We start from the raw sequence: 219,637 nt of genomic DNA on the forward strand, positions 1-219,637 counted from the left end.
AACCACTGAATCATCCCATGAAGGACTGTCACCTTGGAAGGGGTTTTGGGGTCTCCAAAGACCACCAAGACATACGGAGCATGCGTGGTGCACATGCTAATGATATTAATGACTTCCGAGAAATGATTTGTATAACCACTCCTATCCTGAAGAATGTAATTAATATTCATGATTTTCCCTATAACTCTGTGTCTTTGGGGTACTGAGGTATGTGTGTTTGGTGGAAACAATCCCCACACATCCGGTGCACCGAATAAAGCAAATACCCACTTCTCTGACTTGGTCTCTGAAGTGTCTCTGAGCTCGATTGGGGCGAATCACCACTGTTTTCAGGTAGGAGCCACACAGTTGTGCTGTGCCATGGGGTGGGGTGGCAGGTTTTATAAACCAAATAAATGATTTTATTTGCCATGTGAGTTTGAGGGGCAGCTGCTTATCCTGATTTTTAATACCAGGGAATTCTGTCCTTACAGGGTGGCTGCTTTGCTTTGTAGCATGGGGACATTCTGATTTGTAGACCCTCAGTCATTAACATCACTGGACCACCAAGTAAAGAAAATTCTATTCATTGTGGTTTTACTCCTATTTTCCTTTTTTTTAAAATCTTCCAGCCATTAGGTGAGGCATGGAAAGGGACTTTTTCCCTCATGCACAGTCTGTGGCCATAGCTTTCCTCCTCAGTGCCAAGCTGAAGGTTTGTGTATGGTGTGCACATTAAAAATGCCCTTGAGAAGAAACCAGAGCAGCAAATACGGTGTAAATAGATGGAAGAGAAAGACTGAGTCAAGTCCCCCACCCCCTGATTGTGCAAATCATGTTTTAATGGCAAGTGTGTGAGGTGAATGAGGGAGGCCTTTCCCTTTATCTGTAAAATTAGCCCTGCAGTTGGTCCTAGCAGCTCCTCCGTGCTTTTCGTGATTGGACTCTCTTACCAGCACCTCATCATTGCCAGAGCTCAAATGTCAGGGCTAAGACTTTCTGTGCTGCCTTCCTCAAGTTGAGTGGATTTTTTGGGTATGTTTTGAAGTACGTCTGGTTATTGCCAAAACTTATTTTAGCTGGGAAATGTTGGTTTGCCTGTGCTTAGGAAAAGAAAAGGTATCAGCCAAACTTGAAGCTCAGCCTGTTTTTGAAGCAGTGCCTGAGAGTTGTGGATGATTTCTGCCCTTTGCTAGAGAGGTGCCCATGCCTTTTGAGAAAGAAAAAGTCATAGAAGTGCGATCTTCTGGGAGACACCTTCCTCCGTGCAGTCCTGACAGAGCAGGAGGGGAAGTCACCCAAATGCCAGTCCTTGGGACTAACAAGGCAGAGCTCCAGAACTCCACCCAAACTCAGCCCCCAGGCCCCTGGGATGTGCAGATAAGCATCAGGCTGTGCCTGGGAACAGGAGCTGTTCCCAAATGCATACCACATTCCCCGAGCCTGGTCAGAGCTCAGTCGGGTGGCTCTTGCCTCAGGCTTGTCCCCAGGAGGAGGTGACCTCCCCTGCCTGCCTGGGAAGGTCTGGCTGTGTGGAAAGGCGTTTCCTAGATGCTCACGGATATCTGTGGATGTGCCTGGAGGATGGGATGTGGTGTGGGTGCTCCAGAGGCAAATTTTCTCAGGGGCATGGCAGGAGGTAAGGCCCTTTTCTAGAGCAGATTCCTCCAGGAGCCTCTTCTGTGCCAGGGAATGCATCCCACCATCCCCTCACCCATCTCTCTACATGAGCACCCAAATTCCTTCTCCCTGTGCAATCAGTGGAGGAGACCAGGCTTTTTTTCTTTTTTCACAATGCTCTGGTTCACCCAGGTGCCCTGCACCCCTCTGCCATCAGCTCCTTTGGGGGAAACAAGCATCCTTCTGGAGGGACACCGTGGTGAGCTACACCCTGAGAGCAGCAGACCCGGCCCAGCCCAACAAACAAAAATTCCAGCATTTAAACTGAGTTGACTTTAGGAGGACTGTGTGGGATTTCCTAGCAAACAGTTAAAAAGGTTTTATTGATTTTGTTTTGTTCATTCTTTATTTACAGATCATGCTAGGATGAGATTGAGGGGTGGGGGAGCCAGCATTGCAAACTTTGTGGATATTTTTCTTTATCAGATAATTAAGACACTGTTAGTCAATGAAAAATAAATTTCAAAGTAATTTAAAAACTTTGTTCTGTATAGGAACATAGAAATTTTGAATGCAGAGCTTCTTAATGATGAGAAGGAAGTTTGTGATTAAGGAAAACCTGTACACTAACTCAAATCTGGCACTGATTGCAACATGATTATTCAAGTGCTTTAAACTTATTTCAAACTTTTCAGGCACACCTGCAAATAGCCCTCTGCCCTGGGACAACTCCCTGTGGATTTGCTGGTTTCATTTGGATTCACCCAGTTTTTCCTCTGCCAACCCCAGGCTTGTGAAACACAAACAGAATGGATGTAGGAAGATTTAAAGCATTGTCCTTCCACTCCTGCTCCCCTTTCTGGCAACACTGTCAAATAAAGCAGTACATCATTCCCTGGGTTTGCTAGTAGCAGCATGGAAAGTTTCCCTCAGGGCTCCTATGCTGGGAACAAGGTGAGACATCAGGGGAAAAGAAGCTGAAGGGAGGGGCTTGGAAAGTAAAGGAAGGGAGGAAAAACGAGGGAAGGGTCAGTGCTAGAAACAGGGAAGGGAAGGCAAATGCAGAGCACAGATATGAGGATAAAGGTGAGGGAAACAGCAAGTGCTGGGGAACGACAGGAACAGGTAATATTTGGGAGAAAATATAATGGTCTGGGCATACAGAAGGTCAGAAAAAGCATAAAATATATACAGGGCCCTCCCAGCTTGAAATGCTGGCACCACAACAGGGTCTAGCAAGTGGTTCTTTAGATGATGAAATCAAAGACTCCAACCTTCTGGAGGTTAGTATGTGGCAGCATGGCCCCACATCATGAACTGTAGCTTTTTCCATTTTTTAAAAAACAGAAAACAAACAAACAAAAAAAAAGAAACAAAACAAACAAACCCCCCCCCCAAAAAAAAAAAACCAAAATCAAAACCCAAACCAAACCACCAAAAACCACCCCAGCCAGAAGCAGAGCACAAGTGAAATTAAGACTGCAGTCTCAGGCGATGCTGGCATGAAGAGGAACGAGCACTAGTTGCAAAAAGAGGTCTGCAATATCTGTGCTTCCCTCTTGGCAGGATCTGAGAGGCTCTGAGGAACAAATCTAGGAACTCAAGGAAGAGATAGAGCAGTCTTGTGATGATGTTGTCCTGCTTCGGGCCCAAAGTGATGTGAGGCAAGTCAGAGGTTCTTGAGATAAAAGTCTTTATTTACCAGATCCAATATGCATAGGCACAAAAAAGGCTGAATAGTATATATTTTTTAAAAAGTAGTACCTATGCAGCAGCCTTTCCCAATTTTTGCATTATTGACTAATTTTCTGTGTTTTGTTGAAGTGAAACATTTACATTTTTTGAAGTGCTGTTCTACCCTCTAAAAAGTGACTGTGTTACTTCTTTCTGTCACTGCCTGCACATCTGCTACGCTCCACGGAAAGTCTCAAAGTTGGGTTTTGTTTGCTGCTTGCCAGCTCTGTTCCAAGCAGGATATTTTCCATTTTGCACGCAATTGCCAGTAAAAAAAAAGTCTCAGAGAATTCCACGCGTGCCTCTGCACCTCTCCAGATAACAGCTCCTTTTTATGTCAGTGCAACTATGTTGTGGCTAATTTTGTGCAAATACCTTTGAGGGCAAAAGGTGCTCCTCAAGCAGGAGCTTAATTTAGTCGATGTTATTTGGGCTCAGAGTTTCTCACTCATTTTCTCCTGGCTAGGTTGGGTTTTGCAGATCCAAGAAGTTTAACAAACGATTCTTATTTTAGTATTTCTTTTCGGCAGCATCACGTTTATAAAGCCACTTTTCAGCGCAGGAGAGGGAATTCCCTCTTTTCTTCCTCTTCCTCCTCCTTCAATTTTTTTTTCCTGTGCTTCCAGTCCCTGAAGCAGGGCAGGATGGAGGGAGGGTATTGGTCTGGGCTGCACCCAGCACTTTATTGACCAAGAGTTTTGCCCATGGGAGGAGTCCTGCCGCCACCAGCCCGGAACCGACTCAGGCTCCAGAGCAAACACTCCTAAAAACAGCTTTTGCTAAAGCCAAGCCTGCTGAAAATGCCATTGCCAAAATCAGCAAAAGGATTCTTTAAATCCCTGCAGGACTTGGCCACCTTCCTTTGGCCTGGAGGACAGCACCTCTCTGTTCTGTGCATTTACAGATGCAATCAGCATCTTCTCCACATGCCAGAGATGCTGCTAGAGACCCTCTGCTTGTCAGAGAGGAACTAAACCCATTCCTGCACTCCTAATTTGTAGCCTCTATAAACAGCCACGTGCTGCCCACTTCACCCTCACTTTTCCACCTTTATCCAGTTGCTCCTTAGCCACAGTAGAGGGAGAGATGCATATTCCTTCAATTACTCACTCTTTCACCATGCAGAGGCTCTCCCGCCAGCACCGCAGGGCAAGTCTCGCCTATAGGGAGGCAGGGACATGGGGAATCCCTTTCCATTTCCTCCCTTCGTGCAGAGAGAGCTGAAAACAGTGTTTAAAATCAGTGGGATGACTCAGGAAAGCAGCTCTAGCAGGGTGGGGAGCCTAATTTGAAAAAAAAAAAAAAAACCAACAGGGAATGACTTTTGCTTTATGATACGTTGGCTGCTATTCAGCCATCAGTACACAAAGGGCTTTTCTTCCTGAGCCATTAGCTAAATGAATCAGCAGAGAGTTCCAGCGGGGAGCGTTTCTCCCATCTCCTGTTCCCAGAGGCTAGGAGGACACTGCCACTGCAGCGACAAACAGGACACAAACAGGAAGGTGCCTTCTCAAACAGTGAGGTTACTGTAAAAATAAATCATGACTCTTCTGCGGAGAGCAGCAAACACAAATTACGGGAAATATTTTCAGCCTTTGCTGCTGCAGAGGGAAGCGAGTGTAAACAGCCCAGCTGGCACAGCAGGCTGACAGCAGCTGGGCGATGGCTCGGAGCCCTGCAGCTCCAAGGCTGCCACAGTATTCCCAGTGTCACCTTCTGGAGCTTTGCAAGGAAGAGGCTCTGCCCAAGCCCCCAGGTAGGCAGGTGGGATTGACATGGGAACACGCAGGGCTGCCTCTCCTGCTCTCAAAAAAGAGAAAAAAAAAAAAAAAAAAAAAAAAAATCAACACCCAACTTCCCTTCGCAGCTGGGTTGAGAAGTGGCCCATGACCATGTGACTTCCCTGCTAAAGGTTAGTGACAAAGGCAAGGATGAAAGCATCTTCCAACAGAAGAAGGGGAGACTGGTTCCCCTCCCCAAAAACTATGGAGAGGCTTTTATGTGTCACACCAGGAGGAGAAACTGGGTTCCCTCTCTGCCCCAGCACCAGAAGGTAAGGTGGACCAAAGGGGCACATTGCTCCAAATTCTTGAAAACAATCAAGGAAAGAACTTCTTCCCCTTGTTTGAAGTGCTGTAGAAATCTGTAATGAGCACAGAGGGCACAGGAAGTATCCCAAGAGGATGGCTTATATCCCATATATAACTGGAACTTCTAAACTCCTGGCTTTTTACAGCAGTCTTGCTGTAAAATCAAGTACTTCTCCGCAGTTCTTCTCTCCACTAACAGCCCTTAGGAGATTGCTATCACAGCCCTGGGCTCTGTGAAGCTGTTGCCTTAATGTTCAACATTTACCAACCCCTTTTTCTGATGGACCAGGCAGCCGTGGGATGTAGGACATGCAGGAAGGTAAAGGAATGTGTCCCTGAAGCTGGTTTGATGACTGAGCTGTGCAGGCTCACCTGGCAGCTGCATTATCAGTGCTGAAGGTGTGATTATCATTAGGCTAAATGAGGTCTCACAGGTGTTTCCATGTTCATCAGCACTTATCTGTGAAGTGCTGGCAGGTGATTGATTTGGGCTTGGTTTGGTTTGGTTTGGTTTGTGGTGTTTTTAATGTATTCTGCTTAGTACAGCTGCATGAAGGGAAATCAACGTTTACCACTCAGCAATAGATTATTGTCTCGTGTGATTCATGGCAACCTTTATAATAAATGCAAAAAATAATTCCTGCTGGTAAACTGAATTAATGTTAATACTTTCTAATGTATCCTACCTTACAGAAACTAAGAGGCCTGTAAGAAAAGGTGTCTCTTGTTTACTAAAACTGAACAGTTAGTTAATGAGAGTTCATGTACTCTCCTCACATAAAGCAGAACTTGTTTGTAGAAAATAGTGTCTTTTTGCCAGCCAAGGCAATCTACCTGGTTACACATCAGCTATTTAGGAGTAGCAGAAGTTTAAACATTAATTATGCTAAAATATGCAAATAGGGGATAGACATGCACATATGTGCACTGTCAGCTGAACAGCCATGCTTTGGGGAACTGGACAAAACCTCACAGTGCTCTCCTTCTGTGGAAAGAAGTTTGTGACAATATCCTCCCTCCCATTTCCAGTCTTACAGCCATGGGACTGCACGAGTCCAATGGAAATACATCCACAATTTGCCTTTCCACCTCAGAAAACAACCTGAAAACCCCCCAGCAACACTTGATAACACACACAGCTTTCTGTATTTGCACTGAGTCTGACTCACTTCAAAATCCTGACTGTTTGGCTTGGCACGTCAAATGATAACACAGAGGCAAAACAATTCCCCACACTTCAAAAGAGGTGCCACAATCAGGCAGCCACTGAATTTGGAATTTTGATCCTGCCCACCCTAACAAAAGGAGCCTTCTTGAGACTTAACACGAAATGGAATAGCTAATGAAAGTACAGCAGGAAGAACAGCACAAGGAGCCTGGAATGCTGGGATTCCAAGACACCAAAGTGCAATAGGGAGGGTCACATGAGGATGGAAGGCTCGTTACCTTGGAGGGACACCTGGCACATGGTCACTGCTGCTGCCAGGTCCCTACTCTTTCTTCCTCTTTCTAATAGGAAAGAAACCTCAATTCAAAACTCCAAGCCCAACTGAACCTGGCAAGTTCGTATTTTATCCAAAAGCTTAAATGCAAAGGATTGGCCTTTGCAAATTAAAAAATTTCACTCTGCTCATTCAGTCCCCAAACCTTTTGAGATGGTAGCACACAAAACTTAGTGCTCAGTGCCACATTTTGATTGGGAATGCTGTGGGCAGATGATGTGAGCTGGGGTGGTGATTCTGCTACCAGACCACAGACCAAAGGCCTATTTCTGAAAATGTCCATTTCTCACAAAGCACGCTGAATTATTTTCTTCTTTACAACAAGGGGCAGGTAGGGCTGAACAAGCCAGAATTCTGTTGGTTTTGGACTCTTCCAAACCTGGAAGGGCTGGTTTTGGATCCAGGCAAGATTCCCAGCCAGCCCTCACTATGAAGAATTTTGCCATCATCACCATGAACAGCTTTCAGAGTGACTTGTCATTGCAATGAAAACTCCTATTCACACCTCTTGAAAATATTGGTTTAGGCTGTTCAGCTGAGGATGAGCAAAACAAATGTGAACTAACGCACATTCCCAATGATTCTCTGCTTATTACAGGCAAGAATTAACTTTTGCTCTAGGAAATGAGAATTCCAGAATAGCCACACAAAGCTGTAGCCTCATAATCTGTCCCTGTCTATACTGCTTAGTCTTCCAGCAGAAGATACATGCCAGATACAAATGAGTGTTTTATAGGAGGAAGAAAAGGGAGAGGAGCTGCAGCATTCAGCCCCTGCTGGACACTCCATGGACAGATTGCAGGGGAAATGAAACAAAGGCCTGGTAATGTCTAATTTCACAAGGTACAAGAGGGGTTCCCACATCACACTAAAAACATACAAGTTCTTTGGGCATTGTCTGTGTCTAAAAGCCAGTGGAAAGGCTCAGGGTTAAACACAGGAAGTAACAAAGGAAATGCATGTCCCTCTTCCTACACCACCATGGTCTTTCTGCACGAGGACACAGCCAGTGCCTGACATCCGTTTTAGCTACTCCTGTTATACATCCCACACATCCAGGTGGTTACATATTGGGATAATGGCTGCAAGTTCCCCACACCCCTTTCTTAACGACTGTCCTTGTCACCTATTGTCCTGCCTTCCCTACTCCATGTGGTCCTAGCCACGCCCCCAGTTTTCCCTATTGGTTCCTGTACCCTAACCCCACGTGGCCCTGGCCACTCCCTCGGGTTTCCCCTATTGGTTCCTGTACTCCTAACTCTGCCCCTGTACCTCCCCTGTACCCAGAGGTCACTGGGCCTGTGTGCTGTCCCTGCCCCTCTCTGTTTCCCTATAAAACCCCTTACCCTCCGCCATCTTACTGTCTATGCTCCACGTGTGTTTATGCTCCACGTGTGGCTGTGCATGTGAGGCCTTCGCCCTTGAGGCATCTCTGCCTCAGGGAGGTCGTTGGCCTCTGCTGCACCATGCGAATAAACATCTTCCATGGACACAACGCATAGACCCTCCTCGCCTCCTTTATCACCGCCGGTTGTGGAAGCAGACAAACCAGAGCTAGCCTTATGGCTCCCCGGCCGGTGAGAGCGCAGTGTCCAGCCCTGGGACAGAGGGTTTGGAGCACTGAGGCGCTGAACCGGGCTGGGTAGTGAAGCTCTAGGGTAAAGTCTGCTGTAACATCCTTTAAACCGCAACAAATGGCGCCCAACGTGGGGCAGAAGCCACCCTGGAAAGCGTCCCCCTGCAGCCGCAACTGCGGCAGGGGAAAAGTCGCATTTGGGAAGCCATTTCCCCGACGAGAAGCTTGCATTCAGCGAGAAGACCGAAGGGGCGGCCGGTAGCCTCTGGAAAAAAGTCGCGCTTTTTAAGGAGGTCGGCTGAACGGCGGTGGACCATCCCGAGTGCTTTTTTTTTGATTCTCCGTGCATGGTAAGCCCTCTGGAAAGCCCCTTGGGACGGGAGCCGGTGAAGGCCTGGTTGGCTTGGTACGGGGGTCCCTTTTTTCTTTTTAGTTTGTTCTTTTTGCCTCGGGGTGGGTGGAGGGTTAGAGGTGGCGTCTTGTCAAGGTGAAGGGAGTCGCGCTCCATGCGAAATCTCGACAAGAAAAAACCCACTTCTAACAAGGGGAGACCTAAGTTTTGTGCCCCCATTTTGGGAGAAGATTTTCTTATAAAATTAGCCATATTTTATAAGGAGTGGGGAATCAGCTGTTGTGTGGGAAGTTTTTGCGCGCGAGAGATAAAGTAAACTAATCTGTGTTTTGTTTTATTTAGTTATCTGGCAGTGAAAAACCCTTGTTCTCTCCCTAATAAGCACCTTCCCCTGCATGTATCCCCCAACATGGTGCCGACCATGTGTTGGTGGCACCCCCTCCTCCACCTGCTCGTGCTCCCCCTCTGTCTCTCAGGAGACAGCTGATCGTATGTTTTTCAGCCTCTCCTGTCCCTTTCCCAGGTTAGAACTGATCACTCTAACTCGAGATCCCTGCTAACCTCCTTTCCTGTGCCCCAAACCTCAGCCAAGCTGACTCCACGTGTTTTCCAATATGGCGCCGGCCGCATGGTCAGGCATGCCATGTTGTCTTCTTCCCCTTGAAATTGTCCCGGGCTTGCCAAAGCCCCGCCCCCTGCATCCCTCGTGTTCCGTTGTAACCTCTTCCCCCGCGTCGGTGGGTGTTCCCTTCAGGCATAGATCCCTCCCCATCTGAATGTTTCTCTTCGGTGCGAGCCCCTCCTCCCATCCTCCCAGGTGTTCCCTCTCAGCCAGAAGCAGCTATAGCCTGGCCAGGAGCGGAGCCACACGTCCATTTGCCCGCGGCAGGCTCGGAGGAGCCGGTGGGGCTGCACCTCTAGCTCCCCGCGGCAGACACTGCCCCCGGAGCCTAGTGGAGCTGCGCCAGAGCAGTCCCTGAAGCTGTGCTGCCGTCCGGCCGTGCTGGAACCTAGTAGAACTGTTCCAGACCCAGCAGAGCCACAGCAGGGAAGAGCTGTGTGTCACCCAGTGGAGCTGCACTGCGTCCAAAGTTTTCTCCCTCTCCTAAGCTGAGAAAGACTTCGGTGACAACCCCGTTGCTGCTGCAAACCCTGCCTTCATCATAGCAGCCCCAGCAAAAGAAAAACAGACTACAAACATGACTGCAGTCTGAAAATTCAACCTGTACTAAACTCCAACATCAAAATCGGCCAACTGCATCATCGTTTTCCCCATACTCACAGCAAAACTAATTTTGTTATTGCTTTACATTATGTTATTTTACCATTTTCCTGTTGTTTAAAAATTTGCTATGAATGTTTTTAGGAAAAGCCTTTCCCTCTTTAATTTAGTAAAAAATGGGGAAATATTGGGATAATGGCTGCAAGTTCCCCACACCCCTTTCTTAACGACTGTCCTTGTCACCTATTGTCCTGCCTTCCCTACTCCATGTGGTCCTAGCCACGCCCCCAGTTTTCCCTATTGGTTCCTATACCCTAACCCCACGTGGCCCTGGCCACTCCCTCGGGTTTCCCCTATTGGTTCCTGTACTCCTAACTCTGCCCCTGTACCTCCCCTGTACCCAGAGGTCACTGGGCCTGTGTGCTGTCCCTGCCCCTCTCTGTTTCCCTATAAAACCCCTTACCCTCCGCCATCTTGCTGTCTATGCTCCACGTGTGTTTATGCTCCACGTGTGGCTGTGCATGTGAGGCCTTCGCCCTTGAGGCATCTCTGCCTCAGGGAGGTCGTTGGCCTCTGCTGCACCATGCGAATAAACATCTTCCATGGACACAACGCATAGACCCTCCTCGCCTCCTTTATCACCGCCGGTTGTGGAAGCAGACGAACCAGAGCTAGCCTTTTGGCTCCCCAGCCGGTGAGAGCGCAGTGTCCAGCCCTGGGACAGAGGGTTTGGAGCACTGAGGCGCTGAACCGGGCTGGGTAGTGAAGCTCTAGGGTAAAGTCTGCTGTAACATCCTTTAAACCACAACAGTTACAGCTCCTCTGGGAAGCACAATTCCTAGGGACTGCAGGGTGAACAATCTCTTCACTGGCATCCTCTGCTCCTGCTGCTGATCACTGATTTCAGAGGCATATTTCATCTGTTTCCCAGGCAAAGCAGAAGCCGAGATGATCAAGCCAAGATCAAAGGCTCAATTCAAATGGGATGCAAACCCAATTAATAACAGACAGGGATCTCGTTACACTGCCAACATTTATAGTTACAGTCTTGCTGCTGTTTATTGGTATAATTTTACATTGAAAATAAATTTTTTATAAGTAATTCAAGGCTAGCAAAACTAGCAAACACCAAATCACTGGTGGACTTCCAATGACACTTCTTTTGCTGTCTGGAGTCCCTAAAATTAAGTGTAGTTGCTGGAGTTGTTCCTCCTGTTTTGCATACATCTTATTCCTCCTGGTTTCTCTTCCTGTGTATTCCAGGATAGCAGCCAGACCTTCTGACTCTTGCATGATCTGGTATTTTCACCCAAGGGACTCTAGTTCCTGTATCAGCTCTTTCCTGGCTGAGGGTTGGTCAAGATCAGAATTTATTAAGAAGGATAAAGCCAGGAGATTGGAGGAAAAAAAAAAAAAAAAAAAAAAAGCACAGGAACTTTTATTTAGTGAAATATCCCTGTTTCTTTCTTGAGCAAAAAATAATCACAGCATCGAGAAAAAAAAATACAACTAAACGAAGAAATTTAAAAAGTGCATCTGTTGCAAAAATTATTATTGTCTCTTTTTGACTCTTCTTACTTTGCAGATTAAAATAGCAATTTTTCCTGTTCCTTCGGTTTTTTTCTCAGAGTGCAGCATCAGTCATTAGTTTCTTCTTTAGTTTCTGCAAAAAACCCCAAACAGATTCATAAGGAAATGTGATCTCACATGACACAAAATACCTTGAATTTTTCAAATGTTTTGCATTTCAAAATTAGACACTCCACACACACACACTTCCAAAGAATACTTAAGGCATATGACACCTTTCAACAATTCTACAGTAAAGGAATTTTGTTTTAAAGACAGAATCCAAACAGAAAGCTCTCCCTTCTCCCTTCTTGCTGAAGTTCTGCCTTGAAGAGAGGTGTTTGTGCCTCTGGAAATCTTAGAAATAATCAGTTCTGTGTAGCCATACATCTCACAACAGATGATATCTGAAGAAACACAGAACTCTGCCATCTATTTTACTGACTTTTAGGTCCCCATTTCTAAAAACAGATGAATCTAAAAACTAGGTATAGGACAGGTATAGAATCACAGGACCTGTCTGAGGCAGCAGCTCACCAAAAAATCATGCCACAGTTTTCATCCTGCATTGAGGGGAGCTACTGCTGTCTTGGAACTCTTTTCCCCCCTCCCTCTCCAAAAAACCAATCAGCTCATTACCAACAATAGTCTCTCCTTCCTTGCTGCTGCTCTCTATGTCCTCTTTTTCAGTGAGAGCTGCCAACTCTGGCTCTGTTTGGTGATTCTGGTCTGGTGGTGTCACTCCCTTCTGTTTTTCACTCTGTGGCATGGATTCCAGTGCTGTTCCATTGGGCACTTGAAGAAAGTATGGCTCTGTGAAATACTGTCCTCCTGCCATGCTAGAAAAAGGCATTTGGGAATGCAACTGATTGGAGAAAGGAGCTCCCTGCATATAGAAGTCATTCCAGGATACAGCTGGGTAGGCAGGGATGTCTGCTGAGGGAAAAGCCATCAAGAAAAGACAAAATAATGAAAATGTCTATGTGCAAAATGTGTGCATTGTGCTTTGCTCAGTGCAAAGACAGCATTGCAGTACAGCAGATACCACACACTTATGTAAGATCACTCTGCAGTTTACATTGCAGTGCATTTGTCCAAAACAGCTCTTAGGAGATAAGATTTAGCAAGTTCATAGCATTGTTATAATCTAAAAAAAAAAAAATCCATGATGCCACTCAGCACTAATCCTGAGTGTATGTAATGATATTAGAGAGTTTATGTAATGATACTAGACACTCCCCAATTTTTTTTTCCAGTCCCATTTTCCAAGTTGGGTCTGCCAAGCATAAGCTGGATGCCTCATGTTCACTTTCATTTATAAAAGCTGTAAATCAGGAAGCAGGAATGTTTTGCTAATTAATATCCATAATTCAACTAAGCTGCTCCCTGGCTTATGTGCTGAAGTAAGACTCACAGGTATGTCTGCACTGATAGACTGGTTTTCAGCCCTGCCCTTTGGGAATCCTGGAACCTTTTTAGGAAGAAGATCTTCCCTGTGAGGATGGTGAGGCCCTGGAACTCAGAGAAGCTGTGGCTGCACCATCCCTGGAAGTGTCCAAGGCCAGACTGGACAGGGCTCTGAGCAACCTGGGATAGTGGAAGGTGTCCCTACCCGTGGCAGGGGGTTGGAAATGGATGAGCTTTAAGGTCCCTTCCAAGCCAAGCCATTCCAGGATTCCATGAATCTGTGAACTTGGTCATCCCCACTGCATAACAGAAAAGCCATTCACTGCTGATTGTGCTCTGGACAGAAGCATGGAATAAGAGGATGTCAACACTGCCTCTGTTCCTTCAACAACCTTCCAGCTTCACCAGCTTTCACCTTTACAAATCCCTTTAGCTCACACAACATGTCCCAAGAAATGCAATGCACACTTGGGCATCACGCTATAAAAACATTTAATTTGATGCACTGGGGCACTGCCCTCTCATTATTTCTTGGCACCTCAGACTGAAAAAACACAAAAAATAAAAATTATGCCTTGGAACTAGAGTAGGGAGCAGGGCCAAGTATGTTAGAGAGCACAGGTGCTGCCAACCTGTCCTGGACAATGTCAGCTGTGAGGAGTGGGGACAGCAGCCAGCTTGCAGCCTGATGTGAATCAGGCTCTGAGTCACACTTCCCTCCCTGACACAGTCCACCGAATTGCTACAAAAACAGCAGCAGTATCTGTGCTCTAAAACTCTTTGTTCTCTCATGTCACAAGACAAGGGATGTAGCTTTTGGACTGTGACCTTAATTTAACAAACCTGCCAGTGCAAATAAATTAACTACAACAATTTATCATTTGATTATACTTGGGCTTGAATAACTTCAACCTACAAAGCCCAGACACAAAACAAGGAGGATCAGGAATGCCATTTTTACCTAGTTATTTTTTAGAAAATTATGCTGGAGTGCCTTAATCTCAGTGCTATTGTCAGCAAGTGTTCAAGTCAGAGGAAGAAAAAGAATCTATGTCCATACTCTGTTGGTTCCTGTCTCTATCTTTTGCACTACCCTAAGATAGATAACGTGATTTTGGTTTCTGCAGAAGCCAAACAGTGAGAATCCTGTTTTTCCTCAGTATCTCCAACTATCTCATTTGCTGTGGCACCTTTTCCACTTTGCACCCTTGACTCCCAGCACATACAACAAAGGGATGCTCATTGACACAACAGGACACTCCTGGAAAAGTTATTTCTCCAGTCCAGACAAAACCTCTGCCCTACCTGACACATTCATATTTATTGCTATTTCTGATATGTGCAGTCTGGGTAGTAACTTTTGATTCAAACGAATGGGTCACTCAGCACTTTAAAAAACCCAAGCATACAAGGCAATTAAGTGAAAAAAAGATGGGCAGATCTACAGATTCGTGCAGGCATATGGACATTTCTTCTTTCTGTCACAGCCATCACTAAACCCAGTGATCATCCTGAATGTTTCGGGGTATTGTTTAGGTACTCCAGAGGAGCAGGATACTAAAATATTTCAGAAATTTACCTGAATTTCCACTTGGCATGAGCAGCCCCATTGTCTGGTTTTGCACGTAGCCTTGTGTGGCTCCACAGGTCATGGCTTCACTGTTACCAGGTAAGGCAGGGAAAGGTAGATGGGACTCCAGGGGTGTTGGAGGAGGGAGGTGGTCACTGGAGAACACATTGCTGCCCAGGTGACCTGGATGGCAGGACTGGGAGAGCTGGTAGATTCCCTCCTGGCTGCTGTACTGACAGTAGGTGGTTTCCAGGTTGTCTGAAGGCTCCAGCTGCTCGGGGTAAGGGCAGGAAACTGGTGAACTGAAGCTGCAGAGAGCAAGGAGAGAGGCAATCCAGAAATGACAGGAGGATAAGCAGCTACAACAACCTGTACAATAAACTTTTATTGCCAACCCTTCCTCCCAAATGCCAGGCACAGGACAAGGGCCACAGAAAACACTTGAGCCAAGTGCTTTCACAGCAGGATTCTCGAACAATGATGGGTGTTAGTGGGGATTATCTTCCCACTAAGTATGCCCACAGCCTGGAATACCCCCACTTTCACTTGACACGCATGCAATTCTGAGAGCACTTTGAGTGCAGGTAGCACCTGGCTCAGAGCAGGTGCCCTGTTCTATTATGCTCATTATACAGCTTTTCATACTCCATTTAAAGGATATTGTCACAACTGCATCTCACTTTCCATTTATGCTGCCGCCTTGTCCCCTGTCCCACCTTCAGCCTCCCAAAGCTTCTCCCAGGGGCTGCTTTTCCCACCTCCCTCAAAGACACTCTGACCTGCTCCTACCCTGGATTCTGGATGCCGTAAGGGAAGGCTTCCCCGGAGCCGTTTTCTTGACTGGCCAAGCTGCATTCACTGTCGGGCGTGTCCAGCAGCAGCGGAACATTGTGGCTGTGCGGGTTGAAGGCCAGGCTGAGCGGCAGGCTGGCCCTGCGGATGGGAGGAGGGCTGGGAAGGCTAGGGAAGCACTCCACGCCGCTGGAATTGAAGTGGGGCTGCGGCAGCGCCTCGGTCTGAGCTTGTGCTTCACGAGGGGCCACCATTCCTGCCAGCGAGGAGGCTGTGAATGAAAACAGAGACTGTCACATCGCGCTGTCACACTGGGAATCAGCAGCAGCAAGCAGAGAGAGTTACAAGAGCAGAACAGAAAAGCAAGATGCCAGTGAAAGAGTGGACTTTAATTCATGGGGATAAAAGTAAATGAGTACCATCACTGCTGTTGAGAAGCAAAAGGGAGTAGTAGCAAGCTCTCTGGAACACAGGATGATGTTTATTGGTTAAATAAAATTACCTTTGTGATTTCAGTCTCTGCATACTATCCTTAATCCAGGTCTCAAGAAGGCAGCAAATGAAGCAAAGTACTTCCTGGAAAAAAGCCAGGAACAATCCCCCAGTCATCTTCTATTTCTACTGTCCTCTGGGAGAAGTGTGCTGCACACATCACCCTTTTGAAAAAAGGAACTGTGGTTGCAAAGAAACAAAGCTGTGCCTTTACAAATCCACTGTCTAGGCCACTTTGAAACTCCTGGTTTTACTTCTGATGAGTTGTGCCAAAACCAAAAATTAAAAAAGTAGAGATGGCATCTGAAAGTCCTTGGGAAAAAGAAGCTGGGAGATGGAAAAGGAAACCAACACCTTTTGATTGCTAGAATCTTGTCTGGTGACTTGTCTCCTCAGTCACTGCTGGAAAAGGAGAAAGGAAGAGTTTCCTACAGAAAAGCCTCTGTGGAAAGAGGACAACAGAGGAAATTCAAGGTCAGAATCAGGTATGCTGGTGATCCAGAGTAACAACTATACATGAAGTTCAAGAAGCTTGGGCATGGTGCAAGAAAGCAAGTTTCACTCTTATTATGGCAATTAGCAAATGATTTCTCTCTTCACAAATGCAGCCATCAAGTGTGCAGGAAACTGAAATGATTTTTCCAGTCTAGCTAGGCTGAACAAGCACAAGGATGAGGAAGAGAAAATGCCAACCAGTTGCTCAGGGGAAGTTTGCCTACTCCCACACATGGCAAAGCTTTCACGGAAAGCCAGGCAGAGTCTGCAGCTGCACTTCACCCTTGCAGGAATAGAGAGTAACATCAAATGCACTCCACCAGGTGTGAATCAAAGGCCTTAAACACAACACCTAAACATAAAGATGCCATAACAAGCGTCAGCAGCCTTTAGAGAATTTTGGAATGCATGTCCAGAGAGCTGATGAGGACTTTCCACTTCAACCTCTTGCTGCACTGTTTCTCAGATTCCCCAGTGTGCTGGCAGTTCTGTCTCTCTTATTGCATCTTCCCACCTTCTGTTTTTTCTAACTTTCTGAAACCATGGAGGGAAGGAATCATGATGTTTTCATTAAAACTTTTCAAGTTTTCAATTGCCCTGATTATTGGCTCAGTCAGAAAACTGAGGCAAGATCTAGGATGGCATCTCTAAAGCATTCACATGCCCAGGCAATTCTCAGTGGTTTATTTTTTTTGTTTGAACATATTATTTATCCATGCCAGGCAGTATCTCTGCTATACCTGTCACATTCGTGGTTTTTGGCTTGGCCAGAAATGAAACTGAAGCTCTCCTGTGATTTTTTTAAACCCTTCTTTTGCACTGGTTCTCCTGACCATTGTGTCCCAGAATGCTCACACAAATGTTATTGAACAGCAGCCACGGGGGACACAACTTACCTGAAAAGCAGTTTATAGCCAGGTAAAGCTCCAGTTCAGTAATGACAGCAGGATGAGCTGTTCTGCAGATGGCCCTGCTCTTCCTCACGATGAACACAAGCAGCCCAGGAAATCACTTCTAAACCCATTTTCATATCTACTGAGAATTAATTTTCTAACATTTGCAACACTTAGTGCAGAGACTCTTTGTGGTTCACAGCAATAAGACCCCCAGGCAATGGGACTGTGAGACAACACCCTTCATCTCCAAAGAGCTGGTTCAGCCTTTTCTAAAGTCTCCTCTGCTTCTCTGTCCTTTCAAAGACAGACACTGAAATCATGTCTTCTCAAGAAAGTCACAAATGCAGTACAAACAAATAATTCCCAGAGAAGTAAAATCTGCTAAATCTGACATATTTAGAGAAGATTCCAGAATTGTTCCATGAAGGATTCTGATCCCTGGCTTGAGGTAATATTTATATTGTTCAATTCTGTCGCTCTTCCTGACACTGCTGTAGAGACATAGATAACCTCAGAAGGCTTTCCAGTGAACATGGGAATGAAACAGTATGGTTTTTATTTCTTGCTTCCATTACTTCTGGGTTCTCATGTCCATGAGACAACTTAGGGAATTTTTGGAGAGCAATTTAATAATTTACAGCTTCAGCTCTCTGAACCAGTCCTGGCACTGCACTTGACTTGAACTCTAGAATGGTTATTCTGTTTCCAGCCTTTACTGGAAGGGCCATCCCAAAGCTTTTCATAGATTTGTCCTCATCTTGAAATTACAAGAAAACACATTTGTTCAAAATTTGTTTGAAAGCCAGAGTCCTATAAGTGAAATCATTGTAACTTGTCATTTATTTACTATTCTTTGACAGTAAATATCCATATCCAACTTCATCCATTTGCTCACAAGATTTCCATTACAATCTCATGTCTGCCAGTGCATTTAATCACCTTGCTGCTTAAGAGTTACTTGCACAGGCTGGGCTCCTCACAGGTGTTCTCAGCAAGGCAAACATGAAACAAAGAATTTCCTACCCCGTGGGACAGAAAAATGTCCCACAAACCAGAGGTACAGAAAAGAATTTTTCTTTCTAATGGGTTAAGTCTAAACAAAACATAAGCCAGTGAATCACAGATATATGTATATCAGTAAGAAATCTCAGAAAATCAAGAAAAACGTCAAATAACTGCCAGTGTAAAAAAAAAAACCCAACATTAATTTCAAGCATGCTGTCTAGCAAAAATAGTAAAAAAACAATTCTAAGATCAAAGCAAGTTCAAAATCAAAGTGTTGAGGCACAAAAGGCTCTTACTGGCAAGTAGTGTGGCTACTATCCAAATCAGAAGCCATAACTGCCAGCAAAGTAACACATCTCAAATATAAAGCACTGACATTTTTCATCAGCTTGTTTGAGAACTGGTAAAAACAGCAGGACATTAAGAAAAAAAAAAAAGGAAGAAAAAGAACCCACAAACCAACAGACAGAAGTACTGGGGAGAGCAAGGAAAAACAATGGAAATTGCAGCACTGAACACTATCCAAGGTCTTGGGTAACAGATCAGACTGTTCTAACGCACTTAAATAATTTTCTTGTCCTGCTCAAAGTGGTTAATAACACTGGAAAGCACCTGAATAGCTACTCCAGCAGGTCACGCTCTGTGAGCCCAACTGCCCCATGGTGCACAGATCACAAAGTATTTTGCTGAAACCACCCATGAGCTGTTTCTACAAGGGACACTATTAATTAATTGGTTTTGCCTTGTAAATTGGTAACCTTTTTTATGCATCTGTTCCCTTTTTATTTTGCTCCTGTTAATTTGGACTTTATCCAAGTTTTGTCTCCTTTGTGTTCTGAGATATTCTAATAAAGAAAACAGGTGGTCCTTGGATGGCCCTGTACATAGGCAAGTTTTTTTCCTGAACGAGAATGCTGATTCAAGTCAAGTTGACTTTTATTTTCGTTCTGTTTCATTTTTTTGTTTTCATTCTTAAAGGGAAGAAGTCTGTCTGTTCAATGGTATACAACAACAAAAAAAAGCAAGTTTCAGTGCCCATGGCTGCATCGAGCAAGGCAAAATTGCAACTGGAGCTTTCCAGGTGATTGTGCCATGCAAATCTCTCTTCTACAAGGACTCCACGTATTATCAGTCTTTTCCCTCAGAGAGGACACTTGCCCTTCTTCTTCCTTACACATTGCACAAAGAACTCGGATGGGACCTTTCTAATTTATCAGAAAGAATTGTGTTTTCCACATGGAGAGCTGCATTCCAGAGTGCAGATCCCCCAGAAAGAAATGGTTCAATGCAAGCAGAGGACAAGATTACATCCCTGAATGAAATTTTATTTCTCTGACAGACATATCTAACAGGGAAAATGGCTTGAAACTGACAGAGGGTTGGTTTAGTTTGGATATTAGAAGGAAGTTCTTCCCTGTGAGGCCCTGGCACAGGGTGCCCAGAGAAGCTGTGGCTGCTCCATCCCTGGAAGTGTCCAAGGCCAGGCTGGATGTGGCTCTGAGCAGCCTGGGATAGTGGGAGGTGTCCCTGCCCATGGCAGAAACTGGATGATTTTTTAAGTCCCTTCCAAGCCAAACCATTCTGTGATTCCCTGATACTCTCTCGACTACATAGTGCCTGCAGAGGTACTTTAGGAAACAGGAGATGTTCCTAAAGCATAGAAACCAGAGGATATTTGGTTTGTTTCCTTTAAATTGTTTCGCAAAACCTTGGTTTCTATCCAATTAAACACAGGGCTCAACAGACTACAGCATTTCACCACTCTGAAAGCAGTGAACTACTCAAACACTTTGACCATATTTACTCTGTTGCAAGAAGTGGAAAAACTGGAACTAACTGAATTACAGTCCTATTGGTTAAGAAGGTCATTGGATTGACTAAAGGAGCCCTTGGCTTGAGAGGATGACAGGCAAATTTAAATTACAGAAGTAACAAATTAGGTTATCAAGAAAGTATCTCAAGTAAGTATTTCTAGCACACATTTTAGCATTCTAAGCTTATTGATACAACCTCACAGTTGGTTTCCACAGTACCAAAATACTTCCAAGGTAAAAGCGCTATTAAAAAATTTGAGTCATTCTTGGAAAATGAGTTGCAGGAACTGGCCTTAATACTGATAACTAAATACTGATATATTTAGAATACAACGAGGGGACAGGCATGATGGCATGAAATTCCCAAGAATTAATTACACTGGGAAGTAGGAAAACACACACAGCAGTACCACATGTCAGCACATCTATTGCTACGGATATCCGTCCCTAAGGGAGTGGTGAAGTCTTCACCATCACTTTGGAAATCTTTTCATATTGTGCCAGCTTGGAAATACAAATATCTAGGAAATGCTGTACAGAGCATCCCTGACTCTAGGGAATGCTCTTGGACTGCACACATCAATAAACAAACTAATCCTCCCTCTTTCGTGGCCATCAATCTTTAAACACAGCTCAGGTAGAAAACTGGTTGAACAGCGCACCCCACTGACTTAAAACTCCACTGCAACAGTGATAAAACAGCCCTCAGCTTTGGAATTCAGCTACTCTCACTCCCTCAAGAATATGGGGTGTGTGTATCTGCCATGGAGAACATCAGAACCAGAACAATACTTCCCTCATCATTTACACCAGCAGGACCAGGGTCAAACAGCTATTATGGAAGAATGACCTGGTCATTTGGCCTTATGAAGTTGTATTCAGAATTCCTTGCTGGTTTGTGCTAGGACAGGAACAAGGACTGTAAATTTGTCCCCAGGATTAGCACAGAGGCACCATGGTGCTGGTACGTAACTGGTAGAGACTCAATAAGCAGTGAGATCCTCTACCTAGAATCACAGAATCATGGGAAGAGACCTTAAAGACCATGTGATTCCAGCCCCCTGCAGGGATACCTTCCACTAACCCAGGTTGCTCAGAGCCCCATCCAACCTGGCCTTGAACACTTCCAGGGATGGGCCATCCACAACTTCTCTGTACCAGGGCCTCACCACCCTCACAAAAAAGAATTTCTACCTAATATCTAACCTAAATTTCCTCTCTTTCAGTATGAAGCTATTCCCTCTTGTCCCACCACTACAGTTCCTGGTAAAAATTTCCTCTGCAGCTTCCTTGTAGGCCCCTTCAGATACTGGAAGGCTCCTCTGAGGACTCCACAAAACCTTCTCTCCTCCAGGCTGAAAAGCCCCAACCCTCTCAGCTTGTGGAGTAACCTGGTGTCACTTTTTGCACTGATGGCATAAGGCTCTATCATGGCCTTTCCTAAAGCACTTGGAAACCTCCCAGCTCCAGCAGCTGATGCTATAGCTGTGCAAAACACTTGTGCTGGTCGTGGTCTCACCTGGGGCAGAGGTGCAGGGTGCAGGGAGCGTGCTGGAGGAGTTCTCAGCTCCAGGGTCTCCTCCCAGCACGGCAGGCTGGTCTCCAGCAGCCTCAGGAAATGAAGGCACAGGCAGAGGAGGTACCCTGCAGGCAGACACAAAGGACAAGGCAGGGCATTATGACCAATCATGTACTCTTCATCCTACAAGGGGCAGATCCCAGATCCCTAACAGGTAGAAAGGGAAAGCACTGGCTAACTACAAGCGCAAGGAATGCTGGATCAGAAGTCTTTGGGGAAGCAGCCCCAGGTCACTTGTGTAAGACATGCAGCAGGGACAGTACAATGAGGTAAGTCAGGTGGTCTCTAATTCTTTCACTTAATTTCTCCTCTTCCACTCAATTTTTCCTCTATTCATTCTGTGTTCTTCATAAGAAGAAACTTACTCCAGATTGCCATAAATGCATCCCTATGGAGAATGATTTCTTCCCTCACACATTCACTATCCCCTGAAAGACCATCTATCCTCTTGTATATTCCCTTACCCACCACCCATTAATGTTCTCTGCTCACATATGGAAAGTGCCACCTTGTGTTTCTTCAAAGAAGCCCATGACTTTGTAAGACTGATCTAAGCAAACAGCATTTCCATCACCGAGTGCAAATCCAAGGACATGGAAAGAAGTGGTGGGAGAACTGGGTTAAAAGAATCCCCAAGCACACCAAAGCACCTGGCTGATGCATTCACAGAAACTAAAAATGAAGAGATGATTCCATAAACTTTTGTATCTCGTCCCTTGCTCTCTACACGATTTCAGCCAGAGTAATTTCAACAGTTTTATTTAAAAATTAATTTGATTAATCTGTGTTACAGGTTAATCCAAAAGCACTTTTAAGAGAGTCCACAATATGCCCAGAAATCTGGGCTACCTCCGTCCAGATCAATGCTCAGCTTTTCACTGTTTAAATATAAAGGAGAAATAGCAAAGGAAAGTATTTGTTAGGTATCAGTTGTGGAGAAATGAGAAAAGAGAGGAAGTTCCTCACCCATAACCCTCTGATCCAAAGGGGACTAACAGAGCTGATGATGTTGGACATGTTTTGTTGCCTTTCATCCTCAACTTCTCCAATTTCCGCCACTTTGCCCTGCGATTCTGAAACCAGACCTGAGAAATGGGAAGAAAGGAATGCATTCAGGGAGGAAACCATCTACACATGGGGACACTGGCAATGTCCCAGTCCCCGTCCATCCCTTTTGTGCACAGAACCCACAGCCAGCACTGTCTCCCAGCAGGTGTTACCAGGATACGCTGTGGTGTCACACCAACCACAGCTGCAATCTCCTTCCTCTTCTCACTGTCAGGATAGTGTTCTTCCTGGAATATCTTCTCCAACTCTTCTAGCTGCCCTAGAAACGATGCATTGTCCAAAGAGAGAGAGAGATGGGAAGTAAGTGACCAGAAAACAAGAAAAAAAATTTAGCAACAGAGGAAAACAGAAAAAAACGGAACATTTTTTTACTGTACTCAAAAATAGAGGAATAACATAAAAAGATTCTTTTTAAATAAACCACAAAAAGAAACAGAAATTTTATTTTGCTGTAAAAGCAAAAAGCATTGATAGTGATGCTTCAAGTGTGAGACACTCAGCAACCTTTATTTGTGGAAGTCTTCACATATCTAATGGTGTGGAGTGCAGTGCAGTATCAGTTAGAGCAGCTCAAGACCTCCATGCTGGGCCTTCTGCACAGGGAAGGGAACACCAAGTGCCACTGGCACTGCCAGTGTCACTGTGTGCCCTGGGATCTACCTGCACTGTAGAAGGTGCGGGGCTTCTTCTTGACAGGTAAGAATTTTTTCCCCTTGGCCACATCATAGCTGCCTCTGGAGTCCAGGACTGAAAATCCTTTGTAGGAATCCTGAGCTGCAGTACTGCCTGGAGCACCTTTGGATTGGCAAGGGACCAGGCTGATCTCCTCCTGCCTGCAGGGAGCTCCAGCTGTTCCACTGGATGCATTATCAGTGCACATTCTGCTGCTCTTAGTACTTCTTTTCTTCTTTGCCTCCTTTTCAGTTCCAGCAGGGTAGTAATTCTCGCAGTGTTCACGTGGCTCTGACTGACCTGTGGGCTCCACAGGTCCTAACCCAGCCACAGGAAGCGGGGCCACAGCCTTTGTGTCACTGCAGAAATCCGATGGTTGCCCACGCGCCGAGGCAAAGCTGTGCTGGCCATAGAGGACCACCGAGCCTTGGGAAGATGACCCAGCTGCCTGCAGGGTGCTGCATCTCCCCTCTTCCTCTACCTTCTTTTCAGAGCTGTTCCTATCTTCTGTTCCCAAGTTATCCTCAACTTCTTCTTGCCTGGCTGTGCCTGGGAATGCAGGTGGCACACTGCTCCCGGTACTGTGGCCACCAACAGCATCAGCTTCCACCACAAAGTGCTCTGTATTCAGCAGCATGTTCTCCTTCTTGTCCTGGGACTCTGCAAGGGAAAAAATGGGAAAAAAAACCAAAACAAAACCCCACCCCACATGCACATTGCCTAAGCTGAATGTGCCTGGATTGGGAGTTTCAGTTATGGGGGAAGGAAAAGACCATGCAGTGAAACCCAACAGTGACAAGAACCAGACAGAGATCAAAATAAAAACAGGCACTGCCAGGAAAGCAACAGCAAAGAATCTTATATGGTCAATATGGAGACAATCAACCATCTGTGATGAGAAAAGCTTCATTTTAAAAGCAAACTGTAAACTACAGGAGAAGGTAATTCCAGACACAGAGAATAACGGGAAGGTTGCACATTACAAATGCAGTAGTGGGAAAACAGTACCAGGGATAACACAGGTCTCTGGAATAAGCAACAGAACAAAAATCAATGACTTGGCAAGAACATGTCACCTTATTAAAATGAGGAAAAGAAAGGCAGAAGCAGAATTCTGGTTTACTGTGTCAGCAGGGGTTATCTGACAAATATCATCACTTCTTTACTTTTATATACTTCTATCGCACCAAAGCTGGCGAAGCAAAAAAACATTAATTGTACAGACTTCTAATATCTGCCTTAAATTATTTTCCTGCAGCTTCAGCTACACTTATGAATGACAGACTTACAAGATAGGGAATTAAATAGGTGGATGAGGACAAAATTAGGTGCACAAGTCTGATGAAGTTTAACAAAAAACACAAACTGCATTATAATAAGAGAGACTGAATAGTGGAAGACAGGTCAGAAACACCACAGCAAGAGAAATAATTAAAATAGGCAACAGAATAATACAGAAGCATTATACTTTCCCAGCTGGCATGTGCATTTCCAAATAAAAAGTTACAAAACCCTCCCAATTGGCTCAGAATGTGTGAGCCTGTGTGATTTCCGGTACTTAAAAAAAACAAAAAGTGATTACTTCTTAAGAATAGAAAGTAGAATAATAAGCCCAAACTCATGTATTTGCCTCTGTCTGGAGAGAGGAAAGTTTGAGCAGACTGTTGGCAGCATTCCAATAGTATGTGACAACAGAGAAACTGGACAGTTTAATTTTTTGGGGGGAAAAATATAAAAGATTTATTTCACTGTGCCCTGCCTTTAATACATACTAGTGCAATGCCAAAATAAAGGATTTGCTTCTGCCTCAATGTCTCTTTCTGAAACAGCTGTTAATCAAGGAGGAGCCCCACAACTCCAAGCAGATGGGAGAATCTTCACTGAAGTATGAGGGCATGGCAGGCTGCTCCAAGAGCATCTAATTTGCTTTTTGCAGTATTAGGAGAACCAAATTAGATGCAGAAGAAAGAAACAGAAGCAGGAAACTATGCAGCTATAATAATTTGATCTTGTTAAGAAGCGACAAGTTTCCACTGCTGTTAAATGAGATGAAAAATCCTGATGGGGAGGGTCAAGAACTGAAGGAGGCAGAAGCTGGCACTGGTGTATATAATTCCTTTTTCCACCATCCTCCTGGCTGCATCTGAGCTTGTCTCACTCATTATGTGAAAAAGGGAGTATTTTTACATTATATGAGCAGGGGTTTTACTTGTTTCTATACAAACACCAGTATGTGTTTACATCATGAAATAAATGCCCAAGTTTTATGTGGGGTCCTTTGTATCTGTAGCAGAAACAGATACCTGGGAGTTTTATATCCTCTAGAGAAATATTCCTTCAAGTGAAAGTAAACTGCTGTGTTTTACTTCTAAAACAGACAGCAAAGGCCTCACAACAATTTGGGACTGCCCAGGAAAAGAGCTGCAATGAAAACCAAGTTTGGAGAGAAAGATGGGTCTTCATGGTAACAAAGAGGGAATTATAAAACCACTCCTTTCTCCCCTCATTCAGAGACCAGACTAAACATCACTTTGTCCCACTTTCAGATAAACAGAACCTTAAGTAGAATGGGTTTTAACCAAGTGGGAACATCAGGTATAGGCAGTCTGGAACACCTGGTACATGAGCTGGAAGCTAAGCCCTCTTTTCCATCTCACAACCACCTTTTCAGACGTTTTTCAGAACAAGCAAACCACTTGCACCACAAGGTTTTTAAGACTGTTTGAGGCATTTGGTGCAAAGCCACCTGAACACACACACGGGGGGAAAAGAAACAGCTTCAGAGGTCCCTCCACACAAGCAGGAGGAAAACTGGACAGTGGGGGAAGGTGCAGCCGAGAAACCCAGAGGCAGTGGGAGCCCCTCGGTGTGGCACGAAGGAAGGACCCCCTGCCCTCAACCCTCGGCCAGGTGCTTTTCCAAACCAGGGACACGAACGCCGGGAAATGCATCATTGCCAGGGCACGGCGGGGCTGAGAGAGGCAGGGGCTAATAAGCACCCAGATACCACCGACGAGGAGCGATTAACCTCCCCCGAGGCTGCTCATTAGGCTCATTGCCGGCTGCCTCCCGCCGCTCATTAAGGCGAGGCGGCATCGGTCATGCCCCTGCCCTCATCCCTAGCCTTACCGCAGCCCAGCCCTGCGGCCGCCCGCTCCTCCTGATGCTGCCCCTCGCCCGCTCCCTCCATGCCGGCTCCGCACAGGGTCGAGTCGGGTCCGTGCTGATCCGATCCGATCCAGCCCGGCCCGGTTAATGCCCCGCCCGGCGGCTCGGCTTGCCCGGCCCCGGCCGCCTCATCAGGGGCACCTGGGCACGGCCGGGGAGCGCTCCCGACCCGGCACACGGCCCCGCTTCTGTTCCCCTCACGGCCCCGGTTCCTCACGCGGAGGGAACGGGAATGTTCCAGGCTCGCTGGGGATATTTGGTAGGATGCTCCCCGTGAGGAGCTCGGTGAAATATCGCCGTGCGAGCCTTGGTGGTACGAAACTCGTCACCCGTGGATGAGGGGAGCCTCATTGCATGGGGTGCCGTACCGAGCTCTGGGCTCCTCGGTGCGAGAAGGACAAGGAGTACTGGAGAGGGTCCTGTGGAGGGGAACAAAGATGATGAGAGCTCTAAAGTATTACAAAGAGAGGCTGCAGGGGTTGGGCCTGTTTTGGCTGGGAAAGGGAAGACTGAGTGGATCTCATAATCCATATAAATATCACTAAGAGGATGGTGCCAGACTCTTCTCAGTGGTGCCCAGTGACAGGACTAGGAGCAATGGCCATAAAGTAAAGACAAGAAGTTTAATTTCATCATGAGGAAGAACTTCCTTCCACTGAGGGTGGCAGAGCACTGGTACAGCTGTCCCTGGAGGGCCTGGAGTCTTCCTCTCTGGGGATATTCCAAACTCACCTGGACGTGTTCCTGTGTCACCTGTCTGGGTGACCCTGACTAGACCATCTCTAGAGGACCTGCCGACCTTAAGGATTCTGTGATCTTTTCCTGTGGCCTGGCAGGAAGACATTAATTTTTTAACATGCTCTGGCTGCAGGTGCTCAGCAGCTTCTGGTTCTCCAGCAACTGGGGAGTGCAAGAAACAAATTGCACTCCTTGACTTTTGGGTGCTGTAATTTGTGTCCTCTCAATGCTTACAGATTCTTAGTAAAAAGAAGGCTCCTAACACCAGGTTAAAGGAGTGCCAACATTTGGCAACATTAGTCTAACAGTGCACCTGGCTCAGCCAGCAGCTGCAAGAAGTTGGGGCTAAAACGGCATTTAATTTGTTAATAGCATTCAGCTGACAACGATCTTGGAGGGGGTGGAACCTTTTCAATATTAGAAAAAGTGCAAATATAAAAATCACTATCTGCTTTAAAAGTTGGTTCTGAGCAAGGTTGTGTTTATTTACTGAACTCTGGCCCTAATGTCACCTTTTTTTTCTGAACACAGTAAGAACTGTGGAAAATGCTTTCATTTATGTTCCTTGAGGAGGGACCAACACAGGTCTCCAGGATGGGGAGATTTTGGTGTTTTTTAGAGACATACATATATGTGTATGTGTATATTTATATATATATAACCGTATATTACATATATTAAACTACTTTATATGAAAAATGACAGCAGTCATAAAATTTGATTTTCAGACATAAACCATTACTTTCCCAGCTTCTCAACAAAACTTTTTAAATGTAGTTCATGCTTGTACTTCACTGCTGTCCTTTTTATAAAAAGAAATTAGTGTAACTGCCCTATGAGGATTGTTTTTAATTATTTTTTTTCCAGTGTAGAAATCCTGAGTTTCTTTTGTCCAGATACATTGTGTATCAGTCTCTACCAGTTCCTGGGGAAGATACAGTGACACCTCTCACAGCCTTTGGGAACAGTAGAAAAGTATTGGGAGTTGCATGACAAACCCTATGCTTCTGTTAAATACTGATTTTCTGGGAAATCAGGTTATCCACATTAGATAATGTAGGGAGAAATCCTGACTTATAATTAAGACTGTGATAGGACACAGCAGGCACTCCACTAACTTGATTCCTGAATCCTGGATGTGCAGTTGGAAGGGATATTTTACTAGTTTGGTTAAGTTTGTACAAATCAAAGAGATGTCAGTCAGTTTCCAAAAGCACTTCAGTGCAGATTTGTCTATAGATTGTGGTGGCAGGATGGTGCTGGGGCTAAATGTTTAAGTAAATAGTGAGAAGTTGAGGCCTATCTGAAATGTAAAAAATCAAAGTAACCCGAGGTATAAGCACTTGTTCTTAGAAGCATAAGCTGACGTTTAAATGCTCCTCAATACACAAAGGCCTGCCATCAGGAAATAAAGGCTGCACCTGTGACAGGGACAAGTTAACCTTTGATCCATCTAGGTAAACAGTACAGAAGTGCTGTCAATCATGACAACAGTACCCTTGAAGTTTCCTATCTCAACTAGAATTCTAACAACATATGGAATTCAACACAGAAACCACCTTGGGAGGGCTCTAATGAACAATCTGCCTGCTTGCTTTTGAGAGTAGGAGCTGAGAGAGTAAATAATTCTTGACTTTAGGTGTTGAATAAGATGACTTCTGATTTAGAATGGGAATATGTATGGCTGGCTTCTCCTGGATGAAGCTGAAGTGGATGTGGGATGCCTCGACTGCCCGTGAGAGAATACCTTACGCAGACGTGTGCTGAATTGATGGCATGGCAGTGTTCTGTATCCCAGCTGAGACACTGACAATCCTGGGGACTTAGGAATTGCAGAAATTCATGACAGTCTGGGACAAGCATGCATTTGGGATATCTGAACATTCTGGGTCTTGTGGAGGATTATAACCCTTCTTGTGTGAGTCTGAGGGAGAGCTTTGCTGTGACCCTTAGCTCAAGACCAGCTCCAGTTCTTCTAGGGGGAAAAAAGGTGGTGGCAGATTGTTGTCTGGCCCACAGATTAACAGTTGAATAACTGGGTCCTCTCTTTCTCCTCTAGTGCACTGGACTCCCATTTTCTGTAGTTCATCCCTCAGCTCACCTTGAGTTATGGATGACTAACACCACCATGGAACCTGCAGCAGCAGCTCTTCAGGGTGGGGGATAACACTGAAGAACCTTAAGGTATGAAGATAAACCCAGCTTTCCTCACTGCCTCTGCTAAGGAGAGTTGTTTGTACTTAACAGTCACTTAGAAATGAAATTTATAGCAAAAAAAATACTGAATGTATACTCAGTAAATTGAATTACTTACATTTGAGAGGAAAACCTAAGTAATAGGGAAAGCAGAAAGTTTTTTGTTTTAACTGGAGAAGTGCATGAGTTTATTAGGACTAAAAGCAACTCTTTTTTTTTTTAAATCCAGCTAAAATTATTGATATAAATAGGCTGTAATAAGCTATTCTAGATACAATGTAAATGGGATTTAAAGGCAGAGTGTTACAGAGACAGAAAGCTGAAGACACGAAGGTAACTAATTCTTCAAATGTATTAAATGCAAGAAGGCTACACGTGGATTTCTTTGGTGTATTGATTCTTATACTTGATCTTGCATTGACTGAGCTGAACACTTTAACACAGAAAGTATTTTACATTTGAAGGCATATCCTCAAACAGACAGGTTCTGCACAAATGTATGTAAACTGGACTTAAAACCAGAGAGTTCTAAAAAAGAACAAAGGCCCTGGTGCATATTTTGACTTTATCTACAGTGGCTAAATATCTCAGTGTTCTCCGTAAGTGTGCAAAATGGTGCATGCAATACCACATCAGCAATCAGAGTAAGAGCAGCAGGAAAGTGCCACTTCATTGCATGTGCCTAGTCCTGGTTATTTTGTACAGGGCGTGTACCAACACAAGATACAAATCTTTGTCAAAAGTCACTGATCTACTTCCAGGGGGAGGCAGAGTGAAAAAAAAGGGGTCAGTTCAGATGGCTTAATAGGATGCTTGTTCAGAAGAGAGGTGACCTTTGTGAGGCAGATTCCTCGGCAGGATACCTCTTAAGTGGGGGAAATCATCACAGTGGCTCCTGAAAACTTTGCTTCATTCCAGTGGATTTTGTAATGCTGTCAAGAACTCCTAACAGCATTTGGATACAATAAAGTATTTCCCTATCTCAACCCCAGTAGATTTGCCTGATCTAATACATAAATTGCTCTAAATGGGAATTACACTATGGAGATCAACACCGTGAAGGCATCAAGAAGATACTGAAACGGAATATTCTCCTCATCTCTGTTGTGCTTTGCACTTAGCACCTTCCTTCTCAGGAACTCGAAGCTCTCAGTCTGCTAATACTAGTGAATTTAGCCTCACAACATGCAGTGAGGTAGGTAAGTTTACCTCCATTTTGCAGCTGGCAAAACTGAGGCAAAACTCTGAAGTGACTTGCATAAGGTCCCGCAACTTGTCAGTGGCAAAACCAGGAATATGTTTTCAGCAGTCCAGACCCCAGACCTCTGTCCGATTTAAGTCCCTCCCTACTACCACAAAGCAAGCAATACATGCAGCCTTTATTCCTCCTCCTGCTGCCGTAGTCCTGCTGCCACAGAGGAAGTTTGTCCTGATTGAATTCCCGCTTTCTTTGGCAAAAAGCACCTGGTCCTGTCAAAGTGCTGTATTATGCTCTTCGCAGAGGCATTTCTTCTGAGGCACAATAGAAAAGCCATGGTTTCCCCATGGCAGGGAGACTGTACAGGTCCAAACAGAGTCTTATTTCTTGCAGAAGACCTGCTGCTTGGCATTCTTCACCCGTTGCTCCTCCTTCAGGTTCTTCTGCCGCACATGTTTGCTGGAGATGTTTTCCACGTGTTCCGAGGGAAACCAGCCTCTCTCCCGGTCTGAGAGTTTTACTCCTTCCATCCATCCTGTGGTGTGGGGAAAAGCACAACATGAGGCAAAAGTCGTGTGTTTTTTTCATTATTTCCCAAAAAAAATCCTCTCCAAAAAGACCCTAAGAGCAAAGGAAAATATCCCCTTTCAGCTTCCAAATAAAGTATACTAAAGATGATGAAGAATCTCTTTGTCCTCTAAATCCAACAATTTAAAACAAGCATTGTTCATTCTGCTCACCATCATTGCTGTACTGCATAACCATGATGATATCTGCCTTCTCCAAAGCGAGCTCATCATTCTCCCGAGCCTTGTAAGTCTTTATGCATTGAACCTGTGGTGCATCTGAAGGGGAGGAAAGATCATACTGAAATACTGGAAAGCAACAGTAATCCTGTGGGCATCAGCTGCAGAGGAGGTAGAGAATAAAGAGCTGCCCAAAGAAACAGCAGAGAAGTTGAAGGGACACTAGAGGTCCTCATCTAAACTGAGGAGCAGAGCAATCTCACCAGGGCATTCCAGGAGATCCGGTTCTCCCCGTGGAGGAGCCAAAGCAGAGATCCACCTCAGCTTCTCACTGCTGGAAAACAGCACAGGATAGGTGTCAGAATTCAGTGCGAGGGACAGCAGTCTGGTGACTGAAATGGGGGGGGTGGGGGGTGTGTTTGCTCACACAAAGGGAAGCAGGGAAGGGAGGTGGGAAAAGGCAAAAATTCCCATTTTTGGAGGCTGATGGTGTGATGTAATGTGGTAGTATTGTATGAGCAGCTGTGATGAGAGAGGAAGAAAGTGGTTCACAAGGAAATAGTTATAGCAAGAGGATGTTTTTCAAGACTTCTGCTCAGCAGCTGCATTTGGTATTTCAGCATTTGGGTAGCTGAGGGACAACCATCAGGCTCCTAGGTGGTGCTTGATCATGATAATGGGATATATTGAGGGTAAACTTGAGCTCTTACTGTGTCTCTGTCCGAAACAAGAACTCCACCCTCTTTCCCTGGTAATTCTGAAGTAGAAAGAGACGGAACAGATTTTTGTTTGCCCCATGGAGTTTCATCTCGCACTTCTCCCCACGCACATCTGAGAAAGCAGCGTGGTCGAATACAACAAAACGTCCACCCCTGCAGGTGAAGAGGAGGAACAAAACAAGGTGTGAGTTTAAAGGTGATAAGGGTTACAGAGTGAGTCCATGTTGTCTGTTGATGTCAGGAAAGCAAAAAGCTTTTAATGAGTCTTCATCTGCTTCAGACATCCTAAGCATTGGTCTTGTTAGAAGTCTCAGAAGGCCAGAGGGGAGAGAGAAGGGATTTAATGAAAAGGGTAGAAATACTAAGCTCTGTCCTGTCAGAATTTTATTTGTAGCTTTACAGCTGAAAAACAAACCCACCACCCGCAAAACCCCAACACAACCAACCAACAACTCTCTTGACAAACCAGTGATTTGCACATTCACTAGCTGTCATACTGTCGTTTACAAAGAAATTATTTACCAAGTAAAACTAGAATAAATGGTTATTATTCAAGTGTTTCACACTGTAGAGATGCAAAGGCAGAATGGAAGAGTTCTGTTAGGGACCCCAAGATATCTTTTTATATTATCATATGTAATTAGGAGTTGGGAATATCAATTTCCACATACTTGCATGATACTCACATCAGGTCGGGACAGGAGAGTGACTTGACAAAGGCTGCCACTTGCTGGCAGGCAGAGGGAAAGGACTCTGTCACCAAAGCACAGACCCCGAAAGAGACAGGTATTTTAGAAGGGGCAGCAAGAATTGTGTTGAAGCACTCACTCCTTGGGCCGAGACAGGAGCAGACAGTCATTGAAAAGGTGCAGGTAGATGGGCCGGGTGGTGACTTTCCATTTTGGACTCGGAGTGTTGAAGTCCAGTGCCGTCAACTCACCACGCTTCACAAGTCGCCTCGACTGTGAGATGAGTGGGAATATCTGCAAGACCAAAACAAATATATATGTACAAGCAAATGAGTCTCTGGGAGTTTTTGCTTTACATTTTTGTCTTTCTCTTGAGGAACTGTGCTTTCAGTTCTCTAGCTGGAGAAGTGTAAGTCATGGTAGGCACCTTCATGTGAAGGCTGGCATGAATGATTGGGCAAGGGAAGCACTGATGAAGAGCTGGCCTGTGTATGATGTTGTGGTTCAACAGCTCTGTGTACACAGGAGAACAGAGAACAAAAAGTGGCTTTGTGGGGAAAGACAGAAAATGCATTAGGCTAGAGCAAGGCCCAGGGAATGGATGAGCTCACCTTACACTCAAATTCAATCTTCTGGCTGAGGTAGATCAGCTCTTCAGTGCTCTTCATGCGCTGGACATTTTCATTGCAATCCTTGATAAGCTGCAGAAGAAAACAGATGATCAGTGAGGTGGGGGCAGAACTGCCTGGTAGGATCAGTACTACTCCTCAGGAGTTAGCATAAGTGACAATTCCTTAGGCATCCTCCTGCAAAAAATAGTATATATTACAATCAGAGAATATTCTTAGTTGGAAGGGACCCACAGGGATCACTGAGTCCAACTCCTGGCCCTGCACAGACAACCCAACAATCCCACCCTGTACATCCCTGAGAGAGTTGTCCAAACACTCCTGGAGCTCTGGCAGGCTCAGTGCTGTGACCATTCCCTGGGGAGCTGTTCAGTGCCCAGCACCATCTGGGGGAAGAACCTTTTCCTGATATCTACCCTAACCCTCCCTGACACAGCTCCAGCTGTCCCTGGGCCCTGTCCCTGTCACAGAGAGCAGAGATCAGTGCCTGCCCTCCTCTTCCCCTCAGGAGGAAGCTGCAGAACTCCTTTTTTCTGACCTCAGTCTCCTCCAGCTGAACAGACCAAGTGCCCTCAGCCACTCCTCAAGTGGCTTCACCTCCAGGCGCTTCACCATCCTGGTGGCCCTCTTTTGGAAGGTCAAATCATCATTAGACAGAACAATCCACCTTTATGAGGCTGTAAAAAATTTAGATAACAAGTTGTCCCAGAAAACTTTAAATCTTGCCTCTACAATAAACAGGATAAGAGGAAAGGATGCAATTGAGTAATGTTTTGGGCTTTTTTAAAGCAAGATTTTCTTGCAGGGGTAAGGGTGGGAGTTGATGATTAATTGGAGACAAAGAAAGGAAGAAACCCTGCAGAAAGGGTTGGCAGTTTTACCTTTTCAAGTGCATCATAGGCCTGCGTTGCTTGCACTTCCTCCTCAGACCCGGGCCGAGTTCTTTTCAGGATATTCTGTGTGAGTAAAAGATGATTTTCATGATGCAAACAGGGAAAGGTGGACATAAGCACCACTGAAGAGTAGGAGAAATAATGAAGCAGAAGTAGGTGATGACATGTGAACACAACAAGGCCAAAAATTTGAGATGCAGAATGTCATTGCTAAGTCACACTGACCAGGACATTCTTGAAAATCTAAATTGCATTAATTATCACACAGAAGTTACATGGCATAGAAAGCAACCACTAGCTAAAGCACAAATGGGTTCATGAACAGAGCAGAGTTGTCCTTTTCTCCTGTTAAAAAGAGGCCTCAAATAATAAAACCCAAGAATTTCATAGAAAGAGCTCAAAATTAATTCATTAGGGACTGGCTGGTTCCTTGTCTGGAAGGCTCCTTATTAGTCAATGCTGCAGGCAGAGTAGAGACAGGCTGCCTTCCAGAGGGCAGCCAAGGAACCCTTGCTTTGTTTTCCTAGCAGGAAGCAAGAAAAGTTCAATAAAATGTAAATCAGCATGTTCTGAAAAGACTCCATAAATTCTGTACTGGAGTACAATTAAAGTAGTGTCACAACAGTCCTGCAAGATACACAAACAGCACTGCCTCACGCAGTGCCACATCCAGTCATTTCCTGAGCCCCTCCAGGGATGGTGACTCCATTGTGTCCCTGGGCAGCCCCTTCCAAAGCCTGCCCACCCTTTCAGTGAAGGAATTCTTCCTGGTGTCCAACCTGAACCTTCCCTGGTGCAACGCGAGGCTGTTTTCTCTTTTCCTGTTGCTCTTCCCTGGGAGTAGAACCCGACCCCCCACCTGGCTGCACCATCCTGTCAGGGAGTTGTAGAGAGTGAGAAGGTCCTCCCTGAGCCTCCTTTTCTCCAGGCTGAGCTCCCCAGCTGCTCCTAGACACAGCTTGAGGGAAACTTGAGGGAAAGCAGAGAATCACCACAGTTACCTGTAGGAGGAGCTTGAGTCGAGTGATGCGCTGGAAGGGGAGGATAAGGAAGGATTTAAGCGAGAGGCGCTGGCATACTGGATCACTTTCCAGTCTCTCCAGGACTTGCTGGAACCCTGCATTTCCATTTCTGTGGGAGTGGCAAAGAAAAAAAAGACATCCGGGCATCAGAGTAAATAAATAACCTTCCTAGTATCAGATTTCAGAGAATATTGGAGTACTCCCAACAGCCAGGTTTTGTCCCTGGGGCAAGAGATGTCAAGAAACTGCACCAGGCTGCTGCTGAAGAGCACATATTGGTTTCTAACAGCTACAGGATGGCAGTGCAGCTGTTATTACCCCTTTTCTCTTTCCACAGCCCTCTGGAGTAAAAGCCAGAAGTAACATCTACGTTTCAACTCTCTCTATCAGTAGTGCTCCTTTGATGGGGACAGTGGTGGTTTGCACTCTGGTTCTTGGTGGTCTGAAAACCAGAGACTGAAAACCATCATCCAGGACGGTCATTTTTGCTCTTTTCAGTAGAGGGCAGACAGAGAACAGCCTGCAACACAGTCAATGCTATGGGAGAGAAGCGTGCAGGAGCTCTGTCCTGCTGTCCCAAATGCCACTGTACTGAGGAAGGTACTTCTGAGGGTATAGCAAGAGCACTGCTCAACAGCCCATTCCTGCAGCATTCCCCATTGTTTGAAAGAGTCAATATTCCAGGCAGTAAGGGGAAGAAGGGTGCAACAAATGAGGAAAACTTACAGTAACCTCTGGAAGGTTTGCTCCTGATATGTCTGGTTTGTCACATATGGCAGATACACCCTGCGGAAGTCAGGGGCGTGTTTCAGAGCCACGTCACACACATGGAAGGTGAACATGTCCTCTTCAAATTTCTCCTCCAAGTCAAAGAGGAAACTGCAGCACATGGATGTAGTGCATTAAAAGGAGAGAGAAATATCAGTGTCATTTAGTCCTCTAAAACCCTGACAGATAAGCACAAGCCAGCTCTTTAGTTCTAGAGAGTGTAATGTCTGGACAATGACAATTTAGGCCTTGGTATCAGCAAGGAAAAGCAGAGGCAAAAGACCTCTGTTCTTGAGAGGTCATGCTTCTAAAGGCATGGTCAGGAAACAGCTGGAAACCAAGACCTCACAGGAATAATCCCACTGATAGAAATGGAAAAGGTGGCAGCAAACTTTACCAGCTTAGTGATTTATCTAGCCAAGCCTTGCAGGAGGAAAAACAGAACAGAATCCTACAACATACAGGATTCCTTGCATGTGGGGTCATGTCCACATTTCACAACTTACGCTCAATTGATTCACATTAGTTCCTGTCAAGTGATGGTTGTAACTTACTTTTTTTTCCCTTATCTCCCCCTGCTTTTCATCAGGGCTCATGCAGCTGCCCCTTTTGTCTTGTATTTGGCAGGAGCTGGTTTGGGTCGGGTTCTAGTTAGTCAAGTTTAATTGTAGTTGAAACCAATGGCACGAGGCTACATTACCATTTGGAACACTTTGATCTCCTGCTATGTGCTCTGTGCACAACAGAGATTTAACACCAGAATTTACATTGCCTTGTCACCTAAAAAGGTGAATATTCCTCTCCAGCCAGTGACAGCGTGTCATCATTAAGTGCTGTATCTGCCTTGAAGGTCAGTGAAAATGCAGAAGAGGACGGAGAAATGTTCCTGATGGAATCCCCACGAGCCTGTTAGTCCTGGAAGCAAAGGGCCATGTCTCACCTGGCACTGACATCACGCACATCAGACAGGCGGGAGAAGAGCCACTGGCGCTCTTGGTTGGTGAGCATCGCCTGCAGCTCCACCGAGCGCTGGAAGTGATCCACTGCCACGTTCAAACTGCGCAGGTAGGAAGCCTCGGATATTATCAACTCAAACTTGGCCTTGAGAGAGAAAACGAGGGAGCACAGCATCAGCAGACTGCACAAGCCCGTGAGGAATCTTATGGAGAGGCAATAGCACATGATGCAAGTAGTAATGACAGAAGAGAGGCCTTAGAAATGAAGGGCAAGCATGATATTATAGACTTTATTTAGAAAACAGACTTGTGGTATGACTTAAAAATAGCTACTTGCTCTCATTTTACTTTTTATTTCCCCTCAACACCACTTTCACAGCGTTCCCCATTTTACAAGTCCAGCACCTGCACCACCCACGTTTTCATCCTTCATCATGTTTCCCATGCTGTTGTTTTCACCTCTTCCTCTGGGTCCTCCCATCCACTTCTCAGTTTCTCTCATTTTCCTTACTCAGTTTCTCTGTGCCATTCTGCCAAATCCATACATCTCCCTGTTTCCTCTCAGCTCCTGCATCTCGCAGAGGTCAATTTTCTAAACTCACACAGGTCAATTTGCTAAACGCACGCTCTACCACAGAAAATACAATTTACTGTGGTTTTATTAGCATCTCTCACAAGCTCATGTGTGGAAGAATGCTGCAAGTCTTCTACTTTTATATGTCCTTCTGCATTGAGCATACTCAAAATTCTTTATCTTGTTCCCACTTCCCCATGTCTGTTTTCATGGAGTTCCTGATACAGTGCAGAGTCTGTCCTTCAGTGCTGCTTTTCTCTGCAATTCAGCACTTCAGCACTGCTCTACTTCACATTCCATGCTGCTGCCAGAGGTAGAAGTGACCTCTGCTTCAACCACCTGCATTCCCACATCATAGTTTTTGCTCTCTGCTTTAACCTCTCTTCCAGAGACTCTTGACTACAGGCCACCCATTTACCATGTCACATCTGTCCCTTACCTCTTGTAGCCTCTGCTCCTCACGGGACATGTTGAGCAGCACTCTGCTGCCCCGTATCATGGGGATGTCCTGCCACAGGGATGCATTGGAGGAGACTGACAGACGTTGCAAGTATGAGTCCTGGGGAGACAGCACTTTCCTCCGTAGCCTCGGGGAACTTGGGAAACTTGACTCTATATCCTCTGGATAATCCACTCTCTTCTGGCTTTGGATGGCCTTGTTCAGAGCCACATCACTGTACTCCTGATACAGCAATCTTGCTGTGAAAAAAGACACATGCATTTATCTCTTCTGTAATCAGAACCTCTGCTTCAGTCTGGAGAAAACTGTCTCAGACTGGGACAGCCAAATTCAGGCAAAGCTCCCCAGCTGCCTGAGTGTACTGCAGGGCTCCAGCTGCCTTCCCTGCTCTCTAAACACTCCATCCTCACTACCACCATGTGGCAGGAGTCACTCTCCTTTGAGCTCCCTGCAAAGGTGAGAGATGATGGAGGAGAGGAGGTTGCCACAGCAGCCCGAGGCAGGAGGTACTTACAGGAGTTGATCAGTTTGGAGTGCCGGCGTTTGAAATTCTCTGTTGCATCCACAGGTTTCTTCTCTCTGCCAGGGAATAAGGATTTCAAAACACAGAGTGAACGAAGAGCACAGTGCCAGAGATGGTTTATTCAAATCTTAGAAACTGATCTGTCTCAACAGGGACCTCTCCCTTCCCAACAAGCTCAAGCTCCACAAGCATTCCTTGACACAAAGGGCAAAGTATGGCTTAATGGAAAGGCTGTGCTGAAGGCACAGAAATACTTGTGTTGCAGTGGGGTCCTCTTCAAGAGAGCACAGACTGAAACACAGGCCTAGGGCATTTAATTCTAGTTTTCTGCTCCTTATCATCATCTTTAGTAACTCAGAAACAATGGAGATGTCTGTGCTGCTCAGGGATGGGGGCAAATTCTAAGGGTCTTTGAGGGACTCACCGCATTATAACTGTTTCTGAGCTGACTGGTGGTTCCCTGTGTACCTTGTGAGCTTCTTCCTCTGAAGGAACAGAAGAAACCTCTGCATAGAAGACAATTGGGAAGTAAAGACATCAGTCCATTTTTAGAGTCAATCTACAATCCAAAAGATACAGTGATACCACTTACCTATAACCCACCTAAGTGGCAGTCTTGAGTTGGAGTACAGATGGCCTCATGACATTTATTTCTGGGTCAGAGATATTCTAGTTTTAATAGTCCTTGACATTACTTACACTTTACATCTTAGCCACCTTTACTTCTCACACAAAGAAAAAGGCTGACATTTTCGGCAACAACAGTAACCCTAAGAACTTCCCTCTCCAGTTATCCAAGCAAAAACACTACCTGTGCGCCCTGTTTGGTACAGTCCTTACACTTTCAGCTACCTGGGCCAGGCATCAGGAGATCAGTGGTGCCAAAGTGTAAAAATGGAGAAAGCCTTTTGGTTTGTGAGGGATTTAATCAAATAACGGGTGAAGAAATTCTAAATCTAAAATAATTGGAAGCAGAAAAAGGAAGAAAGGCTAAAGAGTGAACTGCGGTTATGGATAAGGGGAAAGTACTGTTGCCTTGAATGTTTTAAAATATGGAACCATGAATTTACAGGTCAGGCATATGAAAAAAATCTTGATTTGAGTTCTGCCAAACCTTTTACACCCCTCCACACCCCCCTCCTTTTCCTCTGTGCCAAAAATCCAGCATGTTGCAGAGCTTCAAAAATAAACTAAAGCAAGAGCTGAAAAGAAACAATTATTTAAAGTTCATGTAAGATATAGCAAAGAACAGACACACATCCTGACAGCAAGTACTGCTGAATGAGCTGCATTACAGAAAATGCATGTTTTCCACTTGTGACATCAGTGATTTGACTTCTGTGCAAGCTGGGACCTTGGGTTTGACGAATTTGCATTCTTATCTGTACTCTCAAATCCTGCGCTCACAGGAAAATCATCTTTTTTAGAAGGTCAACTGGGAACCTAAAAGTGCCAGCTGCAAAATAAGAGGAGGCAGCAAATAAACAAGTGATAAGAGATATGAGCTCCTGAGGGTGTGTGCGTGGCTATTCCTCAGTGCCTTGGGGTTCCATGAAACAAGTTCATTGGTGCAGGTGTTAGTGTGGAATGGGGGCACTGAGCCCCAGAGGGCATACGGACTCAAGAGAACAAGCAGGATGCACAGGGCAGCAGAGAGGAGGGAGGGGACAGTTGGAAAGGGAAACCTGGGGCAGGACAGCAGGGGGCTGTAGGGTTGGAGCAAGGAATATCACCAGAAAGGCACAAGAGCCCTGCTAAGCTCTGAGCTCTCATGCCTCTCCATCACATTGTCTATTTAATTTAATCCTACGTTTTGGTAACTGCACTAAGCTGGAGGGGGAAGGAGGAAGAGAAATGGAAGAGAGGACTCACGCTGCAAAATGTCTGGTGGCACTGACATCCTCTTCACCCCCTGACGGTGCCAGTCCTTGGTTCTTCCTCGGATTTTAACTGGGTTTTCTTGATTGGCTGCTGGCTCCTGCACAACTACCCCAACTTTTTTTTTGTCTGGCCAACTTGATGATTTTTCCAAGGGAGCATGTTTGGCCACTTCTTCCTTTGGCTGATGTTCTCCTCCTTCCAGCCTGATGTTCTCCTCCTTCCTTTGCCTGACCCTCCTCTCACCTTCTATTTTCTCTGTGGCTGCCAGTGGAGCCTGGATGTTCTTTGTGTCCACCCCAAAGCTGCCTGCAGGCTGCTCCCACTGCAGCTCCTCGTCCTGGCAGGTTGTTCTGGTAGTCGGCGGCGATGGAGGGCCGAGCCGAAGGAAATGGATTGGATTGCTGAATGCAAGCATTGGAGGGAGCTGTGCAGAGTCTCTGCTCTTGGAGTCTGGGGATGTTATCAAGCCTTCCAGCGAGGGCCAGGAAGGGTGGTCAGGTGAGGATTTTCCACTCTCTATATCCATGTGGTGGTCTGCTGTTTCAGGGCTGGTGTCAGAGCAGCCAACCAACATTTCACTTCCAAGAGCCGAAAAACTTTTGGTCAGCAAACTGACCCCTGAGTCATCAGAAGTCTCTGTATCGTGGGGACCTGAGTCACCAAGATCCCACCCTCCACTGACTGGAGCCAGCTCATCTCTCTCTGCTAGACTTTCTCCATCAGAAGCAGAGGCCACGGAGTTGGACACAGATGCAGAGGTGGCAGTGTGGAGAGGATGGCTTAGCGCAGGGTGTATGGCTCCCAGTTTATCATCATCCACCCCACAGCTGAGGGAGGGTCTGGAATGTGGTCCAGGAGCCATTGGTTGGTAACCTTCGGGGGCTGGAGGTGGAACAAGGTGATTTGCATGGAGTGCAGAGGCCTGAGTTTGCCTGGGCCTTTGAACGTGGGAAGGAAGATGAGGAAGCTGTTTGGCATCAGGCTCAGACACCAGAGGTAGGCTTGAGTGGGACACAGGGGACAGAGGTTGTCCTTCCTCGTTCACAGCAAGGACTGTATCGTCTTCGGAGGGCCACGTTAGGGTGCTCAGGACACTGGAAATTCTGGATCCAGGCTCTTTTTGGTATAAACTGCAGTCAGACTCATCAAATAAAGGCACTTGTGCTTTATGATCCACATTTGTTCCCATTTCTCTTCCTTGGATAATGGCACTTTTTTGGGGGGAGCTTTGCTGCATTATCTCTGGGTGGCTCAGGGGAGTGGAAGTCCTTCCTGGTGTTTGGGATGGTCCCAGAGGCCCTGCAACACTAGCCACAGACCTCCTATCCCCAGGAAGGCTCTCTTCTAGAGGAGGGGAGCTTGTGCACATTACAGAGAAAGAAGATGGCCCACTAAGGTCTTCATGAAAGCCTTCCTCAGAAGTAAGGAGTTCATGGAAAGTCTCGGCCTCCCCTGCATCTGTCCTTAAAGCAGCAGTTTCTGCTGGTGTTGGGTCCCACCCTCGTGCAGGAGCAGATTGGGAGGATGGCTTCCCTGCAGAGTCTGGCAGCTCAGGGGTCACAGAGGCTGTTCTAGCAGCCTTCTGCTCTGGGACAGACACTGAGGCTGCTGAGGTGAGCTCTGAGGGGGAAGCTGGAATGAAGTCCCAAAGCTGAGCTCTTCCTGTAATAGGATGATGATCAGTGGGATCAGGAAGCTCCAAGTTACTGCTACCAGAGGAAGGGTGTGCTGGAACAGGAACCTCTGGGTTCTCTGCCCTAGAAGGTGCTGCCACTCCTCCACAGAGCGGTGCCTCTCTTCTATCAAACCTCTGCACAGCTTTTCCATGACCATCACTGTGCTCATTGTCCCTGCCCAGTCGTGTCTTATCATCCCAGTGAGCTTCTCCAATATCCTGACCACCGATGGAAAAGCGGCCAGAGTCCTCCAGGTCTCCTGCCTGCTCAGAGCCCTGGCACGTGTGTGGACTTTCACCCCCTGGGTTCAGGTGATTTGAGGACAGAGGGCTGACAGCAGGTGGCTGACATCTAGAAGCAGCTTCTGTGATGTGAGCTTTCAGCAGCACGTCCTCACCAGGATGCTGATCCACAGAGACAGGTTCCCCAGGAGAAAATGCTGATCCTGTTTGCTCAGACAACAAAACATACTCCAAACCACACACGTCCACATGATGCCTGGGAACAGAAAGCATCTCTGACCCAAAAGCTGATGACAGGGCCTCTAATTGGAGCTCTTCCTCTACTCTGAGTTCTTCCCTCTGCACTTGATCCTGCTCATTTTGTTCCTTGCTTTTCTGATCTTTGGGCTCCAAAGGTTTCCCTTCTTCCAGCAGATTTTGCTCTTTGCACTCTTTCTCCTCCTCTTCCTGCTGAAGTTTAGACACTGCCTCCTCCTGAGCTGGCTCCTTATACTGTGAAGCATTCACTTCCCCCACCCTTTTAGCCGTACTCTTTCCTTGGAAAGTGCTCTCTGCCAAAGGGGCAGGTCTGCCCTCAGTTTTTCTGTCATCATCGTCTTCCAGATGAAGGCATCTGGAAGCAGATGAGTTCTCTTTAGGAACCATTCCCTGGTCTTTGACTGTGCTGGTATTCCTTGTTTCACCAGCTGAGGTGTTTCCTTCTGCTCGTAATGAACTCATTTGGCTGTCACGTGTTACGGTGGAGGAAGACTGATGGGAAGAGAAAGATTCTGTACTCTCTTCCAAACCCTGGGGTGCTCTTAAGCTTTCCTGAACATCTTCAGAAGTGTAAGGTTTAGCTGTGTATTCTACTGCTCCCCCTGAGGTAGGCTGCTCATCAGGTGCTGGTGCCAACTTTTTGGTACTTTGCTCCTTTTCTGCACCAGCATCAACCTCCTGCAAAGAATCCCTGCAGTTGTTATCCAGAAAGGGTTCAGCCTTATAATGCCCCTCTGAAACAGTTTGACACACCAAAAAGCACTTAGGTGTCTCTCTCTGAGAGGAAATGGCATCAGCCAAAGAGGATTTTGGTTGCTGGGCCTGAGGGTCTGAGCCATGAAAAGCCAGTTCTGCCTGGCACTGAGGAAACTCAGTGCTGAGGTTCACAGCCTGCAGGATGGGGCTGCCAGGGGCTGACTCATCCTGGACTGTGCTGCACGAAGAAGGGTCCTGGGTGCTTTCCAGGCCAACCAGTTCCAACTGCCTAAGTTTCAAAGAATAATCCAGTCCACCCTCCTCTAAAAGTATATCTCCTTCCACTTCTGAGAGTCCCTTTTGAGGCTCTGCATCCCCTTGGCCTTGTTCCAGTCCTGCTGGCACTTTTTGCACAGAGTTAGAGGGTCTGCCCAGCATCTCTGCTGCTTTCCCTGGAGCAGAAAGGCAGTCCTTGGGCGTGCTGAGCTCTGCTCCCTTTGCAGAGTTAGACGGGCTGGTGCTCATTTTGGCTGCTATGTGAGTGGCATGATGCTCTCCTTCCACGGCTGAAGAATCCCAGGTGTCCCCAGTGGTGCTGCTGGCTCCTGGGGGAGTGGTACCTCCCTCACTGGTTTCTTCAGACTCCATCAGTGACACATCCTGCTAAGGAAAAATGCATTTTTCTGTTACTATTTCAGAATGATACAAAGGATCTAATTCACTGCTTCTACTGCAGCTGATAAAAAACAAAAACAAAACTAACACCGCGTACCTAGTCGGTGATAAGAGCTGGGAAACAAACACAAAGACTGAGAGTAGGCAAACACCTGATGTAAGCTTGCAGTATGAGAGAAACACCAAAATAAACCCACTGGTGTCTTTTTAGTTTCACATGCAAATGCAGAAAGTGACTTTGCTCAGAGCAGAGGTGCTGAGCTCTTTGTAATGGCTGCAGGGCAACTTAGGAAAAGTGGTGGCCATGGCTGGTTATCTCAGACCCAAAAGGGGATACCAGAAGACATCCAGAGAATAAGAAAGTTATCAAAAATCTCCATTAATTTTCATGGGGCATGGTGGACAAACACTCTTGGCCTCTTCTAGCTGAGTCTTAAGTTCTCTTTGATTTCCGCCTGTTCTTTGGAGCTGGATAGCTCTCTTCACATATCTCTGTGTAGGTCTGGACCTTATTGCAAATGATCACAGAAACTGATTAACAAGACATAGGTAAGAATTTGATTAACTAGGACATGACACAAGACACAAGATATTTGAAGGCTGTAAACCACATGGATTGAGAGGCATAGCTCATGTGTGTGTGGACTAATCTACAGACTATAAAGAGAAACTACATCATCATTTAGTCTATGCTTTTAGGGAGGGGGAAGGGGAAAAGAAAAAAAGCCAAGTCAGGATTGTTGGACAGTTTCCCAAAGGATATAGTGGAATTTCCCATCCACTACTGCATTTGAAGTTCAGACATGACAAAGCACTAGGGAATGCACATTTGGGATATGTCTGTGAAAAGGACAGAAGAATATGATTCACCACTTTTATCTTTCTGGTTTCCATAATCCCTACCTGAAAAAAAAAAAACTGAGAAAGAGACAAACCTTTGTGGCTCCCTCCCTTTCCTTCCACAATGATTTCCTGTGACTACAGAGTGGCTCCATAGTCGCAAGTACCAACTTCTGATCCCACACAGAAAGTAAAAGCAGTAAGGGCATAATTACATCTTTACATCTGAACTAATTGTCCCAGTTTGCTCCATGGCCAGGGCACGCCTGGCCTGAAAGCTGGTTTAGCTTCTATTTGCCTTTACGTCAAGTGAAACAAAACACCTGCACTGGAGGCAAGGAGCACATGCTCTGAAGTTAGAACTGAAGCATTTTATACACCTTCATCGTGGGTATTGTCATCACGGAATCATAAAATGGTTTGCCTTGGAAGGGGCATTGAAGATCATCTCATTCCAACCCCCCTACCATGGACAGGGACACCTTCCACTATCCCAGATTGCTCTGAGCCACATCCAGCCTGGCCTTGGACACTGCCAGGGATCCAGGGGCAGCCACAGCTGCTCTGGGCAACCTGCACCAGTGCCTTGCCACCTTCATATTAAAGAATTTCTTCCCAATATCCAACCTAAATCTCTCCTCTTTCAGTTTAAAACAGATCCTCCTTGTCCTAATACTACCTATCCATGTAAAAAGTAGCTCTCCCTATTCCTATACACTCCTTTTAAATACTGGAAGGCTGAAATGAGTCTCCCTGGAGCCTTCCCTTCTCCAGGCTGATTAACCCCAACTAAAAAAATACAAGGAAAATAGTTGTTAGCTAATTAACTCATCAGTTAACTTCTTCCTGTATATTTTTCCTCATGTAATCTTTAATTTTTGTTTATAGTGAAAAGACAGTCTTTCTTACAAAACCAGGCTGAAACCCTGGATTTCTCATCAATTTGGATTTTCCCTCCCAGGGCGTAAGTAGTTGTAATAGCTATAATTTCAACAAACAGTCTGTGTCGAAGAGATCTGTCCATTCAGGGAGTTCCCACGGGGTTTCCACCACGTCTTACTGTTGTCAGCTGCTGCTGAACTGTCTTTTCAAAGCTTCCACATCAGATCACTCTTGTGCTACACTGCTCTTGGCTCTTCTGGCTACCTGAACTGAGTCTCCTCTGCTTCAGGCCTAGGAAAGTACTACTTCTCATGCCTAATACAGACAGTTTTCAAAAACACGCTCCCCAGGAGTAGAGAGACTGTTAAGGGAGACACAAGCTGCTGGCTGAGGAAGGTTTACTACTACTCAAAATAGGATTGCTCACAAAGGTCTAAATAGTAAGATACTCAAACTCAAGCCCACACTCCTGCTCACTGCGCTGTTTCGCAGATGTACACAGCACTGAATTTCCTTTTATTAAGCTCCAAACCCCAGTTTCCACTTCCATAGCTCTGTTGCAAAGGATATGGGCAGGTGAAAAGACGAGTTTAAAGCTGCATTTGGAGCAGATCCATGATGATACTGGGAGGCAGGGTAGAGGGAGGTGCACAGCACATCAACACTGGAAGCTGCCAAGTGAGATTTGTCTCATCATATTACTGCCAGGTGTTTTGCACACCTCAGGGAGAGCAAGAGAGGAGCTTTGGGAAGTGAGGCAGGAGAAGGAGCAGACAAACTCTCTGCAGAGACAGGAGGGGAGGACTTATGCATCTAGTCAGGGAAACTTAAGCTCCTGGTTGAAGGCTGGGTGCACCACAGTAGAAGACAGATGTCTGCAATAAGGATTTCGTGAAGATGGAAGAGGAAATAATAGAACAAGACTGACAGCACCTGTAGTCTTCCCATGCAGAGCAGCTATGTACAAGAGCCCAGTAATTACCAGTGAGAGGGAGCAGCCACACACCAGCATGAAAACAGAGGGGCAATGCTTGGTCTTGCTGCAGTGACAGGCACAAAATCTGAGAGGGGAAGGGTGCAGGAGATGGCCAGCTGAGCAGAACAACAGGACAGCAGTGAAAGCACGAGAGCACAATCCTTTCCTGGCTTTCCCGGATTACAAAAGGCAACGTGAATGTCGTACTTCCTTCCACTGTGGGTTAATTCACCTGGATGGAGATGACAAACACTTCTGGTTTTAAATAGAAAGTACCTCACCTTCCCTCCCCCCTGTCCTCCAACAAACAAGAAAGGAGCAATAACAAGTGCTATCAAGCACAGACAAGCCCTTCAGCTAGCCAGGAAGCAAAGCTACACACAAGTGGAGCCCTGAGATCCTCCTCCTCCTCCTCCTCCAAAAGTGGGGAGAGACAGAGCTTTCTGCCTGCCACCTTGGCCCTTCCCGCGTGGTGCTGGGTGCCACCCGTCCGCCCTCAGCCCTGCTCCCCATCCTGCTCCCCTGCCGCAGGCAATGGGGCAGCCCACACGCCCAGGCTGCTGCAAACACGCTCCCAGCAGAGAAAGTCCTGTCCTGTGACGCTGGGATGAAGCTGCTCCGGCCCAATTTCAGCCGTGAGCTTCTGGCAGCAAGAGGAGAAAGCCTCTCATGACAGCATTTAAGTGGCCCGGGCAAGGACATGCTTTTTCTTATTGAAACAAAAGCTTTCCCAAGTAGCCCCTAGTTTGGGCTTATCCTCGCTGGTGCAGCCACAGCTTGGTGTAGAAATATCAAAGCTGGCTTTAAGGGCTGCAGCTCAGGCAGGGAAGAGCTCTGTGTTTGGCTCTAACACCCACCCAAAGAGCAGCAAGGCTGTCCCAAGCTTCTTCCTGCTAATTCAGCTTGGTTTAGTTGTCCTGGTCACACAGTTTAGGTAACTTTACAAGGAGCTGAAAGACGGGATAGTTAGGTTATTAGGATATTAGGAAGGAATTCTTTCCTGTGAGGTTGGTGAGGCTCTGGCACAGGTTGCCCAGTGAGATTGTGGCTGCCCCATCCCTGGCAGTGTTCCAGGCCAGGTTGGATGTGGCTCTGAGCAACCTGGTCTGGTGGAAGGTGTCCCTGCCCACAGCAGATGGGTTTGGGACTAGATATCTTTCAGGTTGCTTCCAACCCCTTAGCATTGTATGATTTGAATCAGTAGGGGCTAGCTCAGAGCTAGTCTTTCCCCTTACAACATCCAGAGCTCAGTGTGCAGGACAGCACCATCTCTCCCGGGAAGCCATACATTGGATTTCAGTTTGGTGAGACACCCCGAAAACCAAACACAGAGCCTGCCCTGTCACAAGCCTCAATTTTTATGTTGCCTCAGCTACTCCTACCATGCTTAGGCCAGTTCTCTCAGCTGGATGTCCCTCCACATGAGATTCCCACTGCACATATTCCCCTGCAAAGAAACAGTCACCAATCTTCACACACCACCCTGGGCTGCTCTATCGCTGTACAGCCCATGGAGAGAGGTGAAGGAGGGGGGTCAAAACTCTTGAGCTCAGGAAGAGATAACACAGGGCACTAGAGATAAGAAGGAAGGAGGGAAATAATGTTACATGGAGACAGCTTTGAGGACATGGAGAGCAGAAGGAGCTTGCTGAAGGAAACGACTTACAAAGCAAGAAAGGTAATCTAAAAAAGCAAAATAATGTTGAGTCTACTGCTGTGCTACTCAGTGCTGGTAATGTTCTGGGAACCAGGGGGTGCCTAGGGTGTCTTAGGCAGGGGAAAACAAAGCATAGCTGCCAATAGTACCTGACCTCCTGGAAAATGCATCTGAGCTGCTACTGAAGCTAGAGAAACTTGAGTGAGACCTCCCAGTCACACCACTGCAGAGAGTTTGCCCAAGTTTTAACACACCCAGTAGCATCTCAGCAGCTTTCACTCATGGTAGGCAAAATCAAGATACACTGAACCTAGTAATTATCTAATGACTCACTTACTGAGGGGAAAAAAAAAAGGATACTTTTCCATACTTTTCTTACACTGGTTTCCATTTAAGTAGATTATAATGCTTAATGCTAACAAAGAAAAAAGTGTCAGAGAATCATAATTTTGGGTTGAACAAAATTTCATCTTGGAAATTGCTACTGAACATTTGGCAAACAGTGAGTGAAGAATGTGGCTTGCACTGCACATTGCACTTCCCAGAGATGCAATAAAAGTGATTCATTCCCAAGATAAAATGGGGTCACCTGTAAAGCAAAAACCCAGCTCACTCTAAGCAGAGGTCAAGTTTATATTCATAAAAGTAATGGGTAAGCCTTGATGTTCTGCAGTCTTCTAATATGAGAATAAACAAGAATAGTGTATCATTCTCACTGCTGGAGCTCAGTAGAAAGATTATTGACACTACTAGGTGAACAGCAGAATTCACACAGGGAAAGCAATGTACCGAGTCACTGCAAGTTGATCTGTGCATGTCTTTTTACAAACTCTGGGGATGGAGGCACAACGGACAGAAATACCTGGCACAAAAGGAGGTGAGGACTTCCCAAATTACTTCCCCTATGACATTTTATGCAGAGGTGGCTGCTAGCAGCATGCTGTACACATTCCTAGATGGCATGTCTGCCATGAGCTCGAGGAGCTCCCAGTTCCTCTTTGTGCAGGATGATTCAGGGCCTTCACGGGAGAGATTCTCCAGTTAGCAGCAGAAATCCAGGAGTTTCTCACTACACTACAGATGCGTGAGCCAGAATCCCACACTGCTGTTTCTGAGTCTCAGATTAAAGGATGCTCACGTTTGCACCAAACCATTCTGACAGATGCAAATGCCCTTAAAACATCAAAGGGCCTGGGAACACACTTGAAAGCTTGGCCTTGCCCAGCCTGCACAGTGGAACCATTTGTGAGCACAGCTGTTGTCACGTTACGTGTACCCATCCCGAGCACAGTTAAGCTACAGGCAGATAAGGATGAACAATATTCAGCAAACTGAACTGGGACAAACTGTTCTGCCCTGCAGAGAAGACCTCCAAAGTTATCCTGAGTTTCTTGGCAAACATATAATATAACCCTTTTCCCAGCCAGATCGAGTTCCACCTTGAAGACTGTCAGGTTTCTGGTAGCCGTCAGAGCCCCACAGAAGGTAAAGCTGGAACATTTTAGCAGTGTGGGATGACTGACAAGCTAAACACTGATATATACCCAGCCAGAAATATATTGGGAAAATCCTGCTTTTGTATCAATAGGCAAAGCACACCCTCTGCAACTAAAAAAATGCTAAAATACACGTAAAACTACACTTGTGTATCATACCATGGTAGTGACAGCACAGTGTCATCAGCCACAACAACAGCAGAAAATTGTGTCATCCTCTGGCTTCAATATTGTACCATCACTTGGAGAGAACAATAAAAAATTGCTGGATTCAGAATCCCAGGAGATAGCAACCACCACAACAAAATCACACATTTATCCTCATGTTGTGCCACCAGAATGCATGTTTTCAGCCTTAGCTCCCCGTCCCATTTTTAATTACCTTATGACTGCAGTGATGAAATTTATTTTAAAAGGTTGTGATATTCAATACTTGGCAATACTGTAACAGTGATGGAGCTTTGTACTGAAAACTGCAGCTAAAGCAAGAAAAAGAATCCATCCAAAAGGGATGTAGGGATGTATGGGGGAAAAACAAATCCTGATACAACCCTCCCCTAAGCCAGCTTGTCAAGGAACAAACCATTTTTTCTTGGAAATTTAATTGGTGTCCTTAGATCGAAGAAGCTACAAATACAATGGGACAAGTGTGCTATTGGAAGCAAAAAGTATTAGATATAAATAAAATGTTATAAGAAATGTAAATGTGGGAAAGCACCAGCGGGGACCCCTTCCCTCTCCCTTGTGGAAAAATAGCTTCACACACCCAAAGCCACAGGAATTGTGTGGGTGCTGAATAGGAAGGTACTAATGCAAACACACGGAAAACTTGTTGTTACTCACAGTCTAAGGCTTGTATGGCCAACTGGCACAGGTTTATTGTGCACATCACAACGTTTTCTGTTTTTCATACAGTCCCACTTCCTAGAATCATGTGGTTATGTGAGAGTTTTGGCTTACAATTAAGAAAAAATTGGATGTATGGCCTTTAATGGCTGTGGAAAAGGCTTAAAAAACTAAGTATGACTCAAAAATTAGATCTTGCTGTCTGGGTTTATTTTAATTTCTTAATCCTAAACTTTAATTTGTGACTAAGGAGAGGAAGGGCAACTCCCCCTTCCCTCTCTGCCTGATCCCTGGTTTTCAGGAGTTGGGACTGATGACGGTGCAGAATATTTAGGCCTGATGCAGTAAGTTACACGAGCTATCCGAAACAAAAAAGGGCAGCTTAATACACTGTGCTATAACTGGGTGAACAAAGACGAATAATCAAATTTGTCGTGCCCAATTTAAGTATTTGCAGATATCCTGCAAAGTTCATTTATGTTCCATTCCTTTAAAAAAAAAAAAAAAAAGAGCTTCTTCAATTCCTTCTGCTGCTGACTGTACAAACTATCCAGTCTTAATAAATTTTGATTAAGACTTGACATGGAACCCTGAAAATCCGGAACACCTGAAATCCAGAACAGACTAACTTACTATGCATCCAGGCTCCTGCCAACATCTCCCTCGTGCCAGTGCACACATGACCGTATATGAGCCATCCCAGGGAGTTGTCCAGCCAAAAAAAACACAACCCAGGAGCAGAGTGATGTGAGCAGCCACAAAGGTGTGACACAGGAGAAAAGATAAGTGAAGTTAAATCTGACAGCTCCCTGCAGTAGTTGTATACGGAATCCCAGAATGGTTTGGTCTGCAAGGGGCTTTAAAGATCATCTCATTCTGATACCCTGCCAGGGGCAGTGACACCTTCCACTATCCCAGGTTGCTCACAGCCACATCCAACCTGGCCTGGAACATTCCCAGGGATCCAGGGGCAGCCACAGCTTCTCTGAGCAGCCTGTGCCAGGGCCTCACCACCCTCACAGGGAAGAATTTCTTCCCAATGGCCATCCTAAACCTGCTCTCCTTCACTGTGAAGCCATTGCCCCTTGTCCTGTCACTTCAGGCCCTTGTCAAGAGTCTTTTTCCATCTTTCCTGTAGGCTCCCTTCAGGCACTGGAAGACTGCAATTAGGTTACTCCAAAGCTTCTTTTCTCCAGGCTGAACAATCCCAATTCTCTCCACCTTTCCTCACAGCAGAGCTGGTCCATCTCCCAGAGCATCTTGGTGACCTCCTCTGAACTCGCTCCAGAAGCTCCATGTCCTCCCTCTGCTGGGACCCAGGGCAGTTGTAGAAGCCACAGGAGTGGACAAGGACACGAAGCTGGCAGCAAAGCAGGAGCAGGAAAGCAGAAACCTGGACTTAGCCCTAAGTTCTGGTGGAACCACACCCTGGATGCACAGGGCAGTCCCTGCTGCTCCAGCATAGGCGTCTCCCCACGTGTGACTGCTAAGCACTCCACACAGAGCCAGGTGCTCCCTTGGCAGCCCACACACTCCAGCAGCAGGGCAGGAAGCTTTTCCACCCTCACTCCTGGCCCTCTGCTAGGAACACGGCTGCTGCCCTCCCAGCTGAGAAGCGGGCAGCAGGGGAAGCAGGATATTCTAATTGGATTTACAACCATTGCCAAATGAGCCATGGTTTTTATGGTTTAATGATTCCTTGTCTCGTTATTGCCACCGATTCTGCCGTTCCGGTGAACCCACAGCCAGCCTTCTCCCCCTAGGGAAGGGGGAGATGTGCATGGAGGGGCTCTGAGGGGATGCTGCATGGAACAGAGGTGAGTTAGGAGACAGCCCCTGCCAGCAAAGCTGAAAACAAGTAACAACATGAAGGGGATCCTAGGAAAAGCCCTGGAAACCTCCTCAAACCCTCTGCAGAGTCTAGCATAGAAACACTCCAAGGGCAAGGGAGGGGGAGACATTCTTGTAACCTTGTCTTTCAGCTCAAGTTGTGAAAAGTTGTATAAATCAGGGGTTTAAATGCTGCAGCTGATATACATCAATCTTAGGAAATACTTTTTATAAATAGCTTTACCAATTACTACTACCTTATTTCAAAGTTTATAGCAGTAATTACAGCCCATAGATGTTGTAGTTAAGATTTAGCATTAGATCCTAATACTGTCATTAACACAGCACATTATATTTTTTTTTTTAAAAATAGAGCCCTACAGGTACAATCTTAAAAAAAATTAAGAAATAGCACACACAGATGAACAATACTGATATTTCAGTATTATTTCCCCTTCTTTGTCAAAGGCCAAAATTATTTCTACATACATCAATGCGCAGTACATCTCCAAGTGTGGATTAATTTAAAGCATTAATTTTATACCAGCTCAGAAATATCACTAGCATTTCTATGATGCATTAATTAAAGTATTTTTCCCATTTCAATAATTAAACAAATTTCAATGCATTAGGAACAATTAGAGATATTTTAATCCTTCCTCCCTCCATTTTCATTTTTCTGCATATGAATGAGGGGGCAGAGTCTCCTTCCCACCACCACCCTTCTAGATTTCCTAAAATAGTACTCCTTGATGGCTGCATGGCTCTTCAGATATTAGCAGAGCAATCAGGATCCTAAGATTTGCCCTTTGAAGACACTGACTCTGACTCCTCTTGACTGGCCTACGGCTTCCTTTTCCTCAGCCCTGTGGCATGTAAAACCACCTCTCTCTTTCCCCTCCCAGGTCCCACCTTATCAGATGGCAATGCTGAGGAGTAAAAATACAGCCTCAAATTCACCCCAAGCTCCTGACTTCAGTGTGCTGGTGAGAAATTAGAGGATGAGGCAACTTAATAGTGGCCGTGAGCAGCAGTGGAAAATGGACCTGATACAATTTCCTTCACCCCTTTTATGACACGGTCACAAAATGCCAGCTCTGGCTGAGGAATGCAAAGTCCTCGCATCCCCAGGCCTACGCAGGCGTGCATGGTATATTCTAATGGGGCTGGTGCATACCTTCCCATCCATGAGAGACTTCCCCTGGGAAGCCATAGGCACCAGGCAAATGAAATCGGAGCCTCGGCTCCTTCGCTTCCCCATTACCTGCAGCACGCTTTGATCAGCGGGGCATAAATAAACACGTCAATGTCCCATCTCTGCCAAGGTCAACGAGATGCAGCAGAGTTCCTCCAGTTCAGCCTCACAGGCAGCTCTCAGTGCACTTCTGACACTGCCCAAACTCACTTAAGTGAGTTCATCGGATTTGGTGCGGGGCAAAACGCTTTGCCGTGCTTAAAAAAATCCCTGGATGTACCAGCAAAGAGTGTGGTGTGACCTCTGTAGTTGGGAAGGCTAAGGGCAATGGAGAGCCTGAAGGGGGAAGGGATGGGATTGTCAGTGGACCATGCCCAAGGAGGAGTGAAGAGCCAGAGCTCTCCTTCTTCGAGTCCTTTTCCCAAACACCTTCCTGTCTGGAAAATTTGGTCTTACATCTGCCAGACTGATGCAGCTGAGGAAGCCAGCTTTCAGCACCAATGTCTGCTGCCTGTTCCTGTAGCCAGCACCTCACCTCTGCCATGTGTGCCAGACAAGGTGCAGTTACAGCCATCCCCACAGAACTGCTGCTTTTGATGCAAACATGGCAAACACCCCAGCGATTCCAAACTTTTGGCTATCCCTGCGCTTGCCCTAACAGAAAGTGACAAAGATGCTCCCTGCTGTTTTAAATCTTGCCTCTCCTCACAGCTGTGGCTTCTGAGCAGTTAAGCATGGGTGCAGTCGCCAGAAATTTCAAGCCAGTGGGGCCCATAAAGGATAGCTGTTATCTCCAGTAACATAATCCAGGCTGGAAGGAGAACACACACATTAGGATACCAGGAGCACTCCTTCCTTCAGTTCCCTGCTGCAAGTCATTAATTAAGAGGAGGATCTACAGAAGACTTAGATTGTAGCTGGTTTTTGGATTTTTTTTAGGGCAACCAAGCGTGGTGCCCTCATCCAGCAGAATTTCCAGTTCCTAATTCTAGCTGTTTGCAGCAGTTTCTGCCTGTCTGAGGGTCATCTGTGCAGCTGGGGTAATAGTAACCCCTCCTACCTCACAACCATACTCTGAGGATTAGGCAGGGAGTGGCTGCTCAGTGTACTGAATATGCAAAGCCCTGTTATAAACCCCGTATCTGATTGCAACCATAAGCAAAGTCTTATTTAAGCAATCCCTTCCCCAGCAAAAATATATCGACTGCTTGCTCTGTCCTTTCCTTCCGTGTCTTTTTGCCTCCAAGTTCTTCAGGGTAACAAAACACATTATTATGATATTTTCCTTTTGGGCTGTAAAGTTGTTTACTACAAATAGTAGAGATTTTTCACACAATATAGTGTACATAATTGGCTGTTTTGGCTCATTCTGGTATCCCATTTGTACTGGAGGGATCTCACTGCCCAGTCAGTGAAAGCTCCACTCCCATAACCTCACACACATCAGATATTCACCGTTGTCTATTTCAGGCTGTGTCCACATTCAGGTGAGACCCTTCCTCCATCAATTTGATGAACTTGGGACATACAGCATTGGATATTTCTTCCTCCTACTAAATAAAAACTGTATTTCTCTACCAAACCGTAGTTTAAAACCAAGCAGGTGCTTTTGCATGTGCCTTCCATGATACTTCTGATACTGAACTGATACTCCCACATCAGTTAATAATTTTTTTCCCCCTTTAAGTGCACTTTAGTCACTCTTTTTAGCAGTCACAACAAAACCTTTTACAATGCTACCTTTTAAATTAAGCTTTCAAAGGCAACATTCTAGTAAAACATAATTATAATACATTTCAGGGCAGATTTGCTCCCACACAGCCTTGCTGAATGTGAGATTTCTGATCACACCAGTTTTCACTGCACAAATGCAGCACAAATGCAGCACATCTCACCTTTTTCTCATTCTGGTCTCTTCTAAAGTAATTTTGCTATGACTATCAGAGTCAGAATCAATCCATCTTTCCCCTTTTGCACTCAGATGCCTATTTTCATACCTTTGATATCACTGTTATTACACACTCAGCAGCTGGACAGGTAAAAATGATGCTGGTATGGAACAAAGGAAAAATGTCTGTGGTGTATCTGGTAATACCCACTGGGAAACTCAGCTGTCATGATTTTTGTATACACACAGACCAAATTTTTAGCTGCTTTTCACAGCCCTGACCTCCCTTGGGACAGAGTGCACACTACAATGACATAACTTGCATGCCTGGCCTTGCTCTTCCTGGATAAGGCACATCTCATTGCTGCAGCATACCTCCATATTGCTCATCTTCCTCTCTCTGCATCTCTCCGAAATGAAACAGCTCAGTTACTCATTGTGCAGGGGCAGGAAGACAAGGTGAACCATACAAGTGGTGTCAGAGGATGACTGCCTTCCCAGATGGCACCAAAACAAGCAGCTTTCCTTTCAGCCTTCCCCACGTGCCCTGAGAGAATATCCCCTCTTCCCAGCTGTGCCCAGGGATGAGAAGAGAGTGTCAGTGCAGTCATGTATTTCCCATACACAGCACCAGCTGTTATTAAGAAATTACTGGGTGACTTAAGGGGTAAACCCATCTCCCTCAATCACTTGTACATGGAAGAAAACATGCCACAACCCATCAATTGCTATAAAAACAGTGGGATAGTCCCACTTCCCTTTGCCTGTCTCCCCACAGCATCCTCTCTCTGCCCCAGGGTTTGTCACTCAGAACATCCCTTCTCCCCTAAACCCAGCAGCAGAATGCAAACAGAGACACAGTGCACCTTCTCAGCTTCACCAGCAACCTGGCAGCCCTCACCTGTAAAACCAGACAGTGATCTTGGAGTACCTCAGAAAGGAGAGCTACTCAAATGTTGCAGCTGGATTACATTGCATAGGTCTAGAGTTACCCTTGGATGCCTGCACTATGGAATACCTACAGCAAAATTTTTGCATCTAAACTCAGGCTTAATCCAAGGATTTTGCCTGGAGCCCAGACCCACTAAAGACACAGCATCAGAGCTTTGCTAGGCACTGGCATGGCATCCTTTCTTTTCCTGTGAAAGCTATACTCTTCCCCTGTGCTCCTTCCAAGTTTCCAGGAGTCTCTCTCACAGGACAGCAATCTGCAGTGAAGATGTAAGGGCCCAGCTAAGATTTCAGCTATTCAAAGAATATATGCAGGCATTTTTGATCATTACACCTGTAAATGTTTGTGACTGTACAGCACACATACTATAGCCTACACATCCTGATTTTTTGCAGCTGCCCAGCAAAACTGAGGGCAAAGCATCTTCTTCCCTCCCACCAGTGGCCTTTGTGTTAGTTTAACACTGCTCTGTGCATCTGTTTCTATAATTAAGTGAATATGCAAGTGTAGCCATGGCAGCCACTTTGTGGCAGATGTGAACAGGGGCCATGTCCATCCAAGTAGTTACAGGTCTGCTTGTAACCCACACTAGTGTCCCCTGATTATCCCTGGGCTTCTGCAACCTGAGCAAATCATGCTCTGACATGACCAGGATCCTAATCCCCTCCCCTCCAGAGGGGTGTATTTTGGATTAATAAACTCTACTGCTGGATTTGTTGATGACGCAGGAGCTGTTCCTCCCCTCGCCTCCTCCAGTCACACCCTGGGCAAGGCTGGGTCTGTTCACCAGGGCTCAGCTCTGCTCTGCCCATGGAGGGGATCACCCATCTCATGCATCCCACTGAGCACCACCCCAGCCCGGCCCAGGTAAAGATTTGGGAATTTCTGTGTATGATCAGCAGCAGGAACCCCAGTGCTAAATGCACTCTGAGCACCAGCGAGGCCACGGGCAGTGGAGCTCACACTCTGAGCCCCTGCCTGCAACTGGGTGTTCCATTTGAGATCACAAACAGGTGGTTTGGTGTCTGAATGTCACACAATTCTCCCTGACACTGCAAATAGGATATGTTTTCAGGAAGGTAATGTTTGGCCAGCTCTGCTTTAATGCAGTATTCTCCCAGCAGCAGGTTCATGTGCTTCCTCCCACCTTGGTTCCCTTCTTCTGTGCTATCCAATCACAGTTTCTTCAGCCACTCCTCCTCAACCTCTCCTAGCATCAGAACACCCTCTATTTTGTATACATTTACATATGTGTGTCTGTTTATCTACGTACATTTGTACACGTCATGGTAATCACCTTCCCTCTTCTAAATTTTTCCCACTAACAAAACCAATAGCCAATTGACCTTGCACTGAACTTGTATTAAAGTCATGGGAATTTCTTCTTTGACATCATCTCTTTTTTAATCCAACCCCCGAAACTTCAGGTCAAAACAAGTCCCCACCACAGGCTCAGTTCTGTGTTCTGCATGGGACTTGAAGGAATGGTGTTTAAAACAATAGGTGGGGAATGGGTTTGGTCTCAGCAAACCAATTCTACTCAAAGGGCAAGAAAGCTGGAGCCACTTATTAATGGAAGTGACAAGATTAATGAAGCTTTCCCAAAAGGGCACCCCACCTTGCTCAGCACTGAGCACCACTGAGAACTCACATCTAGAACACATGAATGCATTAGCCTGGAACTTTTCTGCACCACTGAACCCTTCACAGGTATCAATGTGTCACAGCCAAGGCTCAGACCTCCTTCTTCTTACATTAAATGCTCTTTCCCACACAAGAAATTTCAACACACACTTCTCGACCAAAGACATAAAAGCAGCTGACCTAACCCAGTCCTGGCTAAACCCAGTTCTCCCAAGCCATACAACAGAGTTAACCTGCACTGCTGAGTAAATCAGGGCAGCTGCTCACATGTCTGCTGTAAAGGGAAAGTGAAAAGATACATTGCCTCCCATGAAGACTTAAGTTAAGGTGTGCTTGTGACAACTATTGGTTTCACCAGCTCTTCAGCTTGCCAAAAGGAGTTCCATCCTCTGCCCTTTCTCTTCTGGAGGTACAGGTGTATGTGTGGCCTCACAACAAACCACAGCAGGGAACCAGCAGGGATGACAACAGGCAGGCACAACAGCCTCTTTCAACAGCAGTGCCAGCTGAGAGCATTTGTGCAACCACAGCCTGTTTATCCAAGCACAGAAATGTAGGAACTGTATGTGTGACTCCCTCTGGCATCTAATCCTGCTGCTGGGAGAGGTGGTCCTCACCACACTTCTCATGCCCAGTGTCATGCTATACTTCTGCAGCAATCTCTCTGGCCACAAGGCAAGCTGATCCCACTTCTGTATTTTTTTGGTCAGGGAAGGGGGTTAATATTCAGCTGGAGCAGTGATCTGAGGCTGCTTGGTCACCAGAGCCCATCCCAGGGAAGCAGAAGGAGCTTGCAGTCAGGAGTGGATGAGAACTGGATCTTTCCTTCAGCAGCAGCCTGTTCTGCTGGATTGCTCATCAAGGGAAGCCCAACTCCAAGCGACACGAGTTATCCAATTAACAATTCCCGGGAAGCCCTGCCTGTACACAGACACCAGGTCAGGCACCCTCCACTGCTGCTCTAAATCACACCCATCACCAGGACTCCAGCTCCACCACTGCCTCTCCCCAGAAGGAAGAGCTCAGCACAGAGGCTTGCAGTACAACAGGCCATCTTTTAGCTAGAACGTGTCATCCTGGCAGCAACAGGCTCAGCCATCAGGTATGAAAACTCGTAGCAAGACTTTGTGGTTAGGAACCAGGCTGGACAGATGGAGATAAGAAATTAGCGAGGGTAATCAGCCATTGGAATAATTTACCTGGGGAACCAGTGCAGCCTATCACTCGATATCTTGAAATCAAGACTGGGTACTTTTCTAGTAGAATTTTGGATTCGATGCAGTGATAACCAGCTGGGAATGTAAATACCTGCCAGGGGTCAGGTGAAGGTATCTGTCCCCAGTTGGCCAATACTCCGAACATCAACTGCGTGATCACCTCAGGAAAGAGGGAAATAACCTCTCTGTACAGCCCAAGTGCCAACACAACACAGCACAACTGCATTTGCACTGAAGTCACTTCTGAGTACTTCATTAAAAGATTCAACAGGAGTTCAGTGAGGAGCTGCAAAGCGGAAAGGAATCACAAAACTTCCCAGGCATGACTACTGAAATAAACTAGCTGTGGATAATTTAGCCAAACAGTAACTAAGTAAACAACATCAACTGGAAAGATACCAGATGACAGAAGGCACAGTAACTCTTAGAATCAAACATCCATCCTTGGAAAAAAATGTGATTCCAATTAAGAATTTGAAATCCCTTGTGGGCCGTTTCTTAAATTTTGCCTGGAATAGCTATGGTCAGTGAATGTAATATGAATACAAACTAATTAAATAAAACAGCCCACTTTAAACAAGATTCTAAAGCAGATTACATTAAAAAGAAAAAAGAAGGAAAGAAAAAAACATCAAAAACTATAGCATAATTTGGCTCTTTCTTGCTAGAAATCACTTGCAATAAGTGAATGAGAAAGGATAAGACTCAACACAACCACCACAAGAACATCCATCTAAAGTTAGCAGGATGAAAGGAAAAAAAAGAAAACAGGCCTGTGGAACAGACTCTTACCGTCAAAACCTATCAGGATGCACAAGAGGTTCCCAGAGGAAGTATTTGTATCCCACTGTTTCAGACAGCAGGAGAACCAACCTCAAGCCCAGTTGCCTGCTGTCACGAGCGACTGGACTGTATAATCCCACTGAGATTCACCCAGCCCACGAAGCTGCTGTACAGGCAGGACAGGACAAATGCCACCCTTAATCACCAGCTGGCAAAATTAGGTTCTACACAGAAAACAGCTGAGCTGCTCCTAACATTAACAAAAACTAAGAATTCAGACTTGTTACAACTTCAAGTCTGATTTACAGATGCCTCCTCCTCGCCCAGCTCAGGTGCAGTTCTGAAATCTGGGTCACCCATACATTATTCCTCCAAACCAAGCCGCCTCCCTCCGGTGCAACCCTTTAAAAGGACTCTGCCCTTATCCAAGCCATCTCCAAGTCATTTAGGTTATGAGAAACTCCAAAACACCAGGGAATCAGGTCACAAAACTTCCAACAACACATTACAGATGTAGCTTTGGTCCAGAAGAAGCCAACGTGGGCACCCACATCCAGCAGCTCCCTGGTAAAGTCTGCACCAAGTCAACACTGATAAGCTGAACTCAGATCTCCTTCTCTGACCCCGTAATTCCTACCAGGTTTGATGCGGTCTTAGCCAATATCTGGGAATGAACGAAGCATCAAGCAAGGACAGACATGGGTGCTGGGAGGACGACGGGTCAGGTGAGAGCCGCGGGAGCTCCGAATCCCCCCCTGGCAGGTTGTCGGGGTCGCTGGGGTTGCCATCGGAGCCGCTGCGGTGGCCGGCGCTGCGGGAAGGAGGCAGGAAGCGAGCAGCAGGCAGGAATCTCGCCTTTCGTTCCTCTGCCTTCCCTCTGTGACAGGCCATAAAAGTCACGAGGCAAGGAAGAAAACAAGGAGGTGTCCAGAGTTCAAGAGCGGCACCCCCGCGACTCCCGAGCCGCAGCTCCCGGCGGGAGCTGAAAACCCGGCGAACACCGTGGGATCTCGCTCCTGCGTGGGAGGCACCATTTCTGCGGGAAGAGGCTCCTGCTGCCGCTTGGCAGCCGAGCCTGGGAGCGGGCCTGCGCTCCGGGCCCTCCCAGCTGCGGGCAGCGGGCGGGGGAGAGGGGGGCGGCGGGCGAGACGGGCGCTGCCGTCGGGGCACGGAGCCCCCAGCCGAGGACGCGGCCCCCACAGCCAAGGATGCGGTACCCCGGGGCTGCCCCGGGCCGGGCGGACCGGAGCCCCCTTCGCCGTGCCTTCGGGGCGCACCGGGGCTCCCGCAGCGCCCCCGCGGCGGCCGCGACCCCGCCGGGCTGCGCGCCCCGATGGCGCCGCTCCGCGCACCCGCGCCGGGCCCGCCGCGGGAGGAGCGACGCTCTCCTTCCCCGGAGATCCCTCCTCCCGTCCCCCTCGGGTCCTAAAATGGTGGGTCGGCCGCCCTCCCTCCCCTTCCTTCTCCCCCTTGTCCCGTCCTCCCCCCTCCCGCCCCGCGCTCCCGGAGCCCGCCCGTCGCCCCCGCCCCGGCCCCGCGGGGCAGCCGCCCCTCCGCCCGTGCCGGCCCGGGCTCCGCGGGGATCCGGCGCCAGGCCCGCGCCTCTCCCGGGAATACGGCACCGGCGATCCCGGGAACGCGGCACCGCCTCTCCCGGGAACACGGCAACGCCGCCCCCGGCGGCCGCCCTTACCTGCGCCGGGCTCACATGGCGGGGCCGGGGCCAGCGCTGCCCCCCCCGGCGCCCCTCGGCCGCCGCCTCGCCGCCGCCCTGCGCGGGGCCGCAGGTTTGTCATGAGTGCCGAGCGCGGCTCCAGGTGAGCCGGGCACACCTACAGGAAGGCAGGCGGGCCGCCCTGATTGGCGTGCGGGGCCGGCGGCCGCGCTCCGACGGCTCCGCGCCGGGGCAGGGCAGGGCAGGGCAGCCGAGGGGACACGGCGGCTCTGGCCGCGCTCCTGTCCCCGGCCGGACACAGCCCCCGACGCGGCCGAGCGGAAGGTATTCTCCTCGATTTTTCTTTTTTTTTTAATTTCGATAGTAAGACTATGGGTGAAGGTCCTAGCGGGAAAGCCACACGAGGAGCGGTTGAAGTCGCTCGGTTTGTTCAGCCTGGAGAAGAGGAGATTGAGGTCAGAGCTCCCAGCAGTTTTGCAGCTTCCTCCCGAGAGGAAGAGGAGGGCAGGCACTGATCTCTGCTCTCTGTGACAGGGACAGGACCCAGGGACAGCTGGAGCTGTGTCAGGGAGGGTTAGGGTGGATATCAGGAAAAGGTTCTTCCCCCAGATGGTGCTGGGCACTGAACAGCTCCCCAGGGAATGGTCACAGCACTGAGCCTGCCAGAGCTCCAGGAGTGTTTGGACAACTCTCTCAGGGATGCACAGGGTGGGATTGTTGGGGTGTCTGTGCAGGGCCAGGAGCTGGACTCAGTGACCCCTGTGGGTCCCTTTCAATGCCAGACGTTCTGTGATTCTGTAATAACCGTGACCCCCTCGGGTTTGGACACAGCTCTTGGTTGCTTTTCCTCTGGAGTGCACTTGACCCACCAGCCCAGCTGTCTAGACTAGCTTAAGATTCAGAGGTGCTTTTCTTTTTTGAAGCTTCCTTCATTACCCGAGTCTCTTGTTTACCCATTCCTTAACTTCACATGCATGACACTTTTATTTCTTCCCAACAGGCAGCCAGGGGTTTAAGGAAAAGTGTTGAGTTGTCCTAGGCTTTACAGGATTGTGGGATCCCAGGCAAGATTACAACCAAGATCATCCAATAAATGTAAATTAATGAAGCACATTAATTGAGAAGAAATTGAGCAGGACATGGGTAGAAAAACTCTGTAAGACTGCGTTAGAAATCTGAATCCACAGCTACAATTCCTGGGCATTTTGTCTCTCATAACTATACAGGTAAATTACCTGAGGAGCCTGTCTGCCTATGCTCAGCTATGGACTGAAAGGGGAGAGCACATCAGCTCCCAGTAAAGGGAATTATGTCCCTGTTTGCCAGTTTAACTGTCATGACAGGGGCACGCAGTCTGTAGGGAGATTTCCCACATGTGGGAGAGTGGCTCAGAGCCTGGCACAAAAAAAAAAAAAAAAAAAAAAGGCATAAATGAAGGGAAAGAAGAAAAGGGGAGGACAACTAGATACAAAGTAATATGTGTTTGGGATGTATGGGATTAGCAAGAGAAGGGGAAACACTGACACTGCTGATTATTGTAACAATGAAAAAAAAGGGGCAAGTTCAAAGGGTGTTTGGGGTTTTGGGAGATTTTCATTCCATGGCAAAATAAACAGTAGGTTGCTTCCTTCTCCACTGCCCCAGTTTCATTAATTGCATCAAAGATGCCTGATTGTGCAGAAAGGGATAGAGGATTTATGTGAGGGTGCACTCTGCCATGGTGGATACAGGTCTTTGCTAACCAAAAATGTGAAGCGTGCAAAGAATTATTCTAGACAGGCAGCTGAGGAAGGCATTACCTATATTATATATTCTGTCTGCTCAACCTGATATCCAGAGTTGTCTCTTTGCTAAGTCTGTTTTTTTTCCCTAATCTTTTCCCGAGGCTTGCAGGTGCGTATCCTCTAGGATGTGCTCTGAAGATATCAGGAAAAGAGAAAGAGGGAGCTTGGCTCAACCACCAGAGAAACCCCGCAGCCCACACCCAGGCAATCCCGACCCCTCCCTTCCCTGTGTGACTCGTGTGGAGTCTCCCAGGCAGGAAAACTCTCCTGGCACACTGAGAGCTCTCCCCAGCCAGCCACAGAGTCGTCCTCGTGCTTGCTGCTGCCTTCTGATTCAATTAGTCCTTTCACTCGTTTGTGTGGGTGCCTTCTTTCAGCAGAGTGGATCAGCTCCTGCAGCTGAGATTCCCATTCCACATCACTGCATTTACAGTCAACGTCCAGGAAAGGCATGCTTCAAATTCCCACAAGCCGAGAGACTGGGAAGCTGGCTCTGGATCGTGTCTCTCAGGCTGGTGTCAGACCTCTGGGACATCACATAAATAGCCAATGCTCATTCCTACTGCATTTTCTAAGTTCCTAGCAGCCAGCAGTGGGTTGGAGTTGGTCATCCCGACTGGAAAACTGCTCCTCTTCCATGCAGAAAAGGGCAGTTTATTTTCTGAGGTGGGCTTAACCTTTCACCTGTTTCCTCCCTCAGCCCACCAAACTCAGGGCTGCAGCAGCTGAGTGCTTGCTATGCCCCTTTCCCTTCAAGGACATACCTCCTTGGGGTGTATCCATATATATATATTCCTGGACATATATCCCTGGTATGTCCCTTCCCTGTAAAGAGGCCCAGAGCACCAAGAGCAGGGCCCTGCGCCCTGAAGTGCTCCTGCTTCCTGCAGTGCCTTGTGCTATCGTCAGGCTGAGGGGCAGCTGGGACATTAACCTCCCTCTCCCACATCCTCCTCGTAAACATCCCGTCCCGCTCAAGTCCTGTGCTGTCACATCCTCCCTGCTCTGCAGCAGACACTGTTCTGGGTTTGGTTCTGTGTGCAAAGCACACAGCCAGCCATGCCAAAATCCAGGCAGGCAGCAGGACAGAACCTGGCAGTAACTTGGCTCAGCTGCTGACATATCAGGACTGCAGAGGAGGGGAGATGTTTTCTTCTCAAAACTAGCAAAAATCATCTGCTTGAGCCTTCCCTGGAAAGCCAGTTTGCTTCCCTAGCAGCTATACCTTAGTCCAAGCAGCTGCAAACCTGTGTGTATGGCATGAAAAACCTTGGCAATAATGGAAAGGCACAGAACAGAGGGCTGTGAAGCTGAAGCACAGTAAGTTTACACAAGCAGCAAGTAAAACACCCATCCCCGGTGAGTCAGTCCTGGCCGTTTCCTTCATTTCCTCCAAGGCTTGCTGGGAACATCCAGCAGTAACAGCCCTTCTGAAATCCAGTCATCTCCTTTCCTGCCCCTTGTTTACAGCTTTTCCTCAGCAGGGAGAAGAGTCCCAGCCTCTCCAGCACTGCATTTTCACTGCAGCAGATGGAGAGAGGCGCAGACCCTGCCCTGGCCTCAGCTCAGCTTTGGTACCGCAGTGCTCTTGGTGCTTTTGTGGGTGCCAGCACCTTCCTGAGCTACAGCAGGTGTTGAGGCAAAAGAAAGTGTCACAGTTGCACAATTCACTCACATATTTTTTTTTAATATTGAATTCAGCTGTGTGATTGACAGAGGTTCTGTATTCCTACAGCCATGGCTTTGGATTTGGTCTGGTAGGGCAGAAAGGATGCCAGGGAGTATTATGTTGTTTTAAGTGTGCAAACCATCCCTCAAAGATGTGGGTTGGAGCTTCCCTGCTTCAGATTAAGGTGTATCTCATGCTCTGATTTCCCCACATGACAGCAGCTAGGGAGGAGGAGTATTTTTAGCTTTTGCTTCTTGGTTTGTTTACAGGAAGTCCTTAATTTGTGGGAGTGAGTTTGGGCCTGTCTTAGTCTGAGAATCTGCTTCAGTGGCAGTCGTGGATGCAGTTATAAGGGTGAACTCCTGCTGATGTCTGGCAGAGCCATCATTTATCCCAGGTGTTCAAGAAACTATGGACTCCACATGGACAAATAGTGATTTCTGGGATCTTTCCTGAAATTTGTTCAAGGGGATGTCCAGGGAGCTGTGACAGAAACATTTAGGAAAATACAGAACTGGGAAATTCCTTCAGGTGATATGATAGAAATGCTTTTCTATGTGAAACTAGTTATAAATCCACATTGCTGACATAACCTGAGCTAATAGCAGTAGCTCTGAGATGAAACCCATATTGTCAAAGAACATGAACATCCCGAGAGAAGCACAGACCAAAATGGGCTTCCCCTATTTCCTTCTCAAGTGCTTTCTCCTGGGAATCCCAAATAACTGCAGCCAACAAGTGACCTAGATGAAATGCTGTGTTTGCTTTTATGGAATAAAACCAGGGGCAAAATAATCTACCTAAATTATATATCTTTATAATTCTTGCTCAACCTCATCCACTTCTTTTCCATACGAAAAGCAGTTAAGGACTCTTTGTACAAATGGATACCTGCAAATGAGCCATGGAGAGATAATTTTATGTCATGGATTATCTACCAGCTACAGTGAGGGTCTGCTGGATGGATTAGGTATGAATGGGCCATTTAATGTGTTGTACAAATTTCTTCCAAAGTAATTGCAGTGGTCTGGCCTGATGAGCAAATTGGGCCATTGTCCTACACAGCCAAATTCCCCTTTTTTACAGGGTCTGCCAGGAAAATTGAAACAAATGCACAAGGCTGCAGACTGTCTTGAGACAAAGGCTGCTGTTAGAGGCACGAGGGTAAGGGGTGGTCTGGAGAGTCCCTGCCTGTCAGCCACGAAAGGTGGTAAAAGAATGTTTTTATTTGCACACAGCCTGTAGCCTGACATTGCCCAACAGTTCATTTGATGAGCTTCACACATACAAATGCTGGATTCGTTGTCCTTCCCTGATTTTGATGGAATTGAGGGTAGGAATGGCCAGTTTCAACTAGCAAAAGCAGGAAAAAACACCTCAGATGTTACTTCAGTTTTGCTGAGAGTATAAATAATGTCAGCTGAGGAGAAGGCAAGACAAACTACGGCTCATTGCGTTAGGTACAAACCAAAGAAAGAAGAAAAAAAATCCCCACAGTGTATCTACTGCTCAGGATTTCACATGAATAACTGCAGCAAAACATGACTCAAAACTTCACATCCGTTTCTTTAAATACTGTTTTTCAAAAGACAGAAGGAAATAGCTTAAAAGTTAGTCCCATTAAATTCAAACCCTTTTATTTGGGATTAATAAAATAGGGATTTCTTGCACAAGCAAGAAGCTCCTTTGAATAAATAGTGGGGGGAAAAGGAGCTGTGCTAAAGGTGTTACATTTTCTGAAGCAGTTATCCAACCTTTAATGATACATACTGTGGTTAAAGCATTCTGTTTCCTGCTCACCATTAGCATTTGGCAACTCAGTGATTGGAATTTTCAGTGGACTAGTAGTAAGCTCTTACATTTTCAGGAGGATTTCCCTCAGCCAGAGTAACAAAAATTACATTTGATATTCCTAATGCAGTATTACATCACAGTCTTTGCTTCCTGTTGAATATATGGCTTTTTAAGCCCTATTCCCACCTGATTAATATATGGAGATTTATATGGAAGTGTCCATGCAGGTAAATAACATGAGCTTGAGTTACAAGGGATTTATTTTTTCCAAAATATATGGAAAAATATGCAGGAAATGGATGGTTTATGACCAAGACTATTAATGAGGGCACTCTTTGGTACTTTACACTGAATGGCAGCAGAGGTGTCTTTTATTGAATAAAACCATTTCAGTAATTTCTGGCCTTGAGTCCACACACATCAGGAGGTCCATGGGCTACCTGAGGAGGATCCACAAAAAATACTCGGGGAATAAAAGGAAATATCTGTAAACAAAGATCCAAAAAAAATAAAAGCAGATTGGAAAACCCCAGTGCTTCATACTATTAAAGATGCCTCCAAAAGAACAGAAAGACATTATTGAGAATAAAACGTGTATTGGGGGAACGAGTGGTCAGACAAAGAGGAAGATAGGAAAGCTTTCAATGGGCATTGCCTCAACTCCATCATCCAAAGTTTTAATTTTTGGCAATACAGGATCACAACATTGGTCTTGCTATCCAGAAATACAACAAACAAATTTTGAAAAATCTGAATGAGAACCAGTTATGCAAACGTTACCAAACAGCTGATTTTTTTTGCAGCAGACAATTTAGGCAATTGCAAGCTCAGGTAAAATTTTAAGGAAATCTTTGGGCTTATCCTTTTAATACCCTGAGATGCTCCATGCCAAGGATACCCCATGTTGCTTGTTCTTGGCAGGTGTGTCTCTCAGACTGAAATCCCAGCTGCAGCTCCCAGGGAGCCTTTAGGATGCAGCTCTTGGTTTCCTGTGGCGCTTTCCATTTCTGTGCTGTGTGATTCTGAACACTGTAAAAAGCTGGATTTTCCCCCAAATCCTGCTGTGATCCTTCTGTTGCAGCTAAATCCTTGAGCAAATCTGAAGCAGAGCCCTCATACTGCAGTAAATTATTTCCCAGCTCACACCATCTTTCATATCCATGTGCAGGTCATTGCTGGATTGGAGTGTCAGCCTTGCCCTTCACCTGCACCTCACACACTGAGTTTCCCCTCCTTCCTTAGGACTGAGACAAAGCATAAAGAGAGAGGATCCAGGATAATGATATTTTTTTCATTTTCCCCTTTGAGAAGTCCATGAGAACATTACTGGGACTCTTAAAATACTTCCACTCCACTTGCTAAAGAACAAACTTCATCGGAGTCTTCCTTCTCTCATCTCTGTGGGCACTGATGGCAATAACTTAAGTTGTGGGGAAAGAGGTGTGACATTAAAGGCCTGTCTAGAAAGGATCCTGACAACAAACCAACCAATTCACTGGCAGCACATCTAGAACACTTCATTCTGCCTTTCTGTTTTGTTCAGATTCAGGTAGGCCACTTACCCTGTGATCGTTTCTTCAGGCTTTCTGCTCCAGCTGTGAACTCTAGAAATAAATTGCTGTGAGGGCAAAGTGGAAAACCGAGTCACACCTAGAAAACTCAGGTTTTTCCACCTGAGTGTGTGCAGCCAGGTGGGAGGATGACACTCAGCAGCTTTCCCCTGTGCTCAAAACAGCTGCCTCTGCCCCAACCCCATCCTGCCCATCCCTGCATGCTCGGAAACCACTGTGCCAGGAAGTTGCTTCTTCCTAGCTGAGATCTTCAGATGATAATGGCCATTTAAGTGTTGTTCCTTGTGGTGTAGGTCAGTAGTAATGACTCAGTCCAGCCCTTCACTTTCCTTCCTCTTGCTGGCTAGACACAAAACCCAGCCCACAAATTAATCTGTCCCAATCACCAATAAAGAGGATTCCCTGCTCATTAAAAAATTGCACACAGAAGTCCTTAGTTTGCAGTAAGGTCCTCTTAAATAGCTGTGAAATCAAGCACTTAAAAGTTCACAAATCCCAGATTCTCCCTGCATTCCAAATGTGGTGTCTGGCATTCTGTTTTGGTTCTCCTGGTGGATGGAATTACACACAGTAATGTAACTTTTAACGAGATAAACATAGTAATTTCTCATCAGCTTAGTTTTCGCAGAGGAGGGTAAACAAAGCTGAAATGTATTTTTGCCTGAGTCCTGGAGGTGGAGATCTCTAAGCCTGGCTGTGTGATAGTACAGTGCCCTCTCATGGGGAGCTGTTCCCGATGCTGTTTCCTGGCTGCATCCAGGGGAGAGAACATGAGCACAAACATCATTCTGTTTGTTGGCGCTGCTCCTGTCTGTTGGTTGTTGTCACACCAGCAGGTTTGGAAAGCAACTTCCCTTTTTCTCCCTCAGATAGTTTGTGTTAAGGCTTACTGTAAGAATGTTCAAGCAACATCCATAATTTTATTGTAATTTCAGCTTCTTTTTTTTTTTTTTAAATAAAATCCCCATTATTTTAGCCACCATGGGTGGCTGGAGGCCCTTAACTTGAGTCCTGTAACTAGATAACAAATCTCATAATAGAAAAATGAGCACACATTCCTGGATCACCTCCACAATGCTGGCCTGTGTTATACCAAGAGAGGATTCCCTGTGCTCCCCACTCCTCTCAGTTCTGGAAAAAGCAACCCTTCCCATAGGATGGATTGGAAAGATGGATGTGAGCTTGCAGAGAAATACAACTATGCCCACAGGGTGGGGAAGCATTGTTTGTTTGGAGCTCTGGTGCTGTTGTTGGAAGGGCAGACTGAAGCAGGATTGTTTCCTATGAGCAAAGGCACATTTCTCATGAATTGGGCTTTTGTCCTTAACACACAAAAAGGGCCTTTTTTGTGATTCACACTGTGTGATATTTTTAGTTTTCTTTGCATTTAGTTAAGAACGGCACAAGAATAATACTGCAAATCAAACATAAAAGCAAAATGACCCTATAAAAAGAGTGGGGTTTCTGCCTCAGGAAAAAAAAACTTGCTGTAGTACTTTGGAGGCTCAGAGTGGCTGTGATAGGGGCCACATCCTTGTCCTGTGGTCAACATGCATTTGTCACAGACTCTTTTCCTCTTCTGAAATTTTCACACCTCCTGGGACACGTGAGCTGTAGTCCCCAAGGAGTCGGAGAGAGAATAAAGAAACAAAGACCAAAAGGATGTTTAAAAGTTACCTTGTCACAGCTGTAAGTCAAAGTGCTGGAATGCCTTCCTGGCAGGACTCACAGGGAGCACATTCCATTCAGGAATTTTCACATTTCTTGCTGAGTAAGGAAGGGGTGAATCCTGGCTCCAGCTCTTCTCACAAGGAGCCAACAGATCAGACTTTTCTCTGGTGTCAACCAGCTGATCTGAGTCAGGTCAGAATTCCCATCAAAATCCTTTCCACATATATGCCATATGGGAATATGCCTAGATTGTTTCAGCTTAGTTACCCATTCAACAACTCAAAAAACCCCTAACTCTTTTTATTTTAGGTACTTCATTAAATAAGATGTTCTGATGGACTGGGAAGGCCTGAATGCCTCTCTGTCTTGGGAATATTCTCTGCAGTGGATCCCAAAAGAACCATATTGTCTGGATTTTTTTCCCAGTGTCTGAGGTATCTTACAGCCCTATATCATCAGATAGTGGAGAGATGACTCTATAACCTTGCTGTGGGACTGGCCCAGCCCACGAAGATTTCAACAGGAATAAAAATGCTCCAATATAAAGTGGCTGCTGCTTCTCTGCATGGGAGCAGGACATAACAGAGGAGAAAGGTTGGTTGCAGGAAGGAGGTGCCACGTGACAGAAATTGCATTAAAAGGTCTTGCCAGCATTTACCTGCTCAACAACTGCAAGGCAGTTTCTTTGAGAGGAAAGATCAAAGTTTTCTATCCAAATGATATTTTGAATTTAAATGCCTGCGTTGAAATCAGGACTTGTAAATCTGTAGTAGCTTTGTTATCCAAATGCTAAACTTTTTGCTCATCACCCACATGTTTAATGATCCGTGCAACATGCATGGATGGTTTTCAGTCTATTTTTGAAAAGGGTAGATGGATTTTTGCTTTCCATAGGCTGAGGGATAGCTTGGCAGTCCATCCTCTACTGAGAGAGCATGGTGATGTCTGGTTAACTGCTGCTGCAGGGGGTTTCACAACCTCCCAGGTAATCTTTTCCAGCTCTGGCTTACTCAGAGAAAGTTTCTGCAACATCTAGTCTTTCTCTATGCTCCCATCTTCTTTTCTTTCCTGGAAATTAACTTGGTTAGATCTTATCTCTGTTCTTCCAGCAGCATAAACACTGCCTCTCTTAACAGCAACCTCTCGTGTACTGCAGCTACACTCTCGTGTTCTGCCCTATTCCAGCCTTCTTCTCCAGACTCAATAACGCCAGTTCTGTGCCTTCTTCCCAGAGGTTGTTTTGCAAACCCCTTATCACAGGACAGACGGGAGCAGCCTGGCTCTTTGCTGTCCCCTGTCCCGTGTCCGCGGTGGCTCCTTCGCCCCGTTCCCTGTTCCCGGTGGCTTCCCGCGGTGGGGCTGGCAGGATTCCCATGTGGGTGTGGGGGTTCCTGCCAGGCCAGGTGCTGGGAGCAGGTGCCAGGCCCCCGGGCTTGCTGAGCACAGGAACCAGCATGTGCAGCTCGCTCCCCGTGCATCCCGGCCCTGCCAAGGAACCTCAGTCCCCACGGCACTTCGCGGCTCTCTCCGCCATTCCCAGGTGTAGGAAAGTCGCCAGTGCTCACCTCAGGGGCTCCCAGATCATGGGATCAAAGAATGGTTTGGGTTAGAGGGGACCTTAAAGCTCATTTCATTCCAAACCCCTGCCATGGGCAGGGACACCTTCCACTATCCCAGGTTGCTCAGAGCCACATCCAGCCTGGCCTGGAACACTGCCAGGGATGGGGCAGCCTCTGTGCCAGGGCCTCACCACCTTCACAGTAAAGAATTCCTTCCTGACATCCAATCTAAACCTCCTCTCTGTCAGTGTGAAGCCATTCCCCCTGTCCTGCCACTCCAGGCCCTTGTCAATTGTCTCCATCTTTCTTGCAAGCCCCCTCTACATACTGAAATGCCCATAAGGGCTCCCTGGAGCCTTCTCTTCTCCAGGCTGAACAACCCCAGCTCTCTACACTATTCATCATAGGAAAAGTTAATTAATTTCTGATTGGTTTCTGGTAATCTGCTTTGGAGATGCTCTTAGGCAAAAGAGGTTTCCATCTTGTAAGGAGTGTGAGCATTTCAGGAGCTCCTAAGGAGGAAGGGCTGCCAAAGAGCAGATGTAAATCCTCTCCTTCATTTCAGGAGCACCAGCTTCCAGGATCACTTGGAGTTCTGTAACCTCCTTGTACCAGCTGCTTCAGTGGACAGCAATGGAAATCCTGGTCATGCAGAGTGTTACAGAACCAAATCCTTCCAGTCTAAAGACCCCAAACAGTATACACAGCGCTCATTAGCACCAATTGTCTAATTAGTACTTCATGATAAAATTGGTGCATTCTGCTGTCATTCATTTCACTCTCTTCCCAACACCCCTCTCCCCCAAATCATTCTTACATCCCTCCCGTGTTCCCAAAAGTTTCAGAGGAGCATTGATCCCTGGCTAGAGGAGCAGTGATCCCTGGATATAGGAGCATTGATCCCTGGATATAGGAACCTGCTCATCTTTGATTCCTCTAGTGCTTGTATTTGATTGAAGTGAGACAGCTGGTTCCTAATGGGGGGGGGGCTGACAGTGGGATAAAAAGGTCTTATTTCCTCCAGAAACTAGTGAAAAAAACCCTCCTTAAGCTTGTCAAAAGTATACCACCAAATTAACCCCCAAATCTGAAAATCTGTATTAATAGGGTCAAATAGAGCTTCTGAGCTGTCTCTGATTTTGAAACTTGTGGGGAGAAATGGGCACTGTTAGGTGATGATTCACCTGACCTGGTTTAGGTGTCTACCTTAGGAATAGGTGAATCATGCCCTAGAAATGCTGCTTCAGTATTTGAAAAAGGGGCTTTTCTTATTTTGTTTGATGACCTATTCTCAGTTTGTTATTACCTATAATATTTTGAAATCATTTAAATTTTCAATACAGAGTTAATCTTCGCTCAGGTTGAGGATGGGCTGATAATACATCTTTCTCTGAGAACTGTGGTTTCAAAAAACCAGCAGTTTCACTCCTGTGATTTTGCAGTTTGTCTTCTGGAAGGGATGTGTGGAGTAGAAATGGAGAGGCTGTAAGACCAAAGAAGACAGAAGCCTAGAGGGGAAAAAGGTGAGCAAGTCAGAATCTGAAACAACACAGCCAGGAAACACAGATGAAGTGGTTTCTCTAAAAAGCTTGTTTGTTCAGTTAGAGGGAAAGGGAATTTGTGTATGCATAGCTGTAGTTTTACTAACTGCATATAAAAAAGGCAGATTAATTTATTGCTCACAATATCCAATATCATTATATTAGATATTGTACTATACCAGGATACACTGTTATAGATTTTATATGTTTTAGACTCCAAATCTAAGTGCAGAGCAGCTTGACAGAACAGGGCCTGTGTAAGGGAAGTGGAAAGTGGTGGAATAAATACCTTTTTCTTACATCCAGTGACCTAGCTTGTTAAAGTTGCTGAGACAACTCTAACCCTTCGGTATAGCTAAGAAACACTTGAAGATGGCTCCTCTCTTCAGGGATGGTCCCCTAATGCCCCTAATGTAAAGATTAACTCAGTGGGATGTAGACCTGAGCTCTAATTCATGTTCTTGGGGTTGTCTCCCAACCCTAGGCCAGGTTTAGAGGTTCTTCATCACAGACATTTTATTCTCTTTTGTGTTTGGCTTTTCCTCCCACTGAGCCTTTGTCAAGAGCAACTAATGAGCTGCATTCAGTGTCCTTTTTCATGTATAGTCTTATGAAAGCTGTATTTAAAAGTGGAAATGTGTTCATAAACTTATGAAAAAGGTGATAGACTGAGGTATAGAAGTAATTTAATTGGGCAGAAGACAGAACTTCATTTACAGCAGATGAACATGCTGTTATTTAAAGTAAGCAGCATCCAAGCTATTCATGGAATGGCATTTGTCTTCAATAAATATTTTACATAATACATGCAAGTTATTCATGGAATGGCATTCATTTTTCATAGAATTTTTATGTAATGCTGACCCCTTGGGACCCACAGGAACTAAAGATTTGATAACAATGTGGTCTCTCATTTTCTGTGATTTCGAACTCAGAGGCTACAAAAGTGGTTGGAATGGGAAGGGTTTTTTTTCAATTCCAGACCCCCTGAACATTTCCAACATTTCCATTTCAACTGCTGTACATGCAGGCCTACCAAAAAACCTTTGCCTTCCTTTGTGACCTCCCCAAAATGTCAGCAGCTTATAAATTGGGAATTAGCAGTGTGTCTGTGATGACTTCAATTTTGGGAGGTATGGGATGCTATTTTAAAGCATAACATAATTGTGGGGGCTTTCTTTGTTGCAGGTACTGATGACAAATTCCCCTGGAAGCTCAGATATTATTCCCTGGAAAAAATGAGTGTCAGGAGCCTGGTTATGGAGCCATGGGGCCATTTATGGACAGCCTTTGCTGGAGGTGAGTGTAGGGCACAGCAAAATTCTGTCAGGAGGAGCAGAAGATATTTTTCCTACTGAGTCATGGCACTAAGCATGCTTTTTACAATTATTTACGGTGAAATTCAGTGGAAGAATGAATCAGGTAATTGGTATTTAATCTGAACCAGAGTTGTGAAACTGTGCAGGAGGGAGGTTGCCATGATGATGTGTATCATCCAGGGAAAACATGTCCTTGTGCTTACACCTTTCCTTGTATTTCTTCTTGCTTATGCAGAAAACCTGTAGGTGTAATAACCTGCAAGACTGAAAGGCTTTTAAAAACTTCTTACATGAAATTACTGCTTGTCATCCCTAGATGCAATTCTGAGAGAAAAAAGCACCAGTATTTGCACAGCTTTTTAATTTCCTGGGACAGCCCCACAATAAGCAGTGGCTTTGTGCACGTTTTCAGAGTGCTGCTGCAGCCACAATCATCATAAAGAAAAGAAAACACACAAATGAACACGCCAAGTAAGATGGCTTGTGGTTTGACTTGATGACCTTACAGGTCTTTTCCAGCCTAGAAGGGTCTGAGTAGTTTTGTTTGACCTCACTGTGGCCTTGCAGTGCCTGAAGGGAGCCTGCAGGAAAGATGGAAAGAGACTCTTGACTAGGGCCTGGAGTGACAGGACAAGGGACAATGGCTGCACACTGACAGAGAGCAGGTTTGGATTGGATATTGGGAAGAAATTGTTCCCCGTGAGGGTGCTGAGGCCCTGGCACAGGCTGCCCAGAGAAGCTGTGGCTGCCCCTGGATCCTTGGAAGTGTTCCAGGCCAGGTTGGATGTGGCTCTGTGTGGCTAGCACAGGTCTTTCCCGTGAGAACATTCTGCTGTGTTTTATAAACAAAGATAAAGTTTGGATGTTTTTTAAACAGTGTCTCGAGATTTGGACAGTTCAGGCCTGGCCAATCAGGCCTAGGGGGAGGTTTCTGGCTGACCAATCTGGGCGACCTCTGAAAAGTCTATATATATTGAAATCAAAATAATAAACTTCCTCTTTCTTGCCACACTGAGAACTTGGGTCCTTTTCTCTGCTAGCAGCTCAACGGCGACAGCTCTGAGCAACCTGGGACAGTGGAAGGTGTCCCTGCCCGTGGCAGGAGCTGGAACCAGATGACCTGTAAAGGTTCCTTCCAACCCAAACAATTCCATGATTCTATAAATCTTTTATGCACTTCTGCCTTTGGATGGAGCAAAGTCCTCATGGAACAATGTCCCCACCATTCCTTGCCCACAGCAGCAGTTGCTCAGGGACCTCAGAGAAGCAGCATGTTACATATACTTCAGTGAGTGATTTTAATTGACTAAATAGATTTTTTTACTTCTGAATAAATGCCTAAATTTTTAATTATGCCTTCGGTCTTTAAATTATGTGTCAGAATTACTCTCGTTTTGTAGAGACCAATATTTGGCATGTGTCTCAGGCATGGTTTTTGTCCACTGTAAACACATTTTGCGCACTTTGGGTAGCTGCTCATGGCTGGTGTCTGGCAAATTTTGATCTCTACAGGATTTGACCTTTAAATGTACAATCTGGCCAAACTACAACAGGTAAAGAAGCTTGAGGAACCCTGGCTGCTTTGCCTGCCAGCATCCCTGCATCCAGCTTGCCTTGATTCATGCAGAAAGGCGCAGCTGAACCAGACACAGTGCCATTTCCTTTCTGTGGCACAGACTTGGGAAGTTCCCTAGGCTTTGTTTCTTGCGTAAGAAGTAAGACAGGGAGCTGTAGAGAGGTTTAACTAAGTGCTGCCAGACATTTAGAGCAATCATTCATGATTGTGGTTTCCCATTTGGTACCAGTGATGATTAAACTCAGCTAAGCCTCTCCTCCTCTTCCCTCAAACATTCTCCTCCTGTCACACTGACACAGCTGTTCGTGCGTCTGCACAGTGGATTGGATCAGGAACTGATTCAGCTAAAAATAACCAAGGGTAGAGTGGGAAACTATTACTCTGCAGCCACTGAATTTTCAGTCTGCACTCAGAGCTGCACTGGCACTGTGAGCAGAGCTCAGGTGAAGTGACCATGAGGACACACAGAAGAGGGGATGAGGCTTTTGGAAGAAAGGGAGGTGGAACCAGAGCTTCAAGGGGATGAGCGGAGTAGTACAAACCTGGCAGTGCCACTTCCCAGAGGTACTTAGCCAGAGCTGAGCACTGATTCCAGCTGTGACATCTGCTTGGAGAAGATTCACAAACTGAACTCACTCTGCACATACTCCTCGTGTGCAAAAAAGGGCACATTTCTGTTTAATGCCTTTGTTTTGCTTTCTGTTAACTCCCTGCTGCTCCCCGCAGGCTCCTGTTTGATGGCATGGATGGCATGGTGGAAACACCAACTTAAAGAATCGTGGAGCTCTGGGGATGTTTGTTACCACCCTCCCCAGATGCAGTTTTCCCTCACCTGTGGCAGCCCTGCTGCTCATGGAGCTGTGCTGAGCACTGGATCGGGGAAGCAATGCAAGTTAAAAACAACCCAGTGGGGTGGCTGGGAATGGCAAGAGCTTCAGCCATCCAGAATAACCTGCTGTCACAAATCAGCGAGAGCTGTTTGCCACTGCAGGATGTCATGAAAACCCTGCCTTGGAGATCCCTATTTAGGACAAGGAATATGAACCTTTTAGCCAGCTGGAGGATCCTTGGGAATGAGGAGGCAGGAATCCTTTTCCCATGTTCATAAGGGACACGACAGCAAACCTCACTGTGCCCAAATGGCAGCACAAAACATCTTCACACAGGCTTTGCTTTAGCAGTTCTTCACTTGATGCTTTTGAAACAGAAGTTCGTGGTAGTGTGTGCTGTTCAGCTGATGGATCTTCTTTATTCTGTGGATTAGGGAGAAAGCTACCAGGATTTTTAATGGCTGGAAGGGTACTGCAGATATGGGGGCTGTGCTATCACCAAGAAAGGGAATAAAAGAGCCTTCTCCACAGACAGCTTCATGGTACAGTGAAGTAACAATCCGTGGATGCATTCCAGAGGAGGATGTTTTCCTCTTCTTCTCTGCTCTAGAGAAACAATGCCACTGCTGTGATGCACCAGCACTAACCTACATGATCACACCAGCAGTGACATCATTTTCACCTCCTCACAGACTTGGAGGAAGCATCTGTAATTAGTCATTCTCTCTTGTATTCCAAGCTGTGTCTGGCTTTCTTCTGGCATCTCTCTTCAGTTCATGGTTCATGCCTCCTGGGTTGAGTATTTTTAAGTACCAGTCATTTCCTTTTTCTCTCCCTCCTACTTCTGACTTGGCACTTCACTGCTTCTATCCCCAGGAATACTCCTGCTGGGAGACTTCAGCACTGATGGCAAAGGGGATGAATCCAGAGACTCAGAGCCTGAGGAATTTCAGGATCTTCTCAGGTTACATTTACAGAGAAAGGAACTCACTTTCTCTCCACATGCATTAGTGGCTCTGGTGGAAGATGCAAGTGAAACCCACAGTCACATTGGCAGCTACATCCCAAATTAGCCAAATGAAATCAAGTGCCTACAGCTTACAGCAGGATGTGGCTGCCCTGAGGTAAATCCTGAGTATTTTCACACCAAGCCCTGTCCTCACAACAGCCCTGACAGGTAACATCCACGCTGGCCATGCCAGGGAATTTGGATTCAAGGGTCCAGAACAAATGCCATCATGTTTTGCCATCTTCTTTCACCTCTCTAAGAATATGACAACTTGTGTTCATTATTTTAATTCTTCTTTCTCTGGACACAGGAAAAATGTTCTGTTTCACCCTCTTGCTCCCCACATTCCCATTGCTGCTTCTCTTTTTCCAACAACTGTCAATGTGTACATTTTTTTTTCAACAAAGCCTTCTGTGATTCCTGTTTCACCCCATGTTCACATACAGGCTTGATCATACATCCAAAGAATTGGGAAGATGCCTGAAATCCCTCCAGTGCATACTATATGTAAACTCTGTTTTTCCTGTTCTGCTTGGTATTTCTGCCTGAAGGCATCGGGAGAAATCCAAAGGTCATCTGTTAAAGAAATCAGGCAAGAAAAGCAAGCAGGTGACCAGCAAAGAGGCACCTCCTTAAGCACAACAGCCAGGTGCAGAGCTGTGGGAAGAAACTTCCCAGTCCTGTACTGGAAAAGATCTGCTAAGGCTGGGAAGAGCAGCAGAGTGACTGCAAGAAGTACGGAAAGCAAAAGAAAATGGAAGTGCAGGTATGAAGGATAAATTACTTGGGGGGGGGGGTGCTGAGAGTGGTGACCCTTGTCCCATGCAGTGTTATCACCTCCAAATCACATTTCCCCAGCAGCTTTAGGAAATCAACCCCGCTCAGTGTTCCTTCCCAGCTGTTCATCCCATTTCAGTCTCTTCCGCTCTCCCTTCCCCTCACGTGGGGTTCAACCATTCACCTCTGCAATGGCAAAATGCTTTGGGACACCCTGACTTTGGCTGTGTTGCCTCTTCTGGCCTCCCTTTGCTCAATCTCAGGAAATTTCCTGTATTTCCTTTTTTTCTTTTTTCCTCCCCCAAAGACTGGGGCTCCTGCTGTTGTGTCTCTGGCTATTCCAACCAGTGTTGTTGAGGTAAAGAAGAAACAGAGCCTGAAAGAAAAGACTCCTGTGCATGCAGGGACACTTTATTTTGTTTGATATATCTCAAAAATTGGTTTAGAAATTACACATAAAACGCTTTGAAAAATGTATTTAACACACACCTCTTGTCCAAGATTAAAAGAAATCTGTTTTCCCAGACACAATGAAGCAAAGAGTGTAAAAAGCTGTACTCCAGTCATATGGGGACTGGAAAACTGGATCCCATGTAACCCAAGTGGCACAGGGAAAACAATCTCCTCAGAACCAGGTTCTTCTACCAGCAGGATGGTGTGTCACTGCAGAGTAAAAAAGACAAACCACTTTCTCTCACAAAGGAATGGTGAGCACCAAGTGCTCTCCTCTGGCTTTTCAGATTTGTGCAGAAATGCAAGAAAATTAAGACCAGTTACAAGAGGACTCCTAAACTCTAGATTCTTGGGCCAAGAAACTGATGAGAAACTCACTACGGGGAGACAGAAAAAAGGGAAGGATAAAATGAAGGGAAGGGAGAGAGGCAGAGAGTCAAGATAACAACACCAGGGTGACAGATTTTATTTCAGAGACATCATTCATCCATTTGTCTTTTTGAGGTATTTCTGAAGTGCCACAGTCCCACTGCAGGATCTGAGCACTGTTAGCACCACAGAAATTCACACTATTCTACATCCCACAGCTGGCAGGAGCATTTGGGCACCAGCTGGTGACCACAGACCTGGGGTGGAGCATGCTAAGGATGCTCTGCTGGAATTAGAGTAGCTAATTCCCCCTTTCCAGTAGCCTCCCACTATGATCTGGAGGGAGGAGCTGGTTGGTAGAGAAGCTGGAGAGGTGGCTGCTGTCAAAGTGAACCTTCTGGTTGTTGCCTTTTTGCACATCCCCAATACCTTCTGAATCAGGCTTGGGATTTTATGCTGCCCACAAAGTGATTAAATCCCTGGAAGAAGAGGGACATATCCTGTAACTTCTGCAACAGCAAAGGATGGGTTGGTATCCAGATTCTCCTCTCCAGCTACATGACCACAAAAAGCAAAGGGCAAACAGGCCAGGGGAAATTAATTATTTCAGCCAAGTGATACTGAACAGGCAAAACCAACAGTGGCTGTGGAAAGGAACTCCAGTTATGTGCTTAGACTGGTAAGCAATCCCATCCTAGCTGCTAGGGAAGAGCTGTGAATCCAAGGCCACTTTGATTTGGCATAGTTTAAAATAAAGTAATAAAGATCTTAGTTTTCTGTTGTCTCACTTTTCTCTTCACCTGACACTCCCTGGCATCTCTCTGTATCACAATTGTGTCTGATTCCTCCCTCATATTTCATCATTCCACCTCCAGAAAAAAAAAAAAAAAGAGAGAAGGCTCTGGGGAGAACTTTTTGTGGTCTTTCAATAGAAATAGTTTCTCTCCATCTTTCTTGTAGGCTCCCTTCAGGCACAACATGGGGTAAATCTTAACCTGCCTTTTCAGAATTTACCAGTTGTAAGAACCCTCTGACTTTTCAGGTGGGGTATTTTGGACTTATCCCGTGGCTTCAGTGGGTTTTATTCTGCCAGCAATTCATTCCAATAGCCACATTGTGTATATCCATGCAGTTTGTGCAATTCCTTCATTTCCTGGGGAATGTGGTGCGCTCTTTTTTTTTTTTTTTGTTCTGGAGATTTTGGAAAGCTGATATTTGGGCCATACTCAATTACAAAATAGCAGAAACATGCAATAAATTATGCTAGAGTTTATTCTCTGTGAAAGGCTTCCCATTTGAGGGAACTGCATTAATGCTGCTGTAGACGGAACATTGTTTGTGACAGGAAAACACTGTCAGTTTCATTTTGTATTTGTACAATATCCAAGTACAGTTATGTCTCTGCCTAGTTCAAAGTCCCTAAGAAGCTACTGTTGTGTAAATAAAACACAGCTGTAGATCCCCACCTGCTGGGTTTTTCATACATTGCAGTTAAAATAAAAGACTGAACCATTGATTTTGAGAGGAGAAAAAGTATTTGGCCTATGTGGAATTTATCTGGAACTGTGTCACATTAGCATCCATCGTGCCTCATCCTCCAAGGAGGCATGAGCTAAGGTGAAAGAAATAAGTGATCAAGCTGGACAATTATTTCAGTCTATGCAACCATGAGCCTGGTTTGATGGATTAGAACCTGGGTCATGGGTTACTACCCTCCTAAAGCCTTTAGGGCTGGCAGGATGGAGAAAATGGTTAGCACAAGTTGGACTTGCAATTGTCACTGGATTTGTATTTTTAATTGTTGGCATTAGCCTAATTAAGTGCATTGTAACATGCTTATTTATCCTTGCCATTTTCCTACTTTTCTGTTGTCACTGTTTCTTTCCTCCTTTATGAAAAAGAAAAGTTGCATGATCACCTTGGATCCCAACATTTAACCTCATCTGTGTTTTAATCTCACTTCTGGGTGTGTTGAGAATCTAATTCCTTTCCACAGTTGTGGATTGAGGCAAAACTTGCTTTTTTTTCTATGGAGTACCCAAAAATCCCGAAAGTTAACTGATGCAGAGCGGAGGTGTCTTCACCATCACCACTAATGAATGATCATTTTCAGCTCTAAAAATTTTGGGCAAGGCCCCCAAGACCTTTGTAACTTTTAGACTACAATTAAGGAACAATATCTTATATGTAACCACATCACAAAAATCACGATGTAACTTACCTGAAATAATTATCCTTGCCTTATGTGATTAAGAAATCAGGATCCAATCCATGTTAGTAAGGCTAAAAACCTTTAAAGACTGCTGGGCCAACATCCACATCAATCTTTAAATTCATGGATCCACAATAAGAACTTCTAGATGCCATCCAGGTCCCCAGGCTTAATATTTCACATTATCTGTCTTCTTCCAGAGTTAAATAATAATAACATGCCATAATAAATTGTGTGATTGAGGTGTAATATGGGGTTATCGGTTAGTTCTTTTTTTTAATTATTATTCTACTTGTTGACCTCCATGCAGCTACCAACTTCAGAAACTCCCATTCACAACAGGAACACCTCAATTACCTGCCTGAGTGCATAATTTCTTCAGATGCACTTTAATCAGCAAACTTTTTGAAAATCCTCTCCTGCTGTCAGCTTAGTAATAACTTCATGAGTTATTTTATTTCGCTCTGAAGAAAATGCTTCTGAAGACCAACAGGTTAAATGCAAAATTGAGCAAATCAGTGCAAGCATTACAGATCTGGAGTTCCAGCTGCTTTTCTCAAAATTACCCTCATTTTCCTGCATTTTCAGTTCATTATTTCTTATACTTGCATCATTCTGTTATTATTATTATACAAAGAGAAGAAAATGGAGCTGGCTGAGGGATAAAAAGAAAAGTTAATGGCTACATCCCCTGGCCTGTTTATGCATGAGCTGGTCCAGTGTTGGTGGAGGTCTCCTCAGACACCCACAGCACACAAAGGCCGTGGGTTTCTCCAGAGAGCAGCTCATGTGCTGTGCGCAGGGCAAGTGCATCAGCTCATCCTCTTGCTAACCAGGAGATCTCCAGATTTCTGATCAGCACAGAAAGGGAAAACCCAGGTGAAAGCTGCCAGGACTGATGGCTCTGGCTGGCCTTGGACTCCCAGGGGCCACCTCTCTGTAACTCTTTCACAAAGGACAAAAGCTCACCAAAGATTCATTTCTAGCAGAAGTCGAATGTTTTAATAATGAACATCATAAAACCAACCAAAGTACAGATTTTAAACATTTATTTCATGAGGAGATTCTGCTTTAAGGAGGATGACATTAAACATCAAAGAAGTTATAAGCAGTACCCCCAAGTTTCCATGGAATAGTAGCAACTCTTACTGAAGCTCTGAAGCCTGGAGACTCTGAAATGCTCAACTGATGGAAATTACACCTCAAACATCCCACTACAAGATCACATTGAAGGGATGCCCTTTAAGACCTCGGAATTTGGCTTAAATTAGTATCCTGACGAGTTAAGGCTAATCCAAAATCTCACACAGTAAGAACAAGTGTGTGATTTTCACAGTCTGTAGTCACACAGCAAAATTGTCAGACCTGGTCCCACAGTTTTATCTTTGGGACAGAATGTGACATTCTGTCAACAAGAAGATGTCTTGTTAAGAGAAACAGTGTTTCCCATTCTTAAAATCTAAACCTTATTTTATTAATTACTAAGAGTGCATCCTTTTAACATAGTAACACAAAAAGCCCCCAACAACAAACCACAAAACCAACCACACAGAAACACAGCCATCAGTTCAAGAGAAAATTTTTTTGGCACAGGTTCAAACCCCACAGTTTCATTATCCCAGTTCAAAAGTAAATGAGATTTTTTTCGCTTTTCAAGCTTAAAGGCTCTGACACTGCTCCAAACCTGTCACTGGTGGGAACAACAAAGTGGACCAGACCAACATGCCTTAAAACTCTGCACTTTCCAACCCTGACAGGCTCAATGTCAGAGTCCTACAGGGGAAACAAAAATAAAATTGTTTCCTCTGATGTTTTCACGAGATGACACATCTGAGCTTCTTAGTGTTTCTCCTCCAACAGTAATTATTTACCCCACTCCTACCCCTAATTAATATAGACCAGCCAAAACCATGTAATAATCAAAATAGGATTATTTTATGACAGATTATAATTATAGGATTATTATTATGACAGAGGCTCAACTGAGTTCACCATTGAAAAAAGAACAAGTGCCCTATAGACCAGTTTGGTTTTTCCTTATGAACTCTTGGTGAGCAAGGTAGACCTTGAAGGTGGTATTTTGTTGAGGGATTTTTGGTTTGTGTTCTCAGTTGGGCTTTTTTTTGTTTTGGTTTGTCTTTTTTTGCGGGAGTGTGGGGAGAAGAAGCTGTTTGATTTAAACAAAAAGCAGGAAGTGTTTTTTTCCAGTTTGAGCAGTGATGCTGGCCTAAGAATCAGCTAAGTCAAGGACACCTAATTTAAAGACTTCCTAAAGGAAGGAAGCTTTTGCAAACAGATGCTGGGAACAGGGGTGCAGTTAAACTGAACATAAGCATGTTTTACATAGGCATGTTGCTTCCCTCTACATAAACCAGACTTAACAGGAGATGTTTAAAGCATCCCTGAGGACTTTATCATTAGTTTCAACTCATTAGGAGAGGTACAATTGCCCAAGGAAATGCTGAAGACATATCAGGTAAAGCTTACCCTCAAGTTTGGTGCATTATCTTGCATATGAACACTGCACTTCACTGCACCCCAGTGATAACAATCTTTGAAGCTGCCTTGACAAAGGTCATTCCTGGCCAAAATCCCTGCAGGCTACAGGAATTTGGATTTGATCCATTGCTGCTTCCTGATGCATCTGAGTGTAGAATCAACACCTTCACAGCTACAACAACTGCAACATCACAGCCCAGAGGTCACCTGCCCCAAGTGACAACACAAGCCAGAACAGTCACAGGTGTTTGCACTGGACATGTTCACAGCACAAGGCTGAGCAAGCTGCAGAAGGCACAGGATCTGGACAGACTCAGAGCTGAGCTGCAGCCAGAGCCCCAGAGGCAGATGAATGGGATAAGACACTGGCACCTTCACGGGAGAGGAGACTGCTGGGATTAAGAAGGGGGCAAGAAATGGATGCTGCTGCAGCTGTCTGCTGTCCTAGCAGGAGCCCTAAGCCATAAACATTAGCATTGAGGAGAGCATTGCCTGGGAGCAGGATATTCAGTTGCTTCTGAATTTCCTGGAGCACCTGCAGCTGACTTCGCTGATTCAGGAGAAGCATATCCATGTTTTCCCTCATTTTCTTCACTGTACAAAGAGAAGAGAATGTTAATGCCTGCTATAGAAAAATACAAGGCAATTTTGAAGCCTTTTTATACTTACACTCTCCAGAAACAAGATTCCAGTGATCCATCTCACTTTTCTCTGTACCACACATTTGCTCTTCTTTCTGATGCAGAGATGTAAATTCAGGTTGGTTTGCATCTAAAGGGAAGATGGTGCAAGTCAAGAGTTGCAAGGTCTGCATTCCAAACATGGCAGCTCAGCAACAACCCTTCCTCTCACCCACATCCTAACATTCAAACTTCATCCAAGTTAAGCCAAAACCAGACAAAGATTAGGTAGATACAGGGTTATTTGGGTTGGTTTTTTTGAGGGGGGTGTGTAGGGAAAGGAGGAAGCAAAGCTGGAGCATGGGATATGGAAAAGGGCAGTTGAGATTTAGTAAATATGGGTTTGTATTTGCACATTTTCTTTAGAAGCAAATACAGCAGTGCTACAGTGCTAATCTGATACTACTTCATGTCCAACTGACAGGGCAAAAATGAGAATTTCTTCAGGAATTATAAACTCTTACATCTTATAAAAGCCATGAAAAAAACCCCAAGCTTTAGGAGTGTAAGGTGCCATGCTAAAGGCTCATTAACAGGGTTACTAGGCCACCTCTCTGTATCTGTGGACTGAGAGGCCTCAAACCCTACCTTAAGAATTCAGTTTTGCCATTCCATTATACACTTGATAATAACTTTGTCATTATTCCCATTATTAAGGTGAAAAGCTCTTTTTTTTCCCAGAAGAAACAAACAAAGCAAAACAAAAAAGTAAAAAGCCCCAACCAAATAAACAAGCAAACCAACCAACCACAAAACCCATTGAAAACAAACGACAAAAACCTCACTCACAAAGCACCTGCTTCTCATGCCAACACCCAGAACAATTCTGTGGGTGTCTAGGCAAAATCCAAGATGAAAACTTAAATGATTTTTGACCAAGGATAAAGGGACTGCCCATGTAAAGGTACAACAACAGGGAAAAAAAACCCCAATGTCAGCTTTTATCCCTGAGTTTCTGGTTATTACTAGAACATGAAATACTGCAAAATCAGAGAACTCCCTACTTGAAATAATCCCTTTGTCTGACAGCCTGTGCTAAGAATATTCCAGAGACTTCCCACTGCAGACAACAAAAAGCTAGGATTAAAAATCCACATATAACAAGAATTAGCTGCTAGAGATTACCAAGGCACTGTTTACAGTCAAAATTCCTTGCACCTCCCTCAGCTTAGCATTTTGATGGCTGAGCACTGAAGATCTAAGGCTAGACGTCAGGCAACACTATTGAAGCAGGAATTAGTGAGAGCTTTATAATTAGTGGGATCTGAGAGCTTTGAGGAGTCTAAGGTCCCAGGCAACCTTCACGGTAACACCTAAATTTCAGCTTCAGCTTTTTCAAGGAACTTTTTCAGATGACAGAGATAAATGCATTATAAAAGAGATGGGGAGAAAAAACAAAAGGCAACAAAACCAAAACAACCAGCCAACCCCCAACACTCATATCCAGAGCAAGGAAGAAGTGTTTAATAAGAAGGAGAGAACAGAGTATTTCATATATCCCCTGGGATTCTGTATAACATGAACCAAACGCAATTTAATTCAGTTACCTGCTGTGTGCTCACTGGGTCTCTCTCTCAGATGTTGGTGTCTGATGGAGCTTGAGCTCACACTCAAGCTATTTCCATGCTCTGCGTGCCTGTAGGGCTCCTCATCTGTATGGACTCTCTGATGCTGCAGCAGAGCTGCCTTCCCACTGAAGTTCTTCCTGCATATGGTGCAGGAAAAGGTTTTCTTTTTCAGATGGGTTTTGTGGTGAGCAAGGAGGGTCGAGGCACGGCTGAAGGTCTTCTCACATTCCGTGCACTTGTAGGGCCTCTCCCCTGTATGGACTCTCTGGTGAAGCCCCAGGTTGGCCTTCCTGCTGAAGCTCTTCCCACATTCTGCACACACAAACACCTTTTCTCTCCTGTGGATCTGCAGGTGGGTCAGCAGCCTGCCGTGCCCCTTGAAGCCCTTCCCACATTCCGGGCACTTGAAGGGTTTCTCTTCCCGCCGCCGTTTCTGGCCACTAGCACCGAGGATGAGTTTCCTGGAGTCTCTTTTTGGGTCATCACAGGCTGCCCCAGTGTCTGGGCTCTGGGCTTCACTTCCCTGAGGCAGTTCCTCTTGCTTAAGGCTTTCAGGGAAGCCTTTCTCCTCCTCATTGTCCCCCAAAACGCCATCCCCTGATGGAGTAAGAGACACATCTTAACGCTCCTCTTTCCCTGAAGCAGATAAGCTGCTCCTTGTAAAAGAACTCCATTCCTTAGGCCTACCTTCAGCTTACACCAGACTCTCCCAAGGAGGAAGGGAAATTCTGAAGATTGAGACAAGAAGGGGGAGAAAAGTGGCAAAGACAAAAAAAAAGGAAGGTAAGAAATATTCCTCTTCTCTTCCTTCTGTCCCCATTTCCTTCTCCTTATATTTCCCTTCAGAGAATGGCAAAACGAAGACTACCACAATGAAGGAAGGAAAGGAACATGCTGAAACATCTCACCCATCCCGAATATCTACTTTTAGGTATTTGTTCCTGCAGACTTCACTCAAAAGCTTTCCAGGCTGCTAAATTAGCATTAACATTCTGTTTCAAAGCTGGGCACTTGGGTGGGGATCTTTCAGCACAAAAGAGCCCATTTAACCTTCATTAGGCAAAACTAGCAGGGAGATTAAGGTCGCTTCTCACTTGTGCTAGTTCATATTTACTGAAAAAAACCCTAAATTATAGGGCTTTTTCTCTATCACAACAACAGTTTTAAGTACTATAAGGATACTATATATTTATGCATCAGAAGTCAAAGGGCTCTTTATCGATTAAAAAAATTAGCTAATTCCCAATTAACTGTTACAATCTCTTTTGTTGTGTTAGATCTAACACAACATTTACTTTCCTTGCAATGACAAGCTAAATAAATTGCATTCTAAAGAAGCTCACCAGAAACATTCAAACACATCCCCTTCTTTCCTGAAGAATGCAACGTGTTTATTTCACAAGTGATTATGCACCATCATACACTCCACAGAAAGGTCCACTTATCTTGTTCTGATGGCTAGATCTTATTTTTACAGCAGTGCACCATTAACAGAATTATAAGGATCACCGAAAAAACGCTTAGCCAAGGTTAATTTTTGCAAGCAGTTTCGGGTGTTTAGCATTCAAGTAGACAATTTGGCAATTAGCATCTCTGATCTAGCCTTAAAACAGTACTCACGCATTTAACACAAAAGGTTTGTTCCATCCACAAACCAAACCAAATCAGGCTTTCTACATTCGAGATAAAACTCCGCAGTGCAATTTCAGTCCTACCTCTATGACACCAAGGAATAAAATTCTTAAATAACACGCCCTCGAAGAGGCGAAATGCAAAATGCTCTCTATTTACATGGACACGACTACCAGCATCTAAAAAGCAACAACAAAACAAGCATACTCGCTGAGAGAGGAGTCCTCTCTCTTACATCAAGGAACTACACCCAGGAGAGAGCTTTCTCCCGGAGGGATGAGGAAGGCTCTCTGGCAGGAGCAGTCATTCCTCTCGCTACAACCACGAGGCTGAATGTCCCCCGGGAGCCCTGCAGGTCTGGCAGTGCACGGGAACCGAGGAACCCTCCATTGCCACCCAAACCGAGCTGGGCAGCCACACACTTTGGATGCAGCTCCGCAACTCCCTCACACCCTCCTCACCCGTGGGAAATCCTGGAAAAGAGACGTGTATTGGCCACCCTTTGCTCCTCATGAGCTGTACTGTCTTATTGTAACAGAGATGCTGGAAAACAGCAGAGAAAGCAAGCCAGAGCACCTTGTCTCGGCCCGGCATGGCATCTCGGCCCGGCATGGCATCCCGGCCCAGGCTGGCATCCCAGGGCCGAGGGGAAGGGATGAGGGCACCGAGCTGGAGTGCCACGCTTCCCTGCCGCACTGAACTAGCAACACCTCGCTTCTCACCTGCACATCCTGCGGTATCACTCCTCTCAGGGCTCTGGAAAAGGGAAAACACGGACTCCGCTACTGGCTCCATCTGGAAGAGGAGAGGACAGTGAGCGTGGCACCCTTCCCAACAGTGCGGCACGGGGGGAGGGACAGCCGCTGGGCAACGCCAGGCCTGAGAGGGGCAAACCTGCCCACGCCACCCAGCCCCGCGGGACACAAGGACAGCCCTCCACAAACACCTGGAGACCCGTGCGCTTCACGGAGAGCAGCGCGGTAAGAAGCGCCTTCTCCTCAGCTCAGTCTCTGGAAGCACCGAGCAGCCCTGGGGCAGCGGGCCCGGCTCCCCTCTCACCCTGCACACCTCCTCAAGTGCTTCCTGCCACGCTCTGACCCCGCGGCAGCTGCTCCCCATGCCGCCGGGCCCAGAGCCGCCCGGCCGGGGAACCTCGGTGCCGCTGCCCTCAGCTCCTGGGGCCGCCCTTCGCCACCGACACCCCCGGGGCGCCGCGGCTCCATCCCCACCTCCGGCCGCGGCCCTCGCTGGCTTCTCCCGCACGGAGCTTCCCCAGGGCTCTGTGTCCCGAGGGCTCCGGGGCTCGGTGTCCCCAGAGCTCGGTGGCTCCGTGTCCCCGCTGGGCACGCAGAGGGGCTCACCTGGGCGCGGCGGCAGCTCGGCATGGTGAATCTCAGAATGGTCACCGGTGCCACCCCCTGCTCCAGCAGGGTCATCCCAGAGCACGTGGCACAGGGTTGGGTCCGGATGGTTCTGGAGTATCCCCAGGGCGGAGACTGCACACCTCTCTGGGTAATCTGTTCCACAGATTGCACAGGACAGAAGTTCTGCCTGCTGTCCGGGTGGAACTCCCTGGGCATTAGCTCTGCCCGTGTCTCTGGTGCCATTGCTGGGCCTTGGAGCAGAGCCTGGGCTCTCTCCTCAGTGCTGCTCTAAACTAAAGTTATTATTTAGTCTGACTTCTGGTTTTCAGGGTGTTTTCCCTTATTTGTCAGGATTAAGTTTGGTTTGCGAAAAGCGTGGCTCCATAATCCTTGTGGGTCCCTCCCAAGAATCTGGGGAAATTCAGTGATTTGATGATGTGACCTTGTTTTATGGTGGTCTCAGGTGCTGCTCGCTGGTTGAGCTTTTCCCATTCTGCACTTGAGTGCTTTGGAGGACCAAGGTGTCCCATTCATAGTGACAGACAGTATTTTGCAATAAAACAGGCTTATTTTCCCTGTACTTCCTGATACAGATGTTAATGAGCTCGTTGTGTTAGATGCTGTTGGTTGCCATTAGACCTTTATGCAGTATCCAAACAAATCACCTTCTGGCAAGATCTGTTCTTCCTTGCAGGGAAAAAGGGAAGCCTAGATTAACTAACTTCAGCATATTGAAAGCTGGTGTAAGGATTAATATTCCCAGTATCTAAATGAATCTAGTGTATAGATATTGAAGTGATGAGTGTCATAGAAAAATTAGTAAAGAAATGAATGGTTTTCTTGCTCTTGCAGAATTTGAACTGATGATAGCATGATAGCTTGTAAGACCACCAGGTAAAGGAGGTGCAAAAAAGATTTTGAAGAGTGTTCTCACTCATCCATCAAGTTCACCAAAAAGAGCAGTGGCTCTTCATGCAAAAATAGTGTGTAATACAAGAGCCTGTCATAATACATCAGTGGGTTAGAAAACATTGCTCTGGCATTTTATAATTTTAAATTCTTGAGCTTGGCAAACTAATAATGTCGATTTATATAAAATCCTTTCAAGAGTGTGTCTCAAATAAGATGAATAAGTCCAGATTAGATGTTCATGCAAGTATTTTTAATTTGAAAGACATGATTTTCACTAACTTAAGTAGGAGCCTTGTGTTTCAATTTAACAGGAATATTCTGACTTCTAACTAACTCTGTCCCCTGCACTGCTGGCACCTTCCCACCTTGTGGTCACAGTTTTAAAGAGCCTATTCTGTATCCCAGCATGCAAGTCCTTAATGAATCTGTTGAATCCTCTCATCTGGGGTAACACAATCTATAATTTACCAGGTTAGCACTGAATTGCAAAGAAGTATTGTGATTTTCTGTCAGGCTTTGCAATAATTTTATTGTATTCTTGCCTATATATTTGTTATCCTCATGTGAGATGATATCAAAACCTTTTAAAGCACAGATTGTATGCCATCTTCAACTCCTCCGTTTTTAACAATGCCTCTCACTCTATTCTAAGAGAAAATTAGATGTGACATAATTTGGCTTTGGAATTCCACACTATTATTCTTTTTAACTGCTATGTGACTGCTAAGTATTGTTCTTTTATAGAAGTCAGGCTCACTAAAAGTAGCTCCCAGGTTCTTGTCCTCTTGTATCTCCTCTGTTTTCTACAATCTTGTCCATCTTTCCTGAGTTCTCCGTGACACTCACCAGCCTACCTCAGCTTGCTCCAGCCTACAGGTGATGGTAAAAAAATCGAAATTAAGTACTCTGTAGCATCTTCTCTGTCTGCTCAAACCTGAGTTCTTACCCTTTTGATGCTGATGTGTTTATTTTGCAATTTCTGCTGATCTTTCAAGCAAAGATACATATTTTGATGGGTTCTTTTCTGTTGATTGTCTTCCAATCAATAATGTTATGGAATGGTTTTGGACTGTTCTGTGTTCCAGTTACTCTGTTGATGGCTGTGCCTTTTTTTTTTACCCAATGCATTATTTTATGTAATCTGACCTACTTGTCACCTCGTGTGCAGTTCCTGTTCATGATTTCAGACCAGCAGGGAAATTTGTGGCTTGTCAGATTTATTCTCTTAAGCTATTTTTCTTTTCTCTAGTTTGAGACAGCACATTTTTTAGCAGTTTCTTAAAGGAGATTGAAGTGCACATCTTCTCACTACCTGTTCTCCAGGGAATTACCTGCCGTGGGATCTTAGTGCTGCTTCTGAGACTGCAGATATCTAATTTCTGGAAATACTGTCCTTTCTTTCTTTCTTTCTTGGTGGGTATCCACCTCTCACCATCTCTTCAGCAGAAGTGAGGAACAGGATTTTGAACTCCTTTCTGTGCCCTGGGGCAGTGGATGTTGTCTAGGATCTTTTCTCTCAGTGTTTTATCTCACTTCTGATAAGGCAAAATCCTTGTATTTCACAGATCATTGAGGTTGGAAAAGACCTCCAAGGAGATAAGCAAAACTTTTCAGTGTTTCAAATCCGTATTTATCACAGGACATAGCACTTCCAAATAAAATGCTGAAATGCTGAAATAGAGCAAGCTGTAAAGAACAACCTATTAGAAGGTAATTCTCGCTTTACATACCAGAACATATTCACAGTTTTATATTGGTCATTGGCTGTTCTTATGCTTTCTATGGCTAAATAGCATCTTGTTTAGAAGAAATACTAATAGAAGCTACTTTGAATTTGATCCATATTATATTCTACCTAATTCTTTTGCTTGCTTTCACATTCTATATTTTGAGTAATTATGCAAATGAAGCATAGGAAATTTTTTTCCCTGGAAATATTAATCTCACCTCAATGCCAAAGATTGAAGAATGAACAAAATAATGTAACTATTGCTCCTATTATCCCACCACTGGGATTGTTGTCTGTCAGATGCCTAAACTCACATCCTCTGTCCCAGCTTTTTCCTTCCTTTCATTGTTAGTAATTCAAGCTTTTCATAATCTTGACAGAGGAGGAGCTCCTTGGTCATGAAGCAGGAAAATACCAGAATTTTCTTGGTTTCATCTTGTTATCTCTCACTTTTTCCTAAATAAATATTAACTTAATAAGCTTTAAGAATTCACTTAAAAGAGAGGGCACAATTTCCTCTTAAACTCTGTGTTGCATAAACACAGCCATTGTTGAATAAGGTAATGCTGTTCACATTTTCAAACAGCCAGTTTTATTTACTCCACAATGACAATAGTTTTTACTGTCTATAGTTGTAAATTTTTCATTTGTTCCTCAAGTTCCAGGATGCCTCCATTTTTAAAAGCCTGAGGCAAAGAGAAAGATAACAATTCACTCACCTTTCTCTACAAGACTGTGCCATACTGTAAACTTTCTATCGCTTTCTTGTCAAAACCTAACTACCAGAGGCACTGGGATAAGTGCCTGAATTTTGGGGCCTCTTAAGTGTCTTGCACAGCAAATACTCAGGGACAAATGACAGTGGCAAAGGATTTGTGATATCAGTAGCGAAACTGGACTTTGTGTACCTCAAATCTTGCCTGTTGACTGATTCAAATACAGTTACAACCTCTTTCTACAAACATTTTTGCTGGCATTTTCACCAGCCCTGATTTCTCTGGCCAGTTTATATACATTTAATCCAATGAATTATGTTTCATTTTTTGCAGCAGCTTTTCCTAGGTTAAGCCAGGTGGTTCTCAAGGTTTTGTGCTCTCTGGAGTGGTTATGAGCCCTGAGTGCAGGAGCCCAGAAATCCAATTTATCACTGTTCCACAGCATGCTTCACAGCCAAAAAATCCTGATAGTTGTGAATTGGGACCTCTGGGGTCAGTTCTTAATGAACACCAGTTGTCTTTAGCTGAGGGAGATGGGGAAAATTGAAAATTGGCTGGGATGCCTTCCCTTGAGAGCTGGTCGTGTCACCTACAGTGTATCAGCTAAGGACTTGTCCTACATTACATCATCCCTCCCTCCCCCCCCCTTTTTGCTTTCCTTAGGAAAAGATTAATGCAGTTTCCCTAATTTATTTAAATTGATTATTTGCCTTGATAACACTGTGCAATTAAAATGTCAGAAGAAAAGCTTTAAATATTGAAGTCTGCTGGTTGACCTTTAAGTCTGTTCTGTGGAAAGAATTCGAACTTTCTTGCTGATGGCTTTAATTCATTGATGCATCTTAATGGAAAATTGATTTTTTTCTTCCATAAAGATCACATTTACATATAAAAAATGGAAAATGATTTTTTAAGAATTAAGATTTGCTAACAAAATGAAAGCTGTATCTTTGATGTATGCCCTGGGTTTCAGGATTTGAAATAATTTTCATTAAGGAAAGGGACATGATAATGCTGTGTCCTTTCCTCTCATAGAAGTCTGCTATATTCAAGGAAGTGAGAGGTAATTACTAGACATGATGTACTCTTGCTTGACAGAAAACTAATATAATAAGGTGGGGTCTCTATACTTAAAAACTAAGAATTTGGGATAATATATTCAGGTACAAATGTCATTCAGGGAAGTTGGCTGTGTTACTCCCAATTTTCCTTTGCTGCAGCCCTGTCCCTGAGTATCCACAGGACACCCATCACAGAAGGACCTTCCCAGTCCTCTGTATCTGGGTTAGATTCTCATCTGGGTTTCCCTCCTGTAGGTGGGGCTGCCATTCCACCGACAGATGTGTGCAGATGTGCTGGGCAGCCAGCCTCTGCTCAACTGCACTGGCCAGCAAGGAACCACCTCCTTTAGCCAACGAAGCAATGCAAAGTGACCATAGCTTTAAAATATTTTGTTTTATTAAATGTTTCAAATAACATAAACATCATATTAACAATTTTATGGCTGAGGTTCACGTAATTTGTGGTTTGATCATTTTATCTGATTTGAGAGCTCAAAAGATTACGCCTTAACATTAGAAACTCTGTAATTAAGATTTATAACAGGAAGTTGTCTCGTAGCTAACAAGAGGATAGAAACAGCAGACAGAACTGTAGAAACTCTGGAGAGTGGGAGAATATGTATTTTACTATAAACTGGGATCTGCCAAGATCATGTAAGGACAAGAAACCTTTTGTAAGTGGCTTCATGTTCATCTGAAAAAACAACTGAATTTATAGTTGGCTTTTAAGCAATAGAGAAAAGTGGGATACTACATTACTCCCCCAAATACACTTTATTTTTTATATTTTAATTCTCTTAAATAAATCTGTACCACTTTCGTACCAATATTTAGCACCATGTAATGGGGTGTTCACCACTTATTTTCTGGGGAATGTTACTTGCTCTGTGCTAGAATAAGGGGTCCAATTCTACTAAAATTGTACTAAAAGTTCATCCTTGCTTTCAGCGGTAGGACGTCAACGCTGGAAGAGCAACAGCATGCTTTCAAACCATGAAGCTGTAGCTTATTTACAAACAAAAGGATGCCCCCCTCCCTCTTTTCCCAGTTGCTTATTTCGTGATAATGACTCGGCTAACAACTACAGGTTAGGTTCCCTTTACACTGGAAATGAGGGGATGATTGAACTGAAGCGGAACAGGGCACGCCAAACAAGCACAGCCTGGCATTTCAGGATGAGCTCCACTGCTCTCACGTCGTCTGCTGGCTGCTGCTGGAAGATGCAGCTGTACACACAGGCAGATGTACTCATGTTTCCTTCGAAAATGTAAAAGAACATGTTTCTCCAGGAGGTGGGTAATGGGCCAACAACCTGTAATTTACCAGTGTGTCTGTTACCCCCCACTTCCTACCGTGGAAGAATTGTTTCTTAACAAAGAACAGAGGAGGGTGGAGGGGTAAGAAATTTTTTTTTTTGTGGTAACAGACATGCTGGCGATAAACAGCTTTGGTTGTCATTCAAAAGGCAGTTAAAACATGGATTAATTGTAGGGATTTGTTGTGGTTGGTTGGTTTGTTTGTTTTGTTATCGCAGTTTTATTTAAAAAAAAAAGATACTTGTTAATTGCAAGCTTCTGCCCATTGCTGACAGTGAAATGATATTCAGTGTTTCCTTTCAGGTATTTTCCCCGAGGCTTGGGTTTCTTCAGAGCACAGAAAATCCACGGAGGAGGACAAAGTAAACCATCCAACATCAGCCACTGCTTGAGATGAGAAGAAGTCCTTGTGCCCAGCTCCCCACGATGACAATCACAACTGGCACTCAAAGGCCACTGCCAAGCATCAGCCCCTGCACTGGGGTGTTCTGAAATACAGTCTGTTCAGACAATCACCTGCAAACATCTCAAGCCGCAAGAAAATGGATTAAAGATTCAAGTTTCCCTGCATGTTACGTGTGTTCAGACAAGCTAACAGCTTGATCTGCCCCAGGCAAGGCCAGAGCTCCAGAGCCAGCTGCTGGCAGTGCTGTGTGGGTTATGAAAGGTCTCTAGAAGAGCAGACACCATCTGCAACGGCTCTGTTTTTCCAACCCAAGCAGCTCCTGCTGGTTTTTTGGGGCTGAGTTGTAGCTTTTCTGCGGCTGTTTCCTTCAACTGTCATGCCACCACTGTTCTGAGTGAAGCATATTTTTGTGTGTTCAGAAAACCAGGGCTGGATGTGCTCAGGGGAGCAAAAATATGCCTCAGACTTGGTGGGACAATAGAGCCTGTGCACGCAACTGTGAATGCCTGCAGGCATTTTATGAGGAATGCCTGGCATGAGTTGGGAAGCGGAAGGAAAGGTGGGACACTCTACTCCTAGGAGAGCTGACTGATGTAGGTGTAGCAGCTCTGCACCTTTGATTTTTCTGAGATCCAAGCTTTTGTCTGTCACATGCAGAGCCTAAGACTTACAATCCCCTTTACTGCTGCTTCTCTTTGTCCAAAAGGCAGGCACTTAAAAAGACCTTCAGGTTACAAGTTAAAATAATTTCCTAATGTGTGAGTGGAAGTTTGTTTCAAAGTGATCTACAGTTTTGGTTTGCTTCGTTTTTTAGCCTTTCCTGTGAGGAGACTGCAAGCTGCCTGATGACCTCATTATGTAATTTAGGGAATGCAGCCTTTCTGGAGGAATCCCTGCAGCAACCTGCCTCAGCCCCACCAAGGTAGCAAAGCACAATGCCACAACCTTCCCCAAAATGCTGCTGTGGCAGAACTGCACAGGGAATATTGGTTCCCAGCCCCTGAACCCACAGCTCCAGGTTTCCCAGGTGGTGACACCTTGTACAGCATGCCCTGAAGCTGGAAAACACACACCTAACACCCAGTTTCACTAAGGAAGTACATTTCCAAGGCAAGAGCTTCAGAAATCTGCATCTTTGTGAACTGGGTGCTTGATCTATTTAAGCACAGATCAAAAGTGGTGTGTGACAAACACACAGCTCTGTGGCAGGCAATGCCAGAGCACTGCCATCCTGGACACCACGTTTCTGGTCAGGTTCTGCTGCAGGCATCCTTTGGCAATTGCTTGGACTAGACTTCTGGGACATACGGGGGAAGATTAATTCCTTGCACCTTTAGAAAGCTTTTTGAACTAGCTTGAAGGCCTAAGAAATAAATATACTGTCATAACTTACTCTTGCCTTCACTGCCAAAACCAAGTATAATTTTTGAGGAACGCCAGGCTTGTAAATACTCTGCTCTTTGCAGCTCACAAAAGAGCAACTGTGTCATTTTGTTGTGATGTAGCATTACGTTTTGAGACAGCTGGCATGACACAAGACTAGAGAAACTGAGTGCTGCACTGTTTCAAAATCTTGCTGCTTTGAAGACTGACCATCTTAAAAGTGCTTATTCAGTGTTACCTGAATAAAAAATATTTTGGTATTAGATGTGACTCTGAAAATCTGGCAACACAGTAAATTTGTTGCTGTTGTTGCACCAGCTACTTGGAAGAAAGTTCTCTTTCTGCCCCCACACGAAGTCATAATTCCCTACCAGAAGTCATAATTCCCTACAAGAAACAAGAATCTCCAACGGGCATGAGCATTAGGAAGGTCCTTGGCTTCCTTTCTAAATTTAATTCCAAAATTCTGAAAAATTGAACTCTGAAAATTCTAAATTGCAGGACAAAGTGTGTTAACCTTCACAGTGCATGACTGTTCTTACAGAGAAGTCAAAGAATCACAGAGCTGTTTAGGTCAGAAAAGACCTTTAGGATCATCAAACCCAACATTTAACCTATTCTCAACAAAAACAAGTTTCAGTCTTTTTAATGCCTGCCTACAGGAGTGGCAGCAGAACAAGCCCAATGATGTTTCCTCCAGGTGTGTTTTTACACTTTCTTTGCCAGTGGAAATGATCAACTGCAAAGTGATGGAGCTGTAATGAAAGCACAGTATCAGACTGGTTTTGAGCTACAGGGAGAGAGATTTTCTGCAGGCAAATCCAAGGGGAAAAAAAGACCTATGCCTCAAAAATAACGAAGAGTTTCTGTATTCTTCTTCCAATTTTTAAGAAGTCTTATCTTCATTCTCATGGTTAATAGAACATTTTTCAAGACCCCAAAAATGTTCCAAGCAAATGTGATAAATGCAAGACCAGGAATTTTTTAATAAACTGAAACCTTAACCACAGGGAGAAAAAAAGACCTCTCTGTAAGAAAGCAGCTTGTGAGTGAGCAGAGTTAATACAGGTGCACAAATTCTATGTGTGTCTTCAGGTATGGCTTGAAAGCATCAGTCCTCAGCAGCAATACAATACAAGATCTGAAAACAGTTCTGTGTGTTCACTGGCCTTGTGTGACTGATCTTTCCCACTCCCAAGTTTTGAAAACCTGGAAAGGTGCAATCTTGGTTTTTTTCAATAAGGTACCATTTCACTGAATGAGAAGGAAGGAACAGCTGCTTTAGGAAGACCTCTCACAGGTTAATTTCCTTGGTTGGGTCTTCTCTGGTGGCATTCTTTTCTTCCAAGGTCGTGCTTTAAATGTGCCTCTTTTGAGGAGGAAGATGGGATTACGATAGCCTAGGGAATATTACATGGGAAGACAATGACTTTGGTTAATCCTTAGTCTTGCACATCACACTTTAGATGAGGGGTTCCAGCTTGACCTGTTCCTAAAGCTTCAGTTATGGCTTTAAAAATTGGCCTGGTCCTGTGGAAGAAAGACCACCATGTATTAAAGCATTAGTTAAAATTAAAAAGGTGAGCATGTAACAGTGCACAATAAATGCCAGCTGCTGTCGGAGGGAGTGGATTTTTCTGCTACTTTCAGACCCCGATGCCCACAGTTGCTGATTAGAGGAAATGGAGGTCCTTCTGGAAGAGGCTGGTTGCTGATGGATGGCTTCAGTGCCTGAGGGTGCTGGATGCCCTGAAGTAGGACAGGAACTTGTAGCAGAGGCTCACCACAAAGTACCAGATGTTTCGAGCCATCTGCGACCTCGCGATGAAGATGCGCCAGATGATCACCAGGAGGGTGGTGTTGAATGCATATCGGATGTTCCTCAGCCTGGGAAAGAGGCATCTGATCAGGAGACACACAGACAGCAAGAAGATCACCTGCCCCCTGTATTTCCTACAAGTAATTTGGGAAGAAATCCTATTTACAAGAGGTCCTTGGGCTTTTTGTCCTTCTAGTTTTAGCGGAGACGCTGCGCTGGATTCCTTGATCTTGCCAAGGACTGTGCTGAAGTTGGAGCACAGTGAACAGTTAATGGGGTAGGTGGAATAGCTGTACTGGAATTCTCTTTTTCTGTACTCTCATTTCAAACCAGAACGAAATCATACAGAGAGGTTTTTCATTACTACAAACTGTGTCCAATACTTTCTGCTTTGGTTTCATATATTGGCTATTTCTCACCTTGCAGGATTTGGGGTAGGCTAGAGAACCTTCACTGGAGTTGAACGACCAAGGTTCTCTTCCTTGGGTGAAACCTTGACTTCAGAGTTGTGAAATTCCTTAATAATAATGAATGGTCTTCACTGTTGCAATACTGGAGCATTAGGATTCTTTTTTTGGGGGTGGGGGGGGAGAGTGGTAATTTACAGCATCCATTTCAATGGTATTACTGAGTTTTTCAGATGCTAATGATTCTGTCTTTCTGTCAAGAAAAAATTTCTGCAATTCTCTAATTCTCATTTTCCTAGTGCTTGACCAAAAAAGGGGAAAAGGGAAAAAAGACACTAAAGACCTCAAGACTTGTTTCATTTTTAGAAGAGCCTTTTTCTTTTCAAGGTAAACTTTATCACTGCACCATAGCCCACTGTCTGAGGCAGTTAGTAGTCTGTTCCTAAGGTTCTTATGAACCTCCTAAAAATGATCCATGAATGATGAACTTTTTTAGGATTCCCTGCTGTGACAAACTGTTCCATTATTCTATGTTTGTAAATACTGACAAAGTGCTGCCATAAGAAATAAGTTACTGATCTCCATTTTAATTAATAATAATAATAATAATAATAATAATAATTTTGCAATGTAGCTAGAATTATTTTCCCCAAATGTCATCCAAAGGTAGCCAGGAGCTCTTATCCTTGTCCCTGGGTGTGACTTACTTCCGTAAATGCTGCTTTGCTGCTGGAATGCCAGCCATGTCCTCATTTAGCAAGTACTTCTTAGCACCTATGCAGTAGCTCTCGATGTATTCTGACCAGTGCAGCTGGCGAACATCGAAGTTGTATAACTGCGATTTAAAGACAAAGAGCAAAAGTGGAACACTAGAGTTCAAAACAAATTCACTGGAAGCATCAATTCTTCATCAATCTCTGTTCCTGACAAGGAGACCCTCTCTCTGAAATTCCCAAAGCCACCGAGTTCCCAAGCACTGCTATTTCACAGCTGCTGATTATTGTCTCACCCAGCTGGAAATTTGGGCAAAGCAAGCAGAAATGTAGTGCTGGCTGGTAGAAATTAAAGATGTTTATCTTTCAGGTGGCAACTTTTCCATAAATACATGTATTTGTACACAAGCACACACAGAGTCATGGAGGAAAAATGGCATTTCACACAGGCAAATGGATTAAAATGAAAACCTCCATGCAGTTTTTAATATGTCACTAGAATTATGTGTAAATAAATTAACTGGACATTGAGTCAACAGGTGCCTCTGCATCAGTGTTACTCTCAGCTGTGCTGCATTCTCTTCTGGCAGCTTGATCACCAGAAGTCCAGGAAATTTGGCATTTGGCAGAAATAAAATCTCATTGCAGAGCCAACTACTCCAGTTTATTTTAGGTGCTCGTACTGGACAAATTGTTAGCAAGCTCTCAGGCAGCTGTTTGTCTCCAAGAGCAAAGAAAGGCTTTGTAGAGAGGAAGAAGTTTTCACAGAATAGGTTGGGTTGGAAGGGACCTGAAAACATTCTGCTCTAATAAACAGAAAGCTCCTGAAATAAATGAATTATTTCAGGTTGAAGTCAATTCCAATCATCTAGATAGCATTTAAAAGCCCAACAATACACCAAAAATAATTTCTGCAGATGAACAGAACTGGAGATTAGCAACCCATATTCAGGGCATTTTTACCTTTTTGTCCTCTGTGTTAAGGTGACTCATTAACATATTCATATTATCTGAAGACCAATTCCAGGACTGGGTGGAGAAATACTGCAGGAGCGTCATAGACTTGTGCAGTCGATTGATGATCTTCATCATTCTGAAACAAAGGGGGAGTGTCAGAGGTGAGCAGGAAGCTTAACCTTGTGCAGAAGCTGTTGGTTTGTGTTTTTACCAATCCAGGTGAATAAGCATTGCAATCCCTGCTGAGCACTGCCTTGCTGCTCACCAGGCTGAGAACTTACTCAGCAAGTCTGAACTGCTTCAGCTGAGCTCCTGAGCCTAAAGCGACTCAGCTTTTACTGCTGGCTCCAACATGGCTGCAAACGTGTTTTCCACTGATGTCCAACTCACTAGTCTGACCTAAACATGGGGAGGAAGCTGCATCTACCTCATGTCCCACTGTGGAGGGAAGAGCCCCTCTGAGCTAGCATGAGTCTGCACCACAAAGGTGCAGTGCCTCTGCTCCCACGGTGGATACTTCTCTTTCTGCTCCAGGAATTCTCTTCTGTTCCCAAGCCTGAGTTGGGTGCTGAAGCAAGGCTCTGATCTTTGGAAATAGCTCCAGTACAGAGGTCACCACATCTGCAGTATGGACACTGAGCTCAGAAATCATGTGCTCAACTTCAGTTTTCAGACAGAACCAATGAATCACAGAATGGTTTGGGTTGGAAGAGATCTTAAAGATTGTCCAGTATGTTGTCTTGCTTCAGGGGCATAACTGCTTAAGGACCTTGAAAGGTAAGTTCAGGTCCTCTGATGTGTCTTGGCCTTTTCTTATCAATTTTTTATTAAAAAGAGGATTGACAGTAACACTGTCCTACTTTGCAGGATTATTTTACAGTTGTCCCAGACCTCTGGCAGTTGTTTTGAAGTGTGATGTACAGTGCTCGGTCAATTCTGAGAGGATGCCACATCCTCTCAGATGGGGTAAGGGCAAGAGAAAGCACTAAAAGGCTGATTTCCATGGAAAACAGAGCTGTTTTCATGTGAAATTTTGAGCTGCCTACAGGGTAACACAGTTGCTGTGACAAATAAAAGGAGGCAGTCTGGGGGAGAATGGTGCCAGGCTGGGCTCTCCCGATGCAGATGTGACTGCCACGATGATAAGCACTCAGCACAGCAGAGAAAGACACAATGAGTCCATCAGCTCAGAGGAGAACTGTGCAGCTCACCCAAAGCAAATGGAAAGAGCACTAAAACCTTAGATAGGCACTCCTTCTTGAAGTGGCTTTCATTTTAGAAGCAAAGCAGACCATCGGATTAAAGGAACCTTCATTCTGAGTAATTATATGCACGTTGGCTGAATGAAGTTTATCTGAACTAATTTAAAATTATTTCAGATTACTCTTCCTGTGTAGGCAAGCCCCACAGGGGCAAAGCTTTCTGAATATTTTAATACCTTTCAGAAGCCTGGGAAAAAAGAAGTATGCTGATAGATTGGAAAGATCTGAAGCTGCCCCTTAAGCTGACTCCCCAAAATCTTCCAAGTGCTCAGGACTAATGGAAACTGCCAGAAAAAAGAAATGACAAGAGAATCAACTCTTTAATATAGGGAAGAATTTTTTTCCTGTGAGGGTGATGAGGTCCTGGCACAGGTTGCCCAGAGAAGCTGTGGCTGCCCCTGGATCCCTGGAAGTGTTCCATGACAGGTAAGATGGGGCTCTGAGCAACCTGGGACAGTGGAAGGTGCCTCTGCCCATGGCAGGGAGTTCAAACTGGATAATTTTTAAGTTCCTTTCCAACCCACACTAGTCTGTGATTCTATGACCTGTTTCATGTCAACTGCCTGAGCTCAAATGTTGTGGCCACATTGAAAAAACTAATTTGTATGAAGCGAACGTCTTCTGAAAAACATCGAGTAGAAAAATGGCAAAGATTTCTTACAGGTAGTCTCATCCTCCACTGTGAAAGAACTGAGAGGAATAAATCAAGTATGAGCTGTCACAGTACCCACACTTCAGACATGCATTCTACCTTCCAGAAAACTGTTTACAGCAATGATTTCTGTATTTGCCCCCACACAGCGCCTTGCATGAGCAGATCCTCAGGTGAGACAGGACTGCCCTAGGAGACTACCAAGGATAGAAACCACATTGTGCTGTAAGTCATGGATGGACATGTAGCACTCACGGGAAACCATTTAGGGTAGTTTTGCTTGACATGTGGCAATTTATGTGAAACGAGCTTACACCTAAAAAAGCTTCTTTTACTTTTGTTTAAACAAATAAACAAAGACAATACAGGCCTGATATTCAGGTAGCTGGGAAAAGAAGAAACAATGAGCTGCTCCTGTGCTTTCCACCACAGTACAGCAATACCTGGTTGAGCTGAAGTAGTGTGTAAAAAGCAAAGAAGAATTATATTAAAAAATACTTGGTAAACTCATAACTTCATTGCTGAGCTATGTTTGCTGAAATTGCAAATCTTAAAGTTCAGAAGGTTGTGCTGAGGTCTGTTTGACATTTAAATACAGCATTGCAGGCAGTGTCCACTGGTTAATTATGCCAATCATCTTAATGAAATGTCAATTGTAATGGCAGTACCATTAGTGCTGCCCATTGCAACAGAGATTGGAGATTCCAGCCTCATTTTCAGTTTACCTCTATTTCTAGGGTAATTCCTCCTGGATAACTGGAAGTCTTTTTACAGACCAATTTGCCTCCGTAGCAGAATGTCAGGGAGAAATCAGAGCCGTGCCAGGGATTTCCTTGCAAACAGCTGAAGCCAGCTTTCTAACTAGCAGAGAAGCACAAGAGCAGCTGACATCAACACAGAGCTGCCATCCTGTTCTCATGTTGCACAATAAATCCTCCTCTGTGGTGGCAGGGGGTAAAGGAGGACAATGTCTGGAGTAACACTACCTTCCAGAGGATTCCTTGCACATGGGACATGGATATTGCTGTTCCTCCAAGCCATGCCACTGCTAGGGCTCAAATACCACCGGTGACAGTGAACTGTCCTCCTGAATACAACTAGAATTTAATCCTACTACTGCTTCCTAGATTTCAGGCCAGTGCTGGAAACAGCTACTTAGACATCTGATTCATGGGGCAAAAAAACAGATTAGCTAGTATGTTGTAAACCTTGCCAGTCTCAAGTCCTTATGCAAGCTCATGCCAGATGGGGGTGATCCCACTGGAAAGCTGAAGTGGTGGAGATCTGGATATAGAGAAGACAGAGACTACTAGTCCTCCTCTGCCTTGGGAACTTCTGAAGTGTGTGAGTTTAAAAGACGTGCTGTTCGCCAGGTGGTGGGAAGGGTGCAAGCCCTAGGCTGTGCTTAGCTTCAGCCACACGTTTTCCTCATTTTTTCTCAAGACAAGGCAGTAAGAAGCCCACGGACTCCATTTCTCATCACTGGTTAGAGCTGTGCTCCCCACAGGAGCAGCAGGCTGCAGGAGGCTGAGGGCACCATTCCTTACCTGGGCTTTCTCCCCGTGAGCCTCATGTACAGGTCGTAGAGGATGGCAGGTGCCTTGTGGCTCACAGTTATCCAGTACTGGTTTATCAAGTAGCTGGAGGTCATGTGAGCGTTGGGAGTGCGGAAGGCCTGCTCCAGAGGGTTCCTTTTGAACGTGGACATGACATACTGCCCTGCAAGGGAACAGGCATTTCACTGGCAAACACTCACTTCCAGCTGGGCACAAAGCAAGCACAGCCCAAGCTGTTGTGCTTCACACCTGCAGCCCACAGCTTCCTGAACTGTGGCACCACAGCTTGGAAAAGATTGTCCCTTCTGCTGTGAAAACTGATGACTCCATCCATTGCCTGTTTGAAACACAATCCTGCTCCACACTTAACAGTGGCAGACAAAGCCTCCTTGTCAAAGCACCAAAACATAAATGAGGAAGAGTAGGCAGTTGTAGGAACGTCAAGGAGCTGCAGTTCTGCTTTGGCCTGCAGCAGATGGAAAAGAAATTCCTAAGTCCTAACATTTCTTCAGATCATTGAAAGCAAAGTCTCATCTGCTAGCATACAATAAAAATGACATTTCTAATTTTCAGTCAGATTTTCCAGTGGGCTGATGTCTGAGTTAGTCTGAGTCAGGGACAGGTCTTACAGGGTAATACCTCTAAAAAGACTTCATAACATCCTTTCAAACCTTATCTGACCCACGCCACCAAATGTCTGCCTGTTTTCAGACCTCTGGATGCTCTAAGGCAACGAACTGTCTTGCATTCTTAACTTGAAAACAAATGGTAGGGTGGAAATCTTCCCTTCCCTTTGCATGTTAAGGCACAAAATATGTTGGGTCTGATTCTGAGCTCTGGCAATGGCACAGTGCCACAAACTGGCATCTAGATGTGCATATCTGGGGCATTTGCATACTGCAGAGGCTTAATAGAACTGCAGGAGTTGAATATAAGACTATCATCCTAGGGACTGATAAACAGATGGTGCTGCTATTCCTGAGCACCAGTGTGCTCAAGAAAGAGGAATATGTGGGCTTTTTTCACTTTTTAAAAAATTGATTTGAGAGTTAACAACATCAATCTGTGCTCATACTATAGTTTAGTCTCTAAGCTTATGTTACAAATAGAAAATCAGATGAGAATTTGCAAGTCACAAGAAACATCCAGATCATCCTCAGATAAGCAGATTCCAATCAGAACATTCAAACAGGACCCTGCAGTGTCTGTGGTCAGCTCATTACCGCACTCCAAGTAGTGATTTTTGCTGTATGTCTTCTAAGAGGCCCAAAGCAGGGATTTGTCACCTGTAGGAGCTACTGAAACAACTTGGTGGTCTTTCCCCTCTGACCTCAACACAAAAATGCAGCAGCAAATCCTAAAACTCAAAGGCAGGTTCTGCAGGGGGGAACCAGACACAGATCTCACCTAGGCAGACTATCAAGAATAAACTGAAATTAATTTTTACCACACTGAACGTAACTTTACAGCCTGGTTTTGAGGAGAAACTGCAAAATGTACTTCACAAAGTCAGGCCAACCAGATTTACATTGCAGCAAAGCAGAATGTGCTTCTTCAGATTACAATTTCAGGTTTTTGACCACATCTTTGTAACAGAAGGGAAAGTAATAAGAAAGTAACGAACTTGGAGTGATGTTCTCAACACTCAGCCAATCTCGCTGAAACCTCTTCCCTGCTAGACCATTTAATCAAATATCGTGGTTAAGACATTCATTCTGTAAATGCAGTTATGGTCTGATCCTCTGCTGACTTAGTTTGCCATGTCAATAGTGCAAGGGGAAAAGCAAAGCAAAGGCTGAGAGATGGAGTAGCCAGCCTCCTGTATTTAAAGTACAAAGGTATGAATGCAGGGGGACCAGAAAGTAAACCAGGCCCTGTACATCTGTCCATGAATGTACTGACTGCAAACAGTATTTCACAGTATGCAGCTGAGACAAATTCTGCTGCTTGGCTTCAGCATGAGTTTTTCTCTGCAAGGGTGTCAGGATCTGTCTCCCTTTCTTTCACCCTTGCCTTGGAAGTACATCCACCTGAAGAAAAGGCAGCCATGAAAATAACTTGATTTTTTCCCACTGACAAAATTCTCAATCAAAATACAAACTGTTCTTGAAGCCCACCTGTAATCTCAATGTTTGCCTCCTCAAGCTCACACCAGTTATTTCTGTTCAGAATTTTCTGATGGGGAAGAAAGACCACTTCCATAATATCACTGAATCCTAGAATGGTTTGATTTGGAAGTGCCTTTTTCATCACAGGACCCCCCCACCTGGAGTTTGAATGGCAGACACTGAATGCCACCTAAATAGAGGAAACCACTTCTTCAAAGGGTAAGGAACACTGTGGATGTTCTCCATTTAAATGAGACCTTACCCATTTCTCCCCAGAAGAAAGGGTTGATTCCACCTGTTGTGCAGTTGTACACCAGCAAGTTTTTTGGTCTGGAAAAGAGAAAGAAGTATTATTTTAAGATGTGAAGAAAAACTCCACTTGTTAGGGAAGGGATTACAAGATCTATCAATTTCAAGGAAGTTCCTGATTTAACACCAAACTTTGGGTTTTGTGGTGTGGAACTAAACATGGATCACACTGGTTTTATATCTTCCTTCAACCTAAGTCAAGAATTAATCAGTTTTCTTGATGTAAGCCTGCCTTTCCAAGGGTGCAGGTGATGACAATCATTTTTCTTGCCGTATACTTGAAAACTGCACAGTTTTAATTTGGCACTTTTCTTAATAATGCTTTCAGGGGAAAGCTGGTGAGCTGCCCTTCAAGGTCCTTTTAGGATTCTTATCTAGCTTATTGAACATAGCTCTACCCTCAGCTCAGAGGGCTTACTCTGTCTTTCAAAGTAAAGCACTTCTGCCTTTTATTTGCCTGGGTTTGATCTCTCAGAGTTGCATAAACCTCCAGAATAATTAATGTGGTTTATTCTCTGTATTCCTACCTAATGACTAAAGGCTAGGTCAGAGATTCACAGGAAAAGATCTTAAATCTTTCGTGTCACTTCTACATACCTTCTCAACAATGCAAAGAAGGGAGATTTTTCTAGATCATGTAACCGGTAAGCCCATAAAATATTTATATTGTGCAGTATTTCCCAAGGAAAGCACGCAGAGCTTTATTACCAAGAAAACTCTACAAGACACTTGAAAAGCAACTCAATGAAAAGGAGGCCCAAAAAACCACTGCTGCAAAGATCTTGGCCTTCACAAAAGTGACTTCTGAGAGGCAAGAAACAGGTCTCACCCATAGGTTCAGAGATTTGCTACCTCTAAACCCTGCCTTTATTGCTTCTTCTACACACTCAGTCCTTGCCCACCCGCGGGGAGGAAAGGCCAACCAGAAAATGCACCAAACAGCCATTTGCACAGGTTTTTAATCAGCTCCTGGCTCCCTTTAAAGTGCTGGTGCAGGGAGCAAATATCCCAGGCATGCCAAAGAGGAATAGCAGAGGGGAAAGCCCTCCCACCTGTGCACAGCCGTGTACCACCCGGCTGCCAGCGTCAGGTTGATGGCGACGTCGACGGGGATCATGTCAGCCACGGCTTCGTTGTTGGCGATGACGGTCCGCAGGATCCCTTTGCCTGCCTGTGGGACACAGGGAGACAGGAAAACAGTCACCCACTTCAGCCTGGGCTCAGGTTTGACTGGCAGGACTCCCTCTGGGTGCACTGGGCACAGGCCAGCATGGTACGAGTTTTTTCTGTTGCAGATTGTTTGGGTTCTGTGACCACAAAGATGGATCTCCCCATGGATCCTGCAGTGCTGGCTTTTCAGAGGAAGGCTGGAAATATGATGATGTCTGTGCTGTGTAGAACAAGAAAAGCTGGCACTCTTAATTTAACTCAGTATGGAAGAAAATACCTTAGGAAAGAAATGTATCTGAATTTGCTGATGTAAAATTCCCAGTGATACCTGAAAGTCACATTTTCTCAAATGACACAGGCAGACAGAGGGCTGAGTGTCCCTCAAAGACTGTAGTCACTTTGGAAATGACATCAGTGGGCTTTTTGAAAAGTTCACTACCTTTCCCTTGTATGTATTCATCCTTGGTGCATCTGGCATAGGGATCACAGACTCTGACACAGACAGCAGTGCAAGATTCCCCATATGGCTCACTCCATCCTCTTCCTCAAACCTCTGTCATGCATTAACTTCTGCTGCCCTAAGTGGAACCATGGTTAGGCTCAGACATTAAAACTTTAACTTGCAACAACATCACTATGATTTTCTTTGGGTTCTTACTGTCGGGTTTTTTCAAGGGGAAAAAAATAGGCAAAAAGAAACAAAGGAGGCAACCAAGCTCAGCTCTGAATCTGCCACTGCTGTGAACACGTCCACTAGAGACCACTGTGTGATCAAGCATCACACCATCACAGGTACACTAAAGACCTTTCTGAGGTCTTCAAAATGAGGACGTTTGATGGATCTGCTGCAAAATGTGTTCAGAGCAGCATGTAATGGTCATACACACACACACACAAATGATTTAGAGATTTCCTACGCTGTGTATTTAACAAAGGCTTCAAGTTTACATTTTTGAGGTTACTTTTTACATTGAAAATGGTTCAGTGGTACTTCATCAGGTAGGGCTTGGCTTCTATTTATAGATGCTGACATTTTTCTCTTTAGTGAAGCAGAAGCTACTGCAAAGTGAAGCCTCCAAAATAATTTCCTGCTCGGAGTCTGATGTTTCTGGACAGCCTTTCAGCTGAGGTGCTTTGGGGCCAGTCACTGTCCAGATCACAAATTAAACCAGTTTTGCCCTACAGCTTCACTGCCTTGCAGGGAGGAAGGTCTTTGCATGTAATAGGGAACAGTGAGACAAAATGTCTTAATTACACTCCAGTGGAAATGTAATTGATTTCATTTTGTTCCTCAATCAACAAACACAGCTCCCCACAGCAGCTGGAGCAACTACAGGCGAAAGAAATATAATTAGATTATCAAGAACAACTTGGACTCCCATATTTCATGACTATTTGAAAGAAATATGTCTATTTATGGAATTAAATGATCAGACTCAAACACGGCGACTGAGGAAAAAGGTCTTTGCAAGGTTTGGAGTCCAGATTCTGCCCAAGTGATACCAAATATCATCTGAACCAAATCTGAATCTGAAAGGGGTTGTTCTCCCTATAGGATGAGCTTGGTTAGAAGTTGAAAGTGAGTATTTTGGTGTGGGGGGACACTTCAAATGCACAAAACCAAACCACCAAAACCACTTTCTTTTTGCTTTTTCAATTAATTAAGTTAATTGCTCAATTAAAGCAAATAAAACTACTTGTCTAATAACCACAGTTTAAAATACATTTGGCCAAGAGAGCTGGTTGTGCTGACACAGCTTTCAGGTAATCAAACTAATGCATCACTCAGATGTTCTAAGGTTCATTTTCAAATAACTCACTGCATTCAAGCACATTAATTCATGTACTTATGAATTTCCCCTTCCTCAGAAGACAGAAGTCTCTTAGGTCCCTAATAATAATCACTTTTCCCTGCCAGAAAACATTCCAAACAACTTTGTCTCTACACCCTGCATCCATTGTCATTGTTCTTTATCTTTTTCTTGGCTCTCAGTGTAGCTGTATATCACAGTTCATCACCGAAGAGCTCAGTGTAGGTGACACAAATTTCATTGTCTCTTTATCTGCCATACTGAAAAACCTCAGAGCTTCAATCCTGGACCAAAAAATACCATCTCTTTTTCAAAACTATCTCAGTGCCAGTCAGATCTTTTCTGTAAAAAGAGAAGCCTTTTGAATGCCTTTGAAAACGGTTCAGATGAAAACATTAGCTGGGTTATACACACTGTTTTTCCTGTGTATTTTATAACTGTCACAGTTTCTATTTATGCTCCACTTCAGGTATAAATGAGCTGTTTTTACAAGATATTTGGATTTTATTCTGCTCTCCCATGACTGTAGACCATTAATCCTTTGATACACTGCACCAGGCTATTTAGAATATAGTCTTGACAAAGTAATGAAGTTGGACAGCTCATACATGAACATAAATATCTGCCCAGAGCTATACAGCATTCTGGATTGACAAAGAGACTTAAGGCAGTGATTTTAGTTCATTAAAAAAAAAAAAAAAAAAGGCAGGAGAAAAGGTATGCAACTTTACTATTTTCATGTATTACATTGTAATGATTATTTTTATCTTAGAGGGAATATTTTATCAAGTTATTATTTATCTTATAATTTGTTCCCCACCATTTTGCAAAGGCATTATTTACACCAGTGTTAGGAAAAAATACAGTGAATTATCCATGGGACTGGCAGAGTCTGAATCAATCACACAGCCTTTAGAAGTCCTGCACAAAGCAGTGGCAGGTGGGACCCAGAATCTTTGGTGTTGTGGAGGGATAACAAGTGATAGCAGTGGATTTGGAAACGATACCCACAGAGCCAAAGGAAAGGATAAACACTGCTGCCTTGCATTGATGGTGTGCTAACCTGGCCTGGAAAATAAAGTTGTGTTAAAAGACTCAAGCTTTGACATCTGTGAATTACCCTCATTTCAAGGACACATCTTTTGCCTTTTCTTTGAAAATTTGGCCAAATGTGCCCAAACCTTTAGTTTTTTCAGAGTTTTTAGGAACTGCAATTCATGTTTAGTGAATCAGCGACATGAATACTCTCTCAATGTCCTTTTTTGAGCTCAGCACAAACAGACCATGCTCTGGGTCCTGCCAGCTGACAGATGCATGGCAAGTGTGTGACATCTTTCTCCCTGACTCAGAAAGCCCCTGTGGCCCTTTTCTGCACACAGTTTCTAAGTGGGGCTGTAGAGTAACATCAGAATTGCTCTTTTAGTAACTCAAACTCTGCTTTAAAGGGAGCTTGAACAGTAACCAGACGTACCGCAATAAATATTCCACTGGTCCCGTTGAAGTTGTCAATCCAACCCTGTGGAAAAGAAGAATGATTAGTGTTCCCTTCAATGACATGTTGCTTCAGAACGATGACAGTGGTGTGGACAAAGAAGGAAGGAGACACCAGCTGAGATGGATGCCAGCCCATCTGGGACAGCTGCCAGGATGCCAGCCAGTACCAGGAGATGCATTGCCTGCAATTTACCCATCAACAACACAATCCAAGTTTGTTCTTAGAAACCACTTCCTTCCTATTCCCTGGCCTTAGGAATAGAATCTGGCTTTAAACGCCGCAGTCTTGGTGCTGCCACACTTGCTGGGAACAGCTGGAGTGACATGTACACTCGACAGACAACATGCCGCTGTCACCAGGAGTGATTTGGTCACTCCAGCTAATTTCTAAGTCAAGGAAGAAAAAAATGCCGAAACTAAAACACAAACCACACCACATCACTTTTGAATCCCATCCTGCTTCAGGTCAGGAAAGCTGCCACTTGTGGGAGCTGGAGTTCAGAGCAGTGATGAGCTGTTTGACCTGGAATAAGTTGTGACACCAAACAGAGCTCTTTGTCTTTCCAAGATGGGGAGCTTGGCCCAGAGCCTTGGCTGTATCTCAGCCATCTCTGGCACACTTCAGGCTGCGTGAAAGCCAAAGGTGACTTCGTGTTGCCTTTCCAATTTGGCTGCACTTTTAGGGCACATTATTCCTACCAGTATATTTAGCGTAATGAATGACTTCATTCCAAAAGTACAGCTGCATTTAATTACCGTGTGCCTGACACTTGTCTCTCAACCAGAATGCACCAGGAGTACGACTGACCCTCAGATCCCATGGCCTGAGCAAAGAAACTCCCCTGAGTGCCTGAATGGACAACCACTTGCAATACCAGCATTCTGCACCGTAACTATTCCAGCTCTCATTATTGCTTGAATTTGGAGTTCTTCCTGAAGGTGCTGTTCTACTCCAGCACAGGTTTTCCACCTCTTCCACACATTTTCCCATGAACTGGATACCTGTTTCTCTATCACTGCTACAAGGAGGGACAGATTCCTGACAGTACCACAGCTCCAGCTGCATCCAAAGGCTCTTGTAGGGAATTGTGTGTTTGTGCTTACTGGGAAAGGCTCATGCCAGCTGGCTCCCACGATGGATGGCCTGATGATAGCAATGTTCAAGTTTCCTTTCTCTTGCTGGATCAGGTACTCTGACAAGGCTTTGGTGTAGGTGTAGGTGTTGGGCCATTCCCCAAGCAGCTTGGGTGTGATGTCTTGAATGATGGATTCATCCAACCACCTACAAGAAAGAAGGAAAACATCATCATCATCCACCATGCAGGGAGAGAAAAGGTCTCAGGCAAAACAGACCAGTGAGACAGGAATCCTCACCTGAAACAGAGGATAAGCCAGTCAAAGCCATTTAAGGTTTGAATTTAAAACAGCTCTGTAGGAGAAGGTTACTTTTGTTTTCAAGGTGCAAAATAAACCCTGGTGAGCTTCATGCTACCATGTCCAGCTCCAATTCAGGCATCGCTACAAACTCCCTTTAGAGCAATCTCTTGCATGGTTAATGCTTCACTGCAGTCTGTAACATAAATATTGTCACGGTCTGCAGCCTGATGGAACGCTCCTGGCCAGGAATCCTGCTAGGCAGAGCTCATCCTTAGTCAATACAGTCCCTGGATGCTCCCAAATATGTTTCCAGATATTCCGAGTAGCCCTGAGTGAGCAAGTCATGTAACAATACAAAGGTCTCAAAAGCTGGAATATCATCCTACAGGGGTATTATTCCAATAGCAGATTTCCATCATTTACAGTGTTAGATGTTCCTTCCAGCAGGGTTTGCACATGTTTGTTCACACAGGAAACTGCTGGTGCTTAAAAAAAACCGAACAAAAAAACAAAACCAAACCACCATAAAGCCCGAGAGAACTCTACCACGTTTTTTTTTTTTACTGTTTTTAAGGTATTGAAGTACCTAATCCATCAGAAGTAGTTACACAGATAGCTTTTAAAAAGCAGCCCTTACCAGCATGGTGCTGTAGGAAGCGCCCAAAGCCCAAAGGCTCTTCCCTGGCACAGCACCAGGACCTCACAGGTCCTGCCAGCATCTGGGTCTAAAGGACAAGAACTGGCTGTGCTTCCAGAGCCCTTGCACGCCGCTGCCAACGCCTGACAGGCTCCCAGCAGCCTGGTGTTACACCACAGAATCAAAGATTAGCTCCTGTAATCCAATTTGTAATTAAGTCAACGGACTTACAGTTCAGTCTGAAGGGGTGGACTCTTCCCAGGGGCATTGCAAGGATACTGCTTCCTGCAGATCCTCACTTCACCCCTCCCTGGCTTGAGTTTCAGAAAAAGGCAAGAGGTCAAGGGGACAGAAATACAATGCCGACTGTCACACCTGAAGAACTGCTTGATCCTGTCAGCCCTGCAAAGGCCTGGTGGCTCAGGTGGCAGGGCACTTTTCAGATGGCTCTCATTAGGCACAGATGGAAAACTGTTGTATGAGAAAGCACTGATTCACAGGGGAAGGCTGGATGCAGCAAATCTCTCCCTTTCAGAATGAGTTAAAAATTAGACAATTTTTAGTATGTAGAATTTTTTTTTTTTTTAAATAAAAAAGCCATATGGAGGCACAAATACCTTCCTTTGCAAGCCTGGTTCCATGCTGCAGAAACAAGGCAGAAAAAAGCATTTAAACACAAAATATGAACTTGAACTATGCAGAAGTTACAAGCAGCACACAATACTGACATAATTTGCAAAGCCTGTTTGTGCAGCCATTGAACCTCAGGGTCTCAACTAAACTGCCACTGTTTGAATCTGCTGAGTAGCTAATTACCAGCCTACCAAAAGGAGATGGCTATTTCTGCAGAGCCTGGAGAAGACTAAGTTCATTTGGGAACTCGAGTTAAGCTGTGTGCAAGTCTTTTTCCCCTTCTCTTTTTTTGGTTTATTTTCATAATAGGGGGCTGCGGGTTTGCATTCTGTCAAAGCAAAGCCAGGTGCAGAAGTACAAGCAGAGGCAATTTCCCCTTGCCCTCACCCTTCCACAGAGGTCTCTGCATTACCTGAAGAGGTCACCAAGAGGACCTGTCCCTCTGATACCAGCCAGTCAGGTGTTTGATTGACCAGCATTCCCATCAGGGGAGCTGAGCTGACAGTTCAGCAAGGAGAGCTGCTCTGTGACCTACTTGGAAGGTTCTGGAATGCTAACTCACAAAAGCTGCTGCTGCATTTGCCCCTTTGTAGCAAATGATGCAGATCAAACAATTAGTAACTTCTCCATTACATGCACTGAATTACTCTGCCACAGGAAAACACAGCTTTCTGTGTTAATGGCTTTGCATTAACCAGCCTCCTTCTTGTAAGCAATGATGGATTTGTATTTTCTGCAATAACAAAACCACAGCTTCAGCGAGACATTGCTGCATGCTCTGTTCCTTACCTCAGCACACCCTTCAAAGCTGATTTCCTTCAGCTTTAGATTAAGGCAAACCATGCTTGATGCAGCAGATTATATGTTTCCCCTATTGGCCTGGCAGCACTTAGAAGTGTGACTTTTGGTTTACACAGCTTAAGCCTCAGGGTTTACTTGCAGGTTAAATACCAGAATACTGAAACAGCAAGATGTAATAGGAGGATAAAAACAGAAAAAGAAACAGCTGGGAGTCCTCTTTGAGATTTCAAGTGGATAAATAATCATAAGCATATATCAAGTGCACGGCCAAAAGCATTGTTAAATGCATCTGTTATTGCATCCACTTGTTCAATTATCCCTCTTAAAGCACTTGAGCAGCATTTTAAGGCAAAGGTTGGTTGTGAAGGGAATCATCCACAGCTGGCTGATGCAAAACATAAACTGTATTTCTCCCCATTTTTGAAGGCAGATTATATTTCCTTGTCTGCTTCCCCTCCCTCCCCTTTGAAGGTAAAATTCTGATGCCTGTTACTCCCCTCTCCCTGAAACCTTCTTTACCCTGATATCCACACACTATTTCTTTTACTTACATGGTGAATAATAAAAGGTGCATCTCAAACATCACCCTCTCTGCTGCATTTTCAAGCTATGATACATAAATTCTCAGTGTTTTATATGAAGCAGCTGAAGTAGCAACCTCTGAGGTAGCCAGGCCCTTCTCCACACTTCGATTAGCAATCAGACCTGTGCTGCAGTCTTCTTTTCGATCTGAGCCATCAACACCAATTGTTTCCAAAGTTGCAAGTGATGGTAAACATTTTGGGACAACGAAAGGTAATCTTGACAGTGAGGAACTCCAAAGGCCATTATAAAACTGAGTCAGTGGGCAAAAAGATGACAGAGCAAGTTCACTGTAAATAAATGTAAGGCAGTGCTTTCAGTGAAAAGCAGTCTATCAGAACTGGTGTTAGAGGTTGCTGAGCTCAGAACTGGCAACTGGAGCTCAGCAAGAGCTCTTGAATCACAGCTGACAGCTCTGTGAAACCTTCATGTCAATGAGAAGCAGCAGACAAAAAAAATCAGTGAAATGCTGCACATCACCAGGTGCTGAGAACGAGACCAGTGGTGTAATACTGAAGCTATTTAAATAAAATTTTGAGTGACCACGCCTTCAGTACTGCATGAAGTTCTGCCTGGCGCCTGCACTTCAGGCAGGAAGTAAAGAACAGGTAGAGAGGAAGGACACCTAAACACAGCACAGAGACAGATCAATCAGCATATGAGGAGACAGTAAAAAGGCTGAGACTCTTCAGGCTCCTGAGAGTGGAACAGAGAAGAATCTCCAGGCTGGTGTAGCTACCCTAAATAGCATCTCCCAGTGATACTCTTGAGGGCAAGATATTGGGTGAGGCAGTCCATTGCTCTAATGCACTGAGACATTCCTCAAGTTTTTATCATGCTCCACTTAGTGAATAAATGATAAATGATTGATGACTACTAGCTGGAAGTAAACATCTCGAAGAATATGAATATATACTAGAGAAATTCAAACAGAAAATACTAGTTTGTACTCACTTTTCTGGAGTAGCACTTAGTTAAATTACTTCTAGGACAAACATTTATCCTTTCTTTTTTAGTAAAAAGTCAGTGGTTCTCTTAGAGGATATTAATTAACATCATCTTCTGTTAGTCTAAATCAAGAAGAAAGATTTTATACCAGCTCTCTGGGTTAACAGTTCACAGATCAGTTGCTTATATCACCCACTAGAAAATTAATGAAAATAAATTAACAGTTGTGGGAAAACTCTTCTAAGGGGAAGATTTCCTGGGGCCTTTATCAGCTGATTTTGTTATTCTTTTTAATTATTATTTTGGTAAATTCAGTTAACCAAGCTTTTTTTTCTTGTTTCATCGAAGTCCTGGATTCCTGTCCAGAATGGCAGGACACAGCCTCAAGCTGTGTGCCTCTCTGTGCCAGGAGAGGTTCAGGTGGAAACCAGGAAGATTTTCTTCACTGAGAAGGTAGTCAGGCTTTGGAAGGGGCTGCCCAGGGAGGTGGTGGGAGTCACCATCCCTGGAGATGTTTAATAAAAAACTGGACGTGGCACTCAGTGCTCTGGTTTAGTTGACAAGGTGTCAATCAGTAAAAGGTTGGACTTGGTGATCTTAGAGGTCTTTTCCAACCTCAATGATTCACATTGAGCTGTCTAAAAAAGCCTGTTTCTTACTCAGCCCCACATAACTCCAGTTATATACCACAGGATTCCTGAAAGAAGTGGAAACAATGCTGGGAAGCTGAAGAGATAAAAGAAATAATACAAGGTATATGAAAAAAAATCAGTTCTTACAAAGGCAGCAGCAGAGCTGAGTGTTACAGAAAGCAGCAACTTCACTCCTGGTGGAAAACACACTCCTGCAGAACTTAATACTGGACTCTCATGAAACCAGAGTCTTTAAAAAACCCCAAAGAAACAGCAGTAGCAGCAACTCAGAAGAGAACCCCACCCGGTTCTGTGAACAGCTCCCAGGTCTGCCGCAGGACGAAGGGAAGCCAACCCTGGAAGGGCAAATGCAGTTCCTACTTACTCCACTAAATCAAAGAGCTTCTGGGGCTCGGCCGGGGGTGGGTAGATGATCTCCTCGATGCACTTCCGAACGCAGTTTGCATAGGCAGTGGAGATGTGGATGAAGGCCTCGAGGTTCCGCATCTGCCGCGCCAGCTCCAGCAGCCGCTGCGTGCCCATCACGTTCAGCTGCAGGGCATGCCTGGGGAACACGGGCAAACAAGGTGTTTCACTGGGAAGAGTAACAATTATCCAAACCTCATCGTGGGAAGGGAAGTCAGGGAAGAGGAGGGGACATGGGGGAGCAGAAAGCGTGAGTGAAATGCAAGTGTGAAACCAGCTAGAGCAACACTGGTTTGCTGCTCTGGACACTGAATGTCTCTCAAATATTTTTACTCAATTTTAAGGGTCATAAGTGACGCTTCACTGTCATCTCTACATGTGATGTGTTTGCCACCCCTCCCTGGAACATGTTTTTCTAGCCACCGAGGCACTGTGGTTTCTACAGTGCCCATTCAATGGTCTCTGGAAGGACCATTGCTAAACCAGATGAACACATGGTTTCAGAAAGCAGGAAAGAGTCCTTGGGCCCAGAAAAACAGACTGATGGAATCACAGAATGGCCTGGCTTGGAAGGGACCTTAAAGATCACCCAGTTCCACCCCCTGCCATGGGCAGGGACACCTTCCACTGTCCCAGGTTACTCAGAGCCACATCCAGCCTAGCCTGGGACACTGCCAGGGATCAAGGATCAGCCAGAACTTCTCTGGGCACCCTGTGCCAGGGCCTTGGCACCCTCACAAGGAAGAACTTCTTCCCAGTATCCAATCTAAACCTGCTCTCTGTCAGTGTGAAGCCATTGCCTTTGTCCTGTCACTCCAGGCCCTCGTCAGCCACAGCCTCTCTGGGCAACCTGTGCCAGGGCCTCAGCACCCTCACAGTAAGGATTATCCCCCTAATATCTAATCTAAACCCATTCTCATTCAGTTTGAAGCTATTCATAAAGAAGACACAATTAGAGATACCAGCCTAAATTCCCAAGGAATGGAGACAAGAACTGAAAGGCATAAGAGAAAGAATCTCCTGGTTAGCACGGCTGAGCTTCCAGCACCCAGCATAGCTAGAACTTGTCCTAGAGACAATCTGCAACAGATTTCAGCCAGCAGACTCTGTCACGTGCTTTGTAGTGGAAGAAAAACACTTTTCCCGCACAGAAGGGAAAAGGCTCAGGAATATGCAATCTGCTCAGCCCAGGAGTAGAATCTGTCAAAGACTTACAGTGTTAGGAATTGTGCTGTCAAGCACAGTGTACACTAAAATACCTTAATTATGTTGAAGAGAAACTGTAAATAGTCCAAAGGAATAGAAACATTAGCTAAAGAGTACGATCAATATTTGGATTGCAATACCTAAAGCTAGAGATACATTTCTTTTTACATGGTGCTATTAAAGAATGGCATTTTCTGTAGATTTCTATTTCCTTCTGCTCATCTAACAGTATGAATACTTCTACTTGAGCTACCCTTCAGACAAAAGTTACTTTTCCATGTACACTTCTGTTTGATTGCATCCCTTCTGAGAAGGGGTGAACAGAACTGCACTCATAATATGGGCCTAGCATGGATTTCTGCTGTGATGCTCAGAGTTCCTTTAGCCTTTAAAGGGAATTATCATCTAAGCCTATTTGATGGTTTGTTATTTGTTTTGTCATTCTTTTTTTTTTCTATTTCTATTAAAACAGCATCTATAAATATTTCAACACAACACAATTTCTGAGATTTCTGCCCTCAAGAATTCCATTTGGAAAATTCCCTAAATGTACTGCATGTTGATGCCAATAATTCATGTAGTGTCTCTGCTGCTGCTTTCCCAGGATCTTCAATCAATGCTTTTGCCCTTTCTTTTTCTACTGGCTTTACATACTCCATTCCTATCTCTGAGCTTCTGCTATGTTGAAAAAAATAACTTTATTTGTGTCCTTATCAAGTTGCTGCTCAAAATTCTTAACTGAGCAGCAATATTGTGCTTTCACATTGAACTTGCTAAAACTTTTACTCATCTGGTATATTTTATTATTCAGGCACAAATAATTTGATTTTAAGAACTTCTCATATTTTGCCTTCTAATAATAATTTTCCCTGTTCTGTTAGAGAGATTTTGACAGATCACATACAATCAGTCTTTAAATAATTTCCACACTGCCTACAAACTGATGACCTTTTAAGCTTTTAACTTCTTTCTAGCGATCCTCCTTATTAAAAATGTGGTTTCCCTTTGATGTTTTATGCCACTGAGATTTATTTTTAAAGTGGGTTCATTTGTGCATTGATTTAAGAACATTTATGGCTACTTACATATTGGCTCAAGAGCTGCTTCCCTTCTGGTGTTTCTCTAATTAGTTGCTCTAAAAGAGCAAATATTTATGGTGGGCACAGTGGATATCTATTTAGCCTATGTATGAGCAAACGAAGACTGATCTTAAGAATTGTGTTTTCTACTACCACAGCTTTAGTGTTTTTCAAAAGGATCACGAAGATCTAGCAATGCAGATCATCCACCTCGGTCTGCTGAACTGTGCAACCTGCATAGAAGCACTTACACATCTAATCTTGTTTCAGTGGCTTATTTCTGTGGGTTTTTCTTAATGGAAAAGCCTCCCTGCACAGGCACTCCCTAGGGAACTCCTTCAGAAACCGAGCACTTATTGTAAACAGTTAATTACAGGGAGTGCTGGGTGTTTTAAAGGTTGTGATGGGCTGTTTCCTGAAACCACAGCTCATCTCCCTCCCCAGCTACTCGGCGACAAGGAAAAGCCATTAACACCAGCTTTAGAGAGAGAGACACAACACAGTTTTCCTTCAAGCTATCTCCAGCTCTGCCAAAACGTCTCCCTGTTGACCACACTTTCCCCCACCCCAATTTTATGTCGTACTTAACTCCCTCACTGTATTACAACCCAATCCCGTAGCTCTTCCTTCTGTTCCACTGGGAATGTGCCAAGACAGTTCACTTTTGACACGCACACGGCATTTTCAGAGCACTCCCCCTGCATGCTCAGTGCAGAACCACGGGGAGCAGGAGCATGGAAGTGGGGAATCAGCACTGCAGACATGCAGGGGATGCTCTGAGCAGGGCATCCCGGATCGTGCTCAGCAAACACAGAAAGCAGGACGTACTTGAGGGGCTCGTCAAAGCGAACTGTGGCTGCACAGTGGAAGACAACGTTGACCCGGGTCAGAAGCTCCTCCTCGTCTTCAGCACTGATGGCCAGCTTGGGCTGGGTGAGTTCAGCATTAATGGGCTTAATCTTCTCGTGGAAATTAGGGCAATCTTCTCGGACCCTGTCAAAGACCTGGAAGCACAAACAGAGAGAGATCAGGTACGGAATTAGGCTGCTGGGATCGCTTTGATTAGCAGGCAGTCTGATTACATCAATCAATGCAACTGGCACAACGGAGAATTCCTGTCTGGGGGGACACAGGTGAGATGATAAAATAGTCCATTCACTTGCCCCCTCCCAGGAGAAACAGACCAAAACCACAGGGGGTAATGCATTGCTATGAAGAGATTAATGAATCTTCTCTCCAACACTCACATCCTCAGACTGCCACCAAAATTGCTCTGTGTCCCCATCATCCTGCAGCCACCTGCTATTTGATCTGGAGGACTGCCTGTAGGACCAAAACAGGAGCTAAAGAGCAGGAGGGCAGAGTTTGGGGTGGGAAAGCCTGTGCAGCATTAGACTCAAGCAATTTCCTAGATGGTTCTACAAAGCACTTGCAGGGAGGAGGGGAACTGGGCATTCTTGCTCCTCCTCCTCTTCTGGTTTTTTCTACTGTCACTCTTTGCTCGTGTCAGAGGAGTCCAGTGGAGACCTGCTTTTGGGATGGAATGATGGGGCATCCCAATAACCCCCACTGCTGAGTGCCACCAGCAGCTTTGCTAAAGTGCAGCTGGCTGGCCTCTCAAGCTATCTTCCAGACCCTTTTTTCCTACAAGTACAATCCATAGCTCTTTCCAAGACATGTTTCTGCCCAGCATTATTATATGTGAGCAACTTCAACGGAATTCATTGAAACTGTTAAGACCAAAAACCTCTTTGTGGGGGGGAACAACGACGGTGGAGCAGGGTGACAACATGAAAGGCAGAAAGAATCAAGAGAATAGAAAGGCTGTGCGATCTGAAGAGGTATGATCTAGATTCCAAAGGATAATCACACTTCCAAGGTAACAAGTCTGCTGAAGGAACACCTAACACTGGGAGAGATTACTGAGGGATGCAAGGGGTGGGTGCCTTTGGACACCTTTTGGAGCTGTCAAGATAGGCAGTGCCAGGAAAGGAAGGGAAGAGCTGAACCTGCCTTGGGGCAGGAGCAAGGACTTTTCAGCAGCTCCGTGTTTTTGGGGTGTTTCCTCTACTCTGTAGATTACTCACCAGTAACACCCAGTTTGGAAATATTTTTACTACCATTGCCTCATGTTTTCCTAGAGATTCTTTCACCTTTGATGTCCCGGTGCTTATGTATGAGCAGAAATTGTGTGACATAAATTAAACATACTAAAAGACACATGAAAGATTGCATTGATTCTAACGGCAGGGGTTTTTTGTTTGATTAAGGGATTACCATCTTTCTACTTATCTGACAAGCAAATCTAGATAAGCCTCGAGGTTCTTAGGGATAAAGAGGTGATAAGAGAATCATTAGCCTTCCCAATTATGCACCACACTATGTACTTGACTTATTTTACACTGGCACACAGCTGCACATCCTTCATAAACCTGAAACTTTAGTCCAAGTTAAGACAAGATAAAGCCATTTCACTGCTCTCAGCTGCACCTGACTGCACTCATCTTTCATCAAGGTGGATGGGCCAGGAATAGGAAAGCTGTTCATGGGGAAAGGTGTTGGTGAGAGCTGGCAGGACTGTAGGAACTGAATTCCCAGGCACCAACAGCCTTAATGTCTGCAAAAAGCTTGTTTTCTACCAAGACGCTACACTGGCTCTCCAAATACGCATCATCTCATGAGAGATCACATGCCAGCAAACCCTGATGGGACACTGAAAGGTTTCTCAGAGAACCCACGTGAGACCAAAGCTGTCTCGTGGGACTCTCAGGAATATTAGTTTGCATTTGTTTGTGCTATTGCAAAGAGAGTGCAAAACGCCACGAAAAGAGAGCTATTTTCTGCTTGTTTGGCATCAATAATGCAAAGGCAGAGAAAGAATGAATCAGCCCTTTCTCCATTTCAGTCACGGCATGTAAAATAAGAGTAGCATTCCTGCAGTGCCAGCCCTGGACAGCTAAATTCTTCCTCCATCTCCTCCTGACATTCCCACTGCAGATAATATCCCTGTGGCTCCTGTGCCTGCTGCCACCACGTGCTGCTCAGCTGCTGCAGCTTTTCACCCCCTCCAGTGATTCACTGCATTCCTCCGAAGGATGAAGGCAATTTCTAAATGCAAGCTCACAAGTCAGCACACTGCTTTGGAAACCTGCACCGCGGGAACATTCAGTACGGTGCCACCATTAAATCAGATAGCGGGAGCAGCTGTTTAATCAAAGTCTGCTGCTTCTTTTATGGGAGCTGAAAGGTTTCAGACTTGTCAGTGCTTTACGGGGAAATGAGGGGAGATTTAAAGGCAAAACAAATGCAGCTTATTTTATACTGCTTCCTACAGTTCACGGAGTACTTAACCTAAAGATGATGCTTAGTCTGAAGGTAAACTGTAATTGCACCTCTAAATTCTGATGAACTCACCCAGAGCGTAAATAACAAATCCCCAATAACCGTGTGAGGACTAAGGATTGTTCTGTCTTTTCTTTTCAGCAGCCATCTGCCAATACAAAATACAGTCAGTGGACTGGCCTGATGTACTGTTGGAATTACAGGAAAATACTGGCCAGGTCTACAGTACTTCTGAAGGGATACAGGAATTGCCACAAAATTACAGTGTCTTTTTGAGCACTGATCTTAATGCATTGCAGGGGCAGCACTGCAGCCTTGCACAAACCAACAAATTAATCTAGTATCTGCTATTCTCATTTTTAACCTCAAAACAGGATGCAAGTTCAGCGTGGGCTGTGCTACCCCTCAGCAGAGGGGAGAATTCCTTATTTCTCATTTTACAATGAGGCAATTCCCATTTCTAACAATAATGCCATCTCTGTGTTTTCACTTTACATTGTCAAAAAAGTGCAAACAGGACATCTGGAATTTGTCCCAACATTACAGCTGAGTGTGTTTGATGGGCACTTTCCCTATTCCTGCCCACTTAGGCTGTGACCTCGCTTTCCAAAGGACATCTGCAGCTCTTGGTGTTCCATGCTCTTGCCTTAAAGCATGTAATAATTCAGAGAGGTTTCTGCCTACCAATCCTCCAGTAAGAGATTTTTTCCATGCCACAAAGATACAAAAACCTCAAAGAAAGGGCAAATTGCACATCCATGGAACAGCACAGCTGAAAAATAAAGGAACCACTGAACAGTGCAAAATGCCAAAGGCTTCTCATCTTCCTCAGGAGGCATTTTCAGTGAAGCAAACACAAGCTAATGAAAAGCAGAGTGCCTAAGTCCACTTCAAAAAAGGAAACTGCACGAGTTTGGTCTTGTAAAAGCCATTCAAAGTCCTGGGTAGTCCTTTCTTTTTTGGACAGCACTCATGGATCTCCCTCTACCGCATCAGGGCCTGGTGACTGACCCAGAAAACATCAAGTTGGTAAGTGTGGCCAAGAAAGGCAACATTTTTTTCCTCAGATGTGTTTAACAGGTGCCAGGAAATCAGGCTTCTCTAGGAGGATTGGTAATTTACATTACAGTAAGAACATTTTAAGGCGTTACTGTATGAAAACCTTTTATCTGGAAAATCCAGAGAATTCCCACAAAATGGAACTCATATATGATGAACTCTTAAAGCTAAGAGTTCAATTTAAAAAAAATAAAGAGTATAAAGCTTCCACCTGTCAGGTAGAGAAATGGAAGGGATTACTTAGCATAATTCAGGGGAATGTAAGCAAGAATTGCTCCTGTAAAGGACATATATAATTTATCCTAAGAAAGGCATAGGCCAAGGGGTAAAATACTGTGGCAAGAATTTCTTTCAAGAAAAAGGTGTCCAGTAGCTGTGTGGAGTAATTTGAAACCCAGGGTATTTGAAATCCCCTTTCTGAACAGAGAATTGGTGTAGAAATGCAGGGGAACAGCTTATATATAAAAAATACACAAAATAACACCCTGGGGTGTACACCCATCCCTCAGTGATTTCAATGACAGCATCATAAATACACAAGTGAGCATCACAAATTTACACTACTGAAGGTACCAAAATGATGAAAACAACTCTTAAAAAACTACCTATTGTCTGCAGTTTAGTCCTGCTGAAAGGGCTTATCAGATTTGTGTTTGCCAGTGATAAAACCTTCCAATACATTTAAGGAAGGAAGGTGCCACAACCATTTTAGAATTGCCATTGTAGCAAATTTGAGATATAATTGTGCAGCTTCTTGACATAAAGTAATTAGCCTGCAATTAATCTTCAGCCTGGTAGATTTCTGGCAATAAACACTAGGATTAATCAGTCAAGAAATGTGTGAAAATGCAGGTCAGGAAGCTTTAATTGGGATAGAGCCTTTTTTTTTTTTCCCCCCCACCCTTTTGCACTCTCTGCCTCATTTCCTCTTCAGAAAATTGCTTTTAAGAACAGTTCTTCTCAAGGCAAATAAAACATAATTCATCTCATCAGTTGGAAAGCAGGCAGCAGAGCGTTCCTCATTACAGAGAAACAAATGGCTTATGCTTCAATCCAGAGCTATTACTTTCCCCTGAGAAGAGCTAATGTAGTGGAAATACAGTACCCACCACCAACATCTAGTAAACAAAACAGCTGATTATTTAAAGATGAAGACTACAGAAACAAAGAGAGAAAGCAGAAAGTTTCAATACAGGTCAGGTAAGCCTAAGATGTATAGCCAGCTATTTGGGATGTGGTTTTGAATAGCCAATTTCCTTGAGAATTGGTTGCTGACCAAGCCTGCTGTTTTCTAGCAAGAATACCTGAATTACACGGCAGTGAATCTGGAACACTTTCTGACTCAGATGCTGCAGACAGGAGTATGAGGGACTTGAGAGACATGGAAAAGCCTTCCCTGGTCTCTAGTGCCATCTCATAGGTGGGTGGACAAGTCATGGATAGGACATGGAGCTTTCTGAGGTTTCTCACAGATGTTCTTGGCGCCCTGGGTGAACTCTGAGATTGGCATCAGCGTTGGATGGGGAAGGATGTCAGTGCAGGGAAGGAGAATGGTTACACTTGAAGCTCTTCCTACAGGAATTACTGAAAACATTCCTTCCCACACGTTTTCCAGGACTGTTTTCTTTCTCCTCCCATAACTATGCCCCAATGAGGTCAATAGGAGTCAATAGCCAAAGGATGTCAGCAGTCACATGCATAGTCAGATCCTGGTCCGCTTCCTCAGTTCTGCCACGCAGAATTGATTACCACTTGCCTTGAGAATCACTGTATGGACTTGGAAAAGTCAGGAAGTATAAAATTATCCAGATATGGGATCTTTATCTGCTTTTCCATACCCACTGGATGTGGCTCTGAGCAACCTGGGATAGTGGAAGGTGTCCCTGCCCATGGCAGGGGGTTGGAACTGACTGAGCTTTAAGGCCCCTTCCAACCTAAACCATTCCATGATTTCATGATTTACCTAGGAGAATTTTTCATTTCAGCATTTTTCTTTTGTGCTCACATCTATTACAAATACTTTGGCCTTCTTATGTGATGTCACATAAATTTTTGTCATCCTCATCATGACAACGTAATTTTTTGAGTGGTGCTAAAAAGAAAAGCTCTAAGCCAGGGTACCCCAGCCTGTTAAATACCTGTCTTTTTTTCCTTGCTGTCATTTAGCTAGGATCATATTCCCACAGTAAGGCTACAGGCAGCACACACAGTGAGTAAACAAACGGGAAAATTCCTGGGAGATTATCAGAAGCTAATGCCATTTAGAAGACTGATAGGAAGAGCACGGACACTACTAAAAGTGAGGGCCCTTGAGAACAAGAGACCAATCCAGTGAAGAAGAAAAGGGTTGATATTCTAAGAAAACATCCAAGAAAGGATGTCTTAACCACTATAAACCGATTTTCTGTAGTGTCACTATTCCAAGCAAGCAAGGAAGTAGCGAGTTACAAGTAATCCTTGATTTCCATCCAAGGAGCCTTCAGCTTAGGGAAATTAAAACTTCTTTAAGAAGATAGAACCATCTGTCCAAATAGTGTCAGCTACTTACAGCACAGTCTGGCTCTGCAAGTACCCCTGTTACTGGAGACAAACTGTAAGCAATGCCTCTGATTATGGCCTGTTCTCAGAAGAATCCATAGAAACCTTTTGGATATGGTTGCAGAAGCCCCCTCTGGAATCACAACTCAAACCTTCTCTCTGAATCCAACCTCTTTGCATGTTATTCAAAATATGGACTTCTTTTAATCAGTGCTCAGCTCAATTGCTTCTGCCCAAAATGAACGTTCTTAAAATTCACCTCTTCCTGGCATGGGTAAAAACAAACAAACAAATACATATATATATAAAACCAATTCCACTAAACTTTGTCAAGTTATCTGAGCGTAAGGAAAAGGCAGATTTGCCCCGGGAAGCCTGTAGCAGCCTTTTGGCACGCAGACTCCCTTTTCAACTTGCTCAGTGCCATCGAGCAGGAGGTGTTGTGTTGTTTCCCAACAAGGATACCTGTTGTCAGGAGGGCCATTTCCCGGCAGCCTGTGATAGTAACACGTCTGCCAGGAGCAGATGCCGCTCACTTGCCGGTACAAAGATCAGAGCGTTGCCACAGATGGCTCAGTTACACCCTCTGAAATGTTTCTCCCTCTCCTGCCATTGCAGTTGCACCCCACTAGAATGTTCTGACAGGCCTGATGGTAAAAGACAAGTCAGATGATGTCTCATGCTCCCTGCAAGACTGCTCCTCTTTAAGGCAGGGAAAGATGAGTTTTGTTTGCAGGCAGGTACGAGTTTGTCTGTGCTTCTTCTTGTTTTCTTTAACAACAGAGAAACCTAGATATTTTAGTACAGAAAGAAATAAACACACACTTTAAACAGAATCAAGAGAGCCATATCAAGTGTCCTTAAGCCAGGCTCAGGTTTTAGCTTGCTCTGGCATCTCAGACACTGCTGAAGGGTAATCAACAAGCCTCACTTACCATCTCTGGCACTCTATTAATTCTTCCAGTGAAAGCCAGAATGTTAAAACTTTCTGAGCACAGGATTTGTGGCTCAAAACATCTTTCATACTGACATGCAGTTTTCAATACAGCTTCAAGAGAAAAGTTACTTTTCTCTGCAAGTATATTTTCAACTCATACTGTTTCCAAGAGAGACCAGAGGATAATCCATGTAAACTGAACTGGAATTCACATTCACTGCATGTCCTGCCTTTAGCTTCCAGCTCTAGACTGCACCCATTAATTTTATGGGCTACCCAGCCCATACAAGGCAGAAAAGTGAGCACTTGGGCTAATTATGTTTCAGGTCTAACAAATCACTTCCCTGTGTGTCATCAGAATGAGCAGCGTTCCCAGCCAGGTTAAACTGTGCAGGGCCAGGAGATGGATTTGACTGATGATCCTTGTGGGCCCTTTCCAACTCAGAGCATTCTATGATTCTATGAACAACAAAAAGTTGTTTGTACACAAAAGCCTCCCCATCTGTCTGAGCAGGGATTACCAGTAATGAGCCTGTGTCCTTGGCCGTGGTCCCACGAGGTTATAAATTCCTTTAATGCTTTAATCTACTGGTGAAAAAACCCTGGCAGAAGGAGTGGAGGAGAAACGAACAGAACATACCCCAACCAACCAGCCTGAGGTACTGAAATGCACCTCTCAACCCACACAGTGGTTTCACAAATAAGAAATACACAACGTTCTGCAAATACTACTTGCATGAGGCTACACTGCACATCCTCACCATATATTTAACTGAGGGAAGCACAACTCTTTTCTCCACCTGTCCTGCTACAGTCAGTAGAGGCAGCCCATCGGTTTCCCAGATTCCCTGGGGAAAAAATCCAAGCTAATACTTAAAGATCTGCCCCAAATTATTTGGTCATAAAGTTGGGATCTCCAGGGCATACAGCACAACGACCATGGTGTGATAAGGTGTATTCAGGAGGTCCTGATGGAGCACCAAGAAATGCTTCTCCTGGGAATGAGGAAAGCGATTAAAACAGCTCAAGGACAGCAGAGACGCATGAGCACAATAGCAGAGTGTGAAAAATGGGTTACTCTGGTGCTGTGTTATGCAGACTATGCACAACAAAAGAAACTGCTTGTGCTTAATTAGGACTGGGAAGAAGAGTCAAGACTAAAATAAAATTATTTGTCGTAGTAAGTGAACATGGTAAACAATATGATGCTAGCATGAACTGGATGCTGGTAGGGGAGTTTTGTGGTGCAAAGTCTTCCTACAATCACCTGTAGCCAGGCAACCATTTAAGTAAAACTACACAAATCAAGATTGCCTGAGTAACAGCACTGAAACAATCCACCACACTCAAATATGAGTGCAGCAGAAATGGAACCAATTAGGAAAAAAGGTAACTGGGGACAGACTGTTTATTTGAGAGAGATTTGGATAGAGAAAGTGAGGTGCAAGGGTGGTCCAAAAACCAAACATTCAAACCAGAAAACAGGAAGATATAAAATCAGGTATAGAATAAAAGACAACAGGGGTTTTTTTGTCAGTAGGAGTGTGGACACCTACAGATGGTGATGAATCCAATTCCACAGTGATCTCGAAAGGACCCCTATTGGAAAACCTGCTGGAGCTTCCATCATGTCTTCATCTGAAAAGACTTTGTGTGAGACAGTGGAAAAAGGGGGAGAATAGACCTAAAGTGGGAAGGGAGATAGAGTTATAATTCAACAGAAGTTGGATGTGATTCGTAATAATTATAATGATAATTAGTAGCTTTATAGTTCTGTGTGCTTTTAGATTGGTTATTTAATTGCCTTCTTAGTCTCTAAGCAGTGTATTGCTTAATTTAAAGTCATCATAATTTCTTAATTCAGTTATTTCTCAAGCCTGGATCCTGAAGGGGAAAGTCATGTTTGTAAGGTAACCTATGGCTACCTGCTTGGGCTTACCAGCTTGAAAGACCAGCTCAATCCCTCAATCAACAGGGACAGCCTTCAACCCACCTCCAGATGGATGCTCAGCCTCACACCCAACCACTCTGTCTCCATCCTCCCACCAAATGACACCTGTAGTTCCAAAGGACTTGTAACAGAATGAGAAAACACTAATCTCGGTGTTCTCTGGTTTTCTGTGCTCAGCTCATGACACTTCTGCTTCTCACACTTGTACAGGAAAATGACAAGCCCACTGGTGTATTTTGATCTGAGAGCCTGGAACTGTTCTGTCAGCCTGAGGGAACCACGACAGCATGAACAGATCTTCTGAAGTCAAAATCGTGATGGGGGAACTCTCGTACTCCTCTGGTCCTCCACCTTGCTTTTGCAGAACCTTTTTTAGGTGTTGCCATATCACTGAATCTTTGGGATCCTTCATACCACCCACAATTAAGGATTCCCTAAGCAGCTGTATGAAGTGCCTGAGCAGGAAAGGAGAAATACTGCTGTGCTACAGCTGCAGAAAATGAGCTCTGAAGTGCACCTGCCCCACTGGTGACCCAGTGTCTTGCATTCTCCAGCAGTATCCCAGTTAATGGCCAAATATCTCACACACACAGATCCCTCTAACTCCACAGATATGCTGCTTTCAGACTCGTTACAGCGACAAGGTTTTAGCTCACCAGGTTAGCAGAACTATGAGGAAAGGACAAGGAAAATCCTAGTCCCTGCAATTTTCCTTATGTTGAACATTTTATGGCAAGTCACCCCTTTTAAATGAAAGGCATTCAGTTTTGGCATCTTCTCTCTGGGGATAATAGCACAGCTATTATCTCCCCATCATTTGCCCAATTCATCACTCAGAGCATTTCAATTTTGTCTAATTCAGAGAGAGTAAAAATGTACTAACCCAAGAATATCTTCTTCCCTTTTACACTGGAAGAGATGACTCTCCAAAACACTGTGTTTCCTTCCCTCCCACATACCTAAAAGCATCTCCTGAAAAGGCTCAATTTATATAATCATGTCTGATCATCACTCTCTGAACCAAGAGAAATAACAACTAATACACAATACTGACAATGCTGGAGCCATCTGTGTCCTATGGCATATGAAGATCAGTGATGTGCCACTATAGAAACAGCAATTCAGGAGATCATCTCCAAAATTAAAGCCTGATTCCAAAGGAATGCTAATCTACATTTAGGGTTGTAGCCATGGAAATCTGCATTTCCTTGCATGTTGCTCAAAAGACCTTGCCAGTCTTGGTAAGATTTTACCAGGAGAGAATCCAGTTTTGAAACATTACTGCAGGATGTTTTGTATTGGACAGCCCTTGGCCCTGCAGTTTAATATCACTTATGGCAGCTAAGAACAGTCCAGAGCATGTGCAGTCATTTATTTTAAAAATGGACGTTTTTACTGTAATGCCAAAGGGAAGGAGAATTTCCGTCTCAGACTGCTTAGCACTGCCTCTATTAAACCCAAGTGAAACCCTGCCTTGTCTTCTACATTTTTACTAGCAGCAGAGTATCCTGGACTACTGGTTAACACACAGGGTTGGGAATTCCCTACTACATTGCAGTCAGCCCTAAACTGGAAAGTTGGTGTAGATACAGACTTTTAAATAATCTCCCTTGAGCTGTGCTGGGTCTGCAGGCCTAACAGACCTAAAATTGCATTTCAATCAATACAGCAATCAAAGGAGTTCTGAAAAAATACTGCCATGTAAGACAGGGCCACTTCACTGAACCATTTTCAGCTGTCACTCTGGTAAAAGTGAGATGCTAACTCCCAGCTGGTGGGATTGTTAAACACCCTGAAAATGCAGCATCAACGTATCAAATGGCTGACAAGGGGCTCTTAAGAGATGACTCAAGACTGAGCAATCGCCCACAGTCCTGAGTACTTCTTTTGCAGGGGAAAACCTGTTTCATGGGGAGAGACTTTAATTCACCCACTCAGAAGCTGTTCTGTATTGGTCATTAAACTCATAATCAGCGCCAACAATTAAACCAAGACCTTTAAGGGATAAGTGTGGTTTTATCAACACTAGTGGACTGAAACGAGCTTAAGTGAAGAATTTGTCCTTTCCAACTGTACCTATTGGTGGGTCCTCCATCAGATATTCTTAATGGTTTCCACCTTCAAGTAGACAGACACGAATGTGTAGCTGCGAAATTTCTCCTAGTGCAGAATTTTTCTTTTCATTCTGAGTTTTGAGTGCCTGGTTTTCTGCCCTCTTGTTCTCCATGACAAACACATTAGTATTTGAAAAAGAAACAGCTTAGAGAATTCCTTCTATAAGAGAGCTATTAAAAAGCAATTTCTCTACCAGAGAGAAATATCACTGTCAAGCATACAACAGGCAGCCTTGCTTCATCGTTCATTTTTGTGTTTATATTATGGTTATTTTTCCTATTTCTATTCATCAGCAAATCAGCTTGATAGATTAATTCTTTTTTGAGAGTCGGTCTTAGTCACTGGAGTCTGTTCTCCAAGAACCATCTGTTCCCCAAGATTTCCCTCCCACACACCACGGCAGAATGACGCCTACAACCAGTTTCTTCTATTAGGAAAGAAACGACTGTAACAAGCTGGGTGACACGAGTCCCCAGGGAGACACACAAGAACTCCTAACTTTGTTCATTATTATTATTATAAAGCAATTTCCATTGCACAAGGACTGACTCTGGAGGGTAGGCGAACCTGTCTACCCCTTCCTTCCCACTCTCTTGCTGCGGTACCAAAAGGTGAAGAGCTGTCCAAGAAGTGGGGATAGGGAGTGATGGGATGAGGTTATTTCAGCCATTCTTCCCCTCCCACAGCCTGGGCCCCAATTCACGGTTTATGTGCAACTTAGAGGTGATGCCACTCAAATTCCTTCCTCTGCCTCCAACCCTTTCATGATCATGCAGAAATCTCCTAATCTTTCCGACTCGGACTCATCCCATCTACCTTACCTAAGCAGGTGTCTGGGAGAGTTTAATCAGATTAAACTGAACGAGCTAACAGATCTATTATGAAGGTATCACCTCCCATCAAATCCATGACAGCTGCCAAATGACAGCAATGAAGTGGGAGCCTCATGCTGAGTGCAGAACACAGAGAGGCAGAAGCTGGACTGCAGCCTGCACCAGGCATTCCAAACCCAGAATCAAGTGCACCCTGGGTAGCTGTCACCTTCGCTTCTGACACTCAAGCAAGAAGCCAAATTGCCAAACTTAAGTGGGGCAGAGAGTGAGTACATACATACCTTGCCTTTGACAGGAAAGCCTCACTCCTGGGAAGGACTGAGAAAGGGAATTGCTGGTTTTGGATTAAAGACAGCACTTCTCTTTCATTTCATCTATACAACATCTTCACTCAGTCCCTAAAGTGACCTGCTGAACCAAGTCCCTGGAAGTGTGCTGCTGGCCTCAGAGAAAATCTCGTCTCTTTTAGCAAGACGTTAATCTTCTCAGAACAGAAATGACATTTCTCTCTACTTCCTCTTTTCCATGCTGCAGCTCAAAAGTCCTGGCACCTTCCCAGTGCTTGGGCTCAGCTGTGCCTTTGGAGCTGGAATCCATCTAGCCTTGCTGGCAGAAGGAAAACTAATAACAAGAAGGGAAAGGGACTGGGTGAGTTAATTAATTGCAGCTCCTGTCAGAGGATGGGAGCACAAAAGCAGGTGTAGGCAGGGAAATTATCCAGGGGCACAAGAACTACCATGCAGGAGCAGAGCAAAGATGTATTTGATTTAAGCCACAACCTGACAAGAGCTACAAGAAATGTTTCAAAGAAAGACATAATTCAGCAAATTGCATCCTCCCAGTCAGGTCTCATCATGGTTTATAGAAGGAAGGGATTGGTTTAAGTGTTTAATTTACAACATTATCTTCTACATATACTATAATATGTATTTTTAGCCATACAAGTGTTTAGTAGAGCTTGAAGCCTCATTTCATTGACTAAACATCATACATAATTATTTTAAAAACCTAGCTATTATTTAGTAAAATACTCTTTCCTTCTTCAGCCCTGAATGACTTTCACTGAACGTTCCCTTTCCTGGACACTGAGCTTATCTTACTTTGGGTTTATTTATTTTTAGCACAGATGTCTCTCACCACTCTGGTTTCATGTTCTGCCCATTCCCCTGATGCCAGGGATTTGAGCATCTATTAGTACCTGACCAGTCTGCAGAGAAGCACACAAAGCTGACTGCTTTCCTAGAGACCACCAGGGCTCCAAGGAACTCACTGCTTCCATGGGTGCACACGGAAAGCAAACTGAAAGAGGATGGTCCCAAAGTTATATCAGTGACCAGGGAAGGACATTGATTAAATGTCCCTCAACCTTCCAGATTAGGTATCAGGCAGAAAGGAGAGAAGGGTAACTAAAGGTCTCCAGACATGTATTCTGGATTTCAAGTAGTTTTTTTATTAAATATTCCATTAATACCTAACTATTACACAGTCTTCTTCATCAGTAAATTCTTTATAAAGAAGACTCATATAATTTTTCACAGGAGGAAACATACACATAGATTTGAAGTGACTTACCCAAGATCACACAAGTGGAAGGAGAACCTAGCTATTTTAAAGCCCTTTGAGAGGCTTTATGAATATGCCTTCCTTACCCATGTGCTTCTTTCCTGAGAGCTGCTTTTTGAGGGCCAAATTAAAATCAAAATTTTGGCACTGCCTCAAAGTCTAATCTACGTTTAAAAGAATACAGCACACGTTTAGGATAGGGAATATTATCTCTCTGTAACTGGATCATAAGAAATTGAGTTTAATAAAGGCAAGATTCATTGGGATGAATAGCAAAAAATCTGGGTAACAGGCCTGTGGAAAAAATCTGTTCTTTTCTGTAGGTTCCATGTGCTCTCCTCTGACATTGTTCATTGCTTTCAGTCCTGTGCTGGGAGAGCACAGGCTTCTAGAGAGAAGGAAGGGAGAAGTACATGGGTGAGGCAGAGTAAAGCCAGCCCCAGAGAGTGCCAGCCCTGGGAAAAGATGGTGTTAGCTGGAGAATGCCTTTTGCCTCCCAGCAGGCTGGGAACATCACGCTTTCCAGCTCCAAGCTTAAAAAGAAAGAGGATACAAATAACCCATTTGCCCTTCATGCCTTTCCTACCCACCATAAACTGCTTTGGACCCATTCTGATCAGGAGGATCTGTTCAAATTGATCTGGAGGAAAACTGCCCAGAGTTGGCAATCCTGATGTGTCTGCAAAGTTAACAGGGATAGGAAACACAGAAATTGCCATTTGGTGATGCAGAGGTTTCATCTGAACCAAAGGAAAGCGGTAAAAACTGTCCTCAGGGGACACATCTGAGAGGGACCAAGGAGTGAGTGATGTGTGACCAGAGCAGACACTGGCAAATGGAAAAAAATTGATGGACAGCAACTAAGGTGGAAAATCAAAGGAATCTTCTCTGCAATGCACAGAGGAGCACAGAGGCAGCTGTGTCAGCTCTCACTTGATGCAGCACAGATCCCAAATCAGCACTGAAATGGTACATGAAAAACACTTACAGAAACAGCCCCAGAGCTCAAAAGCACCTCTTCCAGAGCTCTGCAGAGAGTCCATTTTGTACAGACAGATGGATCACACACCTGGAAGTGGCTGAATGCATATCACTGCTATAAACAGCAGCAGGGAAGCGATGCATCAGGATTGCTGGTGCTTGTTTTTCCATGTCCACTTCCGCAGGAGGTTAATTTTTATCACAGACATAAGCAAGGCTTCAGTTTAGCCACACCTTTAGGCCTCTAGCACCAAAAAATGTTTACTTGGTCTTGCACTGGCTGCTAAATTATCCCATGCTCTTATTCCAAATAATGAATCCATCACACTCCCTAAAATCTGGATCCTCCCAGGGAAACTAACATTACATTTGATTTTGATAAATTACATACTGGTGCATTTCTTCTGCAGCTGATTCTGTGCAGCACAAAGGGCAATTTCACAGCATATATTTCTGAGTAAAAGTTGGGACTTCTACCTAAATTATTTGTTTTTTCCTACTGTCACTGGAGAAATGTTCACCTTCAAATCAAAACCAGTGTACAGATTCACAGGAACACAGAAATAAACCCCATGTGAACCTACTTCAGGTTATGCTTTGCTATTTAAAATACACAACGGCAGACATGGAGAATTAATATCACATACAATTGGCTTCTCAGTTAAATTGAGAATTTAACAGGGGAGAATTTGGTTTCCAGCCCAGTTTCCTAGGAAACATTTCTAGCTACTATTGGTGGAGGCTACAGGTTGACTGTCAAGCTCACGATTTCCTTTGTTCCCAGTTCACCAGTTTGATTTCTTTTATCATCTGGTCTTCCCTACTGAAATACTTCTAATTTAGGGGGAAGGGTTTCTTAATACATGCAAAATAATCAATATTTCCCAAACAGCCTCTCCAAAAGAGAGACACAAAGCAGTAGCAGTGATTAAAGAAGAATAAATGAAATGAACTTACTTGAATTAATTTAAAATGTCATATCCAGATTTGTATATGTTCAAGTCTGCAAAATGTTGATAAATATCTGCTAGAGATAATCTACAATTTTACTATTTATCCCTAACAAGCAGATGGGCTTCCACATTGCCATTTACAAGAGTATAAATACATTCTGAAAACAAAAACGAAAGAAGGAAGGATTTAGGAATATGTCCACAGGTTTTTAACTGAATGTGCTGTTACTTAGGTGATATTTTATAACCCTTTAGAACACCTGCATTTTATAAAATGAAAGCATTACAGACAACAAGGACTGGAGAAAATCAACCCAAGATTGTCTCTGAAGACAAGAGGCAAAACACGCTGGAGAAGGAAGGAGAGAAAACAGGTCCCAGCCCCACAGACAGGCACTGACCTGGGCATGGTGCCTTGGTCTGGAACCTTCCTGGCTCTGTTTCTCACCAAAAGAAGGGATTGCTCCAGAGAAAGAGAAGGCAGCTGGGTATTTTCATGCAGACTAAAAGATACATCACTGCTTCTGTTTCTACTGTCGTCACTCGCACTTCTGTTCGCTCTTTCTTTGTGCCTTAGCAAGGAGAAGTATGGGCAATCGTGGTGGTTCCTTCTTCTTCCCTGGTGGAAGGAGACTGGACCCCTTCTTCTTCCCAGGAAATTCACATGAGCTCAGACTGCAGTATTTTTGCAGCTCTCTTACCTGGTCCAAACCCACTGCAGAGGCAGAAGGCTGGCATGGCTCTTTTTAAGGACACTATTAATAACCTCCTGCAGACTCTAAAGACAGTGTTGAGTAGCTATTCCCCCTCTGCCCATGAAACACTCAGTCTCCCTCCTCAGCTGTTTCACTCATAAAACACAGGCAATACAAGTGGGTATTGTTTTTGTGGGTTTTTTTTCGTTTAACAGACACACAACATTTCCAGTGCCCTTCCATCCTACTTTACTGAACTCCTTCAGCTCAGGCACCCGGCAATGATTAAGGCAATTAGGAGCTGAGATTAAAGACTGTGCTTTAGGTTAATAACTGGGTGATGACCCAGGCCTAATAACCTCAGAACTGGAGCAAGACATGCCCTGCTTGTGTAGAAAGCACAGACACCGATGCTGCTACGAGCTGAACCTGCCCGTGTGAAACATCCCCCTGGATTCCCACAAAGCGACACCTACTCCATTAATTTCCCCCTCAGACATCTGTAATTTTGGATTACTAGGATAAAGGTGACGCTTTTCCAATCATGCCATTGAAACAGGAATGCCAGAGCAATCAGAAGGGCTCACCTTTCTCTCCTAAGCTACCTGAACTAAGCTACCTGAACATATTACACTATCATGAAAAACCTGTAGGTAGCACAAGAGCAACGCAATCGTTTGATACCAATCAACACTGAAATTGCTGGAGAAATAAAAAGCTGTCATTTCATATCAAGCCTGCAGCAAAAGTCACTTAGTTGACAGTGAACAATACAAAGGTTTGTTTATTTTATGCATTTCAGTTCTCAGCATGACACATCTTCTGTCCAGTGATGTGAATGTACTTGCAGTGTACCTTAGCAGATGAAACATGTCCATCAACAAATTCCACTGCTCATTCACGGTTAATATTTCACAGCAATAAACATTAAATACGTTCCTCCTTGATAAGATAACAATCTGGGGGCAACACCTTCCCTGTTGAGGCTTCCAGTAAAATGATAACCTTGAAACACATCAGCTGCCTGATGTAAAAACTGAGAACTGTCTCCATCAAGCAACTCAATATCTGATTTATATCTTTATGGCTACAACTTCTCATTATGGAGATGTAGATACCACCTAAACCACTTCAGTAAATCACAAGCAAACGTGGGGATAGCTCAGCATATCAAGACACTGATATGAGGAAGTTCTGCTGGCAAGTCTTCCCAGCTGGACAAATCCCAAACCACAGAGCATTTGTCTGTTTGGTATCCATGGGCTGCACGGCTACTACTCCTGCAGTGCACTTCAGCTACACAGAAAACTCTTTGCCCAAGGAAAGGAGAATAAATTCTTAATCCCACTTGGGAAAAGGGCAGACACTCAGGAATAAGAGGTCTGTATTATGCTGAGAGGGAGAAAATATATACAAAGGGGTGTGGAATAAAGGACTTTGCTTCCTTAAGGGAGAAGGCCTTTAAGATCACCTGGTCTAGTGAAAGGTGACCCTGCACGGCAGAAGGCTGGCATGAGATGAGCTTGAAGGTCCCCTCCAACCCAAACCATTCCATGATGACTCTGTGATTTTCCTGCTGAACATCCCATCAACTACCAGACTATCAACTGTGCAGCACTGGCCAGCACAAATCCAAGATGCCATCTCACTTCTTCCAGCCTTCTTGGACTACACTAACAGATTTCACTCCAGATTGCTGGTAGGAAGGAGTGCAGTCCTACCACCCTGTTTAAAAGGTGGCATCTGAAACTGGGAGCTGTGGAGGTGCTGGTGAGGGAAGAGAATGAGGAAGCACTTTTGGCCATCACCGAAATGTGGTGGTGATCCACCTTAACCAGAACATGCAGTCATCAGGTCCTGAATCTCAGCAAATCCACCTCTGATTCTTCCCCTTTATGCATCTGAGACGATGCGCTAAAATGTCAAAGAATTTATTTACTGTCGACTGTAGCTGCTGAGGAACACGGGAGGGACAGGTGACTGCACCATGCTGGGAGATGAAGGAGGTGTGTGAAGGTGGGACAGAGCAGATCATGGCTGCAAGGATCTGCAGATCACTAACAAAAATGAGCAGCAGAGCTGCACACTGGATTTGGGTGAGAGCTGACCTGGAAAAGGTGCAGCTAGAATTGCTGATGATATTGAGTGATGCTCTGATCAAAACCTTCCCTGGAGATTGCTGGGGTTAGTGAAAAGTGGGGAAATGGGTTGCTAGACCCCAAGGCAGCAAATCCAGTCTGTCAGAAAGAGATGGAAGAAGCAATAGGGGAAAGACAGAAGGAATGATAATCTTCCAAGCTTCAAAAGGAAGGGCTGAAGGGCAGAATTTTGGAAGGATGACAGAATGATTTACTGTTTCCATGCCCTATGGAGGCTCAAGGTCTCCATGCTGCTAAGAATGGTTACTGTCCTCTCACTCAATGTACTGTGCACATAAAAAATTTGACAGGGAAGAATCTAATTACCATTCCCTAAAGGCTCAGAGACTCTCCATTGATGAAACTTCATCAAAATCATACAGGCACTACATTAACAATTCTGAATTGCAGCAAACTTGATTTATTCTGTATTCCTTTCCTGTTGAGGCTGCAGTGTAGAGTCATGATGCCCTTTGGACATCACAGCCAAAACCAGCCCATTGCCTTTGATCAGTCTGTATTTCTGCTGACAATGAAACAGAAACAAGCAAAATCATACCCAGGATTTGTGGCAGACGTTAATCTTTTAAAGGATCAAGTTTACTGGGTTAAAAATGTTAGAATGAGATTAATATCTATGTGCCACAATGTATTTTTAGCACATATAAGCCTTCACATACAAGAATTTTTCCCTCTCTGAACTTCCATGCCTTGATCTCTTGTCCATCCATTCTTAGCATAAATCCTTTAAATGGATTATATTTAAAGAACCACTTATTTGACAGCAAGAGATGCTAAAGCAATGTTTTGGCAGTTGTTTCTGAAGTGATTAAAATCTTCTATTTATTCTACACAGATTTAAAAAAGGATGGTCATTTGTTTTGCTAATTGATGTGAAATGGTAAGGACTAGAACTTTAAACTGGTGGAAAGACAGAAATCAAAACCTGATTGTCTTATTCTTCAGTGGACAAAGCAAGAGCCCCATGAAGAGAAAAACCCATCCTTGAGGAACGTGTATGATGACAACATGCAGGAGATGGATTAATCAAAGAGCACAGAGATGGATGACTCAAAAAGCTTGGAGATGAAGGAGAGAGTCTTGTCTCTCACTCCTTTGAGCAAGTCTGTATTTTCACTGCTTATCTTTCTGGATACTCCCAGAGATGTTACACATCTCTCTTCAAATTCTTATCTACAATACAGGTTTTCTCTGCAGGCTGTTTCTGTGTTTCACCACACTCTTTATGACATTAATACTTACATGCACATGTATGTACTGTTCTCTGCCCTTTCAAAACAAAACCAAAACCCCCAAAACAAACAAAAAAATACCCCAAAGAAACCAACCAACCAAAAAACCCCAAACCCATCTCAGCTTTTTTACTATCTTGAAAACAATAAAATAGCAAACCCTCATCTCAGAGAGGAAACCCTTGTGGATCTCAAAGAAGGCATGTTGTGGGTTTAGGACTTACCTCTCAAAAAGGTGCATCATTCTCCTGATACCACATATGGTGGAGAGAATTGTCTTCACATATGTGGAGAGGATGTGACATGGCAAGCAGTCAAGTGACAATGATGGTGACACTTCACAAGAAGAAGTTAGAAGCCCCACCTTCATGTTCTTGGAAGCTTGGGTAACTCGGATAGTGTACCTGGAAAGCTGAACTGCACCTTGGGCACGAAGTTTGGTAGAGAAACCAGCTGGCAAGAGCGTATTTGAACAAGCAACCACATGGATGAGCTCTCAAACTCTGGTTATCTCTGCCGGTGCAATGTGGAATTCTGTGGCTGTGTTAGAACTTCCACCCACAGCATGGGAATAGACTTCACAGCTCGGTACTCTAGCAGGGGAAAATGAACCCTGCTCTTAGAGGTCTTTGGGCTAAAAAAATCAGAACTCATGAGACACAAGCTCCTTGCTTGCTTTCTGCTGACACAGGTCAAATAAACCTTGCTCCAGGAAAATGCCTAAGCAGGTATGTTCTGTTGAAATGGGAACTCACTGCAAGCTTTCGTATGAGCTTTTGACACACTGCATCTGGAAGCTGCACATCTGGTTCATCCCACATTAAAAAAGGGAAAGCAATTTTCATTTATTTGACAGAAGGAGTAACGGATTAATCTAGGTATTTAAATAGTAGTCCTGAAGGAAGAATATGAAGTTTAATGTGTATCTCACATCCTTTCAAGTCCTTCAGCTTTCTCATAGGCCCCCTTCAGGCACTGGAAGGGCTCTGTCCTTCCTAACCTGCTCCCTGGGTGGCTGAAATCCCCCACGAGGACTAGGGATTGTGAACAAGGATATGAAGTGCTGCTAATGGCACTGCCTCTGTTTTAAGCCCTTTGCTGCCAGCTACTAATTTGCTTCACTATCACCCAGTGCAGTAATTCCTGTGACTTCAAACAACACTGAGGCAGCTGCAGGAACTTGTCCCCCTAAGGTTTGATTAGGGAGTGACCTCTGGAACACAGAAACTTCCTTGTCATGAACACTGCCCAGCCGTGGCAGGAGAGTAAAAGCCGAAGGATGGATAAAAAACCTAGGGAAGCTACCAGCACTCAGGAGCTCAGTGATCCAGATCCTGTTTGCCTAAGTTAGTTATTACTCATGGCAGCACTGCCAGTTACCAGTAGATAGTGTGGCATAAAGAATGGACTACAGTCTGGAGATTTTTTTAAGGTACTAAACAGGATAAGTTCCCAGATAAACTCTCAGGGAATTCTACTTATAAGTGACCTCCAGGCAAAGCATGAACCATTAAACTCTTGCATTTTGACTGTCCAGCCAGGTTTCTTTTCCCCACCTTGACTATAACATCCTTGTCTGCATGTTGGCATTCTGATGGAGACACTGCTGAAAGCTTTGCTAATGTCTGATTTCCACAGCTTTCCCCTCATCCACGGATTCAGTGATTTTATCACAGAGCAGGACCAGACTGGTCCAGCAAAGCATACCAAGGGTAAATCACAGAACCATGGAATGGTTTAGGTTGGAAGCAATTTCAAAGATCAGGGATGGGGCAGCCACAGCTTCTCTGGGCAACCTGTGCCAGGGCCTCAGCACCCTCACAGGGAACCATTTCTTCCCAAAATCCAATCTAAACCTCCTGCCTGTCAGTGTGAAGCCATTGTCCCTTGTCCTGTCACTCCAGGCCCTTGTCAAGAGTCTCTCTCCATCGTTCTTGTAGGCTCCCTTCAGGCACTGCAAGGCTGAAATTAGGTCACTGCTTTTCCAAATCCATGCTGACCTTCAAGTCACCTCCTTCTCCTTCATGCACCCAGAAATGTGTCAAGAAAATTTACTCCATGATTTTTTTTTTTGCAGGGACAGAAGCGAAACTGCCTGGTCTGCAGCTGCCTGAATTGTCCCTCTCAGCCTTTCTGACAATGGGTGAAGCATTTGCCCTTTTTTCCAGCCATAAGTGTCCTCTAGAATGTGGAAATCCCAGAGGCATCTGAAATAAATGGAATACACAGTTCTTCATGCTCTCTCTACCCCTGTGGCAAAGAAACTTGCTGCAAAACATACACACAGACACAGAGTTCTAGTAAAATCAACTTCCAGGAGATCAAAACAAGGGCAGCAGCTTGGGAAGTGCCCACATCCAACAAGAGAGTCAACCATCAGGGAGACAGAGAGCCTCCAGGCATGGATACAGCCTGGTAAGGAACACATCAGCTTTGTGAATGGGTTATTTCCTCTCTGCAAGCAACCTCCCCAAGAAGAAATCTACCCATAAAAATGTTTTTCCCTGCTCCACCATGGAGAATTCTGCCACACTTTTTATGGAAATGCCCTTCCCAGTGCTGAAATTATTTGTGGGTGGGCAGCTCAGGTGGTGAATTCCTCAGGTGTGGGCATACATGCAATGCCAGAAGTAGCACAGCTGTATTCACCTGGTCTTCTGAAACACGAGCTTATCACTTGAAGGATGATAAAACCTTCTGCTCCCCTCCTGCAGCCCTGTTGTTGTGTTCTCACAGCCTGCTTTATACCTGAACACCTAGAATAGTGAGCAAGGTACTTCTAATAAGGTTTAAAGAGGTCAGACTGAGAGGTATTACAGAAAGAATCATAAAACTTTTGAGTGAAGGTGTAATTACCCACACTTACACAGAGTGTGTGCTAGCAGGTTTTGATACATCTTTAATAAATAAAACATTAATGTACACTTGAGACCAGTACAAAACCCTCTGGACACCCTAATTTTTCAAGATGTATTCACTAACGAAAGGAGAATCTAAATAACATTTTCTTGCTTCATCTTCAGGGGAAATTTTCAATGTCGTGGAAAAAACCGTCAACTGACTAGAAATTTTTGCTATAATTTAGAGCTCTAGTTCTGCAATTATTAAATTAAAAAACTGAAATAGCTAAAAAAGGAAATCGTTACTTTGGAAGAGGTTGTCCCAAAATATTTTGGGGTTTGGTTTTTCCCCCCCCACTCTTTTTAGGGCCATTGGGTTGGAGCTCCAACAAAGCAATGAAGGTAATTCAACAAAAAAGTCCATTTTGCTTTTCCTTACCCATGTCTTCTTTGCCAAAAAACATTTGGAGGGCATTTTTCCCCCCTCCCTACTAGGAAAATACTGACTGTTCACCATGAAAATTTGATTATATAGATGAAGTGCTAGTATTATATACACAACTGTAATCCCAGCAATGCCCAGCCTGGACACAGATCCAGGTTCCTGTTTTGCTGAGCTCAGCAGCAGATTGAAGGCTTTAAACGACATTTTAGTGCTTTGCAGACACAAAACCAAAATAAGAGACCTTTGTCCCTAAACCAAGCTATGAAACCCCACTTTTAAGATGAGATGATAACACAAGGAGACAACTGACAGAGTAGACAAGAGATGAGAAGAAGACACACAGTAATGGAGATCAAAAGGACAGCACACAGTTCATATCAGAGGTTTGTTTGGTTTTTAAACAAGCAGTAAGTCAGTGCTTGTTTTTGTTATGAATATTTGCTATTTCTACTGCAGCAATGCCCATCCAGACAGCCCATGCTCAGTCTCTGCTTTTAAATCTTGATGCAATCAGACACTGACGATCCCAAAGCTTCATGTATGACAAGATCACTCTAAATCTTCCCTCTCCTCTAAATCACACCCATAAATAATAAGCCACTTGGCAAAACTCACCCAATTCAGTCTGTATCAACACAAGGCAAGATTCTGTTAACTCTTCAGTGCCACCCACCTGGACACAACCTCCTTGAATTTAGGATGAAACAGACCCAAACTGCAGCACCAGGCTGATGCACCAGTGAAGACCTTCTTCAAGGAAAACAAGTGGAAGCTTATAGTAACTGAACATATATAGGTGCAAAAATCAGTCTCATGGTAATTTTTGATACAGTGCATAAGGCATGCCTTGATTTTAAAAATATTTAGCTAGACTAGAAACCCTTCCCCTATGCCAGCTCCAGATCAAACACAAGTCAGGCAGAACAGCAGGCTCTGGACAGCCACCTCCACAGTCCAGAGCACAGCAGTGAATCATCCCTGTTCCCTGAATTAATAGGATTTCTCTCTGCAAACTCAGACCAACTCATTTTGGGAGCTTGGCTGCAGTCAGCCTATTGCTGTTCACAGTCACACCATCGTTCACATTTAACTATGAATGGAAGAGCTGTTTTGCTTCAAGCAGCAAAATTAATTTACAACACTAACAATACCCTCGCTCCCTGCTCCCTTAAAAGAAAACAAAAAGTCTAATACAAGCCTCCAGAAAATTAGCAAAGCCCAATTTTCAGGCTTGGGTTCCTTGGCACAATTAAGACATTTTGATTTGTGCATCCAATGACGTGAGTCAGAACTTCACAGTTTTTTAAAGTAATGTCCTTAATATATTTGGCAGTTCTTACAGGTCTGGTAAATGCAATAAAAACAGCAGGTTGGATTTGCCAGAGTAAACTGCAGTCAAAGGTGACCTTCAGACAACTTTCAAGCTGTGTGATCCTTTGGAGGATGGATTTTAGGAATAATCTGGGTGCGGTGGAACACCCAGAAGATTAGAAGCTCTGGATTGTGACTATCAAGATGCCCCACTGTGTCACAAGCAGGAGCTCTCTCAGAGGCCCAAAGGCTCAAAGCATTCATTCCACTGCCATCTCCCCAGCATTTCAACAACTTTGTTCATCCACATACTATTCAGGAATCAGGCTTTGTCTGGGAAGTCAAAACAGAAGTTTTAGACTACCCCACTATATTTAGGATTTCTTCTTAAACTGCTGTTTTGTTCACAACAACTTTATTTCTTTGCAGGGTCCTCCAACAAAATTGATTTTAGCCTCCATCATTCAGTCATAGTATGCTGCCAGAGAAGAAAAAATACTGGTAAAGAAGGCCAGAGCTAGATTTAAGAAAACAGAAAAGCTTCCTTTAAGAAAAAACACAAAAACCAGCTGAGGATAGAGTGGAATAAAATCAGACACAAAGGATAAAACATGCGTTAACTTTACATTGTGCTGAATGACCGAATAGCCAATTCTGTTTTTTGGGTGCTGACTGATGGCTCCATTGCCAACCCATTCCAGGAAAAGAAGAGCCTGTGTTCCTAACTATGATTTGCAGGCCCTGGGAGGTTGTCTGAGGTTAGCTGTCCTCACTCAGCCCCAATTCCAAGCAGAGAATCCTTGGATGAGCTGTGCCACACGAGCAGCTCCGTCGGTGTCCAGAGCGGTTCTGAAGTGCAGCAGACCAAAAGGGAATCGTGCCAACTCGCCCACGTCAAGAGCCAAGTCCTGGGCTCCAGCAAAATGACAAACATTGTTTAAAAACATGTTTGCTGAAGGCCTTGTTGGTGAACGGGTCACTTGGCAAAACTGTGAACACAGAGCATGCTGTGCAGCTGCCTAAAAGCTCGGCTCTCCATGTGCCTGAGCAAAACCAGGATCCAGGAGCAACTGGTGGCTTACAAAGGATGCCCAACAGGACTTCTCTAATGATGTTGCCCCATGGCCTTGCTGCCAGCAAAAGCTGTGGGAAATGGCTCTGATTTCTGTTACTGATGCAAACTCTCAAGCCTACGTAGGAGAGCTTTTCTCTTCAATGCTCTTTGTTGTTTTCCCACCCTCTTTGAAAATGCCATGCTCAACTCCACCATGCCTCTAATGCACACTCTCCCACTTCCTTAAATTTTCCCTCTTAGGATGTGTAGGCAGCAGTGGTGATGATGCTGAAAGCTTTCTCCTGGCAAGGAGACCTGGAAAGGCACGACTTTCTGGATGGAGAGATCTCCGACTGGCATAAAAGTAAATTCCATGGATTAGAGAATCTAAAGCTCCCCTTCAGTCACTTGAAAAAAATCTAACACTAGGATACTATTTCCATCTCCAGCTTGACAAACAAGGTCGAGTTTGGATGCAATCACATGGGTAAAGAGGTGGATGAGAGTCGCAGTATCAACAAAACAATTATTTCTTGGGTTTGGCAGCTTCAAAACCCAGAAACTGTCTAGCTTGCTTATGCTCCAAGGCTTTTAGGCTGGAATCACAGTATTGGTTTCCCAGATATAGAAGAGTGATTAACTGCATTTTCATCTCTGTACCCAACACTTTTCCCTGTGTTTAAATCGTTGTCATCTGAAGCTGAAGTACTGGCAGGGAAATCAAACTCACACATGTAATTATCCAGAACAAGAAGAAAATCCACCAGAATGCCACAGAATTGAAAGGACAACTTGTAAACTACTTATTTGGGCCCATCACCTCTCTGAAATCCACCCTTCACAAGATACTCCATCAAAACTAAATGAAGGTACCAAAAGAAATTTTACTGATTGCAGAAACTGGGCCTTGGCTGCAAACCAGCAAGTATGGAGGGACAAATGCAAATTCAAGCAATGTTATGAAGATCCTTTGAAGCTGTGACTCAACTGCAATCTTAGTTTGCTAACTCCCTTATGAGATTCCCTCTTTCTTCTGTATGACACCCTTGCACATTAAAGAAAAAATATTGTCAAGTTACAGGCTGTAAGTGTCCCAAAATATCACTGCTTATGGAGCACTAAAAACGCCTTTCATTTTACAGATGGCAGCAAATGCAGCCTAACTGCAACCTCTATGCTGTTACTGGGAAGAGAAAATCTTATTGTTGAGGGGTTTTTAAATTGCATCACACTCAAGGTACTGCCTGCTCCTCTGCTTCAAGGGCTGAACTTTTGTCATTTATCAGCTGACAGCATCCTCACTGCAGAATTTTCACTGATACACACATCCTTCAGGAAACCCACCACTAAATAAAACAAAAATGGCTAGCTGGAGAGTACCTTTATGCACAAGTGTGCATTTGTCTGTATACAAATATGGATGCATTAACTGGGCTGCAGAGCACAGTGTCGTGTTGGCTGCATAGAAAGCTTGTCCACAACATTCCTAGGATAAAATGAGGTCTCTGGCTATCAGAGTTCTCAGAGAACAGCCCACTATTAGCCATGACACCTTTAGAGATTTAGCAGAATAACTGAGTATTTATGTTTTAACACGTGCATGTCTCTTGTTAGATATCTTATGCAAAACTGAGAAAATTCTCCTTTCTTTTCAGCTTTTTTTTTTACTTCACTGCATGAGCGACACATACATTTGTCTTTACAGACAACTGGCTATAGGGATTTTTCTGGAATGCTTCTATTTGAGGCTCTGTATTCTTCCCTGGAGGTGTTGCTGTTTAGATTATGATCTACTTGACATCACAAAGTGATTTTAAGGGGAAAAAAACCCAACCAAACAAAAAAAACCTTCTGAAATCTGATGATTCACTGCAGTTCCAGTCCAGGCCACAGAAAAGCTGCATGAAACCAAGAAGTAAAGATAAAAATGAAGGGGCAGCTCTTACAGGCTGCTTTGCAGGTGGTGGGTATGCGTGTAGAATGACATGAAGACAGAAACCATTAACTCCCTTGCTGTTGCAGCTGAGCAATTAGGCACAGAGAAAGCTAAGCTCCACAAAGAGATCTGGCTCTACACTTCACATAAGGCAAATTTTCTGTACACACACCTTGCAAGGACCAAGACTCTGCTGAGGTGGCAGCTGCTGCCAGGCAGGTGGCCCCTGGTTGATATTGCATCACCCTGCTTCACGCTGGGTTTCTCTTTTCCATGGAAAATGAGGGAACTGGTGCATCAGGTTTTGACACAAAAACATTTTTATCACAAAATAAAAGATGAATGCAGTCAAAATGAGCTGAGAAGCATTTCTGCTTTCAAGGACTTGCTAAGTTCAGAGCAATTCACCTCGTTTCTACAGTTTCATATAGCACTGTGTTGTTTTTTGTTTAGAATCCTCTGCCATTTATACATTCTTAACTCCCTTGTGATTTACTGCGTGCCTTTGTACAGCTGGAGAAAACTGAAAACTGCCATTTATTTTAAAAGAGTAACTTTACTACTGTGAATCCCCGCAGGAGCCAAAGGACTGAAGGCAGTTTGCAAAGATGGAGCATTACACTGTGACCTCTCCTTGACAGTGATAAAACTGAGGTTCAAATGCTGTACCATCTGGCAGAGCTTGTGACCTGGAGACAAATGGCATCCCCAAGGCTTGTCTGGCTTTCAGCAGCATTGCTTGTTTTAATAAAAGACAACGTATCGCACCATTAGGTCATAATCCTTCCTAGAGCTTCCAGTACTGCAAGTTCTGCTTTTAAGGGGCAAGATCAGCAGGAACTGTGCTGAAAACACCACAGAACTGCATCTCCAGGTGATCAGAGACTGATGTTTCAGGGAAAGATACAGGCAGGAGTACAAGGAGAAGTGATGTAATATGGGACACAGCTTCTTGCAGATGGAAATGCTTTCAGGAAGGGTCTGGAGCACAAGTCCTAGGAGTGGCTTAGGGGGCTGGATTTGTTTAGCCTGGGAAAAAGAAGGCTCAGGGGGTACCTCACTGCTCTCTACAACTACCTGAAAAGAGGTTTCAACAAAGTAGGGGTCAGTCTCATCTCCCAGGTAACAAGTGACAGAATGGAAAGGAAACAGTCTCAGGTTGTGTCAGGTGAGGTTTGGATTTTGTATCAGGAAAAATTTCTTCACCAAAAGGGTTATCCAGCATTGGAACAGGCTGCCAAAAGGAGTGGTTGAGTCATCATTCCTGAAGGTATTTAGAAGAGATGAAGATGTGATGCTGGAATGGTTTAGTGGTGGACTTGGCAGTGCTGGGTTAACAGTTGGACTCCATAATCTTAAAAGGTTTTTTTTTCCCCAAGATAACTGATTCTATGACTCTATGATTCTATAACTCATTTGTTCTGCAAATGCTCAGAGACAGAAAATATATTATTTGCAATCTTGGCCTTAAACACTTGCAGGGATGGGGCACTTACAGAATCAGAGAATCAATGAGTCTGGAAAAGATCTCTGAGATCATCGAGTCCAACCTATGACCTAAGACTGCCATATTCCATCAACCTAAAAACCTCCTTAACCCTGATCCAGGTACAGGCACCTCTAGAGTGGTCACAGCAGATTCCAGGGATGCTGTTCCAGATGACACTGCACTGGTTTGGCATGGAGAACTTTAACTGTTTATGGTGATGAGTGAGGAAGCAAAAACAAGGATAGCCATAGGAGATGGGAAAAGATAAATCTGGAACGATTTGGTGAGACGAACAGGGCTAACAGAGGGCCTTGCTGGATGTTTGCTGATTAACACAGCACACTTCACGAGGAAATGCTGAAGGAGCAAAGGTGTCTGATAACACTGAGGATCTGCTTTTTGCAGTGGTCAGGCCCATCCCAATGTGCAGGTCCAGACAAAGCTTTGCAGGGAAGAGAAGGTCTGTCTGTGGCATCCACGGTAACTGTAAGGGTTAACTGTGGCTGGATGACAGGAAAAAGCAACAGCACTTTACAGTCACACCCAATTCCCCATTTTCAGCAGCCTCACAGCCTCCCCATTTTCTCTCTGAGTTATCAGAGACATTAATAAAAGCCTTTTCCACTCCCCACTTTGACTGATCTTTCTAATTAGGAACGCTGAACAAATATATCTGAAAAACAGGCTGAGAGCAGCAAGCAGCCTTGGTTCACTGTGTGCAGGGCATGGAAAATGTTCTGCTCTCCCAGGGACAACGGGAAAGCTACAACCAGTGACTCAGCATTAGCCCAGTAACTGCTCTCCAGGGAATCTGACAACCCCTCCAAACATTCCTGCCTTTTTCTGTGCACAGAGGGAGCAGGCAGCAAGAACTGCTCCTCAAAACAATTCCCTACCTCTGATAAACACACACCTCCCAACAACTAATGATTATACAGCCTTGTCAAGCTTTGCCTCATTATCTACATCTCTGGACACATCCAGGCTGCAGCCAATTCTGGAATTTGGAGGGGTTTTTTGTGTACCAGCTGTGCTTTGTGCAAGGCAGACGTGGCATTTCATTAAGCACAGGGTAATAGCTTCATTCCCTTAGGGACTTGCTGCTGGAAAATAGAACATCTCCTTTCATAAAAAGGCAAGGTCACCATGCTGGTTTTGGATTTGATGCTGAGATAATTGAGTATCTGTTCATTATACATTGCATATTAATGAACTGATGCATCTACATGTAAAACTAATTTTACTAGACCTGAGGAAAGCAGCATTATATTACATTCCAAAGTCTATTCAGCTACAGAATGCAGTCAAAAAATGCTCATTTTTGCCCAAACTATTTTTTGTACTTTACTTTTCACGTTGGATTCAGAAGTTGAAAAATTCCAAGAAACCAATTGTTGAAAAGCACAGACTAAGCTATTTTGCCCATTCACACTGCATCACCCTTTTGTAATTCACAGCTGCTCCTCTATTTAACAGAAGTCATCTTCCAGCATAGGTTGGAAGATGCAAGGTTTAAAACCTTGCAGGTATCACCATAAAAGCCACACACATTTCACAGAGATAAATGAAGAGGGATCAAAATTCTAGGCAAGTTCTTTCAAAATATTCGTAAGTGCTACCAAAAATCAGGAGTCCCCAGAGGACCTTACCTGGAGAGTGTAAACAATATGCACTGCAACTAATCCTAACCAATCTCCTTCTCCACTTTCATCTGACTTCCTCTCAAATACTAATTTTATCTCTTTGTTTAGAATATTTAGAAGTTGGCAACCTGGTTTTCTCTGTTCCTTTGGTTCCTGGAATATTTCCTTTCTGGATGTGAAAACAAGACAAGCCAGAGGACAATACCAGGTCAAAGCTAAATGCAGAAGAAGAGTTACTTGCAAAGTGAATGTGTTATGGATGTGTAGAGAAGATTACACAGGGTAGGACATGAAAGAAGAAATAAAGTATTTTCTCTTAAACCCAGATACAAATACTGTTTTGCATTAAATCCTCCAGTAGTTTGTGGGGGAAAGGAATAATTATGCACCTGAGTTTAGAAATTATAGAGGTACATATAAATAAGAGAAAGGATTTTATTCTGAATTTTCCTGTGCTTACTCCAATATATCTCATCAGAGATTACGATCAGAAATTTCAAATGCAAATGTTGTCCGAAGATTTGGAACAAACTTTTGCGGCATTTTTGTTATATACTTCAGGGATTTCCCACACTGGAGGATGCAAACCACAACTGTAAACAAAAGGGCAGTCTCTAGATTGCGATCAACTGGAAAAGACCTGCAAAATTGTTAAGAATAATGTTTCCTACACTCCTCGCCTGTCATTAAATTAACAGTTAGTGGAATTACCAGTTTAATTTCTAGAGAAAAAACCCATCCCCTAGGCTGCCAACATTTGTACATGAAAAACACCTTCAGGGAGAAGGGTCTCTGCCTTAAGCAAGGATTTTTGAATAATTTTAAGAGGATCAGCATCAGAAACACCTTCTTCCTTGAGAGGATCTGGCTGACTTGGGAGAGTTTTTTCTTTCCAAGGCTGCAGCAGCCTAACTTAGAGCTCTGCCTGCTCCTTTTGTTCCCTTGAAACACGTTGAAGCAGCTGCCAAAGGTTCAAGGAGAGGTTATCAGGTCCTGTTCGCTGCTGGCATGTCTGAAACTGCTGACACATGCTAGGAAAGAAAAATGGGTACATCTAATACAGCTGCAACAAAACACCTACTAGGGAACCTCACCTAGAGCTAACACCACCACCAAGCTGTGCTGGCCAACTGAAGAGATAAGCCAGTAGTATTTATACATAAAATGCAAACAAAGCTTACAGAAGTCTTGATAAATACCTCGGTTTATGATTTCCTCAATATTTTAAAACACAGAAGGCAAAAAACACACCACATTTGGGGTTTGTCAGCTGGTGATGGAAACCCATCATCCACAGGGATGAATGCTGAGGGTGGGCTTGGCAGTGAGAGATGAAGGGTTGGACTCAAAGACCTTAAGGGTCTTGTCCAACCTAAGTCACATTCTAGGAGAGACTTGCAAAAGGCAACCAAGGCTCTGTTTCCTTTCCTATCACTCACAATTCTTCCTGAATATGAAAACAATCCACCCTTTGTTAAAAACACACCAAAACCAATCAAACTCAGTTCTTGGACATATGTAAGATTTTTCTAGCTTGATGCCTCAAAACATTTAAAGGAAAAATACACGTTTTCTGCCAGACCTACTTGTCTCAAAGTCATCTACAGGTCTATTTTACCTCTAACTTCTGTAAAAGGAGGAGCTTTCAGTCAAGCTTTCTTCCAACTTTTTGACCAATCCTCTATAAAGATAAGTTGACATTTCTCAGATTAATTCCAAGTAAGTCTTTGCCTGCTAGGGCCAGATCTGTCTCTTCCTCTCATTTCACATCAGCTATGTACAAATTCACACCTGCATTAAGCACAAGCTCAAACTCTGGTGTTTACTGTGGCTGAAGGAGTCTGAGCAAGTTCACAACCTCACCACTGGCTTAAGATCCAGAGGATCTTTAGAACCCTGAGGGCCTCAGGCCAAGTCAGTGTCTCCTTACAAACTCTTACATTAAATACAGCAAAGGGCTTTGACATCCTGCTTTCCACCACAGATCTGGATTTCCTCCCTGGGATGGCTAACCAAAAGCTCAGCAGGATCAAGCCACACAGTTGGAGGTCATGCAAAAAGGAAGTAAAAAGATTACAACATTACAGTGTAAAATGCTGCAGCATCTATCAAAATAAGACAGATACGGGTTTGTTCATGAACAATTCTTTGGGTTGTCTGTCTTAGAGACAGAAAAAATACACAGTAGTTACAGCAGAAGTCAGCATTTTGTTCTTCGTGAACTGAGTAAAACAGCAGCCCTTTGCTTCGCCCAGCTAAATGGCCTTCAGATTAGATTCCAGAACAAACCACATGAACTTACCTTGCATTTCAACATGTTGGCCACTCTCTCTTGCATTGACTGTCCAGCCTTTGGCCTGACAAGAATATAAACTGCTTTCACTTCAGGGCTGGAGCGCAGGAGTTTTTCCACCAGAACTTTGCCCATGAAACCTGTAGCTCCTGTGATAAGTACGGTCTTTCCATTGTAGTAAGCTGAGACTGAAGACATGGTGCTTTCTTGTTCAGTCCCTTCCTGCAGCAGGTACCTGAGAAGATGCAGAAATAAAGCTTTAAAGGCTTTTGAGATAACCTTTTTAGTCATCTACGGCAGCTCACATTAGCTCGGCCAATGGCAATTTTAAAGATGAACTTCTTGAAAAGTATTTATTGTGACAATAAACCATAGAAAGCTGAGAAGCTTAAAAAAAATCAAGCTCAGCCTTATCCTCCATGTGACACCACAGCTGCACACAGAGGTCAAACACAGCTCATGCTGTCCAAGGCTCCCAGCAGGAGATGCTCACTGCAGTGCTGAACACTGTTTATCTGCTACTGTGAAGTGCAGCACGAAGATACACAGCCATCCATACAAGACAAAGGAGAAAGAGATTTCCTCACAAACACTGCTGTGTTTTCCACTTCAATTCCACTGTGCCTATGGCATTCCTTGTCAGCCATCACTCATGGCTGTGCTCAGTCTTTTCCTGTTGCCTCGGCTTGGAATAACACTCTGAAGAAAGCTCTTCTTCATGGAAGATAAAGTGTAATGACATTGCCCTGCACAACTGCAATACCACCTGCAGGTCACCACCCTTTATCAGCTGCTGTGGCCAAAATTTATGCCAGCTCACCCTAAGGAGTGCAGATGTGACAGACCCTCTGCAGAGTTTAGGCTGGCTGAACTCCCCTTTGGAGATCCACTGACATGTTGTTCGCCATGACACTGACCAGGCTCCCACATGACATGTCCCAGTTAAGTATTTTAATCAGATGCAATGGTTTCAGGCCTGTATGTCTCCAGCCATCCTGATTCAAACTCTTAAGTTGATTAAATGACAAACAAGCTGGACTGAATCCTCTTAGAAAAGCCCCTCTTCCCTATTAGCCCAACGGAAGGAAAACAACTATCTTTGGAGAGGGGCAGTCCACAGCAAACACACACTGCAAGGGAAAGGCTCATGAAAAATACCAGGAGATGTTTTGGGAAAAGCCTACAGAATTCAAAACAAAAGGAAACAAGGATAGTAGAACACTGTCAATCACATATTCAAGCACCAGAATGATGATCTTCAAGTATCCCAGAAAAACTTCTCTTCCTCCAGCAGGAGCTTCAGAGACACAAACTAGGGAGTCAAGCCTAACAAAATATCATTCTTCTTTCCCAGTGCTGCCTGGGACCACAGAACTTAGCATCAAACAAATGAAAATCCCCAAATTTCTTTATCCATGACAAATCATCAGGTGTAGAATTCAGTTTAGAAAGTGGGCCAAGCAGAACAACTTCTCAGGGACACTTATTTTACAAACTAATAGCTGTGGGTATTCTGGCTCAGTGAATTTGGTTATTAGCCTACTTTCAGATGTGGTCTAGATTATAACTTAGATGAATGCAGAAGGCTCATCTAGGCCTATTAAAAACCTTGTTCTTATTAAAGAGCTGGCCACTTGGGAAGTTAAACCAACAGGTTAAACTGTTGGATAATTAACTTATTTATAACAAAATGTCACATCTCGTTCGGGTTGGGAAAAACTGACTCATTGGAAGACAGGAACTTGCAGAGCCTGGAAAAGTGTGAGAGATATGCAGGGCCAGAAGGAGGTAGTAGTTTAGCCAGAAGAAGACAAAAGACCCCATAAATTTGGCATGACCATACCCTGCAATGTAGAAAAATTAGAGAGTCACTAGAGGTGATACAAATCCCACTGAACAACAGGAAACAAAAAGATAAAATATAAGGACCATCTCCAGCCACTGGATACTTGCTTTGAATTCATATTCAGAAGATCATATTAGAGCACTTTGCACTGCAAACTTGGAGATTGCCACAGGAATTACTCTCCTTGCCACACTTCAGAAGTGGAGAGCATTTCCAACCTGCATCACTAAACATTGCTGCTTTGCCTTATAGTTGTACATTATTGCACAAATAACTGTTAAATGCTTCAATGTGTGAACATCAATTTATTATGTTGTTTCATTTGGGTTCCCTGTTTCAGCTATCTAAAAGGAACTTCATTTGTTTTGGCCAGATGTTCAATGCCTGCTGGAATAGTAAAATAAATAAATCACACTACTGTGAAGTGTCCCTATAATTAACCATGCAGCCACATTTCATTAAGTATTCCTGAGAAGGACTACATGCACATATAACTGACAGTTCTCCGTCTAGTCTGAGACCATTTTGAATGTTTGATTCCAAAGAAAACCAACAAGGTAATCTCTCAAGCCAGTCTGGTATGATGAAAATGGAAGTACCAAACACAGCCACTGAAAAAACCAAACTTCTAAGGCAATCTGCTGTTACTCTTGATCACTGGCTTAACCTGCTAGTGTTAAAAGGGAAGGAAAATCACATCCTTTCTATTTTCCATAACAAGGCAGTCCAAGTTAGACAGCCTAGAGTTAGTAAGGGCAGTTTCAATGGTGGATCCAGTTGCTCAAGGCCTCCTCCACAATAAAAAGCCACAAAGCATGAGATGGTGCTTGCCTATCATGGGAGAAGATTCGAGTCTCTTGGCAGTACATTTATTTTTCTATTTCCTAAGTGAGCTTCAGAAGAAAATACAAAAATCTTGTACTCATCTGATGCCGTGCTAATTCTCAGGGAAGAAAATCTGTGAATTTGGTTGATGTACAGAAACAAATTCATTTTTTGAGATCATGACACAGAAGCCAGAATGCTGCAATTTGATATGTTCAGACAGATCCCTGAAATTCCACTGGTCATGCAAATTTAAAGAGGCTTTTATTAGGTTCCAAGGCAGATTCCAGTTTATATTCAGGATTGCTAAGATATTTTCCTTTCAACTCAGTCTTGAATTTTTATTGTGTAAAACTACCTTTGGGGGTTTTTTTAGTATTTTTGAGGGGGTTATTGATTTTTCTCTCTTCTTACTGATTTTGCTTGGCCTTTGCAAAGAAAATACTGAAGAACTTATGGAGATTTTAAGGAACCAGAGGATTTGTGAGGTCAAAGGGTGTGATCCAAGCAATGCCTGCTGACCTGACCCTTTGGAGGTCTGCTTCAAAACAGAGAGAACTACATGCATGCCTTTTAGGCTTTTTACACTCAAATTGTTTCCTGCAGAAGGTTATACTCGGCCCTTCATTTTAAGGAATAAATAGTCAATACTGAGCACTTGACTGTTTTCCAGTCAATTAAACTACAAGGGATTAAGTGTCTGGCAGAACTGCCTGAACTATAGTCAGAAGTTGCAGTGAGCTGACCCTTAGTGAGGTAAAGAAGGATATTTCATAGGCTGAGGTTCCTGGCTCTTCCAAAACTGCCTGGAAGTGAGAAAGCCACTGAGTTGTGGAGAAAAGCCCCCGAAAGGGCTTCTTGAAACCCACTTCAGTTGGGTAATGACAGGCAATTCAGATGGTTCAGGCACTAACAGGAGCAGGGAGGTAATCGCTGATGCCACCTGAATTACTGAATGCAGCATCTCTGCAGCAGCACACATCTCTCTGATGCTGACTCATCTTCTCCCAGAGCATGAAAAATCCACAAGCCAGGAATCCCACTGAGCCAGGAACCCCACGGAGCATCCCTGCAGTGTACAAGCTGCTCTGAGGGTAAAGCTGGTACTGCTGCCTCTGGGAGTCTCCTCTGGATCAAACAGAAGGGATGGGCTGCAGAAGGGATGAGCTACAGGATGAGCTACAAACAAAGCCATGATCTGGTGCCAAAGGACGAGGACAGGTGGGAATCCTAATCCTACCAACCCAATACTCCCCTCCTGCAAAAGAAAACCCTCGTGTCCTCAGCAGAATAGCACAGGAGAACTTCCCCCTGCCGTGAGCAGGTATGACTAGGTGACATTTGACAGAACAACTACCACACTGCCCTCGTCTTTCCCCTATTTCAGTGATGCCAATCTGCATCCAGATCACAATGGTGTCATGCAGAGTCTGGCTGCTCTCAGAGCCAGAGTGGTGGGAAGAGAGATGTGGATCTGAGCCTCAGTGAGCGCTGCCACTGCTGCTGCCCACGGCTTCTCAAGGAGGGACAGCAGAAGGGAGGATGAGCAACGCAGGTGGACTGGAAGAGGGGAATGTTTCAGCATGGTTTGGATCATTGCCCTGCTCAACTAGGACAGCAGCCATTTCAGAAGCTTATCTGTTGAGATATTTGTCTTTTCAAATTGACAGCATAAAGTGGAAAAAAAAATTAGTTTTTAGTGCAAGAGCCAAGGACCATAAATGTACATCAATGCCTATAAATGCCTATAAATGTACATCAAGGTTCAAAAATGGCCTCTCTGGCACCTCCGTCTCCTTAGACTTGTTTTGACAAGCTTTTTCTCACACAACTTTATGCAGGGATGTAATTTCTGTAAACGAGAGGGTTAGCCTGTTCAGATAACTCTTTCTAAACATCGTATTATATGTAATGAACCAGCTTCAACCAAAATTACACTTCATGACAAGGAATAGTTTTTGAAACTAAGCTACAGAGAGCAAGAGTCCTTTAAGACAAAATAATTTCAGGCCACTTTCTGAAAATAAATTTTTAATCTTGGGTGAAAATATCCAATCATACATAAAATAGTTTTCTTTAATCAGGATTCTGGAAGAGCCATAATTAACCTGGAACATACAGAGAAAGAAAAAATCCTCTGTTGTTTCAGAGAACTTGTATAGCTGAGGTCAGAAAAATCAGTATAATGTGGTCACAGACTATTTCTGTCTCATCAATTCAATTCTTCAGTCTATTAATTATTTTATGAGTTTCAAATGCACTGCACACTGGGGATGCCTGAACAATACATCTTCATATAATTATTTTCTCTTTTACATTTTGTCCCAGGATGTATTACAGAGACTCCCCAAACTAGGCAAGTAATTATAAAACATAAAAGCAATTATTGCTAACACGTGTTTTTTGCCTGAAAGCATTTGTTACTAGTTTAATCATCAGAAAGTAAATACACACCATGCATGCCAGAAATAGCTGAAACAGTGATTTGTTTTACATCACAATGACTTAACTCCTGGCTCCTCAGTAATACCAGGAGAAGGTCACTCAGCCCCTTTTATTTCATTTTCTGGGCCAAACTCACGACCAGGGAAGTTCCACTGCAATGACCAACGTTTCAACTGGGATTAATGTGAAATAGATTAGATCTGAGCCTTTGGATTTAAATTATTTTCTGCATTTTCAGTAATAAGCAACAGTGAATCAGAGCAGAAAATGGCTGTACAACACTGTGCACCATTTGCTGCTGACACAAACAAGCAGAAAGTACCAGCAAGGAGACACTGAAGTTACATAATATATTTCCAAAGGTCTTTAGGCACTGAAAAGATTTGTGCAGCCTATGAAGTCGGGGGGATTTTACTGATGGCAGAAAATGAAATCACAGAGGATGTTAAAACGGCTGCTCTACGGAAAAATTAAAAGTTCCTTATGGTTTGTTGAACTTCCACAGTTATTTAACGTCACCTAACAGCAACAATAAAGATAAACCTCCTCTCATTTAGCTACAGAACTGAAAGGAAGGTCATAATCCACCCTTTGTACAGGCACTATAGAAGCTAATGCAGCATAAAGAAATAAAATCCTTTGATTCAAAGATGGGCACATTTACAGCCAGACTGAACTCCTGATGATAATCCTCTTTGCGAAAGAGATTTTGCTCCAAGCAATTTACACCAAATATAAATGTTGTTGTTAGAAGCCTGAAGGTTAAATCACTTTTCTCCAGCTAATACATTTCAAATCATTTTTTGTTTGCCAACAGTAGCAATTCAGATTCATAACAGCATCCCCAAGTAGCAACACGCAAGGAGAAACTCATTGCTCCCGGAAACCCTTCGTGCCTTGAAAAACCACACCAGTTTTGCAAAACATTTTAATTTACAGCAGTTAAATCTAAAGAGACAGGGAAGTGTGACAGGATAATTAAGAGCTGGAGACAATGAGCAGCGTGCACAGCCAGATCCTGCAAACTGCTGAACGCTACATGACAGGCGGACAGAGATGGAAACCTCTGGGAATTGTGGCTGCTGGGCCAAAGATCTGCCCCCAGCCCAGGGGTATGGCAAAAGCTGGCATTTCCACACTGCTTAGGCATTACCTGCACAGATTCACAGATGTCCTGACTCTCCAGTGTGACCACCATGAAGGATTGGAGATGAAAGAAGGAAGCAGAAGGGCCACTGATGCGTCACAGCCCAGGAGGAGCCTCTTGATTTTTTTAGGGAAACCTGTTAGTCTCTCTCTGTGTCACTGTGTTCTCTCCCAAATTAAGGAAAACAAGCCTGTGAACATTTAGAGCTGAGACAAGGCAACGGTGCTGACAACATACTTGTGTGTGTCATGTGGGATTTTAAACAAATATTTCTCAGTAGCTCAAATATCAATGTATTCTGCCTCACCCCTATCTAATTATCCACCTAGTAAGAACAGCAGCTACCAGAAACTTCTGCAGCTCCTTTTGCATCCCACAGTCCAACATCTGTATCCACTCTCCCTTTTTTTGGAGAGATCTTTTTGGTTTTTTTTAAAGCTAGTTGTTGCAAAGGCATTGAGCAGGTTACAGGATCAAAGCATAGATCAGGACTGGAAGGGAGGTTTTGCTTTGCCTCAGCATAATTAAATGCAGACATCCTACATCCGAACCTTTCTGCAGGCAATCCTTCCCCTTCTCACTGCCCCAATTCACTCTTCACAGCCATCTTCTCCTTGCTCTTTCTCCCATGATCTCCATAACCAGCAGTCTTCCCCCAAAACCCTAAATCCAAACCCCTGCCATACCTGCTGCACCCTGGCACTGCAGAAGGGAGGTCTCAGTGAAGAGTTAACTCTCTGTGGTAACAGGCTTGTCTGGCACATTTATTTTATTTCAGACATCTCAGTTGGTAACTTCTTATTTGCATCCAGCAGCTAATGTATTAATTAATGAAGGTTTTCTGTCCTTTTTCACTACTTGTCCTTGTCCCAGTCAAACATAGTGGCACCAGCATTTATGACATTTATGATTTTTTTCCCCCTGAAATGGTTATCAAGCACTGGAACAAGCTTCCCAGGGAAGTGGTGGAATCACCAACCCTGGAGGTATTTAAAGACGTGTAGATGTGGCACTTGGGGACATGGTTAAGTGGTGGACTCGGCAGTGTCTGAAGCACAGAATCACAGAATGGTTTGGGTTGGAAGGGACCTTAAAGATCATCTCATTCCAATCCCCCTGCCATGGGCAGGGACACCTCCCACTGTCCCAGGGTGCTCCAAGCTCCATCCAGCCTGGCCTTGGACACCTCCAGGGATGGGGCAGCCACAGCTTCCCTGGGAAACCTGTGCCAGGGCCTCAGCACCCTCACAGGGAAGAATTTCTTCCCAATGCTCCATCTAAACCTCCCCTCCTTCAGCCTAAGGCCGTTTCCCCTTTACTCTCACTATGTGCCCATGTGAAAAGTCCCCTGAGCAGGGCAGAGGGGCAGAATTCCCCCTCCCCTGCTGCCCACGCTGGGGCTTAGCCCAGCACAGGGTGGTGGTCATTGTCCACTCGCACCCTGCAGACACTCAGTGAGCTCTGCAGCCACCAACACCCTCCAGTCTTTCTCCCCAGTGATCTTTAAGGTCTTCTTCAACCTAAACAAACCTATGGCTCAGCCAGTTTAAGAATACTTGCACACAATTTGAGGGCAACCAGCGGCTGAAGTGTTTTGGTGGTTTTTTTCCTTTTTTCTAAGCCCCACTGTTGGAACAGTACAATCAGCACAGCTGCTCTGAAGGACAGCAGCTGCAGGTTTGCTACCTCCCCAGCAATTTCCACATTCCAGCACTCATGGAAGACTATCCCACAGTGGCCCCAAAAAGGACTGGGGAACTAAACTGTCTACATTTCTTGAACAAATGGAAATGAATGATTGATGGCAGCAATGCAAATATTTTTTGAGGTTACAACAACCACACTCTTCACAAAGGCGCTGTCATGACATAAAGAACGGTGTTCACTCAAGATTTAGAGTCAACAGCAATATTGGTCCATGTGAATCAATATCACTGATCATTATCTAGTAAGTAAATCTATGCCATGGAATGATGGAGAGATTGCTTTCCTGAGACTAACCTCCTTTTTTCAGCTGTCACTCCATACAGCACTCCTGTCAGGTAAATATCTAAGCACAATGTTCCAAACTCCTGATGAAATCCAATGAAACTGAATTTATCTGTTTTCTTAAGAAAACAAACAAACAAAAAAACCCTGCAGAAAACAACAGAAAAGAAACTGAGGACCATGTACGGGAACACAAAGTGATGACCCCCTAAATGACCATGCTTTTAAAAAACAAAAAAATTATCTAAGCCATGTTACCTTTTTATTTTTACAACCTTTTTCATAACTACATCCAATGGAAGATATAAATAAAAAATACAAGTAACTCCTGTGCAGACTTATCACTATAAATGCACATTTTTGCTTGTACTAAGCTTCAAAACAAATGCAAAATAATTAATAACTGGCTGAATAATACGAGCTGAAAGAACCCAAGCCAGCTGTAGGGATTCAAACACACATGCATGTATTTACCATTCCCAGTTTCTGATGAGCACAGAGTCCCCCATTCACTCTGTCTGGATCCCCCAGATCATGAAGGCTTTCACTGGAGACTTTTCTTTAGCAATAAGTGTTCACTTGTGCAATACATACATAGAACACTGTTTTCAGGTTGTAGACAGAAAAATCTGTCAATTGCTTTCTTCCTTGAGCCTCATCCATTTTTGGATCATCAAGACTGTGATGGCAGTGGTTATAGAGGACCTCACACTTGTGAACTTTTCTAAAAAGGGCAAATATTCCTTTCACTCCATCCCCCCATAACATCTGAATTTGCTCATACCTTCCTTGTAAGACAGAGGAAACCACTTACCAGCTGAGAAGCTCTTGACATGTTGTGAGGGAAACGGTGAGCTCAGATAACGCAGGAGCTGTGGTGACTGCACTAACAAGTTTAGCAGTCCTTTGACAGCAAGCTAAAATGAAATTTCACACTTTCCATCTCAGATTTAACAGAGTGGGAAAAAATTATCTGCTGTGCTCGGACACAGATTTAAGGTTAACTAAGTAACTGTAATTATTTTCCTTTCCAATAGGAAGCTAAGCTCAGCAGTCTGAGCAGTTTTATATTGGGGTTTTATTAAAACCTGCACTCTAGAACCCTACTCTTGTCTTGGTTGGAGCTGAAAGATAAAAATGCTTAGAACGTTTCCCACAAAGAAGAGTCTTAAAAGGATGGCCAGATGAATGTGAGAGTCTATACTAGTAATTTCATAGCAAAGCATATATACAGACATACATTTTCAAACCCAGAGATTTGAGACATCCACACGTTGCATAATTTTTTTTAGTTGAAACCTGAATGGGAACATTATCAATGGAAAGCCCAGTTTTGCCTTTTCCCTCATAATTGACTCAAACCTTAGGCTAAACACAAACAAAAAGCATTTATTTTTTTCAGATTTCCCACATGTATCTCTCTTTCAGGCTTAGAGCATTTGATGGCACCTGACAAAGTTTTTCTGTCCAGAGCAGGATCAAACCCTGCAGGAACACAGAAGAAGCATGACCAAATCCTAATTAATTCCAGCAAGTCCACAGGGAATTCTACACTGGTTATTGCATGCTGCTAGCTGGCTCATTGACCAGCTCTCCAGTAATTCCCTGCATCCCCTGCTTTGCTGGAGACAATTCTGGCACTACTGGAATCAGAAGCACAACACAGTGACAGATTTGCTGTTGGGAGTCCTCAGCACTGAAATGACCAGGTCTGAAATGACAAGAGACCACAGCAGGTCCAGCCTGGCTGCTGCCTTGTCATGACTCTCACTCATCCCCCCCTTTGGTAATTGTATGTGGAAGAAGCCAAACTAGAAGATCAAAATTATATCCTTCCAAATCAGATCTTCTCATAAGCTGCAAGGAAAATATACTCCTAAAATCTCCTCGGTTTCTGTGGAAGACAGGCAGCTCAGCCTGCAGGTTTTTCTCCCCTAAGTTCTCCAAGAAACACAAACATTTACACTTCAGATAAAGGGAGAAGAGCAGGAAGAGAAAACTAAAGAGAATTCCCTGGAGTTAGTGAAAGCTGCATTAAGGAACTTTCCTCTTCACATCAGCAGCTCTGAATAATGAGGCAGCAGAGAACTCTGCAGCTTTGAAACACACTTCTCCAGAAAGAAAAGACAAGAAAATGTCAATAGAAAATACCTCTTGGCTGGCACACACTGGCACAGAGAAAACTTCTCCTCCTTTTGCACCTACAAGGACCAATTTTTTTCTTCCCCTCTTCTCCAGTATTTAGAAGACAAGCTGATGAAAGATGACAAGGCACATTTACAGAAGTTCAAAAAAATCCAACACTGAATAAAACATAAGTGCAGCATCAGGAAAGGATGGTCAGACTGTACCAAAGTCATCTAATACATTCTCTGTGCACTGACATTCAAGAAGGGAACAGAAAGAAGAAATTCAGTGATGATTTGGTTCTAAACATCTGAGAAAGGTTTGAATTAATTTTAAAGTACTTGAATAATCCCGTTGTAATCAATGCCAAATTCAAGTTAGTGTACGGGTTTTCCTTAAGCACAAACTTCCTTCTCATCCTTAAGAAGCTCTGCATTCAAAATTTCTGTGTTCCTATACAGAATATAAAGTTTTTAATTACTTTAAAATTTATTTTTCATTGTCTAACAGTATCTTAATTATCTGATAAAGAAAAATATCCACAAAGTTTGTAATGCTGGCTCCCCCACCCCTCAATCTCATCCTAGCATGATCTATAACATAAAGAATAAATAAAATACAATCAATAAATCCTTCTTATTTCTAGGGAATCCCACACAGCCCTCTTAAAGTCAACTCAGTTTAAATGTTGGAATGATTTTAAATCTGAAAACATGTATGTGTACTGACTTTAGGCACCATGGAAGAATCCAATGTCAATCCCTGCAGCCTGTCCAGTGGCAGTGCCTCTGGATGGACTAGATGTGCCCTCAGAACCCACAGGACCACACAAAGCTGGCATATTAGGATAGCTTCATGGAGCATAGAGAAGTACAGAAATAAATATGCTTCCTGATTATTCTCCTTTTTAAGCCTTTTCCATTCTTGTAGGGACAGACAAATTGGTATGTGCCAAAGTGAAGGGGTTTAGGTCTCATCTAAAAGGAAAGATTTATTCCTATCATTAATGAAAAAATAACTTATGATGCAATTAGTGTTAATTTTTTTATTTTTCCAAGAAATGATGCTCTAACTTTTGTATGACCTCATGATCTTGGAGATAAAGCTCAGTCTGAAGATATAAATATCAAGCAAGTGTTACTAGCTCTGAAGCACTACCAAGCTACTTTGGTGCTTTTAGCTCCATCACACTAAAACATGCAAAGTAGGCACATTCTTCTCTGACACTTCTCTGGTTTGTGTATTTTAAACGTTGATATTCAGAACAAGCCACATCTCCCCCTCTTAACACAAGCAGAAATACAAAAGATTTGCATCTTAAGCCAGGTCTCTTAGCTCCTGGATCTTTGCCATCACAGGATCAGTCTGTCCTCAGCCCACACCCCTGAGATGCTGTGAAAATAAATATCAAGTGAATTGGTGTCGTAACCAAACTTCTCCAAATCCCTGCTCCTCTGAACAGCAGCCAAAAGGCACAAAGTCCTCTTGGTGGTGTCACCAACAGCATTATTGTCCACATTCCTCAGACACATATTATTCACCTCCAAGCCTCGTGGCATTTCTTTGCTATCCCTCACTTTGGATTTCTTCCTGCTAATCTTAGGTTCAGACAGAAGTCCTATTAGGCAGGGCTGATGTGAGGACCATGCATATTGCCAGGCTGGAAAGTGCTGCCAAAACACACAACTCACTTGGGCAGGGACACAGTAAGTAGCATGTATCCCCACAAGAAAGAAAAAAAGTTGTGTTATTAACAGCCAAAACACACATTGACCTTGCCAAAAAGTACCCTTTGAGGCAGGGCACTTGGTGCAATACAGAGATACTTACTAAAGTCAGCACACACATCAGGGTCCCACTCAACTACACCTCTCAGCAAAGTTAGAGATGTCAGTACATGGTAGCAGCAACAGTGTTTTTTCTGCAGTTTAATAGCATGAAACTACTTCGCTGTTGTTGTGAGAGCAAAGAAGAACAAAGCAGGAGAGGTGTTTCACTCTGCTCAAAATTTTAGTTCTTGAAACCTCTGTAGCACAAAATGCTATTTTAAGAATAATGTGGGGTTTTTTTTCTCCTGGCAGTGCAAAACAGCCTGAAACTCAGCATATTTGGCTTCCTGAAAATTTTTCCTGGCCGAGTACTCACAGCCTACAGAGATTCTCTGTTAAAACTGTTGCCAATTTTCTTTCTTGACCCCTTTCCAACAGGATGAAAAGAGAAAAAAGGTGGCAGACACAGAAAGAGCAGAACTCAAGGATGCCTGTTTTATCAGAAGGGTGTTTGAAAACACAGTAAACAGTCCACTGAGGTGGCCTTAATTTGCACTGGAAGCCAGTGTAGGTTTTGGGACATTGCCACCACATCCCTCCTCTTTGATCTTGGACTGAACACACACCAAGAAACCTGGATTTTAACAACTGAATGGCAGAGATGTCCTGCAAGGCAGACAGCCCTTAACCAGAAGGGAAAGAAACTATGCCTATGAATGCAGGGTGAGTCTTCTGGCAGAAGGAAGTTTAAGCATAGATACAGGAGGGAGATAGTAGGGGATTTGTGCTGGGAGAAAAAAAATCTGGTTTGGATGACACTTACTTGGGAATTATTTGATCTAGCTGAAATCTCCTAGAAACACATAGGATCAAATGGGTGCTGTCAAGACATACAAGCTGAGAGGCTGGAGAATAAATGCAATATAATGATCCTGTGTACCCCTAATTCAAAGAATATAGAGATCAACTCTAAGGAGACCAGATGATCTGCTTCTTACAAATGAAAGTCAGGCATTGCTGTAGAATTTCAAGACCTTCAGACAACTTGAGCATTCAAATTCAGGTTAGAAAGTCATAGTGTTTAGCAGGACAGAAAGAAGTATTTCACAGAACAAACAGATCGTCCTTAGAAACAGTAATGGAAGATTACAACTTTTGAAGACTTTTGTTCAACTTTTGCAGTTGAACACCTGTAGTAGTTCAACTCCGAGACAGAGCCTGGGCCAATTAATTTACTAAATGTCTACATCCATAAACCTCAATTTCAACACTCTTCAGATGTGACAGTAAGCCTAAGACAATCATTGCAGTGCATTTCACAAGGAAAATCACTCTGATCCTCTACTGCTTGCAACTCAGGCCATATTTTTCTTGTCCCTTTACATGTGCAGGAAGAAATCTTGTGGTATGATGCTGTGAGTTAAACAAATACACTGGACTGGTTTGTGATGTAGCTGGAGAAAGATTTGTGTCAGCACTGCTGAGGGTGCTGTGAGCAGCAGTGGGATGAGAGGCAGGGGCAGGAAAAAGCAAGAATTTGCTTGTCCTGTATCACTGCCAAAGCTTTCACACAGTGGAACACTGGCCTCTCAGCAGGAAGGTTTCATCTCCCTTTTTTCAGCAAGTACTCCAGTTTCACTATTTAACAATTCTAACAGTTACAGCAACTTTCCCCAGGATTTGCATGATGCCTCAAAAAAATTCAGATTGTCTCCCCATCTCTTTGTGGATGTTTTGCCAATACTCTGCTAATTCCCCTTCAAATACTTTCTTTTCTCTCCCCCTATTTATAGAATCATAACTTTGTTTAGAATGGAAAAGACCTTTCAGTCCAACCTGCAGTGTTGCCTTTTGAACTGGGAAACTTACGGCAAGAACAAATCCTCTATGGCCACAAAGCAAGAAGGAATAATAATAAAAAAACCCCGATAGCCATCATCAGCCTTAATCCATCACTTCTATGAGAAGCTGGTAGCAGAGAAATGAAGACAGGGGATCACTTAAAAGGGAAAATCCCAGCCCAACACTGAAGAGAAGGTCTAGCATCCCTTACAGGGCAAGGATTTAGGAGCCCAACTCACCTGAAAAAGTCAACTCTTCCCAAAGTTTATCTGCAAGCAGTTAGTTTAGCCTGGAAAGTCAGCCAAACTCTCAGGTAACATGGGAACATTTATTGCCCAGCATGGGGAGCTCCTCCTTTCTGTTTGCCATGAGGGAGGTACTGTAAGGCTTGCAGGACACAGAGAAAACATTCTCTGTGTTATTAGGAAAGAAAATGGCTCTAAATACATTGGACACACAATCACGAAACACAAGAGGAGAATTGCAACAGCTAAGCTGACACTATAGCCCAGGTGAGCTTTTTATTTGACAGCTATTTTTCAGAAGATATGCCCTGCTCTTTCCACAATGGGTTGAGCATTTTTAATTTTCAGTTGAATTGAAAGAGGAGTCACTTTATCACAGAACAACTCCAGCACAGCTCAGGTTTCAGCCTGTGAAAGCAGAACTACTGTGAACACAATATAATCTATCAAGACAATTTGACACTCCCTCCCTAATGCCTAGGAAAAACAGCCCCTTTTTTTCCACAGTTTATTACATCTTTGTTTTCACTGAAATAGCCTAACATGATGCTTTCATGTTCTCTGTGTATCAGAGCAAGCAGATCTCAGGCTGTAGGTCTATCCCAGGCTGCACCCTATCCTAGAGCAAAATCATTCAGTTCAACAAGCAAGCAGAAGACACCCACAATAAAAATAAAAATTACTTTCTCTCCCCATAGGGAATACACTTATCTCAGCTGTATCCAATACATTTTCTCAAAAATCATTGCAAAGTCCAAGTGCAAAGATGTATGTTTTACTCATGCAACTTGCCCTTCCACTTACAAAGGGCAGTATTTCCCCTTGCAGGAGTCACTTTAGCCCACAGGCTTAAAACTGATCAACAGTTTGACATCTTTGCAGCATCAAATGACACATCAAATGAGTTAATTTGGGTTTTTTTTCCTGTTATTGTGACTCCTAGGGCAGGTGTTTTAGAGATTCTCAATGAAGAGAGAAATTTCTGTGAGCTGCTATGGAGGCTTTTTCTCCCTCCAAATTCCATAAAGAGCATCCCAATTAAATCCTATTCCACATGAATAAATATCCCTTTCACAGAAGTATTTGCTGCAGAATAACAGCTGATGGCTGCTGTCCAGCCAATGGCTGAAGCACACCTGCTGCTCTGGAGATCTTCGTGGCAAAGCTGAATAAAACATGAACTTTATAAAGGGTTGCATAAATGTCCTGCTTTTCCCTCTATAAAACTGACTTGCCATCTCAACAGGCTTTCATAAACGATGTATTTTACTTTCCTTTTTCTACCTCCAGCACCACCTGTGCCATGGTTTTCCTGTGAGAGCACACAGCACCTTCCTCAATTCCTTACACACAACGTGAAAATGCTCCCCCATGTCACAACCTGCAATCCATTATCACTGTCAGCTGTGCCTTTTGACAGGCTGGATCTGCCAACAGAGACACACACATGCAGAATTGTGGCATGTGCTGTGAGCTCCACTCTGCCAGAGCTCTCTGGATGCAGAGCAGGAGGTGCATCAGTACCACTCACCAGTGAAAATGCCTGTTCAGAGACCCCAGCTCACAGTGATCAGTGAAGACATCTCTGAATTGCCATTCCCAGGACTCATTCAAAGTGATGGGGGAAGAAAAAAACATCAAATTGGTCTTTAAAAAAACCCCCATGCCATCCCTTTGAAAACCAAAATTTTTCATAATCCTCCATTCCAGCACAGAAATTAGAATTTATTTTCTTTTATTCCCGTCCAAAATAAAGATAAATGCTGAAGTCAGGAGAATTCCCTCAGGGAAGGAAACACCAAGTTTTAAATCAGCTCCAGTTATTCCTCCTCCTCCTCATTTCATCTCAATCAGTGCTTGCTATGTCTTCTACTATTCCACTTTTCCTCCTATATCTTTCCCAGTCAAACCTTTTGCTTAAGCTGTTCTTTAAAAACTCTGATTTGCTGACTATTCTCAGAAATAGATGAGGCAGAGCCTCAGCCCTCCCTCCCAAGGAAGCATGTGAAATTATTTTGGGTTCATCTCCATCTCACATTTCCAGCAGCTTGGGGGTTTCTCCTGCCCATTTACCCTGGAGCAGCATCTGCCTCTTTCTCACCATCATGCCACAGGGGTGAGCCTTCATTTTATCACCCTCTGTGGACCCTGGAGATGCTCTGGGCAGTGCATTCTCCTGGCCCAGCACAGGAGAATTAGTCAGAAAGAAAATCAGTCAGAACTGCAAAGAGAAATTAAGGTGAAAGCCTTCACCTTGGAAGTAAAAAACAAAACCAAAACCAAAAAAACCCCCAAAACGACCAAACTCACACGAGGCTTTTTAAAACTACTTCAGATTTCCTGCAACTTAAAGGTCAAATGAAACTCTCCATTTTTCAAGCTGCTTTAGATCAACTCCATGTGGAGGTGTCCATATTTAAAATACAGTATTTTAAATCCTATATTCTTATACAATACCTGAAAGTACTTGAAAAATGTCTTCTTTTTTTATAATTCTTTTGTTTTTCCTCCATTTTGTGTTCTCCTTCCCTTTGCTTATGCACTGTGGCAAGTAATACATCACATTCCAGCATAATGCAACCTTTGAAAAAATCTGATGCAGTCACAGCTAGTTTTTCCCAGTAAGAAGTCATTAATTGCAAAAATGCCAAACACTAAGCATGGGACATGAGGAAAGGAGGGTTCCATCAGCTAGTTATTTTTTTTTCTTGCTTAAAAAAAGACAAGGAAGATGAAAACAGACACGTAAAAGGGGAAAGGGGAGCTGAAGGGTAGTTTCTTTGCTAGGCTGGCATTCAGTTTTGCTTGCTGTAAATGGTAAATATCCCCAAATACAGGCTATAAAAACAGCCTTTATTAGCACTAGTGAAGATGATGAAAAAAAAATAAATCAAAACTCAATACAAATCATGCTGTACCTTAGGCAAAAACAACTCAGCCATTATAGACAGACATAAATGCAGCTAATTTTTCCATGCAGCTAATTTTTCCAAGCTAAATAAAGAACTCTATCCAGAAAGAAATAAAAATACTTACAAAACCACTGAGTTTCTTGGAGTTATACAACTTCTCTATAGTTTTATTTTGGTTTTTTTGGTTTTTATTTTAATGTACTAATCAAACACCTAGATTCTTAGTATGACAATTCCCGGTTTTCAGCAATAGATTACCACGGAGCCCTGTAATTATTTTGGCCAGGAAAGCTTTCCTGAGATGTCTCAGTCTCCTGCCTCAACCTGCTCCCCAGAAAACAATTCCTTTTCATCGAGGGAACACTGCCGGCTCAATGACAACCAAAACCAAATAATTTTATCTTTCCAGCATTGGGAAACCCTCCAAATAGCTACTGAATGACTAAAACCAGGGAGTGTCCGAGCAGGGAGGCTGATTCAGAAAAATAAGGCTCTGTCTCTGCTCTCTGAGAGCCACAGCCTGGGAGCAGGGCTGTTCTATTCCTTTCACCCCAGGAGCAGGTTTGGACATCTTTCTGAAGTGTTGTTTTATCAGAATGCAAACCCTGAATGTCATCTCACCACTCCAGGGATGTTCCATGAAGGTTTCTGTGGGAAGCTGGGATGAGCAGTGGCTCTTTGCCATGCACAGCCACTAAAGGTCAGTAATAAAGAAAGAAAAAGGCAGCAATAAAACAATGGAAAGAGACTCCGACTCTCCTTGTTGGATACTCCTCTCTCTGCCTGCTGAAAATATGAGGAGCAAGAGGTTTTTGGCCCTTAACTCTGAGGTGTCTCATATGTAAGAGCAGAGTGACTACATAATTCTATTTTACTGTTACTGACACTAGCCCAGAAAGGGCCAAAATGTAAAAGGAAAGAGTACACAAAGTAAGAAATAAATCAGCTTTTGTCTCACCTAGAGCAGAGAAACGATTGCAGATGAATGAGAGTTTCAGACAGATAGCATATAAATAAAAGAATATGTTAAATTGAAGGTATTCTGGTATGTCAACCTAACAAAAGCAAAAAGGTATTGGTCAGGTATATTTAGAATTTAAGGGCATTTTGAGAAGTTTTTTATGGGAAAATATTTTCCTGACTAGCAAAAGATAAATAAAAATACGTTTTTTCTTTGTTTTGTGAAATATTTATTACTTGTCTTGATCATTCTCTGTCTTCCCCTCACACTTGTGCTGCTCTGGGCTTTTTTTCTCATTTACTGCAGATCTCTTTCCTTGTCCCCTGAGTGCTTTTTCCCTTAGCTCTGAAATATTTCACTTTTAAAATAAATATAGAGAAACTGCTGCTTCCCTAGAGCATTCCCAGAGGCAACTGTGAAGGACTTTCAATACAATGCTGCATCCTGGGTCATCCACCTGACCTGGCCTTTCTTGCTTTTCCTCATAAAGTCAAACCAGAAAAGATGTCACATTTAAAAGCCCTGTAAAGTGGGAAGCCTGCATGGCTAAAACTCAGAACCCTTGGATCCTCAGTTACAGACCACAGAGAAATGGTGCCATAATATAGCTGCCTGAATAGTTATGGTGGATTTTAATTCATTTACTTTAAAATGCACAAAATGCACCTTTGCGGCTAAGAAAGTTATTTCAGATCACCTGGCAGCTTTTCATTTTCACCCTCTGACTTCCCCACATAAAAGCACAGCTAAGGAATAAGGGAAAGTATGTCCAGCTACTCTCAGAACTGTTAAAGCTGCGAGACAACTGGCAGTATTTATTACAATATGCACTGTAATAATTAATTTAATTTCATGATAATTGGCTTTCGGTTCAAGAATGGCCTCTGGTAGACTAGACCCAACAACAACTGGACTCTAATTCTAGTCATTGCACTCCTTCTGGACAACCTTTCACCAAGTCCAATCCAAGAAAGCTTTATGATTCTTACCAACTTCTCCTGCATTTTATTAATTTCTAATCCAAGCCATACATAGCAATTTCCAGCTCACTGCATCATTGTAAGGTAGAGAAATAATGTTATACTTAATTTAGATTTATTAATCTAATACGAGAATAGGGAATTTGATCAAGAGACAGAAACCACATGGGAGAAAAAAGGAGCAGAAAAGATCTGCTGTATTGGATTTAATTCTTCTATGGTGTTCATTCAGTGCCTAGTGATTCAGGCTGGATTGTGGAAGCAGCTGGGTTTGGGTGCATTCCCTCTGACACAATAGGAACGCTGTAAAGCAAGAAACTTCTAACAAAACATATGCAAAACAATTTTAGTTGCTGCCCAACTATGAGAAAACCTTGTTCTTAGCTGCAGAAAGAGAGGAACTGAAAACAGCTGTTGGAGTTGCTGATGATGCTGAGCAATTGTTGAGTGAAGTTCTTATGGCAATTAATAAAATTAGACTGCATCCTGCAGGCTGGAGCTGTGTCAGGGAGGGTTAGGGTGGATATCAGGAAAAGGTTCTTCCCCCAGGTGGTGCTGGGCACTGAACAGCTCCCCGGGGAATGGTCACAGCACTGAGCCTGCCAGAGCTCCAGGAGTGTTTGGACAACTCTCTCAGGGATGCACAGGGTGGGACTGTTGGGGTGTCTGTGCAGGGCCAGGGGCTGGGCTGGATCATCCTTGTGGGTCCCTTCCAACTCGGGATATTCTACAATTCTATGGTTTTAAGGAGGGATTCCAGAGTGAACTGGAGGAGGAACAAATGTGGAGTGAGAAGCAGAGGACAAGGCATTGCTAACTGAGCAGTTTAACACAGCAGCTGTGTCCTCCAGGGAGCTGTGAGCAGAGTGCAGAAGGACACATGGCAAGAGGAGAGGAAACAGAGGGTGACTACAAGTGCAGCCAGAGCTGAGGACTAAAAGCAGCTCCTGGGTTAAGGGAGGGTAAATAAAGGCACTGACCTCTGAGGAGTCTTCAGGGGAAAAAGCGTTTTTCTGTGCACTTGAAATACTGATTTTCTAACTGTGCCAGAATGACCACCTAAAGAGCCTGTCCTGCAAAGTTGATAAGCTCAAATGATGTGACTGAGCACCCAGCTTCTTAGTGTGTTAGATCTCTTTGGAGGCAGGAAAATGGAACAGGGTGATAACATGACTCATGAGTTTCCAGGGTTAGGTATGACAATTCTGTAGCTGTAGACGCTGACACTTGTGCAACCTCCTTCTTCCAACTCAAAACTGCCAGTGCAGCTGCACACAGTATGGACTGGTTTGTCCATTCCTTCCCCAAAGCCACAGTTAGTTTAGAAAGGTAACAACAGAAATTACTGCTCAAGTGCAACCTACACTTTACCATTATCATCTGAAACAGGATTTCCACACCTGTCCTGGTTAACAAGCCACAGACAGCATTATGCACACTCAAAGCCATCTAAAAAAATCTCACCTGCAGCTCTTCCTGCTTGGGGAGGCTGTTGGTACTCCCAGAGAGCTGGTACACAAACAGATTTCATCAGACTTAAAGAGTGGCAAAAGAAAAATCTGTGTGTCTTAAAAATAATATTAAAGCCCAGTGATATCAGAGTGATGTTTCCTTCAAACCACTCACAGCATCAAACCTCCTCTCAGGCTGCCTCTCTCTCCAGTGAGGGATGGGATGTAGTTGGGAAGGGAAGCTTCCTGTGCCAGGCAGAATTAAGCACTGATACTACCTTAAAGCCTGGGAGAGGGAAGGAAGCATGGAAGGGTGAGGAACACAGCATGCATGCTGGGGAGACACATAAAAGACAGAAAATAAGAGAGGTTCAAGGGCATTCACCTGGAAACTCCAGGAGGTTGAAAAGCCTGATGTTTTAGTGCCAGTGAAGCTGCTCTGGAGGCACCAAACTCCACCCAGAGCTAAGCTACCTGCAGGACTAGGAACACTTCAGAGTCAATCAGTCCAACTAACCCAAGCCTAGGCTTACATTTGTTCTAATTCACAAGTCAGAAAGGCACCTAGTTAGAAATAGAATTTGCTGGATAACCACTGGCAGAGCCTGAACAAGCCTCAGACTGTCTTCATGCGCACTGAAGCTAGGACTGGAGGAACTAGGCTTCCTCTCTGCCACCAAGCATATACTAAAAATACTGGGTTTGATCTTTTGGCACTGTTAAGGGAACATTTTTTCTTTAAGGCCAAGTTCGTTTATGGTTTTATATGGGAACAGTTAAGTAGGGAGCTCTTTGAAAAACCGGATACAATATAAATATTTAATCCTTAAGTAAATCCTTTGGACCTTGCTCCTCTGTTCTCAAGCTTAGCATCTACCAAAGGCAACAACAGAAATGACAAAGTTCTGTTCTCATTCCTCAGAAAACAAAGAAACTCCTCTACAGGCCAGGTGTTTAGCAAGCACACTCAACAGCAATACACACACACATCAGCAGAGGTTACATCCACACACACACATCTGTGGGATGAAGGGGATGAGATCCTGAGTCAGAATTCACTGCAAAGGTTTGGGTGGCAGCAGCATGCTCAAGCCAGTGAAGTATTGCCTTTACAACTATTTTCAGACACAAAAAAAGCCTGCTTTTAAAGAAATACTTCAAATGTTGGAAAGCTTAAAAATTTACTGATTTCATAGCAGTGCAATATTTGCCGTTTCAATTTCATCTGAACACATAGTCTCAATCTTTCACTGAATTTTTCTATTCCAAACATCACTACATAGTAAAATAGTCATCACTTCATTAAAATAATCTAATTTCTGTGTCTAGAAAGAGACAGAAATAGGATAAAATCCCATGACAGGCCTGTCACAATTATTTCATAGTTGGATGCTTACTGTATTTCTCATTGATTAAATTAGAACAACAGTAAAGGTAAATTCAAGAAGTTTCACATTCTCAAAATGATTGATTTCTCTGACATGAAAATCAGAGCCATTAAACACGATGATGTAGTTGTACTCTCCATTCAGAGGAGCTTTCCAAAGTTGTTTGTGCAAAGCAACATCTGTTCAGGCAGGGCAGCTCTCCAAATTTCCTCATCTGTCTGGCTGCCCTAACAGCTACGTTGTCATCTGTCACCTGCCACCAAAGCTGCAAATGACCAGGAAGTTCATGAGGGAAAATTGCTCTTACAGCTGCTTGCAGACAATTCTCAACTGTAACTGCAAATATTAGCAGTGCTTTGTTTCCTGGACTGGGAAAGAAAGATTAACAGCTGGTGAAATACACAAAACCCCAAAAATCCTGGCTCCCATGCAGACATTGGTGAAGGACTGCCCTTTCCAACAGAACCAAGGACTCAGGCTGTGTCTCCAAGCCACCTGACCATCCTGTCACCATCAGAAACGCCTCCTCATTTTTTCACAACAAAAAAAAAAGGCGTGGATTTGCCTGTTTTCAATTGCAACAGTCATCTAATTGGGACTTGAAATCTTTGTTGCCCAAGACAGCTCATGTGGCATGGAGGCTGCTACCTCTTTCTCTTTACCAAGAGGAGGAGGTAACACCTTCATCTCCCCCCTTGGTCCAGGGGAAATGGCCAAAACCAGCACATCTTTGACTCTTCCTGTCAGAGGACACACTTGTTTTGCAGAGCGCCAGCTGCACTCTTCAGAAATCTGATGTCACCAGAAGTGCCTGAATTGCTGCCATTCTCTGCAGTGAATTTGCTGTCATCCCTCCCAGAGTGGGGTAAGGCAAGTCCTGTGTCACTGCATGGAGTGACCACCGTGCACACCGCTGGGTCACTGCGCTGTTGGGAGATCTTTCACACAAAGAGAAATGAGACTGTTCCATCTGTCCCCTTGCTGCTGGCAGCTCTGCCTCCTCTGACTCAATACTTGTAACCTTCCTCCTCTCCCACCTTTCAGGCCTTTTTACCTGCTCCAGCTCAAAACGTGGTGGGGTGTGGAGCAGAAGTAGCAGGAAGCACACAGGAGTTCTGGGTGACTGCAGAGCCAAGAAGGAAAGCACAAAGCTCTCTGGCAGCCAACAATGAATATTCTAAAATATTTCTAGATTATATGAACAAATGAACAAAGAGAGACGAAAGCTGACCTTGCTTCTTCAACTGAATCAGCAGGTTGCAGCCAGAGAGTAGGGGCACGTTTGTTTTCAAAACAATAAAATGCAACAAGTACACATCATTCTGCAACTACCATCCTTAACAGCACTCTTTGCACAATGCTCTTCTGTTACACACAAAAATCAGATCCTTTGTTTTCTCTAATGAAAAACCAAAACACCAGTGTAAGAAAACAACAAACAGACCCAGAAAAACAATCCCTTCTCCCCACAAAACAACAGAAATGCCCGAAGGCAATCCCAACATTGTCAGTGCTCTGAAGACAGGACACACCACAGCAAAACAGATGGTTTTTTGTAGAGACGTGTTTACCAAACCCTCTCATTTGTAGCATCCAAACCACCAGCCAAGGGGGGAACATCCTGAAATGACCCTGGAGCAGAAGAGGACTGCAGGGATAACCTGCTCTAGCTGTGATCAAGCTGCTTCCAGCACCGGGAGTGCTAAAATCCACTTCAGACAGTGCTGCTCCTCAATTAATTAACACTGCTCGTTTAGCCACGTGCCAGCTGACACTTTGGATGTCCCTCTGAAGCTCTCCAGTTCACACCATCCCACAGCACTGCCAGACCAAGGTGCAGCACAGATGTGCCCTTAGCTAACATAGCCTCCTGGCCCTCTTTTTCTTTTTTTTTCCGTCTCCATCTAACAGCAATCTCCTCGCACAAGGAAAAGGCAACACCTCAGCCAGCAAAAGTAATATGCTTGGAGCAAAGTGATCCTCCTGCTTGCCTGAAGTCAGGCAGAGCAGTGGGTTTGAATGCTGGCACAGATCTGCATGAAGAAGAACCCCAGGTGAAAAACAAACATGTGATTTGAAAGTGAGAACACAAATGTGAATATGTGCAATATTTAGGGCTGCAAAAGACTTAGAGCTGTAGGGCAGTACCTTCCTATTTTGACCATGTTACATTCAGGGAAACAGGTCTTTGCAGCAGGGAGACAATTCCTGACCAGGAAGACTCTTAATTATTATATTAGTCAAACCATACTTCGACTAGACAAAGCTGTTATAGGATGAAGAGTCTGAAGCAGAGTTCATGCCTTTGCCATTTCCTGTGCCCTACCTTCTGACTGTCAGCTCACCCTATTCATCAGCAACAGCAACGAGCAAAGTTCTGTAAAGATAGCTAAAAAACCCCTACAACCTACACCAAAAAACCCACCCCAAATCTTGTCAGATTCTGCCAGGAATTTGCCAAGCCAGTTAGGGAGGATGGGAGGTGGGAGTTTCCTCCTCTTTGCATTATCAGAACAGATTCTGTAAGCAATTCAGAGAAAGTGTAAACAAGAAAACTTCTTTTTGCTTTGTCACAACTTTATTTGAATTGGATAATGCTCCTTTCAGGAAGAGTGTGTGACTACAGGAGTAAATTCTGCCTACCAGAAGTCTTCCCACATGGGTACCATGGCAATGGAACAGCAATGTAAGTCTCCCAAGGAGACCAAATGCAGCTTGGTTAGGAGAAATGCAGCCAGGAGAAAAGATCAAATCAACAGCATTAATATTATAAGAAATTGCCAAACAACTAGATTTTATTCACTGCTGGTATTTAAAGAATTTTGGAAACCCTGTTATTTCCTTTTTAAAAGTTTATGATGTTTTTAAATAAATCTGTAACAATTTTGGTGATTTTCTCATAACAAAATGAAAGGTAGAAGGTTCATTTCTGGAATATATATTTAGGGGGAGTATTCCCATCCTAAAGGCTGCATTCCAGTTGGCAGCAGCTTGAGCAGTGTTAGTGCATGAAGCCTAAGATAATGCCTATTTACTGTCTTATCCAGGGCATGGTGACAAGTGACATTAAGGCTTGTCATTGCAGGCTTCATCCTGAGGGCCCTCCCCAACTTGATCCACCAGGAAACAGGGAGCAGGTATCTCAGTTAGTGTGTCTAACCCAGATGGATATGATCTGATTATGGCTACAGATACTAAAGTGCTTTGTACCCACTGCAAACAAATGCTTCACCAAAACTGACCTAAGACCTTCTTCCTAGACTGGCTCCTTTAACAGGAGCCAGTGCTCTCCTGCCAACAGAGCAGGAGGAAAAGTGAGAGGGAGATGAAGTTTTGCAAGAAAAAAGGGTGTAGGAGCAGGAAGTCATCTGTGAGGCACTCTGTAATGCAACACCACTTAGGTGCAGAAGTGAGACATATGCTCCAATCCCCAGATAGTTGACAAACGTGTTTCCAGCCCTCAGGGTCAGGACTCTTTCAAAAGTAGCTGGCTGCCTATATAGGAAGTTCTTCTAAGGTGAGGAGAATTTTTCCAGGACTGACCAAAGAACAGAGCCTTATTACCTGCTGGGATGAGTCAGGATGAATCAGCTGGGATTGTTGATTTAATGCAAAAGCTGGGTGATGGGTTTACTAGAGCAGCCATGGCATTGTCCTGGTGTGGAAGGGAGACAGCCCAACACATGATGCTCCCAAAAGACTTGGTCTCTGCCCCTCGAGCAGAAATTGAGAAGCCAACCAGAGAAGATCTTACAGAGTCACAATCACACTTCCAAAGACAAGCATCTAAATTGTCACTCTGTAAAATAAACAGATATTCTCAAAACGATCTTAATTATATGCCACAGGTTTAGCACTCCATGGTGATGAGCAGGGTTTCAAATGGATAGAGAACCCTAAGTATTTTATTTCAAAATTTAAAAAGTGAAACAGCTTTGCTTTAAATATCAGCACTTTGGTTTATCACTTGGGGGAAGGTGGGCAGACAACCTGGACAGTTTAACCAGAACAGTTTTTCTCCCCAATTTCATAGACCAGTGATTTTTCCTCTCTGATTTTACAGAGAGAGCACTGCTCTGACGACTGCATACCCTGAATTCTATTGGTAAATAATCCTTATCCACCAACAGCACCTTCACCTCTGTAATCTGCCCAGAGATGGTCTGTTTCCTTCCACGTTTCAAAATACTCCAGAAATCCAACCACTCCTTGCTCAGGAAATGAAAAGAGCAAGTGGACTTGTAGAATGAACTTCTATTTTGCTCTGCCCAGCTCCCACCTGCACACACAGACCAAATTCAGGAGCCAAACTGGGGAAGCTGGCCCAGAATGAGGGACAGGAATGTTTCCAGCCTGCACCACAGCCACCTGTATCTGAGCTGCAATGTGCTCCCTCCTCCTCCTCGCCAGATGGGTGTGAAAAATCAAAACATGGAATAACTGCTCAGGCTCCAGCTTCTCCCTCCCAATCCTCAAAGGAATGCAGCTTCTTCACCTATCTCCAGGCTTTTCTTATCTGCCAGCACATGGCTGTGGTGCAGCAAGGTGGAGGACACTTAACAGATGCTCTGTAATCCGCAATCTTTGCAAAATGCTATCAAGAGCAGGACTCTCCCTTTCTGTACCTCCTGTGTTAATTAAATGTTCCTTTAACCAGTGGAAAACCTAGAAACTACACTATTGCTTCTGCTATTTTAGCTTCTTGGAATAACAAGCTTATATTACATATGTGCCTTCAACTCAAACTGCAGAGACTCCAAAGATGCAACAATTTTAATAATAATATTTTTTAAAAGTAACACTCTTGATTTCAAAAATATTATCCTTAAGCATTATTAATACAGCCTCAGTGACATCTCCTGCTGGACATGAATAATCAGAGAAAAGGACAGAACTCACTTCCACTGGAACAAGATGAAGTGTTCCGAGTACCCATCTACAGACACTTATTTCGCCTTTTACACTGAGGCCAGTGACTGTGCATGCCACAGAAGAAACTCATTTTTCATATATCTTTCATTGACGGGGCTGTTGAAAGATGAACTATCTGCTCCCAATTGTTATATTATCCAAATAATCTTATCCTCCTACAAGGAGAGGCTGAGAGAACTGGGATTGCTCAGCCTGGGAAAGAAAAGGCTTTGGGGTGACCTCACTGTGGCCTTGCAGTGCCTGAAGGGAGCCTGCAGGAGAGATGGAGAGAGACTCTTGACAAGGGCCTGGAGTGACAGGACAAGGGTCAATGGCTTCACACTGACTGAGAGCAGGTTTGGATTGGATATTGGGAAGAAATTCTTCCCTGTGAGGGTGCTGAGGCCCTGGCACAGGTTGCCCAGAGAAGCTGTGGCTGATCCTTGATCCCTGGAAGTGTTCCAGGCCAGGCTGGAGGGGACTGGAGAACCTGGTCTGGTGGAAGGCGTCCCTGCCCATGGCAAGGGGGTGGAACAAGACAATCCTTAAGGTGCCTTCCAACTGAAACCATCCTGTGACTCTATGATTCCATATCCAACATCTGGGAAGCATCTGCTGAGCAAAGCAGACGGCTGGCTCGAGACCCTCAGAATAACACAGCTCCCCCAGTAGCGTTTTTCTCGCTTGAAATACAGGACTCCAAAGCTAGACTTGGTAACAAAAGCAGCATTTCCACAGGAGGCTGCAGGAAGAAGGGGCTGCTGCAAGCAGGTTCCCTGGTGGCACTGCTTCTCCATGCCATCCACCCTTCAAGACAAACCCAGCTGAACCCTTCCCATTCCATAAGCTAGGGAATGATTGTGACATTGCCCTCAAAAGCCCCAGAGAGGCACGGAGAGTACTCCAGAGCTCACATGCAGTACATGTAACTGGTCTGGTCTGCACGTATCTTCCAGCATTTGTTACATCCTCCAGTGTTTCACAAGTGCCCCAAATCATGTTAGGAACTTTGCCTCATCATGGGTGTGTGCTGCTGCACCCACAGAATATGGATAGACAGAAGGGCAATTTTTTTCCAAGCAATCCCCAGGTGGACTAAATCCCTGCATCAGCATCTTGGTAATGCAGTTTATAGTGCACTGCCCAGTGAAGACATCCTTGTCTTGCTGCTGTGCAAGGATGAGCAGTTTCTGGCAGCTACACCTAGAGCACCATCTCTCTTCATGGAAAAGCAGGATAACAAACCCCTGCGTCACACAAGGACTGTGGTTCCTGTCCAAGAGCTGCCTTGGGGCTCTTCCCTCGAGACCCTATTCTGTTACCTTCACCTATTCTGGCAAACCCCTGTACTGCAGAATTCACCTGGCACAAGGAAGGCACTGTGCCATGGAAAATGTAAGCAACCAGTACAACATCAAAGCTGCAGATTACCATTTTGAGGCTGATAGAATGGCTCTGATGATAGCAGCTGATAAAGCCACAGACCACACATAACCAATGATTCCTAAGGAAGGGCGGAGGAGGATGACAAGATGAAAATTTATCACTTTGTTATTGCCGTTGCCTGACATCAGGAGAAAAAAATGGGTGGAAGAATATATGACAGATATCTGGCACAAGATGCATAGCCCTTCCCACTTTTCAGCCCCTTACAACCTTAACTTTTAATTGCAGTCTTACTACTAGATTGATCAGGTTGGAAAGGAAGAAGAAAAAGAGTTAGTATAAAAACTCTGCCTGCCAACACTTATCTACAGATATTTTCAGAAAAAACGACCCAGAAAACAACAGGAAAAACATCAACTAAGTGCATACAGTGTTTGTTAAACATAAATGTGCTTTTTTCCCAGTGAGGACCTTTAACCTGTAGCCCCTTCTTGGAAGAAAGAGAAACAACTTACAGCTCCAGCTTTGGTGTTAGTAACTTTTTTTCAGTGATTTAAGAAGTTCCCCTTGGTATTCCTACAGTTTGGTATTCTGTAAGCATTTGGGCTTCAGTGCCTAACAAACAGAGATAGCTGTGAATGAGGTAATTTTCTTTGTGTGATTTAAGACTGCAATTTCTCTATAGGTACATTTATAAGAGTGAAACTAGCCCTTCCAGGGGTGAAAAAGGTGCAATTCTCAGCCTAGTTAAGAATCCACACAAACCTAAAAAACAAGGAGGCGACAGTATGGCTGGCAAAAAATTACAATCTCTCTTCCATCAGAGAAACAGCATTTTTCATTCAGCTCATCTATTTCAGAAAGTTTACCTGCTTGGTTCAGAAAGCTACAGAAAACCCTGTTTTCCAATTCACATCATTAAATTGAAGCTATGGGCCCAGAACTCATCATTTACAGTCTGCACCAACATAAAGCAACAAAACAGTTCTTGGCCAAAAAAGCCCAACTGTTTAAAGCAGTACGTGGAAAGAAGGAAGTTTTGACAGTGAAAGTATGCATATCTGGGAGAAAATATATTCCAATTAGTTCTACTTAACACATTATAGCAGGAACAATGATTTATAGATGGCAGTTTTTCAGCTAATTATGTGTACCTATTTGACACACCCAGTGTGACAACATCACAGGAGCTTTTATAACAGACACCTGGGGAAGGAAAAAAGCATACCTCTATATATCATGCATGTATTTGTAATCTTTTGCTAGGAGGAAAACATGCACAAAAATTAAAAACTTGTTTAATATTTGCTGTTCAAAAATTTTAAAAAAGGCACAAGCTAGCGATCTATAATATATCATCATCTGCTTATTTTAGGACATTGGGGTGGAGGGGGAAACAAAGGAAAAACTTTCTGTAGATCTCATTTATGGAAAAAGTGGCATTACATAAAAAGCCAATGGCAGCAGGATTCCTTCCATTTCTCAGATACCTTGAAATGCTTCTAGGAAGTCACATTCAGAGTTATTTTTAAGGAAAATTTATGACTTGTTAACGACTTCTAATTAAGCTTCCCACTCTTCTATGGTATTTCTATGAAACATCTTTAAACTGCATTGAGCAAATGCCTCCAGCTGTCCCTGTCTGGCTGCTTTTTGGTTTTCATCTTTCCAGCTGCTATGGAAAAGGAGCTTAGTTTAGCTCTCAAGTTTAAAAAGCCATCACACATCTCCCCTTCCCACTGGTGGGCAGACAGGATAGTGAGGGAAAGAGTTAAATTCTTACTGTCTCCAGCAAGTGGATTTGTTAGGTGCACATACTGCACTTTAATGACAACAAAACTCCAGGTAGTAGCATTTGACCTGCAAAATCAGTGGCTTTGAAGGGAGGAGAGCCAGGCAAGGAGCAGCTGCTCAGTTTCCTCTGCTGGAAATCCTAATTTTCAATAAAGATGTTCTCAGCCTGACACTATCAAATTAGCAGACAACAAACACTATTATTTCCTGACGTCTCTTTCCTGGTTTCCTGCCACTGATCCAAGTCCCTGACTGTGGCCAAAGACACAAAAGACTCCTATGGGGGTCTGTGAATCACTGCCAAAATCTGCAGGCAGAAGGCACAGAGAGAGATGTACATATTGTAGTTTCCACAAATCAGAAAAGGTTCAGAAACACTGCTAATGCCAACTCCATCAATTTACTGCTTGGGAAAGGAAGAGGTCATACTGTACAGCACACCAGGTGTTGAGGCTGGAAGGCAGGGAGAGTAACATCAGGTCCCAAGCTGAAGATTTTATAGATGCTGGTACCTTCTGCTGTTTTCCATGTCATCCTAGCTCGGGGCAATATGAAACGTATAAAACAGGTAATAAATTGAGTAGATGACAAGTCATGCCACTTATTAGAATTTTCCATGTCTTTGCCCTTAGGTTTGATGCTGTAATTCAAGATTGCTCTCATGTTATCACTCCTACATACTCTTATCTAAAGCTAGCCTCACCCCTTGAAGCTTTCCTGCCAGCATTTATTATTAAATAAAAAAGAAAATACTCTTAATTTTTCTCTATTGGTAGATACACAGCTGAAAGAAAAATATAAAATAAAACAGAGTTCAAGATGAAAGAAAAACCCCCAGAAAGCCAAACAAACATCTCTCTACCATTAAATATAAACACAGTCAGCTTTTTAGGCTCTCTGACAGAGAGGTCACAACAACCTTGATGTATTCTTGTCACAGGGGGTCTACTTCTGTTTGAGCCTGTCCTGCTGGGATGAGGCATACACATTAAGAACTACTGCAGAATTATTGCTTTTCACCAGGAAGGTAAAATACCATGTCTGCTAGAAGCCAAAGCAGTTCTTACTCCATAACGGTTGGTACAAAAAAAAAAAAAAAAAAAAAAAAGAAGAGTAAGATATTCCTTCTCTTCTTTCCTTCTTTCTGTGGTGAAAATCCTTCAAAAGATGGCAAAAGAAGGCATTTTTGTTCATCTTTTCTTATGCTTACCAGTACAAACAAGATAATCCCTCAATAAATAAATAAAATATTTCAGGAAACATGACATGGAACAAAGCCAAATGAAAAAACGTGCATGTACCTTTCCTAGTTTGTTCACCTTTGACTTTGCAGCAAGTATATTTCCATCCCTGAGACCTGCTAGAGGGCAAAACATGTGGGAAGATAATGGGACAATTAAAGTTTTATCAGGATTTTTGAAAAGAGAGACAAAGCAGCGTGTGTGAAAGAAGACAAAAGCAGTAAGTCAGCCTGAACACAGAGTCGTGATTGCACTGTGGTTAAGTGGTACATTTATCCCTAATTCCAAAGACCATTAATTCCAGCAACTGTTCAACTGAGCCAAAAACCTTTGCAACCTGTGCCAGGGCCTCACCACCCTCTCAGGGAAGAATTTCTTCCCAATAACAAATCCAAACCTGCTCTCAGTCAGTGTGAAGCCATTGCCCCTTGTCCTGTCACTCCAGGCCCTTGTCAAGAGTCTCTCTCCATCTCTCCTGCAGGCTCCCTTCAGGCACTGCAAGGCCACAGTGAGGTCACCCCAAAGCTTTTCTTCTCCAGGTGAACAATCCCAAATCTCCCAGCCTTTCCTCCCAGCAGTGATCCCCTTGGTCCTTCCTCTGCACTCTCTCCAGCAGCTCCATGTCCTTGCTGTACTGGGGACCCCAGATTCTCTACTCAAATTTGCAGCACTACTGTGCTCCTCTAGGTGAATAGTCAGTAATTCCTAAGGACTTTCTTAATTATTTGCAATTACTATTTCTAGCAGTATTGGTGTTCAAAGATGCTACTGTATATTCACAGCAAGATGCAGGAAACACCTAGCAGATCTTGGCTTCTGTGCCCTTCCAGGAAAACTAACACACAGCTCCAGGAGTAAAACAACTCCCACTGCCCTTTTAAATAATTTTTAAAAGGCCAACAATAACCAAAAAGACCTCTTAAATGATACTAAATAGCCACCATTTCAGCTTTTGACACTCTTCCCTTCCCAATAAAAACCCACAAGTATCTTAACAGGCTGGTCAAGGCTCCTCAGGAATGAGCCTCCGAGCTCTGTGCTCCAGAGAGCCTTGAGGGCTGAGGTCACAGCCTCCCACCAGCTGTGGCTCCCAGGGTTTGATCCCTTTCCCTGTCCATGACAAACAGCCCATTGTGGTAGGGCAGGCGCTGCCCACGGAGCAGCAGAGCTCAGGAGCTGCAGATCCTCCCGAGGAAAGCAGAAATGTGCCAAAGCTGAACATTTGCACAAGTCGTTTCATTGGAATTCTCCCAACGAGATCTGATTATCAGATCTCCTTTTGCCATGTATATCAGTGGATTGGCTGAGGCTGTAAAACACAGCGCCTGGGTGCCTGGCCAAGTGTCAAAACAGTTTCAAAGGCACAGTTTTGAATAACAGGGACAAGGTGGTTGTTTTGATTCTCTCTGGCACTTACGGGGAGCAAGCCTTGGTCAAATGAAATGCGTGACAAAAAAAAAATAAAAAAATCAGCCGATGTTCATAAATTCAGAACCATTCAAAGTTAAAAATCAGACAGACAGCATGGCAAACCAAGTTAGTATATTCTTAAGCCAGCCTGAAAACTGACTTTCCTAAGGAATTTTTCCTTCTGCACAGTTCCACTCAGAATTAGCAAAATACAAATTCCTAACTTTTCCATCTCTATTCAGAGCCTGACTTGTGAAATGAATTTTTAACGGTAGCTTTAAAAAACTTCTGAGTTGTCTGAAAGGAAGCCTGCTAGAGATATGACTATGTTCCATAATGTTATTAGCTGCTCTCATGAATCACAGAGATGATACAAGAACGCTCGGCTCCAAAGCTGAAGATGGTGCTGCCCTTTCCAATTTCCAAATGCACATTTATCAGGTCTTGTGGGCCTTTTACAGTCCAGCGAAGCTTTAATTCTAAAAGATACAGACATACAGCTTAGTGGAAGTGGCATCTTCAGTCTCTGTTTTCTTATCTTCTCAAAAACAGCTTTGAGAGTTAAGCACATGGATTTTGCAGAGTGCTGCACTCTCATCCCCCACTTTTATCAGCTGCTTAGCCTTCAATAGCAGTTTGGTATTCGCTGTGTCAGCAGCACTGCCCTCCAGGAGCTGCATCCCCAGCCAAACCTCAAAAGAAAGCATCACTTCTTGGCACAGGCAGTTCCTCACCAGGTGCTCTGCTTCCTGCCAGCCACTTTGGGTCGAGGCTCAGCTCCCAGCACCAGCCTCAAAGATGCTGCCCACAGGAGCACAACTGATGCTCTCGACCCTCCCAGCTCCTCTCATCTCAGAGCCATATCCAGAAATAGCTGCAAAGATCTGCAGTGCCTCAGGAGAAGTGCCACTCGTGCTCTGGTAGGATTTCTCGGGCATAGCTGGACGGCATCTTCTCACAGTGCTTTAGCTTTTGCCTCGGAGGGAAATGCTCAGTGGAAACTGGTTTCTTTTAACACCATTCCACAGCGTGGTCTGTGGCACCCAAAGTTTAGCAGCCCCACAAGCTGGGAGCAGAAATTCCTCTTGGTTGTCAAGTATTTGTTTGACTCAGGTCACACTGAAGCATGTTTTGCATGACTGGGATAAAAGAGGTTTTACTTTAATGTACTGCTTAGCAAGGGGAAAAAAACCCAAACCTATCAAAAGCCAAAAAGCTAACCACATCTGAAAGTAGATTTAATTGGAAATTAGCAAGGACAATTGAGTGACACTTAGTGCAGCCACAAATCAAGAGGGGAGATTCAGTGGCTCACCAGAGACTCACCCAAGATACAGAATTTTGTAATTAATGGCACTGTTTTCTGTAATTCAGGGCACAGTGTCCATCACTCCTCTTGGAGAGAAACACTGGCTTTAGTTTGTGGTTTTATTTAGGCACATTGTTGACCACAATTACTGGGAAAGAAATTAAGCACCTATATCTCGTCTAAATTAATGGGGTTTTTTGAGAAGTCTTCCAAACCTCCTAACTACCAAATCAAGCCCTGTAAGTAACTTAGTCTACTAAGAGTGCAAGTCCTTTCATTATTTATGGGCATATTACAATAACTTATAAGACAGGTGATGTTGTACATAGCTGCTATAAATGCTCCTTAACTGTCAGGGAGGCTTTTCACTTCAAGTACTATTTTCTGAACTCATTTTCTTTTAAAAGGAACAGTGAATCTGAGTTTCTTACAACTAGAATTCATGCTAGAGCATAATTTTTTAAGCTGTCTACGGTCATAAAGAGTTTAAAAAAAAACATTACAGAAATGAATCTGTTGTTAGGAAACCTCTTCAAAACAATTACAGAGAAATTTCGTAACACTTGGTTTTGGAACACACTTTCTCTTTGCTTGACTACGTTTCATAAATTACAAATGGGTTTAATTTTATTGGCCTCATCTGAAAAATCATCGTTAAGAGTTTCATAATGAACGAGCTCGTAAGAGAATTACAAGGACATAATGCATGCCATAACATAGTAAAGAATAAGGCAGGCTGACCTCATTAAATCCATGAATTTAGAAAGTACTCCTGTTCAGGACATCATCTGAAGCACTTCTTTCAACTGGAAACAAATTATAATGCTCTAAAAGGTTACCACTTCAAAGAGATTTAGGACTGTATGTACCTGTATAGGTAACAGGACTTTAGCTGAATATGAATCACAGAAGACACAAAATATTCAAAAGCCCAAGACGCTTAAATGCAAAATATTAATCAGTAAAATACAACACTGCCTTTAACTCCTATTACAATTCACACCTCACTGAACTTCAGCACAGATACAGACTGTAAATACCTGCACAAGTCTGCATGAAAAGAACAGACACTCAATGGATTGCTGTTGCTGTGCATGCCACACTTTGATCCTTTCCCTCCCTGCTGATGAACATCCATCTGCTTTCTCTTAGAGGAAACATGTCAGACAGCAAAATTAAGATGTTCCAAAATATTTGGTTTCACTTGGGCTGTGGCAGATAGTCAAAACAAAGATTACAGCACTACATGCCAGTACAAACTTGCAGCTAAAAGCCATTACACTTCATGATGCTTTCAATGAAAAATAAATTGCGAGTAAATTGTTTTGTAAATCAAGATGCTGCATATTAGATGTGGAAGTCCTTGGAACAGAGACAATAAACATTTCCTCCTCAAGAGAACAAAAACCAACAAAACAAACCCCTCAGGAGATGCTTACATATAGGACTACTAGATATCAACTTAAACTCACCATGACTGTGTTGAAACAGGTAATTCCAGGATCTGTAACATTAATTAAGATTGAATCACCAGCAGGTAAATGGTGTTTATTGGATAATAAAACTGCATAACGTCTACAATCTCACACATAAAGCCACATAAAGTTAATCTGGTTTGAAATGGTAATTACCCAGACCAAATTTACTGAAAGGTGTTTAGACACATATGATTCAAATCTGAAGTTTACAGATGATTGCTGCATGAGGCTGAGGAAAAACCTGTAATATTTTCCTTTCCATTTTCAGCAACATCAAAAGACAAGCTCAAAATGAAAACCGAGGAAAACAAGGGGTTGTAAGAAGACCCAGCTGGTTCTCTTCTCGTCCCTTTCTAACATACAAGAACCCAAAGTCTAGGGAGCAAAAGAGCACTTGAATGCATAGCACCAAAAATTCAATGTTCTGGTAAAAGCTTTGAGCTGACACCATCAATGCAAAGCACACTATGCCCAAAGGAAACAAGGTGTTTAAATGTTCCTAAAGCAAACAAACCAGAAAAATCAAAATGAATATTAGAGAGATCAGCTAGACCTTGTCATGATCTTTTTGGGTGAGCTGTGATTGCATTTCACCTCAAGAAGAGCCCAGAAGATTAAAACAGCTACATTTTCTGGCAAGTTTTGTACTCACAGTGCAAAAAGTTCTTGCAATAAACAAATCCTTATGTGATTTCAGTGGCTTCTCCCTTCAGCTAAATAAAAGAAAGAAACACTGCCCTGCTTGTAAACAAAATGAACTGACAGCTTATGTGCAGAAAAAGTGGAAGAACCAGCAGGCATCATCCAACACATCATATACTGATTTTAGCTATATCTAGAATCTGTTACAGTTTATACCCATATTACAGTAACCCCATCCTTAGCAATAGCAGAACAACACTTGCAGTAATACTTCTGTTGAACAGCCACCTCCTGGACTCCCTGATGACATGTGAATTCTGCTCCTCTAGCCTCAATTACTGCAGTGAGAAGACTAAAGCTCATGAATTCAAACAAATTTGCTCATTTGTCCGATTGTTTTCTCATTCAGTGCTTTCTCATGGTTTTTGAGGACATGATTTATGTTTCCTGAATAGCCAAGCTTGGCAAAACGTGAGGATAACAGAATCTAAGGAGAATCATCCCTGAAGCTGAATCAAAATGTCTGTGAGTCAGGCACTGAGGAAGGGTTCCAAGATTATGCACTCCCAACTCATCTGCCCAGTTTAGGGCATTCATTAAACAAAACTAAATTTACAGCAGGCAAATTTAAAAAGTGACAGATCACTGCCCAGCTGTATTTACGCAGCATTTGATAACACTTTTTACCAAGAAAATGAAGCATTTTCAACAACTTTTAAAAACCCCAAACTGATACAGTTGACAAGCTTAATACCTGAAAGAAAATCCTTTACTTGAGTAATTTAATAAACTTACATTCCGCATTATAATGCATTTCCCTTTCAGTCTGTGGCATCCAGGAACAAATACCCTCTGGCATTTGGAGGATACACGAGGCAGTTTTGAGGCAATAGATCTATCCATGTAATCACCACATAAGACAGCACACTGAATCTTTTAATTATTCTTTACTGAGCCTTTTAATTATTCTGCCTCATAAAAACACGCTGAATGCCTCCACAATTAGGAGATTTAGTAAGATGGCGTAACACAGAAAATCAAAGAGAGCTTTGCCTTCAAACTTGGCCAAACTGTGTTTCTGCAGTTTGCTGCACTTGCAGCGTGCAGACTGACTCCATCCCATGGCAGGAGGCCACAGAAATGCAGACTGCTGCTCTGGTAATGCTTTGTGGTTTGGGCATTTGCTGTTGCTTAGCAGTTATGAAAACAATCCACTTGACAAGGTCAGAATTCACGACCAAGAAATGTAGTGAGCAGAGCGAAACGTACATATAGACCCTGTCTTTTGAAGTACCAGCTAAGGGCTTAAAAAGGAAGTTGCTGTAGTCGTGATATTAAAATTACAAACAGTGCATTGTGTAGTAGGAAATCAGAAAAAACCTTGGCATTTTTTTGTTTCCCTAAGTTATCCTGCACTGATGCACAAAAAAAGATTTCTGCTGGTTATCAAGTTCTCTAGTTTGCTTAAACACATTTTTTAACCATGAGAAAAAATAAACCAAAAATCTTCAGTGACCACAGACCAAGGCACATCACTCATTCTGCTGAACTTCCATTGCCTATCTGACCTATAATAATCACCAAAAATAATAACAAAATATTAAATTACGCCAGCTTGGTTATTCCAGAACAAATGCTCCTGCTACCTCCTGGGTTAAGTAGCTTGTAACCAGCCTAACTACAAAATTTAGAGGCACTGGTGTGTTTCCAACAACTCTCAGAGGCCCACACAGTGATGCCACTAGCCACACATCAACCAGCTTTGTTTTAAACATGTTCAGGTTCAAAAAACCATGTGTGCAATGTGGTGCTCCCTGATGATAAAACTTTAGCTGAATGCTTCACTCCCTCTCCTCTCCAGCGACACAAGTGATTTTACCTCCACCAAACATGTTTTTATGACATAACAATAGTCTCTTCATTCCTTACAGGTTACAGAAGGAGGTATTAGCAGGGCTCCTCTGCAGGGGCAATTCCTGGAGAGGGGCAACTAAGTTCCAGCCTGAGGTATAGATGAGTCTGTTCTCAGAACTCACTGAAAAATCAAGAGAAGGGGTGGGATTGTATTAACAGCATGACTTTGGTACAAGGGGCTGGAAAACACTTCTCACCTATTCCGTTCAGTAAATTGTATTTTTATCACACCTCAAGAGCCTTGAATCTCTCAAATAAAACCTGGTCTAAAGCATTAGCACTAAGTGGAATTTAAAATGAACAACCCACATATTACAAGACAAACAGAACCAAGAAATCCAGGTAAAGCTACAATTTATTTCAAAGCTATGTGGCTGCAAACTCAGCTGGGAATTACCAGCTGGGCTGCTCAGAGAAGAAAGAGCAGATCATATCCAAGGAATTCAAACTGATGTACACTTTTGTTTTCATAACAATGACCCCTCACCTTCTTGAGCAAAATGTGATTGCACTCCCACCTTAGCTGCTGTCGCTCTGTAGTTCTTAACTTCATTTCATAAATGCTCTTGCATAATGTACAGGGTTTAACCAGAATCAGGTTTACATTTTCTAATTCCTAGGGGCTTGTGGGTTTATGCATGCAGTTTAACAACGAGATTTGCTGGCTCCAGTCAAACACAGTTCACTTCCAGGCAGCATACCCAAGGTAATGACCTTCCCATCCTGTCTGCTCAGACAGCTCTTGTGCATAACCTTCCTTCTGATTGCTGCTCCTACTTCTGGACTGAAAACAGAGATAGGAACATAGACATATTCCTATTACGTGAATAATGTGATTTACACAATAAATGTTTGTCATTTTCTCTTTGAAATATATTTTCAAGATATTCCACATGTAAATAATCTCCTTTCTTTGTATGTCTCTTCTGAGATCTATACTAGATCGTAACTATCCCCGCAAGGCATCCAGCAGAGGCAGAGACACTCCTAACAAGAACCTTTCTGGTGAAACTGCCACAGTGAACACTGATTCTTAAATTAAGCTACAATAAACATATTAAATCCAGAGGCTGAAAAACTGAGTTCACATCTAAAAACAACTTACTGAAAACTGAATTCCTAAATATAAAATTATTTTTTTGAAATGAAAATTGGCACTTGGTGGGGTATTAATAGGAAAAGCAGGTATTTATTTCATGTGACATTAGGAGTTCATTGCTAAGTACAGACATAATTTACTACATATAAGATCAATGGCAACTTTTGTAATTACAGTCATGGTTTGGAGGGAAATGTTGCTATAGCAATACTAACCATAGAAAGGAAATCTACATCTACCCAGAGCAGCATTTCTACATGGCATTATTTTTATAGCACAGCAACAAAGAGTGCAGTAAATCAACAGTAATGCCTATTTTAATCCCACAGACATAGTCTGGAAAAGTATTTCACAGAAATATCCTGAATGAGGAAATGATGACCACACCTCAAGTAAGGTTTTGTTTGGTTTAGTACTGTCACTCAGTTAAAGTCAAGAGTTTAAATCCAGGCTTCAAAGCCAACTTCTCCAGGATTCAGAACACAAAATGTTTAGGGGTTGGCTTTTCCCCACCCCATTCTCTACATAATCCCAAGCAACCTAAATGAGATCTGATCCTCCTTAAACTGGCTTGACTTAGGTCTGCAGGTTTCTTGGCTCAGGCAGTAAGTGAAAGAAATAAAACTGGTTTGGGACTGGAATCAGCCCTGAAGTGATACAGGCACATTTGCATGTTCCTACCCCGATACAGCTGGCATCAGTGCTTACCTGAGAGTCAGATAAAACACGAAGGATGACCAACATATCATTAGAACACCTTTTCCTGGCCAGCCTCACGGGAGGGAATTCCCACCCACATGTTTCTGGCAATGGGACTTGGGTTGTGCGTTTGGGGAACCAAAACTTTGGGTGTTTCTTTCTAGCTTGTCAAAGGTTGACCCCATTCTGTCTGTCTCTGCTCCTACCCTGGATTACAGATAAAATCATGCTCTCAATTATCCTGGCTTTTAGCTGACTACTTTTTCACCTTTCCATGAGTTGGCCTCTTCAATTAAATCTTGCAGCACTCGCAATCAATCACAGTCAGATTTAAAACAAGCATCACCTCAACTGAAAACAATCATCAACACTGATCTGTGAAAACAGATCTATTATGAGTTGGACAGCTGGTTTTCTCATGTCTCTTTCAGTCTTACTTTTGACAAATTAAGTTTCAAAACCAGATTTCTATACACTTCTACAGCTCCTACAACACCTACAAAGAGAGAAGCAATGACTACAATAGATGTAATGCTCAACAAATAATTCAAATTAAATAATTCCAATGCAATACAAATTACCTGGCTTCCTATGGTCATGTGAACATTGTGGTATTTATTCCCAAGGCATGTCAAAAGAGCAGAAAATTTGAAAATGGAGAAGCAATATAAACCTACATCTCATACAGCATTAAGGACTCCTAGTACACGGATACATTTCAAACTGATGGTAAGGAGGAAATCTTTAGAGAATTACTTGCATTGTCCACCATTTCAGGTTTACCCTTGTGAACACAGAAATATCACAGATGTACCAAATTCTTCCTCTGCATTGCACAGGAAGAATCACAGAAAAAAACAGAAAAACAAATTAAAAAAAAACCCTGCTGTGATTCTTTGCAGATCAGCAGTTTGATTCTCTGCTTGGAGAATGACTCTTATCAGTGCTAGATGAGGTATCCCACAGCTTGGTCCAGCAGAGAAAACCTCCAAGGAAAAAAATCCACCACTTCTCTGGGTGGCATTTTAGAAGTCTTGTGCTACTTACTGGTGAAAAACTTTTTCCTAATAGCCAATCTGAGCTGCAATTTGTGACAGTCGTTCCTTGTTCTTATGATCTGCCCCTAATAAGAGTTCAGCTCCACAGTCAACAGAACTTGTCTTCAAGAAGCTACAGGCTTCTGTAAGATTCTCCCTTTGCCTCTTTTTTTGGCCAGATTAAAGCAGCCTGTGTACCCCAATCTCTCCTCATTACTTATGGTTCCCATGGCTCAGAATCACCTTGGTAGTCCTCTCTCCATTTCCTAAACATTGTGCTTTTCGCTTGAGGAGCCTTGGGACTGACTGAACAATCACAGCACTCAGCAATGCTGAGGACAATTACTTCCCCTGATGGCCATGGGGACCACTATGCTGTTTGCCTTATTTGCAATGAAAATGCATCACCAAGTCATTTTGCCAGCAAACATCACATCCCATGGCTTTCCCACAAATGTTCTTCCCAGACTATGTTGCTGCAAGGAGTTAATCTGCACGAGCACAGAACGTCACATTTATTCTCACTGAACTTCATGAGGTTTCTGTTGGCCAAATCTCAGGCTTCCCAAGACCCATCTGAATCAAACTTCCACCACTTGGTGTACTGAACCTTCTCTCCTGCCAATATAATGGGATCTGTGAGTTTTCTCCAGGTGCATTCTGTCTCACCATCTAGGTAATTAACAGAGAGGTGAAATCACTGGCCCAATCCCTCACAGGCCACTTGTTATTTGTCTCCAATGGACATTGAACCATTGAAGACTACACTTTGAACTCAAATATCCACAGAACTTTCAATTAATCTAACAATCCATTTACTTCCACAGCTTCCTCAGTGAGAGATAGTAACAAAAACCTCACTGGAGTCAGAGAACCACAGAATAGTTTGGGTTGGAAGGACCTTAAAGATCAGCGAGTTCCAACCCCACTGCCATGGGCAGGGACACCTTCCACTGGATAAGGTTGTTAAAGCTCCATCCCTGGGATGGGGTATCCACCACTTCTCTGGGCAACCTGTGCTAGTGCCTCACCACCCTCACAGCAAAGAATTTATCCACCAACAGCCCCACATCTACATACTGAGTCATTTAATTACAAAGGGCATTCAGGTTCCTTGAATGCTTCTTGCCCCTGGTACACGTGGGTCAACTATTCTCGATAAGCTTCTCATTCTTCGCACATTTGGAAACAAATTTCCTGAAGACATGCTATGTAGTATTTCCAGGGATTGTGGAAGGCTGACTAGGCCTGAACTACCCTTCTTTCTCTTGTTAAAAAGACAGATGTAATAATAGCCTTTCCCTCGTTTTCAGGGGCCTCTCTGGTGTTTCTTCATATAGAATTGCAATTGCATCACCTATGACTTTCAGCATCCTACCATCAATCCCATCCAGCCTGATGGATTTGAACATGGCCAGCTTTAAGTAGTTTTGAGCAGTAAAACAGATCCCTGTGCTGCACTGCTTCTTTAAGTTCTCCCGGGCAATCTTTGCTTTTGTACAAAGTCGTATTTGCAATGAGAACATGTCATGCCTCTTGCTTGGTGGGACAAATTGCAAGACAGGTCACCTCTTGCCCATGTACTTAATCCCACACTGTTTTAGCTCTGAGGACACAGTATTTATCCTCCCCTTGCCCTTGTAAAACAGGAGAGGGCTCTACCTTCAATCTTAGTGAGCAGTCATCTACCAAAAAGTGCTTCTCACAAGTAGCCAGTGATACTAGCAAGAGAACCCAAATATTCAGAGCACTAGGCCTCCAAATATTGATTAAGGGAAAAGAACAGAGAGCTGGGAAGTACCCAAAGCACAAAGAAAACCTTTACCCTTCACTTAACATCTCCAAAGTAACTGAAAGAATGAAATAAAAGTCATTCATCTTTCTGTCACAGGACCTTATACTTACTTAACAGGACTAAAATTACTAGCTGGCATGTGGATTTTGACAGGATGTGGTTCCTCCAGGGGAACAACAGAGACCCAGTGAGACTCCACAGACATTAGAGAATCTCACTGGCGTCTTGACCAATCTGCCAGGGTACCTTCCTGAATGCTCAGTGCAAGACTGCTACCTGCCCTCTCCTCTGACTTTACCAGGGACCTACAATCTGCTGCAGACTTGTCACTACTTGCTCCTAGGTTGAGAAACAAGAGGACCCAAGTGCTGTCTAATGGCAATGCTTCCAGAGGTCTTCAGACAAAGCCCATCGTGCTGTTGCCAATTCTCAGTGCTCAGAACAAAAGAAGGGAAGCTATTTCCACCGGATGCAGTTTTTGAACACTGCTCCCTACTCTAAGTGTTAATGCCAAGCACACACTGTGTTACAGAATCCCAGCATGGCTCAGGCTGGAAGGGACCACAGTGGGTCACATCTGGTGCCACCTCCCTGCTCCAGCAGGGCCATCCCAGAGCTCACAGCACAGCACTGTGTCCAGGGGGCTCTGGAATATCCCCAGGAAGGAGACTCCAGAGCCCCTCTGGTCTCTGTTCAGGGCTCATTCACTGCCCAGGACAGAAGTTGTGCAGGTGGAACTCCCTGGGCTCAGTCCCTGCTGTTCTCTGGTGCCATTGCTGGGCACTGCAGCAGAGCCTGGCCCTGCTCTGACCCTCCCTGCACACAGGGGCACCCAGGGCTGAGGCTCCTCTCAGCTGGGCTCCTCTGGAGGCTGAGCAGCCCCAGCTCCCTCAGCCTTTCCCTGGCAGAGATGCTCCAGGCCCTAAATCATCTCAGCCTCCGCTGGCTCAGCTCCAGGAGCCCCATGTCCCTCCTGTGCTGATGATCCCAGGACTGGACACAGCTGTCCAGATGTGCCTCACAGGGCTGGGCACAGTTAATCTCATGTTCTCTGTTAACACTGAAGTGGCAAACACAAGAGCAAAGCACTACCTTGCTCCTCTCCATTCAGCATGTGGCACACTGGCAAACCTTTTTATCTGATTTCAAATCTACCACATTTACCCAATTTCCACACACTTTGTACCACAGCTTACCACTCGTGTTCCCTTTGCTTTCAAGTACTAATGCCACACTCTTACAAATAAAATACACATCTCCAAGGAGTGTTTGAGTGAACACAAAGTGCAGATACAAGAGATTCACTGTACCAGTAAAATCAACATGTTCTGGCAGAAAACATCCTCAGGAGGATAGAGACCATACTCTATCTTAGCCCAGCACACCTTGTTCTTGTAGCATGCAGTTCTGGTGGAGAAATATTACTAGAATTTTCATGCTCATCCTAAAACATCAGAATAGGTGTTCCCTTGCTAATGCTACACTTCATATTTATTTGCAATATATTAAAGAAATTATTTAATCAATGAAGAAACACATCACCGACACAAAAAAAAAAAAGAGAGTTCCATAGTTGTAGGCTTACAACTTATGAATAGGAGGACAGTGAAAACAGAAAATTTATGTATTTCACCCTAATGTTGCAGTCAGATTTCATTAGACTTTGCTTTTTAAAGGAATTAAGGTAGATTTCCATAAAGTATGAAAAACATGGCATTTTAAAAGCTAAGGCAATGAAGTGTGACCTTTTCATTACAGAATTAGTTATCCTTACCGTATTTTCCTGGCCTTAATCTTCCTGAACCTTCAAAACAATTATCAAATAGATGCAATATCTCTCCTAGTGCAAGTGGAATGTTCTTGATTGTTAGGATTTTTGCACGGCACTGTACAGAATAAAAACACACCTACCTATGGGACACTCCAGTGAAAATTCTGTAAATGATTTAAAGGAAGCCTCTGCTAGCAATTATGAGCACTTAAGATTAAAAGCACCTCAGACAGGATATTTTGGGCACTACACTTTGTATGGAAAGGGCATAAGGTTGCACATAGCAGCTAAGATTTTTGAAGTCAGAAAGACAAAAAGAGAAAAAGTGCAAGGAGGTGCCCATTTTATTTTATAAATGAGTCAGCACTGCTGGGTGATATTTTTACAAAGCTGCATGAAGCAAAGCAGCAAATGCTGCCAATGCTACTCTAGAGTGATAATACAGACAAAATGCAGAAAATTATATGTTTAGAGTAAAAATGACTTGCATGCATCTCATGAAAATGAATCCTACTGTCTTAATTAATTCCAACTATCCGATGTCATAAATTTAGCTTACTCTTCTTACTCATAAGACAAGATACAAGTTTCCTGCTCTGTATCTAGGAATGCTAGGGACGTACTTCTAGAATTCCACTTTTTATTTCAGGGCTCACAGTCACAACCACATTAGTCACACTCAGTGTGGGTGTACGTAGAAAATCAGGGTACTCTCTTTGAAGGCACCCTGTCATTTAATGAAAAATTCACAGTATTGTGACTGTTTTAACATTTTGAAAACACGAATCTCAGATCAGAAACAGGTTCCTATTGAGGGCCCCAGATCACCTTACTTCATCTCCTAGAACAAGAGTTATCTAGGCTGCCAGGGAAATTAAATGTTAGTGACAAGCAGAGGAGGTGGTTTTTGATAGATGCAGATTAAGTCATTTCACAAGACAAGAACTTCCCCATCTTCAAGAATGCAATCTATGGTCAGCAACAGAATCTCTGGCATTACATATTTTTTCTTTCTTTCTTTTTCAACACGCTTATCTAATTTTTAACATGAAATACCAGCAGCTAGACGTGCCAACCTATAACCTTTAAGACTGGAAGTCTAAAATCATATTGAATGCCAAGAACAAAGCAGCCTGTTCTCCTGCGTGCACCAACACCCTGGGCTGGGGGAATTCTGGCCTTCCAAAAAAGGTAACAGAAATGTGTTCATCATCAATGCAACTTCAGCCTGTTGATGATTCACCAGCAGAGGGATGACTGTTGGAACACAAATATTCATCACTTGAAAACCAGTGCTGCAGTAAACGTAGCATTGACAGGCAAAGGTGTCCAAGAGGAACCTGAGAATTAAGACACACAGCCCCCCCATCCAAGTGGAACAATATGAGCAGCTAAAGAATGTGTAGGCTGTGATTGACTTGCCGTCAGATCACAGTTTAGTTTTGCATATGTGGTTGGTTCAACAGTATTATTATGTTGGCAGAGTCCAGAGATCTCGTCTTTAAAATATGGGTGGGCTGTCATCACATCACTTTGGAAGCACACAGTTCCACCTCCTCCTTGATCTGTTTGCTGGGAACTCTCTGTGGACAAGTTTGTCAGCAGCAAGCAATGCCTAATCAGTTCTTGAAAACCCCTGATTTTCAAGAGCTAGCCAAAGCAGTAAGCTTTCACTCGGTGGAAAATTCAGCGTTCCCAATGGCAGAAAAACAATCTCAGCTGTGTATGGTCTAGTACAGACATCCAGCAAAAAAAATGCTGTGCCAAAATAGCTGAGGCCCCATGTACAGAGCATCCCAGTAGCAGGAACTGAACATCTCCACAGATCAGCTGATTTGGACCCTGTAGCAAACAGCAGTATGCAGGATTTGGGATAGGTGCCTGTAAAGCACTGATTTTAGTGTAAATACAGCTTTAGAACACAGTGGAGATGCGTTCAGTTCTTCTGTCAGCCAGAGGGATTAATACACAGCTAGCAGTCTGCCTGACACTACACAGGAATGAGGCGTCAGGAACGGGCCAAGACAAAGGTGAAGGGATACACCTCAGGCATTAAATGAGCTTTTGTGGAGACAGCCTGAGCTCTCTCAGCTTAGTGACACCACAACTAGGCAAAAGGAACAAACCAAAATGCCTAGGAAAGGACACAGATTAGGAAATACGGGTAATGAAAAAAATATTAACTGACACATGAATCAAGACACAGCAATCTCCCGTGAAATCAGTATATTGTTTAGGGTATCCTGAAACCTTGAACTCAAGTATAGCAGAGACCCACTGGCTGCTTTGAGGATGCACAGGACAAGGCAGTAGTCACTGAACAGAAATGTAAGAATAAAGAAAAATTAAAAGTGTAACTAGACAGATTATGGCAAAAGTTACTGGTTACCTGCAGAGCCACAGTGGTTTTCCACTGAGCTGGCAGGTTTGACTGCTGCATCTAGGTGCATGATTTGATGGCTGCTTTGATACACACAACAGAGCATGGCATAAACACCCTGGTACCCCTGGGCTCCTTGCCCTCTCCTCTCTGCAAGTGTCACCAACTTTATCTCAGATGCAAAGACACAAAGAAGTGCAGAGGGGAGTGCTGACATTTTGTTCCATGCTAGGAATGTGTTGCTTTGGAGTATCTAATGAAGACTCAGCCATGAGGACTCAAACGAGGTCACTGGTAGAAGACAGTGTCACTCAGTGTCTGTAATATCCTGACCTGGGATTTCATTTCTTCCTGCAGAAGGGCTCCACGGGGAAGTAGAAGCAGAACCACATCAAAGCAATAATGTACATTACTGGAGAAAGGATCACAGGGCATGTAAAGAGCCAGGCTGAGAAGTTCCAGCTGCAGCCACGGGAATAAAGAAGAATCTACTGCATGCAGTGCTGCACTGCATGGCTGTCAGAGCTCTGAGGCTGCATCAACAGATCTTCTGTCAGAAAAGCAAGCAGGTTGTTTCTCTGCAGTCTGTAGGATCAGAAGGAACGCAGCAAGGATGCAGTTATTTGAGTTGAGGGTTAACTAAGGGGATACTTCTGTCTGTCACATTCAATTTAGAAATGTGAGTACATGAGAGTTTGGTGCCTTATTAATGGCCTGGGGACCAACTGTCTCAGACTCTTCAAAAATTTTTTGTCCAACAAAGGAGTTGGGTCCTTTACAGCAATGACATTTAATTCAATAGCCAAAGGAAATCCAGAAGCAGTCCTGGACTGTGATGTTCCCCTTGACTTAAAGCTAGAAGCAATGAATAAGCTGATGTCAGTATATGCAATAGTTTTGCTAAGGGCTTCTAGTGTAACAAAATTTCTCCCTCAAAATAGTCCTTAAAATTAGGTTTAAACAGAATCATGCCATGCATTTCAGACCAACTGATAACAAAATTGAAAGAGCTCTCTGAGCATGTCCTACATCAGAAAGTGCTTTATGTCAGGCGAGCAAGTCTTTATCTCTCTCTCCCCACTCTCCCTCAACAGAGCACTTCTGAAACTCCCCCATTATATACCCACAGCACAAGTAGGGGACTACAGAAGAAACATACTAATTTTCATACTTAAAGAGAAAGATTTTTAATACTAATGCCCGACAAGACCATGTATTAGTGAATAAGCAGTGACAGGTGGTAAAAGCAGATGGTTTTGAAAAGATTTGCAGCAGTCCCTGGCTCCACCATCCTAGCAGCTCCACAGGATACTGGCAAAAGAAGTGGCTCCCTTCCTTTTCTTTCCTTGCCTTACTCCAGAAAACCAGCAGCTGATGTCACTGGTTGCCACAAAGGCAAGAAAGGACATGCAAAGCTCACTCACATTCTTCATCCACCTCCAAAGTGCTTTTGCCTCTCTGCAGAAGCCCAGCTGAACACCAGTGATGGATCCAGGCTGAGCAGCTGACACGAGACACAAACCCACCCCGTGTCTGCTGGTCCCAGCCAGGGCCAGAGCACAGCTCCTGGGTTTGGCAGTCCCTTTCTGCTTCTGCCCACACTAGAGGATGGTTCCTAGGAGGGAGCATCATGGCACACACACCTGCCCACAGCTCAGAGCTCTGCTCTTGCTCCTGAAGGCCTCAGTGATGAAGGAAGCATCTCAGATGCTCCAGGCCTGCACAGCCAAGCTTTGACAAATGGTGAACAACTTTACATCAATCACAGAGCAATGCTGCAATGGCAGCAAAGCTCAGGGAAGCACATTACTCACATTACACCTCAAACAGAGTAAATGGAGAAAAAACATTATTTCACGTGTCCACAAGAGCAGTGACAGAAAAATTTAATTCCAGAGAGTGCTGGCTGATGGTTGCTACAGCTACAGCCTTCTCCAAGTTACTGCTATTTATGCTCAGGGAGCAAGGACCCTCTAATGACAAACTGACAGTGTGAGCATCATGCTGTGGTTTTGGGCACACTGCCTCAGCTGGAGCACAGCACCAGCTCCAGGCAGCTGTGACTCTCCTCTGAGCCATCACAGCACACCTAGAAACATGACTCAGACAATTTCTTATTCCACCAATGAATCACTACATGGTGCCACCTCTGGCTACTATCAAAACCACCTGTAACCACCTGAACCATTAACTCCACAGTACACCCACTGCAAAAAACCTTTTAGAACACTGCTCTGCTCTGTTAATACCCACACATTTTGTGAGTAAATCAAGACTCTCTCTTTTAGGATTGACTATAGTGTAGGGTAGGAACCACACTCCTGAAAAGGGCTGGTACTTTTCCTACATGACATCTCAATTTTTCAGATTTCCCTCAGAAACAGGAGTGAGTGACTCAATATCAAGATAATGCTTATTCTTGTTCTACATTTCTTTAAACAGTACAACTGCATAGCTTTGTAAGAGCCTTTTCCTTGCTGTTCATCTATAGCATTGTTTACAAAATTGCAGTCAATTTACATTTTCATAATTTCACTCAGTGAATCAAGGTAGTTTCTGAAGGAATATTCTAGAGAGGGCTGTAGCACTACATTGTGATTATATTCAGCACCTCCTGAATAAGAAAAGGCCCTTTTGAACCATCTACAGCAATATAAATCCCCACTCTTTACATGAAATCAGGGGAACTTCTTTTCCTTCAAACAATTAGGTTTACAGTTCCTTTCAGGAAGGTAAAAAAGAAAACAAACAAAAACCAAAACAAGACCCCAAAATAATAAAAAAAAAGGAGCTGTCAGTCCAGCCAGCCCCAATTTTACACAGAAATAGTACTCAAAACTAGTATGCTACAAAGGTAAACAGAAGCCATTCACACCGGCAATCAAAAACTTGTTTGTTTCCAGAGAACAGCCCACTGTAAAACCTACCTTTGGACACAATAAAACACGGATCTGGGCTGGGATAAAGGCAAGGCTGACAGTTGGTTCTAGAAATTACATTCTAACCATCCAGGTTTGTGACCAGTCCTGCCATTCTTGAATGCCTTAACCACTCATCAAGTTTAGTATTTGTTCTGTTAACCACACAGGACAACCTCCTGCTTCTCACAGCAGATATGGAGGATGAATACTGGTATAAAGGGCTAAAAATTTACTGAAATATGAGGAAAACCTATTATATGCATGTTTTATGGGCACAGCTGCACCACTATTACTTTGGGGAAGGAGAAAACTTTGGAGTCAAACACCAAGAGTGCATTTTTGAGGCACAGGATACCTTCTTCTGCGAGCATGGGTGGAAGAACAGAGCCAGATGCAATTTCCAGTCTTGTGGAACTGCCTAAGAAGAGGTACACACAGAGAGAAACACGCATTCAAGCAACTCTTGCAAATCCCAGCTAATACAAGCTTAGAACAGAACACAATTATAGCTGAATTACAGGTATTTTTGCCTAACCCTTCAGTATGCCTCATGCTTTAACAACAAATGCAGCCACAGGCTTGAAGGAGAAAGGATTTCTAGTTTTCATTACTTATCAACAGTAATACCTACTATCACTATTTCACTACAAAAAGACCTGGTTAGCTGTAATTTTAACGCTGTTTATCACTCAAACACAGCTCCATTTTCTAAAGAAAGCCTTAAAGCACTATGAAAATAAGAATTTTTAAAAAAATACATAAAAACCACCACAAAATGTCTGCCTCAGATGGCATTAAAAAATGGGAAACACTGGTTTACCATTCAAAAACTGAAAATAAATAAAACACAAAGCATCAGCCTTGATGGGAGCGAGGTTTGGGGAGCAGCAGCACAGGTGAAGAGCTCCCAAACAAGGACTGTCGTTGTGAAATAGCTGCCTGAGCCAGGCAAGAGAACGTCCTTCAGATTATCCTTACTTCTGGTGATGCCTGACTCTTTCCATGACCTACTGCTGGTAATTTAGATCATTTTAATCTCGTTGGACAATGTTCAAACTTTCATTTCTTAAGCCTCCTTTGTGGATTCAGGACCCTTAGGGAAAGGGAATGCTGTAATTTTTCATAGTAATAACTGGAAAGAATGCAACTATAGGACAACGCTAACATTATGCCCAGCAGCTGTTATTCCCAACATTTTCCACCAAACACTGCAAAACCAAAAAACATAGTAAGATAAGCAGTAGTCCCCAGATGAGTCAGGCTCTCACCAGTACAGTTTTCTCCACCCCACTGAGCTATCAACACGATCTGTCCCTTGTCTAAGTTAAAATAACTTGCTATTGGGGAAACCTGGCAAACTCTGCAGATCTAGGAGCTTTCTCTGTGAAATATATGGAAAAAAAAACTTTTTTTTTTTTTCAATGACAGTCTGATGTTGCAGACTGCTCCTCTGGAGCAAGGATCTATACACTCTGCCACAGGACTTGAAATCATCAGTATCCAAAAGATTTCTGAAGACAGTGGCCACTTGTTCACGTTCTCTGCTGTACCATGCAGACAAATGACACCTTCTGTGCCCTTGGTCCCATTACCAACAATCCCTGTCACAATCCTTCTGCCCTGTCATCATCCATGTTCTCCCTGCCAGCACTCCCACACCTTCCCAACTCACCCACCTCCCCAAGATTCTGAACTGCCAGATCTGAACTGACTTGGGGGAAGGTAAAGCAAGTTTATTAGTCAAAACTGCCTCCCATAACAGAGCCACAAACTTGGTAAACTTTGTGCCTCTGTTAACAGGCCACTTCCTAATACTTTTGTAGCAGTTGATATCCACATGCAGATTTTTTTTTTTGTTTTTCCCAGCTGACATCCTATGGGTTTTATTTACCCTGGCTTTTCTCACATGGTCTTCAAGATGTTTTAAAACTACCTTTCCCCACCACTAATTTCAACAAGGCTTGACAGGGATTAGACTTGAAACCTGAATTGGAAGAACTGAAGAATTTGCAGCTTTGTTACAATATCAGATGCATCCTCAAACATACTCTAAATATAGTCAAAGGCTGGCCTAAATCCGCTATTGCTTCATGTTTAATTCAGGTACATTTCAGTGAATGTATCTCCACCCCAATGAGAACTCATCCCCAGTTCTCATCACCTATGTACTGAAATTTACAGTGACTTAAGCTTAGACAAACACCCCCAAAACACAGAGGAAATGTTTTAAAACTCTATAGTTATGGAGAAACAAATTGTCAGAACAACACAATCGATCTAGAGATTAAAGCACTACATTGCACCAGGGATTTTACAACTTCACCAAAGCAACTATCAGTGCAATTTATAAACCATGTAGTTCCTTCAAACAGAAGACAAGTACCTAACTCAGTAATGAACAGAACTTGCCCTTTTCTAGTCAAGAACATGACAGGTAAGCAGGAAGAGATGATGGCTTTGATACAGCAGTGCAAACCAAAACAAACTCCAGCAGCAGATCTCTGTGCCACCAGCTTCTTCACAAGAGAGGATGAAGGTTCCCAGAATGCCAGCACACACAGAAAGTTACACTCCAAACTAACATGCCAAAACCATGGGAGCTTTGCTATCAAAACCTTCTGGAAGGCCTTGCACTTTGTTATGTTTCTGGGATCATCTAAGAGAGTTCAACTTGTTTTAATACAAATTTAAGTGAGGCAGGATTAGAGCTGATATGGATTTTGGAACACATTTTTCTAGCCTAACAATGACCTTCAGAGATAGCAAACTCTCAGCCTAAATAAAGATGCAAACCCAGCCTTCTGACTGAATTTATAGTGCAGTATTTCTGGGTGAGCTCCCGCTTAGTGTTACTGCTCCCCCCTGCCAGATAAAGGTCTGTCATTAGTTGTTTGTTTCCCTAGTTATGCCCTCAAAAGGCTCCGAGGCAAACACGTAAAAGCAAATTGTTCTGAGTAACACTACTGTAAAGGACTGTACAAGACAGGACAAGGTCACGTCCCCAGTTTCCAGAGAGCCGAGGATATCCTCACAGGATCCCGTACCAAAATTTGGGTTAAATCTTGTGGTGCCCTGCGGCTGGGGGGGCAGCAGTGATATCCTGTCATTTCCCAAAGAAGAGACAGCAAACAGCACCAAGGCTCTGCGGAGGGTGCTTTCCTCACGCCAATAAAACTATTGCTGTCTAACACCATACTTGCATTAAAACCAAACCGAAACAACGTACGGGCCTAAAACCAGGAAAACAAAAAGGCAACCCTCCCCTAAAACTAGGTAAGATCCTCCTTTATTTTTCACAGCATCGCGCTGCCGGTTCGCCCCTATCCGGAGGCAGCCCTGCGGCGAGGCCAGGCGCCGCTCGCCACATCCTCTCCTCGCTCGCAGGGTCGCAGCCCGGCTGCAGCTCCGCCAGGCAGAGCCGAAGGGCCGCCAGGGCCCGGGGGGCACAGCCCGGGGGGCACAGCCCGGTGCCAGGGCTCTCCCGGCTCCCGGTGCGGTACCTGCCCGGCTCGGAGCTCCCGCACGGCCGCAGCCCCGCCGCCTCCCGGGCATCCTTCCTCTCCGCCGGCGCCTCCTCCCCTCCCTCGCCCCCACACCACCTTCTCGGGTGCTTTTTGCCTGGTGTGGGTTTGGTTTTTTTTTTCCCCTTTGCTTCCCACCGCTGTGCCCCAGCGGGTTGTTACCTTCAACTGCCGCTTTCCCGACAATTCCTGTTTCCGAACCGCTGCCCCCCACCTTCCCCAGCACGCAAGCAACTCCCGGCAAAGAAGGGGAGGAGGAAAAGAGAAAAAGCAAGCAAGCCAGAGGGGGAAAAAAAAAAAAAAAAAAAAGAACAAACCTCTCCCGGCGCTCCGGGTGTGCCAGTGTGTATCCGGCCGGGGGAAGGAGGGAGGCGGGGAGTAGCAGCGCCTGCCCCGCTGCTCGGAGCGGGGAAGGATGCGCGCCCGGCCGGCGGCGGAGCGGGGCTCGGCGGAGCGGGGCTCGGCGGGGCTCAGCGCCGCGGGCTCTGCAGCAGGAGCCGCCCGGCAGCGCCGGCCCGGCAGAGCGGGGCCACCTCCGGCAGCTCCGAGCGCCCTGCGTGTCGCTGCACCCCCGCCTCGGGCCGCCCCTTCCCCCCGGCCCCCAGCGCCGCCGGCATCGCCCCTCCGAGCGGGGCACGGGCGCTCGGCCGCTCCCGCCCCGGCCGTGCCGCAGGGGGTGCGGGCACGCCGCGCCGGCGAACTGCAGCCAGCAGGGCGGGCGAGAAAAGGCTCCCTCTCTCCTTCCCTCCCTTCCTCCCTCCCTCCCGGAGGGCTCCCCTCCTTACCGGGCTGCCGGGGCTCCTCTGCCGCCTCCGGGCTCGCTGGGGCCGGGGCGAGTGGCGGCGGCGGCTCCTCCTCCGCGCCTCCCCGAGCCCCTTCCCCACCCTCGTCCTCCCCCGCTCCGCCTGCGCCGGCGTGAGCCGCCGGCCGGGAATGCGGGAGCGCGGCCGGGCTGCGCCGGAGCCCCGCAGGCAGCCAGGGGAGGGCGGGGGGCCGAAAGCGCCTAAATCCACGCCAAGGGGCAGGGCGAGTGGTCCCTCGGGTGTCCTGCAGGGTTATTACACCTCCTTGCTCCCTTCGGCTTACGGCAGAATTTACCGCCGCGGTTAAAATGATCGGGAAGAGCGTTGTGCGCGAAAGGGAGTTATAAAATAGGCATGTTGAGTTAATTACGCAATTTGTCTTATAAGCGGCAGGAAAAAACCGAGATATGCGGCATAGCCGCTGAGCCAGGAATACCTGCCTTGGCCACGAATATTAATTTTCTCACTTTGGCAAGAGAAGATACACCCTCGAAAAGATCTTTTCAACCCGACATCAGAACCAGCGAGACGTGACACTTGTATATCGTCCTGTTACCCTTACAGCACGTGTGAGCATTAATTAATTTTACAGGGTTGTGTTCATGTCATTACTGCCCTCAGTTTACGAGCGCTGGGGAAAAGCCAGCCGCAGAGAGGTTGGGTAAGCTGCCCGCTGATGAGTGAATGGGTGTCGGAGCTGTCGGCACAACACCCCACAACACAGAGGGATTAGGCACTGCACCCGCAGCTGCAGCTCTCCCACCTCTAGCTCCTTCCCTGGGGAGCTCACAGGCTGCAGGCTCCTGCTGCTTCCACACGAGATCTACCAGCTTCTGGTGGCACATCTGGCCACCATCTGAGACTAGGCGGAGTCTCAAAGCCTTCCCATTGTCGCCTCACTGTGCCAGGTGTCCTTGCAGCACACATGCCACTCCCCTTAGTGTGACACCGGGTTCCAGGAGGGCCAACAGAGCCCGGATTGCCCAGGACACAAGATCTCTGTCAACTGCTCTCTGCATTGCACCCAGAATTGGAGTGGGGATATACTGAGCTGTGCAGGCAATTCATCCCACAGAAACCGGTTGCTTTCATAATTTGTATTCTTCTCCAGTCCCTGGGTGCTATTCCAGTGGTTTGGAGCACTCAGCAGGAAAGTGGAAGCTCTGTTTGAATTTCATTTTGCACTTGCAAGGAAAAACATCCTCCACCTTCTTTTATAGTTGTACTTGGTGATCTTAAGGGTCTTTTCCATCTTCAATGATTCTGTGATTCCAGCAAAGGAGTTTGAGATTCATTCATTGGGAATGTAGCAGGAGGAAACTCGCAAGGAAAGAAACAATGGGAAGTGTTTCTACTGGAGAAGGCCCCAGCTGTCTGCAGAAAGTGACTGATGCCTTCTGGGATGATTCTGAGTAAAGAGAAATCTGGTTGCCTGCATCACAGGCATATTCTTTAACATAAACATCTGCCTTGACAGGCTGGCCAGGCCTCTGTCTGAACTGGAAAAGCTATGCCTGAAACAGCTGATGGTGGCTGTTTGACACCAAAGTGAGGAGCAAGTAGACAAAGAAGTGAATTACTAGAGTAGTCAGTGAGGAGTGGCTTTTTTCAAAGGCCATGATCTTGCACTTTGAAAAGTGACAAGAAGGAAGGTCTTGGGGAAGCACAGAATGAGAGACAACTATTGCTAATGTTGTCTTTCAGGACATTGAATGGAGAGCTTGATAAACCTGAGTTCCTGCGGAAACTATTCCCAGAGCCATTGTATAGGAGACACACAAATCTGCAAACTTACTGAAATTCCGCTGGGATATTTCCAAAAAGCGGGCAGGCTATGAGAACAGTTCCCAGCTAAGAACCAGTTAGGACATTAAATTGCTTGCGTGTCAGAGACAGTTCATGACAGCTTCCCAGAAATCTCTAGGAAAAAAAAAAATGTTGAGAGCATAATTGGATTAAGGAGATGAAGAAACAATAGGGAATTGTGCCAGCCTGAGAAGGCTGGCCCTTGAACCCAGGAACTGAAGGTAGCAATGGAACTCTCAGCTGTGTCAAGGGCTGGGGAAGATGTGGAGGCTTCAGCTCGAGCAGCAGTAATAATGTGTCTGATGTCTTGTGGGAGCGTGTAGGAACCAAGTGTGACATGCTTGATCAGAATGAGGTGGGCAAGGGTGAACTGCGAGAGGAGAGCAGGGAGTCAAAACATCTGCAGTTCCCTCTACAGAGGACTGCAAGTAGTTTGATACACTGGGAAATATACTACAGGTCCTCAAAACTCCCTCTGGAGCATCTTTTTTTGTTGTTGTTTTTATTTGACTTCATTAAAAGATAAGCTTTCCTTGGCTCCTTCCCAGATGTCAGTTTTTCTCTGAATTCTTGCCAGTGCAAGTGATTCAGTCTTGGTGAGGTACTCACTAGGCAAAGCAATCATTTTTCCATTAAGCATCCAGAGGGGAAAAGAAATAGAACAGAAAACATGCAAAAGTAATTAACTTTGGTTTTTCCACCAGAAATTTCTACCTGTAGCTTTACAAAGTAGCAGCTTGAACTATATTTGTGTTTCTTCAAGACCAATGGGAACAAACAAAGAAAAGTCAAATGCAATAACAATTAAGTTTATTCTAAGCAGAAAATCATATCTCTATTAAAATAATTTTTACTCGCCACTCACTCCTACTCATGGCTAACCATCTTCACTGATTTGAGGTGTTGAAGTGAAATATTTCTTACATAATGCTCATTTAGCAACACAATGTTAAATGGACACCTGTTATCTCTATGGCTCCCAGTACACACTTCTTGTAGTTCTGATTTAGCAAGTCAGCTTGCCTTCCAACATTTTCTCCAGTCTGGTTGTTACTCTGGATTTGGAAAGGGTGTATCTGGTGCAGTTTTTAGATGCCCCAGACTAAATGATTCCACAATTCTGTTACAGAGACCAAGTAAAGCAGACTGAAACATAATGGAAGAGGTTGATTAATTTTGAATCATCTATTAGACAAATACTAAAATTATGATTAATGAATCAACATATATTGAAGAGTCATAAAGGAGTGAAATGCCAAACAGAATCTTAATTGCCATGTATTTCAAACATGTTTCAAAAGATTTGCTTCTGATAGGTATTTATTTCTTTTTCCTTGTGAGAGGGATGGAGTTAATTAATTGAAGTAATGTTGCTTTTATTTTCTTGAAACAAGGAATTTACATTTCACAGTTGCAGTTTTTTTCCAATACCGTGTTAGCCTTCAGCCAAGGTACAGGTGAAGATTAGGGACTCTGAGAAGCAAATTAAAAAATTAGGCCTACAATTAATACAATTCATGTTTAAAAGTAAGAAGATGTTATTAACAGGTCTTGTCACCTGTCAGCCTGATCAAGTTGTATTCAAAGCTGTTGTTGATGATGAAGGAAAAGCATAGCAATGCATGGAAATCTGCCAAAGAGACTTTGGGCAGGTTGATTTCTTAAATAACAGTAATTAACCCACTTACAGTTTCCTCATGTAGACATAATGTCTGAGGAGAAAGTGAAGGTGGCAAGTTGTTGAGTGCAAAAAAAAAAAGGACAAATATTGAGTATTTTCTTTTTTTAAAGAATCCCTCTGGTGCAAGCAATGCAGTGACAGAGCACAGAGGGTCAGACTCTGCTCCCAGGGAACAAGGGACAGGCAAGAGCTAACAGCCTCGAGCTGCACCAGGGGAGGCTGAGATTGGATAACAGGGAACATTTCTGCCCTGAAATGGTTGCCAAGCATTGGCACAGCTGCCCAGGGCAGTGGGGGAGTCCCCATCCCTGCAAGTGTTCAACACCACGGAGATGTGGCACTCGAGGACTTGGGTTAGTGGAGCCTTGGCAGTGCTGGGTTAAGGGTTGTAATGATGAGCTTACAGGTCCTTTCCAACTGAAACAATTCCAGCATTCTGGGATTTGAAATCAGTTGCTGTTCTTCACCCATTTAGGGGCAGCAGCACTGAGGACTGAGTGACCAGCAGTGAAATGTCCTAGTGCTGCAAATAATTAATGAAATACCTCATGTTTTCAGGTCCAATTGTGCCTGAACCAATAACAGTCTGTGCATGTCTGCAGTGCCTCACATCACCAAATGCCAAGGCACTTTGCATGAAATGCTTGATGCCACACACAGATAGGCTCCTTGTCACACCAGCCCTAATTCTGCTTTTTAAACCATAAACCTTACCATGGTTGTACTGTAATCTTTCACTTTTTTATTGGGAATCCAAAGGTAGATTGGTTATTTCCTGATTGGCTGATCTCTAAACCTGTAAATGTACACATGTAAGCAGTTTTCTGCTATGGCAAATTTTTTATTCTTTTGATCTGTATCCCAAACAGTTGGATCTGGAAATCAGTGCAGAAATGTGAGCTGACAACATCCCAGTATTTCCTGTGCTTCAGAAGTGAAACTGAGCTTCCAAAACCTTACAGAAGGCAGGGCAAAAACCACTTCTGGGGTATGCATTTACAAGATTTTTTTATTTGATTGGATTTTCCCATCCCTGAATACAATTAGAGGAATATCACTGTGAGAGAATACCTAAGGGTATTTTGCAGAAAGGCAGAAACGTACACCACATTTTCTGAAGGCACTCCATTTTTTATATATACATGAGCTCATGCTATCCATTATTCCCTACTGATGTCTGTCTATGATATTCCAGATATTCCTGGAGAATACCAGAGACAGTGCAGATACCTTGGCAACCCCTCTAAAGAAAGCACAAGCCCAGTTTATTCATAAAACCACTCCAGAATATTGTATCATCATAATATCAGTTACAATATTCTAGATCTCATTTCTACGTCTCATTTGGTAGTATTAACTTTTTACCAATGCAGCTATTTTGTCATTTTGCAGTTTGATAGCACAGGCTCTTCCTCCAGATGTTTTCTATTCCTCATTGACATCTCTTCCTGATACAATCCTTGCTATAAGGATTTCCATGAGTAGGGAGTTTCAGCATTTCAGCAAAAGATTCCCTGTGTGACAAAAACCTAGAAGACCACTAGAAGCAGAATCAAAGCCCAAACAGCTGGTAAGTATTATTAATTAATACATTTTGGTAAGTATTATTAATTATTGCATTTTGGGCTTCCAAACCTTTATAAAGCTCCAGAAGAAATGACTGTGCCATGATCCATAGTGCAGGGGCTCAGCTCTCTCTGACCACTGGCACAGGCTGGGTGATCTTGGCAAGCTTGGGAAAAAGATGTCTTTTGTTGAGCTTTTGTTCCATCTGGCCCAACATAAGAAAAGGCTGAAGGGAAATTGAGACAGCAACAGCGAGAGAAAAAGAGAATCCAGATTAAAAATAGCCACATGCACAATAACCTCAAGCTCTGATATGGTAAAGTCAGAAGTCAACTCAGCCAGAATAAGGATGATCCTGCTCAAACGGCACAGGGCAGTGGATTCCCAATGCATTGCCAGCTGCCCAGGCAGCAGGCTCCAGAGCTGCCTGCAGAGGAGTGGTTGGCTTTTAGGAAAGGCAGGACCTGTGGGGTAGCCTTCTCAAGAACATTGATGGGATTCCTTTGCCTCTAGAGATGTCTGTTCCCAGCGTTTGCCCAATCTAATTCATCAATGAGCAGAAAGACAGGAACATGTTTGAAAAGATCACCATCCTTTGGTTACAGAGAAATGCAAATGAGTGACAAGATGTGTGTATTTTATGGAAGCTGCACTTCCTGACAGTCACATCCTTGGGCTGCGAGGAGAACTTAACAAAATAGAACCCTTCAATGGCAAATGAGTCAACCTAAGGAATCCAATTTTCAGGCAGCTTAAATTGCCCCCATGAGCTCCCTTGATGCATTGTTTGTGCTGCAGGAAGATACTCAGTCCTTATGGTAAACACAGCTGAACTAAGATGGCCATAATTTAACAAAAATGAACCTGAAATCACTAATTATGCAGGACTGCAGAAGTGAATTGTCAGAAAAAATTGAGCTCAAAGTTTTTTCAGTTTTCAATTTGTAAGAATTTAATAGACGTCTCAGCTATTTGAGCTCTTCTCTTTCAAAGAGCTCTGTTTGTCAACAGGCAAAAATAAAAATGAGGACCACAAGGAAAAGAAGACACTGTGTTGAATCAATAGTGCAACCAAGACAAAGATCAGAGGGCTCTGTGCTAATCTGGGCAGTTGGACTAAGATGCTGAAAGATGACTAGATGATTTTGTTTTGTCCTTTTAACTACCACATGACAGCAACACTGTGAGAAAAACAATATCTATGTAAAAACATTTCAGCATACACATGACCTTCTGCGTAGAAAGGGACAGTAGCTAGATATGAATATTTATTTCTCACATGTGACCCAGGAGCTGTTTTTTCTTAGTCTGGTAGGAATGTTTTTGTACTATCAACAAATCATCATTTTGCCTTCAGAAAATCTCACTGATAGCTCACAGTGACAGTTCATTTCAAGCAAGGTGCTTCATTCTCTTCTATGCTGCTGTATTTAGTTACCTGGGGTAGCCAATGGTGCATTTGGAATAAACAACAACAGTTTATTGAAGCATGAGATAATGTTATTCATTTCCATCTTGGGCTGCCATGTGCACACACGAAGCAACAGAGCACCGAGCCCAAAATACCTCAGAAGGTCATGTGTGTGGATTTTCAGCAATTCTATTGTCTGCTAAATCTTTCCATCTCTTCAGCTTGCAGTGATGGGATCAGGTTTGTGATGAGCTTTGTTACTCAAGCCCTCATTGTGACTTCACGGTGCTGAAATGTTCTGCTGCAACAGAAGCTGACAGGGTGGCACATCCAGGTTTGCCAGCAAACCTTGTGAGCAATACAGAAAGGTGCTTTCCTAAAGCCATTTTCAGTTGGCAAGAAGAGAGAAATGCATCAACTTCCTCTATGCAGAAATACTCTTAAAAAACCAAACAAACCAACAACTCCAAACTTCCAAACTGCGTGTGTGATTTTGTGACTGCTCACTGAGGATGCTCATTTTTCTCATGTAAAAAGTGATTTGTTCATGTGAAAAAGAAGGGAAGCTTGAGAGAATGGTAAGTTTGCTTGTCTATCATTATACAGAAAGGCAGAGAGAGGAAATTAACTTTCAGAAATTACAAAAAACAAGCATAGAAAGCGATGAATCCAACAAAGCCATAATCTTCCACTGATGTCACCACTCATGTTGTTAAAAAGATTCTAAAGAAAAATTATATTTGAAATCAAACTTCAAGAAGATTTGTTGTTATTTGCAGCTCTTTTGAGTTTAGAAGTCCTTATATAATGGATCTGGATACCAGAGGCAATTTCAGCAATTCAGGCTTTTGGAGAGATTACTTTTCCTACTTCTGAATTACGTCTGGTAAAAAGATCAGATTTCATAGCAAAGATGAATATATGTCCAAATTTTGGGAGGAGAGACAGCACTTGGGCTGAATTATTCCATCATGTCCAAGAGGATGCTTGGAGAAAAAAAATACCACCAAAACCCCCAGGAAATGCTGATTGTGTGTGGAGTAGCAAAGGCAAAGGCTTAGTTGAATGAAAAGATTTAATGGAGGGAGAGGCTGAAGAGACGCATGGAAAATGTTAGACACCACCAGGGATGGCTGGTGGATTTCTGGGTTATCTGTCATGGACAGAGCATCCCATCTCTATCCACTCCTTTTTCAAACAACACCTAGACCAAACTTTGGAATACATGGCTTAGAAATCACTCCCCCTTGGAAGCTGCAATGACAGGAGCTGGAGAAAACAATTGCCTCCCTTCAGCTGGGAAATGCATTGCATGATCCAGCTTTGTGTCTGGAGCAGTTTGGATCTGAAGGCAGTGGCTCTGAAGAGTGGGGAGAAGCTAAATGGGGGCTGAGCAGCCTCACAGGTGTCACTGCAGCCTTTCTGAGCTCTGACAGGACACATGCAAATGTCCTGCATTTCTTGGAGCTGCAGAGTTGTTCAAAAGCATTGTTTGAACGTTCATCCACGTTGGGCAGAAGAAAAGGGAAGGGAAGTCCTAATGGAGGCAGGATGAGAGCTTTCCACCCTGAGGGGGAGATTGACTTGGCAGCAGTAAATCTCTCTTCCTGAGCTCCTTGCAATCCTCATCCACACCAGTCATCTGGCTTTGAAAGCCCCAGTCATCATTATTCACTGTATTCCTAGCATGGCATTTTCTGCAGCAGAATTTCACATGGCTTCTGTGGCATGGTGTTGTTTCTTTTATGAATGTTAATGAAATTGTCCTAAAGGGAACTGGGGAAAATAAAAAAATAACAAAAATTAAAATAGAAATAAATTGAGCTCCTGAGAAAAACAGAAAGGAATAAAACAATCAGAAACCCCAATTCATAAAAATAGGTCTAGATTTGATATTAAAAATGTCTTTGTCTACTTTGTTATTATCTTAGCAACTTGAGATACGAATTTGTAGGAGTAGAGAGTTAGTATCAGGTTGATGATGTAAGACATGGATAAGTGAGAGAAAGCATTGTTAAAATGCTTAAAATGAAATTTGTCTTTCTTCATCCATACTACTTTCAAGATTGAATTCACATGTAAGAAATTATCCCAACTGCTAAACACTTATGATTACCATTGCTTCAGTAGAAATGTGACACTTTGGGGATATACGTGGAATATTGCAGTCCAAGGAGGAAAGGAAGGAAAAACTAACATAATGCTCCTGGGACTTCTGAGGGAGAAAAAAAAAAAAAAAAGAGTACTCCTGCTGTGACTAAACTGCAATGAAAATTAATGCTGTTTATTAATCACTGCAAAGTTCCAAGGTGTATGAGAAAGAGATCTAAAACCTCCTGCATACAAACCAGCATTATTCATTGTTCTACAGCAAAGCAAAATTGCATCTCCACAACACTGGCTTGTAATTGTGCATCAGGTGAGCACAGCCTGCAGCATTAGCTCTGTTTAGCAAGGATTCTGTCAGTTCCCTGGGGGAGATGTTCCTCTCAAGCTTTCTGCTACCATTGTTCAAATATGTTGCTCCAGCTTTTCTGAAACATTTTTTTTTAAGCTGCTGATCATTTAAAGCAGAGGAAAATTCTAAAAACACTCTCAATGTGTGAATCCAGTCCCTCAAAGTTTGTTTTCTTAGCTGTATTTAGCAAAGCCTCAGCACTTTGGGAATGATGTAAAAATGCACATGAAGACTTGCAGACATTTTTCTGATGTGCACTCTTCCTGACAAATTAAAACTGTGAGCCTTACCAGTGTGTGAGCTAAAACTGCACACCTAGGCACAAATTCAGGAGGATTTAAAGATCTCTTGGATCGAGGGCTCCATTCTTGTTGAAAACACATGTTGCTCTAGAGAAGCAAGACGACCTCTGTTTTGTTAGAAGTAAATCTGTGCATCCACCAAAGCAAGCTGATTTTCAGCATTTGGCCAGAAGTGTGAAATACATCTTTTACATCATTCTTTCTGAAATTCCAAGGAATTTCTCCAGGAGACAGTACGCTTTTGTGGCCCTGCAGATCCCAGCAGGGCTCTAAGGAAAGCTAGGTAAAAATTATCTTATGATTCCAGTGGAAATAGTAACAAATCTGTATCTTGAACATGACTTTTAGAGCTAGGGCTTTGAAATCTCTGCCTAGTGGTAGCTTTGACAGCTTAAAAAAGGTGACAGTTCATAAAACCTGCTTCAAACTCATTAAATGGATCAAGGAAAAGAATATGTTCGTCAGTTACATAATTTTTTAAAAAAGTGGCTTGAAAAACTGTCATTGGGCACGAGATGCCCCAATGTCTTGATAACAGCCCCAGAAGGAAGTACCAGATACAAGATGCTTTTGAAATCTTGCTGTAAGTTCAAGGGAACAGTTAGTTAGCAAATTAAACACACCACTTGAGGGATGATGTTCAGCCATACATTTTGGCAACTTCCAGCTACCACAAACTGCATCACAATCTCAGAGTCAAATTTAATGTTTTAGACTAGCCATCTTCTGTCCTTGGAGCCCCATTGCTCTGGATTCTGTAAGAAGGGCACTTTCCTTCTCTAGATGAATATGTTAATGGTTTTTTCCTAATTGTTCTGCTTGTTGCTGTGAGTTAGATTGCCTGGAAGCAAAGCTCGTGTGACTCAATCATTTGTATATTCTAAACAGAGATGGAGAGAGGGGAAGGAAGTGGCATGAATAAAATAGAAAAATAAAATGCATTGCTTTGTCTGACCTGCTTTAAATGCCAGATTATTGTCTGCTTGATTTAGTTCTTTTTTTCCCCCTTGTTCATCTAGCAAATGATTTCACAGTGTGTTTTGAACACAGTTTATTTTTACCACTAAAGCCCTGGATCCCAGTAGGGGTTATTAGCACTATGACATGAGTTCTACAAGCTCAATACCATGAACACAAATCTTTTTAAAGAGAAAATATTCCATGTGCATCCCTCCCGAATCAATTGAACTCCAAAGCTCCTTCTCTAAATTGGAATATGTTTCCTATTCATTTCTTGAGCTATTGTGTTTAACTAAAAGCTTCCTCATGGTCCATTTGGTTTTACTACCTGTACTTTAAGCACTGGCCCAAGGAACACAAGGACCTGGAAGTTGTGATGCCTGCTCCCTGTACCCAGCTCTGCCATTCTCCTAGCACTCCCTGCTGTTTCAATTTCCTTGGCAGAGAGGGAAAAGGTGATCAAATTTTCAGATACTTAAAGCAATTTATACCAACTCTGGGGCTGTTATTAAATTCCAGAAGGCTGGCTTGGATTTTATCTCTTATCACAATAAATCCCAGTGCAGGAACATTTTACAAATGATAAAGTTATTGCAGCTCTTCTTTCAGAAAAAAGGCAGAAGGGATCCCATCCTGTCAGCTGCTTTTGCCCAGAGCAGCTGTGGCTGCCCCATCCCTGGAAGTGTCCAAGGCCAGGCTCTGAGCAACCTGGGACAGTGGAAGGTGTCCCTGTTTGTGGCAGGGGGTTGGAAGAGGATGGGCTGAAAGGTCCTTCTCAGTAGAATATGGTTCTATTATATAATCCAGCCATAAAATAGAGATTTCTGTACAGATTCATTAGTAGAGCTGATTGAAATTTGCATTTCTTTTTTTTTATTGAGTTCTGACATTTGTCTTTGTTTAAATTACAAATGAGAATCAGTTTGTGGAATCAGTTTTCCTTTGGTTTCGTTTTGCCGAGCTCAGAAAATCTCATTGAAGAGAATTGCCCTAGGGAATTTGTCGTTTTTAAAATTGCATTTTGAAATATGAAGTCTCAACCAGAACATTGCATTTTTTGAAAAGAATGTCATTATTTAATGATTTTCCATCAGTAACAATAACAACATTAGAGTATTAGTACTGCCAGTACTTAGTATTAGTAAAGCCAGTCCTGCTTTCGTATGAAATAAAACATTTGAGGATTTTTTAAGTGTTATTATGGACAGTTATGTCATTAGGATAACTGAGATCTCTTCTTCTCTAGTAGATCAGAGCAGGTGTTACTTGTTTTACTGCAGCATAAATGTTCAGTGTTTGAGGAGGGGATATTGGACCTGGTACAAATTAGCTGCTGTATTTCATTATCTTGTGAAGAAAAGGAGTATTTCCGTGTTGTACAAAGGCATTGAAATGATGCAATACATAATATTTAGACTTTCTGCTCCTCCTCCAATGGGCCAGAGTAGCCCTGTCCTCACAGAGCCCTTCTGCAGGCCATGGGAAGGGAGAGGCTCATCCAGAGGCTGCCACAGAGCATCCCTGCAGCCCTGCAAGGCACACAAGGACAACTTCTCCATTTCTCCTCAACCACAAAGCAATAACCTTATCCTGTAACCCACAGGTACCTCTCAGGGTGCTGCAAGGTGCACCTCAGAGCAGCAAAGCTTTTCCCAGTGTATTTGAATTCAGCTGACAGGAGTTTTCACCTGCAGTAAGAAATTGTTAAGGACTGCGAAGAAAAGAAATTGAAAATCACTGCTCTAGATGCAGCCTAGTAAGATTGTCCTTGTGGATCTAAAGTTGGGTGCTGTGAAAAAGCCTTCTATGCTGTTTTCCATGTTCAAAGCTGTGCAAACCTGTGAGATTTAATCCACTGAATTAGCTCTGTGAGAGCTCAGATCTTCCTGCAGCACTGCACTGCGTGGTCTGACACACTTCCATAGCAGTTCTGGGATGCACCCAATTACCACTGCCTCACTTTGTGCTCTGATTTCAGCTTATTGCCCTGCACTGCTTCGGCACATTGTCTGTCTCCTTTGATTTTGCCTTTCAAAAGCATTCTT

The 219,637-nt window shown here is 43.9% G+C and overlaps 5 protein-coding genes across 22 annotated transcripts; 1 reads left to right on the forward strand and 4 right to left on the reverse strand.

Moving 5' to 3' along the window:
* Positions 1–10,982: 10,982 nt before the first annotated feature.
* NOBOX (NOBOX oogenesis homeobox) lies at positions 10,983–29,562 on the reverse strand. Of its 4 annotated transcripts, none has more exons than XR_014849335.1 (9): positions 23,423–26,552; positions 22,915–23,021; positions 22,661–22,779; positions 21,635–21,759; positions 15,411–15,684; positions 14,631–14,929; positions 12,284–12,580; positions 11,654–11,738; positions 10,983–11,394 (listed from the first exon to the last, which is right to left on the reverse strand). XR_014849335.1 is itself a non-coding variant. In XM_085048948.1 (9 exons), exons 1-9 carry the CDS (start codon positions 26,622–26,624, stop codon positions 11,713–11,715), a joined length of 1,980 nt encoding a protein of 659 aa, XP_084905074.1. In that variant the 5' UTR covers positions 26,625–29,562; the 3' UTR covers positions 10,984–11,712. The 4 variants fall into 4 exon arrangements, 3 of the variants coding, with proteins under 3 accessions (XP_084905073.1, XP_084905071.1, XP_084905074.1); XM_085048948.1 differs by adding an exon at positions 26,564–29,562 and having other exon boundaries at positions 10,984–11,738; positions 23,423–24,094; XM_085048947.1 differs by having other exon boundaries at positions 10,983–11,738; positions 12,284–12,577.
* Positions 29,563–29,693: 131 nt separating this feature from the next.
* Positions 29,694–62,179, reverse strand: ARHGEF5 (Rho guanine nucleotide exchange factor 5). Of its 5 annotated transcripts, none has more exons than XM_085048941.1 (15): positions 62,041–62,179; positions 40,586–44,129; positions 39,138–39,219; positions 38,705–38,769; positions 38,170–38,429; positions 37,141–37,301; positions 36,159–36,311; positions 35,412–35,541; positions 34,399–34,473; positions 33,500–33,589; positions 33,028–33,182; positions 32,191–32,352; positions 31,744–31,814; positions 31,475–31,579; positions 29,694–31,269 (listed from the first exon to the last, which is right to left on the reverse strand). In XM_085048941.1, the coding sequence occupies exons 2-15, from the start codon at positions 44,112–44,114 to the stop codon at positions 31,115–31,117; spliced, it is 5,193 nt and encodes a 1,730-aa protein (XP_084905067.1). In that variant the 5' UTR covers positions 44,115–44,129; positions 62,041–62,179; the 3' UTR covers positions 29,694–31,114. The 5 variants fall into 5 exon arrangements, with proteins under 5 accessions (XP_084905067.1, XP_084905068.1, XP_084905070.1 ...); XM_085048942.1 differs by having other exon boundaries at positions 40,586–44,126; positions 62,041–62,167; XM_085048944.1 differs by lacking the exon at positions 62,041–62,179 and adding an exon at positions 60,985–61,643 and having other exon boundaries at positions 40,586–44,126.
* Positions 61,683–78,778, forward strand: LOC146443855 (uncharacterized). 8 transcript variants are annotated; one of them, XR_014849338.1, is made up of 5 exons: positions 62,278–62,346; positions 70,821–71,496; positions 73,513–73,593; positions 74,800–74,910; positions 78,213–78,778. XR_014849338.1 is itself a non-coding variant. In XM_085048949.1 (2 exons), the coding sequence occupies exons 1-2, from the start codon at positions 61,778–61,780 to the stop codon at positions 64,346–64,348; spliced, it is 1,002 nt and encodes a 333-aa protein (XP_084905075.1). In that variant the 5' UTR covers positions 61,683–61,777; the 3' UTR covers positions 64,349–70,812. The 8 variants fall into 8 exon arrangements, 1 of the variants encoding a protein (XP_084905075.1); XR_014849340.1 differs by having other exon boundaries at positions 70,821–71,152; XR_014849339.1 differs by having other exon boundaries at positions 70,821–71,105; positions 71,406–73,593.
* Positions 78,779–83,124: 4,346 nt separating this feature from the next.
* Positions 83,125–90,338, reverse strand: LOC146443856 (uncharacterized). 2 transcript variants are annotated; one of them, XM_085048950.1, is made up of 5 exons: positions 89,897–90,338; positions 89,258–89,330; positions 86,883–87,500; positions 85,325–85,426; positions 83,125–85,249 (listed from the first exon to the last, which is right to left on the reverse strand). In XM_085048950.1, the coding sequence occupies exons 1-5, from the start codon at positions 90,140–90,142 to the stop codon at positions 84,969–84,971; spliced, it is 1,320 nt and encodes a 439-aa protein (XP_084905076.1). In that variant the 5' UTR covers positions 90,143–90,338; the 3' UTR covers positions 83,125–84,968. The 2 variants fall into 2 exon arrangements, with proteins under 2 accessions (XP_084905076.1, XP_084905077.1); XM_085048951.1 differs by lacking the exon at positions 89,897–90,338 and adding an exon at positions 89,482–89,737.
* Positions 90,339–94,692: 4,354 nt separating this feature from the next.
* Positions 94,693–207,577, reverse strand: FAR2 (fatty acyl-CoA reductase 2). Of its 3 annotated transcripts, none has more exons than XM_085048954.1 (12): positions 207,391–207,577; positions 153,380–153,605; positions 120,830–121,005; positions 117,676–117,855; positions 112,785–112,962; positions 111,658–111,702; positions 108,258–108,376; positions 107,159–107,226; positions 104,780–104,951; positions 101,325–101,454; positions 100,356–100,483; positions 94,693–99,309 (listed from the first exon to the last, which is right to left on the reverse strand). In XM_085048954.1, the coding sequence occupies exons 2-12, from the start codon at positions 153,566–153,568 to the stop codon at positions 99,147–99,149; spliced, it is 1,548 nt and encodes a 515-aa protein (XP_084905080.1). In that variant the 5' UTR covers positions 153,569–153,605; positions 207,391–207,577; the 3' UTR covers positions 94,693–99,146. The 3 variants fall into 3 exon arrangements, with proteins under 3 accessions (XP_084905080.1, XP_084905079.1, XP_084905078.1); XM_085048953.1 differs by lacking the exon at positions 207,391–207,577 and adding an exon at positions 206,923–207,145; XM_085048952.1 differs by lacking the exon at positions 207,391–207,577 and adding an exon at positions 206,768–206,850.
* Positions 207,578–219,637: the final 12,060 nt, after the last annotated feature.

The sequence above is a fragment of the Lichenostomus cassidix genome, chromosome 1Aa (genome assembly GCF_008360975.1).
Source record: "Lichenostomus cassidix isolate B80296 chromosome 1Aa, HeHo_3.0, whole genome shotgun sequence".
NCBI classification, from domain to species: domain Eukaryota; kingdom Metazoa; phylum Chordata; class Aves; order Passeriformes; family Meliphagidae; genus Lichenostomus; species Lichenostomus cassidix.

Bases quoted from the DNA above. Each gene is read 5' to 3' on its own strand.
- LOC146443856 (XM_085048950.1), bottom strand. From the start codon at position 90,142: ATGGCACCAGAGACACGGGCAGAGCTAATGCCCAGGGAGTTCCACCCG. The intron at 89,331-89,896 runs GTGAGCCCCTCT...CTCCTCTTCCAG, and splicing joins CGAGCTGCCGCCGCGCCCAG to ATGGAGCCAGTAGCGGAGTC. The intron at 87,501-89,257 runs GTGAGAAGCGAG...TTACTCCATCAG, and splicing joins TGATACCGCAGGATGTGCAG to GGGATGGCGTTTTGGGGGAC.
- ARHGEF5 (XM_085048941.1), bottom strand. From the start codon at position 44,114: ATGGAGTCTGAAGAAACCAGTGAGGGAGGTACCACTCCCCCAGGAGCC. The intron at 38,770-39,137 runs GTGAGTCCCTCA...ATTCCCTGGCAG, and splicing joins TCAGAAACAGTTATAATGCG to AGAGAAGAAACCTGTGGATG. The intron at 31,270-31,474 runs GTGAGCAGAATG...CCCACACCACAG, and splicing joins TATGCAGTACAGCAATGATG to GATGGATGGAAGGAGTAAAA.
- FAR2 (XM_085048954.1), bottom strand. From the start codon at position 153,568: ATGTCTTCAGTCTCAGCTTACTACAATGGAAAGACCGTACTTATCACA. The intron at 121,006-153,379 runs GTAAGTTCATGT...TTGTGCTTCCAG, and splicing joins CCAACATGTTGAAATGCAAG to GTCTTTGACAGGGTCCGAGA. The intron at 108,377-111,657 runs GTACGTCTGGTT...TGTGTCCCACAG, and splicing joins CCAGTGGAATATTTATTGCG to GCAGGCAAAGGGATCCTGCG.
- NOBOX (XM_085048945.1), bottom strand. From the start codon at position 24,344: ATGAAGCTTTTCTCATCACAGATGGTTGATTGTCTCCATATTGACCAT. The intron at 21,760-22,660 runs GTGAGGAACTTC...GTCTGCCTGCAG, and splicing joins TTTGGATCAGAGGGTTATGG to GGTACCTCCTCTGCCTGTGC. The intron at 14,930-15,410 runs GTAGGAGCAGGT...TGCTCTCTGCAG, and splicing joins TACGGCATCCAGAATCCAGG to CTTCAGTTCACCAGTTTCCT.
- LOC146443855 (XM_085048949.1), top strand. From the start codon at position 61,778: ATGGTGGGTCGGCCGCCCTCCCTCCCCTTCCTTCTCCCCCTTGTCCCG. The intron at 62,347-63,915 runs GTATTCTCCTCG...CGAGGCTTGCAG, and splicing joins CCGACGCGGCCGAGCGGAAG to GTGCGTATCCTCTAGGATGT.